Source organism: Castor canadensis, chromosome 10 (assembly GCF_047511655.1).
Source record: "Castor canadensis chromosome 10, mCasCan1.hap1v2, whole genome shotgun sequence".
Taxonomy (NCBI): Eukaryota; Metazoa; Chordata; class Mammalia; order Rodentia; family Castoridae; genus Castor; species Castor canadensis.
Genome location: NC_133395.1, coordinates 142,650,297 through 142,905,199, shown reverse-complemented (window position 1 = coordinate 142,905,199; position 254,903 = coordinate 142,650,297). Strand labels below are relative to the sequence as shown.

General features: G+C 41.1%; 2 protein-coding genes across 3 annotated transcripts; one reads left to right on the top strand and one right to left on the bottom strand.

The window, feature by feature from the left end:
* Positions 1–87,109: 87,109 nt before the first annotated feature.
* Syn2 (synapsin II) lies at positions 87,110–240,935 on the bottom strand. The gene is made up of 13 exons (XM_020177165.2): positions 240,432–240,935; positions 133,566–133,623; positions 132,387–132,478; positions 130,009–130,165; positions 125,132–125,221; positions 115,480–115,542; positions 114,962–115,104; positions 111,108–111,182; positions 110,584–110,686; positions 109,114–109,263; positions 94,980–95,040; positions 90,745–90,997; positions 87,110–88,062 (listed from the first exon to the last, which is right to left on the bottom strand). Exons 1-13 carry the CDS (start codon positions 240,797–240,799, stop codon positions 87,927–87,929), a joined length of 1,749 nt encoding a protein of 582 aa, XP_020032754.1. The 5' UTR covers positions 240,800–240,935; the 3' UTR covers positions 87,110–87,926.
* Timp4 (TIMP metallopeptidase inhibitor 4) lies at positions 116,810–130,015 on the top strand. Of its 2 annotated transcripts, none has more exons than XM_074044440.1 (5): positions 116,810–117,032; positions 118,208–118,305; positions 118,735–118,849; positions 121,686–121,810; positions 122,704–130,015. In XM_074044440.1, the coding sequence occupies exons 1-5, from the start codon at positions 116,894–116,896 to the stop codon at positions 122,800–122,802; spliced, it is 576 nt and encodes a 191-aa protein (XP_073900541.1). In that variant the 5' UTR covers positions 116,810–116,893; the 3' UTR covers positions 122,803–130,015. The 2 variants fall into 2 exon arrangements, with proteins under 2 accessions (XP_073900541.1, XP_020032755.1); XM_020177166.2 differs by having other exon boundaries at positions 116,815–117,032; positions 122,685–130,015.
* Positions 240,936–254,903: the final 13,968 nt, after the last annotated feature.

Sequence of the window (254,903 nt, the reverse complement as noted above, 5' to 3'; positions counted from 1 at the left end):
ACCTCTGGATTGGTTAAAGTGATGCACACTTATAATCCCAGACCTCAGGAGGCTGAGATGGGAGGACTGTGAGGTGTGAGGCCTGCCTGGGCTGCACATACAGGGACTTATCTCAAAAAAAAAAAAAGAAAGCAAACATAGAGGAATTGATAGTTTTTCTTATACCTCAAATTAGCTTTTAGGTAATTTGTAAAAACTTAAGCACAATTTCAAGGCCATTTCTTCACTAATACTCTTTCTTTTAATATTGAATGCAGTAACTTTTTATTTTTATGTGTTTTTAAAAAAAGTTTCCTAATTTGTAAACATCTATGCTATTAAATTTCAGGAAGTTTCATTTGGTAAGGTCAATAGTTTTGAGTTAGCAGACTATTAAAATGTAAGGCTTTAATGGTTTGAAACATATTTTAAAGGTTCAAACATACCTTTTTGTTTTGGTGAGATCTGGATTTGAACTCAGGGCTTTCAGCTCAAAAAGCAAAAATTCTACTGCCTGAGCTACACCTCCAGCCCACTTGGTTTGGTTATTTTGGAGATGGGGGGGTCTCACAAACTATTTGCCCAGGCTGGCCTTAAACCATGATCCTACAGATTTCAGCATAATAGCTAGGATTACAGTTGTGAAACACTGGCACCCAGCTCAAACATACTTTTAATTTTCAGGGGATGAAAAAGATAGCCATTTGCCCAGGCTTCTCCAACTTTTCTCCTTTCTCCCTAAAAATGAACCTACCTTGTGTATTAGATTGGCTTCTAATTGCCAAGTAGGAAACAAGGCCTTGCAGACCACCTCAAGTGGTAGAGCACTCGCCCAGTGAGCACGAGGCCCTGAGTTCAACCCCCAGCACTGCAAAAAGAAAGGATTTTGTTTTAATTGAGTACTGGCCTAATGAAAGGACACTTAACCTTAATTTCTCTTCATTGTGACCCTGAGCAGGACAGTCTTCTTTGCGACTCAGTCACTTCACTTACAAAATGGAGCTACGGTATACCCTCATAAGAGCCCAAGTCAGGCTCACAGAGGGATTCAAAAAATGTTATTTATGAACTGGTGAAAGCATTGAGATGTTTTTGTTTTTGTTTTTTTCTGATAGTCACTCATTGATACTAACACACAGATTAGATACTGACCTGAATGGTTTTTATGTGTGTGTTTTTTTAGTTATCCACCTGAATGGACGTTTTACTACTCTCTCTTTCTTTCCTACAGGTAAAAACCCACCAGTTTAATGAACAATTTTGAAATAGCTACCAACTCCAGATTTCTGAATGAGAAGGGTTTTCTCAGGACACCTACAGGAATTTATAGATCCTGGGCCTTTTCCTACAAAACCAAAAAAAAAATTGTTATGGGAACATTAGACATATGCAACAGTAATGGTGTAATGAATCCCCAGAACCCAGTTTCGTCTGGGTCACCGTCAGCCTTGTTTCCTCTGGACCTTCTCGCATGCCCCTCCCTTCTGTGTCATCCTGAAGCAAATTCCAGACAGTGCCTTTCATCATAAGACGTTCAAACCGCTTTAAAATGTTCTCGTGTCTTGATTTAAAAGTTGGGAAGAATGATTTGCTCTGGAAGGTTCCGTACTTGTCAGAAAATTTCTCTATCGATACTTTTCAGTGCTTAACGTCTATCCAGTGGCGAGTTGTAAACCAACTGTGCCTGTGGTGAGAGGACCAGCGCCTGTGTGCCATGGCGTTTTCTGGGGACATAAGGATGTGAACATATCAGCTGAGACATGGACAAGGAACCTGGACCTGGGGAAATGTAGTCAGGGGAGTTTCAGTTGCTAAAATAAAGCAAAACAAACAAACAAAAAAAGAAAATAGACAGTGTATGCCTGTGCCAGGAGAGAGTGCAGCAGAAAGTGGGTGAGGCCTGGATTGGTGGCTTCTTCTCGTATCCCTTATTCACGCTGTAGCAGTAAGAATGCTGTTCTCATCCACAAACAAGTTTGGGAAGGGCTGCATGACATCTTCCTTCCAACTCTGCAGTTCCTCCACTTGGAAAACCTTCTGGAAGACGCCATTCAGAAGCAAACCTGCTCCTCTGTGCTTCTGCCTGAGTGCAGTCCTCAGGTCTGACATCTGCCACATTTCAGCATAGACAGTTGTCCAAGTGCCTCCCTTCCTTTCCCTTCCAGGATGTGTGGCTATGCTTTATTCATCTTTTTATGCCCAGGCTTCCTGCACAGGGCGATGCCTGAAGCCAAGGAGTAGATGATCAATGATGGCTTCTGAGTAACTCGTAGATCCTGGCCTACTACCAAAGACCTAGCTCAAATGTGTTGTGACATACCAAGAATCTCCCATCACAGCCATTCCACTTTCTCTTAACAGTCGTTTTTTCGGTGCTGTCCTGCAGATTGAACCCAGGGCCTCATGTATGCTAAGCTCATCCCACGCCCTCTACCACCGAGCTGTAAACCCAGTTTTATCTTTATCACGCCCCTTACCAGGGCCTTGCCCAAGCTAGGTAAGCACTCTATCACTGAACTATCTCCTCAGCCCCGAAATTATCAAATATATATATATTCTATTATATATACATACAAACTCTTATATATACACTTATATATAAAAGTGTTTGCGGATTTCTATATACGCACACATTCACATATACGACATTCACACTTGTACTTTGCAAGTGGCTAGTGACCTGCCCCTAGTGTGAGGCTGTCAAAAATGTTATCATTGAAAAAAATCCTAATGTCATCAATTCAGCCTCCTTGAGAGGTTACTTTCTTGCGTTTTGAATCTACAAAAATGGATCAGCATCATTTCTGGAAGCCTGCAGGCTCAGCTACCGATCTCAGCCTTACCTAGGTAGCCACCCAGCACTGTGCATCTCAGAGACAATTTGTTTTGAACATCCGGACCCAAGCACCAACTTTGCTCTTGATATTCGGAACTGCTACTGAGGCATCATTTCCATTCTGAGCAGTTCCAGACTGGGCCATGGGAGAGGAAAACTCACAATGTGGGCTTCCTGACGGAGTGACTTAGACATGTGGTTCACTGCCCCCACCCCTGGATTTGTCAATCACAGAATTCCCCCTTTCTCCCCTTTCCCAGGAGAGAGTCTCAGGCACCTGGATGCCTGGTTCTTGAGTGCCTGGAGGTGATGGACCTGCACCAAGGTGTCACCGACTCCCGCTGCTGCGGCCAGCAGACGGCTTTCCTTCCAGTCTTCAGGGTGCCAGGCCCTGGCACTGACTATAGGATGTGACATCGGAGCCCCTTGCTGGGGAGCAAAGCTACGCAACACACCAGAGCCCTGGGTTGTGTGTTTCCTGGATTTAAAGTGTTTGGGGAGCTGGTATGCTGGTCACGAATTGCAGTTATGTGTTTAGAAAGGCTTGTGTGGTGTTGGGGAGAGGGGACAAGAATGTTTTGCTGAAGAGTAATACTTTGTTTATTGACAAAATATTTTGGCAGCCTCTCTTCTGATCACCACAACAGGGATCCTTTTGCTCTCCCCAAAGTATTTTTCTGCTTGTAACTTCCTATGACATCCATTTATTCTTGCAGTGAAATTGTAGTGAGTCAATTTCCTTCAGATAAACTTTTGCACACTGTTTCCTAGTATGAGAATTAAAAGAAAAATGCCAGAAGTTGAGTCTTTCTAGTAAAGGGCTTAAAAAGATACTTTTGTTGACCTCTTTAACTGTTCTTCCAAATGAAATTACAACGTTTTAGATGATTGTATAGTATGTTAATAGAAAGCAGGGCATTGTTTAGTCCAGGTCTATAAAACATACTTCTTATTATGGTTTGTCAATAAAATAATCCTAGAGTGTCTGTAGACATTTTCAAAAATTAAAAAAAATCTACCTATGATATATAATATCCTTGAAGGAGGAAAAACTGTATAAAACATGTACAAGTTGAGCAACTCAAGGCAGTACAATCAAACAATGGAATCTAAGGAGAAAAAAAAGGAAAGAAAAGAAGTCATAGCCTTTAATGCAAATAATGACTTTTTTTCCTTTTTAAAAAAGCATTTAGCTGGGCACAGTGACTCATGCCTGTAATCCCAGCTGCTTGAGAAGCAGAGACAAGGAGGATTACAGTTGAAGGCCAGCCTGAGGAAAGGGTTATCAAGACTCCACCTCAACAACAGGAACCACAAAGCCGCCTGTGTCATCCCAGCTACACAGGAGGCATAAAATAAAGGATTGTGGTCCAAGGCTGGCCCAGGCAAAAATGCAAGACTCTATCTCAAAAATAACTAAAGCAAAAAGGACTGATGCATGGCTCAAGTAGGAAGTCCTGAGTTCAAATCACAGTAGCACCAAAAAGAAAAGAAAAAAGTACTTAAAAGTTATAGGATTAATGCAAACTTCCGGTCAAAGGTCAAGCCTCTTGTATATTCATGTTCACAAAAACATTATTCACAGTGGCCAAGAAGTGGACACAGCCCAAATGTCCACCAACTGGAGAGTGGATGAAAAAATATGTGGTCTGTGGAATATTAGTCAGCCGCAGAAAGGAACCAAGTGGGGTGGGGAGCACCATTCCCTGGTAGGGCACCTGCCTGGCGTGCTCAAGGCTCTGGGTTCATTCCCAGACTCACTGAAAGAAAGAAACGCCAACACTTGTCCCCACCTGGAAGTTCACAAGCACAAAAGGCCAGATTCTAGATGACTCCTCTTCTATGAAATGACCAGAATGGGTGACTCCACAGAGGCAGAAACTAGACAAAGCAGTGGCCAGGGCTGGGTGAGGAGAGACGGATGGGTACAGAGTTCTTCTGAGGCGCCCTGAATGCTGTGGAATTGCACAGCGTGGAGGACTATGAGGTCCTAAGAATACTGAAACCCACTGGGTTGGACATTTAAAGGGTGATTTTATGGTATGTCAATTGCATATCAATAAAAACGAAAAAACAAAGTTGAGGGAAGAGCAGGGATTTCTCCCTCTGCTTCCTGAGCAGGAACCAGCTTGTTTTTACTTTCCCTTGTTCGCCCACCTACCACTGTTTGTCACTGGTTATTCTGGGCTGCAGTGCAATATGCAAGTTGTGACTCTTCCCAAAGGTGGCCACTAAGTGACCAGGGCTGATGTCCCAGAACAGCTGAGGGGAGTGCTCCCTTTCCCCAAATCACAGACAAGTGCACAGCGTTGGCCTTGATTCTTTCTTTCTTGTTTTTGGAGACAGAGTTTCGTTACCTAGCCCAAGCCCAAATTTACAGTGGTCCTCCTGCCTCAGCCTCCTGCCTGCTGGGATTACAGGCATGCAGCACCACACCCAGCACCATTGATCATTTCTGTGGGCTCTGGGGACAGGGAGGGTTGGTAAATCCATGTACTTCCTCAAGTCCACTGTCTTGCATTAGAAGTCAAGTGCTTCATTTTGCTAGACTACTGTCACGCTTCACTGTGATGGATGATTTTCCAGAATGGAACACCCTTTGGCCCTCTCAATGGATTGGGCTGAAGATTATCAGATTTGTCTTAAAAGGCACATTTCTAGTTTAAGTGTGTGCCTACCAGTTCCTTTACGTTTTGTTTAAAAAGGAGTCAGCGTATTGTTTGACTTTACGTTACGATACATTTTGTATCTGGTATCATGAAATACCACCACCACCACCAAGGGGATTTCCTGATAGTTACTTGTTCTAACAACACAACTTTTCTGACGGCCTTCTTGTATGGGTTTCAAAAGAGCTCACATTCTAGTCTTTTCCACACTAAATTTAATCGGAGACTTGGCACACATTTATTGAATTACCATTCTGTTCAAAATAACACTGTTTTCCAAACAGGAAGAAAGCTCAAATTCTAGTACTTTACGTATAAAGTGCTTATGTGTCTGGTACACAGTAGGCACTTAATGTTTGCAAACGAAGCACCTGCCAATAGTCCTGAAGGAGGCCACTCTTGTTTCTTTATGGTACCTAAAGATTAAACAAACAGCCACAGAACCTAAAAGCTGCTTAATTCAGCTAGCGTTTGAGAAGGGAGACTCTCTGAGATTAAAAAAAATCTGTGAAATAATTTAGACTGCTGAGATAAAGCTAAGACTTCTGGTAACCAGACAGCTATCTGGTTTAGTGTTAACTAGTTGCAGTGTTAACTGACAATCTTTTTTGACAATTTTTTTTTTGCCACTTAGAATTATTTATTTTCGAACTGCTAACTTTCAAGATCACTGAAAAAACGCTTCCATTAAAAAAACCCAATAGTCAGTAGTTCTGAAATCTGGCTGCACAAATTCCTAGTGTTTTGTTGGTGTGTTTGTTTCTAGCCCTAAACAGGTGGGAAGCCAGGGTTCCTGGACAAGTGAGACCCACCTGGATAGACCCAGGAATCTGAACCTAAATTTCAGATTTAATTTTAACCAGGCAAATTATTCGTAAACAAGTGTTCTTACAAAAAAAGACAGGTTTTCAATAAAACTAAATACCCCTCCCCACATACGAATCATAGCTCCTACTCTCCTTCCCTGATGTAAGCATTTCTGAGACACCTTAAAATTTCCAAATCACTGCTGTGATGCAAAGGCCAAAAGCAGTAAACTGAAAAAAAAAATATGTATATACAGGGCCAGGTAGTTGCTGTTCTTTACTATGTGGAGTGCAGAGTCCCGGTCCCAATCACAGCAAAGCACGGCCTTTTCAGATGCTATTTTACCAAAAGAATCTTTCCCTTTTTACGAAAAAGAAAAAGTTTAATTCCAATCACTCTGAGAAAGAAACGCCAGCCATGGAAATAGTAAACACAGTCGGTGCGTGGGGCGCTGTTGGCGTTCATTAAACAAGTCATTTATTGACTTGGCCAGGCTCCCTGGACTGTAGTGTGTAGTTAATGCTTCGTTATCGAGGGGCAGATTTACCACCTGGAAAACTGTTGGAATGTTACTGAGCCACGTCTCCATCACCCGCTAAATTCTTGGTCCCCATCATGTGCTCCGACAGCAGTGCAGAGTGGAGCTGCACCGTGGGCGAGGTGGGGGCTCCTTTGTCACCTCCTCAGGGAGCACAGCCCTCTGCACTGCGCTGTGCTAGGACGAAAGACAAAAGTCCTGCTTTTGCAGGGTTCACAGTCCAGTGCAGGAGGCAGACGAGTCTTCAAAAGAGGTGTGGGCCCATATTTATTGTGGCACTGTCCACAATAGCCAAGTTATGCAAACAGCCAAGATGCCCCACCACTGACGAATGGATTAAGAAAATGTGGTATCTATACACAATGGAATTTTATGCAGCCATGAAGAAGAACGAAATGTTATCATTCGCTGGTAAATGGATGGAATTGGAGAACATCATTCTGAGTGAGGTTAGCCTGGCCCAAAAGACCAAAAATCGTATGTTCTCCCTCATATGTGGACATTAGGTCAAGGGCAAAAACAACAAGAGGATTGGACTTTGATCACATGATAAAAGCGAGAGCACACAAGGGAGGGGTGAGGATAGGTAAGACACCTAAAAAATTTGCTAGCATTTGTTGCCCTTAACGCAGAGAAACTAAAGCAGATACCTTAAAAGCAACTGAGGCCAATAGGAAAAGGGGACCAGGAACTAGAGAAAAGGTTAGATCAAAAAGAATTAACCTAGAAGGTAACACCCACGCACAGGAAATCAATGCAAGTCAACTCCCTGTATAGCTATCCTTATCTCAACCAGCAAAAACCCTTGTTCCTTCCTATTATTGCTTATACTCTCTCTACAACAAAATTAGAAATAAGGGCAAAATAGTGTCTGCTGGGTATTGAGGGGGTGGGGGGGAGAGGGAGGGGGCGGAGTGGGTGGTAAGGGAGGGGGTGGGGGCAGGGGGGAGAAATGACCCAAGCCTTGTATGCACATATGAATAAGAAAACAATAAAAAAAAGGTGTGGGGCACCTGAGGCATGGCTCAGTGGTACAGCCTGTGCTCAGCGTGTGCTTAGCATGTGCTTAGCTTGTGCGAGGCCCTGGGCTCCATCCCCAGCCCCCCTCCTCCAATTAGACACCAACAAAAAGCCAAATGACTTTATTTAAATCTGTATCATGAAAAAAATAAGTAGCCTATGATGTGAAAAGTGCTGTGGCTATGCTGTGACATGGTGTTCAGAGCAGGGGACACACAGGAAAGGGAGAAATCCAACTCAGGTTGAGGTGGAATGACATGTTGGAAAATGTCCCAGAGAAAAACCACGTGAGCTTCAAAGAGAGTGGGAAGGGACTGTGGAAGTGGCTTAGAAGGTAGACTTCGGGGCCTTTGAACAATTTTTTCCACGCTGGAGAGTGGGGTCTAAGTGGATCTCAGGTTCTGACAAGCAGTTGTCACTCTGACACGCGCTGAGGTCATGGCCCTGAGGGCCATGTGGCTAAGAGACTCATAGACAATTGACCAACCCTTCTGTGACTTTGGAAAAGGGGTCTGGTGTGGACACACATGCAGTTGTCATTGTCATTGCTAGGTGTCTCTAGTGACTGAAGCCACGGATGTCAATAAGATTTGTCAAAAGCAAGAAGATAAGGAGGCTGAGGAGGAGTCTGTGGGCAAGATGAGTGTCAGGGACAGGTGGAATCTGAGAAGCAACAGCCAGAGAGGTCACAAGAAGGAAAATGACAATGGGCTGGAAGAATGAAGGTCAGAAGGAAAGAATGGACGACACTGTGAGAGGTCACAGAGAGGGCAATGAAGATGGGCCTGGTGACGTTGGCGACAGCCGGGATGGAAGCAGTTGCCTGTGCCAGGCACTGTAAGGCATCGTGCTATTTAATGTGCCCTACAGTCCTCTGTGGGAACCTTTATTGTTATCAATATTGTCACCCCAAATTACAGATGAGTGACCATTACAATTCGAGTCCACCTAACTCTTGAGGTCAGCTCTTAGCCTTGGCTGGTCTTCCACAGTGGTGAGAAAGTACAAAAAACGAATTACAGTCACTCTTTAGAGACATTTGTCAGTGCTGCAAAGAGGGTTAATTTTACAAAGGGACAGAAGTTCAAACAGGTGTCTCTCTGCTCTTATTTTTGTTTTTGAGGATGAAAGAGGCTTGCACATGCTCGTTAGGTAAGGAGAGCCAATGAAGAAATGCTTGCTCTGGGGATATGGCTCTGGCGTGAGAGGCCCTGGGTTCCAATCCCAGCATCCAAAATAAAGAAATAAATAAAAATGAAGGCACTGGTACTTGTCTAGTCACACTTCTATTTCATGATGGAACTAGGAGGAAAAAGAAAAACAAAACAAACACACAAACTCCTGCCACTTTGAATGCGTGCAGTCATTTGGTACTGGTTGCTGGTGTTTCTGTGAAAGGATCACCTGGCAGTCTCTTCTTGCTGTGCAATCTGCTCACACAGTGAGCACGATTTACGGGGAATCTGAGTTTCCTGGTTAACTACAGCTCAGGACTGTCCTTTGCCACATCAGACAAGACCATAAGACTTGAGGTGAATGGTGTGTGTCAGGGGCCAGGCTCCCCGCACCCCCTCCCTTCTTGGGCTCATACTGTAAAATCTAACTCCGTCTTTCCTTCCATCGTTTGCTGCCCTCGTGGACGAGCTCCCAGAGTTCTTTCTTCTGCAACAGAAAGCATGGTGCCTAGTGCAGAACCCTCTCCCTCCGTGGGACTGGAAGTCACTCGTTTCAGTTCGCTCAGGTCTTGTTTTCAAAACATATATGCCAAATGCGCTTAAACTTCACTTAAACCCAGCTTCTCGTGAGTATACTAGAAAGGGGAATCAACCCCGAGGTTCTGTGCTTAGAATTCCATCATAGGGACGTGTAGTGAAGTCCACACCCAGAGATCTTTAGCACAGGTTTTGCTGCTGGTGGAGAAGGGGCCTCGAATCCCACTTGGGGCCATTATTTCACATGTTCAAGAAGTCACACTGAGGACCCGCGGTGGCAGGGCACCAGTGCTAGGGAAAAGGCACAGTACAATGTATTCTATCTTCTCTGGGAACTTTCAACTTTCTAAGAAGAGATGAAATGGCTACAGAAATGACCAGAAGGCCTGAGGATGTAGCTCCGTGGTGAAGCACTCTCCTCGTGTGTGCGACAACCTCGGTTTGGTTCCCAGGACAGCAAAAGCAAAACAAAAAAGAGCTCAGAGTACTAGAAGCCCAACTTAACCAGAAAGACAGTGTTGGGCTACCTTAGTTTCTTCCATTTAATGCTAATTTATCAGTAATGCAAGAAAAATTCTTGCTAAAAGGAATAGAGAAGTCTGTAGAATAACTTGCTAATGTCCTCTCAAGTCCCCCCTTCCCAACCTTGCTAGCCTCTTTCCTATGCATATTCATACACATGGAAACGAATATGTACACTCCTATACATACACACTTTTATGGTTATTTATCATAAATTATTTGAAATACATTGTTGTGTGAATTTTTCACTTAAGGTCTTTTATCACATCAGAATATATAGATATATTCATTACAAAGTCATTATAGTATATTTTTAGTTTTACAATTATTTATTTACTTATTTGTCTATTTGAGATGGGGTCTCCCTATATGACCCAAGCTGGTCTTGAACTCTTGATCCCCCTGCCTGTCTCCTGAGTAGCTTGGATTATAGGCATGTACCATTGCAGCTAGCTCATTTAAAGAATTTTACCTGACACGTCATAATTATAGATATTTATGGGGCCCTGTGTGACAATTAGATACACATATGCAAGGTGGAATGGTGAAATCAGGGTCACTCACATTTCCACCCCCTGAATCATTTCTCATTTCTTCATTTTGAGAGACTCCTCTCCTTTAGCCCTTTGTAAAATATTTAAAGCTGGTGGAGTGCCTGACTAGCAAGTGTGAGGCCCTGAGTTCAAACCCCAGTACTACCCTCCCCAAGAAAATTTTTTAAAAATAAAATATTTAAGAAGGGACTGGGTTTAAGTCAGGGTGGAGTGTGTGCTCAGCAGGTGCGAGGCCCTGGCTTCCACCTCCAGCACCAAAGAAAAGAAAAGAAAATGAAATATGCACCAAATTGTTCTAAACTGTAGCCACTGGGGTTTATTCCCCCTGTGGAAGTGGGTTTAGGTCCAGGCTCTCTTCACTCTCGCCTTGCATCCCCAGCCTCTCCTAACTCATTTCTTCTTCCACGTGTGAGCGAACTTGTGCCTGGAGTAGTACTACACTCTCGAATGTATCCTACACAGGAGGACAAAATAAAAGTGACTAAGTCCCAAAGCGGCACACACTGAAGATGCTGTGAGATTGCTTGCATGTTTATTTTATTATTTATTTATTTATTTTTTTTCATTTTTCTTTTATTATTCATATGTGCATACAAGGCTTGGTTCATTTCTCCCCCCCTGCCCCCACCCCCTCCCTTACCACCCACTCCGCCCCCTTCCTCTCCCCCCCCAATACCCAGCAGAAACTATTTTGCCCTTATCTCTAATTTTGTTGTAGAGAGAGTATAAGCAATAATAGGAAGGAACAAGGGTTTTTGCTGGTTGAGATAAGGATAGCTATACAGGGCATTGACTCACATTGATTTCCTGTGCGTGAGTGTTACCTTCTAGGTTAATTCTTTTTGATCTAACCTTTTCTCTAGTACCTGTTCGCTTGCATGTTTAATTACTTGTTTGAGAAGACGAAGCCTCCTACAAATGGTTTGGGTTAGTCTCTTAAAAACATAGGTTAAAGCATTATTTTGATATAGGAAAGGACTTACAGGAATGTTTTTGCTTAAAACCAAGCATTCTTATACAGAAGACCTAAGTAGAAAATCCTGGAATTCTGCCCAAAGAGCACATATAATGGAAAGCTGTGAGCCCATGGGCAGAAATAGCAGAAAAGAAAAAATCTTAAATATTTCAGGAGGGGAATTCCTATGGTACCCAAGGACAATAGGAGTTCTTTTTAAATTTGTCAGTCCATACTATTAAACTGAAAATTAAAATATTTTCTTAAAAGCAAAACCTTATCTATTTACATTTAAAGACATATTTGTACATGCATAAAACTGCTTGGGGACCAACAAGCTTGTGTGTTAACAGTGGTGATCTCTGGGTGATGGCATTAGGTGATTCATATTCTTATCGTTTGTTCATTCATTTGTTTGAGACAGGGTCTCACTATGTAGCCCAGGCTAGCTTCAAACTCAAGATCCTCTTGCTCAGCCTCCTGAGTGCTGGGATTACAGACCTGTGCCACCAGGCCTCTTCTTTATCTTATTCTGAATTTTCCAATTTAAAAAATAATGAGTACACATTAGTTTTCTTAATTAGAACAAATGGAAGTTAAATGAATTAATAGTAAATGAGTGGAACGATGAGGTGTCTTCACTTGAAAATAAAAACTGTGTCTTTTATTTTTTCATTTCCCCATGTTGATTTTATTTAAATAGCTGCAGGGGAGTGTTAAGATTTGCAAGAACAAATAGACTGGGTAGCAGTGCTGGAGTGCTTGCCTCCTACGTGCAAGGCCCTGGGTTCCATTCCTAGCACTAAAATAAAATAAAACATACAAAATAAAGTAAAATTCCTTTGGCCATTAAGGGTAATGCATAAAATTATAACCTGAAGTTAAAAAAAGCAACCTTCCAAATAGACTTTACCATATAGATAAACCCAACTAGTGAGCTGATTCTAGCACTGCAGGGCCAGCACACAAGATGCACCTGCATTCACGAATAAATTAAATCTCCCTTGTTAAATCATGCTACTTTTTAAATTGTAATTTAGCAAAATTTAGTTTTTTAAAAAGCTTACTGTTATTTCCAAAAAAGAGGAGGGAAAGGAGAGGAGGCTGGGGAGGCGACGGCCAGTGGTTGTGCTGCAGACCGTTTTTTAGCCACTTCTCTCTCACAGGCACCGTAATCTCTCCATAGGGAGAAATTCCAGCGGCCTCTTTACGGCTTTAATCCTTCCTCCAGATCGTGTTTACAGATCAACACGTAGGAGGGACCCCATATTTAGTTATTCGCCAACTACGGTGTCCATTTGCCACGAAGGACAATTGGTAATTTTAACAATCAATGAGAGTTTATTTTAGGAGAAAACTTACTGAAATTTGCAGGAAATAACCTTTTTGTTCCAAAACAGCTGTCACTGAGCACCATTCTATCTACAACAATTAAAATTATCTTTGGTGACTTTAAGCATCTGGCAGGGCTCCATTATTGTTCAGTTAAATATTTTTCAAGTTTGCTAGGACTTTTGCCCACTGTGTGCTTATGGTGTTTTATTGTCAATACGTATCTCAGAATTCACCTTTGTGACATTACTTTTTTTGCATTGTGGGATAGGGTGGTGATTTCTGCAGCGGATTGCCTGGCAAGTCAAGCGACATTTATTAGGAAATTGCCCTGCGTGTCTACCAGTTTCTTACAAAAACACGGCCCTAATTTATCCCACTGTATTTGGCAATAGCTATCTCTTTTTCTCTTTTTTCCAGATCCTTAAAATATTCCCAGTTTACAGAATTAACTAATGTGTAGTAGTTTAAAAAAGGGGTGGGGGGGGCTGAGGACAATACGTGGTGTCATTTTGATAAAGTGATTGAAAATTGTGGAGAAAATTTCCAGCTGAAGTCACCCAGGCCATCCGTGTGAGGGCTAATTGTCAAATATAAAACCAAGGAAAACCAAAAACATCGGATTTTGCATCCCAGTGGAAGTCATAAACATTTTAGCTCGACATTCCTCTAAAATAATTAGTCTTGGAAAAAATGAACCAACCTGTTATGCTGCTAGGCCTCACCTAATTTAAATCTTCAATAAGAATTCATGTTTGCTCATTTAATCATGAGAGGAAGTAGATGCTTGTCTTCAGAACTGACAATTCAGCACGGAAATGAACAGCTTAGGTACCCACACCCATCGTGTGATAGGAGACGATGCTTTCACAATGTCTCAGGCCTTGGTCACTATTATTTTCTTGTTATATTTGAAAGGACATAATTTACTTGTCATGATTTTATTCAAACCCAAAAGGTATTTGGAAAATACCTAAGAATTATTACTCTTTGTTTAAATCTAGCAATCAACATTTCTTATACTCTAATACTTTTCTGAGAACTTTCAAGATAATAATTAACCTTTCAGATTAAGAAAACAGTACAAAAGATTTGTAAGGGTTAGTGAGGTGAAATTAGTTTAACTTCCTTCAAAAATTTGCAAAAACACAAAACTACTTGAGTTTTGTGTACTGTGTTGAGGCACTGTTTGCACAAATTGTTTTTATACTAACTCCAACAGATATTTTATTCCTGAAAGAATTCCCACCCCCTCAATTTCCCCTAGTCAAATCCTGGACTATTTTTAAGGAAAAATAGTAGGTAATAAAATTGTTTCTCCATGTCAGAGGGTTGAAAAGGGAGAGCATGAGGAATATTATTTTATTAGTTAGTTACATAACTAACTTCATAAAATTTAACTTTCATAAAATTGACTAAAAACTTGAAGACAAGTATTCCAAATTGTTTAAAAAAAAAAAGTCTTAGCTCTAGGGACCAGAATACTAGTGATTTTTCTTTCCTTGATATTTTCTGAATTTTTTCCAGAAATTCAGGTTTTGCTTTATGTATAGCAAAATAGTAAATATCACATTTGAGGAAGAATATCTTATTGGTCTTAAAAATGTCAATAAAATATGCAGTGAACTACTTGAAAGAATTAAGAAGAGACACTTACCTGTGTGAAATAATGCACGCCTCGCAGCTCTTCCTCTCACCTGTGGTAGATTTTGAATCAAAACATGGAACATTCCAGACAAGGTGAACTGCACCTGTATCCCCCACGCAGTGCCAAAAAATGTACCTACTGAATAAATATCCATCCTAAATTAGGAAAAGGAACGAAAGCTGACTTTTCCACTTACTACTGTGCACAAAAGTGAAAGTTTTGTCCTTGGCACAAATCTCAGAGAATTTGTGGGCTAGAGATCATTACTACTAAGATATTTCTCAGAGTTTTTATTATGCTGAGCAGTTTTAAGTGGAAGAGAAAGTATTGCAGAATATAGCTGAGTGCTGTACCTGAAAGCTGGATGATTTTGAATTAAACTATAGCTAGTGACTTTGTGAGATTTGAGAATTACTGAACTATTTTCCTCAAAACTGTTACTTGTACTACACAGAGACCAGTGAGTATGTGAGGATTGGTTGGTGGAGATTCTGCAGAATTTTCTGTAAGAAGAGTAACGTTTACACAATGGCAGTTCTAGAAAAAGTTGTCTTTTTCATAGGAAGATGCAGAGCAATGTGAAAAGGCAGCTTCGAAGTCTGGAGTTGAGGCCAAATCGGCAAGGGACACTTTGTATGAAAAAAAGAAAAGAATCAGAATGGCTGAAGAGTTTTACAGCAAAAGTAGTAAGTATGTGGAACAGACTACCTGTATGACTTTTAAAAACTAATCAGAAGTCATAAAAGAAATCTGACGGGGGAGACAACGAGGCCTGAGATAAATAGGGAAGTTGAGAAAGAATGAATGTGTGACCAGGCATGTGACTTTCTCATTATTTTTATTATCTTTGCAGAAAACCTCAGACTGGGGAGAAGGAGAGAGGACTGAAGAGAACCAAGCTAAAAAAAAAAAAAAGCTAGCTGTCTAGATGAGAGCTTATACTTCTATTTTTCTTTTTTTTTTCCTGTGTGTGTTTGTTGGGTATATTTCATTTGCAAATATTCTACAGTTTGCAAACAAAGTTGAAAAGCAAATAAGGTATGTGAAACTATTCTCAGATATATTGATAGAAGATAAGCCAAAATTAATCTTCATCATTGTGTCCTTTTAAATTTCTTTTTCCAGATTTCTTATTTTGATATGTGTGAGCACAGTGTGCTAATTCGATAATGTCTACAATGTGTAATGATGAAATGAGGGTACCTAGCATTTTCATCTCCTTAAACTAAAAAAAAAAATTTAATCAACAAATAATAACATATACATCTGAAATTTCAACAGATGCACTGTAAGTTTCCTTATAGTCTGATGCAGCACTCCAGGGGCAGAGGCGGGAGGATCTTGAGTTCAAGGCCAGCCTGGGCTACATATCAAGACCCAGTCTCAAACCCACCTCCGAAAAAACTACATATCTGATGCTTGGCCATTCATTCTTTTTTTTTTTTGTAGTCATCTTAGCAAATGTGTAAGGAGCCTGAATTGCTACGGCCAGTTACCATCTGGTAGAACACTTTGTATTTCTTTCTGCTTTGAACCTTATTTTTCATCTTCTTATTTCTGCATTTATCAGAATCCATGAAATCATTTCATAATCAATCTATTGTTTGCCCATGTACAGGGCATTACAAATTACACACACACATGTATCAAGCAATGTGCTAAGATACAATACAGAACAATTCAGAAGAGTTTCCCATTCTCAGAATATACCATGTTCTTCCCCCCAAAAAAAAATTTGTAAAGTTTCTAACGATCTCTATGATGGGATCGAAAATGATTTTTCCATTCTGATTTGGAAAACGTGAACATCGGCCATTATTTGCTTCCTAGTAATTTTCCACACGTCAATCATTTCCATCTTGGAGCTCCTCAACCTCAGACCAAGCCTCCCCACTGGTGTATGACTTTTCCCATATGACCCTTTAAATAAATTCTAAGATTTTTTCCCATAATTAATTAATCTCAGGAATCAAAATGAACCATGTCACTAGGGTCTTATTTAAAGCCAAGAAATTTATTGGCTATTTTCCAGGCTTCTTTCTAAACTAAACAACCCCGGATACTATTCTCACCATGCTTGCTGCATAGCAGGAACTATTTTCCCCTTAGAGAACAAGGGTGTACGCAAGGAGGAGTTCTGACACGTACATACCTTGACCAGGGCCAAGTTTAAGGAAGTCTTCCACTAAAACGTCTACAGTCATGTATTTCTTTAAAAAGATATGAGACAGAAATGAATTTCCCCATCCTGTTCAATAGTAATATTTTTCTTTATAGAAAACTAGTAGCAGTTTTCTTTCTTTCTTTACTTTTTTTATTGGGCTGGGGACTGAGCCTGTGCTCCACCACTGGGATACACCTCTGGTCTCTGTTTTCCATTTTTGAATGAACTGAGAGTGCAGCCGCTCAGCCTCTCAAAGTCCATGTCTTTAGGGCAGGAAATGACCCGATGCACGGTGAGACCTTTATGATTTGTGGATGGATTACTTAAATTAGACTTGTCGCCAGTGGCTCAGCTTCTTCCTCACCTCAGCCACTTAGCCAGGTTCAAGGTCGCCGAAAGAAAGATGAACTTTGCTAGGGTCAAATGACTGCAGTCCAATTATGGTGTGTGTGTGTGTGTGTGTGTGTGTGTGTGTGTGTGTGTGTGTGTGTGTGGAGAGAGAGAGAGAGAGAAAGAGAGGCACTTAATTCCCAAGCCAAATTCATGGTTGTTCATTATTTTGAGAAGACTCTTGCTGAGTTAAACAATTACATGTAACGAGAGAAAAAGCCAGGCACCTTTCTTCTCTCCTCCCTTCCTTTCTCCTTCCTCTCTCACCTCTTTTCCTTTCCTTCCTTTCTAATGAATGCTTTCCTATTAGCCTGAAGCAAAGGGTTCTTTTGCAGCAGGGTAGGTAGGACCTCTTACATTCCACCCGCAGCGTAACTTCGCCCGTGCGTGGGGGGACATTGGTCTGGCTCTCATGACCCCCAAGCACCCTCATGTACTGCACTGGCTTTCTCATTAAGACCACGGCTTCTGTAGCAGTCTACTTCAGAGCCCACTGTGCCTGCCTTCCTGAATATCATTCTCTCTCTCATCTGCTCCCACCCATTCACTCACCTCTCTCTCTCTCCCCTCTCTCTCTTCCTCTCTCTCTCTCTCTCTCTCTCTCTCTCTCTCTCTCTCAGCACGTGTTCTACCACTGAGCTGTACCCAGCCCAGGTCCCCACTTTGCCTGTCCGTCTTCCTCTTTCTATGTCTGGCTGTGTGCCTCCCTCTACCTCTACGCCCTCTGCTCTGTCATCCACTCATTTTCTCATTTTTTCTTGTTAAAACCTCTAAGTTATTGTACAGAATATTTTCATTCTTGAATTTAAAGGGAAAGCTGGTGATCTGATACATTTATGATTCTATAAAGATGTAAGAGTTTATAACTTTGAATTATTTTTTTCCTATGTGTTCATGAGTTTTTATAAACTCATTTCATTGTAGCTTTCAGAATTGCCATTTAGAGAACAAATCAGATATTCAAAGGGGCTAATTTTGATTTTTTGAAGTTTCTTATGATTATTGTAGAAAGAAAATATCAAGAATATTGAAATGCATAATCATTCTTAGCCATGGTTGCCAGGTTTAGCAGATCAAAATATGGGTGCCTGATTACATTTGGATTTCAGATACACAGTGAATAACTCTTGTGTAAATACACCTCATGCAACATTTGAGACATGTGTGTACTAAAAAGATTCATTGTTTACCTGAAATTCAGATGGCACTGGGAGACCCTGCATTTGGTGATTGACCATATATGAGATTTGTGGGTACACGTATCACATTTGTGAACTGGAAGTTCTTCATTTGGGGACTGACGGTATGTACAGTTTCCTTGCTGCCTCTCTTCCCTGGCACCATTTCCTGTTGATGTTTTAATGACCCTGAGGATGGCCATCAGACAAAGGTGAGTGAAAGTGTAAAAACTGTGATTCAGATTGGTTTGTTTTGCTATTTGCTACCTCTGGGTGAAGTTCCAGGGGAGGAAACAGTAAACTTCCCATGTAATGCTCCCTTCTACTTCTGAATTTAGAAAACTCCTGGGGCGTGTGCTTCTTTTTACTTCCTTCTAGTCCCATCTTAAACTTTGAGGGTTTAAAGAGGAAAATGGACTCACACGTTCAATCCTCTACCACCTCCTCTGAAACAGGCCCGTGTCTATTTTCTGAGCATTGTGAAAGGGATGCATTTGTGGATCTCTTATGAAGTAGCCTTATAGCTGGATGAGGTGGGTTTCTTCATCTCTCGTTTTTAATACCAAATACCTGAAACTATAAATAACTTATAGTAATAATGAGAACTAACATTTTGGAGGGCTTACCATTTTGAGGCACTGTTCAAGCACTACATAATGGTTTCAATCTTTTAAACCCATGAAACAGTGAGGCAGGTGTTATTCCCACCCGACAGTTGGAGCTGAGGCACAGAAAAAGTCAGGTAACATCCATTTTACTGCTGTTAACATTTTACAGCACTGTGAACATCTGTCACAATTTCTAGACTGCTACTGGCATAGGCTTCCCAGGATTTCATCTGGCCTTCCACGTTACATGTAGGTAGCCTATGTTAGGCGTCTCCTGACTGTGACGGTTTCTAGGTCCTTCCTAGTTTTTCATAATCTTGAGAGTCTTGAGTACTGGCCAGGTGTCCTGTAGAATGTCCCTCAGGTGAGATTTGTCATCTCTCATGATTAGATGGGGGAGGGGGTTGTGCACAGGCTTGGAGGAAAAGAGCACAGAGGTAAGTGCCCTTCTCATTGCACCGTGTCATCCTTGCTCCCCTGGTGGAGGCAGTATTTGTCAGCTGTGCCTATTGTGAATTTACTCCTAACTTTCCCTCTTTTCCTACTGTACTCTTTGAAAGGAAGCCATTGTTCTTCTACACATTTAAGGAGTGGGGAATTATGACAGAGCTATTTTCCTGAATAGCTTTATTGAGACGTAATTCCCATCCCATATTCAGCTATTCAAAGGTGTGGTTTGATGTTCTCAGCAGACTCAGAGCACCACTGTACGCACACACCAACGTGATCTATTTTAACACATTTTCAGCACCCCCAAAAGAAACCCCTATTAACAACCATTTCCCCTTTCCCTCATTTCCCCCTTCTCCCTGGACTCCCTCTAGCCTGCTCTCTGTCTATAGATTTACCTATTCTGGACATTTCATATAAATAGAATTATACAATACGTGGTGTTTTGTGACCGGCTTCTTTCACTTAGCATAATGTTAAAGGCCCACCCACGAGGACCTTTCACTCCTCTGTCATCAAATAATATGGATGTGCCACATTTTGGTTACTCATCTGCTATCCTTTGGCTCTTAAATGGCCCTCAAAGTCCCATGTGTTAAAGGTGTGGTCCCCATTTTGTCACTATTGGGAGGTCACAGAAGCTTTAAGAGGTGGGGTCTTATGGGAAGTCTTCCAGTCACTGGACACATCCTTGAGTGGATAGCGAGGCCTCAGCCCCTTTATCTTCCTTCCTTTCATTTCCTGGCCATGAGGCGAACAGTTTTGCTCCAACATGAGCTCTGTCTTATGACATGTGGCCTCACCACTGTCCCCAATCATGGACTGAAACCTCCAAAACTGTGAGCCAATGGAAATCTTTTCTCTTTATAAGTTGATTATTTCAAGTATATTTTGCAGTAAATGGAAGCTGGCAGACACCCCATCCATCCCAGGATGGACACGTGGGTTCTTTCTACTTTTCGGCTGCTGTGAATAATGTTGGTCTGAACGTTGTGTACAAATTTTTATGTGGAGATAGATAGATAGGTTTTCATTTCTCTTGACTAAATGGCTAGGTGTGGAACTCCTGAGTATAACTGAGCTATTTTAAAATAAGAAAAACATGGCTGACTAGGCTGTGGGCTGTCCCTGTTTTCAGTTATCCACACTGCCTGGGCAAACCTAGCCAATTGCCCTATAAAGCCATAACACGAAGTCCCACCCCTAATTTGTTGGCAGGTACCCAAATTGCATGCATGTTGACTAAGATGAGAAAAAAAAAAAACAAAAAAACCCCACCCAGCTTTGTAAAAGCCCGCCTACACATCCCACCCTATAAACCCAAGGCAAACAGCAGTTTATATGCATTGGAAGAAAGATAAAACCCCTGCATTACTCAGTTCTGATAAAAAGTTATGATGAAAGTTTCCTCTGTCCTCAGCCTAGATGCTCTTCAAGATGCATAAAGAATAAGTTTGTGTCATCATTTCTTTGTCCATTCCTTGCTGATGGACTAGGATGAGTCTTCTGAAGAGTGCTCGAATGGTCGTGAGAGCACAGGTATCTCTTCAGCAAATTGATTTGGTTCCTTTGGATGTATTCCCTGCTGTAACTCTTTGAATAACTTCCATACTGTTTTCCAAAATGGCTGTACCAGCAGTGGATGGGGGTTCCCCTTTCTCTGCACCTTTCATAGCAGCCACCCTGACAGTTATGGTCCATACACACAATGGAATATTATTCAGTCATAAAAAGATGAATCTGAGGACATTATACTCAGTGAAATGAGCCAGACACAGAAAGAGAAACACGGTCTGATGCCACTTATGTATGAAATCTGTGGATAGGTGGAAGTCGGCTGGGAGCAGGGGACACGGGGACATTTTGCCCACACAGTACAGACTTTGCTTATCTAAAATGAACACGTTCTGGAGCTCTACTGAACAGCATGAGTGGAGATGGATGGGTTAACTAATTTGTTTTATTTTTTGAGCCGGATTCTCACCACATTGGCCAGGCTGGCCCCAAACTCACAGTTCTCCTGTTTCAATCTTGAGTAGCTGGATTACAGGTATGACCGCAGGGCTTGTTAATTTATTTGACTGCAGCAATCATTGCATGACGTCTACAGACAGAAAATCATCATAACCAACACCCTGAATCTATTCAATCTTTATTTGACAATCAAATTCTTTTTTTAAAAGAGTAAGGTATTTGCCTGAATCCTCTTTTTGAAACTCTTCTAAGGCTGCCACTTTCACTATTAGGACCAAGTATTGTTCAGAAAGAAAACAGGAACCAGAAGCAGGGGCAGGTGCTATTTCTTTCTCAGCAAGGCATGCTTGTGCCATTTTCAGGAAGCATTTGGCAGAAGAAAAATGCAAGTGACTAAGAGCTCTTAGTCATGCCTACACTAGGAAAGGTGGAGAGGACAGAAAAAAGCAATGGGTTTAAAACCTAGGATATCAACTTCCCACTAGCCACTCCTGGTAGGGATTGGTTCAGGTAACTGGCAAATTTTAAAATTGTTTAATTTTTTTTTTTTTTAAGACCAGGTCTTGTTATGTAGCCCAGGCTGACTTTTGAACTCCTGAACCTCCTGTCTCAGACTCCTGAGCAGCTGGGTTTGGAGGCATGCCCCACCACACCTAACTAGTCAAGAAGTATTTGATCCTTTTCTTATCTTTGGTGAAAAGAAATTAAACTCAAGTAATTTGTTAATAGATAACATTTAAACTGTTCCCTTAAAAATAAGCCCTTAATCGTGCTTCTGTATAAGTGCTTTTTCATATCCTTTGAAATGTGGTCACCGAAATTAAGCAGGGAATTTTTAAGACGAGTCTTTTAACAGAAAATAAGAAAGACAGTTTTTGGAAGTAAGTTTGTTTTTAATGACTAATGAAACACCAGGCAATTGTGATGGAACATACACCCGTCATGTTTTCTCTTTCTTCTATTCCTTTTTTCCTCCTTAAGGATCTATTACAGGGGCTTACACAAACAATAATTGGTGAAATAATTCTTGGCTGATTGCTGTCTGGTTTACATCTATATCTACTTCTAGAATTTTGCTGGCTCTTGGTACAAAACTTGACTTACCAAGCCATCTGTTCAGATGGAAGTCACGATCTGGTCCTTGTAGGGAGGGTGTGTGCTATGTTAGGGTGTTAAACCAAAGCAAATGTGACAGAAATTCTTCTTTAAAGAATGAGAACCTGGGGTTAGGGTGGAGCTCTTGTCTAGTCTGCACGAGGCCCTGGGACCCATCACAGCAGTGAGGGACTAGGGAGAGTGGCGGCCTGTACTAGGTGAGGCTTGAAATAAAGACTGACGGCAAGTGGGAAAAACTTCACTATGGAAGAGAAGGAAGATTTCTTTCCTGGGGACATTTGCAGGCAGACTAGGTTTCCCTCTGCCTGGAGTGACGCAGATGGGAGCTGATGTGTGGGGAATGTGTCTTAGGTGGGTTGTGATATGATCGCTCCAGCCCTCAGGGAAGCTGGCCTGTGCTGGGCCCACAGGGACCCATGGTTGATCATCTCTGCCTACACAGGCCTGGTAGGCTAACCCGCCTGTGCCATAAATAAAATCGTGTGTGTGTGTGTGTGTGTGTGTTTTGTCTGGCATAAAAACAGCTGAGAAACCCATATTTAGGTGACACTTGATACAAGATGACCCAGACGATGATTAAGGATGAAGCAACTCTCCATTGTTCCCTTTCATGAAGACTCATTGCGTTCACTCATTTTTAGTGAAAACATAGACAGGAGGAATGTCTTCAGGAAGTGCACACGGAAGGGGATAGCTGAGCTATGGATGGCTCAGTGTCGAGGAGCCCTGGCTGTAACTCGAATGTGTTTCTTGGTGTCTGGATTCTCACAGGTGGGGTCCTCCTTATTCCCCTCTGCCCAATTCCTATCTTGGTATTTTGCCTGACACCCCAGGCCCCCTTAGAACTTAGGCCCTGTGCTGTTCTTAGGAATCTTTCTCCCAAAGGAATAAACTCTGCTCCTGAAATCAAGCCTAGGACATTCCAGGAGGGGTTAAAAAAAAAAAAAAAAAAAACCCAGCATGTGGAGAGATGCTGAGATGAGAATAAACATGGCAGGTCAGGGAGAGTGTAGGTGCAGCCTGCTGAAATGGAACAGAAAACTCAGAACAGTAGGCGACAACACAGCCAGGTGAGCGGGAGCACACCAGCAAAGGCCTCACCTTGTCTGAGGTGTAAAAGCCATTAGCTGTCTGAGGGAGTGCTGTGGAGGTACAGAGGGTGCACAGAGCATATGCAGAGAGAACACACAGTGTACACTGGACATTTAAAAGTGAAGTGATACACACGCACAGGAAATCAATGTGAGTCAACTCCCTGTATAGCTATCCTTATCTCAACCAGCAAAAACCCTTGTTCCTTCCTATTATTGCTTATACTCTCTCTTCAACAAAATTAGAGATAAGGGCAAAACAGTTTCTGCCGGGTAGCGAGGGGTGGGGGGGAGAGGGAGGGGGTGGGGGGGTAAGGGAGGGGTGGGGGCAGGGGGGAGAAATGACCCAAGCCTTGTATGCACATATGAATAATAAAACAATAAAAATTAAAAAAAATAAAAATAAAAGTGAAGTGATAGAACACTTGGAAAATATGAAGAAATTTTAAAATTATTATTATTATTTTACTGGGGGTTGCACACAGGACCTCACACATGGCTAGGCAAGTGTGCTACCACTGAGCCACACAGCCAACCCCTGAGGTTATTTTACATATCGTTAGATCCTTACTTCACACAAGCAGAGTGGTCTGCTCCCATCACCAAACCTTCCTGCTTGTCTTCTCACGGCCCTAAAATTCTGCAGTGACTGCGTAACGCGAAGTGGTACCTTTTATTCGGGGATTCCTTCGGTGCTTGACACTGGTCACATCCAGTTTTTCTTCTTATGAGAAACGGTACAATAAATGTTCTTGTATGTATCACTTCCATCCTTTGCAGCTGATCTCCTTGGGATGATTTTCTCACAGCTGAATATCCGGCTCAAAGAGCAAAAATTTCAAGTTTTCTCTAAGAATTTCCTAATTCCGTCAAAGTTGCATTCGTTCTCATTTATATCAGAGTCACTCATCACTTTCTACTTAATATTTGGAATTCGGTTTTATTTCTTTCTCTCTGCCCATTTAGGCAATAATGGTATCTTCTCAATAATTATTTTTAGGTTTTTTTTTTTGCAGTACTAGGGTTTGACTTTGGGACTTTACACTTGTTAGGCAGGTAGTCTACTCAAGCCGCAGCCCCAGCCCTGTTTTGTTTTTTTTTTGTCATTTTTAATTGTACATATTTGCAGAGTACAATACGATGTATTGTATACATCGTACATCAAGCTAATTAATTAGACACCGCCTCACTCACTTACCCTTCTTTGTGGTGGGAACATTTAAAATCTATTCTCTAGCAATTTTGGTAACCATGGTTACCGTGCTGCTCAGCAGATCCTCCAAACTTACTCCTCTTGTCTGACTGAAGTCCTCTGCCCGACATCTGTCCTTAACCCCAGTGCAGCCCCCGGCAGCCATCATTCCACATTTATGAGTGAGTTTGACCATTTTAGTTAGATTTCACGCCATTAGTGACATCATACAGTTTGTCTTTCTTTGCCTGTCACGTATAGAAGGTGTACAGAGCATATGTAAAGAGAACACAGTCACATACTGTCACATACTGCCCCCTGGGTGGTCCATGTTGTCACAAGTGGCAGAATTTCCTTCTTTCCACTGTGTACCTATGCCACACTTGCTTCCCTCATCTGCTGTGGACCCTAGGTTGTTTTCTTGTGAGTGCTGTGGTAAACATGAGTGTGCAGAGCTCTCTGGGATGTTGTGGTATGACTGAAACACTGGTCAGAGCAACCTAGGGGAGGAGAGATGGGTCTAAGCTCAAGGTTTTGGACGTTTCTGCTCATGGTCACTTAGGTCCATGTTTCTGGGCCTGTAGTGACACTATGTTATCAGACATTTTGGTTTCAGTCCACCGTCCTTGGCTTTGTTGATTCTGAGCCTGTGGTAAGGCAGAACATCATGGTGGCGGGAGGATGGGGCGGACGGAAGTAGATAAAGGGAATACAGGAAGAGCCCAGGGAAACCATAACCCCCCAAGACACGTCCCCAGTGCCCTGCTTCCTCTAAGGAGGCCCTGCCTCTCACTCCTGACCACCTCCCTGTAGCACCATCATGTGACTCCATAGAGGGAGTCATCCATTGATTAGGCCAGAGCCTTCCAAAAGCCCATCAGCTGGCAGCCATGCCCCCAGTACCGTGGTCTATGGGGACATTTCATGTTCGATCCATAAATTTTAATCCCTGTGGACATGTGCCCTTTAGTGGGGCTGCTGGATCACAGGGGAGTTTCAATTTTAGTTTTTTTGAGGAATCCCAATGCGGTTTTCCATAAAGATTGTGCATTCCCACCAACGGTGCAATATGCCCTCTTTCTCTACAACCTTACCAACGTTTACCTTTTCAATCAACAAATTTATTTATTTATTGCTATTGAGTTTCTTGAGCTATTTATATATTTTGGATGTTAACTACTTCTTCTACCAATTAAGCCACCACACCTCCAATCCTTGAGCCACGCCACCAGCCCTTTCTGTGTTGTGTGTTTTTGAGATAGGGTTTCATGAACTATTTGCTTGGGCTGGCTTCAAATCGTGATCCTCCTGATCTCTGCCTCCTGAGTAGCTAGGATTACAGGGGTGAGCCACTAGCGCCCACCTCGAGTAGACTTTTGTGTGCCAAATGGCATTTTGTTGTTGGGACTGGGGTTTGAACTCAGGGCTTTGCACTTGCAAACAAGGAGCTCTACTGCTTGAGCCAAGCCTCCAGTCCTTGAGTCGACTTTTGCAGTGATGTGAGATAAAGGACCAATTTCATTCTTCTGTATACCCAGTTTTCCCAAGACCACTATGTGTTCTTGGCATCTCTGTTGAAAATCGATTGACCCTAAAGGTACAGGTTTATGTCTGAGCTTTCTCTCCTGTTTCCTGGTCCATGTGGACCAGGAAAATGCCAGTATCATGCTGTTTTGATAATACAGTTTTATAATATATTTTGAATACATTAGATAGTATAATGACTCATTTGTTTCTTTTTGCTGAATGTAGCTTTGGATATTTGTGGTCTTTTGTGGTTGGGTGGGCATCTTAAATTTCTTTCATCAATGTTTTCAAATTTTTAGCACACAAGTCTTTCTACTTCATTAAATTGATTCCTAGGTATGTAACATTTTTTGATCTTATAAAATGGATGGTTTTCTTAATTTCCTTTTGGATAGTTAATTGTCAGTGTATGGAAACATTATTGCGTTTATGTATGGATTTTTTAATCCTACAACTTTACTGAATGTATCTGTTCTAACAGTTTTTTTGGTGGAGTCTTTGGGGTTTTGTATGTTTAAGATTATGTCATCAGCAAACAGAAACAATTTCAATGCTCCCTTTTCTGTTTGGATGACTCCTCTCTCTCTCTCTCTCTCTCTCTCTTTGTCACCTTCCAATATTATGTCAAGTAGAAGTGGCAAGAGTGAGCATCCTTGTCTTGTCCTAATCTTAGAGGAAGCGCTTTCAACTTCTTACCACTGGGCACAATGCTAGCTGTGTCTTGTCCCCTGTCACCTTCATTGTGTTGAGGTCCTTTCCTTCTATACCCAACTTGGTGGGAGTTCTCGTCATGAAAGGATGTTGAGTTTTATCAAATGTTTTTTCTAGATTTGACATGATCATATGGCTTTGATCTTCATCTTGTTAACTGGTTTATTACACTTATTGATTTGCATATGTTCAAACATCCTTGCACCCTACTTGGTCATGGCAAATAATCCTTTTAATGTGCTATTGATTTCTTTTCAGTGCTAAACCCAGCCTTGCACACACCAGGCAAGCATTCTACCATTGAGCTGCATCTTCAGACACTATTTGCAAGTTCTTTCTTGATTTTTGCATTTGCATTCATCTGGGATAATATCCCGTAACTTTCGTTTCTTACAGTGGCCTTGTCTGGCTTTGGTCGGGATGATATTAGTCTCGTAAGAGGAGTTTGGAAGTATCTCTTCCTCCGCAAGTTTTTTTAGAACAGTTTGAGGAGTGGTTATAGTTCTTAAAGTGTTTGGTGAAGTTCAGCCACGAGGACACCAGGTCCAGGTCCTTCTTTGATGGGATGGTCTTCTTTTAACTTAAGTGTATTTGATAGCGAATGAGGTGAGAATCACTTTTAATGGCTGTTTTTCCTTAAATGGCTTGCTAATGCCCTTTTACGTTTTCTCATTAAAATTTTAGTGTTAGACTATTCACATAAATTTCCAAGTGACCACTTTTCTGTATGGGTTGAGTGTATCAAAGTAGAATATAAGAAAAACACTCTAGGTAAGCCTTATTTAAAGGATATCAGGAGTTATTAAATTTATGCTCTGCTCCCTGCAATCAAAGTTGAACTAAGAATGGACAGGTGTCCTTTACGGAAATACGCCACTCACCGAGCGAGGCACAACTGTCTCCCGGAAGCTGTTCCTGGGGTTACTCGTCCTCAGGAGTGAGTTATTCATTATACCGCCAAAAAACTCTGGGAAGGAGATGTCCAGCGATTTTTTTTCCTTTGTCACATACTCTAACTAAAACTTAGTTATGGATCTGAAGGGTCCCCTAGTGGGTTTTCCTTCTCCTGCACTAGGCCACTGAAAAGAGAAATAAATACCCCTGTACACACGTGAACATTTTATAAATAAACTGTAAATGTGACCAAAATGCTACATCTCTAGTTAGTTATGGAATCATAAAACGTCACTTCCTTGGATATCTGCATGGTGTTCTACGTGCAAATATGTTGAAAGTCGCCAACCCCATGGCTTGGGGAACCGTCACCTGGGGCAGACTGGACTTCACACGTGCATCAATCTTAAGACTGTCGAGTCATCCCCAGATTCTCTGTCTTCACCGTCACTCGGGTCTGTCTGGTTTGTGTGAAAAACATTTCTCTCCTGGGAAGGATGTCCATGATAACCCAGCAAGGAAGACCTGGGGAAAAGGGCCTTCTGTGGCATCTGGGTTCAGGCGGTGGACATGAGTTGATGGACACGTGTAAGTTAACTCCTGTTTTCTGGCCAGATCTCCTATTAAATCCATCCCCGTATGCCTCACTGTATTTGAATTTTCACTTTTTTTTTCATTTTTCTTTTATTATTCATATGTGCATACAAGGCTTGGTTCATTTCTCCCCCTGCCCCCACCCCCTCCCTTACCACCCACTCCGCCCCCTCCCTCTCCCCCCCCCAATACCCAGCAGAAACTATTTTGCCCTTATTTCTAATTTTGTTGTAGAGAGAGTATAAGCAATAATAGGAAGGAACAAGGGTTTTTGCTGGTTGAGATAAGGATAGCTATACAGGGCATTGACTCACATTGATTTCCTGTGCGTGGGTGTTACCTTCCAGGTTAATTCTTTTTGATCCAACCTTTTCTCTAGTACCTGTTCCCCTTTTCCTATTGGCCTCAGTTGCTTTAAGGTATCTGCTTTAGTTTCTCTGTGTTAAGGGCAACAAATGCTAGCTAATTTTTTAGGTGTCTAACCTATCCTCACCCCTTCCTTGTGTGCTCTCGCTTTTATCATGTGCTCAAAGCCCAATCCCCTTGTTGTGTTTGCCCTTGATCTAATGTCCACATATGAGGGAGAACATACGATTTTTGGTTTTTTGAGCCAGGCTAACCTCACTCAGAATGATGTTCTCCAAATCCATCCATTTACCAGCGAATGATAACATTTCGTTCTTCTTCATGGCTGCATAAAATTCCATTGTGTATAGATACCACATTTTCTTAATCCATTCGTCAGTGCTGGGGCATCTTGGCAGTTTCCATAACTTGGCTATTGTGAATAGTGCCGCAATAAACATGGATGTGCAGGTGCCTCTGGAGTAACAGTCTTTTGGGTATATCCCCAAGAGTGGTATTGCTGGATCAAATGGTAGATCGATGTCCAGCTTTTTAAGTAGCCTCCAAATTTTTTTCCAGAGTGGTTGTACTAGTCTAAATGGTGAAGTGTTCGCCATCTGAGTCAGACCCAAATGATGACCTCCCATCTTGAGGTTTCTTAAACTTGTTCTACTTTTCTAGATCCATCTGGAAAGGCATGTGGAGTGGGGCGGAAGAGATCCAATATCACATTTTATATAAAGAAATAGGACGGCAATTGTGTCTCCTCACACCCTTCCCTTCCCTGAGCAGTCACAACACTTCTCCCCTCTCTCCCCACACACAACAGCTTTAGGGTCGTGGCTTTCTCTCTGACCACAAAACAAATGTAGGTGCCCAGCACTCCAGCCAGGGGCTGGCAACGTGTGATTTGCAGCGAGTGTGGGCTGCCGGATGCTAAATGTGATTCTGGACTCAGCTTCTCTCACCTAAATTCAACTACTAGTAGAACAAGGTGGGCCAGTTGCTATCTCCCCCTCTCTTCCCATTGAAACATCATCAAAGTGACAGGACGGGACCTTGTCATGGCCTTGTCTTGGCTCTGCAGCATCCAGGCTTATTTCCCTCTCCCCCAACCATCTGTCTAACCCCCTACCCTTGCTCTTCTCCACCTTTACTTTTTCCCAAATAGAAGATGGATGGTTTTATCCATCCATGGCGAAAATCTAAATAGTCCTACAGGTATTGACATTTAGGGGCATCTGAAGGAAATACATGGTTCCTGATGGATCACACCATAGCGAAGCCCACTGGCCAACAAGTCTGCCCATGCCTTGTTCTGAAATATGACCTGTCAAAGATCACCAATCATTTGAAGAACACTTCCCAACATGAAGAGTACACAGTAATTCAAAAAGCAAAACAAGTAATCTGAAAGAAAACACAACACTCAAAGAAAGCAAATGGAAACAGTGTGGGGATCAGAAAACAGGCTCAGTCATATTCTGAGAAGAAAAAACGGAAGGGACTACATTCACAAAGTTAAGAAAAATAAAGCAAGTAAGTGCTCTCCAACACTGAAAATATAGGTAGGAGTGGTGGTACATGCCTGTAGTCCAAGCTACTTAGGAGGCAGAGATAGAAGGATTGTAGTCTGAGGCCAGCCTGAGCAAAAAAGTTAGTGAGACCTGTCTCAAAAACAGAGCTGGGAGTTGTGGTACTTGCCTATAATCTCAGTCACTCAGGAGCTGAAGAGGAAGATCACAGTCTGAGTCTGGCCTGGGCAAAAGCATGAGACCCTATCTGAAAAACCACCTAAAGCAAAAAGGTCTGGGGGCATGGCTCACGTGGTAAAGTGCTTATCTAGCAAGTAAGTCCCTGAGTTCAAGCCCCAGTACCTCCAAAAGAAAGAAAATTAAAAATATGATAAAGATAAAAGTGACCAATTCAGGGATTAGAGGACAAAGCTGAGAAATAGTCCCAGAAACAAAACAGAAAGACAAAGACAATAAAAGGGGGAGAAAATGTAAGAAAATTACAGAATCATGTTAGCATTTGAAAAACTCTACAAGAGAAAGCAGGAACAATAATGAAGTATCAATCACAGCAAAAATAAAACCAGGAGTCCATGGCCACGGCAGATAGTAGATACATAAGTACGTGGGTAGCTGGGTGGCTGGATGGGTGGACAGTGGGAGAGTGGATGAATGGATGGAAAGGCACCGCCACCTCCCATGGGAGGTTAATCAGCTTTCTGTCACTGTAGCAAAATACCAGAAACAATCAACTTATAAAGAAGAAAGGTTTATTTTGGCTCACAGTTTTAGAGGTTTCAGTCCATGGTTGATTGGACCTACTGCTTGGAGACCTCTGGGTGGGGTAGCATGGCATGGCAGGAGTAGGCAGCTGAGAAAAGCTGTTTGCCTCACGGTGGTGAAGTGAGAGGGAGAGAGGCAGAGACGGGAGGCCCAAACCCCCTAGGAGGGTGCACTGCAGTGACCTTAAGCCCTCCACAGAGAAGGTTTCTATCACCTCTCAACAGCACCACGCTGGGAACCAAGCCTTTGACACTCGGGCCTGGGGGACCTTGACAATTCAGAGTGCAGCTGGTGGCTCTTGCTTCTGGCGGGACACTGAGGTCTTCCTGTAAGCGGGAGGAGGGCAGGATTAAGTCATGTGCCATAGCCACAAAGATCCCAGTGCCATGTCCCCAGAAGGATGGCCTCACTGACGTGGCATTGCACAGGGAAGGCAGAGTGGACCTGACCCCAGAGGACATCGGGAAACCCAGATGGGCAGCTTTGTTTAAGATAAAAGAGAGGGGACTTTATTCTTTTCAAAAATGTCATAAAAGACCCAGTTGGGCGGTCATTGAGGTGACATGGTAACTAACGTGGGTCCCGGCCTGGAGGAAAGACCATATAGAAAATCATTTGGGGTCAATTAACAAAATTGGAATATGAGTGGTAGGTTAGCTAAAAGTAATGGATGCTAAATTTATGAGGTGCTAAACGAATTGCTGATATGTGAGCTGACGGCTTCCTCATGAATTTCACATTAAAGTGTTTGGGGATGAGGAGCCACCTGCAGAGAACTTGCTTTCTCTCTCACTCTCTTGCTCTCGTGCGTGCGTGTGCGTGTGTACACGTGTGTGCGTGTGTACATGTGCTGTGTATGTGCGCGTGTGCTGTGCATGTGCGATGTGTGCACACACGTGTATGTGCATGTGAGTGCGTGTTTGTGTACATGCACGACGTGTGTGCGTGTGCATGTGTGTACATGTGTGCATGCATGTGTGCGTGCACAAAAGCCACCGGTAATGCAAACGGGTCAAAACGCTAAGAACAGGAGAGACTGTGAGGGTTCTGTGGAACGCTCTTGCAACTTTTCTAATTGTGAAGGTATTTACAGTTTTTTAATTGCCTGTCACTGTTTCTTAGGAAGCCACTAGAGGAAGTACTCTAACAGAAGAGTGCAGTGACACAGGAGGCAGGGAAGCAGCCCGGGAAGGGAGGGCAGTTGTCAAGATGGTGGTGCCAGCCAGGCTGGGCCTGAGCAGGAAGCCAGGAGAACTGCTCATCTGCCTGGAGCGGGAGGGTGGAGGGACTTCCCAAGGGACATGTCTCCGAACCCCCAATGACACCTAGCGATCACCTGTCTCAAGTTCTTGTGGGGAATTTGGGAAGAACAAACCAAAAGAAAGAGTCCCAGGGAACGGTAAACTCGCCCCCAAAGGGGTCAGAGTCGAGTGCTACTTGGGCCGGTGGTGGGCCGTGTTTGCATGGTGATGATAACATCCACAGAGAAGGTTCGTCCACGCACTCGAGAGAGCTCCACGGAGAATGACCTGCGACCTGTGGAGAGAGGCAGAGGGGCTGGGTTCACACCCCGTTACTGAAGGTCAGGAACAAGGAAAGGGCCAAGTAAACAACCAGTTAGAAAGAGCTGAAGGAGGCACAGCACAGGATGGAGGGGACAGTGGTGCAGAAGCCAGCAACTGAGCGACAGAACGCAGGGACAGGGATGTGAGAAGCAGAGTAGCTTCTCAGGGTCATTTTGTTGGTGGTCGGTTGCTTGCAATGCTATTTTACTTGCATATGTGGATGTTTGGACAAAGATAAAGTTTTTTGTGTGGTATTGGGGTTCACATTTGCTAGACAGGCTCTACCATTTGATCCATGCCTCCAGTCCTACACTGGTTATTTTTGAGATAAGTTCTTGCTTTTTGCCCAGACCAACCCGCACTATGATCCTCCCACTTAAAGTTCTCTTGTAGCTGGGATGACAGGCTGATACCACCACACTGTCTTTTGTCACTGTTTTGCCTAGGCTGGCCTCAAAGTGCTATGCTTACTGATCTGTGCCTTCCAAGAAGCTGGGATTACAGGCATGAGCATTAGTGCCCAGCTAAGATAAATATTTTAAAACTCCAAAATTCTGCTTCCTCTGATTGTTTGCAATATGTTTATTTTGTACTTCCCTTTTTTGGGGGGTTCTGGGGATCAAACCCAGGGCCTCACATATGCTGGGCTACACTGAGCTCTGTATTTCCTCTTTTTCATGCTACTAAGATACAGGCGAAGTAAAGGTGACTGCCACGGAAGAGACTGAGTTTTACATTCAGGATACATTTAGCTCTGTGTGTACTGGCGGTCTGCATGTGACCACAGAGTTAACTTAATCCCCAGGACAGAGGCGGGACCCTTAGCAGGCCACGTGGTGGGGGTGGGGGTGGGGCTCTCCCTCGTGGATGGATTTCTCCGCTGTTTTAGGGATGGGTGTGTTTGGTCCTCTTGTTCTGAGTGGCCTGTGGTCTCTTGTCCTTCCATCTCCCACCATGGAGCCAGGCAGCAAAAAGACTTCCAGCCTCCAGAACTGTGGGAAATACGTCTCTACTTGTTCACATTACTCCATCGCAGATATTTTGCTATGGAGCAGCACAAAACAGACTAACTATTACACTAATTTTTAAAAATTGTGACTATGTGCTTGCGAGTGGTGTGTATGTACGTGTTTGTGCATGGCTGGCTTGCAGAGGGAGAGGAAAAGAAAGGTTTGGGGTTTGAATAATTCAGGCACTTGCAGAATTTACGAAAGGAACCTGTATTCATGACATGCTTTGGAATACACTCATACGCTCAGAGCAAGGACACCATTGTGACCACAGGGGAGGGCGGTGCCTGAAAAGAAGAAGGGGAGGAGCCTGAAGACAGGGATTCTCATCAGCAAGAAGGCTGGTAGCTAGGACTTTGGATGCAGGACAGGTCGTGAAGGGGGGAAACACAAAAACGGTCTTTGTTTGATTTTAACACAATAAGAGCTGGACCTCATAAGGTGGTACAGGTGGGAAACCAACTTCACCTGCAGCACAGGAGTCATAGAGCAAAACCCCAGAGGAGTTTCTACACGTATTGGGTTCCCAGCTGAGATTCCCTGGGGGACTGGGAAAGCCAGGAGAGTAGTGTGGGTGGTACACAATCTCTCTGTCTGGTTGGTGGAAATTTCAAGGCTAAGCAGAAATATGCTGAATTTTCTTTGGCCAAAAAAAAAAAAAAAAAAACAAAAAAAAACACGTGTCAGAATACCAGTGATTTCTTAATCCAGTTTTGCAAGTACAAACAATGACTGACTATTATAAAAAGGGCTATTCAATTTTAGATTTCTTCATCGTTCTAATAAGGCAAAGATCAAATTTTAATGTCAAAAAGGAAAAGACAGACAGACAATGAGTGAGAATGTTCTAAAAATTTTAGGGGCTTTTTAGTTAATGGTATTTCAAGCTAGAATTGTTGTGAAGGGAAAGTCAGCCTGCAAAACTCCATCAGTTATCTTCTTCCCACTTGTGTTCATCTGATGTAAAGTGAGCACGGAACGGAATACCAGAAGGAAGGACGGAAGCAGAAGCTGGGGGTGGAGACGCAGGAAAGTATCCTGGAGTTCCTTAGGGTCATTTTGTTGTTCGCTGGTTGTTTGCAATGCTGTTTGGTTTAAATATGTGTATTGTTTGGATAAAGATAAAGACTTTTTTGTGCTGGGGTTTGAACTCAGGGCTTCATACTTACTAGACAGGTTCTACCACTTGAGCCTCCAGCCCTCCTTTGGTCACTTTTGAGATTGGGTCTCGCTGTGCTTTTAAAGGTTGGTGATCATTTATCGATTGCAAATGCTTCTTGGTTATAAGCCAGATAGTCCATTAAAACCAAAATTTTTGAGCCCATCCTCTGGATGTTCCCAAACATTAAGGGCCATGTAGACAAAACACCCCCATGGCATAACCCCAAACGCCCAGACTCTTCATGGAGCCTTGCAGGTTGTGTGCAAGTGTTTGAGATTTATCTCGGGCCTCCAGAAATGGGCCGGACGAAGCCCATGGCTTTGCTTATATCTGCCTTACGTTGTCTTGACCTGTTGCTGGTAGAACTTGTGTTGGGACAGCTGGCTTTCGTGACCACACACATACATTGGAAAGCTTTGTTTTGGACAGCAAGAAAAGAAAAAAGATTTGTGCCCTGTGGTTTCCAAACCTGGTCAGGAGTTTGTTAAATTTAGCATTGTGGTCACCTTTGTCTCTAGTGGACGCCTGGTAGCTGCATCTTTTTTGAACATAACAGAAAGCAATCAACCAGTGTGACCTAGTTGTCATTTCAAAAGAAACCTGAGGACAATGCAAGACTGTGTCTAGTGCAAGGAGCAGAATCTCCTACAACCACTGCAAACAGCAGCTTCGCCATCCGCTCCATACACGAGGGACCCTCTACGGAACTCACCTGGAACTCCAAATTTGCAGCTTAGGGAAGGGGACAGAATTTAACCAAATGAGTAAAACAAACAAACACCAAAAAGAAATGCTTCTTTTCCAGCAACTCACTGTTATAAACACGCATTAACATACATGTACACGCACCTAGAGCCCAATAGCAAAAAACCTCGGCTCTCCTCATTCAAGCATGTAAGTGACTGGAGCCCAAGCCCAGGTCACCCAGTGTGACCAAGAAGTCACTGAGCCAGAAACAAACCCAAGCACTTTTGGCGTTCTGAGTGGCTTACTGTACTGGAGATAACTTCCTGACACACGGGGACATGTTGCATTTCCACCGGGGGCACTGTGGGAAGTTTCCACGTTCTTCCAGACAACATAGGATTCTTTTTCTGGAACTCCCTGATGTTTTGGTACTCATCAGAATAAATTCAGAACATGAGAGAGCAGGAAAGGAAGCCTTATGGGGAATTTGGCCCAACCCTTTGGTTTCATCCATGAAGGAATTAAACTGCAGAGATGTTAAGTTAGGGACCCCCATCCTACAACCTGAATGAGGGCTCTGTCACCAGTGCTGTGTCTCTGCTATTTCCATAGGTCACACCAGTACCCATGGCAGCAGGGACTAGGTGTTAATGGGCCGCTCCTCCCTCACCAACTCTTGCCTCTTAAACTTTTCTTGCCCTCTGACTGGCTCTTTCTTTTTTTTTTTTTGCTCCTCTTAAATGAATCTGGTAGTTGCTAGCTTTCAATGTTTTAAATCCTGGCTGAGATAACTCTACACGGCTTATGAATGTGATGGGAACTTGTTCCTAGTCCAAGTGGATCTTCGATTTTCTATAACTTAGGGCAAGTCTCTGCCCCTCCAGTACCACTTCTCTGATATGTAAACCAAGAAAATTGGTCTGGGTGATCCTGTAGCTCTCTTGTATCCATAATTTCTTTGTTCTTTTCTTTTTGGTGCTGAAGATTGAACCTAGGGTCTCGTGCATGCTAAGCAGTCTCTCTGACACTGAACTGCACCCGCAGCGCACTGCCCATTTCCCTGACTCTTCATAATTCCCTTCCCACTGGAACAAACCTGCCCTTCATGTGCCTCAGTCTCAGCTTCCCTTTTCCAGCCATAGAAATGGGAATTGTCTCTGTGTAGTTCTCCTTATGCTTTGCTGACCACAGCAACATGGGGATTTACTGTCTTAACAAGTACTTTCAGTGTGACGGTGACAATAATTAAAAACATAGTGCGAACGTAGACATTCTAATGCCTGACATTTAAAATATTTCTAGAAACCTCTCTAGTCTTTTTCACTTTTCTTTTAAAGACCCAGGTTAAAACACTGGTTTTGGTGGAAGAAGATTCATTAAGTCTCCTTAGGATCAATCCCTAGCCCAAGTGTTAGTTAACTAAGTTTAGAGGAATAGCAGGAAAGATGTCTTTCTTTCCTGGCCCCAATAACCAGACTGTATTTAATCAATTCTGAAATTCGAGTGGAAGAAGAAATAGCTGAGATAGAGGCTAAGATTTTAGCCCTTGGGAAAGTTATAATTTTTCTTTTTAGCGTGTTTTAACAATTTTTGGAAAATGAAAGGAGATAACTTGCATATAAATAAAACCTTAGGTTTATGGTCTCTGGACCTGTCACAACTTGTGCACTAGGAAGGAACTCCACACTGTTGAAAGGAGTGCAGTTTGTCTTAAGTCTAAAAGGAAAGTTGAACAGTCAAAGGTGACTACTTAATAGCAAATATGAGTCACCATTCCCAATGATAAGCAAGGCGCAAAACTAAATGACTGTGGGAGGGGGAGGGTGAACGAGGGAGATTAAGAGGAAACATGGCTGATGGACTTCGTATACAAAACAGAACAAAGTGGGGCAGGAGAGATGGTGGGGGCGATCTAACCAATGTACAATGTAAGCCTGTTTGGAATTGTCACAATGAGTCTCCCTGTACAACAAATACACCCTAACAAAAAACAAATGACAGAATTTCTGGGCTCTTTATTGGATTACTCAAGAGTGTTAGCTCAACTCTTCTTGTTATAGAACTGAATTTGCCCTTTGAAGGATTTCTAGCTATCTGTGCCCGCAATAGGGCTGATACAGCTTCATTGGCTTGCTGGGTTTCTTTGCTTTTTTCCTTGCCTGGTTGTAGTCTGTGTGAGAGAGCTGGCTTATCTCATGGTCTTCCTTAGGAAACAAATTCTCATTCTGAACTTTCTCCTGCTATAGACTGGTGCTACAGAAACCGGGGTGGCTTTAAACAAGCTACAGGAGAGGTTCTTTGTTTGCCATGACACTTCAAGGAAACAGCCACAAAAAGAAAGATGGGGTATGGAAGATCCCTTAGGCTAAGTGCAGTAACAACAATTAACATATTAACAAGATCTGGTCTTTTATTCTCACAATGCAATATCAGAGAGAACAGAAAGTCCATTCATTCGGGTGAAGACTGACACTTGGATATTTGCGTGTCTTTCTTGAGAACAATAGCTGAGCTATCATTAAACAGGCTTCCAGGGAGCTGCTGTGTTTATGTTCCTGCGTTCAGAATCCAGCTGGCAAATCTAATCATCAACCATGATGCCAGCCGTGCACTGACCCCAGGGCCTGAACTTAGGAAACCTAGAAGGGGATGTGGGCCACTCACTGAAATGCTTTTCACCCAAGAACTTATTTGCAAAGCTCAGCTCTATAACACATGTCACATTAGAAACACTTATTTTTTTAAATCAGTTCTAAGTCAGCTTCAGTAAAATAAGGAGCTAATAATTCTATGTCACTCAGACATCCCATGTTTCTTCTGCCTTCCCTAGCCACTCTTGACCACCTCAGTGTTCACTAGCTTCTCCAGTAAAACGTAGAAGACATTTGTATGTGTGTGCGTGCCCTTGCGTGGTGGGCTGGCAATGGAACCCAGTGTCTTGCCTGTGGGAGGCAGCCACTCTACCTCTGTGCTACAGCCCCAGCCTAAACACAGAAGAGAACTTAAAAGATGAAGCTCTAAGCAAGAATCCACCTAAGCAAAAGCAACAGGTTCGAGAGCGGCCTCCAGGAGGAATCGCAGAAATACCTTTCAACCTATTCTTTTGAAGTTTCCCCATGAGGATTTTTTAGAGTTGACTACATGAAGCAGCAGTTATTTTGATCCAGGCAAGTCAGTAAACAGGGACTATACACTATAACAGCAGGGACTCTATCACTTGAACTCTCTGACCATGGGGCCAAACACCAAAACATTTCAAGTGTTCTTTTCCTCTAAGGCGACACTGTCACAAGAGACAGGGCAGCTGTCTCAGGAGTTCAGGAGGGGGAGACTAGCCTGGGAGCAGGAAAGAAGGAAGAAGAGTCAGAGCGATATCTTTTGGATCGGTTGCCTTAACCCTAAAGCAACTTTCCCACAAGCCTGTGTACGGTGGCTAAAATGTCTCTGTTTGAGTCGTCACCTACTGAGATACAACTATTCCCTGAGATAAACACACTAATTAACCATTACCTTGCCACACTGCTACCATAGGGTTTCTGTAGTCTATTTTTAGCATGACCATTGCCTAAGAACAAATTTGAATAATGTGTAGGAGTGACAGTGACACCAACAGGGGGTGGTGGCACAGAGATGGAGGGAAGGAAGGAGATAGAGGAACATAGCAGGGAACATTGTGCACAGAACAGGCACTGACCCAGGAAGACCATGATCTCCAGCTCAGCACAGCAAGGGAACTCAGGAGAGAAAGGTGCTGGTGGCCAGGCCAGGGCAGCAAAGCTCCTCAAAAAAATGTCATCTTCACATCTTTGTTCTATTCTGCTCCTGGGCCATCTAGGGAGGAAAAAGGATGATGGGACTTTGGTTTCAGGTCAACTCTGGGGAGGATGGGAATGCAAACTAATCCAGATATGTCTGGTGTCCTTATGTGAAGACAAAATGTGGACACAGACACCCAGGGGCACAGGGAGGTGCACATATGAGCCAAATGAGAGCAGCCTCAGCAGACCTCACCCCGCTTCACCTCCCACCCTCCTAGGCTCAGGAACTGCTGCAGTGCACACTTTTATTTTATTGAACAGACACTTTCACAGAGCTCACCATGTGCTAGTCACGCTCCTAAACACTTACTTTAGTCCTCCCAGCTGCCCTCCAAGGCTGGGGCTACTATTGTTCCCAGTCTTCAGATGGGGCAACCATGGCACGAGGAGCCTGCCCATGGCCTCCTAATGAGTGAGTAAAGGAGCTGGGATTTGAACCTGGGCCATCTGGCTTGAGTCTACTGAGACCCTTGCAGCACTTCTCTCTGACTTTGTGTCCTGGGATTTAATGAGGGGTTCCAAGATACAGACACAGGCTAAAACTTGCCTCCACGGTGTTGTATTGTGTGTGTGCTTTTAAAACCAAATACCACACTGTCCCGTACTGCCAGGAAGATAGACATCACATTTCATAATGCTTTCTGTAGATGTGTAAGCCTCACATCAGGGAGAACAATCCAGGATCCTGCAAAACATCTGCTGCTCCTTCGTGAAGGAACCCTGGAAATTCCCGCCTTTGGATGACAAGTGTCATTTCTTACCTAGCAGCATTCCAGAGGGCCGTGAGAAGAGTGATACTGTCTTCTGTGAACCAATAACTTCCAGTTGTGTAAAACTTGGAGGGTTCCTCTGCAGTCAGCACACACCAGGGAGCCCAAGGACTTTTCTGTTAATGAAGAGGCAGCCAACAGGTATTGGGATGCTTGAGCTCAATATGTGAAAAAAAACCACCTTTGTACCAAACAAACCAGAGAGGCCAAGGTTAATCAACAAACATTGTAGAACACGAGTAACCAGGGGACACTGTGTGCAGGGAAGAGGGGACTCCTGCGCCCTGGCCAGCACACCCAAGGGTTTTGGAGCGTGGTGTTATCTTAGTGGTACTTTCTACAAGAAGCCCCAGAAGCTGTGGTGCAGTTCAGCAGGGAGAGTTCATTCCTTTCTAGTTATTAAATGGAAGGAAAATACACACGTCCGACCTGCTGAACCCGCTGCTCTAACCTTGCCCACCGTGCTGCAAATCTTCCCACACCCTGCCCTTCAGAGTCTCGGCACTCAGGCTTTGTTTGCTGTTGGTCCTTGCTCAGAGTCATGTGTGCCAGAGCCAGAAACACACCTCTTTCCTTTTTCTCATTTCAGCTGACTCACCCCTAGCTTTTATGGAGGTGACCGTGAGAGGCCAAGGTAGGGTATGCGAGGTCAAGATGGTGCCAGGGAAAGTTTGGACTTTAACGAATCAACATTCTTGGTGATTGAAAAGATAGAGCTGAGGGCAGGACCTCTCTCTACTACACTCGGTGGCTTTGCACTTCAGTCAGGAGCTGATGCTGGACCCCACCTTATTCAGTGAGTATCCCGACAGAAGGTTAGTGACAGAACCCATTCCAAATGGAACCAGGAAACAGTGCCAGCCATGATACACTCGACAAGAAGGAGCCAGTGACCTGCCACCTCCCTGAAGCCCATTCCCCTTGTGTGCACTCAAGAGCTTGGCTTCTTTCAAGTGATCAGGTGATTTCTGGCTGTTCTCGTAGGATGTGTTGGCTCTTCTTTTCCTGCGTTATCTCTGGTTTTTCTAAACAGGCCCCGGTCCTGAGATTTCCACCGCAGAGACATCCTAGGCAGGCTTGCTGGCAAGTCTCTCCCCTTGTTCTGGGAGCCAGCTCTGCCCCAGGTGTTCTAATGGGCACGTGTGTTGCAGGGGCCGACTTAGAACATCTGAGAACAAAAGGAAAAAACATTGTGAAACGTGACTTCTGCCTGGGATATGCCAGATAGGAAGGAAACACCTTTGTCGAAAGCAGGTCTCAGCCTGAACATCGGTGCCCTGGGACAGAGTGGCAGGACGTTGGTGTCCATGCTGGTGCTGCTAGGGGATGAGCGGTGGAGGAGAGAGTGGTGCAAAAAGAGGCTGGAGAATTTCTGAGCCTGCCTGGTTCCAGAGAAGTGGTACATTGCTGAGATGCCCTCAGTGACACAGCTGTTGGCACCTGCCAAACCTGTGGTAGGGATACGGCCATTCTGGGGTGGCCTGTCCACTTCAGGAAATGTAAGAAGGTTGGATTCCTGCACTTGAGGCACGTGAGAATGCTTCTGAAGAAGCCAGCTGGAGAAATTTCATAAGAATCCAGGGAAACACTTCTGCAAGTCAAGTCTGTAGATCTGTGAGATCTTTGGAGAATGGAGTTGTGAGGCCAAGATCGGGGTTGGTTTTTTTTCTAAGGGGTTTAACTCAAATGGAAAGTTCTGGGGAACTCTCCTGTCGAAGGAAATGTTGCTCCCCCCACCCCGCCCCCTGTTATGCTGAAGTGCTTTATCACTCTCTTAAGGAGACATGCTGCAGCACAGCAGGGGGCCCCTCCAGGTCCTACTAAATAACAACATTGCTGGTTTATCATTTCCAACCAAATCAGGCAATACCTGCTGGGCAGGATTTCTAGGCAAAATGATTGGCTGTAAGAAACTGTCAATTGCTTGTCTGCCTTGGTGACTCCAGAGATATGAAAGGAAAATATTTGTGAGCCAGAGTCGCTGCTCTCCCCCCTTGGCACCACTCTTATCTCCCTGGAGACATTCTAAGACTCTCATTCAAGCTGAAAGCTCACCCCGACGCCTTTTCATGATGAATATTTGTATAATTGCATATTCGTTTGCTACTCATTTAATTAACCAATTTATTTTAGATGGGAAGTGAACCAGTCTGCATGGGCTTTTTGATCATGAAGGGGTTCAACCTACCACACAGGTGACACTCTAGTTCACACAAAGTTCACACAAAGGAGCACTTTATAAAGCGAGGCGCTTTAGAAAATGAACAGGCAATTTTCCTGATAATCACTTAGTTCTTTGGATTCAAGTGGAGCTCATAAAAAGGTCTTATCAGGCTAGTCTTTCATTTAAAACAAGCTGATATGGATGAAAGTGCCTACATATTTTCTCACCCAAGCTAACTCGTGTTGGCTACATTATGCTGATGGGTTGCATAACTGAATTAGGAACTGGGAATGCTAGAAACCCACTTGAGGTTGAAAGAGCAATGAAGTTAAAATAACTGTGGTCACCAAAGTATTGAGTCAAGAAAATTCTCCGGGTTCACAGAGTGATTTGGAGAGAGAGTAGAAGGAATTCCGTGGTTATGCGGTACAGTGGAAAGATTTCTGAATCAGTCGTCAAGAGACATAGGTTTAGGTTACAGTTTTGTCCCTGCTACCTACCTCGTGTGTGTGACTCTGGGGAATGAGGTGCTGGCACCTCCACATCCCCTCCCAGCTGTTGTCTGTGAGCAGTTACACTGGCTTAGAGCGTTCTGCCATTGAGCAGTGATACATTTTTGTTTTATAAGTGATTTAACTAAATTAAAATTTGTACTACATTAAAATGCCTGTGATTTTTTTTTCTGGTGGCTTTTCTAATCCCTGCATTCAATGTGGTTAACCAGGCTATTTAAAGAGTTAGAACTAAAAACCTCTAGTGGAATTAATGCCTTCAGGAGGTTATCAGAGCCAACTGTCAAAATAGTAGCGGGGAGGAATTGAATCGAGAAAAGAACGAATATCTATGATAATAACCTAAGTTTTGCTTGGGAGTTTGAAGAAGGCCAAGACAGGAAAATATATATTCTTAAATATTCCTTTATTTCGCAACATAAAAACCTTTGATTTAAGAGTACAGAAAACACCAAGTTGGAAGAGTGACCGCTAACACTGAAAAAATAAACTAACAAAAAAATCTTGATACTTCACAGGTTATGAGCAGATGCAACCCCTCATCCACAAAGTGCTTGTCTCTGTGAGTGCTAGGTCACCCAGTTCAGTTACCCACAGGCCAACTGTGGCCCCAAAATAACAATCAATTTTTAAAAAGCACTATAAGGTAGAGAGAGACAGAGACAGAGACAAAGACATAGAGACAAAGAGGGAGAGAACATTCCTACAACTTTTATCACAGTGTATAATTTCTCTATTTTATTATTAGAGATTGTTCATTTCTTCCTGTGTCTACTTTATAAACTAAACTTTGTCACAGGCATGCATAGGAGAAAAGATAGGGTTTGGTATGTCCAGGTTTCGGCAATCAGGGATTGAAAGCCAAGTTTTACAACCTCATCTAGTGAACTTCAAGATCTCCATTCAAAGGAGGAATTCTAGAGAAGACAGGAAAGTCAGGACTGAGGTGCATCACAAAGCATGGACTTCCGCTGGCCAGCTGGGGAGGCCAGGTGGCACTCACCCCTGCCTCTCTTAGGCCCCAGGGAAACTCTGAGATGAGCCCTGCCTGCAGGAGGGTGGAGGACTGCTCTCAGGCTCTCAAGGTGACACCTGTAGAGGAATGAAGCCGAGGTACAGTTGCAACACAGGCCTCCCCACTCTCCCAGAAGACTCTGGAGCTGGGAGCACCTTTCAGTGTTATCTCAAGTGAAGGCAGGGAGTGTCAGCTGGCCGTTGGCCATGAGCTGCAGAGAGTCGTGGCTGGAGGAACTCAGCCATGAGCGGTCCATAGCGGGAAGAGGGCCTCAGTCCTGAAAGGGGCGTTTGGGACCTTGCACCACAGCATCCAGGGCTCTGCTGACAGTATGGGAATTAGCTCTTCCATGTATAAGAAACTATGTAATAGAATAATGAAATTTCAACTAACGAAGGTCAACCCCCCGCACCCCACCTACCGGGAACAAAGAAAGTGAGTAAAAATGTCTTCGAGCAGACAAGAGATGTGACCAGGCATGTGCTCCCAAACCAGTGAACTTTATCCACAGGAGATCTGTTCAAGAAACCCAGCAATGATGGCTCGATTAAAATTTGATTGGTTTAAAATAGCAAATTAAACCAGAATGGTGGTGTACACCTGTAATCCCAGCACTAGAGGGGCTGCAGCAAAAGGACGGTGAGTTCAAGATTGTCCTAGGTATGCCACACATTTCGTTCATAAGGGAAAAACGAATTTCAGAATGATTTCTTTCTAGAATAGTTATTTTTTATGGTGCTGGGGATGGAACCCTGGGCCTCAAACCCACTAAGCATGGGCAGCCCCACAGAGCTACATTCCCAGCCCAGCAGCAAAGCTTGGCTGCTTCTTCACAGCCATCCAGAAAGCCCAGCTGTGCAGACCGCACGTCACTCTCTGAAGCGCTCTGGAGCCAAGCCTTCAATTCTGAGTGAGCGTGGAAGTGGGAAGTTCCTGGGCACGGCTTCAGCGAGGGTTTCAGTGGGTAGATGTCACCCTGCAGGTCTGTGGCGGTGCCTCTGTATCCTAGTCCTCACTTCCTTCAACAGCTCACCAAGCAAGGGACCAGGCACAAGTCCCCCAGGTGAGACAGACACCTGGCTGCAAGGTGTTCAGGGCCGCCCTCTGCCTCAGCCGCCTCGTCTCACCCTGGCTAACCCTGTCAGCAGGGAAAAGTCTGGGCCAAGTCATGCATTCAGTCAAGGGTTGTGGCCAGGGAGGTCTCTGGCCGGCTCTCAGAGGCCGTGTGTGACCGCTGCGGGATGCTGTCTTTTAACTGAGTCACCTGCATGTGAGAAGAAAGTGTTCCTCAAAACTGACCTCACTGGAAAGCCAGTGGAGTTCAAGGTTTTGGAAACGCTGAATCACCCTGATGCTCCAGCCAGGAGTTTATGCAATTGCTGTTTATCACCGGAAGACCTTTACTAATTGTGGGCACTCCCCTTCTTTCAATAGCTTCAGCGCATTGGTGACGCCTTAGATTAAGCCAGTGGATACATGCCACCTTGTTCCATTCACGAAGTCAAACAACTAGGATAGACCAAGAACCTGAAAGCCACCAAAGGCCTGGACTTTACGTTTAATTTTTGCCCCAAAATCTTTTTACCTTCTCGTAAGATCCTTCTGCCATGAAGACAGTTAGGACTCCTCTAAAGTGAAATGGATAAAAATCTGACTCTTTCTCTCCGCCCTTCATCAAGCCTTCTAGGTTTTGCTCTTTTTTTTTTTTTTTTTGTGGCTGGGGGTTTTGAACTCAGGGCCTCACACTCGCTCGGCAAGTGCTCTATCACTGAAGCCACGGCCCCAGCCTTTTCGGTCTAATTGGTTTTTCAGATAGGGTCTCATGCTTTTGCCCAGGCCAGTCTCAGACCTCAATCCTCCTATCTCTGCCTCCCGAGTAGCTGGGATTATAGGTGGGGAACACCTTGCCCAGCCTTTGTGCGACATTTTGTCATATGCTGGATCATTGAATTTTCAGTGTGAAAAACATACCATGTTCTAAGCCCTGGCAACCTTTCTGCTAACTTAATCCACCCTACTTCCCCAAGTAACAGTTTTGCTTATACTGTCCTCAGTGCAGTGCCAAAGATGCTATGGGCACTTGAATAAGGGTTAGTGAAAATAATTTGTCTCCGTGACTTTTTTTGTGTAAATTGCCTAATATCTTGTGTGGTGCTCCAAAGCTACAGCACCAGCTAGTTCAAGCCATAACTTCTTCTCTCCAAAGAAGTCAGTCTGTGTGTATCTTAATGGCAATCCAGTGTGCTACAAGCCTTAAGAGAGCAAGCCAGCTATCTGAAATCATGGGCTCCATGTCCCCCTGATTAACAAAATCCAAGCACTGAACACTAATCAACTGAGGAAAGTGGCTATCACCCCAGAAGGAGAACATTAGACTTATATAAAGAAAGGCTTATTTTCTCTGCAGAATGATGAAACTGAGTGTGCCTGACCTTGACATTGTAGCTGGATGACTTCTTTCTTAGGTAGCAGAGCACACATTACCTTCTTGCTTTAGCTCGTGTTCCTAACCTTGTGTGTGGGACGGCACACCACCAGCGCCGTTGAAGGCCACACTCTGGCAGGGTGAGTGGTTAAAGAAACGCCCATGGGGAAGAGATAATTTCTGAAATGTGCACGGCCTAGGAGGAGGACCAGGTCTTAAATTAAACTGGCGACATGATGTACAGTGTTTTTACTTAAGGTGAGACGTCTCCAAGCTGTAGGAGATGTGGGTACACCACTGACAATTTATTTCACTGTATTCCTCTCATTCACTCATTCAGTCATTCAGTCACTCATTCATTCATTCAGTCAGTCAGTCCTACTTTACCTAGGGTGGGAACACGGCCACAAACTGTCCTTGTGCCGTGGGAGCAGATTGTAGTTCTGTTTCCAGGCATGGTGGAATAACTGGTACAGACTTCACCTCCCACCATAAACAACCAGAAGACTGGATGAAATCTATGGAACAAGAGCTTCCAGATGGGAGACAACATGGGGCACAGGACTGCGACCCTTCAGAGAAAGAGAAGCAAGCAAGACCTCAAGACAACACGGAGGTCTCAGTAAAGGAGGGGACAGAGATTCGTGCCCTGGGAGGTTCAGGAGGTGGCGTTTGCAGGACGGGATGGTGAGGAAGGAGCTATGCAGAACAAGTTCCTGGAATTTGCCTCAGTTTCTCATTAGTTTGTGACTGAACGGTAACCTGAGCATCCACGGGATGACAGAACTGTCAGAGAGTCACACGTCATGGGTCCATGGGGCTCAAACAATGTTAGGAGACGTTCAAGCACAGAGCTCCTTAACCAGCCAGGGCATTCAGAAAAACCCCACCCCAGCGGCAGGACTAAACTAACTACCCGTGTCACTGCCCTCTCACCGCTTTGACAGCTGTTGAGTTTTTCTGCTTGGGCTTTGATGATTAGATTTGCATCTTTGGCCATTCTTTCTGTAACATTCTCTTCGTCCTCTTCCTCTTTCTCTTTTCCTTTGGAACTAACTCCCTTGATGCATACGTTATGCATATTTGATGCCATCTCCCAGGTCCCTCTGGTTCTGCTCATTTTCCGCATTATTTCAATTGCCTTACCTTCAGATTTGCTGATTTTGTCTTTAGCTTGCTGAAATCTGTTGTTCAACCCTTATTGCATTTTGTTATACCTACATAATAAAATTTAAAAACAAGCCTTAAAAGGACCAAATTGATTAGCAAGTATTTTAACAGTCCACCAAAACCCCCACTACATTCTCTGAAGGAAGATAATACAATTTAAGACACTCAACACAGAACTTCACAATGTCAAGGACCCAATGAAAAATTACTCATCTTGTGAATAAGTAGGAAATGCGACCCCTCACTATAATAAAAGTCAACACACACAGTGCTACAAATGGCAGAGAAGAGGGAGTTGTCAGGCAAGAACTTTAGGAGTTACTGCAAATGTATTTCAGGGGTTAAGTAAAAACAACACAACGAAGATGAAACTGGAGACAGATAAAAGAGTTGAATGCCCATCTCAGAGCTGAAAAATACAATGCATGGCATGAAAACTGGATGAGATCAACAGTACTTAGACAATGAAGAACAATCAGGAAACTTGAAGCCATAGCTGTAGAAAGCGTGTACACTGTAGGGCTGGGGGTGCTATGCAATGCTAGATAGAGTGCTTGCCAAGCGGCACAAAACCCTGGATTCAATCCCCAGCACTCAATAAATAAATAAATAAATACAAAAGAAAAAGATTGGGAGAACTGGGCAAGGCCTTTGTGACTTGTGTGACAATATTGAGTGGTCTAACTTGATCATTAAAGGGTCCAAGTGCTGGGTGTGGTGTACATGCCTCTAATCCCAGCTGGAGGGGCAGACATAGTAGCATTCAGTCTGAGACTGGCCCAGGGCAAAAATGCAAGACTCTACCTAAAAAAATAACTAGAAGCAAACAAATAGGATGGGGGCATGGCTCAAGTGGTAGAGCACCTACCTAGCAAGTGCAAGACCTGAGTTCAAACCTCAGTACTGCCAAAAATCAAAACAAAAAACTGCTGGGTGCTGGTAGCTCATGCTTGTAATCCTAGCTACTTGGCAAGCTGAGAGCGGGAGGACTGCAGTTCCAGGCCAGCCCAGGCAAATAGTTTGTGAGATCCCATCTCCAGTCTGGAGCAAAATGGACTGGAGGTGTGGCTCAAATGGTGGGGCATCTGCTTTACAAGTGCAAAGCCCTAAGTTCAAACCCCAGTCCCACCCCAACCCCCCAAAAAAGGCACTGATTTGTCTCTAGACACCATGCAAATCAGATGACTTTTAATACTGAAAGAAAAAATATCTGGTGAAAATATTCCTCAAAAATAAAAATGGAAAAAGAACACTGTGAGACAAACAGAATCCATCACCAGCGGGAGAAGGCTTCGAGAAACACTGAAAGAAGTTACTCGGGCTGAAGGTGATGACATCAGAAGAAAGCTGAGACTACTAAATGTCTCCCCTCCCCTTCCCTTTTCTTCCTTCCTTTCCCTTTTCTTTTCTAGACACGGTCTTCCTTTGTAGCCCAGGCTGAACTCAAACTCACAATCTGCGTCACCCTCAGTGCTGGGATTACAGATGTGTATCACCACACCCAGCTACAGCTGGGTTTTGCCTATTGAATTTGCATCCTGCAACTTTGCTGAATTCATTAGTCTCTAACCATTTTTCCCCCTTTAGGATGGGAATTCTTCAGTTTTTCTATATATAAGATCACGTCAGGTGCTGGTCGCTGACGCCTGTAATCCTAGCTACTCAGGAGGCAGAGATCAGGAGGACCGTGGTTTGAAGACAGCCCAGGCAAATAGTTCTCAAGACCCTCTCTCAAAAATACCCATCACAAGTAAGGGCTGGTTGAGTGACTCAAGGTGTAGGCCCTGAGTTCAAACACCAGCACCGCAAAAAAAAAAAAAAAAAAGTCATGTCATCTGCAAATAGAGGTCATTTTGTTTCACTCTTTCCAATCTTGATGTCTTAAATTTCTTCTATTTCCCTAATTTCTCTGGCTAGAACTCTTTGTACTATGTTGACTAGAGCTGGTAAGAGCAAGCATCCTTGTTTGATTTTTGATCTTAGGAGAAAAGTTTTCAGTCTCACCATCTTCTCATTTTTTTTCCTTCTTTCCTCCCTTCTTTCCCTCTTCCTTCCTTTCCTCCCACCCTCCCTTCCTTCTTTCCTCTCTTCTTTCCCTGCCTTCCTTCCCTCCTCCCTCCCTTCTTCTCTTTCTTTGAGGTGTTTCTTTTGGCTTTAATACCAAGGCAGCACAGGCCACACAGCACGATTAAGGAAGTACTCCCTCTTCAAGTTCTTGGGAGTGTTTGAGTGGGTTGGTGTCAATTCTGTTTAAATGTGGTGTAATTCCCCAGTGTGCCACCCTTTCAATCTCCTCACTTGTTATAGCTCTGTTTGGATTGTCTTTTTCTTCTGGAGTCACTTTTGGTAGTTTGTGTGTGTCTAAGCTATCTCATTTTTCAGCATAAAATTGTTCACAGTATCTCTTTAAACCCTTTCTTTCTGTAAAGTCAGCGATAATGACCCCTCCTTCATGTCTGATTTTAATAATTGCTCTTTTTTCTTTCTTCTTAGTCATCTAGCTAAAGGTTTGTCAGTTTTGTTGGTGTTTTCAAAACCAGCTTTAGGTTTTGTTAATATTGTGTTCCTGTTCTCTGCTTTGCTTATTTCCACTCCAGTCCTTATTATTTCCTCCCTTCTGCTAGCTTGGGTTTAGTTTGGTCCTTTTTCTAGTTCCTTCAGGGGTACAGTTAGGTTACTGCCAGGGATCTTTCTTCTTTTTAAATGTAGGTGTTTGCACCTTTAGATTTCCATTTCAGCCCTGTTTCAACTGTGTCTTAAAAGTTTTGGTATGTTGTGTTTTGTTTTCATTTGTTTCAGTGTGTTTCAGAATTTCTCTTGTGAGTTTTTTCTTTGGCCATTTGGGTGTGTGGGTGTGTATGAATTTCCACATATTTTGTGTGTTTTCCCTTTAGGTTTATTGAGACTTGTTTTTTGGTCTAATCCATGTTCTATACGGAGAGCTCTGAAGAGTGTGCTCTCAGTGCCGGGTGGAGTGTTGGTACCTGCCGGGTCTGATTGTTTACAGGGCTGTCCACACCCTCCATTTCCTTGTAGGTTTTCATCTGATTGTGCTACCCATTACTGAAGGAGGTCGCAGAGGCCTCCAGCTGTCCTTGGAGAGCTGTCTGTCCCCCTTTAATTTGTCTACTTTTGCATCAGAAATTTTCACACTATATTTTTAGCCACATGTATGTTAATCATTGCTATGTCTTCTTGTTTTATCAATATACTTTTATCAATATACAATGACCTTCTGATCTTCAGTAAACTTTTCTTTTTTTTTTAATTTTTATTTTTTTATTATTCATATGTGCATACAAGGCTTGGGTCATTTCTCCCCCCTGCCCCCACCCCCTCCCTTACCACACACTTTGCCCCCTCCCTCGATACCCAGCAGAAACTATTTTGCCCTTATCTCTAATTTTGTTGAAGAGAAAGTATAAGCAATAATAGGAAGGAACAAGGGTTTTTGCTGGTTGAGATAAGGATAGCTATACAGGGAGTTGACTCGCATTAATTTCCTGTGCGTGTGTGTTACCTTCTAGGTTAATTCTTTTTGATCTCACCTTTTCTCTAGTTCCTGGTCCCCTTCTCCTATTGGCCTCAGTTGCTTTAAGGTATCTGCTTTAGTTTCTCTACGTTAAGGGCAACAAATGCCAGCTAATTTTTTAGGTGTCTTACCTATCCTCACCCCTCCCTTGTGTGCTCTCGCTTTTATCATGTGCTCAAAGTCCAATCCCCTTGTTGTGTTTGCCCTTGATCTAATGTCCACATATGAGGGAGAACATACGATTTTTGGTCTTTTGGGCCAGGCTAACCTCACTCAGAATGATGTTCTCCAACTCCATCCATTTACCAGCAAATGATAACATTTCGTTCTTCTTCATGGCTGCATAAAATTCCATTGTGTATAGATACCACATTTTCTTAATCCATTCGTCAGTGCTGGGGCATCTTGGCTGTTTCCATAACTTGGCTATTGTGAATAGTGCCACAATAAACATGGATGTGCAGGTGCCTCTGGAGTAACCTGTGTCACAGTCTTTTGGGTATATCCCCAAGAGTGGTATTGCTGGATCATGTGGTAGATCAATGTCTAGCTTTTTAAGTAGCCTCCAAATTTTTTTCCAGAGTGGTTGTACTAGTCTACATTCCCACCAACAGTGTAAGAGGGTTCCTTTTTCCCTGCATCCTCGCCAACACCTGTTGTTGGTGGTGTTGCTGATGATGGCTATTCTAACAGGGGTGAGGTGGAACCTTAGTGTGGTTTTAATTTGCATTTCCTTTATTGCTAGAGATGGTGAGCATTTTTTCATGTGTTTTTTGGCCATTTGAATTTCTTCTTTTGAGAAAGTTCTGTTTAGTTCACGTGCCCATTTCTTTATTGGTTCATTAGTTTTGGGAGAATTTAGTTTTTTCAGTTCCCTATATATTCTGGTTATCAGTCCTTTGTCTGATGTGTAGCTGGCAAATATTTTCTCCCACTCTGTGGGTGTTCTCTCAGTTTAGAGACCATTTCTTTTGATGAACAGAAGCTTTTTAGTTTTATGAGGTCCCATTTATCTATGCTATCTCCTAATTGCTGTGCTGCTGGGGTTTCGTTGAGAAAGTTCTTGCCTATACCTACTAACTCTAGAGTATTTCCTCTTTCCGGTACCAACTTTAGAGTTTGGGGTCTGATATTAAGATCCTTGATCCATTTTGAGTTAATCTTGGTATAGGGTGATATACATGGGTCTAGTTTCAGTTTTTTGCAGACTGCTAACCAGTTTTCCCAGCAGTTTTTGTTGAAGAGGCTGCTATTTCTCCATTGTATATTCTTAGCGCCTTTGTCAAAGACAAGTTGGTTATAGTTGTGTGGCTTCATATCTGGGTCCTGTATTCTGTTCCACTGGTCTTCATGTCTGTTTTTGTGCCAGTACCATGCTGTTTTTATTGTTATTGCTTTGTAACATAGTTTGAAGTCAGGTATTGTGATACCTCCTGCATTGTTCTTTTGACTGAGTATTGCCTTGGCTATTCGTGGCCTCTTGTGTTTGTTTCCATATAAATTTAACAGTAGATTTTTCAATCTCTTTAATGAATGTCATTGGAATTTTGATGGGAATTGCATTAAACATGTAGATTACTTTGGGGAGTATCGACATTTTTACTATGTTGATTCTACCAATCCATGAGCATGGGAGATCTCTCCACTTTCTAGAGTCTTCCTCAATCTCTTTCTTCAGAAGTGTATAGTTTTCCTTGTAGAGGTCGTTCACATCTTTTGTTAGGTTTACACCTAGGTATTTGATTTTGTTTGAGGCTATTGTAAATGGAATTGTTTTCATACATTCTTTTTCAGTTTGCTCATTGTTAGTGTATAGAAATGCTAATGATTTTTCTATGTTGATTTTATATCCTGCTACCTTGCTGTAGCTATTGATGATGTCTAGAAGCTTCTGAGTAGAGTTTTTTGGGTCTTTAAGGTATAGGATCATGTCGTCTGCAAACAGGGATATTTTGGCAGTTTCTTTACCTATTTGTAATCCTTTTATTCCTTCTTCTTGCCTAATTGCTCTGGCTAGGAATTCCAGTACTATGTTGAATAGGAGTGGAGATAGTGGGCATCCTTGTCTGGTTCCTGATTTTAGAGGGAATGGTTTTAATTTTTCTCCGTTAAGTATAATGCTGGCTGTAGGTTTGTCATATATAGCTTTTATAATGTTGAGGAACTTTCCTTCTATTCCTAGTTTTCTTAGAGCTTTTATCATGAAATGGTGTTGGATCTTATCAAAGGCTTTTTCTGCGTCTATTGAGATGATCAAGTGGTTTTTGTCTTTGCTTCTGTTAATGTGGTTTATTACGTTTATTGATTTTCATATGCTGAACCACCCCTGCATCCCTGGGATGAAGCCTACTTGGTCGTGGTGAATAATCTTTTTGATGTGTTGTTGAATTCAATTTGCCATTATTTTGTTGAGGATTTTTGCATCAATGTTCATTAAGGAGATTGCCCTATAGTTCTCCTTTTTGGAGGTGTCTTTGCCTGGTGTTGGGATAAGTGTAATACTGGCTTCATAAAATGTGTTTAGCAGTTTTCCTTCCCTTTCTATTTCATGGAACAGTTTAAGGAGGGCTGGTATCAGTTCTTCTTTAAAGGTCTGATAGAATTCAGCAGAGAATCCATCAGGTCCTGGACTTTTCTTTTTGGGGAGACTCTTGATAGCTGCTTCAATTTCATTTTGTGTTATACGTCTATTCAGGTGATTAATTTCCTCTTGGTTCAGTTTTGGATGATCATATGTATCTAGAAATCTGTCCATTTATTTAAGATTTTCAAATTTATTTGAATACAGGTTCTCAAAGTAGTCTCTGATGATTTCCTGGACTTCCATGGTATTTGTTGTTATCTCCCCTTTTGCATTCCTGATTCTACTAATTTGGTTTTTTTCTCTCCTTATTTTAGTCAGGTTTGCCAGGGGTCTATCGATCTTGTTTATTTTTTCAAAGAACCAACTTTTTGTTTCATTAATTCTTTGTATGGTTTTTTTTTGGTTTCTATTTCATTGATTTCAGCTCTTATTTTTATTATTTCTCTCCTTCTATTTGTTTTGGGATTTGCTTGTTCTTGTTTTTCTAGGAGTTTGAGATGTATCATTAGGTCATTGATTTGGGATCTTTCAGTCTTTTTAATATATGCACTCGTGGCTATAAACTTTCCTCTCAGGACTGCCTTAGCTGTGTCCCATAGGTTCCTGTAGGTTGTGTTTTCATTTTCATTGACTTCCAGGAACTTTTTAATTTCCTCTTTTATTTCATTGATGATCCATTGTTCATTAAGCAATAAGTTATTCAGTTTCCAGCTGTTTGCATGTTTTTTGTCTTTTGTTGTTGAGTTCTACTTTTACTGCATTGTGATCAGATAGTATGCACGGTATAATTTCTATTTTCTTATATTTGCTGAGACTTGCTTTGTGCCCTAGGATATGATCTATTTTGGAGAAGGTTCTATGGGCTGCTGAGAAGAATGTATATTGTGTAGAAGTTGGATGAAATGTTCTGTAGACATCAAGTAGGTCCATTTGATCTATTGTATATTTTAGATCTTGGATTTCTTTATTGATTTTTTTGTTTGGATGACCTATCTATTGATGATAATGGGGTGTTAAAGTTTCCCACAACCACTGTGTTGGAGTTAATATATGCTTTTAGGTCTTTCGGGGTATCTTTGATGAAATTGGGTGCATTGACGTTGGGTGCATACAGGTTGATGGTTATTATTTCCTTTTGGTCTATTTCCCCTTTTATTAGTATGGAATGTCCTTCTTTATCTTGTTTGATCAATGTAGGTTTGAAGTCTACTTTGTCAGAGATAAGTATTGCTACTCCTGCCTGTTTTGGGGGGCCATGGGCTTGGTAAATCTTCTTCCAGCCTTTCATCCTAAGCCTATGCTTATTTCTGTCAGTGAGATGGGTCTTCTGTAAGCAACAAATTGTTGGATCTTCCTTTTTAATCCATTTTGTCAAGCGGTGCCTTTTGATGGGTGAATTAAGTCCGTTAACATTAAGCGTTCGTACTGATAGGTATGTGGTGTTTCCTGTCATTTAGTTGTCTTAGTGTTTTGAAGGTTTGATTGTGTGTACCTAAGTTGAGGTTACTCTCTACTGTCTTGCTTTTTCTTTTCCTGTGGTTTGGTGCTGCCTGTCTTTTCATGGTTAAGTTGGGTTTCACTTTCTGTGTGCAGAATCCCTTGAAGAATCCTTTGTAGTGGTGGCTTTGTGGTCACATATTGTTTTAGTTTCTGCTTATCATGGAAGACTTTTATTGCTCCATCTACTTTGAATGATAGTTTTGCTGGGTAGAGTATCCTGGGGTTGAAGTTATTTTCATTCAGTGCCCAGAAGATCTCACCCCATGCTCTTCTTGCTTTTAATGTTCAGTAAACTTTTCTTAAACTGAGTTATTTTTCTAGGACTGGGGTTTGAACTCAGGGCCTTGTGCTTGCTAGGCAGGTCCTCAGCACTTGAGCCATGCTCCTAGTGCCCCCTCTCCCCTGTGCCTCTTTTTTTACTTAAAATATTTGGTGTCTGATAATAATATAATCACCCAATTCTCTTGTCTTTTGGTTTATATTCACATGGAAATCCTCTTCTATTATTTTACTTTCACCTGATTAATGTTTTTGTATCTAAGTCTCTATAGACTCAATGGGTCACGTTTTAAAGACTATTCTGTCAATCTCAGCCTTTTTCTTCCTTCCTTCCTTCTTTTCTTTTGGTGTGACTAGGATTTGAACTCAGGGCTTCACACTTGCAAAGCAGGCACTCTACTGCTTGAGCCAAACCTCCAGTCCATTTTGCTCTGGTTATTTTGGAAATGGGGTCTCATGCACTTATTTGCCTGGGTTGGCCTCCCATTGCAATACTCCCCATCTCAGCTGCCCATGTAGCTAGGATTACAGGCATGAGGTACCAGTGCCAATCTCTGCCTTTTAGTGGTAGAATTTATTCCACTTGCTCAAAGCAATTCTTGAGAAAGAAGGACTTCTGCTGCTCAGCTACTTGCCTTCTGTTTGTCTTGTATTTTTTGTTCCTCAATACTTCTATTCCAATTATTTGGAATTTTGCTGGTTTTTCTGCAGCATGCCATTTTGATGTTCTCTTCTTTCCTCTTCTGTGTATCTTTTTCTCAGTGGTTAATTTGGAGATTACTATTAAAATCTTAAACTTATAACAGCCTAGTTTGAATAATATCAAGTTATTTTTTTGAGAGTATACAAATGCTTGGATCCTATACATCCCATTCTTATATTTCATAATAGTTTCGGTCACATATTATGTGTTTAAACATTGTGTGTCTAGTTCCATGGATTTAAATAGATGCTTTAAGCACTGTACTTTTAAATCATATAGAAAAGGAGGAGTTACAAAACAAAACTAAAATAACACTGGCTTTTATCTTTACCCATGAGGCTACCTTTATCCTATTCTTCATGTGGCTTCAAGTTACAGTCCAGTGTTCTTTCACCTCATCCTGAAGGGCTCCCTTTAGCATTTCTTGTAGGGAAGTTCCACTAGTACCAATCCCCCTTAGCTTTTGTTTATCTGGAGTGATCTTACTTTCTCTTATTTTTGAAGGATATTTTTCCAGAAATAGATTCTTGGTTGACAGGTTTTTTTCTTTTTCTTGTAGGACATTAAATATGTCATCCTACTGCCTTCTGACCTTCAGAGTTTCTGATGAGAACTCAATTATTAATCTTTCTGAGTCTTCTTTGCATGTGGGGTTATTAACCTTACTGGGACCCCCTTGGGTGTGTACAAGTTGCTGCCCCTTTGCTGCTTCAGCACACCTTTTGGGTGTAACTTCTTGCACTTTGATGATTAGATTTATGCCTTTCATCAAATTTGAGACATTTTAACCATTCTTTCTTTAACATTCTTTTCTTCTTCTTTCTCTTCCCGCCCCCCCTCGCCTTGAAACTCCCATGATGCATTTGTATATCTGATGGCATCTCCAAGGGTCATCTGGTTCTGCTCATTTTTCCTCATTATTTTTATTCCTACTATACAAATTAGATTATTTTAATTGCTGCATCTTCAGATTTGCTTTTATCTTTTGCTTGATGAAACATGATGTTCAATCCTACTGTGTTTGAAAAAAATTAACTATTGGACTTTTCTGCTCCAGAATTTTTTGGTTTATTTTATAATTTCCATCTCTTTATTTACATACCTTATATATGAATGTATCCTTCCCTGAATTTCCTTTAGCTCTTTGTCTGTGGTTTCCTTTAGCTTGTCAAGCATATCTAAGACACTGATTTAATGTGCTGACTCCAATGCCCAGCCTTCCTCTGCTTTTTGTTTAAATCTGAACCTGCTGAGTGTATAATGTGGTACCATGGAAAACAGATCTCACCCTTCTCAGGGGTTGCTTCTGAGGGCTGCAGTTGACTGAAGTTTCTGTTCTGTTATCCCTGAGGTCACCCTGTGAGCTGAGAGTCTTCATCCCAAAGAAAGAAGTGTTCTATCTCTTTGCATCTTCTGATAGATGCCAGGAAGTCACTGTAGCTTCAAGGAGCTGATACAGAGATAGTGTCTGCACCCAGTCCTTCAGAGAACCACCACACTGAGCAAAAGGAGCCTCCCCGCCCCCCCAATTTTGGAAGTTAAGTGTGCGCTCCTTAGCACACACACTGGCTCCATGCAACCAGAGCAGTGCCTATAACAGCAAATACACTGAGGAATGGGGGTGATGTTTGAGTACCACATGTCATTCTCCTACAGGGAATAAATAAAAACAAGTAGCAAGGCACAGTGGTGCAAGCCATGATCATAGCTATTCCGGAGCCTGAGGCAGGAGGATTGCAAATGTGAGGCCAGCCTGGGCAATTTAACTGGAACTTATCTCAAAAAAAAATTAATTAAAATAACCATCACCACTATCACAATGACAAGGAAATAAGTAGCAAGACAAGTGTGTGAACTCGTCCACACCTATAATTACATTAGATGTAAATGGTCTAACTATTCCAATTGAAGTGCAGAAAAATTGAATTTCACAAAAATCAAAGTTGCAGGGAGGAGAGACAGAAAGAAATTAAAGAGTCTAGGAATTTGGGCAAGGTGCTGGGAAGAAGGGGTCCCAGAAGAAGGGTGGATAGAAATGATCAATGCATGTTGTATGCATGCACGGAAATGTCACAGTAATCCCATTAATCTATAATTCATGTGTTAATAATTATGACAAAAATCCCAGTGTATGTATGCTGTTTACAAAAGTACACTTAAATATAAAGATACAGATCAGTAAAAGTATGCCACCCGATGTCTATAAAGTGTTTTATTAATTCAATTAAAAACAGGCAAATATCTAACTAGCTACTTCTCTAAACCATACTACTGTTATGGTTTGAGTCTAAGTGTCCCCAAAGGCTCATGTTTTGAAGGTATGGTCTCCTGCTGATGGTGCTATTGGGAGGTCATAGAAGCTTTAGGAGGCAGGGCCTAGTGGAAGGAAGTAGGTCATTGCAGTATGGCCTTGAAGGGGAAATGGGAACTCTGGCTTCTTCCTCTCTCTCTCTCTCTCTCTTTCTTTCTCTCTCTCTCTGCTTCCTAGGAAGCCATGAGGTGACAGCTTTGCTCTGATAGCTTTGCTATGCCCTATACTCCCCAACATGAAGTTCTGCCTTGCCACAGGTCCACAGTGGTGGGGCTGAACCACCATGAACGTGTCAGAAATAAGAACCCAAGGACCACCAGGGTCACAACTGAAGACAAAGAAATGGAGAACTGTCTTGGCAAGGCAAAATGTACTTCTGAAGAAGGGTACATGGGCACATGTGCACAGCACACACAAAGGGGCAGGCAGTCTGTCCCTCCTCATATTCCTGACACGACTGACCCTGCCTCTTGACCTGGATTGGTCCAGATCAAAAGTTCACAGTCTTCTTGATTGGCTGAAATTCTATACTAACTTGGGGGAGGGGTGAAGATACACAGCATGGCAGGTAATTTTTGCAGGCAAAGGGGTATAGCAAGAATCTGGAAGAAGAACCCAGAACTATAGACAATGCAGGTAATTAAAATGGCAACACACACTTTGATAGCAAAACTGCTTTCTCACAAACCGAAACCTCTCAAACCACGAGCCAGAATAAAACCTTTCTTACTATTAGGTTGCTTATCGCGGGTATTTTGTCACAGTGATGGAAAGCTGACTAGCACAGTCAGTAAGGACATGAACACCATTAGCTATCAAGGAAGTGCAAATCCAAATAAGATGTCTCTTCACATAAACGAGAGGCAGGCCATCCAAGTGTGATAAGCATGGGGGGAAAGCAAAGTCCCTCACACACTGATAATGAGATCAGCAAGGTCACAAGTGAGAAGGCCAATTTACAAAAATCAATTGCATCTCTACGTACAAGCCAGGGACAACTGGAACGCAAAAACTTTAAGTACATTCATAGTAACATTTCAAAACATAAATTATTTCAGAAAAAATTTTTACCGAAAATGTGCAAGACCTATGCAATGAAAACTAGACACGTGGCTAAGAGAAACTTAAGAAGGAAACTGAACTAAACGAAAACCCATGTATATGGGTCAAAAGCATCAATTCTTCTCAAATTTAATCCAAAGACTGAACATAAAGCAAGGAAGAGCGTCATCATTCTATAAAGGAGAGGATTGATAAACTGAATCTAAAAATTACATGGAAACAAAGAGGAGCCAGTCCAGCTCAAATGAATTTGAAAAAGAAGATGGAGTGGAGGACTGACATCAGCTGACTTCCAGGCTTACTATCAGGCTGGACCGTGTGGGATTCCATTATGGGCAGACCTTTGAACCAATGGAGCATAACAGTGAGTCCAGAAAGAAACTCAGCATTTAAACATGCCTTGGCTACAGAGTAGTCATTGTAAATTTGTAACAAATAGCAAAGTACACCTATGAACTGCTTGCTGAATAGGAAGTTACATAATTTAGAGCTTTTGAGTTAATAATTAATAAATAATTGAAGTACCAACGGCATTGTATACTTTTTACTCTTCCACATTGTTTTATGGAGATAAATTGACAGGATGGAATAAATGTGAGTTTTTGAGTTAAACTAATAATAACAGTAACAGCAACAACTGACATCTGTGGGGCTCACCGGGTTCCTAGCAGCAGTGTGCTAAGCTCTTTGTGTGTCTTACCCTGCAAATCTCCGCAATGAGTATGGGAAGTCAGTACCGTTACCATTATTACCCATTTACAGAAGAGGAGGCTGAGGCTTAGGAAGGGTAAGAGGCTTGGATCATATTTACACAGTTTATAATTCACAAAGCCAGGAATTAAATCCGAGTTTATTAATCCTGGAGCCAACTTCTACCCTATTTTACTGCCCCAAATCCCAGTTTGGTTCTTTCCAATCGCATGTCCTGTGGCAAGTAACAAAGTCTTTGAGCCTCAGGCAAAAAAGCTTGAGGACTAGAATAATTTAAGGAGAGCCATTACAAAGATTCAATAAGATAATTTAAGTTAAATCACTTAGCCTTTGGAAATAACACAATAATACTAGTTTTTCTTTCTTTCTTACTTTAGGCTTAGTTAACAACATGTGTGATGTAGGACTCTGAGGATCAAATGAGAGAATTATATGAAAGTCCTTTTCAAGCAACAAAACATGAAATAAATTCTAATAGTTATTAGAAAATGTTCAGAAACATAAGTAGAAAATAGCTTATGGTTTTTGAAAATTTAGCATATAAAATTAAAAGGTCCCTGGCTCGCCCTCAATATATCATTGTGCAGAATCACCAGGGGGCATATTTGTAAAAACCAGATTTCTGGGTTACAGTCCATCGAGATAGACTTGCTGAATCTAACATCTCTGACGGAAAGCCCCAGGGGTCCAGGTGATTCTAAAGCACCACCAAGTGTGAGGATGGCTGACTGATGAAACTTCTTCCTGTTTATCATTTAGTAGTGTATCTGAGTTAGGTCAATGCCCGGTGCTGAGTCCTAAGATCAATGATTTGTGGTCACTGATACCAATTACTCATAATTGGAGTGTCCAAAGCGTATAATGCTGTTCCCTCTTTTTTATTTTTTAGTTTTGGGTGGTAGTAGGGTTTGAACTCAGGGTCTTATACTTGCTAGGCGGGTGCTCTACCACTTGAGTAATGCCCCCAGCTCTTTTTACTTTGCTTAGCTTTGAGATGGGGTCTGTCAATTTTGCCTAAGCCAGCCTGGACTACAGGCCTCCTGTTTCTGCTTCTTGTGGAGCTAGGATGACAGGTGTGTGCCACAACATCTAGCTTTTGTTGTTTGAGATGGAATCTCACTAACTTTGGCCGGGACTGGCGTGGAACCATGCAAGGTCATCCCAGTCTCCAACACCCTATTTTCTAGGACTAGAAGCTTGAGCCACTGTGCCTGGCTTCCTTTTTTTTTTTTTTTTGCTGGTGGTACTGGAGCTTGAATTCAGGCCTTGTGTTTGCCAAACAGGTATTATACAACTTGAGCTACTCCTCTAGCTTAATAAAATCCTTCCTTGACAAGTATCAGCCATTTCCTGGTAAAGGCCTGTTCATTGGTCAGGGTTCTCTCCAGAAACAGAACCAGCAGGATATATCCTGTAGGCTCTCTATCATCATAGATTCTGCATTGTTGGATTTAACCAACAGTGAATCGGAAGTACTCAAGAATAAAAAATTGTACTGGTATTACACATGTGCAGATTTTCCTCTTGCATTATCCTCTAAGTCATGCAACTATTTATACAGCTTTTGTATAGTGTTAGGGTTACAGTTAACCGAGAGATGATTTAAAGTACCAGGAAGATGTGCAGCAGGCCCATGCAATTGCTATGGCATTTCATACATGGAAAATGAGCAGCTGCACATTTTGGGGTACGTGGGGGTCCTGGAACCAATCCTGTGTATGTGTATATGTGTATGTGTGTGTATATGTGTGTGTGTGTGTATATATGTACGTGTGGTGTATGTGTGGTGTGTGTGTGTGTGTGTATGTATGTGTATATGTGTATGTGTGTGTATGTGTGTGTGTGTGTGTATATATGTACGTGTGGTGTATGTGTGGTGTGTGTGTGTGTGTATGTATGTGTATATGTGTGTGTATATGTGTGTGTGTATGTGTGTGTGTGCGTATGTGTGGTGTGTGTGTGTATGTATGTGTATATGTGTGTGTGTATATATGTGTGTGTATATATGTACGTGTGGTGTATGTGTGTGTGTATGTATGTGTATATGTGTGTGTATATGTGTATGTGTGCGTATGCGTGGTGTGTGTGTGTGTGTATGTAGCAGTAGCATCTGAATTACATCATGGCGAACAGCAAGTATCCACGAGACATCTGCACCACAGATAAGCACATGAAAGAGAAACACAAGTACGTGAGAGAAATCAACAGCATGATACAGAAGCATCAAACTCAACAGACATTAATCTCTGAACCAACAGAAGAGGAGTGTGAGAAATACAGTAACTTTCCCTTATGGTGCCAGCATTGATTTATATTTTCATGTCCCTTCTCTGATGTGAGCATGTAGGAACGACCTCACACCTATGAGGACCCACTGAGTTGTGACAACAGTGCCAAAACAATTTAATGGAAGAAAAACTCCTTTCAATGAATGGTGTTGGAACAACTAGACATCTATGCACCAAACACAAAACCTAACTCAAAATAGACCAAAAACCCAACTACAAGAACTAAAATTAGGGATTGGGGGCATGGATCAAGTGGTAGAGTGCCTGGCTAGCAAGTTGCAAGTCCCTGAGTTCAAATCCCAGCACCACAAAAAAAAAAAAAAAACCCAAACTAAAATTATAAAACTTTCGGAAAAATAGGAATAAATCTTTGTGAGACCTACATACAAACAACAATAAAAATAGATAAATTGGACTTCACTAAAATTAAAAATTTACTAGTTGTTAATTTACTAGTTGAGGCACACCTCCAGTCCATTTTGCTCTGGTTATTTTGGAGATGGAGTCTCTTAAACTATTTGCCTGGGCTGGCCTCAAACTGCAATCCTCCTTATCTCAACCTCCCAAGTAGTTGGGATTAAAGATGTGAGCCACCAGCAAAATTTAAAACTTTTGTGTTTCAAAGGACACCATCAAGAAAATGCTGACAGTCATGGAATGGGGGAGATATTTGCATATCACATATCTGATAAGGGTCTGGTATCCAGGATATATAAAGAACACTTCTAATTCAACAATAAAAAGACAACTCAATTTCAAAATGGGAGAAGGATATGAATAGATTTTTCTACCAAGAAGATAAACAAATGCCCAAGAAACACATGAAAAGCTACAGGCCACTGCTCTCCATTAGGGAAATGAAAGTCAAAGCACAATGAAAGACCACTGTGTGCTTACTAGAATGGCTAAAATTAAGAAGACAGACCATAAGGGTGTGGATGGAGCTAGTGGACACTGATGCTTGGCTGTAGTGTACAGCTGCTTCGAAAACAACATGATGGTTCTTGAAAATGGTAAACAGAGTTCCTGCCTGGCACAGTGATTCTACTCTATGCGTATGCCCAAGAGAAGTGAAAACATGTCTACACAAAACATTGCACACAAAAATTCACAATAGCTTTAATCACAATTGTTACATGCCAGTGTGAAATGTTGCGGGCTGGTGTCGAAAGTTCTTGCCTTCATGGGCCAAAGAATTGGCTGGTGAGGCAGTGGATTGACTCGTGAGACAACAAGGTCGGCACACGAAGTAGGATTTATTAGAGAGGAAGGAAAAGGCTGCAGGGAGAGCAGTGCAGCAGAGCCCAGAAACCTGTGGCTCCCTGCTCAGGTGAAGGCTGGTGCTTTTTATGGGCACTTTAACTCTGGGTTAGGGTAAGGGTTAATGGGCTCTTTCCATTGGTTGTGGATTTTTGCACACGGGCTCTCTTTGATGAGCTAGTCTGTTTGCCCCTTATTGGGAGAAATACCCTTGAGAGCATTCTGTTTATCAGCCCCGTGACAGATTTATGAGACCATGTATCACCTCCTCAGGATTCAGGGCTCATAGAGCTCTCCATGGAGGGATGGAATACTGACTCACTCATCTGTCCTTAGGTCCCCAGACCCAATATAATGGTTCCAAAGAGGAAACAATCCAAATTTCCTGTAACTGACGGATGGGTTAAAAAGTTGTGGTATGTCCACGTGATGGAATATGAGTCAGCAATGAAAGGGAATGAAATACTGACACTGGTTACAACACGGATGAACCTTGAAAACATTGTGATAAAAGAAAGAAGTCAGACACACAGATACATACCTTGTGTGATTCCATCTCCATGGAATGCCCAGCGTGGGCAAATCCATAAAGACACAGGGTAGGTCCGTGGCCAAAAGTTCCGGGAGAAGAGGGGAGTAATTGCTAATGGATACATAGGTTGTTGAAGGGTCAGTGATGAAAATGTTTTAAATTTAGAGTGTGGTGTTAGTTGTATAACCCAGTGAATATTCTGAAAACAGTGAATTAGTTACATCAAACAGGTGAATTGTATGACATTTGAATTATACCTCAATAAAGCTGTTAAGAAATACATGATGTAATTACAAACATAAAAGAAAAATTACAAATCAGATAAATATAGTCTAAGGAAAGGAGCAAGGAGAAGCAATAAACATTTCTTAATTGAGCCAAAAGATAACATGAAAAGGAGGAAAAAAGAGAAGAAGGACATAATGGATAAATAGAAAAAAATAAGACGATAGATTTGAATCCTAATATACGTTAACTACATTAACTGTAGGTTAACAATTCAATTTAAAAGACAGAGATTGTCAAAGTATTAAAAATAGTTCAATTATATGTTGCTTATAAGATACTCACATTCATTACAGGGACACAAAGAAATTGCAAATAAAAAGAGGGAAAAGATAGACCAGGCAACTGCTAACCAAAAGAACTGTTGTAGCTACATAATACCACAGAAAGTAGAATTACCAATATTTGGAGTGACAAAAGAGACATACCTACAAGCTATCATAGACAAGATACTCTAAAAAACTTCATGCTAATGAATTTGAAATCTTAAGTAACATAGACAAGTTTCTAATAACACTAATATTGACACATACCAATACTGACACAAGAAGACACAGACGATGTGAATTACTAGTGGAGGTGTGCCTCAAGTGCTAGAATACTTACCTAGCAAATATGGGGCCCTGAGTTCAATCCCTGGCACTGAAACAAAAAAGTGTATTACATTATATTGACTAAAAACTTGAACTGTAACTTAAAGCTTTCCCCCACAGGAAATTCCAAGCTTACTAGTGAGGTTTTACAAATATTTATGGAAAAATCACATCACTTTAGCACAAATTCTTCCCAGAGAAAAGAACAAGAGGAGTCATTTTCCAACTGATTTTATGAGGCTAACATAATAAGGGCACCAAAACTTGACAAGGACATTATGACAAAAGAAAATTACAGGTCAGTCTCTCTCATAAGCACAAAGCCTTAATCAAAATATTAGTAAACGAAACCCAGTATGATGTAAAAAGTATAGTATATTATAACCAACTCTGGTTAGTCGCAAGAATGTGGGGTTCATTTACAAGCTGGAAACCAAAGACTCTAATTCACAAATTGACCGCACGGTATAAAGAAGAAAACCCGTGTGATTAACTAATAGATGGAGAAGTATCATTTTTGAGAAAATCTATACTTTTTTTCTTGGTGGTACTAGGGTTTGAACTCAGGGCCTCATGCTTGCTAGGCAAAGTGCTCAACAGTTTGAGCCATACTCGCAGCCCTAATCTGTGTTTGGTATTTTTGAGGTGGGGTCTTGCAAACTATTTTGCTCCGCCAGGCTTGGAACCGCCGTCCTCCTGATCTCAGCCTCATGAGTAACAGGATTACAAATGTGAGCCACCAGTGCCTAATGAGAAAATCCACTCTTGTTTAAAAATTTTAATAAACTGAGAATATAAGTAAACTTCATTAATCTGATAAAGGGTGTGTTGGAAAACAACCAACCAAACAACAGGGGAAAAACACCAACTGATATGATATTTAATGGTGAAATACTGAAATCTTTTCCCCTTAAGTCAGAAATAAAAAGGCAAGAAAATTTTTTTTAAAAAAAGGCATGCAGATTGGAAAAGAGGAAATACAGCTGTCATCATCCACAGATGGTTTTAAACATAGAGTCCAGACGGATGTACAGACAGACAATTACAGGGGAGTGAGCTTGGCAAAATCACCTGTGTGTGTCTACACAACTAGACCAGAGAATAAAATGTTTAAAAGACAGTATGTGCAATGGACAAACATCAGATTTTGTGGTTTTCTGTATAGAAACCACAAAATAATCTATAGGGGAATGAAAGAAGCCTGAAATGTGAGCCACCACAGTCACGGGGTGGTGTGAAGACACCACTTCTTCCCCAGTTCGTCTTTACAGTGAACCAGTCCTGAGCAAAAGTGGCCAAGTGAAGAACAGCAAAGCTGACTTGGAGGAAGACATGTCGGAGGGGGGCACTGGCTCTGGGGTTCGTGCAAGCCGCAGTGACTCAGGCAGCATGCTCTTTAGAGAGAATGTGGATCGTAACAGAGAAACACAAACGGGCCACCAGACAGTTATGACAGAGTTTTGCTCTAATTTAGTAGGTGGTAAGTGGTCTTTTCAATTAACAGTATTGAACAAATTTGATATCTCTATAGAAAAATAGATAAAAACTGACTCCTACCTCCCACTACACACACCAGTCAATTCGAGATGATTAGGGGATGTAGACATGGAAGAACGGCGAGGAAGCTTGTAGAAGGTAGAATTGGGGAGTGAATGACGTCTTAAACAGGGATGTGAAGTGTAGCAATGTGGGGGAGACTGACGATGAGGACTTGGGCAAAACTAAGACGTTCTTTCCATCAGCAAACAAAGGCTATAAGACACTAACGAATTATAAAGTGAGGAAGACGTGAATGTTTACCTAGAGAAACCCCCACTTTCCCAACCACACAGCCAGTGAGAGACCCCAACAAAGCGCCTGAATGGAAGATCAATATGGGGAAAAAACACAGCTTTTCTGTTTCACAGTTATAAAACAATTAAAAATATAAAGGATCCCTTTCATAATCACAAGAATTCTAAGCTACCTAGGGGTAACTCTGACGAAGTTCCTGTAACCTAATTTGTAAAGCAGCACTGAAAAACATAAGTTTCCTCCATAAATTGAGAGAAAGGTCATATTTATGGGCTGTATTACTAAATAGGGTAAAAATGACAGTTCCCCAAGTTAATCCACATATTTAACACAATGATAATAATGTCGGCAGAAGAAATTTGTCTATCTGAAAAAACTGATCCCCCGATCCGTGCAAAGAAGGCCAAGAATCAGACAATTTTAAAGAAGAAATTAGTGAGGGACTTTCCTATCAGACATTAGGATTTATCATGTGACTGTAGTGAGACAGTGCAGTATTTGTACAAAGATAGATAAAAATAAAATAAATTTGAGGAGCCAGAGATAGACCCAAGCATCGGTGTATCATAGAAATATCACTGCAGGCAATCAAGAGTCTCCCCAAAAAGAAAAGTCCAGGACCTGATGGATTCTCTGCTGAATTCTATCAGACCTTTAAAGAAGAACTGATACCAACCCTCCTTAAACTGTTCCATGAAATAGAAAGGGAAGGAAAACTGCCAAACACATTTTATGAAGCCAGTATTACACTTATCCCAAAACCAGGCAAAGACACCTCCAAAAAGGAGAACTACAGGCCAATCTCCTTAATGAACATTGATGCAAAAATTCTCAATAAAATAATGGCAAACCGAATTCAACAACACATCAAAAAGATTATTCACCACGACCAAGTAGGCTTCATCCCAGGGATGCAGGGGTGGTTCAACATACGAAAATCAATAAACGTAATAAACCACATTAACAGAAGCAAAGACAAAAACCACTCGATCATCTCAATAGATGCAGAAAAAGCCTTTGATAAGATCCAACATCATTTCATGATAAAAGCTCTAAGAAAACTAGGAATAGAAGGAAAGTTCCTCAACATTATAAAAGCTATATATGACAAACCTACAGCCAGCATTATACTTAACGGAGAAAAACTGAAACCATTCCCTCTAAAATCAGGAACCAGACAAGGATGCCCACTATCTCCACTCCTATTCAACATAGTACTGGAATTCCTAGCCAGAGCAATTAGGCAAGAAGAAGGAATAAAAGGAATACAAATAGGTAAAGAAACTGTCAAAATATCCCTGTTTGCAGACGACATGATCCTATACCTTAAAGACCCAAAAAACTCTACTCAGAAGCTTCTAGACATCATCAATAGCTATAGCAAGGTAGCAGGATATAAAATCAACATAGAAAAATCATTAGCATTTCTATACACTAATAATGAACAAACTGAAAAAGAATGTATGAAAACAATTCCATTTACAATAGCCTCAAAAAAAATCAAATACCTAGGTGTAAACCTAACAAAAGATGTGAAAGACCTCTACAAGGAAAACTATACACTTCTGAAGAAAGAGACTGAGGAAGACTCTAGAAAGTGGAGAGATCTCCCATGCTCATGGATTGGTAGATCAACATAGTAAAAATGTCGATACTCCCTAAAGTAATCTACATGTTTAATGCAATTCCCATCAAAATTCCAATGACATTCATTAAAGAGATTGAAAAATCTACTGTGAAATTTATATGGAAACAAACACAAGAGGCCACGAATAGCCAAGGCAATACTCAGTCAAAAGAACAATGCAGGAGGTATCACAATACCTGACTTCAAACTATATTACAAAGCAATAACAATAAAAACTGCATGGTACTGGCACAAAAACAGACATGAAGACCAGTGGAACAGAATAGAGGATCCAGATATGAAGCCACACAACTATGAGCAACTTATCTTTGACAAAAGAGCTAAAAATATACGATGGAGAAATAGCAGCCTCTTCAACAAAAACTGCTGGGAAAACTGGTTAGCAGTCTGCAAAAAACTGAAACTAGATCCATGTATATCACCCTATACCAAGATTAACTCAAAATGGATCAAGGATCTTAATATCAGACCCCAAACTCTTAAGTTGATACAAGAAAGAGTAGGAAATACTCTGGAGTTAGTAGGTATAGGCAAGAACTTTCTCAACGAAACCCCAGCAGCACAGCAATTAGGAGATAGCATAGATAAATGGGACCTCATAAAACTAAAAAGCTTCTGTTCATCAAAAGAAATGGTCTCTAAACTGAAGAGAACACCCACAGAGTGGGAGAAAATATTTGCCAGCTACACATCAGACAAAGGACTGATAACCAGAATATACAGGGAACTGAAAAAACTAAATTCTCCCAAAACTAATGAACCAATAAAGAAATGGGCAAGTGAACTAAACAGAACTTTCTCAAAAGAAGAAATTCAAATGGCCAGAAAACACATGAAAAAATGCTCACCATCTCTAGCAATAAAGGAAATGCAAATTAAAACCACACTAAGATTCCACCTCACCCCCGTTAGAATAGCCATCATCAGCATGTTGCTGATAAAAAAAATATAAAAGAAAAATATAAAAGAATATTAATATATAAAAATATATATTAATTAATATATATTAATATATTATTAATTATATAAATATATATTAATTAATATATATATAAATATATATAAATATAAAAGAATATAAAAGAATATAAAAAATATATAAAAGAAAAATGAAAAAAAAAAAAAGAAATATCACTGCAGGCTGAGGAGGAGAAAATGGACTTGTCCAGAAGCCATGCTGGGATTATTGGCTAGCCATATAAGAAAAACTAAAACTGAATTCCTTCTTCTCCATAGCACAAATACCAATTCCAGGTGTATTAAAGACCTTAATTAGTAGTGGAAAATTTATAGAAGAAAGTATCTTTTTTTTTTTTTTTTATTATTCATATGTGCATACAACGCACGGGTCATTTCTCCCCCCTGCCCCCACCCCCTCCCTTACCACCCACTCCACCCCCTCCCTCTCCTCCCCACCCCCTCAATACCTAGCAGAAACTATTTTGCCCTTATTTCTAATTTTGTTGTAGAGAGAGTATAAGCAATAATAGGAAGGAACAAGGGTTTTTGCTGGTTGAGATAAGGATAGCTATACAGGGCATTGACTCACATTGATTTCCTGTGCGTGGGTGTTACCTTCTAGGTTAATTCTTTTTGATCTCACCTTTTCTCTAGTTCCTGGTCCCCTTTTCCTATTGGCCTCAGTTGCTTTAAGGTATCTGCTTTAGTTTCTCTGCGTTGAGGACAACAAATGCTAATTTTTTAGATGTCTTACCTATCCTCACCCCTCCCTTGTGTGCTCTCGCTTTTATCATGTACTCAAAGTCCAGTCCCATTGTTGTGTTTGCCCTTGATCTAATGTCCACATATGACTAGAAGTCAGGATTTCTCAAACAAGACTAAAAAAAAGTATAAACCATAGAAAAAGTATTAATAATTTGAGCAAATTAAAATTGAAAACTTTTGTGCTTCCTGTTACTGAGGAACAAAAGGAAACAACTAGATAAATGATATCTATCATATTCAGTCTTATTTTAATAACTTAGTATGTCAAGCATTTCCTAAAAATCAAAACCAAAACAAACTCATAATTTTCAACATTTTATTGGAGGTCCCAGCCAATGAAAATGCAAAATAAGGAAAGATTTCAGGTATAAACATTAGAAGAAAAAGACTATTTGTAAATCATGTCATTGTGCAATCCAGAAAATCCAAGAAAATTAAGTAAGAAACTATAAAGAATGCCTAATTTCTAATCAACAAGAAAGTTAAATGGAACAAATTATCTTCCCAAGAGCAACAACAAACAGCAGGAAGAAATCTTCAAGAAATTAGCCCATCTTATTTGAAGAACTCCATGAAGTGCCATCGAAGGCATAGACAGTGCACTAATTCATCATGAGCACCTGTTCAAGTGCCAGGCACTCACCAAAGCTTTGGAGCTAATTTTAGCAGTTATGCAAGGAAAACAGCAGACAGACAGACAAAGGTACTTGTTGCTAGCAAATGGAAGTACAAAGAAACAAAGGAAGGAAGGAAGGAAGGAAGGAAAGAAGGGAGGGAGGGAGGAAGGAAGGAAGGGAGGGAGGAAGGAAGGGAGGGAGGAAGAGAGGAGGAAAGAAGGGAGGAAGGAAGGAGTGATAACAAAGCGTGTTGAGACAAGGAGGGGAGCAGGGAGCGTTGGAGGGGCTGCTCAGAGGCTGGGGACGTAGCTCAGGGTAGAGGCCTTGCCTGGCATGCACAATGTCCTGAGCTCAATTCCCTGCACTGAAAAAAAAAAAAAAACAGAATAGAGTAGAATAAAAATAAAATAAAATAAGATACACTAGTCCGAGTTTGGGTGTCGCTCGGTGGTAGAGAATGTGCTTTGCCTTGCTGGGTTCAATCCCCAACACCAAAAACAAACAAACAAACAAATGAAGGGTGGTTGGGCACCTTGCTTAGAGGAGCAGCCACGCCACATGCCATTCGCCACAGACGGTGAGTGCTATGTTGAGGGAGGTCAAATCTCCTGGCAGGTGGATATGTAAATTCAATGCCTTCCCCATCAAAACATTAAAGGCTTTTTGGTCTTGACAGCGTCGTCCTGAATGTGTGAGACAACTTCGAAAAGGAAGAAAAGGCAGGGATTTTTCCTAATGCCTTTGAAACGCGTATTAAAGTTAGCCATTAAAACTGTGTGATACTGGTCTACAAACAGAAAAACAGACAAACGGGATGAGAAACAGCAGAAATGTGCGTGACACAGAAACATGGCATGACATGTAAGAGCTGGGCTACACCTGATTTCCTGGTTCGGGGCACAATTCTACAGTTTCCCCAACATTTCTCTTGAATTTTGCAGAACAGAGATAGATTTATTCCTCTTTTTCAATTCCTACGGCTCTAGCTGATTTTTCTTGTCTAGGAGAACTCACCAACTCCTCCCACATCACGTTTAGTAACGGTGAAGGTGGGACAGGTGGCTGGAGTCCTAGCTACTTGGGAGGCAGAAATCAGGAAGATCAGGCAAAACGTCAGCAAGACCATCTCAACGCACAAGGCACTGAGTTCAAACCCCAGCACTGCCAAAAAATAAAAATAATAATAAATAAAAAGGTCATTGTAGTTACTCTTGTCTTATACTTGATTTAATGGGAAAGACTTTTCTAGTAAATAAAATGATGGTCTGGGGCCAAAATATATCTATATTTGTGTTATTATACATAGAATTTATGTAAGAAATTCATGTTCATGAAATCTGATATTCGTATTTTACCACTTTAAGGAAGTGTGGTCCATTGAATTATATTTTATTGAGTGTTACTATCGGGAATGGCCTTTTAATTTTGAAAAAGCTTACATCTATTAATGCGATGAAATACATTAGTACACTTCCTAATGTAACAGGGTGTTAGGAATCAGGATCCCTTTTCAAGAATTCCTTTCCAGCTCCAGCTCCCTGCAGGAAATACCACGCTAGGAGTGAAAATGGCTAGCCCCCAATCCCTGGTGTCAGAAGGGCTTATCTCCTTTTGAGAACTGTCTGTTCAATCCATTTTCATACCATTAATATATGCTAATAAAATGTTTTAAAAAAGAAGCTGGGCGTGGTGACTTATACCTGTAATTCTTGCTACTAGGGAGGCTGAGGTCAGGAGGATGGAGGTTTGAGGTCAGCCTGGGGGTGGTTAGGGAATAGTTCACGATAACCCATCTCCAAAATAACCAGAGCAAAATGGACTGGAGGTGTGGCTCAAGTGGTAGAGTGTTCAAAGTTCTGAGTTCAAACCCCAGTCTTGCTACCTACACCCCCAGATTTTTTTTTTTAAAAGACTTATCTCCTAGTTCAGGATACAGGGCCCACAACTAAATCTACATATGCATATTTCCTGGCTTGTTTTCATCTTAAGTCACAACACCTCTATGGGCAAGGTGGACTTCTCTTTCTCCAGTTTTGGCCAAAACTATAAATAAATTCATCATCATCATATATATATATATATATATATATATAGCTGTGTATAGTAATTATATAGTGATATATATATAAAATTATAGTGACATATATATATAAAATGAGATATATATATAAAATGATATATATATATATATAAAATGATATATATATATATATATATAATGATACAATGTAATTTTCTCTCAATGTGGATGAGTTCAGACCCAGAGCCAGGCCTTACGGCTGGGGGCTCCAATAATACTAATGTTTATTTTACTTATTTTTTGTGGTGCTGGGGACCAAACCCAGGGCCCCCCATACACTAGGCACGCCCCACCCCAGCCTGAGATTCCCTGATGCTGCCTCATTTTCCCACTCTGGACTGAGCGTCACTTGACCCTGACGCGTGTGTGATATGCTTTTGGTTCTACTTCCTAGCGTTCTATTTAAGGGTTTTGCATTGTTATTCACATGTGAGTCTGGTCTGTAGGTTTTGGCAGTGGTGGTAAATAATATATTTTTGTTTTTGACTCTTTGAGATAAGATCTTGCTGCGTAGCCTGGCTGGCCTCAGCTTCCTGGGAACTTGGATTACAGGCTGTGCCACCATGCCCAGCTGTGTATAGTAATTATTCTGTAAATTATATTTTCCTAAAATACCATGTCTTAAAGTGTGACGCTCTCAGGCTGTTAAACAAGATTAAGTGTGTTTTCATAATAATACTGAGACATTACTTACTTCTTTCACTCAGAGTCCCTCAAAATGCACACTGGAGTAATCCACAGACTTCAGGTGTGTGACATCAGGACAGACTGAATGCAGAAGCAGGTGAGAACCCAGCTGTCTTCTACTAAGTCTCAAGTTGTCAGGGTCTGCAAAGGGGAAAGAAACTGCTGTTCTTTGTTGTTGTTGTTGTTGTTAAGAAAAATATAATTATGTTCCATAAATTGTAATTATGTTGACGGGTAATGAGTTCATAATAATTTAAAAATACACAATTTTTAAATTCTCAAATGTAATCTCCAACAGTAAATATTGATAGATATAGCCCACATAAATGTACGCGTGTTTGAATGCTCAGTAAATTTTTTCTTTTGGGTGCTGGGGATGGAGCCCAGGGCCTCATGCATGTTAAGTGTGCACTCTACCATACCCCCAGCCTGCTAGTGATTTTTTAGGAACCCAGAAACTTTTGAGAATCCCTGTCCTATCAAATTACCTGTTTCCTGTCAGTATTTTAAATTGTCTGTGTTTTGACAGTCACTTTCTTCTTGCCATTTCTTACTTGGAAACTGTGGGCTTTGTCTCTCTTAAAAAACGAGGTTGGCTCTTAGAAAAAAAGGTTGTGTCTTTTTGTTAATTTTTTTTCAGTTGAAATAGCTTTTTCATCTACTAGTATGAATTTTTAATCTCATTAATTTCTGCTTCAATACTTAGCTATTTCTTTGTTCTGCTTTCTTTCCATTTGTTATTTTCCCACTTTTTAGTTGCACACTTAATTCATTTATTTTAATATTTATTAACATAGGTGTTTAATGCTAGTAATTTCCTTTCAACAGTGCTTAACTATGTTGCCAAAGTTCTGACTTGTTTTCAATATCATTATTTCCTAGAGTTCTGTAAAATCCTTTTCCATTTTTCCTTTGATCACACAGCTCTTTGATTATATGTTCCTAATATCACAAATAACAGGAGCTTTTAATTTTTCTTTTTATGCTCCTGGGCCCCTTTTGCAATATTGCGAAATTTGCACTAATAGGATTTGAAGGCGTGAAGTTTTGCCGTTCGTCCGTGGGCATTGTAGACCTCACGCACGCTCCACGCCAAGTTTGCAACAGGTGTGCTGGGATTTACGTCCTCTGAAATTCTTTCCAAGTCTGATTCAATTATTTTCAATGTACATGCAAATTAGGGGGAAAAAATCTGTTTTTAATGAGTGCTTCTTCCTTCAGAAAGACTTTGGTGTCATTTCGTGACTCACACCTAGACTGGCTGCAGGGCAGAATGGAGTGACTTCAGGCAGTTGGGCAGAAAACTTCTCAAAGGAGGTGAGTTTAGGATAAAGTGGAGGTAGCAAAAGCCATTACCAAGCAGAACTCTGCTTTCAGGGCCACTGCCTTGGTGTCGCTTCATCTCACCACAGGCACATCACCCTGTTATCTGTGGGGACAGAAGTCACACACTGTTGACGTCCAGCAAGGAGTCCAAATCTTTCCTATTCACACAACTCAGAAAGTGGTTGGATGTGGGTGGATTTGTTCCTGGTTCAGCTTGATTGCCTGGATTCTGTGTTCCCAGAGTTTGCGAGGAGCTTTCTCTGGACGACTTGTTTTCTTCTGTGCATTCTGACATGCGGGTTCCCATCTGGCATCTTGGTACATGTCTACAAAAATCCAACCGTGGTTGTTTTGATTTTTCCTAGTTTGACTTCACAGCCACACCCTCACTGAGAACACGGTGTAGCATCTTGCACTTACTTCATATTGTATCCCTACCAGGACCCCCATGGATACCAAACTCCACAGGCGCCCAAGTTCCTTAAATAAAATGTCATAGCATTTTATAGAGCCTATACATACCCTCCTGTACATGTTATATCACCTCTAGCTATGCACCAAACATAATGCAAGGTAGAAATAGTTGTTGGTTCGTTGTTTAGGGGATGACAGTGAACTCGTCTGTGCATGGTCAACACGAATGCAGCCATCATAGGCCGGCCTAACTTTCCATGCTGGTGACAGCCAACAGTTGGTTGAATCCGTGGATATGGAACCCATGGACGGGGCGGGGGGTCAACTGTGTTTTTAAATGAATCACTTCTTCTCATGTACAGTGGAGCCTTCCTCTCTACCCTTCTGTCTCAAAGCCCTGGGGCTTCTTGGAAGGCAGTAAAACCTAACTCAAGGGTGAGAGCGGACTCTGACTTCGTGCTTCGTGGTTACACCACAGGGCTCTGGAAAACCACTAGTAGAAGGTTGAGTTTCCCACTAGTGTTCATCCACCCATCATGCAGTGTTTTTCTTCAGTTCATCTGGATCTGAACTCAGCACGAGAAATCTCTCTTCCCACAAAACCATCCAAACGCTCACCCATTTCTAAGCCTCCCTTTCTCTTCAAGGAACAGTTTGTGAATTTTCTGATCCTGGGTGATCCAATCTATTGAAGTGTTGGACTTCCTCACAGAAGAGAGAGACTGGGGGGGTGTCAGTGCCAAAGTAGCAACACATTTTTAATATTCTCTTCCCTTAGTCTTTGTAATCTTTCATTAGATTGATCTGTCACTTAGGGTAAACGCTTTAATTAAAATGGTAGTTGGAGTAGCCAGCAGCCCTGAGGCTTGAAGCAGTTATAAGGATAAAGACACCGCCAAAGCACCCAATCCTATTTTCCAGGGAGCTCTCTATGGTTCCCTCCCACCTGCCTCCAGCAGCACTGCAGACGGAATTTTCCAGCACATCTGATGATCTGCCTACGGCTCCTGGCCTGTGCCTCCCAGGTGGATTGAGAGTTGAGCAGCTTCTACTTCTTCTCTGGATAATGGGTGTAATTTCAATTTAGCTCAGATTTGGCCAAGCAGAAAGTCTAGAACCTTATATTTAAAGGTAGGCAGGTGAACACTTACCAGCCAGGTATACTGAGCAGCAGGGCTGGACGGGACCAGTAATAAACTGGGTTTGTTTTTTGAGAAATATTTTTTATCGTCATGTAATAAGGAGTTTTATCATGACATCTCTGTCATACATATAACAACACAATCACCCCTTATGAGCACTTTTCATGCCCTCCCTCCTCCCTCCCTATTTCCCCTTCCCCTTCCACAGCCCAATCCACCCCCCCTTTACTTACACGACCTAGGTGTCCTGCTCTTCCCATTTCACAAATGAGAGAAAACATATAATTCTTATCTTTGTGGACCTGGCTTATTTCACTTAGTATGTAATGAACTGTTTTTCAAGAGTCTTGGGTTTCCATAGAAGGGAACAAGGATCACCTTAGGGTAAAGAGACAATAGAGACCAACCCGGTGGTGTTACCTGACCCATGGCCCTGGAATAAATTTACTACAACCTGTACTCCATATACATTTTTTTGAGGGGGGAATGGTGGTAAATAACTGGACGAAAATAAAGACTAAAAATAGTCTTTATGGTTTATGGATTCCTCAGAGGATGAGCAGATCACCTGCCTTTCAAGACTTAGATTCTCCATCTTGTCCTGAGAAACCTCATCTTTGAAAGGATGGTCTGAGCCATATCTATTACTTTAGAGAACTGATTTTGGTGTTTGTATTTATACATAAGTTCTACATAAATGAATGTCAGCTTAGTTAGTTGGCACTTGGGAAGCCGAAGGTGGCGATGTGAAGGTTAGAAGGCAGTATGTCTTCTCACCTTCTGCTCAAGCTAGTTAGCCCCTAAGAAGTTACAACCTTAAATTATGCTTCTTTGACGTCTTGAAGTCAGGCAACATTGGGTTCCAAAAGCTTCTGTCATCCCATGTTCACTGTGGTAGCAACAGACCCTGGATGCCCTGCCATTTTGTGATCAGAGATAGCTTCCTGGTGAAACATGAATGGGGCTTGACGGGCAGAGAATGTTTGGACAAGGAAAGAAAAGTTCACTGCAGCCCTGTGCACAGAGGAACAGGCAAGAGAGTCGCATCGGGAGTACTGAGCAGGCCATTTGTGTGGCGTGGGGGACTCGGGGACTTGAGTTTTGTTTACAGAGAGACAGTTGCACATTGGCTTTTGTGCTCTAGGCGGTGGGGAATCATTCTGGGTATGTGAATCAGGGTGTGCTAAGATGAAAGCAGTGCTTTAGGCTTCATGTGGCCTAACTTTGTAGACGGGATGGCAGAAGCAGGGCTGGGAGCAGCAAGAACTTGACAAGAACATAGTTCAGGATTTTGAACAAAAGCAATATTTGCTTTTGAAAACAGCAACATCAAGAGTCTAAAAGAGCACTCCAACTACTAAGAAGTTAGAAGCCCAGGTTTGTTTTTTTTTTAGCACACACTCATTTCCATTCCTGCTACGATGTAGTCAGTCCCTTCACGGTCCACTAGGCTATGCTCCCTACTGGGTTATCCTGCTACTCCAGGGGTAGACATTCTTCTATAGTTGTGCCTTATCAAGTTTTTTTTTTTTTTGGTTTTTGGTTTTTTTCAGTGCAGGGGATCAAACCCAGGGCCTTGCATGAGCTCAGCATGCACTCTACCACTGAGCACTGAGCTATACAGCCCTTTATCAAATTTTATTGTATGAAGATCTGTAACCATATTTCCAGATGAAAATCAAGAAAGCCCGGGCTGTGGAAGAGGTCAGTGGTACAGCATGCATTCAGCATATACAGGGTTCCAAGTTTGAACTCCAGCACCTACTTTTTTCTTTCTTAAAATTTAAGAAAGCCAATCAATTTCTATATCCTTAGGCAGTTTTTTTTTTTTTTTTGAAAGTAAGGTTTATTTTCAAATAGGATGCTTGAAAGAACTTTATCAAATATGAAAAAGCAACCTCCCCTTTTGATACTACTCTGTCATTTCAAAGGGCAATGACTTTCTGGGAGAGACCAAACTTGAAAGTTGAAAACAGATGGTCTTGACAGCCCAAGTCAAAGGTGACAAACTAATGTCAAGATGTTAAAGTCGAAGAAACTCCATTGCCTCTTCCCAGTACAGACCTCATGCCTCCTTCTAATGCCACCCTCACTTGCTTGAATTAGTCCCCTTCACTTTCCAAACCATCTGCTTGTAGTGTTGCAATAACCAGTTCAAAAACTTGCTTTTTGAGGAAACTCACCCACTCTAGGCAAAACTCCAGGGAAGTGCTGCTCTGAATACACTTTTGTTGATATTTATCAGTCGACTGTGGTATGGAAACAAACAGCTCTCAAATACCAACTTCTTACAACATAAACATGTATTTATCACCCACATGCTGGCAGCTGCAAACTGGCTGTGCTTCTGTGACACCTGTCTTTCCAGTCCGAGGCTCAGAAAATTTGACCATTTTCGTACTAGAATCCGGTGAGTGTTGGTGTCTGTGGAGTAATTCTGTTACTTTTCATACCATTGGCTGAAGAAGGTCCCATAAGCAGCTCCATGTCAGGGGAACAGGAAGACAAGCCACTTGGCAATGTGTGGGGATGTCACAACCACTTACAAGGAAGGACAGTACAGAGTGGGGAACAATAATGCAATTCCTCACAATTTACCCTCTTGGGGACATTCATTCATTCAGTCGGTTTTTAGGGCCATCCATTTCCCAAATGTAAAATAAATAGAAGAGAAAAGGACAAGAGCTGGGCTCTCTAGAGTAACGATGCCTTTCGAGTGGCAGTCTTAGCTTAGTGACCAAACTGGCACCAGAAGACTGAAGATCAGACCTAAAGCCTGGCTTTAGAGATTCAGCCAATAAATCTGTCATCTTCATCTTCACAGCAGGCATGAATTCCTTTCCTTTTCCCAGAATGGCGAAACAGGACAAACTTGGAGGGAAATGTGCGCAATCTCTTCACTAGGAGAGAAGTTGTAAAGCTCCCTAGGGACAAGCCATGTCTCATCCACTCCTCCCCAGCCTGCTAGGGAATCACAAAGTCCATCTCAGGAGTTATACTTCATGGAGTCCTTATATTTGCTGCCACCTAAGCCACACTTGCCTGAGCCTAGGGTCTCTTTTGCAATGTGTCCAGTTCCCCACTTTAGCTACCAGGCTCAGACTGCACCTTCACGTCTACCTCTCAGTGCTTGGTCTCTTCTGCAGAGTCTGTGAGGCATGTTTTATAAGCACAACATCTAACAATTCTGCACTCTAGTCACCCATTCTTTTTTTGGAGACAGGGACTCATTATACAGCCCAGGCTGGTTGACTGGTCTCAACCTCAAGATCTTCCTGTGTGAACCTCCTGAGGGCTGGGATTACAGGCTTGCACCATCATGCCTGGTTTGTCACTCATTCTTGCAGAAGATACAGAGATGATCGGTACACATGAAAGCATTTGGAGCTGAGCACCATGAAGGCTCTGCGGCTCCCTTTGGGTATGCTCTTGAATTTTTGAGACTCAGAATTCCTTTTCTAACCTCAGCTTTCATTGGATCTCCCAAGTACTTCACTATTTTACTCTTTATGATAATATGTTCAACATCTTCTCAATAAGCCACATACTCTGTGATAGCAGAGCCTTTGTCTTTGTAGGACCTGAAGAATAGCAGGTGATCAGTACATATTCATTGATTATTCAATGTTAAACCAACTGCTCAATATCTGAGGACCATCAGGATGATCAGAGATCATCTTTAAAGCTCTCATCCGATAGAACTGATCTGTACCCATGATTTGTGAAATGTACTGATATCTGCAGACCATAAAATGCATAAAAATAAGATGTATTGTTGGACACTTAGCATGACAGACAGAGATAAGATAGAGCCAAACAGAATACAGGTGGTAGGCATAAGGATCTTCACTGCTCTGTTACATCAGCTTTCTGTGTGTTTCAAATTTTTCACAGGAAAATGTGGGGTTTAGAATAGTCTAAAACATGGTAGGAAAAAACAAAAATTTAGTGCAAAAATCAGCAAGAAGGGTTAAAATTATGACAGAATAAAGGGAGAAAAAAGATGGGATGTGAGTTAATAAAATTGCATGAACTTGCAAAAAATCTGTAATTTGTCAATGGTAGAGGCGATAAGTGTGTTTCAAGAGTTTAGAGGAGAGAGAACAATCACGGAGGGCAGGAAGGTGGAGAGGGGGAACCTCATGAAATAGTGATGCTTTCATTGAGCCTGGAAGGATATATATGATCTGGATAGGCAATGAGGGTAAGAAAAGTAATTTTCAAGGGGTGAGGACAGCTAGAGTGAGCATAGGTGTGGCAGGAACATGAAAGCAAGGACAGTGAAGTTTTAGATCAGTGCAGCTACAACTGAATGGAGGACGTAAAGTTGTAAAACAATAACGATGAAAATAAAATGGATGGGCCTGGTGTGGACACCTGTAGTCCTAGCACTCAGGAGACTGAGGCAGAAGGATCACAAGTTGGAGGTCAGCCTGGGCTATACAGTGAGACCCTGTCTCTAAAACCCAAAATATAAATAAACAAAGAAATATTAGGCCTTTCCTTATATATATGAAGGACTAGCATGTGGTACTTTCCATATATTATCTCACTTAATCTTACAACTACACAAGGTGGGGGCGATTACAGTTACAGGCATGACTACTGAGGAATCTGAGGTTCAGAGTTTAGTCCTTTATTGAGGTTCCACAGCTAGCAAGTGGCAGAACCAGTACTGAAACCAGCCCACAGTTCCTATATTTACCACTAGGCGTGTGCTGCCTTCCTGCTAAATTGGGGCTACATTCTAGAGGGCCTTAAAAATTAAACTAAGGAGTTTGAGCGCTATGCCCTGTGCCTGAGGATCCACTGAAAGATTTTGACCAGGAGAACAATATGGCCACAGAGTTTTAAAGGAGTGTACCTGGCAAAAATGGGCAAGAGATTGCAGCCAGAAAGTCTCATGGGGAGGCCATTGCAATGGAGGTATGAATGTAAGGACCCCAATGACAGCAATGGAGATAGAGGAAAAGAAGAGTCTGTAAGAAAAAATAACCTGCTTTCTCTTTCTGCTAATATTATATTGAAATATATTGAACAATCTAGTGACTTGGTGTTAACTATTCAAACCCAAAGCATCTTTAGATTGTAGGAATTACAGTGTGTCAGCCAAGCAAAACTCTGAAGGCAAATGAGCAGACCAAATGTATCCCATCCACTTTCCAAGACACTCAGGTCTCAGGGCTGTTTGGAGGCCTTCAAAGTATCCATAGGTCAGGGTTTACTGAGCTGTCTATGAGACACTCTCTGGACTTTATCTTGCAATTTTCTATCTTTACAAAGGAGCTCCTGGGAGGATCCAAGAAGTCTCATCATAATCCATAGTTAATCTCCCTCCTCTAGGAACTGGATCTAGAACAACTAGGGTTTGTTAGGCAGTGGCTGCATTTAGCCCGATCCGCTGGAGCTGCTTTCTGCTGTGAGCTGCCTGGAGGAGTTAGCTGATGGGTGGAAATTCTTATCAGAAGAGATGTATATGGATATGGAAGTAGTTGAAAATGACTAGAGGGGTGGTGCTCCTTGGGGAGCATTCATTTACACATGGGGTGAGGCCCCTGTCACAGGTCTCTGGCACTCCCTCCTCCCTTGTTCCTCAGGTTACACCTTGATAAAGGTGGCAGGCTCGGGGAGTAGGTCCATGAAGTAAGAAGAGAAGAAAAGAGTCCTCCAAATACAGACCAATGACCAGCACTGTGTGTGTGTGTGTACGTGTATCAGTAGTCACACAAACCACTAGGGTGTTGAATCAGAGGTGCAAATCAGAGGGAATGACTAGCTGTGTTATTTGTTTACATGTTTACATATAAACAGCTTGAAGTCCAAGGAGACTTGTAAGAGGAAAAATACCATTCCAGTGTGAGTCCAGAGCCCAGACACTCGGAAGTCACCCATAATAACGGCTAGTCTCCTGAGGCTCTGGCAGGACACAAAATGATGGTGGCTCAATCAGGGCTTTGTGAGCTGCAAAGTACCCTAAAAACACAAGATGATGTGGATGATGGTGAATGAGGCACAGACTCGGGGGATGCAGACTGTGAGGAGACAAACATTCTGAATGTGACTTGTAACCTATAAATTAGACAATGAGATTGTTGAACAGAATTGGCCTACCAGAACGCATATTCTCTTTCAAAATCAATAACCAAATGGGGCATGCCATTCCTTTCCAAGGGAAACTATTCAAAACCTATCTGGGACTCCTTTTCTGGGATTCTTTTACTTTAGAACTAATTTACAAGCCATACAATATTATCGCTTTAATTCATGATCACATTGTGTTTTGGAGCTCACATAATATGTAGCTTAAATATTAGATTTTAATGATTCATTTAAATCAAAACTCACTCCCTAATTCAATGATTCTTAATCTTTGCATGTATGTATGAGTGTGTGTGTGTTAAAGCCTTGCCAAAACACGTAGTACACAGAATACTTTGTGCAGGAATCTCTAGATTCCCGGGTAAAGTCCCGATCTTCCAAGAGTTCTGGAGGTTCAAATGTACTACAGATGTAAAGGCAATTGTTTTCTGTACATGAGCAACAGCCTGACTGGAAGAAACACTCAGGCTTCCAAAGGAATTTCTTTGAAGGAAACCACTCCATTGCAGGAGTAACGTTACAGTGTGAGTGTTTAAAACTGGGCCCATGATGGTCACGTGGGGCTTATGTTATTTCTATAGCTGCAGTTGTGTGTATGTGTCCATTGCTAGTGGGCAGCACCTGCCTTCCCAAGTGTCTGCCCTCAACTTCAGCTCACCTTTAAGAACCATAGCCTTAGGAAAAGGCATCAGGTGGGCTGAAATTGCCCCGGAGGCCCACCTGACTCCAGGAGCTGGGGAAAGGCATGATTGGTGTCTGTGTGGCTGCCCTGAGAGGAGTCCCGGGAAGTGTTTGGGGCTTACATGGGTGTTCTCTGCCTGAGGTCGAGATTTCTTGTGATCCTCTCACATGACAACCAGACTTTAATTCTTTAATTTAAAAAAAAAATTTTAATTTTTGTTCATTTAATTATTAAAACAAACTTCCAAGAAAAGCAGTATTGTTCTCATTTTATAGATGAGAAAACTGAGTCAGAAAAAGTTAAAAAATTTATAGTTAATTTAGCAGAGACAGGACTTAAACTCAAGATTCCAAAACTCAGGCTCTTTTCACTGCCCTACACTGCCTCTTCCTTTTCCTCCTGACCTAGTAAAACGCTCCCATGAACCTCTCCCTCCTAGGAGAGCACCTGGGAACAAAACCCATTTCATTTGTCTTGGGAAGGACCATGTTCTGAATGACCCCTCAGGATTAAGACACCTTCATGACTTTGGCAAATTTCTTAAGGGCCTGGCCTCGATTTTCTCGTCTATAGAACGAGGGGTGGGATGAGATGCAATTCCCACTTTGAAATCCAGTAACTGAATTCTGTGCATCACCCCCTTCCCCCAGATAGCAGGCGCCCCATCCTTGAAGTGTGCTTCACGGTGACATGTCCTGCTTGTCCATCTTACACTTGGCTTGCTCATCTTACTCATTCTCCTTCCATATCTTATCTGAACCCATCTGAATTCCTCACCTATTTTTAACTACTACAGAGCACTCCTATTTATGAACAAACCACAACATAGGATTTAATGCCCTCACTGAGACACAACTGGCCATTTCCATGATTTTCAGTGTTGTGACCAATACTCTTTTACTGGCTTCCTTCTGTCCATGTGAAGAGACTGTCTAGAATAGGAATTTCTGACTTGTAGGGCTTGGGTGCTGGATGTCACCAAATTGTTCTTCGAAGTTGGTTGTACCAAAACATGCTCCCACTAGTAACGCGTAAGGATTCTGTTTCCTGTAACTCTCCAGCCTCACTCTTTTCCAGGCTCACACCTTGACTGCATTTATCTTAAGGGATTACACGCTCTTCTTTAAATTTGCTTGTCTCCCTTGCTGGGCTATACACTGTGAGGGCAGAAGCTTTACTTAACTCATTTTTATATTCCTCCTATGAAATTTATTGAGCTTTAGTAAGTACACAATAAAGAGTTGTGGACAAACACATAGCAGAATTAATTCATCTTGACCCAGGAGATCGTGAGATCTGTGAGGACAGGGATGAGACTCCCTGTGTTTACAGATCTGGGGTGAAGTCGTGAGAAGACCCCTAAACCGCAGAGGTGATCTGCACAGTAATAACTACTGGCCTGCAGATCTAAGGCATAAAAGTACACACAGGACTGTGACCAATCTTTTGGAGAGTCCAGCTTTAGATCACTTTTTATCACAGTATTCATCAGATATTTATTGGTTGCTGCGAGGTACCATTCTCCCAGTCTCTGGGGGCATCTTTATTAAATACCAAGAGGCCTATTTCTGAATGGAACTCATTTATCCCTGACCCCACCCCATTACTAAGGGTTGGGCAAAGTTCGTGTGTCCTTTGGACTGGGGTACTGCATGACCTATGGTAAACGCCTCCCTTTTTTGTCACCCCAGCAGTTCCTCCAGGCTGACTCATTTTCTAAATAAGCTACTTGTGGGTTTTGGTCTGACATCACATGTGGAAGAATGAGTAATTTTTTCAAGAGCCAGAATTATATTTGATCAGAATAAGATACATAGTGCATGTTACTCATGGTTTTAGGACAAGGGGTCAACATTGGTTACAAGTTCTGTAGCCTTCTCCCATCCCTCCCTTCTTTCCCTGGGCCAGGGGATAAGAAGAGGTGAAGGAAGGTAGACATGGGTGTGAAGAATTTCTGTGTGTACCTCTTATTTTGTGATCACATTATTTAATACAATTGTATCTTATTGTCACATATAGATTAAATAAAAGTATAGCATGAGTTCTGCTTCTGTACTGCTTGGGTTTAAATCCCAGCTCCACCACTTGACCAGCCGCATGACCTCAAATTAGCTGTTGAATTTCAATGTGCTTCCATTTCCTCATGTGTAAAATTATAATTCTACCTAGCCTATTGGCTTGCTGTAAAAAATGAGTAAGTTGCTATATGTTAAGTGTTTAGAATAGTGCCCGGAACTTAATAGGTTCAATGGAAAGAAATGTTAGTTAAATATTTCTTTGACTCCATCACGATGTTGATCTTCATAGTAAGTGCCCAATAAATGTTTCTGACTAAATGAATGCATTCTATTGAAACATTATTTGGAACCAGGGAGCTAGAGTGAAAGCCTCTTGACTATGAAGGGGTTCAGAGCAAGCCACCTGAAAATAGGCCACTTTGGCACACTGGTTACTCTGAGTTGTTACTTTGAGTCAGTGGAGTAAGGATGGGTGCACCTTCCCCTTTCTGCCAGAAGTAGAACCTAAAGCTCTCATGTTGAAAGATGCAACCCACCTGCCTTTCTGTCCCCATATAAGGAGGAAAAGAACATTTCTATCACCAAAGACAGAATTTTCATAGGATGGATCCATACAAACAAAACTTTACTAAGATTTGTAACACTTCTATTAGTTCCCCACCATTTCCTGCCTTTAACCCAGACCTCTTTGTCTTGACACATCCTCACAATCTACCGTTGTTTAAACTTGGGTGTAAGTTTTGGACATAATAGCTTCTTCAGGTCTTCATTTTCTTATCAAGATCCTGGGTATGTGTGAAAACATTAAATGTATATGCTGGGATGTGTGTGGTTCAGAGGTAGCATGAAAAAAAGTGTATGCTTTTGTCCTGCTGTGTATTAGTTTTGTTCTTAGGCCCAGCCACAGATCATAGAGGGAAGGAGATTTGGCTTCACCTGTGGTTGGAACTAAAAGGAACCCTGAAGATCAATTACCTTGAACCTAATGTCCCTCCCTTTTGTTTAGTAGTCTGTTCCCTAGGTATGTATATTGTACAAGGAGAGCTACTACCTAACCATCAGTTATCACTAAATGGAAGGTTCTAATTTCTGTTTTACATGTCTCAGTCCTTGAACCCTGAAAACAGGGGGTGAGTATGACTTAGAAAGGAGCCCTGGTACCACAGAAATTCATTCTCTGACCTCTTAGGATCTACTGCTTGTGACGACTGGTAACAAGACAGTGGCATTTGGAGGAGTATTATCTTGTTGATTTAGTAAGATAGGTATCACATGTAGGAAGTTATTTCAATACAATGTTAGTACACTGATCTTTAAATCGCTGCAGAGGTGGTCTTTGGAACACACTCTTGAGTATATGGGAGTCACAAAGAAGCCAGAGTCCCTTGAAGACCACCCTCAGCTGCCAGGCCTCTCCAGGATGCCTGGGCTGGGGCTGGTGAACCCCATTCATCAGAGCAGGGCAATTCAGCCTCCTTGACACTACCATGTGGGCTTTAACTGAGAAGCTTGATGACGGAGCAGAAAAGTGGGTCTAGTTTGGCTGATATGGGAGCAAGGGTGCTAGGCTTATTGAAAATGCTCTAAATTCAGTACAATAGGTAGAAATGCCGAGTTGCTGAAGGAAGGACCTGTCTTGGGGGAGACAGATCCATTGAGGAGTGCCAGGAGGCCCTGAATAAGTGACAAGTTTAGATACACTCTCAACACATTCTTGCAAACACACACGTGCACCCACGGTATCACACACATGTCCAAGCAGCTTCATCCTCCTAGACTTTTCATTCCCTACCCTTGCAAGCGCACACACGATTCACGTATACTCTCCCAGCCCACACAGTGGCTGAGGGGAGACCTCATGGCCGAATCAAATGCTGGTTAATCTTGCTGCTTTTATTACACCAAAGGTCTTGACATTTATTAGGTAGGAACACAAAGCTTGGCATACTGCTGTTATAGTGGCATGCATTCTCCTCTATAGTGCAGCTGTGGAGTTCAAGGTCACCGTAGCTCACACAAGAGAACGGCTCTTCAGAGAGGAGAAAGGAGACACTGCAGATCCTTGTTTTTCTCCAGTATCAGTGGACTCACCGTGATTCACCACAACAGCAATCTAGGGAGCGAGGAGTTGGGGGAGGGGAGTGTGCTTTAAACAGGTGCCACAAAAGATCTAGGGGTGAAAGAGGTTCTAAGTTTAACTTAGGGCCAATAGCACTTCTAGGTAAGTTATACTTCCCACAGGTTGCACTGACTACAAGGGCATGCCAAGCACTGTATCTGAGCTGGGTTAAACTTCCAGGAATCCTCAATTAAGGGATCCTGGATTTGCAAGAAAGAGTAAGACATGATGGCACTGTTACAATAAGGCCACTAAACTCACAGCAATGATGACTTCAGAAGGAAACTCTTAGGACTACAGGGAAGCAGCTCTTTCCTCTCTGATGTCAGATGCTCCACTCCAGGTAGGCACCTGCCCTGAGACTATCATATGGTCTTTTCTGGGATGCACAACATCACTGAGCACAACAGAGCACAGGAAGGGGCCACACACATCAAGACTCATGGGCCATCACCACCCACAGTGGCTGACTGTTGTTGGTGAGTGTCTTAGATGCCTCTCCTGGTTGGGCCAAGAGCCCCCATGTCTGAAGAGCTAATCTGAAAAGAGGCTGGCAAAGGACTTCCTCAAGCTCCGGATGGTCTCTGCTTTGGCTTCATCCTCATTGGTTGAAGACCGGAAGAAGGAGGACTCAGAGAAGCTGAAGGCATTTGTCAGGGACTGCGACTTGCTTGAAGATAAAAACCAAAGAGAACATGAGAGGGTGGTGTTCTTAGCGAGGCAGGGAAGGAAGGTGACATGAGGATACATAACTGGAATCCCCATTCCCACCCCAGGGACATCAAGGTGACAGGAGAAAGCTACAAGTGGTCATGTCACCAGGAAACTAGGAAGCCCCTCTGCTACATCCTCACTTTCAGTGCTGCTAAAACAGAAAAGGATGGGACAGTGTGAAAATGAGGGAGAAGGGAAAAAGAGGGAGAGAAGAAGAAGGGGTGACTCAAAGACTATTTGTTTTATTTAAGGCTGGAGGCCCCCAACTTGGTAAGCACAAATCTAGGAATCTCACACCCTCTCCTCTGATAGGCAGAAACCAGGGCCTGTGGGCTTATGTCAAGTGGTGGACTTCAGTACTAGAAGACCTGCAGCAAAGTCATGGTTTTGTTACTCACTCACCTGAGTAACATCCTCAGGCAGGATGTCAGACATGTGCCTCTCTGGCACTAGGTTTTTCCTGTGTGACATGAAGCTGTTTGGTAAAATGATGATCTCTAGGCTTTTTAATTATATTTTTTTATTCTCTGATTCCAAAGGAACCTTTTGGCTTGGCTCAGAACTTTAATGCCTCCATTTCCCTTTTCTTCTTTTTTTTTTTGGCGGCAGTAACAGGTTTGAACTCAGGGCTTCACACTTGCTAGGCAGGTGCTTTAGGGCTCAAGCCATGCCTCCAGCCCTTTTTGTTTTGGTTATTTTAGAGATGGGAGTCTCACTTTTTGCCCAGACCAGTACACTTACTTTAAGCTTCCATCCATCACTGGGATGACCGGTACCTACTACCATTCCTAGCTTTCTTCTGCTAAGGTGGGGTCTACCGAACTTTTTTTTGCCTGGGCTGGCCTGGAACTGTGATCCTCCCACTCTTAGCCTCCCAGGTAGGTAGGATTAGAGGTATGACCCACAGGCACCCTTGCAGCCTTCCTCAGAGGAGCCCGATATGAAGTCTGTGGGGTTCAGGGTGTGCAGGAGAAACAGAGATACATATCAGACCATGATTATTAGGTAATTTTCTAATAAAATTCCAAGCTACACACATCTTAGGGACTTATTTTTCCTTTCAGAGACTAGCGAATGATTCAGAGAGAAAAACTGAAGGCAAGAGTCTGTGGGGAGGCCAAGTCCATACTCCAGGAGGGGACATGAGGTCTGGCTTCTCCAGTGGCCTGCCTTGTCTCCTTCTTGACTTCGACGGAGTTCTGGCTCCAGAATGTTCCTGGTGTCCTTAGTCTCCCATCTCTCTCCTAAATGCTGATGCAGCCCAGAAAAGTCCCATATGTGGCACCTGTGGCAGTCTCTCTCTTCTTGCGGAGACTGTGGATAGAGGCCGGGATCAGCCCCAGCACGCTGGCTTCATGTGCGTGTGTGTATGCGTGTGTGTTCCTCTGCATGTGCAGGCAGAGGGCACTGGGTACAAGCCTCCAGCCTGTCATCAGAGGCTGGCTCTATTCAGCCCACAGGCAAAGACAACTCAAAGATCTGGAGTTAGAGGCAGCTAGTGAAAAAGCAGAAGACCCAAAAAGTCAGCATGTAGAAAATGACTAGACTGAGCGAGGTGATGCAGCAGGTGAGATGTGAGATGCCACTGGCCACAGCTGGGTGCAGAAGTAGGAGATGACCTTTGTAGGACTGAAGATCCAGAGAAGTGACCATCTGGACCCCAAAGCCTCACCCTGGTTCTGCCACTAACTGGAGAAGTGGCTTTGAAAAAAAAAGGTCAAATCTTTCTGAGTAAGGTTTCTTCCCCTGTGCAATAACTCCAAGAGGCTCTTCTGAACTCCAAAGCTGCAGCTCCTTTCTCCCTCCTGGAGCTTACTTACTGCCATCACTTCAGATTTTAAAGCACATGTGGATCACTCCCACCATCCTGGGGCTGCAGCTATCTCTGCTTACCCTAGTGATAGAGTCTGTTTGGGGACACAGAAAGCAGCAGTCTGCCTGTTCTGGGGAGAGGGTGGAACTGACCGCTGTCTTCACCCAGAGGCTGTCCTTTGAAAGCACAGTGCTGCCCTCATAAAGCTAGTGCTGCTGCTTCCCAAGGGTCCCCAGTGATTCTTGGTAAAGCAGGACAGCGAGGAGGGGCTTCTATCTGGACCTCCCCTGCTTCCCACACCACCTTTGGGCAGAGTTGAAGGTAAAAGGTGAGATGGAGTTAACTACTTCCCCCTTTTCCTTCTGGGCAGCCCTGATTACATACCCTGAACTGTGAGTCAGAGGCAGGAAAGGCTTTAGAAAAAAAATTTTTTAGGAGAGAGAAACACAGAAAAAAAGAATGGAAAAAAGAGTGGGAGGTGGGGTCAAAATAAACAACACCCCCCCAAACCCTAAAATAGTACAAGACTAGGGATGGAACAGTAACTGCAGAAGTGCCACTCCCCAAGAAGAAAGGGGGGATGTGAGTTTCTAACTAGACCTTAGACTTTCATTTCCCTCTCCTCCCTTCCCTTGTCAACCCAGTCACCACACACACGCCAAAAAAAAAAAAAAACCCACAAACACAAAACAACCCCAAAAATCCACCACAAAATATCTGTAGGAGAAGGCCTGCTTGAAGGACCTTTCTAGCAGATCTGGAGCCCAAGGCCCATGAGGAGGGGCAGGAAAGGAGGAGGGGAGGAGCTGCTGAGTCGTCTCTTACTTGAGCTGTGGGTGAGGCTGAGGCTTCTGTGGTGGCGCGGCCGGGGGCGGCTGGGCCTCTGCCAGGGAGTTGCTGCTGGAGGGTGCATCTTCATGGGTGACGGTAGGGCCAACCGGCCTCTGAGGAGCCGAGGAAGAGGAGGAGGAAGAAGAGGAGGAAGAAGAGGAAGGTGGCAGTGATGGTCCAGGGGGGAGCCGTCGTGGAGGCAGCACCTTGTCTGGGGGCTGCATTCCTTGGGGTTGCCCAGGACCCCCTAGGTTCAGTACAAGAAAAACTTCATAACTTAACCATTTCAAAGGGTTTCCTTAGTAGAATCTATGTCTCAAAGGGCATGGTTAGTCAATTACCAAAAGGATAAGCTCTATTACAAGTAGCTACCCTAGGCTCTGACGGGCTCCAAAGGGAGCCCTTTTCCTTATATATCCTCCTTATATGCTCCTCCTCAGCGACACAGCAACTTAGTCACAGCAGAAGTCAGGAGGACAGGGAAGAAAGCAGGGGATGAACTGAGCAGGCCTTAGAGTCAGTTCTTTTACAGAGGCCCCTGGACCCGAAGGACCACCCCCCCTTCCCTGAGTTTCTTCAGGTATAGGCTTCCCTGCTCCACAGTTTACTCAGAAGTTCCAAATTGCACTCATCAAGATGCAGGAGAGGGCAGCGGGAAGAGCACTGGAGTGGGAATCAGAGAACCCAAGAGTCTTCGGCAACTCATTCCCTGAATGGGCTGCCATGCTTGGTTAAGCCTTGGCTTTTCCAACCATAAAACCATGAAAACATAAGTCCTAGCATTTGTTATCTTTTAAGATGGCAACGACCCATCTTTTCAGACAGTAATGAATGAGAAAGTTCTTCAACAAGCACTCTGTGGGTTATAATCATCATCAATGATCCTGACTTACATGGTTCCCATGGAGCTACACTTATCCTGCTCCAAACCTGCAGGAGTCTGACTGCCACACCCAGCCCACATAGGCTCTACTGTAGCATTAACTCCCATGACCAGGATCAATCCTTTTTTCTCTCAGGCACCCTTTTGCCTATCAGTGCCATCCTCAGGGGTTCCAGTAAGATGTGCTGCTCAGGTGTGTGGGAAATTCTCAAGCCCCATTTGCTTGAGGGGATGTTGTGAGCACCATCTGGCAAAGAGCCCCCCTAAAAAACCAGCATACCTTTCTCCCAGCATGAGACACAAAACCATCTGGTAGCCTGGAGAGAAAAGAAGCTCTCCTTCTCCCAGGAATTTGATAGAAAGTGTGGTATAAGTTTGCTCAGATTTCACTGAAAAGGTCCCTACACTCAGAAGTCAAATGATGACCCTATGAGCACATACTGACTCTTAGAAATGATGCACAATTGCCCTGGAAGATCCAATATCTCAGTTGCCCTGGAAGATCCAATATCTCAGTCTCTATCCCAAAGTCCACATCCATGAGCCTGCTGGAAGGAGTGGGCTACAGAAATCAAACTAGAGCTAGGCGTCATACTGTTGCTTTGTTTTCTATAAACACCGGCACATCTGCACTCTCTGGAGAGTCAGAATCGTGTGTCTATACTACTGTGCACCCATGATTGTCAGCTCCTTTCCCACTACAGGGCATGGGCTCTTCTGTATCATCAATAACCAATTAATACCCAAGTTAGTGACACATAAATAACACATACATAAATACATAGAATTCTGCATGTTTAAGAAATTCCAAGTTCAAGTCAAATAACTCATGCAGACAACATATTAGTAGGTTATTTCATGTTAATCTGACACCACAACTATTATTATATTAGCATTATTATGGTATTAGCACTTTCTTGAAAGTAATTTGGGTTAATAGGTCAGCCTCTTGTACCAGAAACCTGGATGCTTTCCCACTTGTACAGAGATAATTGAATAGCCAGAAACTTTACAACTTAACACTGAAGACAGATATAACTTTTCTTTTATTGCACATTAAGCTGTACAAGAGTCACAAAAGAGAGGTACTTCAATCACACTTCCAGCACTGGCTGAGGGTCTCCCAGCTAGATCAGTACAAAAAAAGGGGGACAACATCAGAAAAGAAATGGGTACAAAACACCTGAATGGTAATCTACATTGTGACAAAGGTGTCCCCCAGGCCACAGAGTTGTCCCTTAGCATGCTGCCTGAGGGCACATGATAGTCAGGTGATGCTGTCTGCTTGTGTGTGGCAGTGGGAGCCCTAATCAGTTTCTCCCTCACCTGAGAGACCTTGGCTAACACTACCCCTTTAGCCTGACTGAATTCAAATGGCAACTTTATATTTGTGGGTCACAAATGTCACATGAAAAGCACCTGGATGTACACACTGAAAACATGCAGAGAAGCAACACCACCATCAGCTCAGCATTTGGATAAAAAAATTTGAAAACAACAACAACAAAAAATGTATTCCTCCATTCTGGGAAATGTGACTTTATTCCTGTCTATCACTTCATCAGACTGGGAAGTATTTAAGGACCTGATTCTTATGCAACCCACCTAGAAGTGCGTATGTGCATATATGCATATATTTACAACAGACTACCACCATCATCATCAAAGGGAGGATATAGCAGGTGAGAACATTCACACTCTTCACATTTCTCTGTGGCCTCAGAATTTGCCAGCAACCACAGGAGAAATCAGGGCATGTGTCCCTGTCACATAACTCATGCTACCAACATGAACTCACTCCTTAGAACTGGCAGGTAGTTCAAAACTGGGCTATGTCAGTACAGAGGTGGGAGGGAATGTAAAAGTAGAGCCAGAAGCATGGTTTTTCTAAAAGGCAAACTGCTGGCATGAACTCCCATGGGCCCTGGGGCTAGAGAAGGCCACTCAGTACCATTCCCTGCCCTGCCCAGATATGGCAAGATGAGGCACTGACCCCCGAGTCCTGATTTAATTAACCACAGCATCTTTTGCCCAGGTGCTGCTTGTCAGAGGAAAGAGGACAAACACTTGCACAAGCTACATCCGAGACAGCTCTTTCCAGAAAGCTCTCCATTCTCAGGCCTCTGGAGGAGGTGGCAGCTGAAAACTAACACTGGAGCCAATCTCAGAGTTCTGTAGGCAGTGAACCCACTCGGGTGACATGGGGCATTGCTAATTTGGTCTCATGTTATGATGCCTCAGGAATGGTCAAACCCTTCCCAGACTGTCAGCAGTTTCCTGCATTCTCTTTGCTAAAGAATCATCTCTGCACACAGGTCAAGCTTTGGGGAATACAAAGCCTCCCGGGTTCCACAGAAGCCACATATGGCAGGTTCATAAACAGCAACAAAGAAGAAACATTTTCAGGAACCGAGATCAACACACAGAAAATACTCACAAGTTCACTTGGATATTGCACATCAGCGGCCCCATGTTTTTTGTTTGTTTAATCTCATAGCTAATTAGTTAATAATAAAAACAAAGGGTACACTGTGATGTAAAATACATAACACATTTCTGGAAGTAACTTGTTCTTTGTATTTCATCACTAAAAACACAAGAGCTCTACAGGCACAGCCAGCCTAGTCACATAAACTCAAACTGCACCAAATTTTAGCAAATGGAGAAAAAGGTGGATGTCTTCAGATTCAACAGATGAAGCTATGGAAATTAGACCTTGAAAATCTCTTAGAAGTTCTATCTATTTGGCCTAGTCATGCAGAAAGGAAGCATAAGCACAATTCATTGGAGATCCCAGGCACACTCATGGAGGTGAGGGGAGACCCGTAATCTGAGCCTGGGGGGGAGGAGGGGAGTTGGCTTTATTGTCGTGATTGCTCCCCCACCCCCCCCACTGTCCCCACCCCCTGGTCCATCCCTGCTGTTCCTATCTCACCGCATGTCATGTAATGCCTCAAAAACACTATGAAACCACCCAGAAGATAGAATCACACTGGACTTAGGAGAGGCATGATTCTTTTGTACACTGTTGACAAACAGCCCTGGAATCACAAGTTATACAGAGAAATGTAAGTGAGCAATACAAGCACAAACAGATAAACAACCAAACAGAGCAGCTGACACTGCATAGGAAAAACAGTCCAGTCAGCATTGAAAGAATGCAGCAACGGCACCAGCTACCAACGGGAGGGTCTGTTCTCCTCCCCACTTGCCTTTCTTTTCTTTTCATTTGTTTTTGGCTTAAAATTTCTGCTTTGAAAAATTTACTACTGATCACTTTAAGAAGCTTGGACTTGTTTTGGCCCTACTGCAATGCCATTACAGTCGAGAATATACTGTAAACAACCTTGGGGGGGTGGCCGCTGAGGTGGGGTCTTGCTCGAGTCCGGATCCTTAAGTGTTCCACTCTGGAAGACAAAAATGCAAAACAGATAAAAACAAAACTACAAGCGAATTCCAAAGAGAAACCCTGTGGCTCGGTGACAAGACTGCAGTGGAATCCGCTGGGATCTGGTCAGGAGTTCGTGCTGTTCCAGAAACACCTCCCAGGGACCCTCAGCCTCTGGCTGTTGCTGGAGTGAGGTGTGGGTGTGAACACATTGCAAGACAAAATGCTTTGAGACCTCCTCAAACTCCTTTTCACTTTGCTGTCTTTTAGACTTGCTTTTTCTAGAAGCTTTGAGTCTTTTATCCCCACCTGGTTTCTTCTCGGTGCTTGCCTGATATCCAGGTCCCACCTGCCCTTATAGGCCTGGCTTCCTAAAGCAAAGGAGGGGTTAGGTTGTAGGTGGCTCCAGAGAGGAAGGCAGGGGGCTGGGTGACTGGACCAGGTGACTAGCCTAGACTTGGCTCAATTCTCAACTGGAGCGAACAGACGGGATTGGGGTGGGATCAGTTCTGGGGCTGACTCAGGGTCAGATTTACTCTCTGAAATGGGCTGGAACCCTTCAGGGGAGGAACTTGAAAGACAGAGTAGCCACTTATTTGTTTCCCAGAATCCTCCTTACCCAGAAGGAAGGAGTAAGATGTTAATGTTTATGAACTGCTCAGGGTCAAACTGTTTTTCCCTCTTAAACAGCACGATTACATTTTCCCCAAAAACATGGCTCCACTCCCATGCTTCCTCTTCTCCCAGCTGTGATTCTGATTATGTTCTGACAGGATCAAAGGTGCATGTGACTTAAGTTTGTCTGACATTTGTATTAAACCTAGTGAGCATTTGAAGAGTGACTTTGGCATAAGGGAAATACTCTCTAAGCTAAAGCCTGACAAGTGTGCTGATGGTGACCTCAGGGAGGGGCTTTGGAGCCAGGGCTGTGAGGAGGGCTAGCTAAGAGCATCTTCGGTACCCTCCATTTCCCCTTCTATTGCTCTGCTCCTCTGCAATGAGCCCTGAGCCCTGTTCTCACCTCAACACAGCTTCTCCTTCTGGTCCCCCTTCCCCCTGGGTTTGATTCTGGCCATTAATGTCCCCTCCTGTATTCAGCCCTACTACCAAGGAAGTAGACAGAAGTACTATCCCTACTATCCTATACTAGGAGGTCTCAAACTGGTCTAAGAGGATTTTAGATAATAACAGCAAGTGGGGCCCCTGAAATGTCCTTAGCACCACATAGGGGAGTGCTCACAAATCACAAGAACACCAACTCTTTCCTTTCTTCTTGGCATTCTCACTGGATCCAGGAGCCCTGACACTGTGGTACCCACATTCAACAAGCCAGCTGCAGAACACTCCACCCAGTCAGCCCCAAGGGCACCTAAGACTGACCACACTCTGCTTACTGGCCTTGCTGAGGACTGTATCAGTTCTTACTTAGATTACAACAGTGTCCTAATTCTTTCAACTCTTCTTTCTCCAATCTATCTCCTCTATGGCTACCTGTTATCCTCCTAAACTCCTTCCCTAATTGTGCCACTTAACCTCTCTAAGTAATTTACAGCTAATACCTACTGAGTGTTTACTGTATGCCAGGTCACCTGGGGCCCTTTATGCAATATCTCCCTTCTATATTACAATGGCTTTATGAGGCAGATACTATTTTACCAACATCCCTAATTGCCTCCCCTCCCTCTAGTGGTACTGGGGTTTGAAACTCAGGATCTTATGCTTGCTAGGTGGGCACTCTACCACTTGAGCCATGCCTCCAGCCCTGCCTTTTCTCTTCTTCATGTCCTAAATACACCTACTTCTTCTAGACCTGACCTTACTATCTACTCTCTAATCTAGACCATACCATCAATGTCATGGCCTCTCATTGCCTGAGATGGACACTCAGGTGTAGGACAGCGAAATTCGAGCTTGTAGAGCCACTAGACTGGCTCTTGCCAGTCTCCTCCCCACAGCCTAACAAGATGAACTCACGGGGTGATCATACCATACAAGTTGGCCCTGGCTCTCCTCAGCCACAGAAATAGACATGTGAGACATTCAAGGGTGAAATGAGCCCAAAAGTGTTCTTCCCAAAGCTTTGGGGGAACAGCTCCCAGAGGCATTCCTTGGGACTCAGACTGGGAACGTGTCTTGGCCACTCTTGATGGCGCCTGAGGAGCTTCCCCTGTCCCGGGCCCTATAGAGGTTGTGGAACTGAAGGCTTCTCAGGGGCTCTAGGAGGAGGGGAAGAGGGTCCCCAAGGACTATTGCTTGCCAGGCTGAGACACTCTGGCTCAGTCTACAAGCCTGCTGTCTGCTAGGGGCTGAGGGCTTATTCCCTGTGGGGTTTGGCTACCATGGGATCTGTATGCAGTCACCAGGAGCCTCCTGGGATACGGAGTTCCACAGAAGTCTGGTCACTCTGGCGTCACCGCCAAAGTCTGGCCTGCAGCCAGCTCAAGGCAAGGACTCGTGGGCAGACTGAGCAGCAGTTTCCCTCAGGAAGCTGGTTGACTCAAACAGGTAAGAATGTGAAGTCCAAAGCATGTGACCAGCTACACACAAAAGGGAAGTGGTGGGGGGTGGCATCACTGCAGACTAAGGAAAAGGGGCTGGAGGAGTGGCCCAAGTGGTAGGTAGAGTGCCTGCCTAGCAAGTGTGAGGACCTGAGTTCAAACCCCCAGTACCACACACACACACACATACACACACACACACAAAAGAGAAAGAAAAAAACCCTCCAAACAACCCGACACTTACAAAATGACTGAAGTCCAGAGGATGCCAATGTGTGATGCTGCTGTAGCTTAAGGTGTCTCAATAAGGGGGAGTCATAGGTCCACTACTATTTTGCCTGATCAAGCCTCATGAAAAAGTAATGTCACCACTTCTGGGAAACTTTTAAAAGACAACTGGAAGAATAAAATGGGTCTGGAAACAACTTCTTCCTTCATTGACTTTGGACAAGTTACTTAATCTCTAAGTCTCAGTTTCCTAAATTGTAAGAATTAATAGGGCTTAGTGGACAAAAATTTGCCCATCGTAAATCTGAATCATGTCAAGGACAGGCCTGGGTAGTAGTGACTTCCCTAAGCAGGACCCAGACAAACTCCGGTCAGAGATACTATGGAGGGTTACAGGCAGATGACTTCTACAGGCTCTTCTGGCTCTGGGTTACCATTAATTCTTTTGTGCATTTTTCAGTTCTTTAGATGCATGAGATAAGAGATAAGACCTTTCTAGCTGTGCAGTCTTGAGCTCAGAAAGACCCCAAGGCTACTAGGCCTAAGCAGAGATATCCTGCGGGCATAGGCTTTGAGGGGCTTGGCAAGGATGGTATGCTGCTGCCTTCCGAAGAGGCTAACTGGGCTGGTATCCTTTTCGCTGGATCCACCAGGCTTTAGAGATCAGAGGAATCTGTCCTAGGTAGACGCTCCTATGGGGGCAGCTGGAGTAGCTCAAAGATTCCCCAGGTTGGTAGGCCCAGCATTTGGTTGTCAAAGGAGGAGAGCAAGTTTTCTTTACACAGGGCCACAAATGCCCAGTTCTTTCCATATTTTCCTTCCCCTGTGCTCTGGTAGGAGTACCAAAAAGGCCTTGTGCATGCTGTGATGCAGAATGCCCTGAGCTGGGGACCAGAAGATCCAGCTGTCTTCCTCAGCAGCTCTGTGATTTTGGGCAGGTCATCTGCATTCTCGTTGCTGATTTGTAAACAAAGATAGAATTGCTAGCCCACTCCATCTCACATAAGGTTGTAAGGCTTAAAATAATGAGTGTTCTTTGTAAACTGTCAAGTGTTGGGCAAGTGATGATACAAGTGAGCACCACTGCTATTATCTAAATAAGAATAAATATCATCCCAAAGGAATGAAGCTGTAATGTTAGAATCATTTGAATCTGTGGAGAAGACATTGTTGGGTGGCTTCCTGTCACCTGGTACATGCACAGTTTGTGCGTGGGGGATTCTGGGCTGTGATACACCATGCCCTCTTGTGTATCACTGGCTTAGTGCCAGCAGGCTCCCCAAAGATGCAGAAAAGTTCATTCAGGAAGAGTAAATATTAGCTCTTGTGGTGACCAGAAAGGAAATTACTGGCCTGGGAGAGGAACCAAGCCCATGATGAGGGTTTGTGGTTTTTGCCAAAGGCACCTTTAATTTGCCATCCTGTGGCTTTCAGCAGACAAATCAGAAAAGGGGAGCTCCTATCTGACATTCCAGCAGGATGGAAAGCTGAGGAAGGAAAGACACTGAGTGACTCAACTCTTTAGAGTTGCTGGCCTGAGACCAGCTGCTCCCACCAAGGAGGAAGGCCTGTGCTTGCTCAGCATATCTGAGACAGGAAATTGGGAAAGGGTCTCAGGGTCTGGCCCCAGGAAAGGGGCCAGGTCAAGCTTTTTGCTGTCACACCACAGAACTATTCTGATCCTGCCCCCCCCAGGCCCCGCTTCTCTGGTCTAGGACCCCAGGGAGAATGAAGCAGCAGGAAGGAATGTGGTCAGGAGGTTGTAGACCAAAGGGGACAGCATGTTTCAGCACCTTTCTGGGCTCACCCTGAAGTCACCAGTGCGTACCTTTCTTCCTCTGAAAGGTGCCCAAGGATGAGCTGCTCTTCCTTCCTTCTTAAGGGGAATCGCTGTTACTATGGTAGGAGGTCATCTCCTGGACTGGGGCACTCTCATAATCTAAGGACACTGGAAATGTCCCATAGGGGCAGTCCATGAGTCCTATGGGGCACTGAAGGTCAGGTCACCCTAGGTCAGAATGTCAGCTTCAAGTGATTAAAGATGTTTCTGAAAGTTACAACAGTCCCAAAATAGTTAGTTTCTCTTAATAGTCCATTAAGGGATCTAATTACCAGTGGTTTTATCTGAACCTGCCCCAAATCTCCTCATATTCTCAGCTTATATTCACTGGGGAACAAATTCTCTAAAGCCAGTTCTGCTGTGGGAAGCAGGAAGGTCTTTGGTTTGTTCTAAATTTGCCTCTTTCAAACTCAAGTGAAGCTTAGTCCCATGCTTTGGATCTGAGGGATAGTTGAGACCCCTCCCTAAGTGCACGGCCCTCTAGGTTACACTTCTCAGAGTGCAGAGATCCTTTCTCAGTTTTGGTCTCCTTGCACCCAAGAGAAGCTTTTAGAGCCTTGGTGGCTGAAAAGACTTGGCTAGAAATATTTTGAGTCTAATTTTAGATCAGAGAGGCAGTGAACAAGGACTGGCAGAATGTCCTCCCAGAAACCAGAGGTTATTCAGCCTCAGTCCTTCAATTCTGAACTCTCATCAGGCCTCTCCCAGGTCCGGTGGCTAACACAGCCTGAAGCAAAGCATCTTAGATCTGAAGATTTTGAAAGTCATCTGCTCCAACATCCCCTGTCCCAGCCTACCCTTTCATTGCATCCCTGATAAGCAGATCATCTGGCCTGCCTGAGCATAGACAATGATTTGACAGCCACACAATACGTCCCAGATCAGCCCTTTCTGCTCTCAGTAAGTTTATTTCTGACATAGGGTCAAAACTTATCTTTCAGTAGATTTACCTTTGGAACCATTTCTAATCCATGATGGCATCAGAGAGCTGAAGACATTGAGTCGTGGGCTTCTTGAGATGACTGTTATTCAACTTCAGGACCTTAACTTTTATCACACAATAGACCAGCTACATGCCCCAACCTCGTCCTTTCTCTCCTTGCATACTTCAGTTAGTTTGTCCTTGTTATGTTACGACCCTCAAATGAGAAATAACAATCCAAGTGTGGCCTGATCAGCTCAGGGAGGAAGAAGAGTTTCATCTCCTTGGCACTAGATGTGTATTAATGCCTTCAAAGGCTGAGTCTTAGAATCAATCACCATTGGCCTCACCCACAAGCCAAATAGGAAAGCCAGCTGTGAGGCATAACTGAGGAATACTAAAGACAGGCGAGTCTGAAATTCCTGCATTAGCATTTTGCCTTTTGTCTCTGGAAACTTTTATAGGACAATATAGAATAGGACCAGTGTAAAGAGAATGATAAAGAGCTACATGAAAGACAAGGATGCTATCTCCACTGGCATGACCTGAGAGCTTTGTCCAACTAAAGCTCTTTTCCTTGTTCCTGGGAGACTCTGGAGCAGTCCACACATCTCCAGAGCCCCAAGATAAAGGGCCCATCTCAGATCCTGGTAAAAAACCTCAAAACTCTGTGAATGTATTAAGGGATAGAAGAGGAGGCTCTACAGGCCTAGAGCTGGGAGGCTATGATCATCTTTGACCACCAGGTGTCACTGCCACCCTGAGAACAGTGTACCTAAGCACTATTGAGTCCCTATGTAGAGGGTCAGTTGCCCAACACCCCTGAGGCAGCGAGGCTGAAGCTGAGCTGTTGCCTGTCAAGTCAGACTTTGCCACTCACTTCCCTGCTTTCAGTGCCTCTTACATCCATGCCCCTACTTTTTTGGAACTGTGCACAGCAGCTAGCTTCGCTAATGTTTTCCATCCATCCCAGGCTAGGGGGTGACTTGTAACAAGGTGTGGTCTCTACTCAACACCCACACATGTAGCCTCCTTAAAGTGTATAATCAAAGAAATGAAAGCTCTAATGGTGGAGCTGCAAGGCAGGGATGGAGACAGAAGGGTAGGCAAGTGGCTCGTTACAAGTCTACCCTGGTTTTGGTCTAGAATTCTGAGCAAGGAGCATCCCCTAGGGTCATGACTCAGGCCAGCAGGTCTTTCAGCCTGAACTTCCACACTCACAGAAGAGGCCAGCAAGAGGGCCTTGACCATGGAGAATGGTCTGTGTAAGTCAGGGACAGCATCCAAGGGCTCAGCTGGCCAGGCAATATCCAGGTGGGTACCCAGGTAATGTTCCTTAGTTCATATCCCTTCAACACTACTAAGATCTACACAGGATCTCAACATTAACTCTAACTAGGCTGATAAGGCTCTTAAAGATGTTTATTCCAAATGGAACTCATTCACAAATATGTCTTAGAACAACCTTCCAAGGGAAGAGAAGTGGGTAGGAGTGGTTTGCTTAGGTAAGAGGAACATTTTATCCTTGTCATTTATAGAGAATTGCTATGAAAGGTAGAAATAATAATGGTAATAATAATAAAGAACAAAGTTTTGGTATTGTTGTTTACATTTTCTACAGACAACTGATTGCTCCTAGGCAGCCCACTCTCAACAACCCTTTTTAGAACACGTTTGTGTTCAGTCATAAGTCACACGACTGACCACATATATGACAGTGGTTCCATGTGATTACATTGCCTAGTGACTTCATAGTCTCTTGGTTTGTGTAAATATGCACTTTGATAATGAAATCACACAAGAACAGTTCTCACGATGTGGCCTGGTTGTCCTATATTCAATGACTATTAGGTACTGGTACTTTGCTTCGTCCTAGAAATAAAGTAGTGAATAAATCTATACTCTTGAGGTTTACACTCTAGAGGAAGTAACAAATGAACAGACAAGAACGGTCTTGCAGGGTGCTGGTGGCTCACACCTATAATCCTAGCTACTTGAAGCACTGAGATCAGGAGGATCATGGTTTGAGGCCAGCCCAGACAAATACTTTGCAACACCCTATCTCCAAAATAACCACAAAATGGACTAGAACCACACCTCTGAAGTTTCGAAAGTTTGAAGCCCTGAGTTCAAATCCTGGTCTAAAAAAAACCAACCCAAAAAACAAGAACAGTCTTAGCTGACAGACAGTGCTATGTGGAAAGTTAACAGAGGGAAAGGTTGTAATCAGTGAATAGGTGGCAACTTTGGGTTGGATGGTTGAGGAAATACCAGTTACACTGTCATGAGTCAGTCCTCATGTTTGTCCTGACCCCAAACAGGAAGAAGCATTTCAGAGAGAGTATATAACCAATACAAAAGCCTTTACCAGTGTGGCTAGGGCATAGTAAACAAAAGATAGGATGATATAAGGGTAAAGAGGTAGATGAGAGCCTATGTGAATTGCTTGGGAAAAATTATGCAAGAGGTAGGATCAGGGAAAAATTCTGTTCTGGCTGGGTTATATTTAGGATGCCTTTTAGTTAGGCAAGTAGAGGTATCAAGCGAGAATTAGACATGAATCTGGAGATCAAAGGAGTGGTCAGGGAAGAAGACAGATCTTGGGCTGGCCAAGACCACTCAGGAATGTACACTGCCCAAGTTCTGGGGCATTGCCATTTAGAGATTTAGCAGGAGTGAAAGGATCAGCAAAGGCAAATGACAAGGATAAGTCAACAAGGTAGAATGAAAAACAAGCAAGGGTGTGGTCACAGAGGCTTAGTAAAGAAAGTGTTTCAAGGAAGTAGTCAGCTGCATCAAATGCTACTGCAAAATCTGAAAGGAAAGAAGAGAAGTGACCTCTGGACTTGGACATGGAGGTGACTTTGCCAAGAGTGATTTCAGTGAGATAATGTATAGAATGCTGAGTGGAGTAGGTTGAAGGAAATGTGATGTGTTGAAGGGGTGACGGATAGCTAAAACAACTCAAGATTTACTAGAAGTGAAGAAGAGAAATGGGATAGTAGCTAGAAGACAAATATGGGGTTGAGGGATTTTTTTTTGTTTTTAATGGGCAATATCACATGTAGATATGATAATCTTTTGGAAAAGGAGAAACTAATGATGGAGAGCAGAAGAGATACTTCAAAGCAGGTAGGATTCAGATCACAGGTAGAGGTTAGGCCCTAGAAATAGATTCATGTGGGTAAAGATGCAAGGAGGTGGGGAGCTGGGATATCAAGAATAAGAAGGCAACCGGTCTGACACTTCCACTGGCCTAGACCCAGGATGATAGAAATGTCTTCTCAACCATAACCATTTGTGTTGTTTTCTAAAGAAATGTGAGATGGAACTATGACCAGTACAGCCATGGCTTCATTTTGCCAAGAATGACGGACTATTGGGTGTCTTTTGTTTTCAGGGTAACCTGAGGTCAAGACATAGACTTAGGAGAAAACTGTTGTGCTAACAGAGAATAGAAGGAGACACCATTCAATGACCTACAAATTCAGGCAAGACTTCAATTTAGAATATAAACAACTTTTGGAGAGGAACTGTATTTCATTCATTACTGAAGTCCTAAGGCTATTAGCTAATTTAAGTATACACTCTGGGCTAGGCCTGTGTTAGGTAGGGGAAACACAGAGGAATAGGCATGGTCTCTGCCTATGAGGAACTGAAAGTATTTGAGAAATACCTGATGTATTAACTTAATAGTGTGTATTGTAAAGAATCAGGCCTTGCCCTAAGAGTGGTCTGCCCTTTTTGCCATGCTCCAGTGAAATAGTCTCTAAACTCTTGGAATTTCCTGAGCAACGGGAATATCTTTGTTTATTCATGGTGGGTCCTTTAGGCCACATGGTATTAACCCAACTTGCAGGGAGGGAGAATGTGGAGACTGAGTTCAATCCATCATACCTATGTAACTAAAGCTCCAGTAGCAACTCTGAACACTGAAGCTCAGATAACATCCCTCTTTGGCAATACTCATTGTATATTGTCACATATCATTGCCAGGAGGGTAATACATTCTAAGGACAATGGAAGCTTTGCATTTGGAATCCTCCCAGATTCTGCCCTATGCATCTTCTTTTGGCTTAGTTTGACTTGCATCCTTTCCCCATAATGCACTGTAACTGAGTACAATAGCTTTCAGTGAGCTCCTCAACTTCTTCCAAAGAGCTATCAGACATGTTGTGGTTTGAGGGAACTCCCTGAACTTCCAGTTCATGTCAAAAGTGAGGGCAATCTTATAGAGGCCTATACCCTCAGACTTTGTAGTTTGGCTGACTCCAAACTACAAAGACCTTAGGATTGAACAAGATCTAGAAATCACCATTTCACAGGCGAGAAAAGAGGTCTAGAGATGGAAGTAACTTGTCTAAGGTCACAAAATGTTACGGTAGAGTAGAGAACAGCTCCTGAGTATTCTGAGCATGGTGTATAGCATCCTGCTATAGTTCTGAACACGAGGCTGAGCAGAGAAAAGCTCAGACTCATTTGACTACAAGGGATTTCTGTAGGAGCCCATATATTTAGGGAAGCTTATTCCTTACTATGCTTCCAGCTTGGACCTTGACATATATTTCCCTTAATAATGTTTAAACTGGGCTGGGGGCAGTGGCTCAAGCCTGTAATCCTAATTACCCAGAGGGTGGAGATCAAAAGGATGGTGATTTTGAGACCAGCCCAGGGGAAAAAGTCAGCAAGACCCTACCTTAACCAGTAGCTGGGTGTGATGGCACACACTTGTCATCTGGCTCCATGAGAAGCATATATAGGATTGCCAGAGCAGGCCAGACTGCACAAAAATTCGAGACCCTATTCCAGAAATAACTAAAAGCAAAAAGGGCTACAGGTGTGGCTCACATAGTAGAGTGCTTTGCCTAGCAAGTGCAAGGCCCTGAGTTCAAACCCCAGTACAACCCCTCCCCCAAAATAAAGTTTAAACTAGTATTTAGTCTTTATGAAATAAGGGATGCTCATCTAATTGGGAACTGGAGATCAGGAGGATTGCTGTTCGAGGCCAGCCTGGGCAAAAGTTACAGAGATCTCCATCTCAACCAATAAGCCACTTGGTACATGCCTATAATTGCACATATGTGAGAGGCATAGGTAGGAGGATGGTAGTCCAAGGCCAGCCCTGGGCAAAAATTTGAGACTCTAACCTGAAAATAACTACAGCAGAAAAGAGCTGGGGTTGAGGCTCAAGTGGTAGAGCACCTGAGTAGTCAAACCCCAGTATCTCAGAAAAAAAAAAAAAGGATGCTGCAGTTGGGAATTTGGTGTGTCCCCCTAGAGTTCATGTGCTGAAACTAAGTCCCCATTGTGAAGTACAAAGAGGATGAAAAATTAGTCTGACGATGGTGTTTAGAGGTAGAACGTTTGGGAGATGATGGTTAGGGTATCAAGGTTGTTAGGGTGAAGCCCTGGAACTGAATCCTTGTGGCTTACAGAAAGAGAGACCAGTGGACCTAGAAAGACACATACTCCCTACCTCTTAATATGTGACAGCCTGTACTGCCTTGAGACTCTGCTAGCAAGAATGTTATCACCAAATGCAATCCTTCAGCTTAGACCTCCAAAACTCTGAACCAAAATAAACCTCTTTTCTTTATAACGTAGCCTCCTTTAGGGATTTCATTTCAGTAACACAATATGGACTAGTTGAAGGGACTTATATCAAAGAACAGTTAATGCCTTTTATGGGGTGCAAAACTCTTTGGGAATTATCTCTTTACTATTAAATTTTTATACTTTTTTGATGAAACCCTTGTAGCCATAACTACATTTTCACTAGGCACCGACTAAGTTTGCAGATAAAGAACTCAACTCACAGAAACTGAGGGTTAACTGTGTGTGCCACTCTTCCTCTAGAGAAGGGACAAACAATGATCTGATTCACAGCTTACTTCTAACTATCCACTGAGGTGGACTAAAAGGCAAGACTAGGACCCAAGTTTCTTGATTCATCACATTTACAGAATTATAAAATCTAACCACAGGCCTGGCATTTTTTTTTTTCAAGAAGATCCTTTGTTTGTTTGTTTTTTTAATTTTTTTTGTGTTATTGTAGTTTGAACTCAGGGCTCCTCACTTGCTAGGCAGGTGCTCTTACTGCCTGAGTCACACTTCCGACTCTTTTTGCTCTGGTTATTTTGGTTATTTGGTTTTTGCCCAGGCCAACCTGGGACTGCAATCCTTCTGATCTCACACTCTCAAGTACCTAGCATTACAGGTGTGAGCCACTGGTGACTGGTTTATGCATAAAAATCTTTTTCTTTCTTTTTTTTCTCTTTTTCCCTCGCTCCTCTCTCTTTCTATCTCTCTTTTCCTTCGTTTCTTTGCATTTTAGGCACAAACACTACCACTGAGCTACACCCCCAGACCAAGAAACAGATTCATGTACTTGGTCTGATATAAGTCACATAAAGAAGGTATGGAACAGGGCCACATATGGTGGTTCATGCCTGTAATCCTAGCTATGCAGGAGGTGGAGGGCAAGAGGATTGTGGTTCAAGGACAGCAGAGAAAAGTTAATGCAAGACCCTATCTGGAAAAGAAACTGAAAAGACAAAAGGGCTTGGGGCATGACCTAAGTGATAGAGCACTTGCCAAGCAAAGTTTAGGCCCTTAGTTCACCATTCAATACCAAAAGAAAAGAAAGTATGAAATTCACAAGAGGTAACATATGACAATGTTCCACTGCACAAGGCTCCTCTCAACTTGGGTACTCAGAGTTAATTGACCTCTCCTAGCCCAGAAGTTCCCATTTATTCAGCCTCAGTGGGGATGGAAGTATTAAACCCAAAGAAAATTTTAGAGCACAAAGATATTTTGAGAGTGTCTCATATGATGAAGAGCCAATGTTTTATTTTAGTCAGTGTTTTGGGAGATATTCCTTAAACTTTATGTTTTTATTTCCCCTAAACAGAATATAGACTGCTGACTAAAATGTTAGGATTCCCTTTCCTGATGATTCAGATTCATTGTTATGAATACCAACACTTCTATGCTATGATTATACTGTATTCGAGTGTTTCTGCCTTAAATAATACAGACTGCTTTATATCATTTTTCTCCTCTCTGCACACAGTGTAAGGCTGCAAGCCTTTTCTTCTTCCTTACTGAAGAATCTGTATAATCCAAGTGCTTTGCTTTAGAATACAGCATAATCTCAGTCAGACACTAATCTTTAGAAAAGAGAATGATGGTCTCTGAGCCTGGGGTTGTAGGGATCTGAACCCAGAGTATGCTTACTTACAAAATGACAATAGTGGGTATGAGGGTCATCTGGCTGTGATAACTGTCACTCTACTAATCACCAGGGTTGATTCAGCTGATCCGGCTGGCTGTGGATGTCCTCTTCCTCCCTCACAGCTCTATGTGCCTCCCTCCCAAAGCTGCGTGCTTAGTGGAAGAGGATGACCTTCTCAAATAGAGGAGGAGTATTCTTTGGTATAAGTAGCTATATTCCTCTGCTAGAACCTCCAAACAAACTCTCAAAATAACAATAACAATAGTTAACCTTTATTGAGTGCTTTAGTTTGTGCTTCATTTAATTTTCATAGCAACTCTATGAACCACAGATAAGGACCCTGTCCACGGTCACAAAGCCAATAAATGCAGGGTTTAGAATTCAAACTTGGGTAGCTCTCATCTCAAAGCTGACATTCTGCACTATTCTATTCTACACTCTGTCTGTAGTTGGATTCTGAAGGAAAGATTTTGAGGGAATTCTGATTTACAAATAATAAAAGTTGAGCTCCATAAAAGGTTAACAACTGTCCCCAAAGCTACATAGCTTTTTAAAAGGGGTAGGGGGGTGGGGGAACTCCTACACTAAGACCAAGTTCTTTGATTCACTGTCCCCAGTTCTTATCAATTCACTATACAAAAGCACAATGAAGAGAAGAACTTGGAGATGTCTTTGAAAAATGACTAAAGACTCTCAGGCCCAGGGTTTCTCCCTTTCTTTGGCTCATTCTAGAGTCCCAGGGCCTAATATTATACAAAAACTTCCATGTAGTTTTTCTAGTATACCTGTGGTTGGGATACTGTCACCATGATGTGACTGGCCTGACTCATGCACCGCATCAAGTAAAGAAGGCCACTTCCTCTTCCTTAGGAAGAAAAATAGATTCTGAGTTTGAAGTTTGCTTTGAAACATCCCCAGAATTAGGGATTGGCCTCTTCAAATTTTTAATACTAGCAGAAGGCTCCATCTTTCTTTACAAATATGGCAGTGAACAGCTAGTGAGTGACCTAACCCAACACTTCCTAGAGAACTATGTTTAAAATGGAGCATCTGAGTCCCAGGAGAAACAGACTCTGCTTCCCTAGAAACTTCAAGTTCAGGGAGAATATCCAGTGCTCCATCTCTACACAGTTCTACAGATATCACTATGGAATGGTATCAAATCAGGTGGCTAATGAGAAGGCCCTTGAAAGGGGAATGGGAGATAATCAAGACCTCCAGAAGGGAAGGAAGGGAAGAGAAGGAAGACAAAGAAGACTCTTAAGATCACAACAAGGCTTGTGGCTATCTGTCCTGAACTCTATTCTAGAGCCACTATTGTCTACCGCAGTGGTTCCCACTGTCCTGTGTCCTTTGCGGCTGCTTACCTGTGGCTGCTGGGTAGTCAAAGGTCTCTGAGGGGACAGGACAGGTGTCCTGGACAACAGCTGGTTCATCTTGCTGATGACTAGCTCCATGATGAGTTGTCTGTCCTCCACCTGGTGTTCCCCAATCAGTGGCATGCTACAGTCCATGACCTGGTGGAAGATGTGGCCCAGGTAAGGAAAAGGTCTGGAAACTTAAAAGGCCTTATATGGTTTTTCAGAATGGATAGGATTTAAGCCAACACAGATGTGGTGGTAATGAAGCAGGTCTTCAGCTGGAGGCATGCTCCTTGACAGAAAAAAGGACCTTTGTTCCTCCCCTGCAAACCTTTGCCTCAGGTCCCTTCCCTTTATCTCCACCCAGGTCAGAGCTCAGCAAGATGGAGAGCTCTGGTTAAAGACAGTGGAAAGAGGGAAAGAGCAAGGAAAGGGTACAGTCCAGGGCTCGAAGTCTGCAGATAGAAGAGCTAGAAGACATGAAGGCAATCCCTTTGTCTCCAGTGAACAGCAGATGGTTTTCATCCCTATGACTTTTCACCAGCACAACCTGTCTCCAAACATGGTTTGCTCACTAAATGAACAGATTCGTGTTTTGCTTCTAACCTGGGATGCCTTCTCTATTTGCCACCAATCCTCAGTCTTCCTATTTCTCAAGCCCAGATCAATGTTTTCCTCCTTCAGGAAATGTCAGCCTTAGTAGGATCATGGACTCCATAGTCCAACTCTCTCATTTATGGAAGAGAAAACTAAGGCCCATTCCAAGAAGGGAGGCGTGGCCATACAGAAGGTTACATGATAGCCTGGGGCAACTTGTGAATCCTAAAACCTCTTTAGTCTCCTGACACTAGTATTCTGGAAACACCACCAACTCCTGGGAAGGAGTTTTTCCTGTTTCCAAGAAGATTGGGCAGCAGTGTGTGTGTGTGCATGTGTGTGTATGAAGAATTCATACCACCTTGGACTTTCCTTTTAATATAAGAAAAGAAATCAGCAAAGTTGTGTTAGAGGAACAGGTTGAAAGAGATGCTAAGGAGAACTGCCTGCATTTAGGTGCTAGGTTGACACACAGAGTCATCATGTGGTCTTGGGCACATGTTCATGGTATTAGCCCTCCATTTTCTCATCTGTAAAATAAACAGCCTGAACTGATTTATTTCCAAAGGCAGCTTTCTCAGACTAAGAATGATGAAATCACTCTGGTCTTCTCAGTGGAATGGCTGGGCTAGGACCCACCCCAGGAACACAGATCTGCATCTATTACCCGTGGTGTGGCTCAGCTTAGTAGGTTGGAAAGAACAGCTTCCAACTGGGAGAGGTGTCTCATTATGCAGAGCTGCCATCTGGGACCTTCTCATAACCCAGGAAACTCTAAATTAAATGAGTTTGGACTGGCCACATGGTTTTTGAGCCAAGAATTTGGCCTCCAGCATTAAATATTATTTCTTATTTAGATATTCCTGTGGCCAAACTTACCTCAAAAATGTAGTCTTTTCCATCTTTGCCATGTACAGCTTTGACAGCACAGATGTCAAGGCCACCAAACATTTCAGAGCAGGTGTCCACCCATAACTTGTACCTGCAGGAGAGGAGAAAGTGACCTGAGGCTGGAGCATGAGCTCATTTCAAGTCCCCTTGCTGCCTCCATCTCTCCCAACCCTTGTCCCTATCTCTCCCTCCACCCCCATCAACTATGATGCCTTTCTTTTCTGCTCTCCTGGTCCTACCTGTTTTCCAAGCCAGAGCAGCTCTCACCTCCTCTAGGAGGCCTTCTTGGCTATTCTAGCCTCTTTCTTGGAGCTTCTATGGTATGCAGTCTTTATCGCCATAGTTTAACACATAACCCAGTCCTGCCTGATCATGTTAACTGGCTGCTTGGGACTTTGTGTGTTCCATCTTTCTTGTCTACTCAGAGGCTCCTGGAGGGCAGAGCTCATTTCTTACACCTCTTCATTGACAGCAGTCTCCCTCTCAGCAGGGACCAGACTACTGTCACTTACCTGTCTGACATGGCGATCTGCTCCAGCATTGCAGAGCCAGTGTTCGTCTTCCAGTTCCCTGAGATGGATGTCCTCCTGCAGCAAGTCCCCACCAAGAGAGAACAGGTTGTAAGCCATACCAACAAGAGGAGGACATGAAACTTTGCAGAATTTTAGCTCATTGCTGCATTTCTTACCTGCTTCTTCCATAAATAGCCCAGCAGCCTGTCTGTTGTACCTGGAGCCTGGCTGACTCTGTCAAATCCCCACCTGTGATGCCTGCCTTTCTCTATAAGGGTCCAGTTCAAGAAATGCAGGCTCCATGAAGCCTGCCCTGATCACTTCAACCAGATGAGCTCTTGCTCTCCTTAGAACTCCTACAGAACCTCACTTCCAACTTATCTCTATTTTTATTCTAGTTATTTGAGCTGAATGTTAAGCTAAGGCCTTGGGGTCTGTAAAGCACTTGGAGTATGTATTGTGTCATGTACTCCTACCAGCTTACTCATTCAGTATCTGGGCTGACTCAGAATACACCAAACTGAATCTCACTGATCCTGCCAACTCCTACAGGGTTCTTGTGAGTATTTCCTAATGTCTCACCTGCACATTCATTTAACAGTTATTTCTGAGGGCCTCTACAATGTTAGCAGTTGTCTCATCTGTCAAACGGAGCTGATGGCATCAAGCAACCAACCTCTGCCATGCTTACTGTGCCTCTATTCACGAGCAAGGTGAGAGTTGTCTAATCTTTGACTAAATTGGAGATGGATGACCAATTTTCTGGATCTGGATTTGTTCTTGACTGGCTAGGTAACCTTTGGAATCAATTTACCGCTCTAGCCTCTTTTATCTGTGAACACAGGATGGCCAAGAAGATCAGTTGGTACAGGCTTAAGGATTTTTGTTTGGTTTTTTTGAGACAAAGTCCTGCTAAGTAGTCGGGCTGGCCTTGAACTCATGATCCTCCTGCCTGAGCCTCCTGAGAGCTGGCATTCCAGGCGTACCCCATCCTGCCTGGCTTATTTTTTAAATTATTATTCTTTACCTAGACATAGTCAAGGGGAAGGAGTTAACCTAGGGGATAGAAAAGCCCTCTTACACCATAGCTAGAGCCCTCCATATGCTGTCCTAATTATTCAGTACTGTTTTGAGAATGCTAGCACCAGCTTCTAGGTATATACTCCCTGGAAGTCTGATTTCAAACACTAAGAAACCTACATATATGGCTAGTTTTTCAGAGCCCTAAGGCAGCCCAGTCAGTCAGCTAATGAGGATGACAAAAATCCTCACACTTGAGCAGTACTGACTGTTTTCCAAGGTGCCCTCTCACCAAGCCTTCACAAAAGTTTCACTTTAAACCCCTGCTGTAAGAAAGTTGGAATTCTTGCCCTGCTTTACAGATAAGGAGATTAAGACTCAGAAAGGTTAGATGACTAGACTAAGATCCTATATCTAGTTAAAGAAGATATGAGATTGAAGTCTCGGTGTGATGTGTTTTCTCTTATACCCACTACCAAACTAAGAAAAAGAAATAAATAAACAGCTGAGGAGCTTGCAAACCCGAGTAGAAAGACAAAGACAAAAAACATAACACAAATAACTCTATTTTCCTAACATTGGTGGTTTATAAATGTGTTCCTATCATCAGACTCCTCCAGGTAGGGACAGTGTCACTCACTTCCATATCCCCAGCACAAAGCCATGACACATTATACAGTCTCAGAAACTTTGAGTAAATAATAACCACTTACATTTATATGGCATTTTGAAGTTTGCAAAGTTCCTACGACTTCCATATCCTTCTCTAAAATGGCACACAGAGCACAGATCCATACAGGCTCCCTGGGGTATGGAACAGGGAGGATGCTGAAAGGCCCCTCAGGACAGCTCAACTGCCTCTGGCCTCACAGGTCATGTGATCTCTGCAGAGGGACCATGGTATATAGTCTCCTGAGTGTGGGGGCAGGACTAGCACCTTCTTTCCACCAAACATTGTTCTCCAAGGGACAATGTGGGGAAGATAGAAGAATTCTAAAGTTTATCATGGCTACTGCTAAGTTGATTCCTTCTTCTGAGAACAGGAATATTTCTGCCAAAAATCTGGGGAAGAGGTGTGATGCAGAGAAGCTGAGTGGGCCTAAATACTCCCTGGATGGGCCGGTGTATGTGTGTCTAGGGGAATAAGTAAATGTCATCTGAAGCTTATCTGGTCACCCACCCTTCACTAATGTTTGGGATTCCTCTTTCCTTATGCTTCATTTTATATTGGTTTTGAAAACCCTAACCCTTAAAAGTTTGATATCTCCTTTTAAGGATTAAATACTCTTGTTCCCCTGTTGTCATCAATATATGTTTTGTATTTATGGCATTTAAAATTTAAAAAGATGGACTATCTGCTTTCTTAGTTATCTGGAAGTATGTATTTTTCTGTTTCTTTTACCTAGTTTTTAGACTGGCCTTTTAAACTATTCTGTTTAAAAATTTAAAAATTGTGCATTATTTTTAAAGCAACCCTAAAATCCTTTCTGGAAGCAGGAAGACACTAAATATAAAATTACAAACTTTAAAAAAATTACAAACTTTTAAAAAGTAGGAATCTAGTCAATAAAGGTTAAAAAAGTTCTAGGTTAGAGAAGAGGCACAGTGATAGAGTATGCACTTAGCATATGCAAAGCCCAACAACAACTACACACGCACACATACAATATGTCTCTCACACACAAAGCAACCTGACAACAACAGAACCCCAGACTCTATGCATCAGTTCTCTGCAAGGGCTCTTTCCTGAGTACCTTTGGGTGCCTCCTGGGAGCCTGCGGCCACACAGGCTGGGGGATGCCCAGAGAGCAAGACAATGCATACACATTCAAGGTCTCAGCTAGAGGTGTGTGAAGGATGCAGGAGAAGGAGTGCAGGGCAGGGGTGCCTAACTACCTCCAGAGGTGGGGCTATGAACACTGAAAAGGCCAAAAGCAGAACAATGAAAACATCAATTTTGATATATGCTTAAGTCTTGAGTGGCAAACATCAAATTCACATATTAATAATGGTCTTTCTTTGTAAAGAAAATACATTATTTTTTTAAGTGGTAGATTAATATTGTTAAAATTGGAATTAGAAGTCATTTGCATTCCTACATATATTAAGTAAGATAGGGTAGTCTTGAAATCTTTTGTTTTCTAAATTCTAGATAAGGAAAATGGACAGTTATGTGGAGAAATTATCTACTTTTGAAAACATCAGGTTTTCAGTGTTCTGTAGCATTTTCAAGGCTGGATAATTACATTAGAAGTTTAGCTTTTCTGTGCTTTGGCAGTCTAGTGAAACACATGGGTTCCGTTCAAAGCATAAAATGTACAAGGCACAAATATACAAAATAAAGTACATGGGATCACACATGTAACCCAATTAGAGTTATCAAAAATATGAAACAAATATGTAATGAATGAAAATATATGCCTCTATAAATAAGAAGATATGGTGACATCTTCTTATTTAATTACCATGATTTTTAAATCGTGATGAGCGGAACTAGTATTTAGGAATATCTGTTGCAAGGATAGTGTAATACAAGAGTATCTGTGATTACCTTTAGTGACAAAGCCCTACATTCTGCTACTACTGTAGTGTTTAGCTCTGTCCCTACTGAAAAGAAAGCTGAATTTCACTTACAGGTTAGTGAGAATGAGTATTAATTTCATTTTTCATCTCAGTTCATAGACCCCCTCCTCCTCTGACTTGTAAGGAACCAGGTTGAGAATCCCTGACTCTGATCCTGTCTCTGTAGTGTGCCTATGGAGCAGATGAGGTCAAGCTGAAGGTGCCTGCTGAGGACAGATGGACGGTGCCTGCCGCCGTCCCCACCCACTCACATGTAAGCCTTGTAGTTGTTGCCGATCTTCTGGACTCGGATGTCATACTTGGCATCGATGAAGGGCTCTGCTGTGGCATAGGTCTGAGTGAGGGCCACCACACTAGCAATATCCTGGAAGTCGTAGTGGTTTTCCACTTTTACCTAGCGTTGGAGTGAGGCAGAGTGGGAAAAAGGACATACATATATACACACTGAGAAGTCAGTCACAAGGGCCTGGAGCTTCCAAACGAATCATGATGCTTCTAATCCAGGCACAACCATGAGGCCACATCTTCCCTAGGAGGCCCTTCTCTATTTTCCCTCCCAGGGCTCAGTGGCCACATCTGTTGCAAAGGACCCAAGGGTCTAACCAAGTGGTTCGTACTATGCTTGTTGAAAGATGTATGGTTGGGCACCACTCAAGACTTCCAAGGAACCAAATCATATCCTTGGAAAGAACTCCGTAACATGGGAAGAAGAGTGGTCCACAAATGGGCTTTCTGGAGAATGCCCTTCTTGGCTCAACCCCTGCCTTACCTTGCCCATGCCAGAGTGAGCATGGCCAATCTTCACGACCACGGGGAATGTGGGCAGTGTCAGCTGAAAGCAGAGAAGGAAGGAATAATAAACTGGTCAGAATGTGCCTGTCTCCCTGTGGAATCTTTATCTTAGGAACATCTTTGGGAGCATCCTTTAATGAACTAGTTCAACCTACTTGCTGTACAAACTGAAAAACTGGGCCCATAGAATGACAGTCACCTTCCCAAGGTCACATAACATGTTTGAGGCAGAGCTTTGAGTTCTCTGTTCTATGTGAACCCTCCACCTGTCACTGCTTCCACTTTCTCTGTATTACATAATCCTATGTTAGAGAGAAAAAGTCAAGGTCCAGAGAAGCAAAAGTCACAAAAAATACCTAGTTATAGTCTGAATCAGAACCCATTCTCCCACTTTTCAGTCCACACTTTATGGAGATGTCCTACAGCAATAATGCCACTAGTCTTTCTCTTCTGATCCTTAGAGCACTATGCTGACAGTGGACCAGGCTTGGGTCACATTGACCCCAAATGCTCTGCTTCTTTGTGTTACAAACTGCCCCATCTTCTATACCATTGCATAGTCTCCAGTGGGCAATGCATGCAGTTACAGTCAGTGTAGCCCAGAGCCTGGACACAGAGGTTTTGAGTGACAGGACATCCTGTGTTTTGAGCCCCCCCACTGCCCCCGTGCAGAGTCTACAGCTCTGGCTATGAGAAAGGGTTTCTAAAGCTCGGGCTGCTTTCTCTGACGTTCCTCCCCACCCCCCAGTTGACAGAGCCAAGACACACACACACCCCAACCTTCTCTGTCCTATTCCCTTACTGTTTGCTGTTGCTTTGGAGCCTCATAAATAGGGCATTGAAAACACTTCCTGCAGCTCAAAGAAGCCCTGAGTAGTTTGTCTCACTCCCAGTATGCCTCTCAGCAAGGGGTCTGTCCTCCTCTGTCACTGTCTCTTTTGCCTGTTGTAATTCTGTTTGCCTCTCTCTGACTTCAGCCTGTCCCATTCTTTCTGTGTGCCTCTCCTCACTTGCTCCTCCTGTCTGAATTGCAGTGGCTCAGTCTTTCTGCCTTCATGCATTTGTCTTTGCTGCTCTTTCCATCTTTCTGCCAGACATCATCACCTTTCCCAGTTCATTCTGTCTATTTCCAGATAGCATAACTGCTCAGGCTCTCCAGGCTTCCCCCTTTATCTTATAGAGTCTGTCAGACAAGAGGGCCTTGGGTCCTACAGCCACCCCGCCGGTGGCCTGGAGCCAAAAGAGGGCGGAGCCCATCCGGGCAGGATTGGCCCTAGGGCTACCTCATAAAGCCTGGGAAAAGGGTCAGGAGGCATTCTGCAAGAACCCTGGAGGGGTTGTTTTGACCCAGACACAGACCCCCACAGGCTCAGTTGGGGCTCTACAGTGTCATGCCCTGGAGCCCCAGGGCTGCCCCAAGCTGGGCGCTGCTGCTGCGGCTGCTCGTGTTGCTGTGGCCCCCAGGTCTGGGGGAGTCATGCAGCTGCGCCCCTGCGCACCCCCAGCAGCACATCTGCCATTCAGCACTTGGTGAGTCTGAGGCCCACGAGGTCCACAGAGTGGGTAGCTATGGGAGGTCTGGTATACAGCAGAGCTCTGGACCAGAAATCTGATAGAGCCCAAATCCTGGGAGTCTGCCTCCTGCTGAGGCTGATGGGTCAGAAAGGGTTGGCACCATAGCAACCTGGCAAGCACAGGGCCTGATGTGTAGGGAAATAAAGATTGTGTTAGGGATCTCCACAGCAAACTCCCTCACTTATGCCACACTGTAATTAGGCAGTATCATTGAACAAGGTGTTACCAAAACTATCCAATTACTGTTCAGAACTACTGGATAGTGAGTGAGTAAGTGTGTGTGTAGGGGGCTTATGACACCTATCTCTATACAGGCCTACCAACTGAGGCTGCCACCATGACTCCACCTTTACCTTTTGCCTTTCTCTCCACTTTACCTTGACCCACCTTTAAATTTCTGGCAAGCTCCTCTCCGCCTTTCAATGTCTAACTCAGATCTCCATTTTTCTGGAGGCTTTCTGACTCCTTGGTGCTACTATAGCATCATTAACATCTTTGTGTCCCTATTCTTCTGTGCTATTGTTCTTTGTAAGTGTTACTCACTAGACCAAGAGCTCTGCAGGATGGGGACTCTGTCTTAATTATACCTGTGGGCCTTATGTCTAGTACAAGGCCAGGCACAGAGGAAGACTTTCATAAATAGTTTTGATTAATGCCCAGATGTCAAGAGAGAGACTTCCTCAGTGAAGGATTAGGACATTCAGGAATTCAATAAGCATTTATTAATATCAATGTTGGGTGAGCTCTAAGGTGTTGGTTGAGCTTCATCAACAAATCAGCCTCACATCAAATGCCTTCAAGGGGCTCCTCCTCCCTCCATACTGACTCCTGTTCTTGGCTCACTACATCTGGGGTAACAGAGAACCAGAGCTCTCCAAAATAACTGGGTAAAATGGCCAAAAGAGCATAGAGGTTAGGACCTAAGAGCTCTGAAAGGATTTGGAACTTACAGTGACTGCAGAGAAGGAGTTTCCAGATCCTCACTTTCAAATACACCATACTGCTTACAACCCAGTAACACCTAAACCAAGAATTCCCCAAGAAGTCCTACAGGGACTCCACATCATCCAGGTCTCAGATGGATTGCTTCCACAAGTGCTTAAGGTTTCCTCTTTTCTCTTCCTATGTAGTGATTCGGGCCAAAATCTCCAGTGAGAAGGTAGTTCCTGCCAGTGCAGACCCTGCCAACACTCAAAAAATGATGCGGTATGAAATCAAACAGATAAAGGTACATGGGGGCAGATGGTGTTGATCCACCAGAGACCAATGGAGGGATGAGCTGTGCTATGGGAGGGATGGTCCTGGTAAGTGTCAGGCAATCTGGCTCAGTGAACCTTGTGATGATGCTGAAATGGAACTGGATGAGATGTTGGGGGCAGGGCCCACAGAATTCAGGTGACAAGGCAGGGTAGGACCTCAGTGTTCACTTGGTTCTACAGCTGTCAGTACATAGGGCCCCTGGAGTACCTCCCCTCACAGTGGAGTAAACCAAGCTTTAGTGTAAAGACAGAGACAACTCAGTGGGGCCATCTCTGTGTACCAAATCCTGAACTATACTTTTGCTTAATTTTTTAGACTGAGAAATGAGAAGTTTTTGCCTGTTAATAAACAAATTAAACTCCTTGACACAATATCACTTTTTGTAATTGCCTTTCAGATGTTTAAAGGGTTTGAGAAAGTCAAGGATGTTCAATATATCTATACACCATTTGACTCCTCTCTCTGTGGTGTGAAACTTGAAGCCGGCAGCCAGAAGCAGTATCTTTTGACTGGTAAGTTAAACACTAGTAATTGCCCTGACAGTCTGTCCTAAGGAAGGCAGTGAGACAGAAGCCACAGCATTCCTTGAGCTGCTGGCTGAGTACAGTGGCATTTTCTAAGGCATAAAACAGAGTTGTGATAGTGATACACAGCCTTTTAGTTGGGAAGAACTTCAGTAGCCTCTCTTTTGATGCAGGAGTCCTTGTCATGGTGATCTTGGCCTTTCTTCACTGCATTAAGAATAAGATGCTCTACCAGATAGGACAGCTATTTTAATTTGGAAACAATTTTAATTGGTATAAGATTTTTAGCATCTTAAGCCAAATTCTAAGGGGAGCCTTGAGTCTCACAGTTCTGTCCGTGAACATGGGCCTAGGTAAGTCTCCTCCATACTGAATTGCTGGGCTAGAACAGTTAAAGAACCATGTAAGAATATAACTCCACAAATGAATGAATAAAACACTAAATTATTTTGGAATTCAGAGAAAGGAGGTATTTGTGGGATTGTGAATAATTAGGGAAGCTTCACTGTATAAGTAGGATCTAAATTGGCCCTTGAAGGTAAAAACTGTTTAGGAAGAGAGCAAGGAAAATAAAGAGCACAACGGGTAGAAAGAACAGGTGGAAGATTCTACTATCTATCCAACCACTCAGCCATGAATGGTCACCTGCAACACACTGTCAGGCCTGGGACAGGAGGCAGGACATTCAGGAGTCTCACAGTCCAGACACGGTTTTTGAGGAGGCCATAATGAAAGGGACTTCCCAGCTCTAAGGATGTAGGATTGTGCTGACCTGGTGAACTTCTGAGTGTGGGGGCAGAGGAGGAAGAGGCAGAGGTAAAGTAGGTCCCTGAGTTGTCCTATTCCCAGGATGATAGGACCAGGCCATTTCAATCTCTGATATCCCACCTCCTCCCTAAGCACTTCCCCTTGCTATGTCCCACCCTGTTAGGCACTGAGGTACACCAGGGGAAGTAGGAGACATGCTTTCTGTCCTCAAGGAGAACAAGTATACATGACAAATGACAAAACAAAAGTCTATAAAAAAGTTATCAGTGGCACCCAGGCCTTCAGAAGGCAAGACCTTTATCACCTGACAATGAAAACCCTATATGACCAGAACACTGCCAAACCTTTTAGCTTTTTCTTCTGTCACTTATCAGTGACAGTTCCCTATCTCTTTCTTCCCCCAGAGGTGAAATAAACTACTTGTAGTAGCAGAAAGTGTGATGCTGGGCTGTCCTGCCTTTGTATATAAGACAGTCCATGTCCAGAAGCCTTTCCACCTGACATGTGAATTCCTACTCACTCCTTCAAGGCACAACACAACCATCATCTCCTCTGAGACACCTTCCTTTTCCTGCACCTCCTCCACACCTCTAAATATGTGCTTTTCTTTGTTCTTATACTATATCAGTGTAATCACACAATTGGGTAATTTAAGTGTTACCTACTTTTCTATCTACCCTCCTCATTTTTAAGCTCCTTGGGAGCAGCAATCTGTCATATTTATGTCTATATTCCTGGTCCTAGATCCTAACAGTTGCTTAGTAAATGATGCATTGACTGAAGTTCTAGGACAGGTGAAGGCTTGCACAATCAAGGATGGCTTGGAGGACAAGGTGGTTGAAAGATTGGAAGGAGCCAGGCATGGTGGTGCATCGCAATTCCACTGCAGTCTCTATCAGGAGGCAGGAAGATCAAGAGTTCAAGGTCCCAAAGGCCAGTCAAAGTTAGTGAGTCCCTATCTCAAAGACAAAATATGAAAGGGGGGAGAGGGGGCTGTGGGTATGACTCAAGTGGTAGAGTGATTGGGAGACCCTGGGCTCAATCTCCAGTACCCGTCCCGCTAAAAAAGTGGGGGAGAGGGAGGAAAGAGGGAAGGGTGAACAAGTTCAATAGGTAAAGAAGGGAAACTTTTCTATGGCAATAGATTCACCAAGGTAGGCATCCGTGGGCAGGAGACTGGTCTATGTGGATACTGGGAAGGGTCAGAAAAGAGAAGGGAATCTTTATTTATTGAACATCTTCTGTGGGCTTACAACAAACAGTACTGGGAACTCTGTAGATATTCTCTCATTTAATTCTGATGACAACTTTATCATTCCTATGCTTCAGATGACTTTCTTTAGGATCATGCAACTAGTAAATAGCAGAAGGGGTCCCACCCAGAGCCTGACTTTTTCTTCAGTGCTGGGGATCAAACTCAGGGCCTCATGTCTATTAGGGAAGTAACTCTACCACCACACTACATCCCAACCCTGCTGTCTCATTTTAAAGCCCTTGTTTTCTCTGCACCATGCTGAAGGGAAAGGCCTTCACCAAATGCCACAATTCTCCTAACACAAACATAATGCATTAGTCTCTTTGCTATAAAGATTATAAGAACCAGGCATCAGTGGCTCACACCTGTAATCCTAGCTATTCTGGAGGCAGAGATCAGGAGGATCATAGTTTGAAGCCAGCCTGGGCAAATAGTTCACGAGACCCTATCTCAAAAATACGCATCACAAAAAAGCTGGTGGAGTAGCTCACGTGGTAGAGCACATGCCCAGCAAGCGTGAGGCCCTGAGTTCAAGCCCCAGTACAATTACAGAGATTTTTCTGGTCCCTTCATTTAGCCCCATGTTGCCACTGCCACTATAAAAACCACTAGCGGCTGGAATATACTCAGTGGTGCTTTGCATGTGTGAGGCCCAGGTTCAATCCCCAGTACGAAAAGAAAAAAAAAAAAAAAAAAAAGCTAGTAGAGGGGGCTACATTTCTGACTTTTTAAAGGGCTGAGACCCCTGGAGCTCTAACAGCAGCCTCTAGTTACAAGCCTCTCTTCCATTTTCCCATGAAGGCCAGATCCTCGGTGATGGAAAAGTCTTCATCCATCTGTGCAACTACATTGAGCCCTGGGAGGATCTATCCTTGGTGCAGAGGGAAAGTCTGAATCATCACTACCACCTGAACTGTGGCTGCCAAGTAAGAGAATGTCCATTTTCAAGGTCTTTTGGGGGTGGGGAAAGGGTCTTGAGCCTTGCAGTCCACCCACTTCATGTATTCCTTCATTACTATGCATTTACTCACTTACTATACTATACTTGAGATGTGGCATGGAAATTGGGAAACCAATAGAGTCCATGGTCCCCGATCTCAAAGTGCTTGAGTTTTGTCTGGGAAGGCAACCATCATAAAAGGTAAACTGAGGTAACACTAATATAAAAACTACTTAAAGAGTCTAAGCCAAACATGGTAGTGCCATATAATCCCAGCATTGAGGCAGGAAGATCACACGTGCGAGGCCAGCGTGGACCACATAGTGAGATGCTGTCTCAAAAAGCAACACAATTTTGCCTTGTACAAACATAATGCATTACTCTCAACACAGCAATTCCCTCACCACACACACAAAACAGAGAGAGCCACTACTCTTTGCCAGGCCTTATTTTAAAATTTTAATTTTGTCCCAATAACAAATCTGTGAAGATTTCCATTTTAAAGAAAAGAAATTAAAGTTTTGGGAAGTGAATTTACTTGCTCAAGGTCAGTGGTAGAAAGGGGCCCACCAGGGCTGATGCCATATATCTTTTTTGGGGGGACAGTACTGGGGTTTGAATTCAGGGCCTCGTAGTTGCTAGGCAGGCACTCTACCACTTGAACCATTCTGCCAGTCCCAATTCTGGAGGCGGCATTAGAGAGACAATACTATTCACAGGGAGCATGGGGAAGGGGAGTAGGAAAGGCTTCATAATACAAAGGGCAGTTGATATGGCTGGGAGGATATGTGGGCATCTGAGAGGCAGCAATGGAAAAGAAGTACATCCTACTCACTTTGATGTCGTGTGGCCATCACTAGATCACAACCTGCTATACAGTGCCCTGTGCCATCTCAGCCCCAAACGAGTGCCTCTGGACAGACTGGCTGTTGGAACGGAAGCTCTATGGGTACCAGGCTCAGCATTATGTCTGCATGAAGCATGCTGATGGCACCTGCAGCTGGTACCAGGGTCATTTGCACCTCAAGAAGGAGTTTGTTGACATCGTCCAGCCCTACTAGGGACCAGGGGCCACCACATCCTTTCAAGAGTCCTAAAGAGCAAGCCAGTTCTCCTTCCCCATGGAGCTCTGACCATCACAATCTGCCCTGTTGCTGCCAGACAATGGAAAGAGACAACTGGATGGCCTGGCCAGCATCATGGCAAGGATGGGGCATGTCACAGTTTGTGCCCAAGTCTCTAGCCCACAACTTTCCATGGGCTGGGGAAGGTAGTGTGACTTTTCTGACCTGTCCTCAGCCCTTTCCTCTGCCTCCCAAACTCCATTACGCTAGCTTATACCTGTTACTAAAAGTTTTTATTCTAGCTTAGTTTGGTGTTCAAAGCCAGGACTATCCCCTTTCTCTCCAGGAAGATGTGTTTTCCTTTTCCTTAACTGCTCTTATAGGGGAGAAATGGTGAAGTTATACACATGAGACGGTTTAGCTTTGTGATATATAATAACGGACAGTGGGCTGCCAGTATTACAAACAGGATGATTGGCAGGAATGAAATGAACAATATACTACGACTGTGTATCTTCTATCCCTCCTGTCTCAATTCATCCTAATTCTCTGATACATTTCCATCCGCTTGGGGGAGGGCACGGCAATTCTAATTACTCAGTGTCAGAGCAGGAGCAGCTAACCTGTCTCTATATACTGCAGTCCTCCTGACACTCTTCCTGGCAGAAGATCTGGCCCAGTTAGTACACCTCTTTGGACAAGAGCAGACTTACTTTCTAAATATAGGTATTTTCCCTCCAGGTTAAATATCCTTATCTTTAACTGATGACAACAGGACTCCTTTTCTGCCTCTTTTAGGTTACTAATGTCTCCATTCCTACTTCAGAACTTATTTTTTTAAAGCCAAAAAAGTTTTTGTCTTATAGAGTTGAAATCTCCCTTTTATCAGCTTGACACCTCAGAAATGGACTTTTCCTGAGAGCAAATTTTAGGATAGAGGACAGGCGAGAAATAACACAAGGACCCTTTGGAGACAGTATGTTAGAGGAAGAATAACTTTGTACTTGCTGTAGTTTCTCTGTGCCACACCTTCCACCCTCTACAGTGGTCAACCCTGCTAGATATTAAAGTAGGAAAAAGCCAACTTTGATCTCTCAGCTCAGTCACCTCACCACTGTGTCTTGGACTCCCTTAGAGTTCCAGTTATAGTCCCCTTAGGGGTCCTTGGCCTCTGAAAGCCTTCCTGGCATACTCTGAAAGGGAAAGCCCTGATATTGGCCTCTAGGATTTTTTTTTAAAGACAAGGGCTTAAAATTCCAGATTCTCTTTCTGGGGGAATCTCTGGAAAGATGATGAAGATAGTTCTTTTTAAGGTCAAGGTGGTTTTTCATCCTCTATGTGTGCTCTGCTGGTGAGAAAGGCCATGTACAATGTGCAAAAAGAAGGCTCTGGATTCAGAGAAATGTCATACACAGAGATCCCTTTTAGAAGAGGGAGTAGGAGGAGAACAAGCATGATCTTTGTCCCAGAACAGAACACTTGGAAGGCTTTGGCAGGGAGTCTCCATTGGTGCGTTAAGAAGGATCCCCACTGAGCTCACCAGCCTTGGGTAGAGGTGTGTGGATAGGAAGGAAGATGGCAGTATGAGTTCCAGGTTGCCCTGGAGGAAAAACAATAATAATAGTCCCCTTACCAACCAACTATCCCATCTCTCTGCTCCTTCTCAGCCCCTAGAATGAACTCAAGCTTTAGAAAGTATAGGGTTAAACAAGCTGTATCACAATTTGGAGGTAACCAAGGGAGAGGAAGTCTCATGAAAAATAACAGGATCAACACCTAATAGCTCAGGAGTGCTTCATATTACCAGAAGGCTATTACTTAAAGAATCCTACCTAAATTTTGTACATATCATATTAGATACCCTGCCCAGGAGTAGTTATACCCACCTGATTATCTAGTTGGGAAACTGGCACACAGGGAAGGAATGTAAATTGCCAAATGACAAGTGGCAAAGCTAGAGCGCTACATTCAAAGTAGTGAAATCCTCTGATTTTTGGTATACATGTTTGTTATTCTCTCAGCCCTTTTTTCTGCTCTTCCCTATTCTGTCTCCAGAATTTGAAAACGAAAGGTTGCTAGCTAAAATTCAACTACTCTAGTCCTAAAAAGGTAGCTCCATAGTTCCAGTCCAGTGGAGTTTTAGGGGTTGAGATGCTGAGGCCCTTATCAGAGGCCCATAGTCACCATGTAGTTAGGCTCACAGGGGGAATAGCAGAGACTCAAATCCCCACTCAGCCACTTACCATCTCCTTGTGGTTTGGGTAGTATGTCTGCTCAATGAGTGGGAACTTTTCTCCTCCCAATGTCTTGTAGATGGCCACCATCTGGGCAAACTGCAAAAGAGAAGAAAATGTTTCAGCTTATCTAAGACAACTTCTGGAATAGACAAAGCATAAATTTATCAAACAAATATTGAATGTTTGCTCTGTAGTGGGCAAGCACATTGACAATATAAGAGAAGTGTACAAGCTGAGTGTCATGGCACATACCTGTAATCCCAGCACTTGGAAGGTTAAGGCAGGACTGGCTACATAGCAAGATCCTGTCTCTATCTCTTTCACTCACAGGTAAAATTCTATTCTCAAGGAACATAAGCCTTGTTTGGAGAAGGCAAAGAAAAGGAACTAAAATTCATTGAATACTTATTCAATTTTAATGCTTTCTCATTTAATTTTCCTATCAAATTGATGAACTGGGTACCTTACCATTTTCATTTATGTACAAGGCTCACAGGGGATAGGAAATGTAACTAAAATCACAGAACTAAAAAGGTGAAGCTAAAATTACAACTTGGGTCGCTAACTCCAAATACCTGCTTCTCTGAGCAAGGTCAAGAGACAAAGCTGAAGAGGTATATGAACCAAGTGTTGGAAGCCCAAATACTAGGTAAGTGAATGGCAGCTTTTATACAAAATCATCAGCGTTTGAGCAGTTGTGTCATGAGTGAAACTGTTCTTCAGGAAGATTTGGATGATCATATTATGTAAGATATGCAGATCCATTTTTTTGGGACTAACTTATTCATCCAAGAACTGAACTCACTAGGCCCTTTCCCCAAGAGAAACTAGGATAACTTCAAGGAGAAGAGGTAAAGTATACATGCAGTGTTAGGGTTGAAATGCTCTGGGTGCTCATACTGCACTCCCTGACCCTTTAAAAGTGAAGAAACTGAACACCAGAGAGATCAGTTGCTCAAGGTCACACAGCAATTGAGCCAGATTCATAGATAGGGCTCTTTATTCCCAATCTGTAATGCTCCCTATTTCTTCAAGTAGCTGCCTTTCAGGTTCTGCAGACCATGCTGCTTGCATAGGAAACATGGGACTTTCCTGCTAAACTATCCACATACCCCACACATTCATCCCCAGTGCATGGGCAACAGGAGAAATCAAACATTTTGTCTTTAATGTTACCAGATTGATAATACTCCAATGTACCAATAGTTGGAAATGCGAGAAGGGAAAGTTGTCATTGCCTTCTACTTATCAGAGAAAGGAAACCTAGAGCATTTTTTAAAAGCTCAGGTCCTATTTAAGGAATGCTGGCACATGAGCCAGGCAGGGCAGGGGGTAGGAGCAGTAAAAGAACTGGGTTTTAGGAGAGGAGAGTCTTTTGGTTTTTGTTCTTCCCTTAATTTGCTAGATATCCTTGGGCAAAAGACTTCTCCTCTCTAGTCCTCATTTTCTTCATACTTAAACTTCATATAAAACAAGATGGTTAAATTTGATCAGTTCTTCAAACTTTGTGCCACCAAGATAATCTATTATATTTCCTCCTAAGTTACATTAACTAACTGAAGTTTAAGTGATCATTTGTTGTGGTCCTTTTGTGGATAAAGATAAGATTTTGTTATTTTTGAAATACTGGAAAACACTGAAACTCTTATGGCCTCCTCTAGGACTGAAAGTATGATTAATAAACTCTCAAGCCCCTAAGATTTTATTGTTGAAAGAGACTACAACTAGTCTCCAGACCTTGTCTCCCATTTTAGAAGTGAGGAGACTCTGGCTAGAGAAGCAGAGTAAAGTGCAGGCTCCTAGGTCACACCTGGAGTTGGGGCTGCACTGGGAAAGCATCCAGGTCTCTCTTTGCCTTGCCCAGTGCATCTTCCATTGTACCTCCTGTCCTTACCATTTTTTGGCTCTTCAATTTGCTTTTACTGAGACTATTCCCATATTCTGATTCTTCCCCCATCACCTCATCTACCCTTTAAATTCTGCCTGCCCACCTGGACTTGGCTGGGCTCCTGCTCTGCCTGGCTCTCCAGCATCCCCAGACAGCTGATGCCAGCTCTGCCTAACGACCTCTGTCCTGGTACAGCCCACACTCTGGCTTGGTACCAAGGCATTTGGGGCCCTATCTTCCCAATGTGTAGGTGAGTTACACAGACACCACACCAATGCCAGGAAGGCCCCCGGCAGACTCCCAGGGCCCAGGGACAGCCAAGACTAAAATGACAGCCAGTTCCCACGCTCTAGCTGGGTTTCAGAGAGCTCACTCCACCCTCTTCACCTGATTGCCAACAATCCCTTTCTGCTTAAGGTACTGGGCTTTGCATCTAACCTATGCCTCCCTAGAAACTTAGATTAAGTCACAGGTACACAGTTATAATTAAGAAAATGTAATATCTGATAAGAGTTATTTCCTCTACACACAGACCAAAGAATGATTTAGGAGCTGGGGGTGCCACTGGCAATGAATAGGAAGATATGCCCATACAACCACTTATCCACCGGATCATGAAAGAATTTGTGGAAGAAAAAGGATTTAAAGATCAGTTTGAGTATCAGTATATTATCTCTATCACTCCTGGAAGTTAAATGCTTTAATTTTACCCTGGTTCATCTATCTCCAAAAAGCCCAGAAAGACTGACAGGGAGGAATTCAGATAAATTTATAGTAATAAGGGGGTGGTGGCATTCTTGTTTTCTCTGGAATGCTGCTTTCGTTGATAGGGCCATTTTTACTTCTGAAATCCCAGTAGCTTGCCTGACCAATTTCAGAGATAGCAGATGTGTTCAGAGACATGCTGGTGCAAGGCAGAGGCCTTTCCAGCCCACTGGAGGCCTCTTTTCACATTAAGAGCAGCTAGAATAAGAAATTTAGAAATATGAGCCAAAGTCATTATCTTAGAGGAACCCTCCCCTCACAGTCACAAATTGAGTCCATTTCCATTAACAGGTAGAGAGCAATATGAAAAATGTTATTTGTGCAGCAGCTGCTTAGTGAAACTGAAGGGAGGAGTTGGTATGTGGCCAGGGAGTCCTGCTGTTCTCAGGCAATGCCAAAGGCACGTACTGGGATTGTGAATGGGTGAGAGTGTGACCCCTCACCAGATCCCAGATCCCATGAGGGGCAAAGCCCAAGTAGGCATGGGCTTTCTCTCTCGCCACCCCTCCCTTCCCTGGCCTCTGCCACAGTTTAAGAAAAGAAAACAGGGAACTAGTTTCTTTAAGAGCTCTCAGATACTACGGAACTATAACAGCTAAAATGGAGAAGTGGTGGCAGGTACCACTCTCAATCCCAGTTTGTAGACAATGAACCTGGGGCACAGGGAGGTCTAGTCACAGGACTGATAAGTAGTAAAAACACCCAGAAAACGGTAATAGCAGCATAGCCCTGTGTCTCTATGAGGGAGTCAAATTCTGACAAGTATTGGTGTGGGATAGGTTAGGGAATATTTGTAGGAGGAAGAACATGTGACTGAGAAGAAAAGGGAGGTCTTCAGAAAAGATTCTTGGTGGAAGCCTTATATGTGCCCTTTTGGGATTAGCAACACACTCAAATCACAAAACCCTTTTAGTTTACTTCTTCAGAACTCTAGGATTACAAACGCTGCAGGCCACAAACAAGGAAAAGCTGAACAAGTGAAGCTTAGGGAGCCAGCCCCTCCTTAACTACAACACTCCTTGCTCACTGCTCTTCCTCTTACACTGTAAGGTTTCCTGGCATCTAGGAAAGAGGAGACCTGTCAATTCAGGTGTAAAAAAATCAGGAGCAGAGGTGTTTAAGTATGAAAAAAGTTGAGGATAGAGCAATGGATCTGTTTGGCTAAAGAAATAACTAACTCCTCCAATCCTGTGTGGTGTGGAACTCAGAAACCTCACAAGGAACTTTGAGAATCTTGGCGGGCCAGCATGTGAGATAGCTGAAATTTTATTATTACAAAAGAAGATGATGAACAGGATGTGATTAGAGGCAGGCATTTCATTCCAAAGGGGTCATCCTGGAGCAGTAAAGCTAGCAGAGGAGCTGGGTCTCCTCAGCTGTCAGAAGGGAGGTCAAAGTACATCAGTAGCCATCAGAGGTTACTCTCCGTCCTACCCTTACTCTTTCATTCTTTTCTCTGCCTGAAAGTTTCTACTGCTTTCCTGGATTTCTAGACTGACTGAGGAAGAGAAAACCAGACCAGCTTTTCCTGACATAGTAACCCAATCTATGTGAGAAACCCTAACTTTGGCAAGTTACTGGGTCTTATTTCTCTGTACAAAGTGATAATGATAACAATAACATCTTCCCTATAATGAGGATTAAGTGAAATTAACAGAAAAATCTCAGAGGTTGGCACTATATAAGTAAGTGGTTTTATACTCCTTAATTTTCTTTTTCAATTTACACACATAAAGGGGTGAGATTTGATGACCTCAAAGGATGCTTACAGCTCTATAAGGGTCTGATCCATATTTATGTGGATAAATCTTACTTTAAGGTTGTTGAAACACTTGTTAGGATTCTGTCACTAATATCCCTTTGAGCTTAACTTGGCCCTCTGGTCTCAGCCTTTCCATTAGTTAGATCATCCATTCTAAGAGGTAAGAGACAAGCATTTTTTATCATTGCAGCCATGGTCAAAGGCAGACCCTACAGACCTATAAGGACTTCTTCACAGAATCCTCATGTGATTTGGTTGAGAGGTCAAAGGCCTACTCTGCAGCAAAGGAGTTCAGCTCATGACACCTGCTAACATGTTGTGGTGACAGCCTTCCCAACCTCAATGTCCAGTTGAGGCTCCTCTCACATCTTCTCAGCCAGTGCCTACCAGGGGGCTCTCCTGGGAGACTGGGAGAAGCAGGGCTTGGGTCAGACCCTTTTACCTGGAGGGAAAGGATGCTGCACTCACCACCCATGGCTTGTCACAGAAGTTGTAAATGGATTCTAGTGAGTTGATGCTGGGGAGGCCTGCATACTGCATGCCGATGACCAGGTGGCGGAAGTCCTCATTTTCTGCCATACCAAATGCATGCTGCCGGATGAGTACAAAATCTGGCCGAAAGGACCTGGTAAGAATGCAGAGGCAGATTTTCCATTAACCAGCACCTCAGGTCATACATTGTCTTGTCCCCTATTTTGAAGCCCCCCAAAACAGAAGAGGTATGAGGGACAAATATTGTTATTATTCCTTTCTGTCCTGAGAAATAAAGTATTATGGAACTTTCCAAAGGAAATCTGAGTAATAGATTTCTGAAATTCTTTCATTCCTTTGGGCTGAGGACTGCCTTTTTCTAAGGTAGATATACTGCAGGAGGAAAGAAACACTTTTAGACCTTCACATCTGAAGTAAAAAAGACTTTCCCCTGTTCTCATGGGACAGTATGAGAGCCTGAACCCCTAAGGCTCCAGAGTTGGTGCTTAAAGCAGCATCTGGAAGGCTTTGAAGACCACATACAAGGCTGACTTCATCACACTGCCACCAGATCTCTCATTTTAGTGACCTGTTTTGACTCCTTAAAGCTGCTCCTTAAAATAGGCAATATCCTCATCAGGTCTCCAGGAAAGCAAGAGGCCATGCTGGCTGAGGACAGAGGGCAATGCTATTCTTCCAAAGCGGGCACTAGGGAGGGATGCAAATATTTTTCACAGAACTGAGGTTGAGCAACGGATGCAGGAAGCACTGAGAGTACAGAACGTTCCCATGCATGGGAAAGCTCTCCAGTTTTTACCACTAGCCAACAAAGTTCTTAGCCCTAGCTGCTCCACAGGACCAGGGCTCCTGTCTTTGTACCCTAGCTTCAGATACCTTCCAAGAGAGATAGCTTGTGGCAGCATTTATCGCTAAGGTTCTAAGGCTCAGCAGTTTCACTTCAATGACCTATCTGGTACTCTGCCCAGGCACCAATCCAACTGCCACCTACAAACCCAGTCCAACTCAGGTTCAGAGATGAGGCTTTAATAGTGGGGTTGAAGGAGCTCTCCTCAGTCATTCAGAGACTTAGCATCAAGTCAGCATGACATCTGCTTGGGGTGCTCTGACCTCCTAGACCCCAGTTATGGGACCTGTTGTTGGTTCCCATACACACTCTCAATCAGGTCTTGCTGTTACTAACTCAGATTCTGTTGGACACTAGTAGCCTCCGGCTGTATGCCTAATATCAAACTCTAACCTCTATTCCAGTTATAGGAATGGAGTTCTAGACTTGTGGCCAGCTGAATTAATACAGTGGCACCTGAAAGGGCCTGCCTTCTTTCTGCCAGATCACTCCTGGCACCATTGGACCTTTCTGTCATTACCTGCTTGTGTGTGCATCTCTATGACAGCTCTATCTCCAGTTTAAGAAGCCTGTCTATCTTCTATTGTAGGATCTACCTAAGCTCACCTCCTACCTGAATGGCATCTTTTTTTTTTCCTGTTATCTTCTTTAGTCTCCACAATGGACAAGCTTTTATCTCCTATTGGTAGGTCTTAGACACCCCCAGTGGTCTTTTCTGTCATTGACCCTCATCCTGTTGGACACTGGAAACCTAAGGGTCAGGGTAGTGCATGATGAGTGGGAAGAGGGTGAGGTAGTGACTCTTGAAGAAAGACTGATTTCTGACTACCTGAAACCATATTGAGCTCCTGGGAAGAATGACACCATGGAAACCATTTCCCGTCATCTGGAATTCTCACTAACTTCCTCAAAGAATTGTGTGTATGACAATATCCTATCAATAAAGTACCAAACACACACTTGATATGGAAATGCTCAATAATTGCTCATTTTTTTCTACCCACAACGTCTATTCCAATCCTAGGTTTTCCTATCAGATGTATGAGTTTCTGGGAATGAGTAACATAGAAAGAATAGAGGGCTGAGAGCCCTATCTTCACACACAGCAACCAACTCACTAAGCAAATCAATGTGGAATAGAAGACAGCTAGATCAGATGCTTTCAAACTTTTAAAAAGCAATGGAACCTGGTTTTCCAGAGGAGGTATATGGAGAGATAAAAAGTGTAGACTGGTATGGCACTTACTTGGGGCCGGGATGGGGGTGGCAGGAATCCTAGTAGGAATCCAGCTACCTCTAAGTGAATCTTTGAAGCTTAAGGTCGCTTTGTCTACCACTGGACCAGCAGCTCCTCAAAGGCAGGAGGAGAATGCCTTCTTTACCACTTTCACATAACACATACCATGAAATTCTACACACTATGCACAGCACTGCTCTTGACTTTGAAACCACCTCTTCAAGCCAAAGGTGGAGACAGTGTCAGTGACCACTAGACCAGAAAGGCTCTTACCGGACAACCTTTGTGCCGTTTCGGAGCACCTGCATATCCACAGCATAGGTTCCATCTGCATGGGCCACCAGGTTGAGCTCTGAGAACTCTGCCTGGAAAATAACAGAAGGGTAGTAAGTTCCAAGTCCGAACTTTGTCAAATCCTCCCTATAGAAGCAGCAGCAGCCCCATCACCAAGCATATGTTTAGTTTTCAAAGCATTTTCACATTCTTACTTCATCTAAGACTCATAGCAACCCTATGAGGCAGGTGGGACATTTACTGAAGGAAGAAACTGCTCAGGGCAGTTAAGTGACTTTTCTGGACAAACAAATCTTTTCATTGGCAGAGACAAGAGCAAAACTTGAGTTTTGTTTTTTTTTTTAATCTTAGCTCAGATCCTTTGTGCTACCTCTCTGCAGAGCAAGGACGTGAACCAGTTTCAACATAAAAACACTAGGTTTTAGTTCAGGTAGCTGGGTTTTAATTTTGTTCTTCCCCTAATTAACATAAAATGTTAAGTAAGTTATTTGTCCCACTTGGGTTTCAGTTTCTACACTCTGTGAAATGGGAATAATTCCTATAAACCCTGTAAATCTAACAAGGAAATCAGGAAAGTACTCCATAAATCATAACACACTGTGTAATGAATGAATAACTTCTATTACGTAGACAATATATACATTATTTAAACTGGACATCCCCTTTCTACCCAAGTTGATCTGACCTATGTATCATGAAGCAGGGGCAAAAGGTAAAAAGTGGACCTGTCAGGACTTCACCATATTAAAACAACAGGGTGTCCTTTTCTAAGCTCCCTCTTTAGTATAGCCTCAGGCTCAGGGTGGGCATCACCAGAGGCAGCACACCTGAAGGGGTATGCAACCAACATTGCTATCAACAATATGGAGGTATGACCAGTGTCCTAGAAAGACATTCCTCTAAGGTCTCCTCAGCCTGGGAACCACAAAAGCCACACTACTTGCCACCAAACCAACACTAAGACTAGGAAGAGAATTCAAGAAAATGAAAAGATAGAGCCTTCAAAACCACGTCTCACAGAGAAAAAAGCCCTGGGGAAAGGGTGGGAGAAAAGAGACACAGAACCAGAACCCAAAGAGAGAACTAGATGGTTCACACTGAGATGCCAGAGGGAAGGATGACGATAAACAGATGCACTCCAAGCTTCAGGCTAATTACCTGTTCCACCTTGATGTCATAATCTCCAAGGACTTTTTTGCCGCGAAAGCACTTGGCCCTGAAAAAGGAAAAAACCCACACAAGTTAGTTTTGTACAAATGTTTGAAGTCAGACGTTTGCTCTCACTAAGAAGGCTATAGCAGACTGAATCCCAGAATGAGAGTCAGGAGACTTGGTTTCTGAAAGCCAGCTACTGGACTGCCATTAAGATCTCAGCAAACCACTTCTCTCTTTCATCCTCAATCCATGCACATGCAACATACTCCAAAGCACCCTTTCACTTTTAGCGTTTGTGATTTTATGATCGTATCCTTGGTATTTGGCTATAAAAAATGTCTACAGGTAGAATTTCCTTAATGCTGCTCTGGATAAAAACCAGGTTAATCTTATGTATCTCTATAGTTTCCTTATCTTCTCATTCTGTGTTTCACTCTGATTTTACAGCTGTTTTCTGGAACCCTTGGATTTTTAGTTTTTAAAGAAATTGCTAGTAACACTTTACTCTTCATACCCATATGAGAAAACACTGAGGAAAGCTATTACAATTGAACATAAAACTTATCCTGTCTTTCTTTTTCTTTTTTATCTTTCCTTCCTTTCTTTCTTTTCTTTCTTTCATTCTTTCCTTCCTTCCCTGCTTTTCTTTGCTTTCTCTTGCTTCCTCCTTCCCTCTTTTTCTTCTTTCCTTCCCTCCTTTCCTTTCTCTCTCTCTCTCCTCTCTCCCCCTCCCTTCCTTCTTCTCTTCCTCCCTCCCTTCCTCCCTTCCTTCCTCTCTTTCTCTCTGTCTTTCTTCTAGCAGGAGTGGAGTTTGAACTCAGGGCCCATACTTGCTAGACAGATGGCTCATTTGAGTCATACCCCTAGCCTTATCCTGTGTTTCTGAGCTGTCAAAAAATGAGTCATGCTGAGTTTTATAGTGCATAGTATCTTCCCAAATTATCAGGGAATCTTACATTTATGCATTAATAATGTCAACACAGCCCCTTATAAGCATGCTGTGTTTATGTCTATATTTATATTAATTCTTACCTTGTCTCTAACCTACTCCCCCCGCAACATAAGATTTTTCTTCTCTGCCCATCTTCCATCTAGGCAGGTTCTCTATTCGTAAAAAGGGCCTTTCCACCTGTATCTGTTAGCTAGATCAGGCTTGCATTTCCAAGTGCTTTTAACTGGGATATTTCACTGCAGGTTTTTTGGAAATATCTCCCTCATATAAATGAATAAACCAATATTCATTGAACATTCTGTTCTAGGAATTATATGCTAGTTGCTTTCAAGATCATTTCATTTAACCCTCAAAACAAATTATGAGAGAAAGAGACAGGTCTTCATTTTAGAAACAATGGAACCCAGATTCTACAGAGGAAAATAGTGCAGTCAAGGTCATTCAGCAAGTTAGTGACAGAGCCAGTATTCACACCAAACCTGTAGAACACCAAGAGTTCGATGCCCTCTGCACCACACAGCACTGTCTCCCTCTGCTGATTTATTTTTTCCAGCTTGCCATATGAGCTGCATTGATTTTTTTTTCCATTTTCCTTTTTCTACTTAAAAGGGACTTAATGATGTTACGAGCACTAGTCGTCACACAGCAAATACTTCCTACCCTGGTTCCTGTCAACTTACCCAGGATAAGGTCAGGCTATTTCCTTTTCTCTATGGATTCTAGAACAGCCCGTTCTAGGAAGTTGTCATTTGTCCTATCCAAGTCCCTGGCCACCCTGAAATTGCTCCTCTGAGGCACTGAGCCATCCTGGAGCTGGATCACTGAATCCATTCCCCCACCTCTGCCCCAATTCCTTACTAAGTTTCATATCAGCTTACTTTCAGGACCCTGAGCAACATTCACAGCTTAGCAAGCCCCTGGGGCAGGGGCATATGCCATTCCTTTGACTACTATTCTGTCCATGGGTGGCATTATCACTGTGCTGCAGATCTTGAACTCTTAGGTCATTGTCCATGACTATAAAAAGGAAGAACTGAAGTAAATGATCAAAAGAGGTGGCTTTCTTTCCTTGAGGTATGTCTATGTTGCTATCAGAAATGCTTTTTTTGATGCTTCCTCCTATTTTCCTGTCTCAAAATAACTCTCCAGTGAGATAAGTCACAGAGCCATTAACAATAATCTTTCATTCTGTATGAAGCCTTGCATTTTCAAAGTACTTTCTCTGATTTATTTGTTTCTTACAACTGAGAAGGAGCCAAGAAACATAACACTTGCTGTCATTTGACTGCTGGGGAAACTGAAACCCAGAACAGTTCAATAACACATACAAATCACAGAGAACTTTACAAATTAAACCTAGAACAGAGAGTTTACATCTAGATGCTCCCATGCTGCCAAGTTTTCTAATTCACTCATTTATTTTGTGGGCTTTTAACAGTGATAATGAAGTATATTTATAGATCTTGGCTGGGTTTATCTGTCACTTCCTGCACCTGCCCATTGACCAAGTTGGCTAATGAAACTGTTGTCATGCCTTCCCTCCACCCCCCACCTCTGTAGCTATCCTAATGCCTTTTCCTGAAGGTAATCTGTCCTGTAGGGAATCTCAGTCTGTGTTTCCTGGCCCAGGGTCACTGACCTCTCTTGGCTGAGCCACAAACTTATAATAAAGGACCCAAAATGGTGAGCAGATGTGCTACAGAGCCCTCTTCCGGACAATGTACACAGTCTTGCAGCTCCTGGCCCTTGGACATTTTGATTCTAGGTATTTACATGAAAATTGTTTTAATAGGCTAGCAAAATGACAAAAGTACTGCCTGATACTAAGAGACACTAGCAGGAGGAAGTGTGCTAAGATTCAGAGAATGGGCTCTATAATCTCAGTCTGGGGTGTAAATCCTAGCTGTACCCTTTCCTGGCTGTGTAACCTAAGGCAAGAAGCTTACATTTAAAAAAAAAAAGTGTATCATATGGCTAAATCAACCAACCAATCAATCTTAAAAAGTACATAAAAAGATAAAATGAAAAATAAAATGTTCTTTCTCCCATGACTCTCTTATACATACTCCTCATAATCAGCTGCAAGCATATTTTCCATTGGGGGGGCACTGTATGGATATAACTGCATGTATATATGTTGCAAATATACACACATGGCACCATGTTACATGAACTTTTTTTTGGAAGCTGGCACCATGGCTCAAGCCTGTAAACCTAGCTACTTGTGATGCACTTGTAAGGTGGAGATAAGGAGGATCATGGTTGGAGGCCAAGCTGGGCAAAAGGTTTGTGAGATCCCATCTCAACCAGTGGTGGGTATGATGGCATGCATCTGTTATCCCAACTATGCAAAAACAGGAGGATCATGGTCCAGGCTGACCTGAGCATAGAAAATAACCAATACAAAAAGGACTGGAGGCATGGCTCAAGAGGTAGAACACATGCCTACCAAGTGCAAGGCCCTAGTTCAACACCCAGGACTGTAAAAAACAAACAAACACACCTCTTCTTGGAACCTTGATTTTTTTTCACTTCACAATCTTTCTTTAAAAAACAAACAAACAAAAAACATTGTATCTTAGTGATATGCTTTCCCTACATACCAATGAGACCTCTTTCTTTTTTAATAGTTGCATGAAGTTCCATTTGAAGGGCATATAGTAATTTCATCTATATTTATTGGTGAGCATTTAGATTTCGAGATTCTTATCTTCACTATTACAAATAGTACTACCATGCTTTACATTTTAAACTAGATCCACAGGATAAATCTTTCCTTGTAGAACTGCTGATGCAAGGAATAGGTACAAAGTTTTTATTGAATTATCAAACTGCTCCCCACCCAAGAAAAAGATTACCTCACTCTTATTAGTGTTTGAAAGTTTGGGAAACGCACTTCACCTCCCTTAGTCTTCCCACATAGTCCCTTATAAGATGGCAACACAGTAGGCACTCAGTATGGGCTTTCTGATTGGCAGTGTTATAAAATAAATTCAAATTCATTCCTTGTGCTCCATCCTAAAAGGAGCCCAAAATGAACATCCTTGAAGCATAGACTAAAAATATCTGTGGTGCCTGGGTTGTCAATTTCCCCCTATTGTAACATTGCTTAACAAGCCTAACAGCTGAGGATCTATGTGGGTTTAATGGCCGCAGCTTCCTTGATGCACTAGGTAATGAACCACCTCCCCTTATTGCTAAGATGAGCGGAGTCTTTCAGATTTAACTCTTTTTACTCAAGAAAGGGAATAGCTTCATTATTTCCCATCCACTTCCCAAGTAGGGCTTGTGAGGCTGAGAAGCCTGGTATCAGAGAATTCTTCTGATGGTGCTGACATGATCTCAAAACTTGGGCCAGCTCAGTCAGGCCCAGCTTAAGTACTCCCTCCTTTATGTGTGGGGTAATGGAGAAAGAGTTCTAGAAATAGCAGCCAGGGAACTGAAGTCAGGCTGACTGCTACCACTTTGCAGCTTTGTGACTTTGGGCAAATACTGCTTCTCCAAACCTTAGTTTCCTCATGTATAAAACAGGGTTAAATCTGTGTGTGTATGCACCTGTCATCCCAGCTATTCTGGAGGCTGAGGGGAGAATTGCTTGAGCCTAAGGTTTGAGGCCAGATGGAGCTGTTTTCTCAAGAAAACAAAACAGCCGGGTGCCTGTAGCTACTCCTATAAATCCTAGCTCCTTTGGAGGCGGAGAACTGGAAGATTGTGGTTCTAGGCCAGCCTGGAGCAAAAAATTTTGTGAGACTCTCATCTCAACAGGAAGAAGCTAAGTGTGGTGGTGTGTACCGGTCATCCCAGCGATGGCTGGCGGAAAGCTTAAATAGGAGGATTGCGGTGTTCAGGCCGGCCTAGGGAAAAAAGCAAGATCCTAACTCTAAAATAACCAGAGTAAAAAGGGCTGGAAGCATGGCTCAAGCAGTAGAGTTCCTGCCTAGCAGGTGTGAAGCCCTAAGTTCAAACCCCAAAACCACCAAAGAAAACATAAAAGGGAGCTGGGCCAGTGGCTCATGGCTGTAATCCTAGTACTTGGGAGGCAGAAGCTGAGGTCGAGAAGACTGCAGTTTGAGGCCAGCCTTAGCAACTCTTTGCTTAGGACCCCATCTCTAAAATAATTATAGCACAATAAACTAGAGGTGTGGCTTAAACAGGAGAGCACCTGCTTTGCAAATGTGAAGCCCTGAGTTCAAACTCAGAACCACCACCAAAAAAGGAGAGGAGAGGGATAATGATAACTTTGATAAAAACAGTGAACACTTGCTATGCACTAAACACTATTCTAAATGCTTTCTGTCTTTTACTTTACTTAATATCTGGCCTGCAGGTTGCTGTGAAGAGAATGAAATTAGATGACACAAAAATGTTTTGGAAACTGAGATGCTATGGAAATAGATAACGCTGTAAGTAAAATGGAGCAAACATTTCTCTGTTTTACTATACTAAGTCAACACGGCTTCCTCCCCTTCTGAGCTTTCATCACGTCTGCTCATTATATGTGGCTCACGGCATCATCATCTGATACTCCCCTTTAAAGTCAGTTGTCTAGTCATCTGACATCTTCCCACTGCCACCCGCAGACCATCCTATGTGTGAATCCTGGATTTTCCAAAATCTTTTGGATTTTAAATACTATGTCCTGTTGTTTAATGATATGCTCTGGGTTTAGGTTTATACAATTATAATCGCTGTATCTGTAAATTTCCAAATCCTTCATAGAGCTATGTACTTAGCAGGTTCACAATCAGGACTTGCTTATTTATTGGAGATATTAAGAGTGGTAGTTTGAGTAGGCCCAATATGAAAAACCAGAAGAGGACATCCTCAGGCCTGAGTGGACTGAGTCTGCTTTGTAGGTCCAGCCATTTTCTCTCTCCTTGCATGTACCACTCTCAGAGTGTCAAGTTCTTTCCTCCCTATTCTTGCCCACAAGAAAACTGCTTCTCAGTCTCTACCTACACTGGACCTAAAGGACCTAGAAACACTCTAAAGTATAAATCTTCCATATATGAATGAAATTTGCATGAAGATCAAACCTCAAGCTGGAGGATGGCCACAACGATGGTGCATTTGCAGGCTCTAGAAGGTATTTGGGAGAAGGCTTTGCTAGAGCTTTGGAAATAGTTCAGTACAGAGTAAATCCCTAGCACTGGTCTAGACATTTGTCTCTTAACAAAGCACTTAGTTTCTCACTCCCACTGATTCTAACTAGGCTTCATTCTTTTGGCCAAGCATCTCGAGCCTTTAAGAAGTTAGAAAATAAACTAGAAATAGCAGGGGGTTCTTACTTTCCACCCTACACTGGAAAGGTAAAACCAAGGCAGGCTGTTTCAGGGAGTTTGTGAGCACCTGCTGCCACCCACAGGCAAGATGTGTACAGAGGATCCATTGCAGTCACAGCTCACTGGCCCACTCACAGGGTTATGGAATCCAAGGGCCCAGAGATATCCCTACAGGTTCTTGTTTGCTCTTCTGAGAAAGCCATGCTCAAGGACTGGAGCTACAGCTCGGTGGTAGAGTACGTGTCTAGCACATGCCAGGCCAGGGTTCCATCCCCAACACCACAAAAGCACAATGCTCAGAATTTAACTCTTGTCTAGAAAACTTGCATCCACACACATCCCAAATCTGATCACCAGCTTTCTGCAACTTGAAGAGAAGTTGTGGTTTGTCAGTAAATTCAGCAAAAATTTACCAAGCAGCCTGTGGTAAGTGCTGGAAATATAAAAATGTATCAGCAATTGCCATGTAGAGAAAACACTCTAGAAAAGACCAATATTTTATGCGTGTAATTCTTAAGATTTATAACTACCAATCACATTCCTACTTTTCAATCTCTTCCTTACAAAAAGTTTTAAAGCATACAAATAAAACAGCAACAAAGTTTCATAAAGTTCAGAAAGATGTACTTGGAAAGTTTCCTGGAACTTCAAGGTAGAAAAGTTAAGTTTCCTCTACCTCATAGGTTAGTGGGGAGACAGAAACAATAAAAGGTTAGAGAACAAGGTATAAGCCACAGAAGTACAAACAGAGCACCACGGGAACCCAAAGCAGAGGGCAGTTCTCCCTGCCCTCTGAAGAGAGGCTGCCCTCTGTCCAGGAAGGCTTCACAGAGACTGTGCTGAGTCTTAAAGACTGAGCAGGGATTTGCCACCTATGGAGGACGCAGGATTGAAAGGTAAGGCACAGGGCACAGAAGGGCTGAGCAGTGAAAAACAGGGTCTCAAATGTCAGGCTGAGGATTTGGAACTTAGTGGCAAGCCTCCAAAGGATTTTTAAAAACCTTTTTATTGTAGAAAATTTTATCCTCAATAATCATCAGCATTATGCCAAGCATTTTCATCTATCACCTTCATGGTTTTGTTGTTGGGACAAAAATTTCTCCCACCCATTTTAAAATATTCTAACTGGTAAATAACTTCTTTTTAAATTTTTATTGTGGCAAAATATACATAACAAAATCTGCCATTTTTAACCATTTTAAGAGTACAACTCAGCGGCACTTAGCAGACTCACAATGGTGTACAAGCAACATCACTTTCTATTTTCAAAACTTTGCAACATCCAAAGTAGAAACCATTCCTTTCTCCCTTTAGTCCCAATAACCTCTAGTTTACTTTGTCTCCATGAATTTGCATCATGTCATTATCTCGTTGGGAAAAGCTGTTTTGTCATAATGATAATTTTTCTTAATAGCTTTACTAAGTCTATATTCAAGTTTTCCCAACTATCTCCAAAAGTAGTCTCAGAGATTTTTAGCTGAGAGGTGACATGGTCAGATGTACCCAAGATCTGAGAGTCCATTTTGTCTGCAGGTGGAGGAGACTAGAGGGAATGATCACTTGTGAGCTAGTACAGTACTAAGCTTCAGGATTTGCTATTTTATTGGTACTTAGCAAACAAATTGTTATTGCATAGCACTCACCTGACAACTCAATTAATCTCTTGATTGATTAGACCTAGGAACTTAGAAACTAGCTGGGACATGAAAGTGACATTAAAAATAGAATATAATGAAATGAGAGAAAGCAACACAGGCCTCCCACTGTAGATGCTCTTGAATAGACATACATGAGACCTACAGTAGTCAGGAAGGACCTACAATGGCGTGGGTCCATCTGGACATGTTATCTAATGCACGGACCATGAAACTGTCTTTCAGTGCATGGAGAAATTCCTGTAGTAGACAGCTGGCTTAGGAATCAGAAAAAAAGAATCAGAAGAAATTAGAACATGTCTGGATAAATGCCATGTTCTGCGGCTGCTTCATGACATCACTAATTCTGTGATTAAGGTGTCAAGTCCAGTGCTCTGCAACTAAAGCACTGCTTAGGTAGAGCAAGCTGCACGGTGTCTCAGCCAACATTTATATAAATGATCTCGAAGAGAGGCCATGGGGAAAGTGCCAAGTTTGCAGATGGCATTCAGCACTTTCAGGGATTAAAATGCCAAGCTGATTAGGGATAAACTGAACAAAGATGTGGACGCGGGCAGAAAAGTGGCAGGAGTTTGAATGTGAACAAGTATAAGAAAACAGTCAGAAGAAATAATCTTACCAGAAGACAATGAACCAGCGCTCAATTACATCCTGGTAAATGGACCTAAATGACAGAAAACTATAGTCTCAGACTAAAAACAAAAAGACTGAGAGAATGAAAAGTGAGTAGTGGGTAAATGTTCATTATCATCGGCAAGTTTACTGGAAACCAGCATAAAGGGTTTCTCACTCTGACCTCATCTTGCACAAGTTGTAGTACTTTCTTATTTGTGATGTAACATGCTATATCATGTCCACTCATCTACACACAAATGACACCATGAAGGTAGAAATGGTCCAGAGAAAAACAGAACCAAATGAAATGACTCTGACTTTAGAAAAACTAAAATACGTCTTTTTCATTCTGTAAATGTAATGACCTGTTTTAGTTGATACACAGCTGTGGAGAGGAGGGAAAGAGAACAATGAGTGACTATATACAATGTCACTCATCTCAAACAACCTAAATTTATCTTCGCAATATTTTGTGTGTCTCATACGAACATCACCTCAATGTTACTACTTTTACGGTGAACTGAAGCTCAAATGAATTAAATGAGCTGCTAAAAGAAAGTAGTTAGTAGTTGTCAGAGCAAGTAAAATCAAATTCCAGCTCTTCTGATGATTGTGTTTAGAGATTACACTTCTTAGATGGGATTGTACTCTACTTATCTTTGCATTTGCAATGCCTATTCTATTGTGTGACATAAGTAGGTGCTGAGGAAATGCTTACAGGGTTATTGAACCTATTGCAGCCAGACACTTGAGGATTAATATCAGACAGGACAACCAGACTCAATTTGATAGAGTCCTGGGTGTGAAGACAACTGAGGACACCTACTTAGTTCTTTTCCAGAGTTTATGAAATTCCTTTAAGCAATTTGCAGGAGGGCTTCAACAGCCACAGGTGGCAGATGAAACCCCCTTAAGAAGAACAGCAATCCCAGTGCTCTGAAAATAACTAATTTCCAATAAACACTCCAGCTGTGACTTTAGTTGGGGAAAGCAAATCAATTTTTCTGAGATTTTCTGAAGACATCTATTTTGGGGAATAATTAAATGATGCAGTATCACAGGTTAACAAGATTATCAAAAACAGAAAAAAAGAATTTTGTAATTCAGGAGAACACATGATGGAAAGATTAGATGCATTTGTCTGTAATTACAGAGGACCTACAGAATAGAATGTTTTGGAGTCATGGGGTAGATTTCATTTCTATGACTGGCTTACAAAATTAAATCAGGCTGATTTGATATTGGAGCAAAGTAGTTCAGTTATAAAGTTTGCTTGGGAGAAAGATCATGCAAATATTATTCTCAAAGTCTACAGATGTATTTTCTGCAAGATAAACAGGGTTGTTAGCATTGAGAAAGCTCCAGGTTTACCTCCGGTGAGGTGTTACAAATTGTACCAATAATCATCACCACCACAAGCAAAGCTGCACATTTTCATCCTTTTGTAACAGTCTAAATTCAAGGAAACAAGCCCCATGATAGAGGTCGATCCTATTTCAAACTTATCTCCCATTATTTTCCTCTGCTGCACAGTTTGCATGTGAATTCCATGTGTCTGCACAGAACACACTCCTGCCCTGGGGCACTTGGCTTGGAGAGCTGCATTCCAGTCCCCACTTGTCTCCTCAGTCGGGTGTCGTTGTGCAGTGAACAACCCGCACAAGCAGGAGCCCTGCCCCATCTACCATTCAGATAGCTTCATTGTGAATTCACTCCTCTCATCATTCTGCAAGGTCCAAAACAAGTTCTGCCTGCCTTATGAAATCTTCCCTGCTTCCCTTCCTGCAGTGGTTTCTTTTTCTTTTGAAAGCCTAGTCTGAAACCCACCCAGTGACTTGTCATTTTAAGCAGACACAGCTAATTTTTCTTGTATGTGATCTCCTCCTTCCCACTGTGTCCAGAGTCTTCTGAGGGTATGCACTTCCACAAGGTCCTACACTTCCTTTCTATTCTCTAACAACTCAACTTTATACTCACTTTGCCTTATATGAAGCATATTATGATGGTTAATATTATGTGTCAACTTGAACAGACCATGGGGTGCCCAGATATTGGTTACACGTCATTTCTTGATGGGTGTGAGGGTGTTTCTGGATAACATTAACAAGTCATTAGACTTAAAGCAGATTGCCGTCCCCAGTGTGTTGACATCATCTCGTGCGTTGAAGGCCTGGACAGAATTCGCTCTCTCCTCTTGACTGTTATCAAAGCTGGGACATTGGTCTTTAAGCACAGACTGTACCATTGGTTGTCATGGGTCTTCAGTTTGCTTAGACTCCATAACTGGGTGAGCCATTTCATATTCTCTCTGCCTCTGGCTGCTTCTCTCTCTCTCTCTCTCTCTCTCACACACACATACACACACACACACAGACATTAAGCAAATGCCATGACAGTAAGAACCTTGCTGTTGTGTAGCTATTTATTCCATGCTAGATAAAAAACATGATCATTTTATTTCAATGGGCAGTCTTCCATTGTAATGTATTCGGAGAGGGCAGTGCTGGGGACCAAACTTAGGGCTTTGCACATGCTAGGTGAGTGCTCTACCACTGAGCTACATCCCCAGCTCTTGTTTTCTTTTGTTGGTTTTGTTTTATTTTTTATTGTTTCTCTAAGACAGAGTCGAGTTATGTAGCCCAGGCTGGCCTCAAACTTGCTATCCTCCTGCCTCTATCTCCCAAGTACTGGGATTACAGGCATGCATCACTACTTCAGGTCTGTTGTTTAATCTTGAACTAATCAAATATTCCCTCTGAGTTTGCGCCTCATAAGTAAAATAAGTAAAAATCTCTATGCAAAATTTTCTCTCTCAGAAGGTTAACAGAATTTGTGTTGCTAATTTTTCATATTATCATGGGAATAAAATTTATAAGCACTTCAATAACTGGTATATTGATTTGTACCTTAAGGGACAGCCCTGAGTTTGGTCCCTAGCACCACAAAAATAATGAATAAATAAATGAAATTAAGAATACAACAACAAAGGCAGACCATTTTCCCATTCCATCCTACAATGTTATTTCCTTACTACAAGGACAACTCACCCCAAAACTGAAGGTCCCTAAATTTATCTGGGCTAAGGAGTGTAAACAGCTGAGCATTACAGAAACATAATGATGTTTTATTTAGTTACTTTACTGATGCACTGATTCTGTTTGTGACACGGTTCACAGAGCAAAGTGCTGCACAGAAACAAATGCAATCTCCCACATTCTGCTCTCATTAGCAAAGGAGGCTTCAGCCTCTTTCCTGGTCCAAGGACAAACTGCCATGTTTGGTATAATCAGCCCACTCACCATTATGGTTCAGCAGAAACATCCATATATCTTAAGGCAACAACACTTTAGATTTCCAAATCCAAACCCAGGTGGCACATTCCATTCCACAATTTTCCAACTGGCACCTTTTCAGGGGAGATAGTATTCACCAGAATAGGTACTCACAACTGAATTTGGCAGATTGGAAGGAGAACTGGCACTGACCTAGAAAAGTCTTGCCATAGGTTCTCAGATGCATCTGAGTTTAGCAGCACGCAACTACACAGGTTCTTAATGGAGAAACACACTTTAGATGCTAGTCTCTCATCTTGATAGGTGGAGAAACTGAAGCTTAAAGACCATACAGTGGAAACGCTGATGTCTTCTCAACCCAATGGTCCTTTCACTATACCAAGTGTAGCCCAGAATGGGACGCTCAGGCCTTGGTAAGAAGTGCAAAGACACATGGTGCTACTCTGGTTCCCTTCTCTGTGAATTTGTCTATCCTTTCAGCCACCTCTAGTGATCCACTGAAATATTACTCACATTCAACAAGCCTTAAAGAATAGTTTTAAAAATGAATCAGAACTTACCAGTGTGAAAACCTAGTCTATTTTATCCTTAGTGCTGTTATAATGAAATATAATCTACAGACTTTAAAAAATGTTGTGGTTCTCATTCATTTGCTCATTCAACAAAGATTCATTAGATTAGGCACTATTTTTGCAGAGCTATATGCAAAGTACTGGGTAGAGGGAATAGGGTAACACAAATAATAATAAAAATGAATTGCTACTAACAGAAGTATAGCAGAGGTTATATTAACTATAAAAATTCATAATAGATAAAAGTTATTAAGTACTTAGCACTAGTTACTGTGCTGAGCACTTTATATACCTCATTCCAGTAATCCTCACATCAATCTTGATAGGTAGAAAACACTGTCTCTCAATTGACAGGTAAGACTCTGGAGGCCCAGAGAAACTTAGTGGCTTGCTCATGATCATACAACTGCTGAGGGGTGGATTTAGGATTTAAAACCAAGCAAACTGACTCTTGACCAGAACTTATTAACCACTTCACACTACTTGTAAAGTATGGCATTATTCAAAAAGAATTTTTAAAGGGCATCCATCTAAAAGTCTCAGAATTCACAATTTTCTAAAATATTCAGCTATGCTTTGCATTTTGATTTTTTTAGATTAAATAAAATTTTATAGTAAAATAATTGTGCATAACAATTCCTACTACTACCTAAAAACGTATTTCTAAGAAAATATGACTTCTGAAACAAAACAACCTTAAAAATGGATACCATGTAAGACAGTAAAGACAACCAACATGTCTAGGTACACTTTGATGCCTTTCACTGACAGTTAGCCTTTATAAATTTAATCTTTTCTCCCCTGGTGGCTTTCAGGAAAAAAATCTTTACAACTTTTTCTTTACTGAATTTATAAACAACTCTCCAACTCTTAAAATTAAGCTCTTCAATTTCTTTATACCTAAGACATATATACTTTTAAATTCCTTCATTTATTTTAACACATCTACATGATAAATCTCTAAAATTCTGAAGCTCCTTGGGGAGCTGATGTTTAGTATCTACAGAGACAAAGTTTTGCAAAATGAAAGAGTTCTGTAGAGATTGGTTGCGCAACAAAGGGAATATATTCAATACTACCAGTCTATAAACTTACAGATGATAAATTTATATTACATGTATTTTATCAAAACAAATGAAAAAAATTTCTGTCCCCTTTTACAGTTAGAAGACTTAAACTTCAAAACTACTTATATTCTAGAACAGATAACATCCTAGACATTTTGTACACGTTTTCTTTATACCATAGCACAGAGAAAGGATTGCAGGGTGAAGACAAATCATAGAAAGTTGTCTGAATTGTACTTTCCTCATTTGTGAGTGAGAGCATTTACCCACATGTGGAAAAGGCATTTCAAGTGCGTTGACAAAAGCACTGCAATGAGGAAGTGTAATTCACAAAGCCTGAAGGGATGCAGATATGGTTTAATACAGGACATGCATATGGCAGAGGAGAAAGGACAGGGCAGTGGGAGCCAGTTCCTTGCTCTTTGGTTTGCCAGTGACCAGGAGATGGGCCTCTGCAGGACCTATGAAGCAAATAATTTGGAATTTGGGGAATGATGAAGCAGAAGCCTTGACAGTACTCTCTAGAAGGGAGAATTCTACTTGAATATCATTTATTTTCTGGGTTCTAGATTCCATACTTTAGGGGTTTTGCTTAAAAATACCCTGAGGTTAAAAAACAAAAAAAAAAGAAAAAGAAAACAATGATGCTAGTGTTGAGAGAGAGAGAAAAAAAGAACAACAACAACAAAAAAAAACCCCTGAGGTTAAGAGTAGTTTCCTTCTTTGTATCAACAATCCTGATAGGTGGCTATCTTCACTTCAGTAACTTAAAGACGCAATAGTCTCTGGCTTGACCATTCCTCTGTAGAAAATCTACAACCAGGTCCTCAAATGCTACCTCACATACCAATGCAAGGGTCTACAATATTTATAACAAGGGACCAGGTTGTACTTTTCATTGTCAGATGGCTGATTTTTAAATTGAACTGAGATCTGCCATCATGAAACTTGCTGTCTGGTTCTGGATCTGCCCACATAAAACCAGTCTCCTGCTTTCTTGTAGAGGACAGTGAGACTTCCTTGCTGGCCCCTTTGAGACTTTACTCTTTTTTTTTTTTTTGGCAGTACTGGGGGCCTCATGCTTGCTAGGAAGGTGTTCTACCACTCGAACCACTACACCAGCCCTTTTTTTGTTCCAGTTATTTTTCAGATAAGGTCTTATGATTTTTGCCTGGACAACCTTGAACCACAGTCCTCCTACCTATATCTTCCATGTAGCTAGGATTACAGTGTGAGCCACCATGCCCAGTAAAAGTTATGAATTTTATTCAGATCCAGAGAATCTGTTTAAATTTGTGCCATCACTTTATAACATGCCTTCCTGAGAAAACTAAAAGGTAACTAATTAGAGTCCTCAATCAGTTACACATTAATTCAAAATTAAGTTCATTACTTGTCTAAATGAAGGTTTCAAGCATGCAGAAATATTTAAAGAATGATGTAACAAACACCTGTTTATTCACCATCAGCTTTGTCAAATCTTAACATTTTTCATTGTTTTTCAGATTTTTAAAAAAGGAAACACACCATTAATGTCTGCTGTTGAAACTTCTTGCACAAGGGATAACTATTCTGATTAAAGTTTGACATTTCTGTGTATATTTACACAGTTTTACTACATGTGTATCTACTCATAAACTCTATAGAGTACTGTTTTGCTTGGTTAGGGACTTTATACAAGTGGATTATTCTGTATCTGCCTACAACTTACATTTTCTCACTCAAGCTTACATTTTTGGTATGTATCCATGGTCGTATACAAAACCCTGGCTCATTTCTTTTTATAATTTATCACAATTGGTCTATTCTCCCAAGAAAGCACAAACCCTCGTAAGATGATGAAAGATCAAGGCTGGGGTGCAGCTAAGTGGTAGAGCATGCACTTTGCATGCACAAAGCCTTGGGTGCAGTCTCCAGCATGCACACATACACACAAATACACAAGATGATAAGAGATCCAAAACCATAAAATGATAAAATCTACAAAATTAATACATTTTAAGTTCTTAAGGACAAGAAAGAATTGAAAACTTGAAGGAAGAACAAGATACCGTGAATGAAATAAGGCAGATATGAGAAATAGAATTTTTAAAAGTAAAAATATTTCATTGAATTTAAAAAATATAAATATATAATGGCTGTTTAAGCAGGAGTTTCCTTTCTCCCTTCTCTCTTTCCCCCTCTCCCTCCCTCCCTTTCTCCCTCTCCCTATCCTCTCCCCATTTTCCTTCCTTCCTTCCAACTTCTTTCTTTAACTTCCTTCCTTCCATTTTTCTTTTGTGGAGCTGGGGATGAAACCCAGACCCTTTACATGCTAGGCGACTGCTCTACCATTGAGCTACATCCCTTACAACAAGAGTTTAGACACTGGTGAGGACAAAACTGGTGAATGAAGAAGAGGAGGTTACTCTGAAAAACATGTTTGAGGCTTATCTAATTAGTTGAAGGCCTCAAGAGCAAAAACTGAGGTTCCACAGAGAAGGAAGAATCCTGCCTCAAGTCGGTAACAAGTTGCTAGCTAGCCTGCAAACTGCAGACTTACGTCTGCAAAACCAACTTTGCCTAAGTTTCTAGCCTTTCAGATTTTTCTAGTTTTGGACTTAGTCCCCACAATCAAGTGAGCCAATTCCTTAAAGTCTGTCTGTCTATCTATCTCTCTATCTATCTCTCTATCTATCTATGTATCTAATCTATCTATCTTATTGTTTCTGTTTCTCTGGAGAAGACTGACAGATATATTTACCATGAATAAGGCCTTACGGGGACAAAATGATTGTGAGATGCAGTCTCTTTCCTCATCCTTAGCGAGCTTATAATCTGGTAGTAGGCAAATAATTACAAAAAATGTAGAATTCACCTCAAACATTATAGTAGTATAAATTACGTAGTCATTCATAAATATTTATTGAGCACCTACTATGAGTGAGATGCTGCTGTATTCTAGAAATAGAAAGACAAGGTCTAGATTATCTCTCTAGGAACACTGAATAGTGTGGGACTCAGACAGAAAAAAATAAAAAGAGTGTGTCAGTGGAAAGAGATAGGTGCACCCTATTATGAGAGGAACCTCACCCAGCTTAGAGGGTGAGAAAAACATCCTGGAAGAAGTGACGCCCAAGCCCATACTAAATTTAAAAAAGACTTAGCCAAACAAAAGTGGAATTTATAAAAGATTATAGCAAGAAATTCTGGGCAAATGAATAGCATAAGCAAAGGCATGGAAGTAAGAAACAACACAGCATGTGCACAAAGTTGTTGTACATAAAATACAAGGCTGGAAACAATGGAAGATGAGGCTGCTGTTACAATACTACAACAGAGGGAGATTGCATAAGGTTAGAAGTTGAGAAAGCGATCTTGAAAAAGGTGGCACATGGCTTGATCTGGAAAGATGAATAGATGAGAATGAGGAGGAAAGGGGAGAAAACATAGTACCCTGGGAGAAAATAGGGGATACATGAAGGAAATCCTGGGAAAAAAAAAAAAAAGAGTACTGAGGTAGGTGATGGCCAGACCACAGAGAGCTTTGAATGATGGATGACTCCCAGGGTAGAGGCTAAGATGTACTTCCCTCAGGTAGTGGCTAGGGGCCTGTGAAAAACAGAAGCTAATGAGGAAATTGCGGTTATAAACACCTACTACCTCCAAGGGTTTGGAAGGCCCTGAAAAACACACCTGGCCATGGCATTCAGCTTGTTCTGAAAGACACAGCCAGACTGGCCGAGGGACAGGAAACATCTGTGCCACCATGACCTGCCTGAATCCGCTCTCCCTATCCTTGGCACCACAAAAACTGGGAACAGAACAAAGGCTAAGGCAAGCCCCAGCCTGGGTCCCAGATAAAAACAATAATGAGAGGGCCAACCTGATTTTCTAGTGAGGAAGGACAGGTGGACCCTGTCAGATTTCCCCAAGGGGAGTACAATAAAAGACCCATTGTTACTGTTTCCTCCCCTTGAGTAAAGTGTGGTTAAACCACTATTGACCTGGAAAGGAAACCTAACCTGGGTTCTAGTTCAGGCCCTGCACTAGCTTGCTGTGTGCAGTAGGCTTGCTGTTTCCCTTCTCCAGGACTCTGTTTCCCCATTTTTACTGGGAAGGAATTAGACTAGCGGTTCTCAAACCATGTTCTGTGGCACCCCAGAGTATCTCTGAGAAGCTTCAACCCCTTTCACAGAAAGAAGTTCAATTTTATGAGTTTTAAATAAAGCTGAAAAGCTTTGTTTGAGAAAAAAAAAACTTGAAAAATGTAAAACCCCTGGATTTGAATCTCCAAGATAGTTTTTAACTGTAGTAGTTTGTGACTTTGTGGTTTCACCGTAAGTCGCTCTTAGGGATCTCTACCTTGAAGTCAATTGAGCTGACTGCATAGGAAATTCCAAGCAGAGGGCAGGTCCAGCTAGAGAGGGCAGAAACAGTATGAGGGAAGAAGAGAGGAAATGACCCTGAAAAAATGAGAAATCATGAAGTAGGAAGTGAAGTAGCCAAGCCTCCAAACAGAACCCAAGGGCTTTCCTGACATAGGCAAATAAAGCCAGATGACCTGAAAAGGGACTGAAGAAAGTACTTCTGAAAAGAACCATGAAACAGGTCTAAAGTGCTGTTTTCCTGCAAATAATTAAAACCACAAATAAGAAATGTTGCCTGAATGTGCCACAGCAGAGCACTGTAGCAAAAATGGCTATTGGAAACAAAAGAGAAAAATTACTGTTGAGAGAGGGGGAGCTTGTAAACTATCCATGAATAGCTCATTTATTTCTTTGTTCAATTATTAAAAGTTTATCAAATTTCTGTGTAGGGCCAGAAACCTACGTTGTTGGGATTGCAAAAATGAATAAAACACTATCCTTGCCCTCAGGGAGCACAAACTTTAGTTGTAAAGACAAACCCATAAATAAAGTGAGATGGGAAGCTCATTTCCAAAGAGCTGAGTGTTCACAGAGAAGGAAAGAGGTCACTCAGGGAATAGTAGCTAGAAGAGAAGATATTGCACACACATACGCACACAGTCACACACACGTACACACACATATGCATACACAGTCACACACACGTACACAAACACGTACACACAGTCACATATACACATACACAATCACACACACATGCACACAGTCATGTACACACACAGACACATATGTGCACATACGTAACACAGCCATACACATGTAACACACATGTACACACAGTCACACACATAGCCACACACATGTATACACATGTACGTGCACAGTGACACACATACACAGTCACACACATGTAGGAGACACACATACACACATGTACACAGTCACATACACATGTACACACAGTCACAGTCACACACACATGTACACACACAGTCACATACACACACACACACACACACACACACACACACGTACACAAACACTTGACTGAGGAAAGACACCTGACCTTAGGAAGAAAAGCAGACTGCTTCTCTAGGCACTAAAGAAGGGAAAATAGGCATTTCCATTAGCGGCACGAAGGTCAGAAAGCCAGAACTGGAAGTGGGGAAAATGGAGATGGCAGAAGGCAGCGCTTTCCTACACAGTAGCCCTCAGCCAAACTGTCTATTCAGCATATGAAAAGTGGCAAGTGAAAATGAAGAGAAATATATGCCCAATTCTGAAGATTTAGTGCAAAAAATATAAAATATTTCATTAAAATTTGTTTTTTTTTGGCAGGCATGGTAGTGGATACCTGTAATCCCAGCACTTGGGAGGCTTTGGCAGAAGGATTATGAGTTTGAGGACAACTTAGGTTACACAGTGAGTTCCAGAGTTCCAGGTCAGTCTCAAAAAAAAGAAGACAAGAAGAAATACGAACCCCTAGTCTTCCTCCCATTCTGTTAAAATTATATCAGGCCAACAACATACCAGTCACTCACAGTCTGACAGCACACAGATCTATGAAGGAGGGAAAGAAGGAAGAAAGCTGTGTACTTGGTGCCTGTTTGTCCACTAGTGTGCAGACTTTCCATCTCTCCACACTGTTTCCTCATCTGCAACAACACATTCAACAGTATCCCTCTCCACCTACATTTGAATTTTCATTTGTTTTCCCAAGTTTCTCCTATCATATTTCACTTGAACTTAAGAGTTAGGAAAGATCAGATCATTATTCCTTTATTATTATTTTTTTCTTTTTTGGCAGTACTGGGGTTTGAACTCCAGGCCTCACATGTGCTAGGCAGGCGCTCTTCTACATAAGCCACTTGGCCAGCCCCATTATTCCTTTCTATTGTAGATGAGTAAACTAAGACAAAATAGGTTCATTTGCTCATGGACATACAACTGAGTCTCTGATTCTGTTTTCCGACTGAGTTCACTGCTCTTTCTGTCACATGATGGACTCACTGCACAAGCATCACCTGCTCCTGTTTTTTATTTGGTTTTCACTTTATATAATCCATTTCCTTCATATACACTATACATGTCATATTCATTCTGTAACCAGCATATCATCTAACACTCTTGATGGAGTAGGAGCTCAGAATTAAGACTAAGCAGAGTGTGGCACAGAGGACCAAAATCAGAAGATAGCAGAATCCCCATTTTCCAACTCATTCCAGATAGGGTAACTCCTGTCTCTGGAGAAGAAGCCACCAGCATCAGGGCAGGAAGTCCTGTCTTTTCTCAAAGGGACAAAAGATAGGAAGCATAGACACAGGGAGGAGGATTTGGAACTTGACAACTAATGGCAGAATTTTTAGCAGGTTACGTAACAGAATCTGGCACTTTCCCTCCCATCATTCAGTCTGCTGCTGATTCCAGTTCCTGTTATAAGGGAGACAGTCAGCTCTCTGCTCCTTGAGCCTTTCTAAACAGTGAGCCATGAGATCTTATGTGGGACAGCACTGAGTGGTACGAAATCCAGAGCAGTGTAACTAGTTATCTTAAGCATTTCTGTGAAGATTTTGAAATGATATTTAAGCAAGATGTTTCTTTCCCATGGTCTGTACCTTAGTAAGGCACAATTAGGGACTAAATCCGTTTATATCATCATTGCATCCAAAGCACTCAGCAAAGCTGTCACTCAGTAACTACGGGCTGAATGACTCAGTAGTCATTACTAGAAGAAATTATCTTGCAGTCTTCTCTAGGAAAGACTGGATCCAATCATCTGATATCTAGGCTGGTGTGAATAACAAGAAATCAAAGTGACAAAACATACTAAGTGGAGGTGGGGACGGAGACATGCAGTTGTAACTACACTACTGATTTTGTGTTAACTTCCACCCAATATATCTACAGAAAATTATTGGGTGACATGGGCATTGCAGTGACCTCTGCTTCCCCTGAGGTTAAACTCCAATCAAGAATGCCCTAGATTCTAGAGCTTACAGCAACACTTACAAGCCCTCTCTAAAATGTCAAGAACTCCTTTGAGAATCTTTACTGTGGAGGTAAAGAAGATCTATGTAAAGGCTCTTCTTCTCTTTCTCCACCAAACATGCAAAACTCATTTTATACCCCAAGGTCCTACAAGACTAGAAAAGGGTTATGAGAATGGCGATTACTGAAGTCAAACCTAAGACAATGGATATTCTTGCCACTGAGGAACAGTTCTCCAGCAAAAAAATCATTTACAGCTGGAGGTGTGGCTCAAGTACTAGAACATCAGCCTAGCAAGCCAGTGCAAGGCCCTGAGTTCAAGCTCCAACACCACCAAAAAAAAGTTCATCTGTCACCAGATTACTGGCCAATCACAAAACCAGTGTGAGGCCAGTTACTCTTCTTTCAGGTCCTCTTTCTCTCCCTCTGCATTCCTAAGCTACCTTTCTCTCTCCTTCTCCTAACTGTGCCTCAGTGTCTTCCTTCTTCTCCATCCTTTCTCTGATCATATTCTTCCCTTCTATTGGCACTCAGAAATTCAACAACCTCACAAAAATCCCTAGCTCTAAGTTCATAAATTTGATCAAGGAGGAATTTTTCATTTCCTTTTTCCAGGTGTACAACAAGAAAACAATTTTGCTGTCTGGGGACCATGGGCTCATTATTGCCAGTCTTTGATCTTTCTAGGCCACTGCCCTCAAATGAGCTAATATTTGGCCCTATGAATCGGCTAATAGGTTCAGTCTATCTTTTCTGGGCTATTATTAACCCTCTGATCCTGACTCTGACTCATTTGGGGCTCCAACTCTCTTGGCAGAGAAATACCTTGGTAAAAAGATACACACTCATCTAAAAGTGAAGTAACAATCTCAGTTTGCCTATTACTGAATACCTATTATATGCTATGAGAAAGTTACTGTATATCTGAGATATGCTAGACATACTGCAGTAGGAGGTGGGCCTATGGAGATAAGCAAACCTAGACCTCGCTCTGGGGAAGCCAGCAATGACTCAGTCTATCACAAGTTCACAGAATGCCTACCATGTGCTACCTATATGCTGAGTAGTAGAGAACAGATACATTATGGGGAGCAAGATAGTGATCCCAAAACATAATCTCAGCCTGATGGAATTTAGGGCTTAGATCCCTCAGGACTTAAGCTCCTATGTGAACTGTAACACTGTGTCCCTTGTACATCTTTTCTCAGAAACTGGTTGTTTAAGAAGAATGTTAGAGCTGGGCGCCGGTGGCTCACGCCTGTAATCCTAGCTACGCAGGAGGCAGCGATCAGGAGAATCGTGATTCAAAGCCAGTCCAGGCAGATAGTTCCACAAGACCCTATTTTGAAAAAACCCTTCACAAAAAAGAGGGCTGGTAGAGTGGCTCAAGGTGTATAGGCCCTGAGTTCAAACCCCAGTACTGCAAAAAAAAGGATGTTAGAGTAGGTTAGTAAAAATACAGAATGACTAAAGGATTAAAGTCTGATATGACTGCTATTCACAGATAATTTTCTTGGTACTTGTTGGTAAGGTAGAAAACAATCTATAGCTATGAAGATTCAAACGTTCTTACGCTGCCACTGAGAACAGGCTGTGGATGCTCTTCCCCCCAAAGTTATTTTTTTACTTCTAAGAAGGGGCTCAAAAGCATGTAGCTGCCCATGCAGCAGGGTTTGGGTGATAAAATACATCCAGAATAAAGTAAATGAAAAAGTTGTGATTTCATCAAAGGACATTATCAAGAAAGTAGGAAGACAACTCACTTCAGAATGGGAGACAATATTTGCCAGTCATGTATCTGATAAAGTCTAGTATCCAGAATATGAAGAACTCTTACAACTCAGCAACAAAAAGAAAACCCAATCTTAAAACGGGCAAAGGGATAAGAATGCATAGCAAAGGCCAGGTGAGAAGGTGTTCGGCATCACCAGAGGAAACCATGTCTTATGCCCACTAAGATATCCATAATAAAAATGGGGGAGCTTGTGGAAAAAACAAACCTCATGAATTGCTGTGGAAATGTCAAGTAACAGCACTGTGCAAGATAGTATGCACTTGCACAAAAAGTTAAATACAGAGTTACTATGTGACTCAGCAATTCCATTCCCTGGTATGTACCCTAAAGAAATGAAAACAGATATAAAAAAAAAAACTTACATGCAAATGTTCACAGCAGCACTATTTTCAGTAGAGAAAAAGTAGAAATGCCCCAAATGTCCATTAACTGATGTATGAATAAACAAAATGTGGCACAACCAGACAGTAGAATATTATTTGGTCATGAAAAGGAATGAAGTACTGGCATATATTAGGCAGGCATTCTACCACTTGAGCCATGTCTCCAGCCCTGGTATACACTATAATATGAATGAACCTTGAAAACATTATGCCAAGTTTAAGAAATCAAGCACAAAAAGTACATTATATAATTTCATTCATATGAATTTTCCAAGTAAACAAAACCACTGAAACAGAAAGCAGATTAGAGGTTTCCAGGGCTGAGGAAGGAGAGATGAGAGTGAATGCTTAATGTGTATCAGGCATCCTTCAGGATAATGAAAATATTTGGAAGTAGATAGTGTTGATAGCTGCACAACACTGAACATAACAAATGTCACTAAGCTGTTCACCTTAGAGTGGTTAAAATGCCTTCAGGAATTTTATGCTGTATGAATGGGACTTCTATTGTAAAAATGAAGACAGGTAAGTATGCTGTCTTCCTGAAGTATAATTTTTACTCAAAAGGTTTTTTTCCTTTTTTTGCAAAAATTTCTTACACTTAACAATTATAAATATTATAGAGTAGAATACACATTTTATATTTATTTAAAATCAAAACATAAGACTTTAAGGTATTTCAAAAAGTGGCCAGCAGCTACTGGGTTACAAATGTACCCTGTACCCCTTAGGAACCACTGGGGGAACATTATATGAAGATACTAATGCACAGAGAAATGCCCAGACCTGAGCTACACGCACTCCTGGAGAGTGGAACAGAGAGAAGGGTGAAGAACTTCTTGAGGTTATGACCCTCAAGAAGCACTGGGTTTTGGTTGTGTGTGTGGGTTGGGCAAATGCTCCACCACTGAGCCTCATCCTCAGCCCAATGGTAATAATAGATTGCGATCACAGCACTGAGTTTAGAACTATTTAAAGCCCTTTGCACAGGAAAACCCTGACACTCAGAAGAGCAGGCACTAAACACTTCCTTGACTGTTCCCTGGGTTCACTTAAAGCCCAAGTCAAACCATATCTATTCTGCAAAGCTTTTCCTGCCCATCACAGACTATGACACGCATCCCTCTCTGAACTAACAGTTCTTATTATTTGTACTGCAAGTATATTCCATCTACTGGCTTGACCTCACTTACCTCTTAAAGCATTTATTTTTTAAAAAGTCACTGCAAGATATCCATCGAGACAGTTAAGACACAATGCTTTCACTTGGACAAAGAAGAAATGGGTTCAGATTTTTGCCTGTCATTCACTAGTGGTACACTGTCCCTGCCTGGACACTTTCTCCTATTCTGGCTGTAGAGCCCTCATCTACAGAACAGATAGTCATTAAAAGGACTACAGGAATCATTGTGATAACCAAAGGAGAGTTATGTGTAAGATTTTGCAAACTGCCAGATGCTACTCAAACATACGGGATTAGTACTTATATCTTAATGGGTTAACAGCCTTCTAACTTCACTGTTAAACTTTTGAAAGCACAGCCTGTATGTCTGGGTCCTCCACAGCTGCAAGGACAAGTACCTGCAAACAGTGAACTGAGTTAAAACCAAATAGAAGTAGCCCATGTCATAATTCAGTCAAGAGATTCAATTAAACAAAGCTGAATAAAAGAATAAAATGAATTAATTGAATCTGACCATAGAGTTGCCAGGAATGTCCTCAAAGAGAATAGAGTTGATCCAAGCAGTGGAGAAATGGGGTGCAGGGTGCAGACAGTCAGCTTGCAGCACATCATTTACTTACACCCAGGTGCTGTGCTTTCAGATTCCAAGTAGATCCTAAACTCAAAGCACCACTGGCAAACCACTCCTTAAGTTACACCACCTCATGTTGCTCAGCATTAAACTGCTTCTCCTCCTCCGAGATGCTACAGAGACGCACAAGCAACTGCCCAGTGCTCTTATCCCACGGTTTCTCTCAATGTCCTAAGTAGTTTCTGAAAGTTTTCTTCCCAGAGCCTGTCTGACACAACAATGATCCCGGGACCCAGATTCTAATTCACTTGTCAGGCACCCCGACTCCTTTGCCCAGCCATTTAACACATGGAGATCCCAAAATTAGACATCATAGTTCACTGGCTCCTCTGATTCTTCAGCATGGAATAGCAGTCATTGTCCTCAGAGATGAAAGACTGACTACAATGGACCGATGACTTAAGGAGCTCCAGATTTCTTTTCCTTTCAAAACAACCCCAGGTGGGGATGATCTAACCAATGCACAATGTAAGGCTATTTGGAATTGTCATAATCCCCCTCTGTATAATGAATATGTCCTAACAAAAATGAGGGGGAAAATCCCCAAACCAGAACCATTTGGTAAGCCAGTATATTGACACCAAAAGCAAATTCAAAGCTTTTGGGTCAAAAGTTCATTTAAAATAAAGAAGAGGAAGACTTCAAAAGGGAGATCACTTCCTCTAAGCCACCCAATAAGACTGCTTAGAATTGCCAGTTCTCGAAAAGTTCATTAGGGCTGCCTACAGCCTGGAAGGATATGGCTAGGATGAGGTGATGATGGCTATGACAATGGTGACTAACATTTACCAAGTATAATAATGTTCCAACTAAGCTTCTTCACACCACAACTCCATTAGGCAGGTATTATAATAACTGCCATTTAAAGAACAAAGAAGTCAGAAGTTCCATCAAAAAGATATACCTTAGTAATGGTAGGAGCCAAATTTGCATCTGAGTTTCTCCAAACCTGAATCATTAATCTATATACTCTATGGCCTGTCTCAGAGAGCCAAACAGGCAGAGTTCCCTTCTCTTATACTGTATCTACCACAAGCCCAGGAGAGTGTTCTGTGTAGATGGGTCTTATTGGCTTCCATACCAGCAAAAACTGGTATGGCAGGGGCAAAGGGAGAAATCAAGGAAGTCAGGAGGTACAGAGAGTTGTTGGGGGAGGAGGGAACGATGAAAAGAGAACTAACATTTTACTAAGCACTGAGTAAATGTCAGGCACTTTTTACATTAAAGCAAAAATGTTTTCTGGCTTTCTGATCCTACATAACTAGGGTAAATATTTCAAACAAAAAGAAGAAAGTATAAATTTTTCTCAATCTCATATCCCAAAGGCAAACCCTAATTGGTTTGGTGAATATCATACAACATAACATAATAAACATCCATACTTTGATTTATGTAATCTTCCTAATCCTGGCGGGGATGGTATATTATCCTCATTTTAGAGATCTGGTAACAAGCTCAGAAAGATTAAACACCTTGTCCCTGATGACATGCTCAAACCAGGAATTCTGGAGACTGCAAAGCACAGGCTTTCTCCACTACCGAGCTGTTGGCACCCATATCTTCTGCGCCTTTCTGTTTTTCCCTCATGCTTCTGTGTCACCAGACCCCCAATCATGTTTACTTCTTGAGTCCAACCTATTTGAATTTCTTACAAAATACTCCTTAAAGTGATTTCTGACAATGTTACTTTTGGTTAAGAGAAAGCAAGAATGACAAATCTTCAACATATAAAGAAACAGGTATTTAGGGATGGAAGTATAGGCTATTGGAGAGGTTAATCCTACAACCCTGAACATCTTTATGATCACAATTTCATTAGACATTAGGAATACCCATTTCTCAAACTTTCTATTTCTTCCCTGCCGCTCTTTTAAGTAGATGACCAGGAAAAGCTCTGTGAAAATTGGCTCCTAAACTGACTGCATCTCAAACAAAAAAATAAAATAAAATAAAAAACCCAGACCACTAAATAATGGCCATTCCTATAGTGCAGATATTAGAAAGAAAGATGGATATATTAGTTTACACTAGCATCTGATGACTTAATCACAGCTTTACTCTTGATAGGAAAGGAGAAATAAAAGGCCCTTAATTAAAGAGGAAAGCTGTATTAAAAAGTAATGGAACTGGAGTTGGGAAAGCCATCTTGTGATATGCTCTAAACAAACCAAAAAAAAAAAAAAGATGATATATACTTATATACTTTAAGTCAAGGCCTTCTCTCTAGCACTCTCTCCAACTGAAACCCAGTCAATGTTAAAGGTATGCCTCATAGTAGTTAGGTGCTTTTCTCAATTTATTAAGAACTGCATTGTAGTGAGAAAAGCACAAAGATAAGAGACAAGACATCTGGATAATTCTTATCCAAACTTGGGGCTATCTTGGGCAAGAGCCTCGGAGTCTCCATTTGTTTCAAGATAGTTCAACCAGATGATTACTGATAACTAAAGCTACTTCTGATCAGAACACACTGGTGCTTCCTAAGAGTTGTTCTTACTTTCTTAGATTAGGTGAAATCAGCCTTTCCTAAACTGTGTTCTGTGATCTACTGTGTGTGCTGTGACTTTAAGAAATGTTGAGTTACACCACCAACAACAGGTGTTGGCGAGGATGCGGGGGAAAAAGGAACCCTCTTACACTGTTGGTGGGAATGTAGACTAGTACAACCACTCTGGAAAAAAATTTGGAGGCTACTTAAAAAGCTGGACATCGATCTACCATTTGATCCAGCAATACCACTCTTGGGGATATACCCAAAAGACTGTTACTCCAGAGGCACCTGCACATCCATGTTTATTGCGGCACTATTCACAATAGCCAAGTTATGGAAACAGCCAAGATGCCCCAGCACTGACGAATGGATTAAGAAAATTTGGTATCTATACACAATGGAATTTTATGCAGCCATGAAGAAGAACGAAATGTTATCATTCGCTGGTAAATGGATGGAATTGGAGAACATCATTCTGAGTGAGGTTAGCCTGGCCCAAAAGACCAAAAATCATATGTTCTCCCTCATATGTGGACATTAGATCAAGGGCAAACACAACAAGGGGATTGGACTATGAGCACATGATAAAAGCGAGAGCACACAAGTGAGGGGTGAGGATAGGTAAGACACCTAAAAAACTAGCTAGCATTTGTTGCCCTTAACGCAGAGAAACTAAAGCAGATACCTTAAAGCAACTGAGGCCAATAGGAAAAGGGGAACAGGTACTAGAGAAAAGGTGAGATCAAAAAGAATTAACCTAGAAGGTAACACCCACGCACAGGAAATCAATGTGAGTCAATGCCCTGTATAGCTATCCTTATCTCAACCAGCAAAACCCCTTGTTCCTTCCTATTATTGCTTATACTCTCTCTACAACAAAATTAGAGATAAGGGCAAAATAGTTTCTGCCGGGTAGTGAGGGGGGGGAGCGGGAGGGGGTGGAGTGGGTGGTAAGGGAGGGGGTGGGGGCAGGGGGGAGAAATGAACCAAGCCTTGTATGCACATATGAATAATAAAAGAAAAATGAAAAAAAAAAAAAAAAAAAAGAAATGTTGAGTTAAAAACTCACCCTGTAGAGAAAGAGGTCAAAGAAGATGAATAAATTACGTCTCTGTTCCTTACGTGGCTTTCTTTAAAATACAGTGCCATATTCCAGAAGCCCTGCATAAGTCATCTCAGAAGGGAATGACCTCTCTGGATGACTATTCGAAACTGAGCAAAGAAGAGAATTATATTCCCCAGCTTGGTTACAATGACATCATGATACCAACAACCTCTCTGATGGGATATCTGCTAATCTTCTTTTTCAGCAGACTGTCAATAAGGGCTGAGCAAATGTCATTATACTGCAATAATACCCATCACTCAAAACTAGAAGTTAATAAGCTACCCAAGCAGGAAGGAAAACATTTAGCATTAGATGGTCCCAGGGTAATAGAATTTCAATTGCAAAGACAAATTTGTCTTAGAAGGTACTGTTGGTATCTGTGTGGAGGAAACAGTTAATTTCTCTGGTACCTACTTCAAGTATTTTTTCCTTAATTGGAATATTGCTACAGTAGATAAGGAATCAAGATATATAGCATATGTTTATGATCTAGAATGACTGAGCAGTTGGAGAATATATGAAATAGCTGCATAGGATATTAGAATACAAAAGATTTTTTAATCTAACTTGTCCTCCCCATTAAAACACACACATACTGGACAGTAGCAGGGCCAAGCCCTGTATCCAACTTTCATCTCCTATTCCAGCATTCTTCTTTTTATGCCAGAAAAAAGTAGAGAAGATACTTATGTTAATAAGTGATTTGCAAAAATGTGCTTTTAAATTTTTTTTTTTTTTTTTTGCGATACTGGAGTTTGAATTCAGGGCTTCATACTTGCTAGGCAGTCACTCTATCACTTGAGCCACTCTACCAGCCCTTGCAAAAATATGCTTTGCTTGGATTTTATTTTTTTGGATATAGTAAGGAAGATAACAGAATTTGTCAAAGATAAAGCAATGGTAGCCCCACCTGGCCAGATAGGCCAGGTGGGCTGGAAAAGCAGGAAGCAGAGCAAAAATTTGCTTTTAAAGCAGCAATTAAAAAAAAAAAATTATAGACTGGGGGTGTGGCTCAAGTGGTAGAGTGCCTGCCTGGCCAGTGGAGAACCCTGAGTTCAAACTCCAGTACCATAAACAAAAAAGGAAAAAATCTAGAGGATCCTATCTGTATTCTACCAATTTATTAAAACTACAAATAAATTGCAAATGGAATTATACATTTTAAAAATATATCATACTACATAGTGATCAGAATATCACAGCTCTGAGTGATATAGTCACAGCTCTGAGTTATATAATTATAGCTACATAATTATATAATTATTTATTTACCTGTATATTTACTAAAACTATACTATACTAGATACTAGGGATTTAAACATAAGGAGATTATAATCCTCATATATAACTCCTACCACTATTTTTTAGTCACTGAAACTGTAAATACCAGTATTTACTAAGTGAAATATTGCACCAGGCACTAACCTGCCTTCAAGACCCTTAGTAGTTAGTAAGTGAGATAAAACAGAATACAAATGTGGTAGACAGAATTCTAAAGTGACTCCAGATTTCCCACTCTAATCCTAGGTTATTGAATGTGATAGGTTTTATTCCCAGGAATAGGTTATTATAGGACACAGACAGCTTTAAGCAAGGGAGAATCCCAGGTTGGCCTCACCTCAGTGAGTTCCTTAAATGTACAACTTTTCACCTGTTGGGGGCAGAACAGGAAGCCAGAGATCTGAAGCAGGAGAGATGTGCTGTGTCATTGCCGGTTGAGGACTGAGGAGGTCACCTGTGAAGGAATGGTGTTGAGGAATGCAGGCAGTTCAAGAAGCTGAGAGGGGCCCCTCTGACTAAAGCTAGCAAGGAAACATTTTGATTTTGTGAGACCCTAAGCAGAAAACTCACCCATGTTAGATGAGACTATGGACCTACAGGACTGTGAGCTAGTAACCAGGTGCTGTTATGCAGCAAAAGAAAACTAATAGATAACTCATTTCCAGGGCTGGAATCATAGGAATTGTTTGTCGTGTTTATCAAGCCCACTGAGGTGGCAAGGTGGGTCTGGGATAACAAGTGGCCTCCAAGTCAGGCAAGAAAAATTTTCCCAATAATATGAGAGAATCCATGTGCTCTCCTAAAGTGCTGAGAGAAAATATTCAGGGCTAGTGAGTACTGCAGCAAAAGGCCTCTTGCTTGACTGCAAGTTTGTGATGATTTCCTTCTTCACAGACATTTTTGAAAAGGTGGTCTTCTGATTGTTACACTTTCTTTCCTTTACTTTCCTGGGGCGTCCAGGAACAAACGCCTCTGAAAGTCAGGATCTTTTCTTTTTCCCTCTTCCATCATCCAAACATTTGCCAAACACTGTGCACAGATAAAGACTGCAGTGACTCAAGAGAAGGTGGTGGCTACCTCTGGCTATAGGATGGTAAGGTATATTCGGAAAGGCCAAACATTACTTAACCAGGTTATTGGATACACAAAAAGGTCTAAGTTTAGAGTTGATAATGGAATTCTGCCCCCAAATTCCAAAATCTGTATTCCTTTTACTCCAGGGACTAAATACAAACTCCTTATCCAACACTGCAGCCGCTGCCTGAGTTGGCATTCTCCTCATTTAACTTAATGAACAGCTGAAGTCAGATTGCTCATACAATTCAATTATGCTGTCAATGACACAAGCAGTTCCCTTTCAAATCATGGCAGGATCTGTAAATGGGAAAAAAGGATGAGTTTCAAAGGGTGATCAAGGCTTTCAGAAACAGTGATTATGGGCATTGTGCTCACAGCGCTGGTAATGCACAAAATCAAGAAAAGATTTAAAAAGAGAACCAAGTTAATACTTATCTATATCACCATCATCTTATTCCAGTTATTTTGTTTTGAAGTGTTTTACACATGCTTAAAAAGGATGTATGCCCATTAGATCTTGTGTTTTTCAATCACTCTGTATCTTTACTAACTTTTTGATGCATGAATATCAAATAATTTTAGAAGATGTACTGAAATTTGCTAGCAAATATATTGATTATAAATTTCTCCCTGAAGTCCTATCCAATTTGTTTTCTATGTTTTGAGATTATTTTAGAATTATTAAATTCTGAGTTGAACGTTTTGCCATAAAATATAGTTTGTTTGATATTAATATGGCTACCTTAGCATTCTTTTTAATTTTTTTGAAGCTTTACTGAGGTTTGTTGCTCCCCAACCTTCTTATGCTCAGTGTTTATCACTAAACCAGAACATAATTTTTCGATATTTTCATGCTCTCATATGTTGGGTATGTTTCTTATAAAAATCACATAGTTGTATTATTTTAAAATCCTATTTGACAATACCTCTCAAATTTTGGCCCCTTATTTTTATCAGGATTAGTGGTATGTCTGAACTTGACTGTGCTTTTCATTTGGCCTGTGTGTTTTGTTCACATCTGTTTCATTTTGTTACCTGAAAGTTGCTCCCCTGGCCTCAATGCCATTTCAAAAATAACAAGAGCAGGGTTTTTGAGGAAAAGAAAATAAGATCTATTATTCATCAGAAGGATAGAGACAGTCAACCTCTCAAAGCTCTGTCATCCCATTTCTGAGAGAAATGTCTGTTTTTTAAAGGCGAGTTCAGGGACTAAGTTTGAGTATGTGATAAAATGCATGTCCCATAATAGGTGCTGGCCTTGGCACTTTAGGTGCCTGGTGCCACAACTCCACAGGTGAATGTCTTGGCTGACAGGTTTACTGCTCTAGTGGTCAGAGAGATAACAGGTAGAAGACTGCCTGGTTTAATTGAAGAGTAACTGGTGTTAACCTTGGGCTTTCCAGCATGTAGATAAAGAGGGGAAAATGTCAGTTTGATTAACACGCAGAGTAAACTGGCCAGCACACAAGCTGGCTACACCCAGTTTTTCCCCTTTGTAGTCTGTTACATTTCCCCCATTGTCAATTGTTCCCATCCATTTCTATGGAAAAGGGGTGTCACAATTGTCTAATGGCTTCCTGCCTTTAGTTATTTCAGACCCAAGTAAGGAGTCAGGGCTCCTCAGCAAAAGCAGCTTTTAAGCACCTTCCCCCACCCTCACCCCCCCCCCACCCCAGTGCTGGGGATTGAACTCAGGGCCTTTCACATGTGAGGCAAGTGCCACACTCAAATTCCTTTCATTTTTGTTTGGTTTTGATACAGGATCTCCCTGCTACCTTTGCCTAGGCTGGCCTTGGAATAGAGAACCTCCTGCCCTAGCTTCCCAAGTAGCTGGGAGTATAGGCATGTGCCACTGCTTCCTCCCTCCCTCCTTCTTTCTTCCCTCCTTCCTTTCTCTCTCCCTGCCTCCTTCCTCCCCTCCCTCCCTTCCTTCCGTCCTTCATATTCTGAGTCTGTTTTCCCCTGTTTATCTGGAAGTTGTACACATCTTTTCCTTCAGTAGTTATTTTTGAGATTGTATTGCTCACTAAGCCAGTTAGAAATGAAGTGATGTCATAATTCCCATTCCAAACAACTCAATGGCATTGAATTATACACAGGAATCATGTGGGGAGTGTTACAATGCAGATTCCAATTCAGTAAGTAGGTTATACTGATGTTCTACACATTTCAAAGCTCTTAAGTGACACAGTACTACAGAGAAGGAAGGCCTTAGAATATTTCAACTACCACTTTTGAGGCTGACATGCTTTTTAAAATGCAGGGTTTTAAAAAAATTTCATGATTATACATTATTATTTTATATGGACAATGTTTATGTAGACTTGCAGAAAAGTTTGCTAATTTTTTTGCTCACCTTTCTTTCTTGTATTGCAGACTTTCTTTCTGGGGTTATTTTCTAATTTCTGAACATCCTTAAACAAAGCTCTGCTAAATGAGAACTCTCAATTTATCTCTCTCCCTCTTTCTCTTCCTCTCCCCCCCATATTGGGGTTGATCCCAGAGCCTTGCAAATGCCAGGCAAACACTTTACCCCTTGAGCCCCTAATCTTTTGTTTGTATTTTGTTTTGAGATAGATAACTTTGCCCAGCTGGCCTCAAACTCAAGATCCTCCTGCCTCCAGAGTGCCTGGGATTACAGATGTGTACCACCATACCTGGCATCATCCTCATTCTTAAAAGACACATTACATCAGTGGTCTGGGGTAGCTGCCTGGATTTGAATGCCTGCAATGCCGGTGACTAACTGTGGAACTGGGGAAAGTCCCACAACTTCTTTAGTCCTCAGTTCCCTCATCTGTAAAATAACAGTACTTACCTTAGAGGGCTGTCATGAGAATTGGCTGAATTAATATAAAGATAGAACTATGTCACATCACAAATTCTAAGTAAGAGTTAACCATTATTGCATAATTCTAGGTTGCTCATTATTTTCTCTCATAGCTTTGGAAAGTTTAAGTTTTTCTGACTTCTGTTATTGCTACTGAGAGGTCTGTTACATGTCTGTATCAATCAGAACAGGCCAGGCTATGCTTCAGTGATAGTCAGTCCCTGAAATCTCTGTGGTTTAACCTGTTTACTTCTTGCTCACACTACCTTTTTATACAAATCAGAGGGATTCTGTCTCTCAAAATCTCCCAGGGACTCAACTCAGGATTTCAAAGTGTCACCTTAACATATGTCTTCATAACAGCTTAGGAAAAAGGGAAATGGTGAATCACACACTGGTCTTTTGCGAAGTGACAGATCAACATAGGACATCTAACTTCAAGGAACAGGGAAAAGCAATGGAATGCTTGCATCAACACTGCTGACTGCCACAGTCTGACTACAGTTCATTTATTGGTGATCTTTTTCTTCTGAGGGTTTTCAAGATATTCTCTTTTGATGTTTTAGTTTGCTACAGTGTATACAGGTGTAAAGTGTTTTGTTTAAACCTTGTTTTGTGCTTCCTTTGGAGACTGCTTTTCATCATTACCTTTTTGAATGATGCCTCTCTCTTATCTCTTCATTTTGGGGACAATTTAGATGTATTTTTTTGAGATGTATTCATTTGACTACTCATATTTATCAGGATTATGGCATGCTTGAACTTATCTTTGCTTTTCATTTGCCCCGTGTGTTGTGTTCTCTTTTTCCTGCTTCCTTCTTTCAAGTATACCAGTAATCCCATTAAATATGAGTGATCAAAATACATATACAAGGATTCAAAAATAACACTGAAGGAAAGGAAATAACATGTATACAACTTCCACATAGATGCAGGAGAAAATTGGGCCCAGAAAATTGGCAAAGAAATTTAAACCTTTCATTCTATTCTCCATGTCAAATAACTTCACTTCCTTATTTTCCATCTCTAGTCCATATGCTGTGATTTTAGTCACCTTCTTTAGATCAATAATCTAATTTATTAATTCTCTCCACAGCTATACCTAATCTGCTGCTCAATCCATTCTATTGACATTTTTTTCCAATGAAATTTTTATTTCTAACAATTCTATTTGATTTTTTTTCAAATCTTCCGGATAATTTTTAATTATATTCACTTAAATACTTCTTGAAATTTCTACTGTCTGAATTTCTTGGGAGTCTAAATTTGCTGCTTGTTATTTCTGAATTTTCTCACTCATGGTCTCTTACTTTCTTGTGTGTTTGGTGACCTCTAACCTTGATCTTTCCTGTCTCTGCCTCTTGAGTAGCTGGGATTTCAGGCATGAGTCACCATGTTCAATTCAGGGCTTCACATTTCGTAGGTAAGCACTCGACCACTTGAGCCATGCCCCAGCTGTTAAAGTACAGATTTTCTAATATGTGCAGAAAAAAATATATATATTCTACATTTCTACTATATGCACATAGGTTTATACACACATATATACAGATGTATTATAGATATACATACAAACATAGTCATGTACATATAACTATACATAACTAATTATACACACACATATACACTTCACAGACACTCATCTATCCTTTATTGATAGTCTCCATGTGAGGAAACATTATTCTCATATTTTCCTTAAGTTATTTAGACAGTTTCCTTCAATTATTAGAACATATTTAAGATAGTTGATTAAAATCACAAATAAGCAGAAGCTGATGGTCATAAATGGATTTTACAATACAAACTGGTAGCAGAAGGCTTATAACTAACAGAAAAGCATGTGTTTTCTTTCCAACTTTGAGAAAATGTCACTTGGAAGCAATTAGTGAGAATGTTCTTTTGAGCTATGGACTGATTCTCAGGACACCTGGGCTTTCTTCTAGCCTCCCCCTGACCTGCTGTAGGATTCTGAAAAAAGCCAACAAGAATCTATCCTTAAGAGTGAAAATGCTTAATTTTATCTTTAACTCATACATAGCCTATCAAAGTTATATTTTAGGAGATTTCTTTTCCTGCCTTATGGAGAAAGATTTATAGGAAGGCAAGACGGACAAGAGGGAGAGAAGATAGGAAGCTATTTCAGAAGTCAAGGTGAAGACTGATGGTGACTTGAACTAGAGAGAAATGGGATGACCTTAGGTACACACTGGGATCATAAAAGATTCAACTTAATGTTAGATTAGATGTCACAAGTAGGAAAAGGAAATAAAAAGTGAACTCAAAATTCTAGTTTGACTGGGTGGATGACAGTACTATGTATTAAGATGGAGGTAAAAAGTGTTGGGGAGGAGACAGGTTTGAAAGAGAAAAAAGCTCTTTTTTGGATGTATAAGACATGTAAAGGGAGATGTCATTCAGATAACTGAAATTCAAAGGACAGGTAATAATGGTGACAAAAATTTGGAAGTCTTAAGATCATTGAGATCACCTAAGAAAAGACTTTACCGAGAGAAGAGATAAAGACTTGTTTCTGAGCCCTGAGAAATCCCAACACTTAGAGATACCAACAGGTAGAAAGGGAATAACCAGGAGAGGGTACTAACAAAGAGCAAGCACTGAGGCAAGTAAACAAAGAATGGAACAGCTAGCTCTGCTAAATGTCACTGAGAGAACAAGTTCCATGATAGAAAAATGCTCACCAAATTTACACAACTGTGGTTGTATTTAAAAAGTGGTATTAAGACTGTAGGAATGAACAAAGACTGTTCTTTGCCCTCCAGAAGAAAATAATCTATTTAAGGAGACAAAATGAACACACAGCCAGGTGTTTGGATCCAGCGAGTTTGAGGCCAGTCTGGGCTAACAGAAAGACCCTGTCTCAAAAACAACAAGAACGACAACAGCAACAAGAAAATGAACACAATAAACAGAGAGATGAAAATATAAGACAGAGATCTACCACTCACTCTGGCAGCATATATACTAAAAACTGAACGGATGAGCACAGCCCCTGTGTAAGAATGACATACAAATTCATGAAGCATTCCAGAAAAAAAAAGGATAGGGAGAACTAAGCATTAAATTGCATGGCGGATGCTTCTTAGAATTTTTAGAGAAAGGAGAAAAGGCAGTCAAGCTATGGGCATGGAAAAGGGCTTCTGAAAATGACCACCTAGAGTAGTTAGGATTGTCACGAAAGAGCACCAGGACACTCAATAAAAGACACTGATGTGGAAAAGAAAACAGTATGCTCAGAGTCAGTGATGAAAGCAGCCTGATTTTAGCAAAAGGTGCTTATTTTTTCTCATGTCAAAGTACTTTTACTACTAAGTTTCCTTGTTATAGTTGAAGTTCCCAATGGAACAAAAGAGAACTTGAGCCCATGATTAAGATAAAATGTCCTCTAATGATGGCTGACCCATCATTACACTGTCTACCTACCTCCCCAGGAGAGGGAACCAAACAGCAGACCGACCCAGTAAGACAAAAATAACTCAGCTGCTGGTGAGTGCTTTGAAAGTATCTCCTTGTAAAAATGAGTCCAATGATGTCAGTCACATCCTAGCTTGTATTCTCAGCTGCAGCTGTTAATACTGACAAATGTTACCATCTCTATGTCCAAAGTTTCCTTTGATTAAAAGCCCACAGGGACTACCAATACTAATAAGCCCATTATGTGTGGGCTTAGACAAAAGTTTTATTCTCCAGAATTTGTTCAATCAACCCATTTGCCTTTTATCTCAAAGAAAGTGACACATAGTTTGCACCTATCACTCAGCAGAGATTCTGGATAATAACACCATAGAATATCACACCTGGAAAGAAACTAAAAGACTAACTTGATGTTATTTGATTAATGAGGACACAGAAGTCCAAGAAAAAGGAAGTAATGATTTCAAGGTCAAAGGAACTCTGAAGAACAGGAAAGGTCCTCAGGATGGCTAAAAGACCTTGAAAAAGAACCAGTCTCAGAGTACTCTGATGAGAGCAGGAATAAAAATGAGGGGAAAAAAGCAAAGAGATCTTTAAGAAAACCTGAAAAATTATTCTCAAACTCTGACTCGATACTCCCTTCTCCCATTCCCCAAATGTCCCAAGTGGTCAATTAATGAGTATTTTTTTGTAGAAACACCACCAGGTGTAGAATGAAATGATATGTAAACATAGTCCCTGACCCCAGAATCCTACAGTCTGGCTGGAGATGTAAGACACAATGCATGAAATGAAAAAATACAAAAGGTCAAGGGATGGCAAGCAAGTGCTATAATTAATAAATGCTCTGAATTCAGAGGAGCTGGGAAAGATCTCAAGAGGAAGGAGAACAGAGAGAAGACTCATGGAGAAGTCAGGACTTGACTAGGATAAGGATTTGGCTAGGAGAAGATAGAGGCTTGACTAAAGCAGAAGACCCACATTTGTGTATGTCATCATTAATGAAGAAGAGATGTATACCAAAGAAGTCAATAAAAGGTGAGATGGATGCAGCACAAACACCAAGAGTGCAGTCAACCTCTGTTTCAATATTCAGTTCCACCATCTACTATTCATGTGGATTTAGTAAGTTATTTAACCTCTGTATAAATGGGAATACCTATCCAGGAAATATGGATAGGTACCGAGAACAGCACCAGTCATACAGTAACTGGACAGCAAATGCTTGGATATCTTTGCTGTTCTTGTTTGAAATTAGGTGTGTGAAGGCAAAGAAAATGATAATGAGTTAAGCCTAGGGTTTGAATCTAATAATAAACAAGAGAGCTGGAAGCAATTTTTCTGCTCTTGAAGTAGAGACTGAAAGATTAGTGGAAGCTGGCTGAGAAAGAGAATCGGTACAATCAGTTGTTCTCAGACACTGGTCTACCTCTGTACCTGGTAGCAGGAGAATCACCTGAAAATCTTAAAGAGAAAAATCTGGGATCCCAACAGAGTCTGATTACAGAGATCTGAGATAGAAATTGGGAATCTTTATTTTTTAAAGAGTTCTACATGGATATTTTTGTTTGTCTCACTGAGACAAGGTCTCACTATGTAACCCAGGCTGGCCTTGAACTTTCAGTGGTTCTACCTCAGCTTCCCAAGTGCTAGGATTACAGGTATACACCACTATTTCCAGCTCTGCTTAGTTTTGTGGGGTGTTTTTTTTTTTTTTGATAAAACAATTTTATTTTCTTGATATACATTTCTAATTTTTATTGCAGTATTTTAATAACAAAGAAAGGTGCTATGCCTAATTCTCCACAGTTTTAATTAAGAGTGGATTTCACAGGCTTTTGCAATGGCTATGAAAACAAACAGAAACCCCAAAACAAAACATGCTTTTTTGCTTGATCTTTTGCTTATTCTCTCAATACTTTTTCTTCTCTTTTTTTTTAAATTAGGATATATTCAGTATATGGGGGAGGGATTTGAAGTGACAATTCTGATCAGACTTACATTGTACATTTTTATTTACATTTCCCCTGTCATCTCTCCCCCTCAGCCCCCTTCCAACTCCACCCAAGGAATTGCAAGAGGTTTTTTAGTTCTGTTTCATATAGGTATATGAAGTCCATTGACTATAGACAAATACCTTAATCTCCTTCCTCTACCCTCCCCCCTCCCACAAGTGCCTCCCCACCCCCCACACACACTGTGCCTATTTTACAGTCCTGGTTTTCATTACTAATATTTAAGTTGATGTTCAAAGGGGTGTCTCAATGTATGCTCATTGTGGGTATGCTTTACTTTGGGCTGTTTAATCCCTTCAATTTCTGCATAGTTTTTGATGCACAGGAAGATTTGATAACTGCTAGACTAGATAACAAATAAGGTTTCTTCCAATCCTAAGAATTTCTGATCCTAAGCAAGCAAAATATTCTGAAGATCTGAAGTACTATACTTAAAATCCAGGGGTTCAAAAGACTCAGGAAATTTAGGCCTGGCCATCCACATTACTTGATCTTCTAAACACACTGTATGATTATGCCACTCTTCAGCTAAACAACAGAAGCTAAACTTTCAGCTGTGGCGCCTGGCTTTCAAGGATCTTTACGATGTAGGCCCAGCCTGCCTTTCTGAATTCATCCTTTGCCAACTCTATTCCATGCAGCATTTAGTCAAGGTACACTATAACACCTACTGTTTTAAAATACACATTTTCACTCTTCTGTGCTTTTATACATGTACTATTCTCTCAGCCTGGAATAATTAATCTCCTGCCCCACTCCATGATAGTCCCTTGTGTGTTTAAGGAAACCTTAGTCATCCTTCAAACCACGTCCAGGTACTTACACTTCTCTGGCTCCCCATTCCTCTGGAAGTCTTTCACTTATTTTGGTTAATTGCTGCCATCTGTGTTTTGCTGTTCAAGAGCAATGACTGTGTCTTAACCACCTCTTGAACAAAGAAGAGCACATAATTTTTTCCATACTTGGACTAATTATACTAATTATGTTTAGAAATTGTGTTATAAGTAAAGTAGGGGTGGGGGACAGTTGGAGGTTTAGGTCAGTGGTAGAACACGTGCCCAAGATCCAAGATGCCCTAGGTTTGATTTCTAGCATTGGAAAAAAACCAAAATACCAAACTGACAGTGAAGAACACTTGAACATTTGGTGCTCTGGTTAATTGTAAATTTTTTCATTATTTCCTAAGGAACCCTAGGAAGTTCAAATTCCAAGGGGCCTCTGGAAGTCTTTGGAAAAAAAAAAAATGAATGACTGATGGGCAGTAATTTGCTTTAATTACTTGTTAAAGTGAAATCTCCCTTCATTGTAAGTCAACTCCTAGCATAAATAATGCCCACAACCCAATATATATTTTAAAAATTTTCCCCAGATTAAGCACAAAATAAGAACCTTGAGACAAATCAAAACACCTGGCTTTAAGTCCACACTTTTTAACTAATACTGGATATGATCTCAAATAATTCTTCTTTGGTATTTGTCACAGTAGTAGAAAACTGACTATCACACACTTCAAATGAGTCTTCTTCTATGTCCGGGTCTCACTTATAAACTAAGGACCACATGAACTGTGGAAACCAAAACAGACCTTAAATAGAAAAGGAATAAAGTGCTTCTTCAACAAGAGGGGAGAAGCAGGAAAAGACACGCTGGCACTTAACACTTACATTATCTCCCTCCCTCCTTCCCTTCCTCCCTTCCTCCCTCCTCTTCCCTCCCTCCCTCTTCTTCCCTCCCTTCCTTTCTTTGAGGTACTGGGGATTGAATTCAAGACTTTGCTCTACCACTTGAGCCATACCCTCAGTCCTTTTGCTTTTTTAGAATCTTGACCTTTTGCCCAGGCTGACCTTGGATCACCATTCTCCTACCTTTGCCTCCTGAGTAGCTGGGATTATAGACCAAACCACCATGCCTGGCTCGTTTTTTTGAGATACAGTCTCATTAACTTTTGCCTAGGCTATCCCTGAACCACAGTCCTTCTGTCTCTGTCTTCTAAGTAGCTGGGATTATAGGTGTGTACTACCACACCCACCTCCTGAGTTCATTATTTTAACAACTCCAAGAGGAGGTAGGTTTTTGCACAATCGTTAACTACACTGCCAAGGACTCATAACTCATAAACAGAGCTCAAGTTGTTTTGCTTTTGGTTTTTAATATTTTTTTACTCCAAAGCCCAATTCTTTTCCTATTACATCATGCCACCTCTCAAAAAGACTGTAACAGTCAGATTTCTCTGTTCATCCCTCAATAGTTGATTAATCAAAATTGCTCATTGGTCACAGCAAAGAGTTTGGGAAATGCTAACATTAAAAGCAGTCACTCAGCCTATGGACTGTCACTGTCAAAGTACTTCTGCAAGGTTGCTTCTTGTTCTAACCTCATGCACCTTAAATAGAAATACTGAGTCAAAAATTACATGCTGTGGTTTGGCTGTAGTTTGTCTTCCAAGGACACATGTATTATTCTCAGTTTGGCAACACTGAAGGGTTGGGACCTTTAAGAGGTAGGGCCTAATAGGAATCCCTAAGTCATTACCTTCAGAAGGAATTGTAATTCTCCCTCCCAGAGGGTTGTTGCAAAAGCCTGAGCCTGGTCCCATCCAGTCTCTCTCCCTTCCTGTCAGGTAATATGACCACTTGCTCCCCCATGTGCTCATATTATTGCCATCTGCCACATGTGACACAGCCAATACGGCCCTCACTAGACTAAGCCCATACAGGAACTATGTCCTCAAACCACCAAAACTGTGAACTAAATAAAACTCTTTTCTTTTTAAGTTAGCCTATCTCAGGTCAGTATAGTGACAAAAAGCTTTCTGAAATGAACATGGGAGTAGATATCTCTCCTACATACTGACTTCAAATCTTTTGGAAATTTACCCAAAAATAGAATTTCTGGATTATATGAGAATCCTATTTTATTTCCTCAGGAACCTCCATACTATTTTCCATAACAGCTGCCCTAATTTACATTCCCACCAACGGTATACCAGGATTCCCTTTTCTCCACTACTTACTTCTTTTTAATAGTAAGGGTTATGGGGTGATGTGTCATTGTGGGTTTTTTGTTTGGTTTTTGGTGCTGAAGATTGAACCCAGGGCCTCACATATGCTCTGTCACTGAGCTACACCCAAGCCCCTCATTGTGGCTTCTGTTTACATTCCTTTGATAAGCATTTTTTCCCCTTTTTATCTGTCAGTCATTTGTAAATGTCTATTCAGAGCTGGGTGCCAGTGGCTCACACCTGTAATCCTAGCTACTTGAGAGGCTGGATCCAGAGGACAGCAGTTCAAGGTCAATTTGGGCAAAAAGTTTGTGAGACCCCATCTCAATGGAAAAAAAGGTGGGTATGGTGGTACATGTCTGTCATCCTAGTTAACAGCAGGAAGCCTAAAATAGGAGAATTGTGGTCCAGGCTGGCCTGTGCAAAAAAGAGACTCTATTTCCAAAATAACCAGAGCAAAAAGGGTTGAAAGTGTGGCACTAGTGATAGAGTGCCTGAGTAGCAAGTGGGAAACCCAAAAGGTTTATTCAGTTCCCTTGCCCATTTTCTAAGTTGGGTATTTTTCTTGCTATTGAGTTGAGCTCCTCATACATTCTGGATATTAGCCCCTTGTCAAATGTATGGTTTGAAAATATTTTTTCACAGTCCATTGGTTGTATCTTCATTCTGTTGTTTCCTTTCCTATCAGAGAATTTTTAGTTTGATGCAATCCCACTTATCCATCTTTCCCTTGCTGCCTTCTCTTTTGGAGTTCTAATCCAAGAAACTGTTGAACAGATGAATGTCACAGAGTTTTTCCCATGTCTCCTCCTAACAGTTTTAGTTTCAGGTTTTACATTTAAGTTTTTTACCCACTTTGAGTTGATTTTTATACATGGTGTGAGATAAAAGCCCAATTTCATTCTTCACATTTGGATATTCAGTTTCCCCAATACCATTTATTGAAGAGACTGTCCTTTTTTCATTGTGTGTCCTTGGCACCTTTGATGAAAATCAATTGATCATTAATATATGAGTTTATTTCTGAGTTTTCTATTCTGTTCCATTGGTATCTGTTTTTATGCCAGTACCATCCTTTTTTGATCACAATAGCTTTCTAATACATTTTGAGGTCAAGGAGTGTGATGCCTCTAGATTTGTTTGCTTTGCTCAAGATTGCTTTGGATATTCACGGTCTTTTGTGGTTCCACCAGTACTTCTGGATTATTTTTCTATTTCAATGAAAAATGACATTGGAAGTTTGAAAGGACATTCAATCTATAGATTGCTTTGAATAATCTAACCATTTAACAATACTAATTCTTTCAATCCATGAACGTAACATAGATTCACATTTATTTGTGTCATCTTGAATTTCATAATTTTTTTTTAAAAAGTCATTAAGCAAGAATTTTGTAAATGTCTTAGGAGTTTTCAGTATATAGGTCTTTCACCTCTCTCTCTGGTTAAATTTATTCCTAGGTATTATTTGTTCATGTTATTCTGCACATAACTATGTATTTACTTGTACCAGTGAGTTTTATATTTTCATATGTCTTTGTGCTACCTTTTTCTTCAGCTTGAAGGACTTCCCTTACTGTTTTTTGTAAGGCAAATCTAGTGACAATAAATTCCCTCAACTTCTGTATGTTGATGAAAGATTTTTTATTAAAAACTTTCTCCTTCATTTTTGAATAACAGATAACTGTATACAGTATTCTTTCTAGACTCTTATCTGATCCATGGTCCATAATGAAAAGAACCTGATTAACCAATTTTCATATAGATTTAATTGATTACACTTCCGAGAAGCATCTGCAGGGTATAATAGAGTATCAATTAATAAAAAGAGAATAAAATTCTGTAATATCTTGAGGGCTCTTCAGGAGAAAAAGAGGAGCAATATAAATGCTACCACAAGGTATAATTAGGAAAATTAGAAATGGTTAGATAAAAAGGGGAAACAGCTTTCACCTCAATATTATGGAGAATATTCAAAGCGATCCAATGGCTTAACTCAAGGGGCAGAAACAAACTTCTGATAATGAAAGGTGTTAATTAAAACCTAGGTGGCTACCTAACAGGGATGCTGTAAGCAGGATCTCTGAATTGTGTGGATAGGAAGAGACATGGCTGCACAAGGGACTGCCCCAACGTTCTCCTCTCCCTTCCCTGATTCATAAAACACATTACATGGCCTCTAGGAATTACTCTGCTCCCTGGCTTTGGTCATTTTCCACTTGGTGGAGCACTGGCACTATATTATGGAGTAAAATGGAGATGTAGTAATTTTGCTAGATGAATAGAGGGATTATGTTTTCCTCAACCTCTATTTTCAGACAAGATTAAAACTAACAGACGGATGAGCTCTGCACCATCCTTACCAGAGAACAATGAGTGGACTAGATGGTGAAGGGCCATATTGAGTGCGTGCAGCAGCCTTTACTTAGACTCTTTAGGCTTAGGGAGAATCATGATGGTCCACAAAGATAGAAGTTATAGTGTCATAGGAGTTTCAGGACTATTCAAGCACTTATGGCATTTTCTATATATTTTCCTAAGCCTGAGGGTTAGTTCGAACCTTAAATTTTTCTCTCTGCCCTAGTTCTATCAATCATGAGTAAGAAGTTAAATTCAAACTTACTCTGCAAGATTTGCTAGTACTAATGCTAGGAGTTATATGACTATTAAGTCACAGGATTCCTAAGAGGAATAGCCTCAAAAAATGGGGATTTATCCAAAAGCTATAATTAACAATAAGAATTGTGAAAAATTACAGGAAAGTAGATTTTTGCTCGGTATCATCAAGAAATTTTAAACATGGTAATCCAACAGAAACTTGAAATAAGCAAGTTCAAATCCTTTGTAAAAACATAAGAGAAATGAAGGAGAGAGGTAAAGGGTGACAGTACAAGTTAAAACTCAGGTACCCTGACTTCTACCCCTTTCTCCAATCAAATAACTGACTAACACATAAAGGAAGAAGCTATAAAATAATATATTTCAACAACTATAAAAGTCCCAAAGTCAAACAGTACCAATGGATATATCTTTCTAAAAGTTCTCATACAGGTTTTTACCTAAATTATTTATAAATACCTCTTAGTAACAAGGCAATATTTACTTACCAAGTTAGCCTAGTTCAATTTCTGGCAGCACTTCAGAAAGGGCTTCCTAACACCATACTTTGCAGAAATGAGCTGACATAGCAGGACTGCAATAACTATCTTTAGAAAGGCCTGCTTACAAGGTTGGCCTTGACTGGTGTCTGGGAACTTGGATTTCAGGAGGGTTAAGGTCATTCTCAGAACTCAAGAATGGTTCACTGTGCCTAAGGTGTTTGCACAACGTGGTCTGTGGTGAACATGTGCTGTCCCTCAGGGGTCTGAAATTTTGTATGTGCTAGGCAGAGGATGCTTCCATGACCAGCCCAACGCAAAAAATTTGGGGCACTGAGTCTCTACTGAGCTTCCTTGGTAGACGACATTTCAAACTTGTTATAACTTGCTGCTGGGGGAAGTAAGTACATCTTGTGTGACTCCATCAGAAGAGGACTCTTGGAAGCCTGCCCATGGTTTCCTTTACACTTTGCCCCATGCACCTTTTTCCCTTTATTGATTTTGCTTGTATCCTTGTTCTGTAATAGATGTAGTTATATGTATGACTACATGCTGTAACCTAGCATATCCACCATACTAGGTATCCACAGTCATCAATCCTGGGGGTAGTCTTGAAAAGCCCATTGTGAGCCAAAATCTGACTTCCCTAGTTTCTGCCCATTGGGCATCAGTTCTGTACCTTAGGACAAATGCTGACATTAGTGAGAAATCAATAAGCACATGAAGAAAGAACAGCCATATAGGGTAAGCTACATAGGAAAGCTTGCTAGAGAAAATAGTACTTGAATTGGGCCTCACTGAAGAAAGAGAGACACGTATACAAGTGGGAAGAGAAATTATAAATCAACCCATTTAGATATTCAAGAGTGCAGTCTGAATATAGAAAAAGGCTGGGGCTTGGTGGGGGAGAGGCATTCACGATGGCAGGAGAATGGACTAGATGGCTACTGAGAAAAGTACTTCTGGGATTCTGATTCTTCACTTTTCAGGCACAGGTAGAACTTTCCTTATAGCAGAAATGTAGAGAAGACATTCTTTGAGTTTAATACAAAGGACTGAGCACTGTCTGGAGTGCCTTCGCTTTTAGAGAAGTATTCTTTTAGAACACTTGCAATTTGCATTGGTAACAACACAAAAAGGTAAATTAAAAGGAGCTGAAAGTGCAAATATCTAAGAACAACCTACAAAGGTACACTAAAGAATGCCAAAAAGCAAATCCTTTTGGCTACCTTTTTATTATACAAATGCAAAATATATGGAATAATAACTCATTCCTTCAGAAAACACCAAAAGGTAATATAAAAATTCCATTTTCCTTTCAAGTAGCTATTTTTGTAATTTGATATTATGGACACACATATGGCACTGTACAAGAAAAGATAATTGTGTGTGCATAAACAAAATGCAGAGTTTCACTTATTTATTCAATGAGCATTTTTCAAGCATTTATATGCCAAGCCCTACACCTAGCTAACAATGCAGATTAACTTTGACTAAACTCTGTGTCTGTTGTCTAAAAAAAGCTCTAAAATCTAAACTCCAGATATGATTAAATTCTCTCATCAGTGAGAATACATTAGAACATGATGCTATTTACTTTCTTCATACTTCTAATGCAATTATCTTTTTTCTAAGGGATCAGCATCCAAATTCTTCTTTTACTTTAAATTTGCAGCTAAGTAATGGATGTTGAAAACAACTAAAGAGATGATGAGCCACTATACTTTTTTTAAATAAAGTTTTATTCCTATATGTACATCAGCCTCCAAGACAACACTTCATGCTAACTATATATGGCAAAAAGATGCTATGGTGGGGAATCAGAATGCTTAACTAGGAATAGGATCAAGGATCACCATCATACCAGAAAAAAACAGCTTACTTTTTGCCAGGTTTCTTAATACCACCTGTGTCCGTTTTCTTTTGCTCCTCTTTTGTTTCTGCTTAAAAGCTTGGCCTTCCTCATCTGGCTCCTTGACCTGCTTCTCAGGCTGTTTCAGGGGCTTCCTTCTTCGCAGTTTTGCAGCTGGTCATGGTGTCTTACCCTATATGGGTAAGACCAGCCTCTTCACCTTCAGATTCTTTCCACCCATACAAACACCCCCTCCAACCTGGCTGGGGATCTACATCAGGGCCTCACGCAAGCTAAACAGGTGGCCTTACCACTTAAGTTACATTCCCAGGCCAAGGCCTTCAAATTCTTAACAGCAAACTTTTTTTTTCCTTCCACCACAACTGGAACAGCAAGTAACTTTAAAAATTCTATGCGAGGTCTGATTGAAATTTATGGCCAGGCTTAAAATTATTCTTACATGAATTTTCTTAAGAATGAGTCCATCTAATTGAGTTACTGATATCAGGTTCAGTGTCTAATTTTATCTACTAACCTAACTAGATCAAGAGCTGCACAAACACCTCAAAGTTTTCTACTACAGGCAAATTAGATGTTTATAAGCAAAGTTAATGTGTACTTTAAACATTAAACCCTGAGCGCAAGGATTTAATTTTTTTCTTCCAGGTTCAAGGTCATAGTAGTGTGACCAGAGTATGGGAAGCAAGGGAAATACAAACATATTTAGAGGCAAATCACCTACATCATAAATTAAGCTTAATGTAATTCTTTTATCATCCTGACAGCTAGAAGAGATGGATCCAGGTTTTAAAGCTCAGGACTCTTGTGTATCAAGCATTCCCAGACTTGGTCTTACCCAACTACTTGTTCTCCCTCCAAGACACACACTATATATTCATTCCTATTGAGCTGCTGTTCCCCAAATATGTCATATGTTTCATGTCCCAACACTTTCTGCACATGCTGTTTCCTTCAACAGGAATTATCTGAGCACATACTATGCCCCAAACATTACCCTAAGCACTACATAGCCCCTCATGGAATTTATATTCCAGTAGAGAAAAAGTAAAAATATACATATACAAGTAAATAATTATTGATGCTATTAAGCACTATGAAAGAAAAAAATCTTTTCTAAGTATAGATGGTATGAAATGACTTAGAGAAGGTACAGAGAGGATGAGCTAGGCAGGGCCTCTCAGTTCCTAATGAGGAGCTGACATCTGGCAAAGTCAGGAGACTACCTTTCTTTCTATCTAGATGGTCTTCCTTCTCAGCCACTTTTGCTCTTCCCCTTCTTTTATTCAGCCCCTAAATATTAGTGCTTCTCACAGCATGATTCTAAATAGGAAAGTATGTCCAGACAGTCTCATGTCCAGTCACATCCCATCTACCCTCTTCTCTACAACCACATCTCCAACAGTTAATCATCTCCATTGTTTTTCATTTATCCTTCCAGTGTTTCTTTTTGAAAATATAAATGAATGAGTACATATTGATACTTCTCTCATTCCTGAAACAAAAGCAAACCATACTTACTATTTGGTTCCTTGCTTTTTTTATTAACTGTATTTGAGAGATAAGCCCTCATTCCTTAGTATGGTTGTACAGCACGCAGTTGGGTGGATGCATCATAGTAATGGACATATGAAGGTTTTCCCAAGCCATCAGAATTACAAATAATATGGGCTTTGTTGCTGATGCTTAACCAAGAGCCAGAAACGAAATCTTAGGCCTGCACAAAGCAGACATGGGAACTAAGATACCTGATAGAGCCAGGCCGCGAAAAGAACATACAACAATAATGATTAATTTGAATACAAAAGCAAGTGAAACATAAAAATTGGACAAACAATAACACCTAAAATGGAAAACAACAATCAGAATAAGATCATGGCACTGTTCTGAAGCAGAACAAAGAAACTGCTGGAATCTGACTTTGTCAGCCATAACGTTAACATTTTGAGGGTATTCAATGAGGGAATACAAATAAAATGTGTAAACTTCCACATAACAAACAGGAAAAGTGGGGGAATCACAATCTGGAAAGAGGCAGGAAAGAAAATGATGAATAGTAAAAGCACACTATTGAGGATTATACAAATGGTAGATAATATAATAGTAATTATAATAATTATAAACTTTCAATTAGGAAAAATATCATTAGATTAATTTTAATTAACTTAACTGCTCTTTACAAGAGACATACCTAAATATATATAAGCAGACAGGCTAAAAGTTAAAGGTGAAAAAGTATGTATCAGACTAAATATCAAAAAAAAACCCTACATAATAAAACATAACTAAAGGCAAAAAAAAGCACTGATGTGGAGATAAAGAGGGTCACATATTTAATAGGAGCAATCTAGCAAGAAGATACAACATCTATGCCCCTATTTCATAGATTCCAAAAACATGAAGCAGAAGTTGACAGCCCTGAAAGGAAAAACTGACATAGCTATAATTGAAGTAGATTTTTAAAAACCTCCCCAGATAACTGATAGATTAAGAAGAAGAAAATTAGTATGTACATGAATATTTATATAGTAATATGCAACCCGGATTCAACAAGTGATTAAGATACTAACAACTAAAGAACACATATTCTTCTCAAGCACACACAGAACATTTATAAAAATGAATCTAAGGTGATAAAGCAAGCCTCGACAAATTTCAAAGATTCAGTCCTTGGCTTCAATGAGCTAAATTAGAAGTCAAAAACAAAAATATTGTTTGAGATGTCTTTTGGTCAAAGATGACAGAACAAACACAAATACTTGACTCTGTCACCTCCAGAAATCCAACTATAACACATGTAAAGTGTTACTTTTTTGTTGGTTTTGTTTTTAAGGTACAAATGCCCCAGGACAAAAGAGAAAAAGAATGGCAGCCACAAAACTGTGGCTACTGAAAAATGGAAGTAGTGATTGATAGCAGATTTAAGAAAACTGAATCCTAAGCCATACACAAAAAAGCAGAGTAGTCTGCTTTATTCAGTGGAGCACTCAAAGCTCTTCGAAAGTAGTGTTACAGGTACAGATAGATTGAATATTAAGCATGTAGTCCTCTAAATCCTCTCCATTACTATATTTGGTTGGGTGAGTCATTCACCCAACCATTCTTAATCTAAGAGTTTCTTTTCTGAAGAGGTTAAAAAGAAGCTTTTCTGGCCTAAGGGCCACTAAGCAAGTTTGAAGATAAGGATACTTAACTGAAAACAGGTGGGACAAAGGGATATTTACTTTCTAGCTGTTGAGAAACCCCAGACCAAGACATAATGAAATTTCAGAATGCTGAGAGCCTTGACTATATCCTCTTGTAAGAGGAACAGGAGAGTCTCTTAGTTGTTCAAGACAACAATGGTAATGAAACCGGAATTTTGGACCCAAGGCCCAAACACCTGAGATTCCATGAGCCAGATCCAGCCACCTGCCCCTAAACACCAAATAAAGAGGCGTGGTGAAGGCAGAGAAAGGAGATCAATTACACAGCTCGGAGCATGCTGTGGGAAGAGGCAGAGTAATCACACAGCTCATCTTCAGCCATCTTTGGGGTACGAACATGAGCTATAGGTTTAAATAGACAAAAGAAGGAAGGAGGGGTAACAGGGGACAAAGGTATGCACAGTTAACAGTCCCATCATCGGTATGGTCTGGTTGGGCTCATGACTGGTGGGGCCAGAAATCTTGGTCAGGCAGGTGGTCTGGTCCAGTTTTGGAAAGTTATCACTTGGAGGGAGTAATCTGGTTCCTGTTTGAGAGGATTCTTGGGATAACTGTCCTTACTGGGAGGGAAGCAGCTTCAGGTGGCTCCAGTTCATTGTCATAAAGATATTATCATTTTTTTTCCTTTTTTGGAATCCAAGGTGATTGTAAAGAGAATGGGTAAGAGCAAAGACAGATACAAAATGGAGACAAATATGCCAAGCTTTTCCTGTTTTTGGTTAATTTGTAGGCTCAAGTAAGGAGTCAGCGCTTTTTAGCAAAAGCAACTTGAGCACCTCTTATAGTAAGACTGACATACTTTTTTTTTTTTATATGTGCATACAAGGGTTGGGTCATTTCTCCCCCCTGCCCCCACCCCCTCCCTTACCACCCACTCCGCCTCCTCCCTCTCCTCCCCACCCCCTCGATACCCAGCAGAAACTATTTTGCCCTTATCTCTAATTTTGTTGAAGAGAGAGTATAAGCAATAATAGGAAGGAACAAGGGTTTTTGCTAGTTGAGATAAGGATAGCTATAGAGGGAGTTGACTCACATTAATTTCCTGTGCGTGTGTTACCTTCTAGGTTAATTCTTTTTGATCTCACCTTTTCTCTAGTTCCTGGTCCCCTTCTCCTATTGGCCTCAGTTGCTTTTAAGGTATCTGCTTTAGTTTCTCTGCGTTGAGGCCAACAAATGCTAGCTAATTTTTTAGGTGTCTTACCTATCCTCACCCCTCCCTTGTGTGCTCTCGCTTTTATCATGTGCTCAAAGTCCAATCCCATTGTTGTGTTTGCCCTTGATCTAATGTCCACATATGAGGGAGAACATACGATTTTTGGTCTTTTGGGCCAGGCTAACCTCACTCAGAATGATGTTCTCCAATTCCATCCATTTACCAGCGAATGATAACATTTCGTTATTCTTCATGGCTGCATAAAATTCCATTGTGTATAGATACCACATTTTCTTAATCCATAAGACTGACATACTAATAAGGTCTACTGGGTCACCCAACAGTGAGTCCATAGTAAAAGAAGCTCTACCCAAACACACTGAGATTTCACCCTTTAGTTCCCTATCTTTACACTTGAACAGACAATTGAAAATATAATTTCAATACAGACCACAAATGAAATACAAAGATCCAATCCATAAACAGGGAAAGAAGCAACCTGGAGAAACAGAAACTAGGTGGGGAAATAAGCTTCATAGGTCATTGTTAATATCTTCAGAAAGAAAATGGACCTATGATAGAAAAACAGGATGAATAAAGGAGTAGTCAGAGAAAAACAGAGTTTTTGGAAGTTAAAAATATAAACAAGAGAAGCTCAGAAGTAGCCTTTCATGTTTATGGCCAACTGATATTTGACAAGGGTGCTGTGCTGGTTAAACTGAACTGTTAATTTGACTGGATCGAGAAGTACCTAGGGATTAGTAAAGTACACTTCTAGATGTGTCTTCAAGGGTGGTTCCAGAGGGGATTAAATAGGGAGGAGACCCAGCATGAATGTGGGTGGCACCACACCTCAACAGGCTGGGGGGTCCCCCGATGGAATAAAAGGTGGAAAGGAAAAGCCAGAAAACACATTTCTCTCTCTCCATAATGTGAGATGCTCCACTCCACCACACCTTTCCCACCATGATGGATTGAAACTTCAGAAACCATGGGCTTAAAATCAATCTTCCTCCCTTTTAAAGTTGTTTATGTCAGGAATTTTTTTTCTGAGCAATGAAAAGTCTGACTAACACAGATGCCAAGACAAGTCAATGTGGGGAAAAAAAGGAGTATTTTCAACAAATGATGCTGAGACAACTGAATATTCACATACAAACAAATGAATTTAGCCCACAACCTCATATTGAGCATTGAAATTGGCTCAAAATAGATCAAAAAGGTAAATCTGCAAATTCTTAAAAGAAAACACAGCTGTAAATCCTTGTAATCTTGGGTTAGACAACAGATCTACAAAACTACAGTCAACAGCTGGCAGAGTGGCTCAAGTGGTAAGAGCACCTGTCTAGCAAGCGTGAGGCCCTGAGTTCAACCCCATACCACCTAAAAAAAAAAAAAAAAAACTCTAATCAACAAAGGAAAAAATAAATTGGACTTCATCAAAATTGAAAACTTTTGTGCTTTGAAAGATAATACCAGCCTAGGGGAGTAAGTCAGTGGTAGAATGCTTGTCTAGCATGTGCAAGACCCTGAGTTCAAACCTCAGCACCACAAAAAATAAGTGAATAAAAATAAAGATACTACCAATAAGGTGAAAATGCAGCTCATAGAATGGCAGAAAATATTCACAAATCATATATCTAATAAGAGTTTGGTGTCAAGAATACATAAAGAACTCTTTATAATTTGATAATAAAAAAACAAATAACTCAACTTAAAAATTGGTCAAAAGATATAGTTAGGGCTGGCAGAGTGGCTCAAGTGGTAGAGTGCCTGCCTAGTTAAGCATATGGCAATGAGTTTAAACCCCATGCCACCAAAAAGATTTAAAAGAAAAGATGTGAATAAACATTTCTTTAAAGAATATATACATATAACTAATATCAGATGAAAAGACAGTATCACTAACCATCAGGGAAGTAAAAATCAAAACTGAGTATCAATGTATACCCCCCAGGATAATATAACAAAAGTAACAAACAGAAAGTGTTGGTGAAGACATGAAGAAACTGGAGCCTCACACATAGCTGGAGAAAAGTTTGACAGCGCCTGGAAAGGCTGAGCATAGAGCTACCACATAGACCAGCAAGTCCCCTCCTCATATGCCCAAGAGAACTCAAAATGCATGTTCACACAACAGTTCACAGCAGCATTATTCTGACAATACAAAGTAGAAAATCAATATCCATCAATTGAGGAGTAAAAAATGTAGTATAGTCATAAAATGGAATGTCATTAAGAAAATGTAATGAGATGCTGATAGATGCATAACATGGATGAAACTTGAAAACATTAGGCTAAGTGAAAGAAGCCAATCACAAGAGGCCACATAGAATGTAATTTCATTTATATAAAGTGTCTAGAAAGCAACTCTGTAAAGACAGAAAGCACATAAGTGGTTGCTTAGGGCTGTGAAGGTGGGGAAATAGGGGTGTGAGTACTAAAGGCTTAGTGTGGGGTTATAAAATTCTAAAAACCAGATGTGGTGCTGGTTTACCAACTGTAGACATATCAAAAGCGACAGGATTGCACACTGTAAGTGGGAAAAATTCTTAAAGAGAAAAAAATATATAGAAAGAAAAATAAAGTTGAGAAAGGCTTCCTAAAAATACAGAAAGAACTCAAAGATGGAAAATTAATAAGAAAATGAGCTAATCAGTTTAGAAGGTTCACTCTCCAAATAATTCCATAAAGAAGAACAGAAAAATATGGATTAAGGAATCAACAATGAAGAATTCAAGAAAAAAATCCCAGAATTAGAGCATTTGTTTGCCAGATTAAAAGAGCTCCAACTAGCCAAGCACAGCAGATGAAAATAGATTCTCAAGACTCATCATTATGAATTTTAGAAGATCAAGCCAAAGAGAAAATTGTAACACTTCAAGGAAGAGAGTGGAAGCAGATCACATTCAAATGATCGGTATAAAAGTGACTTTGAATTTCCTAAGACCAACACTTGAAGTCAACAGGTAACTGAGCAATGCCTTCAACATTCCAAGGGACAATGACTTCCAATCTGAATTCTAAAACCAGAAAACTAGCAATTAAATTCAAGGGTACTATAAAAATATTTTCAGATATGAAAGGTAGAACTTTAAATATTTCTGTAAAGAGACAGATATCAAGTGGTAGGTGCATACCAAACACAATATATTAGTGACAAATTTTTAATTTAAAAAAATTAAAGAATGTTTGAATCACAATGTACCCCCAGTACAACAACAATATGCTAATAAAAAAATTTTAAAAAGAAAAAAACCAGAATGCTTGAGAGGTACAGACATGACAGAGAAATGGAATCTAGCTACAGAGAAGTGTAAGCATCAAGGAAATCTTCTATTTTTATTTTTGGTTGTTTAAGATAAGGGATCTGGAGCTGGGTAATATGAAAATGATTCAGTAGGAAAGACAAAAGTTTTTTGTATGTTTGGATGTTTGGAACATCTCCATCAGCTTTGTGAGACTTCCTGTACAGCAACATATAGGAACTACATAGATAGACATTGAAATCATTGCCAACTTTCAGAATGCAACAAGCACCAACTGCCATCCAATCCTTAGGTTGGATCTATGTGCCTGCACATAAATTTTGTTGTTCTAAAGCTCCAAAGACCATGAAGTTAATCTATCTGGGAGGACAGTGCTTGAAGAGCTTACAGAAGAGGCAATCACTGTTGAAGTAATTCTGGGAGAAAATATTGATTCTCTCAGCGCTCTGTGCTTCAAGCTCTGAACAGGATTGCGATTCTTGGTACTTTTATTGCACATCAGGGGCTCCAAGCAAAGCTTATCATCTTCAACCTAATGCTTAAGACATACAGGTTCTCAAATGTTAGCTGTGGAAAGGACTGCAGCAGTCATCTTGTCCCACATTCTCAGGGGGAGGCTGAACAATCTAAGGACCTGAAAGGTACAGTGATTTTCCAAGGGTTAAAAGAAGATCAGAAATTGTTTTAAATGGTTTGGAACAATAGTGCTGGAATCAGGTTTTTTAAAACCTTAATTCTTTTATTATTTAAAAAACAAAAACAGGGGCTAGGAATAAAGCTCAGTGGTACAGTGTTTGCCTAGCATGCATTGAGGTCCTGGGTTTAATCCCCAGCAAGGGGGTGGGGAGTGTTGTGTGGTTAAAAAAAAAAAAAAAAAACAGCTGGGGGTGTGGCTCAAGTGGTAGAGCACCTGCCTAGCAAGCAAGAAGCCCTGAGTTCAAACCCCAGTGCCTGAAGGAAAAAAAAAAAATCTTAGAGGCAGAATCAGAACTGGAACTCTTAGAAGTCCAAAGTCAATGCTATTTTGCTACCTCCCCATGAATGTCTGACATGCTGTATCAGTATAATGTAATGTTAAAGTAACTCAGCTATCAATTGGCCAAATAAAATATCAATGATTTTGGCATAAGTACAGTCATTTCCAAGGCCCTGAAAGCCCCAGAATGTATACAAATGGGCTCACAGTGCCTGCAGCAGAGAAAAGTCTGCATTCCTCAATGTAATGTGAAATAAATATACCTTCCCACCTTTCAGTAAAAATGACAGTCTGTTTCCTACTTGAAAATCCCAGAAATAATTACTTCATACACAGGAACAAGAGTCTGGAAAATGTTCAATCACAAAACTTATTAAGATCCTAACAGGTATTCAGCCCTGTGTAGAAATGCTTGGCATTTTTACTAAGGATAATTTCTGCTGTCAGGAGGCTTTTTCAAACAGTGATATGACAATAATATATATGCTTACTTTTATTAAGAAAGGCCTTAGAAAAGATGTAAGATAATCCCTTCATTTTTGCAAGTAGGGAAATTGAGGCTAAGAAAAGCAAAGAGTGAGATAGTGACCCAACTCACACCAGAACCCAAATCTGCTGATTTCCTAATGGCATTCTTCTCACATCAGCTATAACCACCTACCCATGAAAAACCTGAAAGTTTCAATCCTTTTACAAAGAATTTGAGAACACTTCCCAACACATATAATAAAGAAGAAGAAATGATAAATTACTGTTGGTGTTAAGGCAAAGAAAATAACAACAGCAGAACATAATGAAGCTAGGAAGAGCAGCAGTACAGATGTAAGCATGTGTCAGCACTTCATTCCATTTTATTGACGAATGACATTCTACTGCATATATCACATTTTGTTTAGCCATTCATTAGTTGATATTTGGGTTGCTTCTACTTTCTGAGTATATGAAAAATGCTGCTTTAAACATTTATGTGTAAGTTGTGTTTCAGATTTTCTTGTATATACCTAGAAGTGAAACTGCTGGCTTATATGGTAAGTCTATGTTTGACCTTCTCAGGAACTGCTAAACTATTTTTCAAAGTGTATTATTTACATTATCAAGAGCAGCATAGAAGGGTTCAAGTTTCTCCACATCCTTATTCACATTTGCAATTGTCTTTTTGATCACAGTTCTCTTAGTAAGCATGAAGTTGCATCTCATTTTGGCTTTGGTTTGCGTTTCCCTGAGAAGTAATGATGTCAAGCATCTTTTCATATACCACTGACCATTTCTACATGTTCTTTGGAGATAACTAATCTAATTCTGTCTTTTAAAAAACTGTCTTGCTTTTTTGTTGTTGTTGTGAAACTGGGGTTTGAATTCAGGGTTTTGCACTTGCAAAGCAGGCACTCTATCATTTGAGCCACACCTCCAGTCCATTTTACTCTGGTTATTTTGGGGATGAGGTTTTAAAAACAATTTGCCTAAGGATGCCCACTATCTCCACTCCTATTCAACATAGTACTGGAATTCTAAGCCAGAGCAATTAGGCAAGAAGAAAGAATAAAAGGAATACAAATAGGTAAAGAAACTGTCAAAATATCCCTATTTGCAGACGACATGATCCTATACCTTAAAGACCCAAAAAACTCTACTCAGAAGCTCCTAGACACCATCAATAGCTATAGCAAAGTAGCAGGATATACAATCAACATAGAAAAATCATTAGCATTTCTATACACTAACAATGAGCAAACTGAAAAAGAATGTATGAAAACAATTCCATTTACAATAGCCTCAAAAAAATCAAATACCTAGGTGTAAGCCTAACAAAGGATATGAACAACCTCTACAAGGAAGACTATAAACTGCTGAAGAAAGAGATTGAGGAAGACTATAGAAAGTGGAGAGATCTCCCATGCTCACGGATTGGTAGAATCAACATAGTAAAAATGTCTATACTCCCAAAAGTAACCTACATGTTTAATGCAATTCCCATCAAAATTCCAACGACATGCATTAAAGAGATTGAAAAATCTACCGTGAAATTTATATGGAAACACAAGAGGCCACAAATAGCCAAGGCAATACTCAGTCAAAAGAACAATGCAGGAGGTATCACAATACCTGACTTCAAACTATATTACAAAGCAATAACAATAAAAACAGCATGGTGCTGGCACAAAAACAGACATGAAGACCAGTGGAACAGAATAGAGGACCCAGATATGAAGCCACACAACTATAACCAACTTGTCTTTGACAAAGGCGCTAAGAATATATGATGGAGAAATAGCAGCCTCTTCAACAAAAACTGCTGGGAAAACTGGTTAGCAGTCTGCAAAAAACTGAAACTAGACCCATGTATATCACCCTATACCAAGATTAACTCAAAATGGATCAAGGATCTTAATATCAGACCCCAAACTCTAAAGTTGATACAGGAAAGAGTAGGAAATACTCTGGAGTTAGTAGGTATAGGTAAGAACTTTCTCAATGGAACCCCAGCAGCACAGCAACTAAGAGATAGCATAGATAAATGGGACTTCATAAAACTAAAAAGTTTCTGCTCAACAAAAGAAATGGTCTCTAAACTGAAGAGAACACCCACAGAGTGGGAGAAAATATTTGTCAGCTACACATCAGACAAAGGACTGATAACCAGAATATACAGGGAACTGAAAAAACTAAATTCTCCCAAAACTAATGAACCAATAAAGAAATGGGCACGTGAACTAAACAGAACTTTCTCAAAAGAAGAAATTCAAATGGCCAAAAAACACATGAAAAAATGCTCACCATCTCTAGCAATAAAGGAAATGCAAATTAAAACCACACTAAGATTCCACTTCACCTCTGTTAGACTAGCCATCATTAGCAACACCACCAACAACAGGTGTTGGCGAGGATGCGGGGAAAAAGGAACCCTCTTACACTGTTGGTGGGAATGTAAACTAGTACAACCACTCTGGAAAAAAATTTGGAGGCTACTTAAAAAGCTAACATTGATCTACCACATGATCCAGCGATACCACTCTTGGGGATATACCCAAAAGACTGTGACACAGGTTACTCCAGAGGCACCTGCACACCCATGTTTATTGCAGCACTATTCACAATAGCCAAGTTATGGAAACAGCCAAGACGCCCCACTACTGAAGAATGGATCAAGAAAATGTGGTATTTATACACAATGGAATTTTATGCAGCCATGAAGAAGAACGAAATGTTATCATTTGCTGGTAAATGGATGGAATTGGAGAACATCATTCTGAGTGAGGTTAGCCTGGCCCAAAAGACCAAAAATCATATGTTCTCCCTCATATGCGGACATTAGATCAAGGGCCAACACAACAAGGTGATTGAACTTTGATCACAAGATAAAATCGAGAGCACACAAGGGAGATATGAGGATAGGTAAGACACCCAAAAAATTAGTTAGCATTTGTTGCCCTCAACACAGAGAAACTAAAGCAGATACTTTAAAAGCAACTGAGGCCAATAGGAGAAGGGGACCAGGAACTAGAGAAAACATGAGATCAAGAAGAATTAACCTAGAAGGTAACACACATGCACAGGAAATAGCATGAAAGGATAACAGGAAAGGATAGCTTCCTGTATAGCTATCCTTATCTCAACTAGCAAAAACCCTTGTTCCTTCCTATTATTGCTTATACTCTCTCTTCAACAAAATTAGAGATAAGGGCAAAATAGTTTCTGCTGGGTATCGAGGGGTTGGGGGGCAGAGGGAGGTGGTGGGGTGGGTGGTAGGGGTTGGGGGTGGGGGCAGGGGGAGAAATGACCCAAGCATTGTATGCACGTATGAATAATTTAAAAAAATAAAAATAAAACAATTTGCCTAGACTGGCCTCAAACTGTCATCCTCCCAATTTCAGCCTCCTAAGTAGCAAGGATTACAGATGTGAGCCACTGGTGCCCAGCTATAAAAGTTCTTTATATATCGTGGATACAGAACCTTCTCAGCTATATGATTTATTTTTATTCTCATTCTGTACACTCTTTAACTTTATTGATATTATCATCTGAAGTAGAAGTTTTTCATTTGGATGATGTTCACTTTATCTTCTTTGTTTAGATTTTTTTTTTAACCTTATGACCTTTTTCTGTACCAAGATCATATACAGGGTACACATTAACATTTAGTCATCATGATTCATGAAGCTTTTCTCTTGACAATTTCTCAGACTCCCCTTGGTTTTGTAACCTAACAGTTTTAGTAATTATTGGCCAGGTATTTTGTAGAATGTTCCTCAAATGGGCTTTGCTTAATATTTTTCTCAATATTAAGACTAGGGTTATGTTTCTTGGACAGGAGATGACAGAGGAAAGTGCAATTTTAGTCACGTAATGCAAAGGATGCATGCTACCAACATGTCTTATCACTGTTCATGATGACCTTGATCACCTAAATTAGGAAATATTTGTCAGGTTTCTCCACTGTAGTTACTCTTTTCTACTTCCTTGACACAGAGTATACATACAAATTATTAGTAACTACTCTGTGTGGGAGTTTTTCTCTTCTTCCTCAATTACTTTATCATTTATTTATAACAGTATGGACCCATGGATAGTTATTAGATATTTTAGATTATACACAATACTACTTTATTTTGATTGAATTATTCCAGCTTTTGTCACTAGGAGCCCTCTCACTTGGCCCCTGTGCTCCTTTGAGATACCTTTGTTTATATTCTTAATTTATAGGGAACTGTGCTCTTCTCTCTCTGGCTGTCCACTCCCTTGGCATACTTTACTGCTGCTATGAGACAACTAGAGAAGATCTCATGAAAAAAAAATACAGTGAAAATACTTAAAATAGCATGTAAATTGAGTGGGTTCCATAATTTAGAAGTTTAAAACTAAAAAACAATGGTATAGATATACCTAAAACATATTCTTTATTTTGATCATTTCAGAGTATAGTATTTCAAGTATGGCCTTCAGACTTACCTGTGTCAAAGTCATCTAGGATGCTTATTTTAAAAACATATTCTCTAGATTACGTTCCACCTTCACAATCAGAATCTCTACAGTTTTTTTTAAAAAGTGTACATACCATGAATTTAATCTAATAAATGACTAATTATATAACATTTTGGAAAAGGAAAAACTACAGCGACAATAAAAAGATCAGCAGGAGCTGGAGATATATCTCAGTAGTAGAGTGCTTGCTTGGCAGGCATGAGGCCCTGAGTTCAACTCCCAGCACCACCAAAAAAAAGATCAAATAATTGCTGGCACAAGTATTCTTGGGGTGGTGAATATGTTCTACATGATACTAAAAATTGTGTGTAGGTGATACTATGCATTCTTCGAGATCTATAGAATTCAACAGCACTAAGAATGAACGTTAACATCTGCAAATTTAAAAAGAACAGTTTAGGAGATCAGGTGATCTCAAAATGGAATGCAGAATGTGATAAAATTACAAATGTATGGAATGACCTCAGTGAAATGAGTAAGGGAAAAAGGTGCTGACTTATGGGATGAGTAAAGTTTATAAGACCAAAGAAAAGAAACTATAAGTACTGTACCCTACCTGAGCAGATTGTACCCTCAGCTGTGTCCAGTCTATTAATAACCTATCCAAGGTATTCCCTCAATTCCATCAATGATGTCAGTGTTTTTTACTTCTAGCATTTCCTTTTCATTCTTTCCTCCTGCTTCCAACTCTACACTTACATTATTCATCCATTCTCTCATGTTACCTACTTCTTTATTAGGGTCTTTAATATGAATCACTTTTTCTGTTCATGTATTTGGAATTTCTGTTTTTTTGAGACAGGGTCTCTCTCTGTATCCCAGGCTGTCCTCTAACTCATGAGCCTCCTGTCTCAGTCTCCTGAGTGCTGGAATTACAGGTGTGCACCACCATGTCTACCTTAAATCAGTTATTTTAATTTCCTGCCTGATAATTCCAAAAATCTGTGTCAAATCTGAGTCTGGTTCTGATGTTTGCTTTGGAGACAACTTCAAATTATTTTCATTCTTTTTGACATGATTTGTAATGATTTGTGGTAAGCCAGATGTGATGCACTGGGAATGAAATCTGGGGCAAATAGGCCGTTAGTGTGAAGTTTTGTATTAATGTGCCAGGAGTTTGGCTGCATTTAATATTTGCTGTAACAATGAGTTCCAGAAGCTTCAGATTCTTCTAGTGTCCCTGTCTGCATCCCCCTGTGGTCTCTGTGAGCTTCCCTGAGAACTCTCCCTCTAATAGAGTCTGTATGTTACAATGCTTTGGGGCTGTAAATCGGCAAACATTCTGGAGTCCTATTGTTGTAGTGGTAAGATATAAGGGAAAGGAAGCATTCTATAATTCTATAATTAAATCTCAGTCTTTTAGTGGGCCTGTGCCACTTACTTGAGACCTTCACAAATGTTTCTCAGTTTTTACTAACCACCCCCCTCACCCCGCACCACACACAGCTTAAGTGAGACACTACCGGGTTCTCACTGTGAAGAGTTAAGGAAGATCTCATATTGATTCTGGCAGGAAGAGGATCAAAAATTACCATTGTGAAATATTCCTACAACCTTCTCTATATAACAAAGACTGAATCTCCAGGGGACAAAAGGCACTGTGCCCAGAGCCTTTTCCTACCTGGGAAAGAGCACCTCTCTGTCCCCTGCCCATCTATTCTTTAGATAGTAAAGAATTTTTTACCCTCTTCCTGCCAGAATCAATATGAGATCTTTCTTGACTGTTCACAGTGAGAACCCGGTAGTGTTCCTAGAACCTAAACCCATGAAAGGGTTGCTTCGAAGGTTGAGATCCCAAGAGTCACTCACTCTTAAAGTTAGTACATATTCATACTCCAGCAATTCATCAAAATTACCATTCAAGTGTTCTTACCAGTTTATAACTAGCAGCTTCTGCTCTGAGTAAGCAGATCTTAGCTGCAACTTCTTGGATTTGTCTTTTTATACTTGGGGGTAGCAGTCTGCTCTGCAATCTCAGTTTTCTGATGGGTCCAAGAAAAGTTAAGAATTTTTATTTTGTTGAACTGCTTCTTGTGTAAGGCAGGACTGCTAACTCGTTCTCATTATGTGGGAGCTGATGCCGCTTGCATCTTAATCCTTAGGTTTAATCACAGTTCTCCTGAAGAATCACTTCAGTAACATAGTACTTGGTATAATACATGTTATATCAGGGAGGGAGATTTAGGTACATCTCGGCAATGGGACACAGGTTTTGGACAAATACTAAGGCTCCCTCTTCCAAATTGGTGGGAATGTGGGGCTCAAGTGCTATCAGTAGAGGCTGGTTTTGTAATATGGAACTGGAATGAGAAGGGACTCTCAGGAGATGAAGTAGATAGCAATAAAGGTCAGGGCTCCTTTTAAAGCCATTCTCAGCTCTGACATGACACACCAATAGAATCCTTTAAGTACATCAGGAAAAGCGAAATATCAAATAGATCTCCAGCACTCATACTCCTTTCTAGTTTTTCTGTGCCTATCTCTTCCCCACTCCCATTACAGCAATGCCTTCAGATTCCCCTTCCTTAATGCTTTGATCTTGACTTATCCAGTGGGCCCCACTTTGACATGCTAGCAGTTATTGTTATCACAAGGGCTGATAGTAGAGTGAGTGGAACTAACAGGTAAATTGTCCAGCACTGGAAGGAACAGTTTGCATCAGAGATGGAACAATCACTTGTCAGGAAAAGAAGCAAATTACTATTATCTTGCATCATATAAACATATAAAGGTTAATGACTGGAATAACTGACTTTCATTCTGGGAAAAAAAATCTGAGTTCTGATTCCGTTTTTAGCCATACATATACACACCACATAACAGCATTTTAGTTTAATGTCTTTGAGAATACAACTGGGAATCATTCAGAAATCATTGCTATCATTAAAGGGATCATTAATTTGTGGGAAATAAAATATACTAATGCTGAACTGTCAAAGATCTCCAACTTACATCAGAAATCATTGTTTCAAATCATGCAAATAGTCTACCAAAGCAACCTTCAGGTAGCCTATTGATATCTACAATGTCCTTATAAGCAATGTCTACTTTTACACAGTGTTCAGAGCTAAAGTCAATATTATATAAAAGGTTAGCAAATAAAATCCCTTCCTGTAGCCTATATGTCTGTACTTTTAAGATTGTTCTGGTATTGCTCAGCTGCTGGACTATATTTGATATTCATTTAAAATATCCTCATTTACATATCACTAGAACAATTCCCCTAAGAACATGAGCTTTACAGATGTCACTATATTTTCATATCTCATGTTGTCTTCTTAGAAGTACTGCTTTCTTTTGCTAGAATAAGTAATACTATCCAACTCTTATATGGATCAGCTGGGGGTAAGAATCTAACAGTTTGTCTCTCTGTGTCAACCAGGGATTGGTTCTGGATACCAAAATCCTTGGATGTTCAAGTTGTTTAAGTTAGCCCTCCTTATCCACAGTTTATGCATCTGCTGACTGAACCAAATTTGGATGGATTCCCCATAGACATAGAGGCCAACTATAATGTTTTCATAGGATTTTTTCATGTGTGTGGTACTAGGGATTGAACCCAGGGCCTTGAGCATGCTAGGCAAGTGCTGCTCTACCTCTTGAGCCATGCCCCTACCCCTTTTGTGTTCATTTTTTCTATTTTTGAGAAAGAGTCTCACTAGCTTTTGGCCAGGCTGGCCTCAAACTCAAAATTCTCCTACTTGTGCCCCCGAATAGCTGTGATTATAGGCATGCACCATAATGCTTGACTATTTCCATAGAATTTTTAACATACACCAAGCACACGACTTCTTTAAAGGACAAATAACTGAAGGACAGACACTGGGCTTACAAAGAAATTAATATACTACATACACTTCTCTATTTGCCAATATTAACAAGGAACAAAGAAAGCAAACTTTGAAACCAGACCAGGTTTAAGCTTAAATCTCTGACTGACCTACTACTTCATCCATAAGCAAGTTATTGAACCTCATGAGTCTGTAAAATCAGGATAATTAGTTTTTTATTTTATTCAAGATAACATCTGTGAAATACCCTAGTACAGAGTCTAGTACATAGTAGTAGATAGTAGTCAAGCTTTTAAAAAATATATCTACTCCCTTTTCTTCCCTCTGCCTACTAATCCATTTGCTCACTAGTTCAGACCTCAGAAGACATTTTTTCTTAAACCCCTGTGTTATAAAATAAAACAAAAACACAAAAGCCACACCAAAACTGTATTGCTTATTGAGTTTGATGAGTTGCTAAAGGTAAACAACCATGTAGTAACTATCTAAATTAAGAAGGAAAACTTTGCCAGCTACTCTCACAGCTCCTTCAGTCCCCTGTCCAGCCTTTTACCTTCTCCCTTTCCCCAAAAGTAATTACTCTCCAGACTTTCATTGCACCAAAGTATACATTATTATACACTATAATTTAGAACTGCCTATTTAAAAAAAAACTTTATGTGTCTTCTAAATATTTTCAGGGGAAGGGGTGTTTGAGAAAGGTTCTCACCATTAGCCAAGGCAGACTTTGAACTCATTACATAGTCCAGGCTAGCCTTGAACTCATGATCCTTCTGCCTCCCAAGTGCTGGGATTACAGGCATGTACCACCACACCCAGCCCTAAATCTCTTTTAATCCACAGGTCTCCTCCTTCATCCACATCTTTTCCTTAGAGTTGATCTGTTGAAGAACCTGGAGCAGTTGATCCTCATGTAGACCTGCACATGACCCAGGTTTTCCAGCTATCTTCTCACTGGGAAGACCAACATGTTTCTCAGTACTTTGTTCCCACAAATTGGCAGCCAAATTCAAAAGCTTCATCAGACTTGCATTAGATCCCTTTTATTAGGAGCGCATAATGTCAGTTTGTCTGGTTTTTTTGTGATGTTATCATATGTTGATGTTCAGTGTCTAGATACATTAATTCACTGGGAGTTATGAACTGTTAATACTCTAATCTTAAAATTTTTATGCAAAAATTTCTTATTTCTACATGCTAGCAACCAAAAATAGAAGATGAAATTCAAAGACTAATCTATTTATAATAGCATCAGGAGAACCACCACTATACGAACATATTCACTTTGTGATAATTCATCAACTTCTACACTTAAGAATTTTGCATATTTCCTAAATGCACAGAGTTTAATAAAAGTTTAATTAAAAAAAAAAAAAGAGCCACCGAACAGCCAGGGATAAAAGCAATGAGATACATGGAAGATTTCTACACTGAGCACCACAAAATGGAATGAAAGAAGCAAAGCAGCAGCAAGCAAATGGCTGACACACCACATTTGTGAACTAGAAGATTCATGATTCCAACGATGTCATTCCTCCCACAACTGATCCACAGAATCAATGCAATCACAAAATCCCAGTAAGTGTTTTCTGTGAGCATAGAAATCCACTCTTTTTATGATTTCATTTCTCTTTTGAGTTGATTTTCTTCATTTTGTATCTTCATAAAATGAACTTAACTCATTCATCTTTAGTTCATTCATTTTAAAGCTTTCAGCTGGTCGTGGTAGCATACACCTGTAATCCCAGCTACTCAGAGGTGGAGAGAAGATGCTCATGGTCCTAGACCAGCCCAGGCAAAAGCATGAGAGACCCTACCTGAAAAATAAACTAAAGCAAAAAGTGCTGGGGGCATGTCTCAAGTGGAAAGGTGCTTGATTAGCAAGTTTGAGGCCCTGATTCAAACTCCAGTACCATCAAAAAAAAAAAAAAAAAAAAGCTTTCATATAAAATAAGAAAAGGTGTTGTTTCCTCAGATACCACCTTTGCTATATCCCTTACACACTGCTATGTAGGGTTTTCTTTTTAATTCAAGGTATTCTAAATTTGCATTAATTATTTAGTAATGTGTTTTTAAATTTCCAAAACATGCAGAATTTTTAAGTTTTATCTTCATATTAACATCTAATTTTCATTGTGTTGTGGTCAAAGGTGATTCCTTATAATATCTATTTTTTAAATTTGTTGATGGTTCTTTTGACTTTTTCATATTTTTATGAATATTCCAGGTACACATGAGAAAATGTATATTAAGCTGTTAAATGTAAAAATCTAAATGTCCAAAGGTCAAGCATCAAGCTTTTAATTTGGGGTGTTTAGCTCTTCTATATTATTGATTTTTCTGCCTTCTTGACCTATCAATGTTATATTTATCTACCTTTATTAAAAGACAGATACTTTTGAAGAAAAGTTATTTTCCACCTAGAATTCTATTTACTCCTAGACTGTCAACCACATGTATAGGTGAATAACAGCACTTTATTGTAGTTGTTTAGTTTGTTTTTTGGTGGCACTGGGTTTGAGTACAAGACCTCATGTTTGCTAGATAGGTGCTCTACCACTTGAGCCACACCATCAGTCCTATTTTCTTTGGTTATTTTTGGAACAGGGTCTCACTTTATGCCCTTGCCACCTGGACCATGATCCTCGTATTTGTACTTCCTGGTGTGGCTGGAGATGACAGGGCACAACACCATACTCAGTCACTGATTGACATGGGGGTCTCATGAACTTTTTTTGCCTAGGCTGCCTTCAACTGTGATCTTCCCAATCTCTGTCTCCCAAGTAGCTAGGATTATGGGCTAGCTACTAATGCCCATACTACTGACACTTTTGAACATGCAATTTCTCAGATTAGGCACCATTTTATGAAAAACTCTTAGCTTCTGTCAAGTGAGGTAATAAAGCAAAGCAAAAAAAAAAAAAAAAACAAGGTGAGAAGATAGGGGTATAGCTCAGTGGTATAGAACATGCGTAGTATACATGAGGCTCTGAGTTCTACCTCTAGCCCTGAAAGGGGGAAAAAAAAAGAAGAAAAAGTGAGATTCATAAAATAGTAGCTACTCCCAGGAGCATCATAAAAAGATTAAAAAAAATAATTCCTTGAGGGTGGGGAGAGATGGATGGGGCGGGGGGCAGGGGGCAAGGGGCAGAAATGGCCCAAACAATGTATGCACAAGTGAATAAATGAATGAAGAAAAAAATAATTCCTTGAATGTAACAGACCTAGGTCTAGATAGTGAATTGTCCAGATTGAAAATAAAGGGAATCTCTGAGCAGAGGGCAGGAGAAGGGAGAACTGAAAGATTTTTCAGATATTGGTAGTAATTTGCTCTTCCTCAGGTTCTTTTGCTTCAGGTGCCACCATGGTGATTCTGTGGAGGCTCATATGGTTCTACCACCTGAGGCCAACTCAAAACTTCCAGATTTAAATAAAGGGCCACACTGCAGAACCATAGGATCTTGCTTCACAAAAATTACCAAAGCTACAACTGATGATGCAACCAGGAAGGGAAGGGGATTATTCTTCCTAGCAAATTTTAACCAGCAGGCAATGGAAGTTAGGGGAGAGTCAACAGATGAAGTTCGCCTTCTTTCTCATGAACGATGCTAATAATTTTCAGTATAGTTCATTTGGAAAGATCCTACCAAATGACTAGCTGTTATCTCTTCAAGACTTGTGAAACAGTGGCTGTGTGGTAATGCATTTGCTTCCCATTCTTCCTGCCTCACTTCCCTCTACCATGATTGTTGTTGCCCTGAGATTACATCTCTGGATAAAAGGCTAGCATTTAATGCTTGTCCAAAGCTCTATTATATAAAAAATATGAACCAAGTCATAGGTATATGATAGATTCTAATGAAACAGTATGAAAAAATTTGGGGGATGGGGCCAGGGTTTGAACTCAGGGCTTTGAGCTTGCAAAGCAGATGCTCCACCACTTGAGCCACACCTCCAGTCCATTTTGCTCTGGCTATTTTGCAGATGGGGTCTTACAAACTATTTGCCTAGGCTAGCCTCAAACTGTGATCCTCCTGATCTCAGCCTCCCAAGTAGCTAGGATTACAGGCGTGAGCCACTGGCACTGGGCCAGCATAAAAAATTTAAATTGAGGTTTACAAAAATTATTCAAACAAAAAACGTGAGAACAGTATTAATTGTGGGAGTGTTCTATAAGGTAAGTATTATAGTCATTACTATGGTATATCACTTAATTCTGTAGAAACCAATATTTACATAATTATAATAATGTAAGTATACATTGTAAAATAACTAAATGTGATGGATGAGGCAGAGAGGAGCAGTGTGAAAACTAAGTTTTGAATGGATTGTTTAATTTACCTTTGTCATCTCTTCATCTGTCAAATGGGAATAGTATTTGTCATGTCTTTTGTATCAAGGCTGTTGTAAAAGTAAAATGAAACAGTATGTGTTAAGGAATATTGAAAACACAAGAGTCCTCTTTTCAGAAGAGGCAGGGCAACCAGCGTAAGTTCAAAGCAGCATTCTGGGGTCAAATGAAGGTAAACAATGTGAATTCAAATCTCCTACCACTTTTTTGAAGGCCAAACTATAAGGGCAATGCTAAGAATTTCAAGAATGTTATGATTCTTTAGAAAATTTTTTTTTCCTCTTTTCTTAAAGGAAGAAGCCATAACCAGGCCTGACTCCTTAGAGTAATCATGATTACAACCTCCTAACTTGTATTCTTGCCTCTAGTTCTCTCCTCCCACTAAATCATCTGGCTAGCTTAACATTCCAACCTAACTGCGTTAAGCTATCCATAGATCAGAGATCTATAATGGCATCAGGTCCCTCAATTTATACATAAACTTGTATTAATTTCTCTGGCTCAGTAAAATTTTGTTTCTTCTTGCCTTATTTCAATAGTCAATTATTTCAGAAGTATAACCAACAATTAAGCATTAATTCTACATTAAGTTCTACTTGATCTTTATAAATCCTGACTCTTTCAGGCATTATATCAATATAGACCTTTTACTTCTCCTAAGTGCTGAGCACAGTTCTAATCAGATAGGAGGCACAAAAAGCCATAAATGAGCAAAAAGTACTTACTTAACCTCTTTAAACTTCTAGCTTCTCTTCTGTAAAATGTGGATAACCACTTAGAGAAACTCTGATACTTTAAAAAATTATACATATATACACATATATGCATAGATGAGAGCCTAAACACAATGCTTAGCATGTAGCTAGCATTCAATACATGTTTACTGAATAGAAAAATGTGGATAATATCTATCCCATATGACTGGTATGAGCATTAAACAAGGATGTGTCAACATATCAGCAACTGAAACATTTGACAGGTGCATAATTATCATTAAAGAGTACAAAATAAACTGAATGGAAGAGGAAACAAATCAGGGAGCCAATTCTAAAAAGCTTCGTTCTTAAAGAAGTTTAACTAACACCTGGGAAATTTTCCTTGAAGGAATAAGATCCTAACACCTCCGGCACACAGGCTTTGAGCAGATGCTGTTATAGTGTGTGCTCCAAAGGACATTCTTCGCAATGACCCACTTACAAACTATACCCTCTGGTCCAGAAAAGATGTTTGGTAAGCCATTTCCAATGAGCTGATGCAGAAAGAAGCCTCAGTGTTCAGTTTCAGATACTTGAGGTCCACTGACTTGCTGGAAAGTAGCCCAGAACTAAAATTACTCCATCAGATGAAGGGGGTAGACCATAGCTCTCTAAGACATGTGGATTCATCTGTACTGTAAAAACTACTGGGGCAGTGGCACTATATGGATTAGAACACAAACACACAAAACTGGATGGCCACCAGATGCAGCTCTGGAGAGAAAGTTGTATCAGTCTCTGTGCCCCTACAAGAGATGTAGAACATAGCAACTCATCTCTGAATGTATGTCCTCTGCTTATGCTTCAATAATAAAGAATATTTTCCACTGAAAGCCACCAAGAGAGCCTAAAGAAGAAAACACTATTCCACAGCTTATGGTCCTTTAAGATGGACTTACAAGATCATCATAAAATTCTGCTCATCAGAAAAGGTATAGTTTATTGCTAAAAATACTGTGCAGGATTTATTATTTTTTGATCCTCAGTATCTGAACTGCCTTTATTGAGAAGATAAAGAATCAAAAATAGGTATGACCATGTCACACAATCATACTAACTTAGAAGGCAAAAGACCTGAATTCCTATCCAGGCTTCTTTTTGCTAATCTCTTTCTGAATGCCTGTTTTCTCTATATTTAAAATGAAGAAGTTAGAAGAGATGATCCCCTAGGTCCTTCCAAGTCTGCAAACCTATAAAATCATTCCAAACTGGAGCCATCCCTGTCATGGACTCCCCACTAAATGAATGTAGTAAGCTAACGATCTACTCTGATAAACCCTGACATTCTAAGATTCTTGCAGACAATTATATTGACAGTTCAAGAACTGCTGAGATTGATTTATGTTGCAGTTCTAGCACCTACTCGGAGCTCTCCAGGGTACTGATTCCAATTCCAGCTGGTTTAAGCCCTTCTCCTCTGGACACAAGCATGTTTCCAAATCTACCAACCACCCGGGCAGAGGCATGGCACAAACATAACGCATTGCCCAGTGCATACATGAAGGAACACAAGAAAAGAATATCATAGCAGAAAACATTACAAGACCACAAACCAAAATAAGTTCCAAACCATGGTTTTCACTCAACATGTACCAGCCACTTTATAGGAATTTATTGTACCACTTCCTATGCAAGCCCCAACTCGTTTGTAGCAATCTGTTGACTAGACTACAACTCAGGTCTCTCAACTTTCAGTCTAATATTCTTCCCATAACTTCTCTCTGCTTCTCTTTTGAGCCTCAATATTAACTTTTTTCCAAAGTTATGATAAATCAGTAAGCATTCAAACTTATTTACTGTACACCCAACACAAAGCCCTGGTGCTCACTAAGTGTTCAATAAATGTTGTTCAATGACTGAGGAAGATGAATCCAGGCATATTCCAGAACCTCAAATACCTCTCATTTCACTATGTGTCACCTGCACACTCACAAACCCTAATGATCCCATTGTACACAGAACTCACAACACTGACACAGTTTCTCAGAGTTCAGGTCTGCATTTGGTAAAATTCTTGAAAGGCTGAGGATACAGTAAACAAAGCAGGCATTACTGTGCTAACTGCTGCACTATGGGTGACTACAGGTGGGAGTCTAGAACTAGGCACCATGGATTTGAACCCCAGCTGCCCTTTACTAGCTGCACAACTTGGACATACCTTTCTGAAACCTCACTTCATGCACCTTTGAAATGGGAGAAATATAGTATATAACCCAAAAACTTGCTGAGAGGGTTAAATGAGAGACTATCTTAAAAACACTAAGAAGGTATTTCTTAGATTGCCTTATCTACTATGCACCTGGCACACAACAAGTGCCCAATAAATGTTGGCTATCATCATCTTTATAAAACTCACTGGATCCTACAACTCGAATGAAGTCTTTATAGGTGGTAAATAGTCTCAAAGGAACTCAAACAATTTTGTAGTGTTTTTTTAAATGAAATCTTACAATATTCTTTATAAAACTCACTGGCTCCTACAACTCGAATGAAGTCTTTATAGGTGGTAAATAGTCTCAAAGGAACTCAAACAATTTTGTAGTGTTTTTTTAAATGAAATCTTACAATATCCCTTTGGGAAAGTAAATACAGCAAACAAGGACTGTCTCCTTTCAAAAAGGCACCGAGGGGCTAAATCACTCACATGAGGTTACAGACAATGTTCAACCAGTAGAGACAACAGTGAGCGTTCTTCCTATAAATCAGAAGCAAAAGGGTAAAGTACACAAAGTGCATGACTTATAGAGGGTCTCACAGCCAGATACCAAGAAAATCAAAGTACCCTCAAACCCAGAGTTTCTTGCTAATTTATTGAACCACCTTAAATCCAAATGGCTTAGAGAAAAAAGCATATTAGTTGCTCTCTTCAAACTAAACAAAATTCATATGCTGCCCCCTTAATACCTACAACCAAATAAGAAAGGTGTCAAAATTTTTGTCCTGTTTGACAAATGAAAACAATCTGTTTTAGCAAATTCTCCAGATGATTCTGATGTACTCTGCAGTTTGATAATCACAGTTTCAGTTCCTCACTTGCCTCTATAGTCAACTTAGACTCCATGATCTAATACTTCAATAACCTAAATTTGCTTTCCCTTTCATTCTCTCCATCAGATAAAACTTTCTAAAGCCCTTGGTGAGCCAGTCGCCTGTGGTTTATGCCTATAATCCTAGCTACTTGGGAGGCTGGATAGGAAGAATCACAGTTCAAGGCTAAACAAGGAAAATAATCCATGAGACCCCCCCCCCATCTACAAAATAACCAGAACAAAATGGACTGGAGGTGTGGCTCAAGTGGTAGAGCGTCTGCTTTGAAAGCACAAAGCCCTGAGTTCAAACCCCAGTTCAACCAAAAAGGAAAAGTTAAAAACGTTTGGTGACCTCAAGTATCCACCTCTGTGTCCATAAGTTGCTGAAATGCCCAGAAAAAAAGTACCACAATAGAGCAAACTGTCACCTCACAAAGGTCTTCAACTCATAATAAATCATGCGTTTGGTCAAAAGATGATGATTTCAAATTTTTCATTCCTCTGAAATAGCACCCCTTCCTCCTTCTCAGTGGTTGACCTAGCCTCCTACTTAACAGAAAAAATAGAAGCCACCAGATGGCCACATCCTCAACTTCCCACCACCCAATCTACACAACTTTCTGTATCTTCACCCAGTCTTCTCCATTCCTTTTGTTAAAATAATAAATCAGGTGAGGTGCCTCCTCTTATCTAACACCAAAACCACCTGTGAGATGGACCTCATTCATTTCCTCCTTCTCTTAAAAGAAATCCATGGTATCAATTACTGTTCATTTCCATATAATTTTCCTTAGGTTTGCTATGACATATAATTGGCACCTTAGTAATGCAATGAAAGACTATTCAGTCATGAAAGAAAGAATAAGACAGTTCTTTTTGTTCTGATATGGAGCAGTAATGGACCACAATATGTTCACTTGAACTTCAAACCCATATACCTAATTTCCCATAGTCATCCTCTACTTGGACATCTCCTAGGCACTTAAAACACAACATATCCAAAAAAGCACTTATCATCTCCCCCAAAATCTGTTCCTCAGACTCCTCCAGGGTTCTTCATCTCTGTAAATGGTACCTCTATTGACCCAGCTGTGCAGTCAGAAAGCCAGTTGACAACCTTTGATATCTCCCTCTCCTTCATCTCCAGACTAATAATCAAGTCCTAACAACCTTATTTATTAAACACTTCTTATATTATTCTACTTCTCTCCATCTCTACTTTCATAATGTTTGTCCAAGAAAGCATCATTCCACCTGGGCTTCCTGCAAAGACTTTTAGTCATTTCCCAGTACCCAATCATCCCCGCCCCCAATCCAGTTTCCACTACTTTGCAGCCAGAGCAGTAATTTCAAAATGAACATCCAATGAAGGCTCTCCTCTATCAAAACTCTTGCACAAAACCCTTTACAAAGCCTGTAAGCTTCTACGCTTTTGCATGATCTAACCTCTGTTTCCTCTAGCCTCATTTCACATCCCTCACCCCCTCTACAGTCCAGTCACACAGCAATGCATTCATTCCAGCCATGAGCTTTCCCTTCCATATTCTTTCCCCTATAATGTTTTTCTCTTTTTTTGCCTAGTCAACTCCTAGTCATCCTTTGGGACTCAATAGAACTATAATACTCTCAGTGAAATCTCTTCCAATCCCTCAGATTCGGTCAAGGTGACTTCAATTCCCCCATCCAATTTACCAGATATTCATTAATTTATTCATTGCTACACAATGCTTGGTACACACACAGACTGGTCTGTATACAGACCATAACTGTGAACAATACTGACAATCTTTTAGAAAGTATAATTATTAAACAAATAATTATTTAATTACAGTAGCAGTAAATAATATAAAAAATGAAATACAAGGTGCTTTGAGAATGAATGACTGGTAAATGGGGAAGGAAGTAATTTAAACACAGTCTGTTGTGCTTACTCCAAACCCCATGCTTTTTGTACAATATGGTAGGCTGTAAATTCAAGCTTTATTTTTATTTCTAAGCACAACTGATTTTAATTTTTCTCAACTCCACCAGAATCAAATACATATAGTTCCCTCCTGTGCTTGTGGAAGGCATTTCTGTGTCCTTTACCAAACAACATGGCAATATTCAACTCCACAGGGCCCACAAATAAGCTTGCCATGAATGCTGTTCTGGAAGATGGTAGTTGGGGAGGGATCCAGTTAAGGCAAGCAGATGTGTAAAGGACTATGTGAACACAAAAGACTGGAAGATTAATTCTGTCTGGGGGCTTTCACATAAGTGAAAGTACTCTGTAAAATGTAAAGCATTACTCAAATGACTGTTATTAATGATTGCAATAACGGTGTTGGTTTCTCTAAGCAACAGAATCCCCCAGGGACAAAAAAGCCACCTATTCAAATTGAAACATTTGAGCCACTTATTTAACCCATAAAAAGTTGAAATACAAACCAGTGAGGTGGCTCAAGTGGTAGCACACCTGCCTAGCAAGCACAAGCTCCTGAATTCAACACCCCCAATACTGCCAAAAGGAAAAATCAAAATATATTTCTACTCATTCATTCTTAGCAACGCATTTTATATTTTACAAACAAAATTCCTATTTGCAGCAAAGGGCCAATTACTTTATACATTTTACTTTTTATCCACTCCCTTTTATTACATCAGAAAAACCTTAAAATTCTGACAGTTATCATTTATTACAATCACATCTCAGTCATTCAGTAGTTGCTGAAGTTAAAGAAAAAACACTAAAATACAATAAACTGCATTTTAATGATACAGCACACATACGGCCCCCTGGTGGAAATACAGTGGAATGACACCAGATTCAAAGCTCAGAGATGATTCTAGATCCCTAGAATTCCTACAGAGGCCAGTATGGAAACCTCTGGACCATGCAATCTTTAAGGCTTACGTTCAGATTTTTGATGATTCCAGATCTGCTACTTCTTAGTTGCATTGCCTTGAGTACATTTCTTTACCTCTCTAATTTTCAATTTCCTCATTCATAAAATAGAAATGATTAAATGCACATATTTCACAGGGTAGCTGTGAGGATGAAATAAAAATAATATGCAAAAAGATTAGTGCAGTATAGAACACAATTAGTACTCAATAAATATCTGCTGTATTATTCTCATTACCTATTTCACCCATGAACTCTCAAGAATTCTACCAACCCAATGCCATAAAGCACAATAAAATACAGAAAACCTGTACTTTAGGCATTGTTCCATGGTCCGTCAGCAGGAATGTGCTCACAACAGGAACTACTACCATGAAGACTTACAGTTGGAAGGGATGCTAATTACTATCTAGAAATCTCACTGACTCCATATACTTCTATACAACTAAATGACCAGGCTGGGGATGTAGCTTGGTAGCAGAGCACTTGCCTGGTATATACAAAGCCCTGGGTTCAGTTCAATCCTCCAGCGCACACACACACACACACACACACACACTGCAAAAAAACACCCTAAGTGACCATTACCCATGACCAAGATAAAAAAATAAAAGGACCCCTTCTGTTTTGAGGGGCTCTAATATTTAATCAGTGTCTTCATCAGATTCTAAATATCTCAAACACACCCTAGTTCTTTCCTCTGAAGGAATGGAAATACTTCCTTGGAATTATTTTGACCACAGAAAAAAATAGTTACTAAGTTTTAAGTCATATTTTTGGAAACTTTTACCTTTCTACAAGAACCTTATTTCAGGTCTTTCAATATCTTGATTACTCATGAAGTGGGTAAGGCAATATGAAATGGATCCTCTATTACAGAAGAATTCCCATTCATTTCTGCCTTTGCTGACATTGTTCATGCTCATGCCTTATTGAATGAATCCCACCTATCCCTCACAGCCCAAATTGTACTTTCCTACTGGGTTTTCTTATTTTATGTGACCATTTGACTCTGTGAGTTGAGCAAGACAGCTATATCAGCATCAGCATCCTAACAGTGGAAACTAAGGTTCAGAGATGAAAAGATGTGGCTAAGTTTGCAGAGCTAGTAAGAAATAGCACAAAGATTTTGTAAATACAGTGAAATAAGAGTAGTTACAGCAGTCAGGAAACACAATGACAATTAATAGCACCAAGAACATCTAGCCCACCAATCTGGATTATCCCAATTTAAAATATCCCATTTATTTCACACATGTATTAAGAAATAAATCCACCACCTAATAAATCCAGTGTACTCAGTTTATGTTTCCTGTTTCTTTTTTTTTTGGCAGTACTGGGGTTTGAATGCAGGGCTTCATGCTTGCTAGGTAGGTGCTCGCTCTACCACTTGAGCCACTCTGCCAGTCCTCAATATGCTCATTTTAATGATGAGGAAATAAAGATTCATTGAAGCTTGCCTAGTTGCTTGTTCAGTTAGGACTCATACTTGAAAGTGTAAACTGGCTAAAAAAATAACATACTAATGCACATATTTGAAAAGCCTAAGTTTTGAGTTCAATACATTTTAGGAGTTCAAAGGAACTGGTTGTACCGCATGTCTGTTTTAGCCTCACTTCTTATATGGACCCAGCCTCAAAACTCTCCAAAATTAATGTCCCATGTAAAAGAATCCATTTTGGATCAAAAGTCAGAAAAAGCTGGGTGCTAGTGTCTCATGCCTGTAATCCTAGCTACTCAGCAGGCAAGAGATTAGGAAGATCTCAGTTCAAGGCCAGCCCTGGCAAATAGTTCATGAGATCCTAGCTCGAAAAACCCCATCACAAAAAAGGGCTGGAGGAGTGGCTTAAGATGTTGGCCCTGAATTCAAACCCCAGTACCACAAAACAATAAATAAATTTTTTCAAAAGGTCAGAATGACAGATCCAAAGTAATAAATTTAAAATATGAAACAATTATACTACCAAGCTATTTGGAGATTATTATATGCCTGACGGAGTGGAGAAGGCAGTGATTCATACTACATTGAGAGAGGAAGATGTTGACCTCTTATAGGACAAGCAGGATTTAGCTAGAGAAGAAAATTTTTGGGGGGGTCGGATAAACAGGGTTTGGCTATGTAGCCCTAGCTAGCCTAGAACTCATGATCCTCCCACTTCTGCCTCCCAAGCTCTGGGATTGTAGATGTGCACTGCCATACCCAAGAGGAATGTTTTGAGTAAGGAGTACAGATGGAAATAAATACTGTATCTTAGAAGACAGAGAGGAGACCTCCCTGCCAGGAACATAAGGCAAATTTCACAGCTAGACAGTGTGCCTTGACTTTAGGCTGTGGTAGCTATGAGGGGGTACATGAACAGACAGTGCCATGATAAAAGCAGGGATTTAGAAGGGAAAAGCCTGGCAGCATTTACAGCCTAGATTGGCAAGAGAGAGACTAGAGGCAGGACACAAACAAATCCAAAACGTGCTTATAGTCACCAGTTGCTAAAATCGTGACTAGCAGAAAGAGCTATAGTTTCTAGAAATCTACTTACTTCTTAGACAATAATTCTAAGACTTTACTGGGTTTTTTTTTCCCCCTATATTGACCTCACTAAACCAATCACTTATTTGAATAAACGAAGCTTCCATTTCATACTTTTCAGAAAAGCAGCTTGGGTGACACATGCACACAAGTTCTAATACAATGTAAAAGTCCTCTGTAAAATAACATAGATCAGAGGAGTTATTTACCCTCTGTTTAAATACATTAGACCAAGAAATGCCATTTCACCAGTCACTATCTCTGAAGACCACTGAGGTCAAACACATCAGCACCTTGCAGAACACTTGGTCCACCTGAGTTCTGAGCAGCTCTCTTCCTTTGGGAAGGTTAGAGCTCTCCATTGCTAGAATAGAAAGAGGGATATCATGATGCTGCAGCTTTTGACAAATTCAAGTCATACCCAGTAGTGGCTGGCTGCAGGGAAGCTGGTCTGAGTCAGTCTGTAAGACAATGAAATCCTCACTCCATATGCTCTGAGTAAGTTCTCTGCCAAGTTTTGAAGCCTGGACACAAGAGCCCCCACTCCTACACCCTTTCTCCTCTGAGGAGAAACAAAATCTGTTTCAAAGCTTCATCTTTTTTCCTCTTCCCACACTCCAGTTCTAAGAAATCACTTCTCAGTTACACATTATAGAAGAGAAATAAGATATATTCCCCTAATAACTCCAAATGGGCAAGATGACTATACTACAACCTATACTGGGTGAAGAAAGTCTGGGTTTTCTATCACTAACATCCTCTTCCTTTATCGCTCCATCTTTCTTTCCTTTGTCCCCTCCTTTTTTGAGTGAAACACTGGATGCGTTTTTTAAACATTATGTATATGGAAGTTATAAAGCCTAGTAACAAAAAGAACACCTTAAGAAATGGAATTTGCTGGATCAAGGATCTTAATATCAGACCCCAAACTCTTAAGTTGATACAAGAAAGAGTAGGAAATACTCTGGAGTTAGTAGGTATAAATAAGAACTTTCTCAATGAAACCCCAGCAGCACAGCAACTAAGAGATAGCATAGATAAATGGGACCTCATAAAACTAAAAAGCTTCTGTTCATCAAAAGAAATGGTCTCTAAACTGAAGAGAACACCCACAGAGTGGGAGAAAATATTTGCCAATTATACATCAGACAAAGGACTGATAACCAGAATATACAGGGAACTTAAAAAACTAAATTCTCCCAAAACTAATGAACCAATAAAGAAATGGGCATGTGAACTAAACAGAACTTTCTCAAAAGAAGAAATTCAAATGGCCAGAAAACACATGAAAAAATGCTCACCATCTCTAGCAATAAAGGAAATGCAAATTAAAACCACACTAAGATTCCACCTCACCCCTGTTAGAATAGCCATCATCAGCAACACCACCAACAACAGGTGTTGGCGAGGATGTGGGGAAAAAGGAACCCTCTTACACTGTTGGTGGGAATGTAGACTAGTACAACCACTCTGGAAAAAAATTTGGAGGCTACTTAAAAAGCTGGACATCGATCTACCATTTGATCCAGCAATACCACTCTTGGGGATATACCCAAAAGACTGTTACTCCAGAGGCACCTGCACATCCATGTTTATTGCGGCACTATTCACAATAGCCAAGTTATGGAAACAGCCAAGATGCCCCAGCACTGACGAATGGATTAAGAAAATGTGGTATCTATACACAATGGAATTTTATGCAGCCATGAAGAAGAACGAAATGTTATCATTCGCTGGTAAATGGATGGAATTGGAGAACATCATTCTGAGTGAGGTTAGCCTGGCTCAAAAAACCAAAAATCGTATGTTCTCCCTCATATGTGGACATTAGATCAAGGGCAAACACAACAAGGGGATTGGACTTTGAGCACATGATAAAAGCGAGAGCACACAAGTGAGGGGTGAGGATAGGTAAGACACCTAAAAAATTAGCTAGCATTTGTTGCCCTCAACGCAGAGAAACTAAAGCAGATACCTTAAAGCAACTGAGGCCAATAGGAAAAGGGGAACAGGTACTAGAGAAAAGGTGAGATCAAAAAGAATTAACCTAGAAGGTAACACCCACGCACAGGAAATCAATGTGAGTCAATGCCCTGTATAGCTATCCTTATCTCAACCAGCAAAACCCCTTGTTCCTTCCTATTATGGCTTATACTCTCTCTACAACAAAATTAGAAATAAGGGCAAAATAGTTTCTGCTGGGTATTGAGGGGGGGGAGCGGGAGGGGGTGGAGTGGGTGGTAAGGGAGGGGGTGGGGGCAGGGGGGAGAAATGAACCAAGCCTTGTATGCACATATGAATAATAAAAGAAAAATGAAAAAAATAAGTAAATAAAAACATTTTAAAATGTAAAAAAAAAAAATGGAATTTGCCAATACCATTGAAGCTTTCTCCTATACCCTCCTGACTCACCCTAATTTTTAGCAGAAGTAATTACCAAGCAGAGTTTTGTGTATAGCATTCTCTCCTATTCCTCAGAACTAAATTAACTTGCTAATCCAAAGGCCTCTTGCCTCCTATTTTCCCATTTCAAAGTCTTTTTTCACTCTCTTTTCTGTATGCAACCATACACTTGTCAGCTCATTTTTCATCAAATCCTAAACATCTTTCTGAAGCTGAATCTCCACCAAATCCCAGCTCATGATAATCCAATTGCTGAACATCCATGAAGTCTTTCTTCCTCAAACATGGACATAGAGCTGCAAAATCACCAACGTGTGCCTCAAATCAGCATACTTTTACTTTTCTTTTCTTTTCTTTTTTATGGAGGGGTGTCACTATACTGCACTGGCTAGCCTCAAACTCCTGGGCTCAAGAGATCCTCCTGCCTCAGCCTCCCAAGTAGCTGAAACTACAGGTATGTACCACCACATCTAGTTAATTCAAACCAGCAAACTTTACGTCTAGTCATTCTATATGTCATTATTACTAGGTATACAATAGGTATTCCAGGCTCCCTAATACCAGTGCCCACTTGGCTGATACAGGTTACTGCTATAGTCCCAGAACCTCACTGTACAGCTATATTTCATTCACACTATAGACCACTGACTACTTAAAGGCAGGAAACATGTCTGGAAGAGGTTCTGATCGATATTAAGGCTTGATCCTATCTGATCTCAAAAAAGAGTGGCCATACAACTAAAATAAACTTGAATTTCTTCCTCCCTATCCTAAACCCCTAACCTGACAGAAGATCTTTAGGGCGTGATCATCCTCACAACAGGGCCAGTTCTGTTACTACACATATAAGCTTGTTTTATCAGCAATAACTCATGACACATACTCAAAACATCCATTGCTTTGTCTCTGTCTCACTTCTCCTTATAGTATTGATTCATAGATGAGAGAGGACAAGTGCTAAAAAAAAAAAAAAAAGATACTTTTGTTTCCTTACCTCCAAGACAGGGACACATCTAGTAGACAGTGCAGACTGAGTGGCCTCTGTGCAACACAAAAGCAGAGTTTCAATAAGATAACATATGTAAGGACTTTAGCAACATGGTGGCATATAGCAGTTGGTGAAATAATTTGAAGTATCTTCCATTTCCTTTGCATAATGTCAGAAAAGCCACTAGACACACTTCACAAAAAGCCCCAAAACAAATAAACTACTAGCAAACCAAACCTGGCAATAGATAAAAAGCATTATATAAAATGACTAAGACTTATCCCAGGAAAAGGTTGGTTCAACATATGATCGTCAGTCAATGTAATATACCATTTCAGGAGAGAAAAAAACAAAAACTACATGATCATAGCCAATAGACACAGAAAAAGCATCTAACAAAATACAACACCCTTCATAATTAAAAAATACGTGGCAACTAGGAAGCAATCCAAGTGTCTCAGCTTAATAAATGTATCTAAGAGAAAGCAACAATTAATATGAGAGTAATTATAAGACTGCAAGTTTTCCTCTAAAGATTAAAGAATAAAACAAGGACTCCAGTACCCAAAAAAATAAATAAATAAATATAACAAGGATTTCTACTCCCTCCACTTCTGAACATTATACTGAAGGTTCTTTCAGGACAATTAGACAAGAGAAAGAAAAGTTATTCAGATGGAAAAGATAAGTAAAATCTTTTCTATTTGCAGATGAAATTATCTTTTATACAGAAAATTCTAAGAAATACATACAAGCAAAATAAACAACAAAGTCAAATGACTCCTACTTTCTAATTTCAAAGCTTACTACAAAGCTACAGTAATAAAGACAGCATGGTATTGATGTTAACTATAGATGAAGAAGCATTGAAATCCATTGAATTAATGGAATGGGACTGAGAAATTAAAAAACGAACACATGGAACTGACATTCTATGGTCATGGAACTGACATTCTATGGTCAATTGATTTTGACAAGGGTACCAAGACAATTCAATGGGAAAATAAGTCTTTTCAACAAATGGTGCTGGGAAAAAGAAGTTCACCTGCTAAAGAATGAAGGTGGACCCATACTTTACACCACATACAAAAATTAAGGCAAAAATGGATCAAAGGCCTAAATGTAAGTAAGATATAAAATAATAAAAATATTATAAGAAAATATAGGTATAGGACTGAGGGTATAGCTCAACAGGACAGTGTTTGTACAGGCCTTGGGTTTGTTTGATCCCCAGCACTGCAATACAAAGAGAAAGAAAGAAATAGACAAACAAACAAATAAAACCAAAGGTGTAAATCTTTGTGATCTTTGATAAGGCAATAGCATCTTACATATAAACAAAAACAGAAAACTTGAAACCATCAAAATTTGAAACCGAATGTTTCAAAGAACACTACCAGAAGTGAAAAGACAATCTACAAAATGGTAGAAAATATCTATGAATCACATATTTGATAAGGTATCTTTATCTAGAACATATAAAGAGCTCTTACAGCTCAACAACAACAGCAACAAAACCCTGCCTAATTAAACCAACTCAATTAGTCCAATGAAAAAAATGGGAAAAGTCTGAATGCTGGTGGCTCATGCCTATAATCCTAGCTACTTGGGAAGCTGACAGCAGGAGGATCACAGTTCGAGCCCAGCCTAGGCAAAAAGTTAGTGATAACTCCATCTCAATTAATAGCTGGGTGTAGGGGTATACCCTGTCATCCCAGCTATGGCAGGAAGCAAAAAATAGGAAGACTGTAGCCCAGTACAGCCTAGGCAAAATGCAATACCCTATTTCCAAAATAACCAGAGCAGAAAGATCTGCAGGCTTGGGTCAAGTAGTACAGTACAGTAGCTGCCTAGCAAGCACAAAGCCCTGAGTTCAACCCCCCAGTACCAAAAAAAAAAAGGAAAAAGAAGACATTTCTCTAAAGATGGTATTTGATATATGATATACACATAGTCAATGAGCACATGAAAAACTGCTCAACATCATTAATCACTAGGAAAAGACAAATCAAAATCACAATAAGGTCATAATTTCACATACACTAGGATGATTATGATTAAAAAAAAAAAGCAGACACCAGTGTTGTCAATGATGTGAAGAAAGTGGAATAGTCATAAATTACTGGTGGGAATGTAAAATGGTGCATCCACTTTGGAAAACAGCCTGACAGAACCTCAAAAAAGTTAAACATAGTTGCTATATGACCCAGCAATTCCACTTGTGGGAGTACACCCAAGAGAAGTGAGGGGTTTAAGGTTTAGTTCTGTAGTAAAGTACTTACCTAAAATGCTTGAGGCCCTGGGTTCAATCTCCAGCACCACAAAAAAGAAAACATGTTCATACAACAACTTGTACACAATGTGCTCACAGAGCATTATTTATAATTGCCCAAAGTGGCAACAAACCAAATGTTCATCAAATGACGAACAAATAAAATGCATACATACGTTATAAAATATCATATGAAAAGAAATGAAGTCCCATAAAAAGGAATGAAATACTGAGCTAGATGTGGTGTCATACACATGTAATTTCCAGCACTTGGGAGGCAAAGGCAGGAAAATCTCAAGTTGAAGGTCAGCATAGACTACATACCAGTTCAAAGTCTGCCAGGCTACATAGCAAGACCCTGTCTCTGAAAACAAAACAAAATTTCAAACTTAGGAATAAAATACCAATATATGCTAAAATGTGGATGAATTTTGAAAATGTTCTAAGATGAAGAAGTCAGACATGTGATTGTACTTATATAAAATTTCTTGAGTAGTGAATTCACAGAGACAGAAAGTAGATTAGTGGTTGCCTGGACTAGGGGAGAAAGATGGGGGAATGACTGCTAGTGGGTATGTGGTTTCTTTTGGGGGTAATGAACAGGTTCTGGAATTAGATAATGATGATAGTTATATAACCTTGTGAATATACTAAAATCAATGTACTGTATATTTTTAAATGGTGAATTTATGGTATACAAATAATCTCAATTTTTTAAGAGATTAAAAATTTTTTAAGTTATGTATCAATCAGTTTCTTGTATCCTACTTTGCCTCACACCTGGAAATCACCTAAGCTCACCACCAGTCACGGCATAATGTTTCATTGCCAAAGCAAATAAAGTACTGGCTTCTAGCTCTTTACTCTGTGTATTTTATAAAGTTTGGCCATTTAGGAAGAGCTGATTCTCCTTGACTCCTTTACTGACACTGATACCTGAAGTCTTTCTACAAAACTTTTCTCCACTTAGCTGTGGAATTTATACTTAATAGTACAATCATTCTGCTCTCAGAACAACTGGGAAGTAAGATGGGTTAGGAATTCAGACAAAATCCAAATCCTTGCTGATCACGCTGTAGCTGTACTGGGGAAGGTTACATAATCCACAGCTCATGTGTAAAATGCAAATAATACTTCTTTAAGATGTCAGGATTCAGTGAGATAACACGTGTAAAAACCTATTAATAGTAACTTTTCAATAAAAGTCAGTTCATTCCTTTTCACTGTTTTGTAAAGTGGATAAAGATGACAATTGGCCCCAACTAACCAGGTACTGTGCCCCAATCAGAAACCTTTCCTTAACCAGGACAGAAATCTCAAGGAATCCATGGAAATCTTAAGATCAAAAATGATAAAAAGGAGGCTAATGGGTGAAACACCTTTCATATGCACTTAACTGGAAATCTGATTTCCAACCTAATATGAATCATAGGCCTCATATTGGCTCTGAAGCTGTCAAGGCAGGGAGATGGGTGTTTGACAGAATGAAAAGGCACACTTTTCATTACCACAAACGGAATGTACATAAATAAACATGTTTCTGTACACAGGATGAAGAGATTCTGTATGGGGAAGAGCTGGAAAGCTGAGCCAGGAGGCCGACTTTAATTTTTCACACAGAAGGTAAAATTCTAATCTTCAACCTCTGATGATGAGTTTAAATGGCAAGGACACCGCTGAGTTTATTACAGTGTGAGCCTTGATGCCCAGCAGCAAAGCCTCCCCCAATCTCTTACTCCTTTGTTTTATAGAAGTGTTACACATATATCTAGTACCCTTCAGCCAATTAAGGAGAAATTAGTGTAGACCCCATATTGCTTAGGCTTTCTTTATTCAGAATCACTTCTGAGTTTGTGAGCATTGCCATGGCTATGTGCATCAGGAGTCCTAAGTCTATGTTAGCCACTGAGTGGGGCAGGCACCTTTATGGACAAACTCTCACATTTACAGGGGAGAACACTGCTAGCCCTTTAAAAACCTATTAACGTACCTTCAAAGTTGTTATTTCATTTGTTTGCTTGTTTCAGCTAAACTTTTTGGAGAAACCTAAGAATCAGCTAAGGTCACCAAGTCACCCTGACTCATTCTTTTAGGCAACCTAGAGTAAACTTTGCTCATTATAACACTAAATTCTCTTCCCAAAAGCGTTCATGTTTTCCATCCTTCCTTTTTGAACATGTGCTCTATAACCTAGAACTGAGCATGCTCTGAAATGTGTCTAACCATCTATCTTTTATTTGTATTTATTTCCTTTTTTTTTATTTTTTGCAGTACTGGAGTTTGAACTCAGGGTCTCAGGCTTGCTAGGCAGGAGCTCTACCACTTGAGCCACACCCCAGTCCCATCTTCCTTTTTGAACATGTGATCTACAACACTGAACTAAGTATGCTCAGAAACGTATGCTTTACAACTAAGCATGCCCAGGAATGTGCCTGCCTCTATATGTAGAGGCCTCCCAATAAAATCCTCATGTTTTCTTTAGGAATAACATTGCTTTGCAAATAACTCCAGAGCTCTCCTTACAAAGTAATAAACTTTCTCCACTCTTTTAGCTACTGGTTGTGCTTTTTTGGCTTTGCACACACCAAGACGCAAACCCACTGAGTTCAGTTACATCTAAAAGAGCTCAAAATTCATTAGGCAGTACTAATCCTAATGATACTTATAATTCTATATTAGTTTTTATACTGTAACATTCAAGTTCTTTTACAAAGTAGCCCAGAGACCCTACCAACCTCATCTCCTGGCATTTCTCTCTCACTCATCTCCTTTCCATCATATATATAATATCCACATCAAGAATACAATGTTTCCAAAATACCAATGACTTTCCATGCCTTCCTGATCATTCCTCTACATGAAATGTCTTACTGCTTTAATCTCCCACCTAGTGAACTTCTACTAGCCCAACTCAGATGCCTCCTCTTTTGCTAATCCTTCCTCAACTGCCTACTCTAGGCAAATTAATTAGATCCCCTTCTATTCCTTTATGGTGGTTAAAGGGTAGCATGAAAGCTTTTTGAGTATATATAAAGAAAATGTTAATACCAAATGTTTTTCTCATTTCAATTTTGCCATTGATAGGACCCGTAGGAGAGATTATCTAGTAGAGTGGATTTCAGGTATATTATTTGTCACATAATCTTTTGTTTTAACTAAAACCTCAAAAACAAACTTAGTACATAAACAATAAATAAAACTAGAACTCTGCTAGCTGTAATAATATACAGAGGATTCTAAGTATTTCCTACTTGGGACTTCCCATTGTAGAACCTGAGGAGGGCCATGGAACCAATAAGCAGATACAGCACCCTTTTTGTACAAATTAGGAACCTGAGGCCAAGAAAAGAGAAATGTAGTATTCATGGTCATACAACAACTTAATAACAGGCCTTGACCAAGGTTTCCTACCTTCTGGCTTTTTCTATCTCGTTATTACTGCTTTCCTAACTCTTGAGGGGAAAGAGTACATGGAGAAAACTGGTGAAGGAAATAAGAGGCTTGGTTAGTCTTCAAACTTCAGTGGGAGTTTCTTCCGTCAGTTTGCCAGCTGGAGCAGAGGATGTACCAGCATAATACCTACCTTGAGACAGACTTAATGACTGGCTGCTAAGACATTCAGTGGAGAGAGGCATTCAGGGCAGAGGGTTGGATTAAGTGTCAGGTTGGAGGCTGCTATTTGCAGGGTCAGCTTGCTAAGCACCATGTCTCAGAAGGGGACCGCTTATCTTATGGGCTTTCAGGGTCACCAGAAAGGCCCTCCCTTTGCACCCAGACAAAAACCAAAATGGCAAAACATAAATCTGCCTGACATCTGAAGTTTCTATGTGGTATGAATGGCTTGGTCTCAAGCAGACATGGGTTGGGTTCCAGATAGTAAATATGAGCTGCCTGACTTACCTCTAATCTCAGTTTTGTGGCCTGTAAGATCAACACAATAACAGTGATCCCTCAGTTTACACAAGTATTACCTTGACTGAATGGACAATGTAGATAAAGAACATAAGCAGTACGTGGTATTTAGCAGGCACTCAGCAGCAACTGGCTCCTTTCTTCCTTCTGTTATGTTAGATACAGCCTTCTCTGTTCAAGTTTCTTATAACATAAAAGCCTTTGAAATTTAAAACACTGATAATACCAAGTTGCTTTGTACTAAATATTTGTGCCACTCCAAAATCTGTATGTTAAAACCTTACTTCCAATTGTAATGATACTGGGAGGAGGGCCTTTGAAAGTAATTAATTTAGATGAAGTCATGACAGCAGAAGCCCCAAGATGTCTTTTGTGCCTTTGTAAGAGGAAGCACTCACATGCCTTTGCTCACCCTTTCTCACCATATGAGGACACAGCAAGATGATGCTTTCTACAAGTCAGGAAGACAGCCCTCATGAGAAACCCAATCATGCTGGTACCCTGATCTCGAACTTCCAGCCTCCAGAACTGTGAGAAATGACTTTCTAGTATTTAAACTACCCAGTTTATGGTCTTTGTTATAGTAGCACAAGCTGACTGAGACACAGGGTTGGTGAGGAATACTCAGACACTGTAAGTGGGAATGCAAGCTGCTACAATCTCTTTGTAAAACTGGTAGTATTTACTATAGATGTACACAAACATGCCCTATACCACAGCACATTCTACTCCTGGTACATACCCAACAGAAATAAGAGTTGATACTCACCAAAACACACACACACACACACACGCACAAGAATTAGTCAGAGCACCCTTTTTAACAACTCCAAACTGGGAATAATTTAAGTATTAAGTATTAGGCTGGCAGAGTGGCTCAGGTAGTAAAGCACCTACCTAGCAAGTGTGAGGCCTAGTGCCACAAAAAAATAATAAGTATTAATTAAGAGTGGATAAATAAATTATAATGCAATCATATAATGGAATACAAGTCAGCAATAAAAAAGAATAAACTAGTGGCATAAAAGGAAACTTGTGCATCTCATGCACATAATGTCAAACTAAAGAAGTCAGACACATTAACTCAAAGACAGAAAAAAATTAATATGTGATGAAGGAATAAAAAATAGGGGTTACCTGTTAAAATAACTATTGAAATGGGTATTATGGAACCTTAGCAGGTAATAGCAATGCTGTATATCTGGACTTGGATCATACTTTATACTTTGTAAAAACTTACTGAGCTATATACAGTTATGATTTATGCACTTTTGTGTATGTCAGTTTTATACTTTAATTTTTTAAGTTTACAGAGAGAACAAACCTCCGCAAGAGATAACAGAAAGAGGGTCATAAGGTCCAGAGCTCCTTTAGGCTAGGACTACACGCTGGCACAGATGTATCCATTCCTCTCCTCCACTGCTAAGGTTCCATGTCAAGCTTCCAGTAACTCACAGACGAACAACCAAAACATGGCATCCTAATTGGTCTCCAGAGCTGCACAAGCTCCTCCTCCCCATTTTCTACAGACTCCACATAAGTGCTGCACTGGTGAAGTCAGCCCCCTGACCAAGGCCATCACTACTTTCACTGACCACAGGTAAAGTAAAACCTCAGCTTTGCTTTAAGGTTCTCCTTATCAGATCCCAATTACTATTCTGGGATCAACTCCTCAATTCCTCACTTCTCCTCATGTTGATCCACTATTTCAATCAAAATAAATGCTCAATCAAACAACAACAAAAAGAAAACATACCCCATACTTTCCCTTCCTCTTTTCACTGACCTATAAGAAAATGACGGGCAGAAGTAGATGTAATAAAAATATCAGCAAGTTTATACACTTTTCAAAGATACCTCTCTATCCTCCATCCTTCTTCAATATTTCCTTGGGGGTAGAGAGAAGAGGAAATACTTTAGAAACTCCAATCTCATCTTCAAATGACAACGACTGGTGGCAAAGCACAAAGAATAAATCTAGCTCCTGGCAAACAATAAAAGAAATTTCACCCCTTTATTCTTGGCTTTCCTACATGATAGTGATAGTGAAAACAATTTTTTTATTTATATAGCACTTCAGCATTTACAGAGCATTTTCATAGCCTACTTTGTTTCAATTAAGTCTCACAATAACCCTAGAAAATAAGCATTCTCGTACACATTTACACAAGGACACTAAGGTTACCTTCCAGCTCTCATATTCCTGAGACTCTCTACAATAGATGAAGTTATTTCTGATGGCTTCCTACACTCTTGTAAGCATGACACTCAGCCAACTTGTGGTTCTTTGCTAGGTGTGTGCGCCACCCCTGCAGGGTACTGCTCTCATGGTGCAACTTACATCTCCAGTGTGTTGCCTGAAAGTACCATACTTATCCTCCCACAGGTATTGATTTACTAAAGACCTCCAAGGTTAGAAAGTCTTCAAGATCCAAAGAACTAAACTTAAAATGGTGAGGTTTTAGGCAATGCAAGATGATGTGGGAGTAATATAGAAGAAGAACATCAGGTGCCCTATGAACGTCATATCCTTTCTTGTGGCCAAGCTGCTAGATGCCGTGGAAGAATAAAACAAGGCCTTTACTCTAGAGGAACTCACAGCCTATCCCACAATGCCAGTCCTACCTGCAGCACTGACTTTAGTTTGAAGAATCCTTTTCTTGATACTGCAATCACAGATGTTTTCTGACAAGGTAAAACAAATACCCAAGAAGGCATTCTAGCCCCTGCATTGTAATTGACAATGAATGTACCATTCAAAATCGGGTGTTTCACGTATTTTAAAACAAAGAGGGGAAAACATTCAACCTTTACTTGTACTTAGAGAAACACATGTTAAACATAGTAAGTGTTGCTTTATACTGATTATATGAACACTTTGAAACATAATGCCAATGGCTGAAAAGTGAGGGGAAAATGGTTGATGGACTGTAAATTTAAAAAACCTTTTATAGGGCTGGTAGAGTGGCTCAAGTGATAGGAGCACCTGACTATCAAGCATGAGGCCAATTTCAAACTCCAGTACCACAAAAAAAAAAAACTTTTATAGAAACATAAAATTACAATATAGTATCTACCAAAAGCTACATATCTCACAATAATCTTTGCCCAAGTAGCTCGTCTCCCAAAAATTGAGAATACTGTATAATAATGGTGAAAACTGGAAGCCATCACAGTTCTCTAATAGAAATATAATTGAAGAAATCATGGTTCATCAGCCATGAAAAATACAATTATTAAGCCTATGTAACAATACAATTATTAATATTCTACATATTATCTACACAATTATGAGAAGCATTTTCTATTTAAAACTTTCTTTTAATCATGCTGATATAATAATAAGTCACACTTTGCTACACTATTTAATTTCCTGCTTCCCTCACCCAACTATAAGCTTTGTAAAGAGAAGACAATTCTTGTGCTCAGGAGTACAGCATTAGTTCCTATGGATTAGTTCATGAGACCATGAAAGAAATTCATGGAAAACCTCAAAATAAATATCCCAAGAACAGGAGAGGAGGCGGATAATTAAAAACAAACAACAGTCTGTGTCTAAGATTTAATTATGGGAAAACCAAGTCAACCCACTGAAGAATCTCTAGGGAGTCTTTCTTCCTTCAAAGACACTGCAAAGCTCTTTGCTCCTAAAGGGTCTGAAGAAAAGCACAAGATCTATGAGGTGAGTATAGCAGCAGGAAGCTCCTGAGATTTTCAAGGAACACTCCAAGACAGAACCAAGAGCTTCCTAAATCCTTTCCCTTCCCCCAAATTCACTTTTGACTCCCAGAACTTTCCTATAACTACAGCTGGAATTAATTAGGGGAGAAGAGAATGTAGCAAAAGGAACTATGAAGGGAAAAAGAGGGCAGAAAAAAATAGATGAACAGAAAATGGTCATTTTAGTAGGAACTTGAGTCTGATACCACCCTTAGCCTCTAGCTAAGAAATGAATTTCGAGGAACAAAGAAAAATAAGAAAGCTTTACAGAAATTGAGTTCATAAGTAAAAATACCTTCCCTGATGACTTAAAATCAGTCAGAAATATACCAGAGGCATCAGAAGGATTCTTAAGTGATAAGAGTATTATAAGAATTAACAAAAACACACAGGGAGAGGAGACAATCTTTAAGTTATTTTTCAACCAACCCACCCAACACCTGTCACAACCACACAGGCTCTTCCCAGCTTAAGTGATATTTTATCTGTTCTTGGTGCTGCTATGCAAAAAGCATCAACTGACTAGCACAGAATTCAGAACAGAGTCAGCTGCAAAGAAAAGGAAAATTGAGGAGCAGGGAAGGCATAAAGAAGCTAGACTTTAGATGTAGTTCTACCTATTTCACTATAATAACTTTAAGCAAATCACAATCACTCTAAGCCTGGATTTCTTAATCCAAACAGAAAATGATGCTAAGTTATCACAAGGTTAAGGTGACAATTAAATGAAATAATGCATAACAAATTGTAGTTTTACTTATATCTGAACTTATTACAAAATCACAAATCCTTCCAGGTCAGCTGAGTGCATTTTTCCAACCAAAACTGATTGCACAAATCATCTGGATGCTGCAGGTAAATCAGTCTCATCACACTTTGTCAAGTCAATGGATAATTTATTCTTTCAAAAAGTAGACATTTCATGTAGGTAGGTGACAATAAAGAATGGTTCTCATTTTCCCATAATCTTAGTATTTAAATGCCACCATTCATGACTTGGAGAGGTTTTTTTCTATTTTTCTAGCTTTATATGAGAATGCAAAAACCTGAAAAAAAGATTGCTAACAACCATCAAAAACTCATATCTGAGCTAAGAGTAACTCAACCTGCTGGAAACTGAGGGCTAAGAAGTAGGGCTGCCAGTAGTCATTTGGCATACATTCCCCAAGAGGATGATGATTTCAAATTCTCAGTCTCATGGTCTCTAGTCACCAAAATCCCCAACTTTCAACAACTAAAAATCTCCCAGACAATTTCTTGCACTGGAAAATAAGACGTGATGTTCCAATTTTTTTTTCAGAAAAAATGTTCACCTCTGAAATAAGTCCCAGATCATAGGACATATGTCCATGGATGGAGACTAAGAGGCACCAGTGGGGAGACCTAGAATCTGCAGCCCTGATACTAGGGAAAATCTATTTCCTCTCCTAAATTCCTCCTTCTAATAGCTAGAAAAACTGCTTGAAATTAATGAACAATTCTTCCTCATATCTACTCTGGATTACACCTGTTGTTACAGTTTCAGTCATATACTATTACACTATATTACAATCCATTGTGTATGTTACAGTATGCCAAGTCCTCTCATAGACATTATCTCATGAAGAAAGTAAGTTGGGTGGTGTTACTACAATTTTAATGACGAGGAAATTGAAATTCAGAGAAGAGGAATACCAACTTGCTAATAAGGCCTCACTGAACTGGTCTCTACTTTCCCATCATAACCTTCCACAGCACTTTTCACTGATTCTTGTCTTAGAATCTAGCATTTTCTGTAAGAGAATTCCCAACTAACCTGAAAAGGAAGTAATTAAGCTAAATGCCTCTGGAAAACAAAGAAGTCTGTAAAATGGCTTGAAGAATATATATTTTGGGGATAGTGAAGTGGCTCAAGTGGTAAAGCACCTGCCTGGCAAGTATAAGGCCAGGAGTTCAAACCCCCATACCACCAAAAAATAAAAAAGAATTTGTATTTTTGCCCAATTAATACAAGTTTCTGATCAGATTAGCTAACCTGGCACCTCAGACTCAGTCCAGGAAGCCTATAGAAATATACATAGGATCAAAATCAAAGACCTGGATGCTAGTCCTATGACTTCCAGGCTATTTGAGATCAGGTAATCATCTTAACCTCCTCAGAGCTTAATTTCTTAAGTAAAATGAGAATAATAACTAATTACTGCACCTCAAATACTATTGTGTAGAGGATTAAATGACACATGGATGTGACAACGCTCAAAATATAAAGTTCCACAATTAGCTAACTTGAAATCATCTTCCCCAGAAAATGTCTTAAAACACTGGTAATCAGTGTTTCTTAAACTATGTGCAACAAACCACTCTAACCTAAATGAAGAATATTTACCCAGGTTTGTTCTATTTTTCAAAATTATTTTTGGTGCCATGGAAACCTGTCTACAAACACTATTACTTGAAGGCTCCCATAAATACTCTGTGGTTAAGCTGTGTCTGAAAGCTGCCATGAAATCTGTTTGTGTCATGGTGGAGTATTTATTGAACACAGTTCATGTGCCAGTCATGACGTTAAACATTTTCAAAGTTTATTTCAATTGATTCTCCTGAGGACCCTCTGAGATATATTTTATCTCCTCTTTATAAAGATGAAGAATTTGAAGTTCAGAGGGAGTGAGATATTGCCCAATATCTCACTGTGGGTGTAGCTCAGTGGTAAAGTACTTGCCTAGTATTTGTGAGGCCGTAGGTTCAATCCCTAGTACAAGAAGAAAGGAAGGGAGGAAAGGAGGACAAAATAAAAGGGAAATTGCCCCATGTCAAATATGTGCTGTATCATCAAGGAAAAGAAACAGCAAGGTTTTTAGGTAAGGAAAAATCTGGAATATTTTTAGCTAGTGATGATAAAGCATAATGAGTTAGGAACACGGATGGGAGCTAGATTATCCTGGTTCAAATCCTGTGAACTTTAGTTTGCTCATTTGTAAGATAAGGTTAATAGTAGTAATCTATTTCATAATCTAGTAAATGAATTAATTCATCTACTAAAACACTCCCTGCCTGTCATATAGTACATGCACAACATATTGCAATTTATCACTACTTCTCCCCCTCTGTTTGTCCACATTTCTCTCCCTCTTTTCCCTGCCCAGACCTTAATGACAACTAGCCTAAATCTGCTCCACAAGCATCTCACTCATTACTGTTATGGTGCTCTTCTCTTCCTCTTAACTGAAAAGCCTCTCTCTTTCACTAATTGAAATCCCAGGCATCCTTCAAAGCCCAGATCAGATCTGCCCCTTCTGTGAAACATTTTCTGACTTCTCCAGCTGACAGGGTCTTCTTCCTTCTCTAAACAACTCTTTATATTGTCAAATGATCTAACCTTTAGAAATCACTCAATTTCTGAAAATTGTTGAATTTATAATGGCCTCTAAAGATAGATTATTTGGTCCATATCTCTAATTTTTAAAATAGAAATTGAGGCTTCAAGAGTTAAATTGCCTATAGTGACACAAGAAGTTAGTTGGTAGAGTACAGAGTTGAATTCAGATGTTTTAAAGTGCTTGCAATGCTCTTTCTACTACAGTATCCTAATTTTTCTTTCTTGGGATTCTGTATGAGTTCTCAAAATTAAAAGCATATATTCTATATTTATCTGATTCCAAGTATTTCACTGCATATTGATGGTAGGAGCTGTCTGTTGAATGATTACTTCATTAATCTTTCATTAGCACCCTTTTATTGCTAACACCTAGAATTTTAGTGAACACAGGATACCAGGACTTACTTAAATTCTCAACATTAGCTATTCATTACAAGGAGATAGGAACTGAAGAGTGAAATATACCCATATGTATCCCTAGAGTCTCATCACAAGGTCCAAAAGAGAAAGGAATCACTCCACATCGCTGAAACCTAGAAGTATAAAAGACAAACAAGTTTTGGCTGTGTTGTCATTATTGCTAATATTGTGGTCCTGCAAGGATTCAAGTTCATGATAGAGAAACAGGAGCTCAATTTCATCTAACAAAGCACAAGCCTCCTATGTAAACCAGGCTGAAGTTATTGTATAAAATTGTCAGGTCCCTTAAGCAGAAAAAGGCAAGAGGTTATCCTAGAAATGAATTATAATTGTGCTCAGGAGGACTGGAATGGCAGAATGGTTCTGGAGAAGAAAAAAAAAGAAAGAGACCCTAAAACTTGAGAAAGCCTCAAGTAAACAAAGACATCACAATGCCTAATCTGAGAGAGAAGCAAAGACTATAACAGCTGTTTTTCAGAAGAGGGAAGAACACACACCAGAAGGGTGAATTAGAACCAGTGGGGCAGGCACTTCATTATCCTACAAGGGAAGGCGTAGGAAACCCTACCCAGTAACAATAACTAATGCTTTTATGGTACTTTATAGATTATAAAAAGGTTTTTTATATAAACCACCTGTCACTGACTAGTCATTTCAATTAATATAGCTGTCATTTATTTATAATTATAGGTAAATAGAGTTGTTTTGCGCATCATTAATATTTTCATAATCTTAATAAGTTATTGATTGTTTTGTCCTACTAATGCTGATGTAAAAGTTGTAGTGATTGCCCTCAAAGGGATCTCAGCATTATTGAAAGTGGGGAGATTGGGGAAGATAGAGAAATAAAGCTTCATCATAATACAGTGAGCTAATTACTATGAAAGGTAAGCAAACATAATTTGTTTCTAACATAAATTGGAAAAAATTAAGGGAAGATTACCTCTAGTCCTAACTCTATAGAGGAATTAACAACCTAATTTTTACTATTATACTTTTAAAATAAATTATATGTATATTTAAGGTGTCCCACATATTATGTGATACCTCTTTAGTAAAATGATTATGATAGTAGGACAAACATGCAGAAAATAAACCTATCAGTCATCCCACATACTCACTCATTTTCCCTAACTGTAGCAAGAACAGTTATAATCTACTAATTTATCAAAACTCCTCAATACATGACATGAGAATACTCATGTCATACATCATAGCTTTTGCCTTGCTTGTCCTGCATATTTGCTACTTTGTATTCTTTTTCTTAAAAGAGAGAGAGAGAGAGAGAGATGAAGGTCCAATTTACAGAGCTAGAGAATAAAACAGTTGGTGGGGGAGGAGAGGCAAATGGGGATAGATAAAAAGCAACAATTGAGTGGATTGATCTTGATTATCTAAAATATATAAATAAATACACAGAAGCATGGCACATGCAGTAACCGCAAGTAGTCTATCTTTGCTATAAAAATATGTGGGGAATCAAAAAGGTAAAACTGAGAGGTAAGCATGTCAAATCATAAAGGTTTACTGTGTATTTTCTTTCAACATTCATCAACCACAATTCAGTTTTGGTTGTCCAAAGCACTACTCTACCACTATATTGTTTATAACATTTAAAGCTATTTTGTTTTCAAGAAAACAAATATATTATTTGTGATATTTTTCAAGAATCATTGTAGATTAGCAAAGTACACCAATCCCACACTCCCACTTTGTATTTGAAAATGCAGGAAGCTCAAAAACAGCTATGTGGAAGAAGGCACACAAAGCATTGCTAAAGATATATGCAAAGCAATAACCCAAAGGAACAGTTTCTCTAAAGAGGAAGAAATACACGGATTAGGTGACCCAAAACAGGAGTTCCATAGTGCGGAAAAGTTCTCTGGGTATGGCAAGAAGGCAGGATTAACTTCAGGAAAACACAGCTGCTTGAAAGCTAAGTTTCAACACAGGCTAGGCAAGAGAAATTTAGTCCTAGATTTCATTCTATTTGCCTTTGCTCTGCTCAGAGCTGCTGTCCAATACTGTACCAATATTTGTGAGCTGCTATGGCTCTCTTATTCAGAGCTAAACTTCCAAGTTAAATACATAATTTCTAGTGTTTGGAAAACAGTAATTAATTTATCTTTCATACACTATAAGAATGAAAGCATTCTAAAGCTTATATTTGAAGAGAACAAGGATGACTTTCAGCATAATAACATAAACTTCTAACCTAGGATTCTTTTCTTTCTTTGTTCTCTCTATCCCTTTTCTCATTTTCTGAACCTCTCTCTGCTCAACTCAGCATATCAAAGATTTATTGACTTCAAACTGTGTGTCAGGCATTCTGCTGGATAACAAGGATGCAAAAATGAATAAAACACTACACCTGCCCTCAAAAGAACTCACTGCCTTGTAGTGAAGACAGATACAAGCACATCATTGTGTTGAGTCCAGTGATAAAGACATCCACAAGACTTAAAGAGGGCATGGAGGGGACACAGATGCCCAATACAGTCTAGGGAGTAGAAAAGGATTTTTGGAAAAGGAAATATTCATATTGATCTCCAAAGATATAAGTTTAGTCAAGAAAAGGAAGGAAAGTAGAGTAAAGGAATCACTGCAGTAGTAGATGGCATAAGGAAAAGTAAGGAGAGGAAAATAAAAATGTGTGCACACAACTGTGAACAGTTTAGGATTACTAAAATGAGCTCACAGGAGAGCCATGAACTTTACCTATAAGACATGTAAAGCCACTAAAAGCTTTAAACACAGGAGTAAAAAGGTCAAATTTCCATTTAAATAGTTCATTCAAGTTATTATATGGAAATCAGGAAGTGACTTGCAGAAGTTATTAAGTGAAAGCTATTGAGACCTTGAAATAGGTGACCACTGGGCATCCCCAACTGAAATAGAATAAGAGGAGAGCTGGTATAGAGAGGAAAAATAAGGAATTCAATACCAGATCAAATGACCTTGAGTTACATTTAACCACCTGGATGGAAATGTCCAGTAGGTAACTGAACCTATGTCTGAAAGTCAGGAAAAATTTCTGAGCTAAAGGTAAAGATATGGAAACTGATTACATTTAGGAGGTAATAACACCTTGAGAATAGATGGACCAAAGAGTATGTACAGTGAAAAAAAAGAAGTGAGCAGAAAATGGCCCCCAAGGAACATCTACATTTAATGAGGCAGACAAAAGAACTTCAAGAAGACAGTTATTGGGCTGGGGTGGGGAAATCGCTCAAGTGGTAGAGTGCCTGTCTATCACGTGCAAGGCCCTGAGTTCCAATGGAGGAGGAGGGAAAGGAGGTAGGAGGAAGGTGACAGGTATGAATGCAATGTCAGAAGCTAAGGGACTTTCAAAGGATAATAAACAGTGTCAAATGTGTCATTAAATGTATAGATTGACACCTTCCTTAGGATTTAGCAACAATGATTCCAAGCAAGAATATATTCAGTATTACAAAGAAAGAAGAAACCAGATGTCAGTAGAGAACAGCAAATATAGGACAAGGAAGTACAGACAAAAGTGAGATCTCTCTTTCACCAAGGAGCAGTTTTCTACTTACTTTGTCATATACAAGGACAGAGCAATCAGTAGCAAAAGTATTAATAGAAAATGAGAGCATGCACAGATGGAAGGAAAGAAATAAAATTTGCAGAGAGGCCATGGGTCTTTTTAACCAGGCAGTATACCCTGATTCTGATATGGAATAAGGAAAATAAGTGTTAAAATAAGAAAGAAGCAGAACAAGAACATTCCAAACAAGGGCATCTGTGCAACAATACCACAGAATTTTCAAAGCCCAGTAAAAATCCAAGGAGATGGTAATCCAGAGTAGACCAAAAATGATTGAGAGGGCAGTGAGAAATGAGTCTGAAAAGATAAGCTGGCCAAACTGTAAATAAGCATAATGAACAATGTGTATTAGAGAAGAATGTTAAGAAGGAAATCAACCCTATGGAGCCTTTGGGTGCTTTTATTTCATTTCATTAATAGGTACTCTGACAGCAATGTAAAAGATGGATGGGATAAAGAAAAGAACATAGGCATCACTTTTAAAAAGCATTCTGCCAAACTCTTTCTTCCTTCATTTCCATCTTAGTCACAAGGGAAACTAAAGTAAAGCTATTTGAGAATTTATAAAATTTTTTAATAAAGACATATGTGGTCCTGTTGTTAAATAAGACTGTTAAATACAATTAAGTCAAATAGCCAGGTGTGGTGGCACATGCCTGTAATCCCAACACTAGGGAGACCAGCTTGGGATACACAGCAAGACTCTGTCTCAAAAAAACAAAAATGAAAAAAAAAAAAAAACCTAACAAAATTACATTGATTTTTTATCTTGAGATGGGTCTTGCTATGTTAGCCAGGTTGCCCCCCAGTAGCTGGGACTACAGGAATCCACATGGTTTATAATGCTTTTAAAAAAAAAAATACAAAAGAAAACCTTTAGTGATACTGTCTTTGAGCCAGTAGCCCTCAATTAAGAAAAAACAAGTATGCAAAAAAGTATACTATCACCAAAGTATATAAAATAAACCATTGCCTGCACAACAAAATTTGGAGAACTCAAAAAAAGGGACTAAAATAGGTTTGACACCTGCCTCAAAATAGGAAAGGATGCAACAATAACTAGTATGGTTCTTTACAAGGTTCTTTTACATTTATTTCATTCTCACACCAGTTATTTTGAAATATGTATATTGCTACCTTTATTTTACAGATAAGGAAACTAACTTTTGCCTGTCTTATTCCAGAACCTAGAATGGTATCTGGCATATAGTAGGCCCCCCATGAAAACTTGTCTAATGAGGGGAAAAAAGGCTGAAGAGATTGTATCACTCTGATATGGTCATAGTGTTAATGATGGAGGCAGAGCTCAAGGCTGTCTTCTGACCCACAATCATACACCTTTGTATTGTTCCATGCTGCTGACGAGAAGAAAAGATAGAAAGGAGAAAAGGATAGGGGGACTGAATAAAATCTTAATCTGTCTTACAACATCCTGTAAATTGGTTAAAATTTCACAAATGCCTACTGTCGAGAGACAAACACCAAGGCTGGGATATGCCCTATTTTTAGTCATGCTACATGAGCATCCTTAGAGTTATTCTCTCCACAGGTTACTTCCTGGTTCAAAGCTACCTCATTCTGCTGTACTAAAGCACTATGTGCAGAATAGCAAAGTCTTCTAGATCATTCTATCCTCTAAAGAGGTATTAGAGCCTCTGGGCTCAACTGCATCTATGTGGGAAGCTAAAACAAATGATAAGAATGCCACCCAGTAAGCACACAGAAGATCTCATCACCGATGCTATTTAGAGGTACACACATAATGAGAGTGTCATGAAACACACACACACACACACACACAATGAAATCCTCTAACTTTAACCAATATGTTTAACAATGTCCTCATTCCATGTAGTAGACATGATCCTAAAAACCTTGTGTATATCATGTCCTTGTAAAAACAGTATCACCAAAAGCAGCAGGGTGCTTAACATTTAAGTGAATCATGTGGCAAATATTTTTGCAAAATAAACAATATTTTTTACATTGAAAAAAACTTTCTGCTAGAAAAGTTGGCATTTTTGCAGATAATCCGAGTTCAGATTTGGCCACTACAGTTTAATACCCAAGTATTAAGCAAGTGACAACTTATTCTGAGTCACAAAATGGAAATTCTACCTACTGTTTCATGATCATTGTGAAGATAAAATTAAACAAGGGATAGGGATATGGTGTGGAACTGGGAAGCACAGTGCACATGACAGGAATTGAGAAATAAATGCTATTCAACAACAATTCAAAATTATGTGTAGAAAAGGTCTTAGGTCTATCAGGGAGAAAGGAATCAGCTTAAAATCCCTAATTCCCATCCTTGATGAGGAAGCATACATAGCAGGCTCCTTTTTCACAATACCACAGGGGCTGGAAGCATGGCTCAAGTGATAGAGCACCTGTCTAGTAAGTGTGAGGCCCTGAGTTCAAACCCCAGAACCACCAAAAACAAAAAAATAAGTAAGAAAAGAATAGTGTGTCTAGGATACCAAAAAGCAGCAATACTGTAAGGAAGGAGTACTGTATGGAAAGTAATCAAAGTACACTTTTAATTCAAAGAAATGTTTAGGTATTTACTGGCACATACTTCTTTTTCCAAAGATCTGCAGATATTACTACATAGAAAGAACACAAAGCTAAAGCTTCTGAAAGTAACACAAAAATTGTACAGAAATAATGTAATGCTGGAAGGATCTTAGAGAATGTCTGTTTCAATCCTCCAATTTGGCATACTTTAGGGAAACAAAATCTAAAGATGCAAAATGATTTACCTAAGAATACATAGTGGCACATTTTTATGCACCATTTCTAACCACAGCATCTTCGTTCCCCAGAATAATCTATCTCTGTGTTCCCATAGCACCTTCTGCATACTAATTACCATAGCATATTAAAAACCTTTTTAAATGTCTATCCTTTCCCCCACGGATTAGAAGATCCCAATAGACAGGCTTGTGCTCAACTCATTCTTCATCCCAAGCACCTGGCATGTGTTAGATGCTCAAATGCACTGAACCATATCCCAGTTAAAGTTGTTTTGTAAATGTAAGAAGAAAAGTATGCACTTTAAAATAAGCTTCCCAGGACTAGCAGAGTGGCTCAAGTGATAGAATGCCCTCTTAGCAAGCATGAGGCCCTGAGATCAAACACCAGCACCACAAAAAAAATAAATAAATAAAATAAGCTTTTCTTCCTTTTTGCTTAATGAGATATTTTAAAGGCTAATGTTATTATAGATCTGAATTTGAGTACAGAAGGACTGGGCGTAATCTTAGATAGATAGGAACACTAAAGCAAAAATAGGTTCTGGGAAGGAAGGGCAGCACTGTGGCACAGGCCTTGGATTCTTGGATTTTTATGACTAGTTCTTCAACAGTATCTTTCAAGCATGCTGAAACAACAATAACCCAAATAAGAAACAGTGATTGTTGCTGTGGCTATGGTATGATATGTTCAAGTTATTCTTTTTTAAGCACTTACAACCCCACAATGAGTCTTTAAAAGAAACAAATACAAAAAGAACTTTTAAGGAGAAAGAGGAGTAAATTTGAGGATTCCCTCAGAGTGACTTAATAAAAGAAGAAACTTGAAGTAGAGTTTTGCTCCCCATTTTCTTGCTAACTTCTTACTTGACCTTGGGAAAATCATTCCATTTCTCTGGGTTAGATGATTAGTCAGGTTCCTTCAAGTTTAAGTGCTATAAGATCAAAAGGCTCAATTAATCCTTGAGAGTTGGAAATGGGAAAAGATATGTCAGGACTATAGAGTGGCAGTAAAAATGGAGGGATACTGTAGTATAGTGGGGAAAAACTTGATACAGAATGTGAAATTCTAGATCCTAGTTCTGGCTACGCCATCAACTAGCTGGTAACACTGAACAAGTCACTTCCTTCTTCAAACCAAAATTTCTCCATTTATAAGGTAGCCCAGATGATCTTTCAGCTTTTATACCCTATAATTCTAAAGCATAGGCTATGCTGCTATAAACAATGACGTTCTATGGAATCAGTATGTTTTTGTAATTAGGAATAGGAGACATATTTAGCAGAGAGAAGCCCCAACTTGACATAAGCTTTCCCCCAAGTTCCAATTCAAATATTTTTCTAGAGCTCTCATAAGCATTGATCCAAATGAACTATTGTATTTTGAATTTTCCTATTAATAAAATGCCCAAGGGCTGGCCAGAAAAGAGTGAATACAGGTGATTGATTAAATCCATCAATTCAGTATCTTTTGTCTCCTTTTCCGCCACTGTATTTTCTTTATACTACCCACTACTGAGACTACATCAGACCCATCTCTTTTGACTCAAATTTCTTCAAGGCTCAGTTCAAATCTCATTTCGTCCATGAAGCCTTCCATTCTCACTCTGATCCACATCCACATCTCATCTTTTAGATCGCTTTAGTATTACACTGATACTGTAAAGAATAAATGAGATGTGTAAAGAGCTTAGTGTAACATCTGTTATATAGTAATTGCTCAAGAAATGACAGTGCTTGGTGTTGCTGCCATGCCTTTAGCACTAATCACATATCCTTCAGTTCAGTTTGTCTCAAATTTAATGTAATTATGAATCATCTAGGGATCTTGTTCAAATGCAAATTCCATTTCAGTAGGTGTGAGGTGGGACCTAAGATTCTGTAGTTCAAAAAGCTACTAGCTGATGCTACTGTTAGTCCTAGGACCATACTTTGAACAGAGGGGTAGATTTTAGTAAACTTAAAAAAAAGAAGAAGAAAAAAAAATCACCCAGCTTGATAGTAAGCTCTTGGAAGGCAGATACTATTATTTCTCATCTTTTTTAGTAAATGTACCTTATAAAGAGAAGGTGTTTAATTATCATCTGTTGACTTATCACATCTACAGTTTCTAGATAATCATGAGTATCTCTGTTGAACCAATTTTCAAATCATACACTGAAATGTACCAGTATGAAGACCTTACTTGGTCACTGAAGTCAGAATGGCTGGGATGGAAGTAGGGTAGAATCTGCTCCACGTGTGAAAGTATAATACAAGAAACAATAAATGAACAAATGGTCACCTGTTCTTTGTTTCATTAAAGAGAAATCTTAATTGCACTTCAAATGTAAGAATGAATATTAGAAGAAAACGTATTATATGACAATATTTAAAAATCAAATACATAATAAGGTATATAATGAGCTTGATTTTATTTTATTTATTTGTTTGTTTGTTTATTTTGCAGTCCTGGGGCTTAAACTCAGGGCCTTCATCTTGAGCCACTCCACCAGCCCCATTTTTTTGTGATAGGGTTTTTCGAGATAGGGTCTCTCAAACTGTTTGCTCAGGCTGGCTTCGAACTGTGATTCTCCTGATCTCTGCCTCCTGAATAGCTAGGATTATAGGCATGAGCCACTTGCATATACTTTTTTTTGTGGCATACATACATTTTTCAATGATCCCTTAGTGTATAATTAATCTAAAGATCTCAGGCCACCAATGAAAGTATTTCAAACAAAAGAAACACCCTCCAATTTTTCCATCAGCATAGTAGGAAAGTCTCCAAGTTACATTGCCCACAATTACACTGACAGAAATTCAAAGGAATCTGCTGTGTATTAAGAATGCTCTAAGAGGCTCCCTATTTTAAGTCTTTCGGTTAAATCTCCATTTATTTAAATGCTTGTTAAAACCCTACTTATTTAAGCATTCTATAATTCAGACGGGACCAATATTCTTAAGTCCTACTGGAAGACTACATTCTCTTCCTACTAGAGCACCAGGAAAATTACACTGAGCATATATGGCACCTGCTTCCTGAATACTATCCTAAACTGTGACACAGATTTACTAAAATCAGCCTCTACAGCAAAAAGCACCTTTGTAAGTCAATTGTTTAAGCAGAAACCTGCTCCTTAATTCATAGAGACCTTTCAATAAAACCAACCATCAATATTTAACTGTGTTGTTTTTAACAAACTTAGACATGCTAGAAGACAAACTGGGAAATTCTGGGAATTGCTATTAAGCAGAAAAACAGAGGAGTACAGAACTGCCATCAAGCACTAGTCTCAAACTGGGCTGATGAGTTTTAATAAATCAATGTTATTACTTCAGAGAAAATCAGAATGCAGTTGGGAGTCAGCCTACAGGAAAGAGGCTCCTATTACTTCCATCAGAAGTCTAGTCTCCAGGGCAAGACAAACTCTCTGGTATATGCCAGGCACTCTTCCTAGAAAATAATACTATCCAAGGAGAGTTTCAAATCTCAACCCACTGAAGTATTTCTCACCAAACACAGATCTGCAGCAGCCTTGTCATACTCATATAGATAATTGTCTTCCTACCATGGGCACCTAACTAGCAATTAGAACCAAACTAATAGCTTCAATAGGACAAGAGACCAGGACAAGGTGTACATAGGTAAGATTCTTGCATGGAAAAAATCAAACACCGATGTCATTCTCATTTCTCCTTTATTCTCAGCCTTTCTTCAAGACTTATCTTATGTGAAGCTTTCTCCAATAACTCCAGCTCTCACTAATTACTGAAACACTGGTCTCAACCAATAATTCTGAATTCCTTTTGTTAACTATTTCATGTATCCATTTTGCCTCCCCCTTTGAGTCTGGATTCTCTTCAAAAGGCCCCCAAATTGCCTAGGTCCTAGGAGTTTATTATTAATACTGCTAAAAAAATTGTAATAAGTGAGACAATATAACATAATGGAGTGAAAAAAGTATATTCAAACAGGCCTAAAATCAAATCCTGGTTCTACCATTTATTGGCTGCATGGCTGTGAACGCATCACTTCCCTTTTCTAAGCCTCAGTTTTCTGGTGAGAATCCAACCAGATATCATATTAAGAGTACCTGCTCGAGAGTCTGGCATATAATGGACACTCAACAGAGCTTAGTTATCTTCCCTTTCCCCTGAGGAAGCACTTGTTGATTTGAACTGAGAGCCATTCTGGTAGGAAGGCAGCACTATGGTATTCCTTTACACTTTCCCCATTACCCTCTTGCATGTGCCTTTGTCATCAATGGGCAAAAGTCTTTTCTGCTCTAATGTGTTGGAGAGAAAAAGCCAAATACACAAGTCACGCAAAGGGCTCTTCCAAGCAGTCACATCAGCAGCCAGCAGGAGGACATCTTCACATATTCATCTCACTTCTCCCAGCTCACACCAGCACTAGCTCTCTCCTGCTCTCCCTCACTCCAGGACTGCCAATGAAAGAATGACAGACAGAGCAAAGCAGTGAAGCAGCCCAAGGAGGAAATGAAGATAAACAGCTCAATGGTCCCTCCGTGCCTTCCTCTTGGAAGAAACACTCAGGTCCAGGCTCCAACCTCAACCCCTGAGGGAAAAAAACATAAACAAACAAACAACAAAAAAAAAGATTCCTGGCCTCTTCATTTCTTCAAGCCCTCTACCAATTAATTCCACCATCCCACTATCCCCTAGGTCAACTCCCTGCTACATGGGCACCTCTCAGTTCACTTGCCTTAAATGAACCTTATTCATGCTTTTCCCAAGGAGCGGTTACAGCTTCCCCAACCTTTACCTTCTCAGTTGGAAAAGTATCACATATCCCTTAAAAAAAAAAAAAAAGGAAAAAGAAAAAAAAATCTTAAGTTTCCCATCTTCTGCATTAAGGCAGATCTTTTTATGTGTGCCTCTTTAAAATTCCACACATTTCACTTAGGTCTTCATCTGGAAAAGGCCTCATCACTTCCACACACCCCCCCACACACATATATCAAAGACAAACCAAAAAAACCCATACATCCCATCCCTACGGCACAAAATATAATCATTTTAGTAATCTTAAACAGACTTCAGCCACGCTCCAAGGAAACCCGCACGTGGACACCTGGGCTACCACATCTGTGATCTGATCCACCTTGATATCTGTACTTGACATCAGCCTCCAAGGGTCCAGGTTAAGGAGAAGAGAGAAAACAAAACAAAACAAAGTGGCCATCACCCTCTCCGCTTCAAATGTCCAATTCCCACTCCCAATTCACTCCTTTTTTATCAGTTTTTCCAGTGGCCACCTGGGGCCATCTCCACCTCGGCTTGTGTCTGAGCTGTCAAGTCCCAAGTCCGTCCCCTCCACCCCAGCGCTCCCCCCCACACACACCAAAAAAAGATGTCTTAGCTCTTTCCCTGTTGCACGGAGTAGCTGCTTTTCCATCTGGGGGATTTGAGGCAACTGAGGCAGTTTACCCAGAATCCTCCGGGCTGGCCGGCCAGTGCCCTCCCGCTCCCCCCAACCGCACCTGCACGTGGCCCCCCGGGTGAGCTCGCGGACCTTCCCGTGGCTCTGCACCGCTGCCCTGGGGCCCGTCCTCCCTCCTCCGCCCCGCAGGCCCCTACCAGTCGGTGTGCAGCTCGTCCACGACCAGCAGCACCTTGGCCTTCCTGGCGGCGGGCGCGGGCGCGGGCGCGTCCACCAGGCCGGCCGAGGCGGCCGTCTGCTTCACGGCTTGGGACAGCGAGCTGAAGAAGCTGCTGCCCACCGACGGCGCCGGCGCGGGCTGCGGTGCGGGCGCCTGGGCAGGCGGCGGCCTCCGCTCGGGGCCGGGCGAGGCGGCCGGGGGCACCGCCGAAGCCGAAGCGGCGCCCGGGCCGGGGGGTGGCGGGGGCTGCTGGGGCTCCGGCCGCTGCAGGTCGGTCATGTAGCCATTGGGCAGGTTGGCGATGAAGCTGCTGTCCGACAGCCGGCGCCTCAGGAAGTTCATCATCTGGCTTGAGGGGCTGGGGGCGCGCGGGGCGGCGCGGAGGGAGGGGCGAGGGGCGAGGGGCGAGGGGCGAGGGGCGAGGCTGAGGCGGCGGCTGAGGTGACCGAAGCCGGTCCGCGGCGCGCGAGCCCAGCAGACAGCCGCGGTGCACTGGGCCGGGCAAGCGGGCGGCGAGAGGCTGGGAGTCCGGCAGTGGGCGGGGTCGGGGCGGAGCTACGGCTGGCCACGCCCCGCGCCGCAGAGCTGGCTCCGCCCCCGCCTCCGCCCGCGCATGGGTACCTGCGCGGTACCCATGAGAGGCTCGGGAGAGTCAGCCCTGCTGCCACCTGAGCGTGACTGTATAGGGAGGACGTGAGTGCCAGTTTCCTCCCTGTGAGGCGAGAAGAGGAAGCTGAGAGTTCCCACCGCCTTTCTGGTTGGAAAGAAGAGCGTGTCTTCACAGAGACAAAGGTGAAGAAACAGCTCCACTCCCTTTAGAAGGGAGAGAGGAGTGAGCCTCCCTACCCCGAGGTGAGAGAAAGGAGCCTCGTGCGTGTACACACACACGCCATGTAGTGAAAAGGAAAAGAACCACCTTTCCTAACGCTGGGCAGAAAAGTCCCATCTCCCCAAGGCCCAGGTGAGGGAGAAGAAAGAAAGAAAAAAAAAAAATGCCCCTTCCGCAGAAGAAGGAGTCAAGACCAACGGCCAAGGAGAGGAAGTAAAGGCAACTGGTCCTCTCCACCCTGACTTGGAAGGAGTTATGGGTGCATTTTCAGTGACCCACCCAACAATACGAATTTCTCTCCTCTCCTCACTTACCAGAGAGAGTAAGCCTGGCCAAGGCTGAAGTCCCTCTGCAAGATCCCTCAGAGGGATTTCAAAGACTCTCCCACCCCTTCAGTTTGCTTCCATGACGTGCATTGGTGCATCCCATGCTGTGTGAGATCTTTCTGCTTGCTTTTTCCAGTCCTTTCGTTGGTCACTCCTGTCCTTTCATTGGTCACTCCTGCATTGACCTTCATGAAGACTTTGAGTGCCATCCCCCATATGAATGCTCTAAATTTTGTGTGACTCCTGGACATTTATTTTCACCTCTCATCAGATATATATGTTGCCCAAGTTGTATTGGGCAAAATACAGCAGATAGACTTTTGAGGCAGCCCACTGGGAGTGATATATGACCTTGGACAAACTACCCTCTTGAGCCTCTTTTCCACACCTAATGAAAGGGTGGAAAATCATACTTTTCAAGGTTGTTAGAATAAATAAGATCAATTAGGGAAAACATCTGGTACATAGTACACGTTCCAGTGGTGGTGCCTAAACTCTTATTATTTGAATTGGTTCTCAGTAAGTATTAACTGGGTTGAATGGAGTCAGTGACTGACCTGTCACTAATAATGGCAGGCCATCCTTGTTTCCAACATCTCAGTTTGCCCTCAGCTTGGGCTTGGTGATGCACAATCCTGCTCTGATCCAGTGGTATTAGAGAGGTCTAAGACAATTTCAAAAACATAAGCTCACAATGTGAGTTGAAGAATTGAGGGGGAGTATAGACACAGGAACAGTTAATCACAACAATATGTGAGAAATGCTACAATATAGTTGGGCAAGGTTGTCTAGGAACACCAAGGAGACAAGACTCGTTCTGCCTGAGAGGCTCAGGAAAGTTCTCTCAGAGGATGTGGCATTTCAGATGGATCTTGAGGCATCTGTTAGAGTTTACCTAGACAGAAATGGAGGAAGAGCTAGGCCAGAGAAGGCATGGAGGGAAGAAGGCTAACTGATGACTCCCCCAGGAAGTGTTCCTCCGTCCTCCAGGAAGGGCTGTTTCATGTCTTGGCTTTGTTAGGGCTCTTGATATTCTGGTGACTATCATGTAAGCTTTTCAAAGACAGGATTGTGTCCTAGTCATCTTTGGACCCCAACATCAAGCACAGTAGCTGACATACAGTAAGAACTCCATTGCTTGAGAATTGAACCATGTTCTTGTCTATTGGAAAATAAAACCAATGTCACTAATAAATAAACTTAATTTAACCTCCTGACCTTCCAAGAAGTATTTCTTAGAAAACCAAAGGAATCTTTTACAAACACATGTATCTCTAATAATAGGATTTCAGAGACTATGTCACTTACCGTTTTAGGGTGATTAGGTTGTCCCTTTCTATATATATTCCATTAAGTAATTTCCCCTAATCATTAAGCTTGGAATATAAGTATAGTATTTTAAAATCAACCAATTAACAAATATGTTTTGAGTGCCTAAGACACACAAGACATTATGCTAGGGGGATAGAGGATGAAGGAGATTTAAGAATGAACAAAATCCAAATTCTTGCTTTAAGAAGACAGCTCATAAGTATGTGAGCTTGTAATTAGCAATAGCAGAGCAATCTGTTAGTGGCCAGGAAATGGAGCAGGCAGTGAGTGTTAAATAAACCAGAGGAAGAAGAAATCATAGAGATGAGAGATAATTTCATAGGGGAGTAAGGGAATTCAGGTAGGCAGGACAAGGCAACTAAGATGGAGATGATAGCAACAGCAAAGTCAGGGAGTAAGAAGATTGATCAGTAAGAAGATTGTGTAAATCTACACCTGGAAGCCAAACCCTTGCCTGTATGAGCACTTTACCCTTATACCTTCGCACTTGTTCTTTGTATCATGGTACCTGGCATGTAGTGTGCCCTCCAGTAGTGTAGGAGAGGCTCAGAAATACTGCTGGTGTGCAATATTCTCCTCTGATCTGCAGTGATCCACAGTCTTACTTTCCACAGTTTCAGTTACCTATGGTCAACTGTAGTCTAAAAATATGAAGTGGAAAATTCCAGAAACAATAAGTGTTAAATTGTGCACCATTCTGAGTAGTGTGATGGAATCTGGCACCATCCTGCCCTTTGTCATGTGGGACATGAAACATTCCTCTGTCCAGTGCATCCACACTGTGTATATTACCCACCCATTAGTCACCATCTCTGTTATTGTATCGCCTATTGTGATAGCCAAGTGCTTATGTTCAAGTGACCCTTAGTTTAATAACCCTAAGCACAAAAATAGTGATGCTAGCCAGAGAGACTAGGCCAAGGAGAAGCCATAAGTTGTTTACTTTAAGAAAAAGGTGAAAAGTCTTAATAAAAAAGTAAAAAAAAATCATATGCTGAAGTTGCTTAGATCTGCAGTATAGTAAGATATTTTGAGAGGGAACGACCACATTCACATAACTTTTAGTAGAGTGTATGGTTGTCATTGTTCCATTTTATCATTGGTTATTGCTGTCCATCTCTAATTGTGCCATATTTATATTATACATAAGTATAAGTATGTATGTGTAGGAAAAAACATATGAATGATTCGGCATTATTGGTGGTTTCAGGCATGCACTAGGACGGCATTCCCCACAGATAATGAGAACACAGGATATGGTTATGTCGTTAGTGTCTACCCAACTTGTCTTTTAAAGCTTCTCTTCTGCTTCTCTCAGAATGATCTGCAAAGCCCACTAAAACGTCTAACATACACAGGTATCTCAATCATGGGAACTCACAGTGTTCCCAGAGAACAGCTTTGCTTTAAACTCCTTATTTAAAGCAACAGAAGCCCACAAAACCATGAAAAATGTTTAGCAAATATTCCATTAATTTGTTACATTATTTCCAGGTAGGTTTTAATAAAAATATCATTCTTGTGGAAGACTAGACTATTTTCTTATACTTGGGCATAGTTGGTCACTAATGAATTGTATATGACCAGAAGGTTTTCATCAGCTAGTTCAACCATAAATCACCTTTGCTTAAACAAGTTCTGCACATTCCAGTGGCTCTTTGCCAAGAAGTATCTTTGTATGCTGTGCTTTATTATAAGTGGCCTTGGGTTTTAATGCGTCATCATGGAACTCCTTCCCCTATCCCCTATTCAGATTCCAGATCTAGGTAGAATAATTCCACTATTAATCTATCTTATGCACTGCCTTTTACCTAGACTTGAAGGGAGAACTGAATTTGGACTCAGGAAATTCTATGAAATATAAAATTCTGCCACTGTGAGGGCCTTTTCTCCCAGTCTCCCTCTGAGACCAACCATCCTCCCCCATCCCCAGGTGGCAGGTATTTCTCCCACAACAATCAGCACAGGGGCCTCTCCCATTTTATTTAATCCTTCAGTGACTGATTAAGTCAATGGTCAGGGTCTCAGACGTCCCTTCCAGTTATGGAAGATCAGGACTCTTTGAGGTCCTTCCCTGCGTAATCTTTTTCTTTCCACTGAATTGTAAGCTCAACTAAACATCTGGCTGCTGCAGATGAAAGAATCCTGCTAAAATCAAGAACCAATTTAAATGCTGTATCACCTCTCTGATTTCTCTTCCCCTGAGCAACAGTGTAGTAAGCTGAGTATATGACTGAGGACCAGTTGAAGTGTCTTGAGCAGGTAGAATTCAGAAACCTAGCTTAAAGGAAGCCTGGTACATTGAGTTACTTGGCAAGATGTTTGCTACCTGAGTTTCCTCCCAAACATGGACTAGAGCCATGTCATCTTTTGCTCTTTGCAGGATCAGGGATCATGTTCAGACTCACCTATTCCAAAGAAAATTAGAAAGAGTTGGGAACTCAGAAACTGTGCCTCCTAGTCCTGCTCCATCTGTGCAGTTTTCAACAGATTGGTTGCTGAAGTCTCTGTGCCTTATATAGGGAGTGATACTGTCTTGGGCCTCTGATGAGATCACCTGAGAAGCATTTTGGAACTAACAAAGTTCTACCAGAAGAGGCATCATGATTGCCTTCCACACCATCTTATTACCTGTCATTTTGGTGAGCCCACTGATTAGAATTCATCATCTCCACTGAGGTGGTCCTTCTTGGCAATGCTGGTCCCTGATAACTCCTCTTCTATCTCTGTATGGTCAGAAGACAGCATGTCTCCCATTCACCTCAATACAGGTGGCCATGTCAACTGGGCCAGTTTATCATAATTAGGAATTACACTAACATAAATCAATTCCTAAATCTATCTCATGTTAGCTGTGTATCTTTAGCAAATCACATTCAGCCTCAGTTTCCTTGCCTGTAGAAGAATGGTAATAATTACTCTATCTGCATTGAAGGACTATTGGGAGGCCTAAATAAGATCTAGTGTGCCTGTATTTTATAAGCTGTAAAGCACTGTGCAAATGTTAGCTATTGATATTTCTGACTCCCACAGAACCACAGAGCTCACCAGCACTACAACTAAAATACAAGAAAAAAAAAAAAAGAAAGAAAAGGGTTCTCCCCACACATACTTATTCCAGTGTTAAACACCCAAGGGAGTTTGGGGAGTTTGGGCAGGTGTGAGGTCGTCCCTCTTGTCACTCTCAGGCTTAGTCATACCTGCTAAAATAAATGCAACAACCATTTCAACTAATGACCTCCACCTTCCCCAATGACCTTGAACAAGGCATTTCACTCCTCTCAAGATTCCTCTTTCTGGCCTGGAAAATGAGGGAGAGGTTGCTCAGGCAGGTGATCCCCAAGGTCTGGTGTTGTGAGATTCTCTAGGTGGAGTCTCACAGAGGGAAGCAAGCACCTGATGTCACCAGGCTGACCCAGGGGAATATAGGCAAGGGTGGAGCCTGGGAGCAAACACTGAACATTGGCAGATGGCTTGGGAGAGAAAGGGAGGAGAAGCACAGGTGACATGAATTCCCGGTTTGCCCTGACTTTTGGGGAGTCAGAGATGGTCCCCTTGCACATCTCCATTTCTCAGACAGTACTGGGGACCCAGTAATAACTATAATTAGATACTGACCTCATGCCAGGGACTGCCCATGTGTTATCTCATTTAATCCCCCACAAAGGAAGAGCTAAATATCCCCCTTTTTATCATGAAGCAATTTGGACAAGAGGTCACACCAACTAACATTAGATCTTATATCTAAAATGTTACAGAGCTGGAAGCAAGTCTGGCTGGCTACAAAGCCCATGAGAGTCTCCATTAGGATATATTGACAGGCTCAGAGGAAAGGTGCCATCCATCAGCAGCTTGCCTAATAAGCACTCTTATCAGAAGCCATAGAAAAAAATGTGTGCCCTCCTGGACTCTCCTTGTAAGCTTCCCTGCCATTTCCCATTACCCAGAGTCTTGCAGACACAGGAAGCTTGATGTAGCAAGGACCCTGTATAAACATTCCTAATCACAGAACATGCTAGCTTCAAGCAAGGAGAATCTAACCTATAAGACACCCCTTCCCCAGCTCCAGCATACTCCACTCCTGTTTTCACCCAGCTAGGACCACAGCTCCCACAGAGCAGCTCTGGCCTCTTGCAGGATGCTGGTGTGTTGGCTGTTGCTATGGTGATGGAGGAGCACCTCTGTCATGCACACATGAGCAGCACAGAGTGGGTTTCCCCCGCCTGGGAAACTCAGAGGATTTATCATCAGTTGTTTTCCAGCAGCATCTTCACACTGCTTCAAGGATGAGTGAAAGAGCACCCTTCTACTTAGCATTCGATCCACACCAGAGGCAGGTCTGAGATTTCTGTACTGGAGCTGTGCAGAAGGCAGCCCCTGCCTCTACTGCTGGTGCTGTTCTTGTTCAAGGAAGGTAACAGCCAGGTAGTAGGAAAAGGCAGTTACAAGGTGCTAGTGAGTGAGCTGCTATGTTTATAGAGTCAACAGGCAGCCCCTGGCTCCTGAGTTCTTAGTTACTATTAGATTACAGACCAATGAGATCTTCACAGTCAAACCCATGTGGGATAATCCCCTGCCTCTGCCACTTGTTAACGAAGCACTAGCATAGCACTTCTTCAATACAACTCAGCTTATTAAGAGGGGTTAATTATTCTTTACAGAGTTGTTGAAGAAAATTAAATGAGATTTTATATAAATAGTTCCCAGTCCTAATCTGGCATATGTTAGGAACATATTACTAATAGCAATTATTTGAAAGAAAGTAACTTAATGAAACCATATGTTCTGCCTTGGAGACAGACACCATTTGTATTCCTGGCTCATCACTTAATAACCCCATAGCTATATAATATTTGGCATCAATTTTCTTTTGAAATCTCTGTTTCTTCATTTATAAAATGAAGAAGTTGGGATAACAATCCATGAGATTCTGTATAAACATTTTATTTTGGAGGTATGTGTATAACATCTCTGGCAGGACCCTGACGACTTGGACTAAAAGAAAAGGCAGCCTCTTTGTTATTGGTGAAATGGCATGTCATTTTTTAATTGTCACCTTTATCAAGCAGTATGTGCTAAGCACTGTGACAGATGCTATCCATTCATTTTCTTATTCAATCCTGACAACAGTCTTTATGAGATAGGAATCATTTCTGCAAATTTGCAATCAAAGAGCATGTGCAACCTATTAGCAAATTGCAAAGTAAAAATGAACAAACCCTAACTTTGCCCTTTGTACATTGAGAAGAAATTCTCCTCTACCTCCAACCCATGACACCACACTATGAATTCCTACATGGCTGTCTCCAGGGAAAGGTTCCTTAGTGCCAGGGCCAGCTTGAAGCAGATGGCCCCATTTCTTCTCTTGAAAACAGCCAGCTCCAGAGACCTGAGAGAACAGTTGTAGTCCACGGTCTCACATTTGACCGTTAACTTTGTGATTCTGCCTGAAAGTCCATCAGCACCTTCTCTCCATTCTTCCCCTTGCACAGTTGCAGGGTCTGCCAGTACGCGTGATGGAGGGTGTAAAATCTCTGACTGGTTTGCCTGCCCCCATTCCTGGTCAAGAGTGGGCAGGATTCCTGTCTCCTGATTTTTCTTCTCTCGCTACACTGCCAGTGTCAAGAGAATGTCTTTTCTCATCTCCAAAATAGCATCTGGTCCATTTGAAGCAGGCTGGCAGTAGGCTGTCCGCCAGCGCCCTCATTTCTTGGCAGATAGAAGGCATTCCCTATCCAATTATCTGAAAGTCTCCTTGCCTGATGGTTCAGCCAGCTCCTCCATCATGAGCCAGATCTGGTCTGCCTAAAGTCACCTTGAACAGATCAACAGTAATGATGACTACACACCTGTCTTGAATTCTTGCGTCATTCTTCTCATTTAAACAAATGAGAAAACAGAGGCACAGACAGGAAAGATATTTCCCCAAAGCCACACAGTCTGTCATAAAAGAGCTAAGATTCAAACTCAAATTCCCAACTTTAGGAGGAAGAGTTGGACATTTACTGGCCACTTGCTTTTTCTACAGGCCATAGTGAGTGCTTAGAAAGTCCTGGGGATTAAAGAGTATGGCAACCAAGAGCATCTCCCCCTGCATTATCTCAGTGTGTCTCCAAACCATTGCCCAAGCTGTTCCTTCTGCTTGGGACATCCTTTCCCATGCAAGGGAATAGAAAAGATCTTCTGGAATCCTAACTGTACCATTTGCAGGTTCATTATCTCAGGAAATTTTTATAGTCCCCCTGAAGTTTTCTCCCTCTATAAAATTGGGTTTACTTCTCATTGTTGTCTTGAGGATTCGAGCTCAGAGGGTCAAGCAGAGTGCCTGATAGTTAGCAATTGCTGATGACTATAACCTTTGCTCCCAGCTGCTGCTCAGGCAGTGCTACAAAGTCCTGTGAAACCTTCCCTAATTGTGCCTCCCTACTATGTACTCTGACATTTATTCATTTTCTTCTGTCGTCATTTAACCAATACTTAAAATACATTAAAAAGAAAAAACCCAATCACAGTAGTCAGCGCACGACATTGTGGCTGCTGGATCATGTCCTATGTCTACCATTAGACTAGGATCTTTCTGAGATTTTGTCTGAGTCATCTCTGAATCTTGAATGCCTAGTCCAGGTTGCAGCAGGAGGAAGAGAGGCAGAAAGAAAAAAAGGAGAAGAAAGAATGAAAATAAAGGCAAAAGGAAAAGAAAACAAGACACAGGACTGCTTATGAAATCCTGCTTCAAAAAGTACCACATCTCCGTACCCAGGCAGATAGGAAAAGCATCTGGTTCTTCCCAGCCTCCTCTGCAAATGCCTCCCAATTCCTCCCTTGACAGGAGCCCACAAGACAGGAATATCAATGACTGTATGGATAAGAAGTCTTCAACAAGCCCCGCACCCAGAGTGCAGGCGGGCAAGGCACAGCTGCAGAAAGGAAAATTCCGTCTGTGCAGCCGATGGGGACAGACTGCAGCCCCAGGCCTGGTAACAGTGTATGTGGCAGCAGGCTGTTGGGTAACCAAGCTCCTCCCACCTCCAGCAACTGCTGCTGTAGCCCCAGCAACAGTTCAGCCTGGCAGGTGATGAAGGCAGTTTCGGACTCAGCAGGCAGGCAGGCAGGTGGGTGGCTGAGGTGGGAGCCTGAGCCCCAGAGCTCTACAGAGCTGCAGCCTGGAGCCCTTGGCCTTGGACAGATTTGCCAGGAATGAGAAGGGTTTCTTTCTCTCCTGACTCCCCAGACTGTACCTCTGCCTACTAAAAACAATTCCATGTCAACCCCACCATCCTTCCTCCAGATAGCATAAAGGCAAGACACTCATGCTTCTCCATACTCATCCTTGCTGAACCACAGAGCTCCTGTACCACAGGCTACCCTTGCCAGTCTAGCTAACTGCTACACATTTTTGAAGGCCCAGCTCAAAAGCTGATACCTCTATTCTTAACCAATTTTACAGTCCCCTTCTCCACTTTGCCAAAGCGCACTGAACACAACTGTTGAGCATTCATCCTGGCACATTACAGTGACTCTGCATATCTTCCCCACTGGATCATGGGCTCCTCTTGGGCAGGAAATGGGACATAATTCATTTCTGTGTCCTAGCTCCCAGGACAGAACGGCACATAGCTAGCAGTTGCTCATTAAATACTGGTGATGGGTTAGAATGCTAACAAACATTGATTGATCCTAGTACTACCTACAGAGTAGTGAAAGGGGTTCTCTTGAGGGTTCAAGCTAATGGGAGGACACTAGTTAATTACATTATTGCCTCTCATGATTTAAGAAGAAAATAGTGTCATGTCTTTAGAAAGACAATACTGAATGCTACCTCAGTTTCCTCAAGGTGACTAATTGTCAGGACACCAAAGGTAAATCTACACAAAGAGTCTCAGATTGAAGCAACATAGCTGCCATGTTCTGCGTTGTGGTGAATTAGTAGGTATTAGATTCATACAGGTTTGTAGTTATATATAATATGCATAACATCAATATGGTTCAATGTCCATGAAACCCATCCTAGAGCTGCTTTAGTAGATGAACAAGATATCCCATTAGCCAGAGCCCTCAGAGGACATCTGTGTCAGGATATCCTTGGGCTTTGCCTCCAAGCTGGGAGCAGGAACTGGACTCCAAAATCAAATCAGATGTGATGTCTTCCAAAACATCCTGAGGCAACAAAGCCAGAATGGATATTTTATTTTATTTTTTTCAGAATGCAGATTTTTAAATTGTCAAAACCATACAGTTAGAAAATATAAGGGAAAAAACAAATTATTTATAATAGCAATAAAAAGATGGATGATCCATCAATAAACTTAACAAGATGTATGCAAATTCTTTTTGAAAAAGTTGACATTACTGAGGGACAGCAAAGAACACTTGAACAATATCAACAAAAAATTATATCTCATTTTTGGATAGGGAGATGCAACCTTATGACAATGTCATTTCTCCCTAAATTGATCTGGAAAGGTAAAGCAATTCACATGGGGAAAAACACAACAGGCTTGGGTGAATAAATAGACACATTGACTTTGAAATCCATATGGAAAAATAAACAAGCCAGAAGAGCAGGAAGAATTCTGAAAGAGGACTATAGAAAAAGAAACTGGCTCAACCACCAGCAGAACTGATGTCATGCTGCAGTAAAATACACAGTGTGAGACTTATACATCAGGAGAGATCAATAAAAAGAAACCTCAGAAATAAACCTAAATGCATCCATACATCATGTATAGAATAAATGGACATGTCAGAGCAGTGGAGAACAAGATTATCCAATAGATAACTGAATTGTTATCATGGAAAAAATTTAAGTTAGGTCCATATTTCACACACCAAAAATTTCCAGGTGGATTAAAAACCTAAACAGTATAGAATGAAATCTTATTTTATAACCTCAGAGTAAGAAAAATCTGTCTAAGAATGATATATTGCAGAAGTCACAAGTTTAAAATTTGATAAAGTTGACTATCGTAATATTTCTCCATGAGGAAAAAAACCTTCATAAATTCAAAAGGCAAAAGACAAACTTGCAATCCATACCACAGGATAAGACAAGTCTCCTTAATCTATTAAAAACTTCTGCATTTAAGAAAAAAGAAAAACCAATGATCCTACAAGCCAAATAGATAAGGGACATGAAAGGAAGGAAATACAAAGGGCTACTGACCCTCAACATAGTAAAAGAACAAGGCGCTGTGATTTGCCCCTCAAAGGTTCATGTGAGGGCATTTTGGTCTCCAGTGTGGCATTATTGAAGTGATGGGGGAAACGTTTAAGAGATAGGGCCTCCTGGAAGGTGGTTAGATCACTGGGGGCACCACCCTTGAAAGAGATTAATGGAGTTCTCCAAGGATCCCAGTTAGTTCCTGAGAAAGAGAGTAGTTAAACAGGAGCAAAGTTGGCCCGCAAGTCCCCCTGCCTTCCTGTCTCACCACCTGATCTCTTCCACACAACTCCTGCCATTGTGATGCCATCTGCCATGAGGTCCTCTACAGAGACTGAACAGGTGGGGCCATCCAATCTGGGACTCTTTGCCTCCAAAACTATGAGGTAACTAAACCTCTTTTCTACATAAATATCAAGGTATTTTGTGAATAGCCACAGGAGACAGACTATTACACTGGATAATCATGGGAAATGCCTGTATGCCCTTTTGTATCTCTAAATTTGCCTACACTAACTAATTCAAAAGCAGCTAACAAACGAAAATAACAAACAAAAGATGATTTTAATGATAATGAGACCCAGGATTATTGCAAAATAACAACCGTAGGCATCCAAGGCGTATGAGAAAAAAGAAGTAATAAAATCTGGTAGCTGAGAGAGTTAAGAGTTAAAATCAGAATGGGGACAAGAGAGGTGGCCCATCACTCAGTCTTTGGTGTTCTTATCCACTTATCAAGTTCTTATCCACTACTTATGTGACTTTGACAGTTGACTTCTGTGACTTTCAAGGTCTTCATCTGGAAACAGGGAATAATCATAGTAACAACCTTGGAGAGATTTTTCTGAAATTCAAAGAAGTGATATAAGAAAGGGCTTAGTGTGATGTCTAGCCTATAGTAAGCACATGAAGGGTACCTTGCATGTGCTCAAAAGTGACAGCTTGGTGGCTTTGTTGGATAGACACAGGGTCCAAGACCTCTGACTTCCCTCACTTGATTGTAAGGCTGCATCTGCATTTTCTTTCCCGGCTAGTCACAAAAACACCCCCTATACCTCAGAAGATACATAAGAAATAAATATTCAAATCCTCATTTGCCATTATTCTCTTTATTCCCAAAGCCTCTGATTCGCAAGAACTAATAGATTTTTGCTGTGCTGCACAGGACTCTCCAGCTCTGACTTCCCCTGGAAAATTCCATTAAGATTCTAAATATACTAATCTATAATTGGGGCTTGATTTAGTTAGCATTTAGAGTTCAGTGTGTGCATTTTGCTCTGTGTCGTGGCTGGTCTACCCCCTGAACCTGTCAACAAGGCCATCCTACCCACTTATCACATTTCTGCCAGACCTTAAAATCAAGCTATAAATAAATGGTAGCTGATACCCTGGGCAATCCTCTAGGCTAGTTGATCCCCACTGCTTTCTGATCCCCACTCACCTCATCAATCGTGTCTCCCTGGTCCAACCCCCTGGCTCTCTTTCCTGACTTTGATCCTTTCCTCTTACCCCTTCTGGATCATTGATGATGGTGGTGGTGGTGATGGTGATGATGATGGTTTGTTTTTTATTGGGATTAGAAGGAATCTGTGGTCTTAAGGATCTCTCTGTATTTGTCAGTTTTCTTTTTCCACATTCTATTCTGCCCATTTTCATAACCTCATGAACTGTGTTGTTTCCAGTGATGGACTTTGGCCTTATTCCTCTTCTTCTCTTTTGCTTGAGCCACTCCTCCAGTCCATTTTACTCTGATTATTTTGGAGATGGGATTCTCACAAACTTTTTGCCTGGCTGAACCACAATCCTGGTGGAATGAAACTTCCTTTCATTTCCTTTGTTTTGACACTTCATAATTGCACATATTTATGGGGTGAAATTTGACATTTCAATACATGTATACATTGCCTATTGGTCAAATTAGGGTAGTTAGAATACCCATTGATTCATACATTTATAATTTCTTTGTGAAGAGAACATTCATACACCTCTCTTGGGACTGGTGGTGTAGCTCAGTGGTAGAGCACCTGCTTAGCATTCAGAGACCTTGGGTTCAATCCCCAGCACCAAAAACAAAGCCCTTTTCCTTTAGCTGTTTAGAAATGTTTAATTCCTTATTGTCAACTACAGGCTGCCATGTTTTGGCATGACTCACTCTCTTGATTATACTTAGTTGGTTTACCCAACACAGGCCAAGCCAGTCTTTTCCTGGAATTTTTTTTTACCTAAGAAAAAGAATAATTAGTCTTTGTGATAGCAGGAGCTATGAGGCAAAAATTCAAGACTCATTCACAACCCTTTTTATTACCTGTGTCAACCTAGGTCTTTTGAATAGCAGGTACCGGGGTGGGCTTAGACATGGGAGAGATTTCTTAGGGAAACACCAGGGAAGGATGAAGCAAAGGGAGCTGGAGTTGGGCAAGGAGAGCCTCAGACGGCAGTGCAGATCTGACACCTCTAGAGGGAGAGGGGGTAGAAGGAGGGCTGCTGCTGAGGAGTCTCAGACCATAGCACACAGTTCTAAGAAAGTGCTGGCCAGGTCCATGGGGAGCTGCCAAGCCTGATTGCCCATTAGAAGACCAGGTCAGCAGTAGACCTTCATTTTCTGGCTGCAAACATTGTGCTGGAAGTGTGGTGTCAGCAAAGCATGGCTGTGCATCCAGATAGGTGCAACTACGTCTTTTGGTCCGCTCTGCTCCCTCTAGCAAGCTCTCTCGAAGGCCTCTACAAGTCTGTTCCTCCAAGAAGCAGATACTAAACCGGGATTAAATGTGTAAATACTTTATTAGGTAAATCACCAGTGAC

Excerpts from the sequence above, each read along its gene's own strand:
- Syn2 (XM_020177165.2), bottom strand. The coding sequence starts at position 240,799 with ATGATGAACTTCCTGAGGCGCCGGCTGTCGGACAGCAGCTTCATCGCC. Across the intron at positions 115,105-115,479 it reads CTCACTCTGGCATGGGCAAG|GTAAAAGTGGAAAACCACTA; the intron begins GTAAGGCAGGGG and ends CTCCAACGCTAG. Across the intron at positions 111,183-114,961 it reads AACAACTACAAGGCTTACAT|GAGGACATCCATCTCAGGGA; the intron begins GTGAGTGGGTGG and ends GACTTGCTGCAG.
- Timp4 (XM_020177166.2), top strand. The coding sequence starts at position 116,894 with ATGCCCTGGAGCCCCAGGGCTGCCCCAAGCTGGGCGCTGCTGCTGCGG. Across the intron at positions 117,033-118,207 it reads CATCTGCCATTCAGCACTTG|TGATTCGGGCCAAAATCTCC; the intron begins GTGAGTCTGAGG and ends CTTCCTATGTAG. Across the intron at positions 118,850-121,685 it reads GAAGCAGTATCTTTTGACTG|GCCAGATCCTCGGTGATGGA; the intron begins GTAAGTTAAACA and ends TTTCCCATGAAG.